Source organism: Adiantum capillus-veneris, chromosome 19 (genome assembly GCF_014529385.1).
Source record: "Adiantum capillus-veneris isolate H3 chromosome 19, ASM1452938v2, whole genome shotgun sequence".
In the NCBI taxonomy this organism is placed as follows: Eukaryota; Viridiplantae; Streptophyta; class Polypodiopsida; order Polypodiales; family Pteridaceae; genus Adiantum; species Adiantum capillus-veneris.
Window position 1 is genome coordinate 106,495,686 of NC_140949.1, and position 288,358 is coordinate 106,784,043.

The window sequence follows — 288,358 nt, forward strand, 5'->3', positions numbered from 1 at the left end:
ACTTTGAAGATACGGCACATACAGTTCAGAGATTTTTGATGCGCAGCTACCTAATGATTAAGCTAGAACATTGATGATAGGGTATAAGCCTTATTTCATTTTTCGTATAGTTACGTGAGTTTGATGATGGTAAGGAGCTTAAGGTACCTGTAGTAGATGCAGATTGAAGTGCTGTTGGCACAGACCGGAGGCTGTGCAGGTTTAGAGGGGGTGGATGTCGTGCAGCTCCGCTTCCATGATAAGAAAAAGAGCAGAGAAATGCAAGCTAAGCTTCTTTGAAGCCTACACATTTAATGGTCAGTGATCAGGGCTTGTTAACAGGCCAAGTTTAATGATTAATGTATGCCAGATGTGGCTTAAAAGGGCCAACAGATGCCTTAATGATGCCAAGAATGATTATGCTTGAAGTGAGCACAGATGGGAGTTTATGATTTAGAACGGCAGTGCTTGAAGTGCTCTACCGGCCTGTCTTTACGGCTCGTCAATTGTGAAAGAGTACGAGTGGAAGTGCGACGCGAGAGAGAGTGCGAGAAGAAGAGCACAACGATATGGTGAACTCGCTCTACTGTAATGTGTAGAGCATAGTGAGTTTTTATTAGGTTTTAACAAAAGAATATGTGTACATACCTGGCGGCCCGCCCACTTACTTGGGCGACCACATTGGGCTTTATACCCCAACAACCTCCCACTTAAAGTCCAATGTGGTACTTTAAGTGTGAGAGAAGCTACTATACAAGCTAATATACAAGAGATGTAGAGAAGTGATGTACTACCCTACACCTAACTGCTTGCGAAAATGCGCAAAGCTCTCTGAGGGAAGTCCTTTTGTAAGTAGATCAGCAGGATTTTCTGTGGTGTGAACTTTGACAAGCTGAAGTTGCTTATCCTCGAGCATTTCCCTGATGAAATGATACTTCACATCCACATGCTTTGTCTTGGAGTGATAAACTGGATTGCGAGCCAATTGTATAGCACTTTGACTATCACAATATAACACAGGCATCTCTTCTTTGATTCCCAAATCTGTTACTAGTCGATTAAGCCAAATTGATTCTTTGCATGCCTCTGATGCTGCAACATATTCAGCCTCTGTAGTAGACTGAGTAACACAATCTTGTAATCTAGAATGCCATGATACTGCTCCACCAGCCAATGTAAAGACATACCCTGACGTAGACCTTCGGTTTTCTAAGTCACCTGCCTAATCTGAGTCTGTAAAACCCTTTACACTTAGCTCCTGACTCCCATAGCATATACGCATACTCTTTGTAGCTTTCAGGTATCTCAATATTCCTTTCACTGCCTCCCAATGTTTCTTGCCTGGGTTTGACATGTATCGACTTACTACTCCCACTGCAAATGCAATGTCTGGGCGAGTAGCAATCATTGCATACATCAAACTACCCACTGCAGACGCATATGGAATCTTATCCATTTCAGCCTGTTCTTCCTCAGACACAGGACAATCTTGTTTGCTAAGTTTCACATATGGTGGCAATGGAACACTCAATGCCTTTCCCTTCTCCATATTGAAACGTTGCAAAACCTTGTCAATATACTCTGTTTGAGATAACCAAATCAACTTCTTTGATCTGTCTCTCTCAATGCGCATACCAAGTATATGACTTGCCTCACCCATGTCTTTCATGTCAAACGATTTTGCCATCTTTGACTTCAAAGCTGAAATTTCTTCCAAGTGCTTGCCAGAAATCAACATGTCATCCACATACAAAATAAGGATCAGCCAACTACCATCCTTAGCTTTCTTTGTATATAGACAGTGATCGAACTCACTACGTTTGTAGCCTTGAGAAAGCATAAACTTGTGGAATTTATGGTACCATGCCCTCGGTGATTGTTTTAAGCCATAAAGACTCTTTAACAATTGGCATACCCAATCTTCCTTGCCTTTCTCAACAAACCCTTCTGGCTGCTGCATGTAAATTTCCACATCTAAATCACCATGCAAGAACGCTGTCTTGACGTCCATTTGGTGCAACACCAAATCTAATATGGCAACCAATGCAAGAAATCATCTCAATGTAGTCATCTTGACCACCGGAGAGAAGACTTCCTCAAAGTCAATGCCTTGTTCTTGCTTAAAGCCCTTGGCAACAAGCCTTGCTTTGTACTTTGGCTGACTATCATGAGCGGTGATCTTATACCTGTAAACCCATTTACAAGGTAGAGCCTTTTTGCCCTGTGGTAATTTAACTAGCTTCCATGTCTGGTTTTTGTGCAGAGCTGTCATCTCTGACTGCATGGCCAATTGCCAATTCCCGGAGTCCTTCATTTGCACTGCTTCCTTGTAACATGAAGGCTCATTGCAATCAGTCAACATGACATAGTTCATAGATGGAACAAACCTATCAGGAGGTCGCGTGACACGTCCAGATCTACGCACAATAGGTGGCTCAGGCTCAGCCACAACCTGTGGTTCCAATCTATCCTGTCCTTGCTCCTCTTGAGCCCTGACATTTTGTCTTGCACGTGCAGGTCCATCTTCTTGGAAGACAACTCTTCTAATCTCCTCAACCCTCTCTGGTTTAGAATGATATTTGGATTCATTAAAGTGAACATCATTGTTGCGGACAACCTTTCTGGATTCAGGATCCCAAAGTCTGTACCCCATCTCACCAGAATTACCATAGCCTAGAAAGATGCACTTTCTACTCTTTGGCTCAAGTTTGTTCCTAAATTCCTTTGGAACGTGAGTATATGCCTCACAGCCAAAGACTCTGAGATGCTTGTATGAGGGAATTTTGCCTGACCATACCATCTCTGGCACTGAATCCTTCTGAAAAACCTTGCTAGGAGATCTATTTACAAGATGAACAACTGTTGATACAGCTTCAGCCCAAAACCCATTTGGCAGCTGTGCATTAGACAACATACTTCTGACCTTCTCTTGTATGGTCCTATTCATCCTCTCAGCAACACCATTTTGAGGAGGATTGTAAGGAGCAGTAAGTTCACGTTTTATACCTTTTGACTCACAAAATTCCTGAAAGGCCTTTGAAACATACTCTCCACCATTGTCAGTGCGTAAGCATTTAAGCTTCTTGCCACTCTGATTCTCCACAAGTGTCACAAACGTTTTGAAAACACTAAACGCTTCATCCTTGTGCTTGAGAAAGTAAACCCATACTTTCCTCAAGTAATCATCTATAAATGTCATAAAGTAAGAAGCTCCCCCTAGAGATAGGTTAGGCATAGGTCCACACAAATCACTATGAACAAGTGCCAACTGTGTATCTCTTCTACTGCTTCTATGCTTATGTGGCTGCTGTGTTTGCTTACCATACATAAAATGTTCACAGAATTCAAAATCATTAAATGAAAAGCCAGGTAAATAACCAAAACGAGACAAGATTTCCATTCCCTTCTTGGACATATGTCCTAACCGGCTATGCCACAAAGAAACGTTCGGATGCTCGGTTACATTGATTACATTTTTAGAGACATTTGTTACATAAATCATGTAAAGTCCTCCAGACTTTATTCCATGTGCTACTGTCATAGAACCCTTGGATATCTTCCACACGTTCTGTCCAAAAGTGGTGACGTAGCCAGCATCATCAAGTAAACCTGTGCTGATCAAGCTCTTTGTAATTGCGGGAACATGTCTCACATTCTTTAGCGTGAAAGAAGAGCCATTCTGAAACTTCAATTGAACATCTCCAACACCTAAGATCTCACATGTCTACCCATTGCCTAGCCGAACATGATCTTTAGTGGTCACATAAGAGGTAAACCACTCCTTGTTTGGAGACACATGAAGTGATGCCCCTGAGTCTATAATCTAGTCACTCAGTGCATTTCCATCAGATGCTGTAAGAAGAGCCGAGTCCATTTTATTCTTCAAGAAGTAGATGTCTCCTAACACTAGAATGTCATCCTCTGCAACAATGTTTGTCACATTTATTTCTTGAATCTTCACTGAGGACTTGTTCTTCTCACCATGGTCTTCAGCTTTCTCTTTGCCTTTTTCTTCTTTCCATTCTCTGCAGTCTCTTTTCATGTGACCCTTCTTGCCACAATGGTAGCATTCTATGTCACTCTTGCCTTTAGCACTGCGGGACTTGCTACGAGACTGATTCCTCTTTCCACCTTTGTACTTTTCTTTGGTCCTTCCCCTGACAACTAAGGCTGTTCCTTTGCCTTTGTCCATTGTCTTTCTATTGGTTTCTTCAGTAAGCAGACTTCCTTCTACACCTGCTATGTTCAAACCATCTGGAGGTGCAGAATTACTCAAAGATGTGCGAAAAGTGTCCCAACTTTCCGGCAATGTGATCAACAGGAACATAGCTCTAAAAGGTTCATCAAACTTGACACCTTGAGCTGACAACTGACTGTAGATGGTGTTGAATTCATTCAGATGATTGGACATAGGTGTCCCTTCTTTCATCTTCAAGTCAACAAGCTTCTTAAGCCAGTATACCTGTGAAGCTGCACTCTGATTCTCATAAAGATCACTCAGCTTTAACCATGCTTGATAAGCCGACATCTCGTCTGCTACATTGAAGTAAACGCTTTCTGCCAAAGTCAGCATAATGGTAGAAAGTGCCAATTCATCCATTTCGCTCCATTCATCTTCGTCCATATCTTCTGGTTTTATCCCTTTGAGCTTTATAGGTTTTATCTTCTTCTTTTGTACCAACACGTGCCAAATCTGCTTCTTCCACAATGGGAAATTGGTTCCATCCAACTTCTTGATATTATAAAGAGCAGTGTCCTGTGATCCAGCCATAGCTACGCTTCACATTAGTTTACTTTCCTGGGAAAAATTCGGCAGAGTTTCCTCTATAAACTGACCTTTGAACCAATATCAACCTGTCAACTGAACCAAGAAAGCTTCAGATTCTGCAGAAATTTTGGCAGAGTCTCCTTTGTAAAATTGCTATGGTGTACTAAAAACAGACCAAAAAACAGCTCAAAAAACCATTGTCTCTCTAACACTATAAGCTGTGGGTAAACCTGTCCTGCACCTGTATTGTCTCTAACTGTCCTGTCACTGTCCTGTAAGCATAGACTGCGATAATGCCTCAACGGAAGTAAAGCAAAGATGCAATCCCAACTGTCTAACTCACAGTCAATACATCCTAGCTGCCTATCTAAGGGTGCTCGAGGGATCGCTCCAAGACCTGTATCACCGAAAGCATCTCAACATTCGAGAATCCCCCAACCCAATAAAACCTCACTCGACCCTCAACAAAGGCTGTAGTAAATCTGACAGTACATAGACTTCCCACAAAGTCATACATCCACAAATTTCCCACTGTATGCTGTAACCGCTGCGGCGGTTGTTTGCTTCGTGACTCACAGCCAACAAACCCTCAATAGACATACATCATCTCTGACAATACATCCCATGTGGAAGTACCTGCAATGTCAGGATGAAATCTGGAATATCAAGCAGCAAACACAAGCTACCTGATGAACTAGTGGATGTCGCCTATAGTCTGTGTGTAGATGCGCCCGTGTCGTATGTGACACACCTCCAAGAACTGTGAGCCGTCCTTCGATGTGTAGGCAGCCACAAATCAACACTCTGGGAGTGTCGATATCCTCAGCACCTGCAGTCGTAGGCCAAAAACCCCAAATTTGCAGAGTTGGATCTGCACCCGTCGAGACCACGTAGTCGAAAATGGCCTGCGCAGACCTTTGTCGAAGCTGAACGGTGGCCGAGATGACCTCAGAATGAAATTCTGACAACACCTAGCCCTTCGAGCTACCCCACGAGATTTGGGGCCGTGTCTTCGCCTGTCGAATTTCACTCCAATCTGAGTTGGTGACTCTAGCCTCCTGCAGTGCTGCCCCGAGCCTCAATCTGAGCTCTGATACCAGTTGAAAGAGTACGAGCGGAAGTGCGACGCGAGAGAGAGTGCGAGAAGAAGAGCACGACGATATGGTGAACTCGCTCTACTGTAATGTGTAGAGCATAGTGAGTTCTTATTAGGTTTTTACAAAAGAATATGTGTACATACCTGGCGGCCCGCCCACTTACCTGGGCGACCACATTGGGCTTTATACCCCAACAAATTGGAGCTACGGTGAAGAAGTTATGGCATATTGAAGTTTGAGTCAATTGAAGATCCGTACCGGATTGGGCAACTGCCAGCTGAGGTGACAGAATTGAACAGGCCTGAAGTGCTCACTTCGTGGAGCGCGTCGGTCTTTTCAGATCAGTGATCGGAGTTTCGGTTGCCAAGTTATTGGCCATTAAAGATTCACCGGGGGCCGGTTCTGTACCAGTCCGGTCTGCTCGATCGGTGTGCCATCTAGGAATTTTATAGCCTCTCAGGGTTTGTATGCTTCTATGCAGTTTGAGAAGTCTAAAGGAATTACCGGTTCATCAGATCGAGTCCGGGTTCATGAGATAATATGGATTGAGGCCAGTGTCAGCTGCCGGCACTCTCCTAAGCTGGATAATTTTGGCATTATTTGGGAAGCTAATGCAAGCTATAAACAACCGAGTGCAGTGAGAATGCGTTTCGGCAAATGCAATCACCTATGCGTGCATCTTAGAACCATGTGGCATTATTTGAGATGCTGGTATACACAGTAAAATTCACGAAGATATTGTTAGTCCTCGACTATTGTGGGAAGATGTCGTGCTTGGAAATTTGTTTTTGATGTTCACTTGTAGTTGGCAATGCTTCAACCGGCATGCGTACCAAATGAGGTGCCTTTATGTATGTCTAAGGAGGGGACTTGGCCGCCCAAACTCGAAATTAGTTGAGACAAAAAGGGCTTGGCTGCCCAAAAACCGGTGCCCACCCATGACCTCAAGAGGTGGCCGCCCACTTAAGGGGAAAAATAAAGTGTAAACAAAAAGAAGAAAAAAGGAAGGCATGGCGTCGTGCAGGCATCGGCATCGTGGAAAGAGAAAGAGGCTTGCAATGCGCTGTAGGTAGCTCAAATGAGCCGGACCATGAAGAAACAAATGTTCAGCATCCTGAGGCGATCCTTTTCGGTAGCAGCCACGTAAAATTCCGTGCTGGTAACTGTCCGGGCCTGCCACATCATCACATACGCTCCCACGCCACGTCAGTCACGGCTCCGTGACTGCGTGGTGGGGCAAAAACAAAAAGGGGGCTATTTTAGGTTTTTCAACAACGAGTGAAGAGGGGAGGAGAGGAGGTGAAGGGAGCCAAGGGAGGAAGCATCTCTCTCTCTCTCTCTCTCTCTCTCAGAAGCCAAGGCAAGGAAAGTCTCTCGCTCTCTTTTTCTCAAAACCTTGAGCCATAAGAGGAAGCCAAGACTCGAAGGAGCAAGATCACGGCGTTTTCTCCCTCTCTCGGCCATAATCAAGAGGAGGCAGAAGGGAACTAGGCTCGGATTCAAGCTCACAATTGAATCGGAAAAGCTAGGAACTCTCTCACTCAAGAGTAAGAAGATCTCGGCAAGGGAAAGAGTGAAGTTTGACAAGAGCAGATAAGCAGATTTCGGCAAGGGAAAGATAAGGCGAGTGAAGTTTGGCAAGAGCAGATGTCAGAACTTGGCAATCATTCAGGGAGTCTGGGGTTAATTAGCAAGATAAGGGAGCGGTAAGGTAACCAGGAGAGAGAAAAACATTGCTCTACCATAATTTGGGAATTACAAGGGCACCAAGCAGGGAATTTCACCAGATATGTACGTCCTGATCAGCTTCAAATGGCTCTAATGGCAGGCATAAGGGAGAAATTTACAGTCGTGATCTAATTTGAGAGCATTAAACTCTCCTAACACCATCAGTGCCGTTAACGGAAAACATTTATAATCGAATTTCACTTCGGCTAATCAGTAGCAGCCTAAAACATTCTGGTTGTCAATTTTTAAGCATTCAAGGTGTTTTCAGAGTCTTTTGCTTTGTGTCTTGGATCTACTCTCTCACACCTCTCATAGCCAGAGGCCTGGCGCCTGCGCGGCTCACGTTTCGAACACATATCCCCCGACAATGCTCAAGCATTCATCCATGCACATACCAAATGCTTTCTCTAGGTAATGCATAATTATATACTCCTCCCCATCCACTATCACTGAGGAGAAGTGACTGATTTCTACCTTTGGGATAGTCTCATCCGTCAATGGTAGTGGCACTGGAGTGTCACTAGGGCCAGCCACAATGATGGATTTCTCAACCACCTCCTTGAGCCCCTTGGGGTACTCGAGCCGAAGTGTCTTTCCTTCCTCTACAAGGATCATGGGAACAACCTCCTGCTCCTTGGTGTCCTTGATAAAGGACCCAACTTGAAGGTTTGTTAGATGGAGCTCTTCCAAATCAGGTTCCTCACTCACAAAGAAGATGAATGTTGCCAATCGAGAAAGGTACTCCACCCCCAACTTGTGCTTCTTGAGCGCTGACACCCCTAGGGCGTGCTCGTCCAAGAAATGGCCTGCATCGGTGGCAATTTCTTGGAACCGTCTCAACCGCTTGGAGAATGGGTGATCACCTTTGTGTATGTAGCACAAAAGATCGCAAGGCACCCAGATCCGTGCATGTGGGGATATAGATACGGAATATTTTATGATGTGCTCCTCCATGAACACTGAAATCTCAGAGAATGCATCTATGTGAAGGGCAATTGTGGCGTCAAGGTCGGGGAGAGGAGTAAAGAAGGTGTGGAGGTCCAACTTCCCTTTGTAATTGGTGTCCGCGAGGAAGAGGATGAAGCGTGACAAAGGGGTGGATGTGGATGCAGATGCAGAGGCTGTGGAGACATCCACGTCTAGCCTGGGATGCATACAGATAGTGGAGGAGATCAAGTGTTGTGAAAGTGAAAAGTGTGAATGAGTTATGCAGTCCCCCTTTTATAATGGTCCCTTTTTTTTAAAAGGCATATTCCCCAATTTTTAAAAGAAAAGGCACTTTCACCAAAAAATGAACTTTCATCTCAACCCAAAAATTATATTAAAAATCATAATTTGTCGATGCAAATCATGTTGACTACATCGAAGATTGTTTCCAAAACTGTAAGAGTTACAAATCTATAAGAGTGATAGCATAGTTCCATCCATGTCTAAGTTCTCTTCGACCTTCAATTTACCTTCCATTATCTTCTCAATCAGTGGACATTCATTACAATAAGTAGCCATTCATTTACAATAAGTAGCCAATGATTGCCAAAAAATTATGAGCATTCAAAATGTGGTGGGGAAGGATTCTCACCTTGTGACCTTGCAAACGAATTGCGCTTGTTGAAGGGCCTTAAAACCCATAATAGCAAAATGTTCTCTCACATTACTGAGAGTCCAATGTTTGTTCACTTGGATAGCCTCCAAAGCATCCTTGGGCATCCTCACTGCAATGTCAAAGCTTGAAATAGCGCCGTCTACACTCTGTAAGGGAGCCACACTCCAAGCTTGCACATCCAACGATCATAGTGAAATTGTATGTATTATGAGGTGCGGGATTTTAAATAGCGCATCCCAATACCTGAAGCTCCAACCTTACAACGATAACTATCCCCATTGTGCATGCCTTCCACAAAACCCCAGTCCTCTTCTGAAAGCCTTCCTAATTCTTCATAATACACATCTTTACATACAAGCATTGTGGTAGTCTCCACAAATCCAAACTCCTTAAAAATGTGCACGTAACAATGAATAGGCAAACACCAACTCAAGCCCACAGACCTAGAAGCTTTAGAGTATTTCAAAGAGTTTTGGACATCTATTATCATCTTTTGCTTGAAAGATGCTACGGACCACAAATCTAGCTGTGGCCACTCCATACTTAATCAGGAAGATACTTTGATGGGTTCAAGCTTTACAAACTCTTGTGTAGAAGTAGGCACAATATAAGAGTGAGAATAGAAGAAAATCCTTCTTTGAGCCAGTTTGATTGGACAAAGATGTACGGAAATTGTTGCTCCAATATTTGCATGTATAGCATTGAATGTGCCGGAGAGACTATGTAGTGGCTGCTCCTCCACCAATGTGGATGGAAATATGACTATAAATGCATGGCAAATCTTAAGTATGAATCCACAAAAACATTACACTGTGATTTCACACCTAGCTTTGTATTCTCAAAACATGTACTTACAATGTGCTGGAAATCGAAGTGGTTATTGCAATAGCATGCTTGACATTGAGAAAACATGTTGCACAATGGCTACGGTCCCCTTGTCTTTGTGGTTCTTGAATCCAAGGAGATTTCCTTTCCAATGATGACCCAAGTTTGCACGATTTTGCACATGGTGAGGGCCAATAGAAGATGGCTGCATGTATACCCAAGCACCTTTGGTGAACTCTTGCGGAACCCACTCATCATCTATACCTCTTATGTTGTGGCATGGAAGTGATGTGACCTCATCCGCCTTTGCGGAGTAGAGCTGGCCATGTCTGAACAAAGACAATTAGGAGGAGGAGCACGACCTTGCTTGTTGCTACAATGTAGGTGGGAGTAAGTGATAGGAGAAGGTGGATAACCCTTGCTTGGTGTGGCAATGGGAGGAGAGAGGAGCTTTCTTGCTGCAGCAATGAGATGGTGTAGAGAGAGAGTGTTGGAGTAGAGGGTGAGTGTGATGATTGCAACCACAGAGGGGCTGGAAAAGGGGTTCTAGAGAGAGAAAATCACTTTTGGCCTAAGGGTTAGTTTTGGGGAGGGCTTTGGATGTTTCAAATTTTTTTGAAACAAATTGAATTTTATGGTTTTTTTGGTGCACGTTTTGACTTTTTGAGGTCAAAAAATACTTTTTTGACCATAAAATAGGTTTAAGGAGGTTTTAAGAAGATAAGATTTGAGTTTTGGAAATTTTGAAAAATTTCAAATTTTCAATTTTTTTTCAGAACCGGATCAAAAAGGAGGGAAGTTGGAGGTTCCATATGGCCCATCACACTCCCCCCCCCCCCCCTCGGAACTAAGTGGCACGGGCATGGGAGGGTGGGATCTATGACCGGGGGGTTGTGGGTCATAGATCTGGAATGCGGGTACCCTAGATTACTTTTGTAAAAAGTAATCTAGGGTACTCGAGTTTTTACAAAAGTAATCTAGGGTACCCAGTTTTGAAAGTAATCTAGGGTACCCACTTTTGCGGGCGTGGGTTTTGAACCCGTGACCTCACCCACGAGAGGCGCATACCCTAACCACTACGCCATGCGCGCATTGTGAAACGTGGAGACCCTAATTTACTTAAAATATGTATGCACAAGGGCGACAACCAAAAGTAATCTAGGGTACCCTAGATTACTTTTGGTGTTGCCACTGGGATCTACGACCCACAATCCCCCGGCCGTAGATCCCACCCTTCCCATGCCCATGCCACTTAGTCCTGAGCCCACCGCCCCCCCCCCCCCCCCCCCCCCCCCCCCCCCCCCCCCCCTTCTCACTAGGTAAGAGGCTATTAAGGAGTGTAACACTACTTTGGCCCCTACTTTTTTCAGAGCATAGAATGTGTCCACCACCCTCTTCTCATTGGCTGGCCTCTAATTAACCTCTCTAATTAACCTTAATCCCAAAGGACCCCTAGAGGGTTCATATTTTTCCTAATGAAAGATACTATGATCCTTTAGGCTAAAAGAAGCTACATGCCATTCATAAAAAAAGGCTGCCAAGGCACAAGCAGAATTGAAAAAGCTCCAAGCTCAAGCTGAGGCTCAAGAGCGAAAACAACGTATTAGGTGCCAACGAGAGGCCAAAATTGGAGATACACATGCATTTCAAGTTGAATTAGAGGACGATTTAGTAGGTTCTGACCCACCTCTACGATTCCCCATTGACTTAAATAACACCTACGGGAAATTTCTATATAGCACTTTATTGGACACGGGAGCTAAACATAATTTGCTATCCTATGGAGTGTGGTGCTAGTTAGGAAAGCTAACTTTATCCGAAAGCACCATTCAAGTCAAGGGTATCAACAAGAACAAAACTACCGTCTTTGAAATCTTGCAAAGATAGTAGTTATTGCCTCTTGAGGGAACACAGAATGAAACATTGCATATTCAAGAGGTTGAAACATCTACCCCTATGGCACAACCCTTTAGTGCTTCAAGTTCCGTGGCTAAAATAAAGAATGGGGCACCCAAGACTCAGTGTGATATGTTAAGAACAACATACAAATGGGTCCCTAAAGCTTTATTAACAACCACTTTTGATGCTCAATCTAGTTCAAAACAAAATCCTCGTAAGAGACGCCCCAATCGCCCCAAGAAATGCAAGAATACTTTGCGATGGATTCCTGAACGACTATTGGAAGCCCAAGGCTACTATGATGGAAATGATTAAATTTGCATACCTAAACGTACCTTGTGTTCTCCCTTGTCACGTAACAAAGATCCATGTAGGCCAAATATTGTAACTTCAAAACAATTTGAAGATCGTGGAAAGGAAAAGATCACGGATTGCTACACACCCGTTCCAGAGCTAGTTTGGGTACCGAAGAAAGAACGATTTGTTCTAGCTAGATCAGGAATAAGGAAGTCGAATGAAGCTTCCAACTCTTCATGTAGTTCATCTACAAAAATACAAGCTTTGACACAACCTTCACCTACCATTGTACAAATCCATACAAACTAAAAAGACTCCGTACATCCAATCATGAGTTCATCACCTGAAGCAACTACTCAAGTAAGATCACAGGAGAGTATGTTGTCACCCTTACAGCTTGATGAATCATGTCATTAAATATCTAATATCTAGCCAACCCAAATGATTTTCTCATATTAAACTGATCATTTAATGTGGGATATTAAATGGGAACAAGGGTTAGAATATAGACATGTGCTACGGATCTATCTCAACACAGGGCCAATGGTAAAGGGGCCCAAATGAGAGATGGTATGTCAAAGAGAAAGGTTAACTAATGGAGCTTAAAAGACCTTAGGGTTAGCTTCATTAAAGAACTCCAGTGGTTAGTGTTAAAAGTACTTTGACCTTAAGCAATCTAGGGCTGAGCTTGAGGTGGGAACCCGACCTAAACTTGTCTTTGACCTTAAGCAAGCTAGGGCTATGCTTGAGGTGGAAACCCGACCTAAACTTGTCTTTGACCTTAAATAAGCTAGGGCTGAGCTTGAGGTGGGAACTCCACCTAAGGTTCTTGTCATGCTTGATGACTAAGGTACTTGAGGTACTTGTCATATTTGATGAGGAAGTTGCTTGAGAAGCTTCCTATATGCATGGGGGATAAATTGCTTGAGTCAAAAAGAGACCCTACAGACTTAATGAGGAAGTTTCTTGAGAAGCTTTCTATGCATGGGGGGTAAGATGATTGAGTCAAAGAGAGCCTACACACTCAATGACGAAGTTGCTTGAGAAGCTTCCTATGCATAAAAGTCCCAAAGTTAGGGGAATCTTTGACCTAACCTTACACTCACCCAAGGGGCACCCCTTTTTCTAAAAGGGCACATGGGATACATGTCAGACTCTCACTAACCTTAACCACATGGTGTGCTTCAATGCTATTGGTTGGGCTAAAGAGGGGTCCAATGAGCTTCTACTTCCATCCAACAAATATCTAGATATTTTCAAGCTCTCTCTCTTTAAGTGGTAAGGAGTACACTTGTCAAAAGTCTACCCATGTACTTAAATGCATGCTGCATGTGATTGGATAGGGGGAGAGGGGTCCAATGAGCTTGCAACATGTAGAAATTTTTCCCAAATCAAGGAAGGGGGGTGCTAGGGGGATATACTCCACACACACACTCATTTGGAAGGGATTCTCACTTGGTGAAAATTCAGGAACACCACCTCCTTCTCCAAGCTTGTGAAAAGTGAGAGCCTACATCAACACTCTTGGCTATGGAATGCAAATCCAACCAAGAGCCATGTTTCAATGCTTAAGCTTGACATCTTCTCCATCTCCATTACTATGCTATTATGTATGTTGGCAAGAAGAGTAATGATAAGTGAGGAACTATTTCTTTCTCCTATGGAATGTCTCTTCTTCCTCTTCCATACCCTCATTCCCCGCTAGCTCTCTCCACATTTGAAGGTGTTTGAGGCCTTGGAACGAAGGCTTGGGATAGTTAATTCTTTTTACAAGTTTATGCTATGCTTGTGATGCATGAAGCTTTCCATCTTCATTGCATCACGTAGGTCACAAGGAACACAAAGATTGTATTGTACCAAGTCTTTCTTGATGGGAGAAACTATAATACAAATGCCTATTGGAGGGGGGACCGGCTCCATATGAATCTGGTCCTAAACTATTGTCATGAAGATGGCAGTTTAGACGATCGCCAACTCCCACCAAGAGGAAACGGTCAACTCATAGTCCTTCTCTTCGTCACTCTGAAAGGGAAGAGAGGAAACAAAGGAAGAAAAGGGAAAGAAAGAGGTTACCCGCTTCTTCTAATTCTTCACCTTCCTCCTCTTTCGACGAAAGCTATGGATATTCTCCTAGAGAATACAAGAGGGGAGGACATCGCAAATCTTTCCCTGCATGGCGAAGGTCACAAATGCTAAAGAAGTTCAAAGAGAGAGGAACGAGTATCTCTTTCCTTACCTATGATGGCACCTTTGGTGCTATCGACAAAGTATTGGACTTCATCCAAAAATTTGATGCGGCCTTTGGAGATGAGGGATTCAAGGAGTCCTCCAAGCTATGCCATGTATCTATGCACTTCCAAAAATCGGCTCGTCAATGGTGGGCTAGCCTTCGTGGTACAAGGGAAGCCCCAAAGACATGGAAAACTCTACGAGTTTCCATTATGAAGCAATTCCTTGCAAGTGATACAAAGGACAAAGTGCTTACCAAATGTTCAAGTTTAAAGCTTCTCTCATGAGTCTATCCACAAATATGTGGACAAGTTTTGGGATTTACATCTCAAGGCTACTATCTTTCAAAAGACAGACTTTGCTGTGCAAAAGAAACAATTCTGTGCGGGATTACCCAAAGAGATGGCTGAGTATGTCAACTCTCAATGGCCTGGTTCTATCACCAACGTAATCCACCACACCATGTTTGCTTCGCACATCAATTTCCAACAAGGGGCTAGATGGAGTGTCAAGCCCATGGAAAATAAAGACAAAAGTGATGCAAAGAGGAAATCCACTGCCCAAAATTCTTACCAAGGCCATTTCAACAACAACAACAACAATCGGTCCAAGGAGAAGGGAGTTTACAAAGGTAAATATAAACTCTCTCCTAAAGAGCTAGAAGCTTTTTGTAAGGACCACAAATGTTTTAAGTGTGGGGAGCAAGGCCATGGTTATCATCCTTGCCCTGAGAGAATTGCCCGCAATGAGCCTCTATGTTTGAATCTCCAAAAGAGGATACTCATTGCCAAGGATTTCTCCTTTCATATGCTTGGGGAAAGATGCACGAGCATGATGCCTTTATTTTGTTTGAACCTGGTTCAACTTACCACTTCATATCCACGGAGTTGACCACCAAGCTAGGCATACAAGCCCACGAGATGGGAGATGCATTGAAAGCCAATGGAGCTATCAAGGGACAAGACGTCTCAGTTACTTCCTTAATTGGAAAATTAAGGCGTCATGTTTAAAGCTATGTGAACAAAAAGGATTTCTTCATCCTCCCTCTCAAACATGAGAATGTTATCATGGTTTAACCGCATGGATTCCAACATGAAGTTCCCTGAAAGGAGAATCTACTTCACCTACAGGGAAAAGAGCATGTACATAGATGCTAATGAGTCAGGGAACACCATATCCTTGCAATAAAGGGAACCAAGAGAAATTAGGGTTGTCTAATTTCCTAAATGGATCCCAAGATGTTTTCATTGATGAAATCCCTAGTGATCTACCTCTAAAATGAGGGATGATGACCATGCAATTGAGCTCCTACCAGGAAGCTTAGTGCCTAACAAGCCTCCTTATCAAGTTTCACAAGCTCAACAAGGGGAGATCATGAGGTAAGTGCATGAATTGGTGGAAAAAGGGATGGTGAGGTCTAGCTCCTCTCCATTTTGTTCACCATTTCTTTTAGTGCAAAAGAAAGACGACACATATCACATGTGTGTCGACTATAGAGTACTAAATAAGATCACTATCAAAAATAGATTTCCCGTGCTGCGGGTAGAAGATCTATTTGATACTTTACAGGTTTTGGCGTGACAAATGCTCCAGACGCATTCAAACTCATGATGGACAAAAATCTTCAAGAAATTCAAATTCTCTTGAGGAGTACAAGCGACACCTTTAGGTAATCTTTCAATTTGTGAGAGAGAATAATATTTTCATTGATAAAAAGAAGAGTGACTTTTTCCTACAAGAGATTCAATGTTTAGGTCACATTATCTCTAAAGATAGCACCCGTATGGATCCAACAAAGTTAGAGATAATAAAAGGATGGCCTAATCCAAGAAATCTACAGGAGGTACAAAGCTTCATAGGTATGTGTGCATACTATAAATGCTTCATTAAAAAAATTCTCGCTAATAGCAAGCCCATTACATGACTTAACAAAAAAAGAATGTTAAGTATTCATGGACTGCAAAAGTTCAAGAAGCTTTTGAAGAAGCTTAAGGAGAATCTTATCTATCAACGTGTGCTCACACTACTAGATCTCTCAACTCCATTGAGGTCCAATGTGATGCTTGTGGTAATTGCCTTGGAGCTATTTTTCTTCAAGAAGGGCATGCCATAGAATATGAGAGTCAAAGACTCAACTTCGATAAGTGAGTATTGGGCAAATACGAAAAAGAGCTACTAGCTATTCTATATGCCCTAAACACATGGAAACACTATCTCTTGGGGACTCCATTCATCCTACAAATGGATCACAAAGCCTCGAGAACTTCATGACGCAAACCAAACTCTTCGACAAACAAATGAGGTGGGAAAATTTTCTTTTGCAGTTTAAATTTCATATTGGTCACATTGTTGGCAAGCACAATTAAGTGGTCGATGCACTTTCACAACGACCAAGGGTAAATGTGGTTTCCATAGCAACTCACAATGATCTATCTTTTATGATAGATGAGTATGCTATTGACCAAGACTTTAGTATGTAATCACAACATTTGCATTAGGGAAGAATAAAGAACCGTTCACCTTGAAGGATGGTTATCTTCCAAACAAAAATAGGCTATGTGTTACTCACCCATACAATTAGGAAGCCATGTATGAATCCTACTCTTCAAGGAGTAGAAATGTATTTATGTTGTTCTACCATGAATGTTTCAAAATGCGTGGTATACCAAAAGTTGAAATTTGATCAAGCTAAGCAACTTGGATTGTTTCAGTCACAGGCCTAACAAGAAAACACACTCTATGCCTGTCAAAAAGACTATTAAGGCACATCAAATGGCAACCCTCTTCAGATATAAACTTTCCAAACATCATGGATTTCCAACATCCATAATGTCGGGACAAAGATCCTAGAATGACCAGTAATTTCTAGAAGGGTCTCTTTGAGAATCTAGGAAGTAGATTAAATTTCTCTTTTGGCCTATCATTCACAAACGGATGACCAAAGTGAAATAACTATGGACCTCAAGCTTCCCTTGCGCATTACCTAGGACAACTCCCCCCTGGCGATGTGGCCATTATCCATAATGAATTTACTCCCCAAGCCCATTTTATGACTTGGTCGTTAAAAGCTTTGAGCAAGTTTTTGTGTTTGAGCACCATTGCTCAAACTGCGCATCAAGTGTTCCTAGTGCGTAGATCCCTTGTATGCACAGCGTTTGGCACTGGCTTTTGTGGTAAAGTGCTTGCCCAGATAGGGATACATGCTTCCATTGGCTCAACTGACCCAAAGCCCATAGTGCAGTCCCTCTTGACTGGGGAGTTGCCTTATGCGCAAAATAGGCGCCAGGAAATGATCAAAAAAATTATGAACTCCTCAGATACATGATGTAAAATCACCGTTTTGGAAGGAATAAAAAATATTTGAAATTGTCTCTCTATATTGCAAATTCTTTTGAATGTGATTTGTCAATCTTCAAAATTGTTTCAATTGGTGATATGAATTTTTTTTTGATTGGTGACTTTGTAATTTCAAGTTCTGTATGTAATTGCAGTCAATTTCAGTAAATTTGTGCTTTTTAAGTACCCTTGGGGGTAGATAAGCCTATAAGGGCCAAAAAAAAGCCTGGCCACAAGGGCGCGCAAATGGCCCATCCATCAGTTTTGGATGGGCCATTTGCGCGCCCTTGTGGCCAGGCTTTTTTTTGCCCCTATTAGGCTAATCTACCCCCTAGGATACCTACAAAGCACAAATTGATTGCAATGGATTGGTTTTGCATCACTCATTTAGATGCACCCTTTTTATGGAAATTCCAGCATATGTTCACACTCAAGGACACTAGAAAAGGTGAAATCAATTATGAGATGAAGTTTCCAGCACACTATCACCTGCTTCAGCTATACCTAGTACACCCCTGCACCAAAAAGTCCAATTACATTGGACATTTGAAAAATCCAAATTACTGTTGCATAGACACTTGGTTTCACAATATGTTATTTATTTTTATATCCTATAGGGAATTCAAAGCTTGAAATGGCCAAAAAAGGGTGTCCACAAGGATCCATGTAAAATAATGATGCAAAACCAATAGGTTTTAGTAAATTTGTGCTTTGTAGGTATCCTAGGGGGTAGATAAGCCTACAAGGGGCAAAAAAAATCCTGGCCACAAGGGTGCGCAGATGGCCCATCCATCAGTTTTGGATGGGCCATTTGCGCGCCCTTGTGGCCAGGCTTTTTTTTGCCCCTAGTAGGCTAATCTACCCCCTAGGATACCTACAAAGCACAAATTTATTGCAATGGATTGGTTTTGTATCATTCATTTAGATGCACCTTATAGGTTTATCTACCCTCAAGCGCACTTAAAAAGCACAAATTTACTGAAATTGACTGCAATTACATACAGAACTTGAAATTACAAAGTCATTTCATTACAAAGATAATAGACACAATAGACACAACTGTTGATCATATTGTCATTGGAAAGTCAAATCATTACAAAGATAAGGGTGTGCAATACAAAAAGAGGGGTAACTTCGGCTAATGATCGAAGTCTCGTTGCAATCGACATGCAAGCTGCATATCTTTTGGCTATATTGTCACTCGCTTTGCATGTATGGCGCATAGGTTGGTATCTTCCAACACCGAAATGATGTGGGCCTCTGCAGCTTCTTGAATAGCCTCTAGCGCTATTGCTTGCATTCTATACTGATTTCCATAGCTTTGAAGCACCTCCTTCACAGTGCGAGCAAAGGGGGCGCGTCGAATCAAAAGCTCCGTCGTCTTCTAGTAGTGGCAGATTTCTTCAAATGCCCTTGCTATTTTTCAGTGCCGCTGCGGTTGTCTTGGGGGCACTTGCACATTTGCTGGCGGGCGGCGTTTAGGCTTCTTGAAAAACGTTGGCATCAGGTTGGGCATATAGGTGATCCTTGGGTCCCAAGATGGGTACAATGTTGTGCCATGTGGTGGCCCAAAGTTCATATGTGTGGCCCTAGGCATAGCAGACATAGAATATGACATGTTAATACTAGTTGGTATGGACCCACTAGAATGAGTACTCAGATAGGGTGGTTGCGGAATGTAGGTTGTCGAAACAGTTGGGAGTGTGGGAGGTACATGGGTATGAGGGCCCATAGGTACATATGATTGATGTACACTTGTAGGTATTGTTGTGGGCATTGTACTACTATGTAGCGGTGCTTTACTTTAGGAATAAGGTCCTAGGTGTACTTTTTGGTGGGATAGTCATAATAGCCATAGTTTCTTTGAGGGAAAGATGAGCTAAATGTGGGAATGTGAAACTATTTCTTGTAGGTTCAAAGGGTATCGAGACTCCAAGTAAAACAACATATGAAGGATCAATGGGACTCACTGAGGGAGTCTCCATTTGTGATAGGGTTGGTTGTTTGGCCTTTTTCGTATCCAAGAATCTCATAGGACCCATCAAAGGAATGTTAATTCCCTGGTCTTGCCTCCCTAATTGGATGGCACCATGGATGACATCGCAGATCATTTGTTGGTGCTCCACTAGACTTGTTTCCCCAAACGTGGATTGTACCACCTCTAACCACCACACAGGGTATGTGTAGCATGTATACAAGTTGGTCAATGTCGCAGTTTGTAGGTCATGCTCCCAATTTTTTGTGAGAAATATATCCTCTAAGCTTGGCATGTTGGGGGTTCCCCTTGAACTGGAAGCATTATGGCTCCCCATCACCTGACCCTCTGTGACTGCTATCTTGGGAGCACTTGGTTGCTTGAATGCCATTCATGGCTTGTCTTTGTTCTAGCATTCATAGGTTCTCCATTTCCCTCTCCCTTGCTGCTTGCATATATCGCAAGACTCCTACCATCGGGTAGTAGAACCTCAGGGGGTGATTGCTCGGTAGGGTCTTTAATGAGCGAAGTAGGTAGGATGTCAACATGGGCACCCTTGGGGATTACATGGTCTACTTGAGACGTGAAAGGCAAATCTACGTCCGCATTGCCCTCGTTCACTTCACTAGTTGTGGTCTCTGAACAGGTGGCTTGACTAAAGGTCTCTTTTAAGCGGCTAAACAGGCTGGACCCGTGCCATGGGGCAAATGCACACATGCCTTGACTTGACATTTTGAAGTTTTGTGTAGGATATCCCTCCATGATGTTGTAGCCAGAGGAAGAGTCACTAGATGTGATATGAGAGTCTTGAGTTGCACTACCCTTGGTTTCAGCCAAAGGCCTGAAACCTAACGTGGGTGGATAATGGGTTCCCATGAAATTTGAGGCACTCTCTAATGGATCGAGCTCTATCACTCGTCCAAGGCGCAAACACATGTGAGGCACATATCTCAAAAGTGTTGAGTGACAAATACTCTAAGATGTCTCGCCACTAGAGGTCATTTTACTTGGTTTTGTTTGTTTTGTAGTTTTTTTATTTTTTATTTTCTAACCCCTTTTTATGTGCATGAGATGGAATAGTTCATGTGATGACTCGAAACGAGCGTATTGTTCAGAGGAATTTGGCATGCTTTACAGCACACAATTTGACTACCAAAAACTCTCGTGACCCCCAAAATGGTCGAATTCTAGTTGGGCGTGTAGGAGAAAAGGGAAAAGTCCAAGGAAGCTAGTTGAAGGAAAGGGTGAAGCCTAAATCCCACATGCTTCCTTTTGACCTTTAGACTTGGGGTATATATATAGTATGAGCTACTCTTCTCCTTCACTTGAAAGGAAGCTATGGAGGTCTCCTCTTCCTATATTTATATATCAAAGTCCGAGACTGAGATCGGGTCGGGGTTGGGGAAACGATCCCGATCATTCTTTTAATGGACACTTTTTTTAAACTTTTTTTAAAAATTCAAGCATGTCTAGGTGTTTTTCCTCTTTTCTTTTCCACAAATGTACATTTACAAAAATTTAGATTTGATTTGCAAGAATACTAAAGCAAAAAACTGTTTTGACAAAAAATCACAAAAATTCAGCTTTGCAAAAATACACTGTCTGCACACACAGATCTAAAGAAAAAATTGTTTTCACAAAAAATTTAAAAAGCCAGTGAAAAGCATGGATCTGCAAAAACAACCACACACATGCACTCTTCCCAGCCTTTCTCTAAAAATAAAGGAAATATTAACCTCAACAATGCAGTATGCAGGCTACTGATGGAGCTTGGCATGTAGCATTTTTCGACAACGATGCCAAAATTTCTACTCCTAGGGACTTGCTATACGCCGTGTCCAAGCCACAGGGCTACAAACACACAACCTGACGGATGCAAACAAGTTCTATGTCTACAGGGTGGTGTGTCACTCACCTCCTATAGTGCTGCCGTCAAGGGACTTCGTGTGCGCGCAAAGAAGAAGAAGTTGTCGTGTCGCTGCTCATACTTTTCCGTGCTGTCATGCTCACCAATGCTCTCTCTCTCTCTCTCTCTCTCTCTCTCTCTCTCTCTCTCTCTCTCTCTCTCACACACACACACACACACACACACACACACACACACGCACGCACGCGCGCGTGTGCGCTCACAAACAAGCAAGAATAAGTGAAGCAAGAGAAAATCTTGCAAGTAAGAATAATTGAAAACCCTAGTTTATAGACTTATCTAGGGCTTGCCATCCTTTTCACATACGAGCGCCCATACTTTGTTAATCAGTGCTAAATGGGTCTGGTGCGTCTTTCATTGGCGATCACCAACCTTTTACTATAAACCTCTTGGACCAACAAGCCCGGACCATGACTAAACATATGAATTAAAGAATAATGGCGGCATCATGGTTTAACAGTGGTCAGTGCATTAGTTAAGCCAAAAGGCATGACTAGATATTCATAAAGACCAAATGTTGTATAAAACGCGGTCTTTACAATATCTTTATTCACTATCCTTATTTGATAATAGCCACTTTTAAGGCCAATCCTATTGAAGTAGGTAGAATCTTGTAGCTTATCAAACAGATCTTTGACCCGAGGAACGAGAAATTTGGTTTTGATAGTGATATGGTTTAGCACCCTCCTATAGCCCATACACATGCGGTAGGTGTCATCTTTCTTTTGCACTAACAGAGCAGGTGAGTAAAAGGGGGAGGATCTAGGACTCACCATCCCTTTATATACCAATTCTTTTACTTGCCTCTTGTTGAGCTTGCGAAACTTGATAAGGAGGCTTGTTAGGCAGTGAGCTTCTTGGGAGGAGCTCAATTCAATGGTCATCATCCCCTCGTTTTCATTTAAATACAAGAGAGTATTCCTTTAATTCACCATCAATGCACAATCATGGAAGCTTAAGGACTTCCACACACATTTTTTAATCACCTTTTTGTGGATATTAAACCCTAATTAGGCCTCACATGCTCAAAAACAAGAGGGAAGTAGGATGGGACTACACTAGACCACCATAAATAACCCTCTGTGTATGATTCATTAGTGCACTAAAAGTGGAGGTTTGTGTTTATGTGATCTCACCCCCTAGCTTGGGAAAGGATGGAACCATCATTGATGTGGCATTTTGACCCATTTTGACCCATTTTTGTGCATTTTTTGGCTAATTTTTTGTCTTTTTTAACCTAAAATTGCTCGTTTTATATGTTAAAAATGCCAAATGAGCTGGGTAGAGATTATAATCTATGGAAAAATTTCTCAAATTCCCATTTTCAAACCACTTGCTCTTTTTGGATAAGTCCATAGGGATATCATTGATAAAAACATTTTGGAATCCATTTAGAAAATTAGACAAGTCTTTAACTCTTCTTGATTCCTACCATTTTCATTTGATAAAACATTACGACCTTTTATGGATTGGTTGACAAAAATTATGTACGTTAAAATTGAGATTTTCATTGATTTGTCAAAAGCAAGAGAATTTACAAGGGGTATGGTACGACCAGGCTCGTTAGCATCGTACATGTTATTTTCTCTGTACTTGAAATACGACCTTCTTTTAGGGAACTTTACATTAACAGCCATATGGTCAAACCATGGTGCCCCTGGGATGACATCTTCATGTTCGAGGGAAGAGATAAAGAAATCTTCTTTGTCAACATAGCCTTGGACATGAAGCCTCAATTTCCGAATCAGGGAGTAATTGCGGCTTCTTGCCCCTTGAAGGCTCCATCGGCTACAACAACATCTCACATCTCATGAGCTTCAATGCCTGAATTGGTGGCCAACTCCGTTGATATGAAATTGTGAGTAGAGCCAGTATCAAACAAGATGAAGGCATCATGCTTCCTTACCTTTCCCAAAGCATAGGAGAGAGGTGATCCTTTGCAATGAGCATCCTCTTTTGGAGCTTTGATCGTGGAAGCTATAGTAGTCTCATTGCGGGCATTTCTTTTGTGGCAAGAATGATAGCCATGGCCTTGCTGCCCACACTTATAGAATTTGTGGTCCTTACAAAAAGATTCTAGCTCTTTAGGAGAGAGTTTATGTTTACCTTTGTAAACTCTCTTCTCCTTGGACCGATTGTTGTTGTTGTTGTTGGAATTGCCTTGGGAAGAGTTTTGGGAATTGTTCTTCCCTCTTGGTTCATTCTTGTCTTTGTTTTACATGGGCTTGGCATTCCTTTTAGCCCCTTGTTGGAAATTGATGTGCAAAGCAACCATAGTGTGGTGGATTACTTCGGTGATAGAAGCAGGACATTGGGAGTTGACACACTCGGCCATTTATTCAGGTAATACCACACAAAATTGTTGCTTTTTTAAGGCAAAGTTTATCTTTTGAAAGACATTAGCCTTGAGATGTAAATCCCAAAACTTATCCACATATTTTGGATAGACTCGTTGGAGAGTAGCTTTAAAACTTGCCATTCAGTAATCACTTTTTCCTTTGCATCACTTGCAAGTAATTGCTTCATGATGGAAACTCATAGAGTTTTTCATGTCTTTGGGGCTTTGTCGTTGCCACGAAGGCTAGCCCACCATTGACAAGCAGATTTCTGGAAGTGCATAGCTACATGATGTAGCTTGGAGAACTCTGTGAAGCCCTCATCTCCAAAGGCCGCGTTGAATTGTTGGATGAAGGACAATACTTTGTCGGTAGCACCAAAGGTGCCATCATAGGTAAGGAAAGAGATACTCTTTCCTCCCTCTAAACTTCTTAAGCTTTTGGGATCTTCTTCAAGGAAGCAGGGTAGGATTTCTGATGCCTCTCCTCTTGTATTCTCTATGATAATAACCGTTGATTTTGTCGGAATAGGAAGAAGGTGAAGAAGAAGGCGACCTCTTTCTTGCATTTTTCTTCCTTTGTTTCCTCTCTTCCCTTTCAGAGTGACGAGGAGAAGGACTATAGGTTGATCTTTTCCTCTTGGGAGGAGTTGCCAATCGTCTAGACTGTTGTCTTTGTGGTGCCACATCTTTAGGGGAACTTAGTGATTCACTTATTTCTTGTTCTTTGGATTCCTCCTCTCTTATGGGAGAGAGTCTTCTTCTGGGAGTCTCATCAAGAGGCTTCCTAAGCTCTCTCTCCTCTTGGAGAGGTAGGGAAATCCCATAAGCACGAAGTTTTTGGATCAATTCAGCTTGCAATACAGGGTTTCCCATAGCTTGTTGCAACTTAGTAACCCCATCATTAGCACCTTCATGTGCACAATCAAAGCTATAAATATTCATTCTATTCTCTTGATTATTGTCAACCATGCTAATTAAACTTATGTATGAATTACTTTGTGCTTTGGTACGCTCAAAAACCATAGTCGCTACTCTTCTTTACCTTTGAAAATTAGTTCTCAAGGAGCCACACCCGTGGTTTAGAGACTATTGATTGCAAAGACTAGTGGAGAGGGTCTAACATTGCTCGGTTGATTATGGTTCCTATTGAGCTTGCTAGTAGCTCAATAACGATGAAGTAAAAGGAACACACCAAGAGACTCCATTATTAAGACTATTGTTCCCAATGGTGTACCTCAAACTAAGTCCTTTTCAACAAAGATAATAGATCCCTGTCCCACTTACCCTATTGCAATGAGCAGGTCCAACCTTTCATGGACAACTTAAGGACCTCTCTTCTTAAGCAAGAAAAGAGAAACCAATAGCTTTGATACCAATGTAATGTAAATGGCCTATGAGCATTGGAGGATAGCGGAATTAAGAGAACTATAGTGAGCATTTTTATGAGACTACTTTGAGAACATAGAGGGTGAACTTAATTAGTGGTAGCAGCATAACCATTATACTTAATGAACTTGGCATGAACAATACTTTTGCAAGAGAGAGAATTAGAGAACTTGACAGTAGTTGAGGACTAGATTTATGTGGAGCCGGTCTCCCCTCCAAAAGGATTTTGTTTTATAATTTCTCCCATAAAGAGACTTAATACATCACAAGGTTTGTGTTCCTTGAGACCTTGATGGTGCAATGAAGATAGAGAGCTTTATGCACCACAAGTATGCCCGTAATGTAGCTAGATGAAAGCATTAACTTATCCCCGGCCTCATCCCCAAGACCTCAAACACCTTCGAAGGTGGAGAGGGCTAGCAGGGAATGAGGGTAGGGAAGAGGAAGAAGAAACATTCATATGAGAAAGAAATAGTTCCTCACTTTTTTTGCTTAGCATAGCTTAATAGCATAATAGTGAAGATGGAGGAGATGGAAAGCTTAAGCATTGAAGCATGGCTCTTGGTTGGATTTGCATTCCATAGCCAAGAGTGTTGGTGTAGGCTCTCAACTTCTCAACACGCTTAGAGAAGGAGATGGAGTTCTTTCACTTTCACCAAGTGAGAATGAGGATGTGAGTGTGTGTGAGAGAGCGAGTATACCCCCCAAGCACACCCCCAGCTTGCTTTGGTCGACCCCTCCTTGTAGCTCATGCTTGCATTTGATTGGAACCCTGCAATCCTAGCCAATCACAGGCATGGGGCATATCAAGAAACCATGGTAGCATTTGGACAAGTGTCCTCCTTTCCCCTTTGAGAGAGAGGGCTTGAAAAATGAAATTCTCATTGGACCCCTCTTTAGCCTGGCCAATAGGATTAAAGCACCCCATGTGGCTAAGCATAGGGATAACCTGGCATGTGTCCTTGTGCCCCTTGAGGAAGGGGTGCCCTTTGGGTGAGTGAGAGGTTAAGTCAAACATACTCCTAGCTTTGGGGCTCAACGCCTCCTTTGTAGGCACTTCTTTGACTCAAGCCCCTCAAGCACCATGCCTTCCAACCATGGGAAGCTTCTCAAGCACCTTAGTCAGTAGGTACATGCTTACCATGATCATGGGTTATCTCTCTCTCATGCACCTAGCTTGTAGGCTCACCCCCTCCTTTATAGGGATCAGCTTTGACTTGGACTTGGACACCTCAAGCACAGGGCCATCTTGGCTAATAACCTTAGTTACCAAGCATGCCTAACATCTTAATTATTAAACGCCAAATGCATGGGCCTAGCTTAAACTAAGGCCCTAGGTCTAAGGACTTTTGACACTAACCTTTGGAGGTCTTAAATGAAGCTAACCCTAGGGTCTTTAAGCTCCATTAGCTAACATTTCTCTTTGACAGACCATTCCTCATTTGGACCCATTGACTTTGGCCCCATGTTGACATAGATCCGTAAGTACATGTCTATATTATAACTCTTGTTCCCGTTTATTCTCCCACATTAAATGATCAATTTAATATGAGAGAATCATTTGGGCTAGATAGATATTAGATTATGACATAGAGTGCTAAAAAAACAAATCAAGAATGAAATATTGAGCCAATAAGAAGAGAATAACTTGTCAAGGGGAGTTGGCCTAGTCGTAAAGGTGAGGGGCTCTAAGCGCACCCACTATGGTTCAACCCCTAAGACGTGCGGGTGTGGGTGAGTTGATACAATCCCGTAAAACTATCTAAAAACAAAGCTTCAAACGGCCAAAAAGAAAGAAGAAGAGAATAATCAGAGGGAACGAACGAGAAGCTATCCAAATACAAGCAATACAACTGAAGTAACATCTTCTCTCATGTACGTTACTTGAGGTTAAGTATGCCATATATATATATATATATATATATATATATATATATATATACATATATACATATATATATACACACGCATATATATATGGCATATATATGTATATATAAATATATATGTGTGTGTATATATATATGTATATATATATATATATATATATATATATATATATATATATATAGAGAGAGAGAGAGAGAGAGAGAGAGAGAGAGAGAGAGAGAGAATGTTAACGGTTGCGAAAGTCCCAAAAGGCCAATGAGATTGAAGTTTTAACCGTATCCCTATAGGAAGGGTAACAAAGTTGATAGGTAAGTAGGATACAGTTCTCATGTTTCAAAATGTAGATATGTGGATATGGCAATGAAAAGGGCACACAAATGGGGGGGTTGAATTGAGGAGCCATCTCATGAACTCTCAGATAGGCATGTGCAATATAGCATCAATCTCCTCCATGGAAAGAAATGTCTGTGTGTGTAGCTATTTTACTTTAATAAATAAACACAAATGAACATAAAAGTTCAAAAAGATTGATGGCTTTAGACAAGTGACCAAGGGTAGCACAAAAACAACTCAGTCTTAGAATTATTTTGTACATTACTATAAGAATGAGGTCTCATTCTAGTGTATAAGTACAAAGGATGATCTGTGTTGTTTGTTTCTTAAAGTGGTAAGAGTTTGGTACATCAAGGACGGACAATAGTTAAGCCAAAAAAAATCCAAGAAAGGATAGAGTCTTCACCTGCATCCATTCAAACAAGACAACAGATATGTTAGCCTTGAATGCATTTTATAGGTGTCAACAAATTATGTCAATTGTTATCCATACCCAACTTACAACTTTTTTAATGTAAAACTATCGGCCAAAGTGCACATGTATTCCAGTTTTGTAAAGTACAAGTTGTGTGTCTCTATTTTTTTTAAGTTCATTTCAATGCTTGTAAAAAAAAAGGTTATTATCACTTTGATTTATGGAACTAATTATATGTATGGTTAGCCCCAATTTTTATTAGACCTTAAATATATATTAACATACATATCATTCTATTCAAAAGGACACCATCCCTTCTGATCCAAGTGTCTTAATACCAAATCAGCTCAAAAGTCAGCCCTACAACACCATAAATTACTTCGCAAGTTTGTCAAGCTCTTATTTAATGTAGCAAAAATTGTAAAGAATGAGGATGCAAGAGAGCTACACAAGACAAGCACAAAGCACACAGAGATGGAAAGCTTCTTCTTCTTTATCACAGAAAAGAGAGTACAAAATGACTAAGTGCTAAAGCTGAAAAGTAGCACATATGTACATGCGGTCACTAAGTGTGAACTCGCTAGAAGCGTACTAGGCTGGCACTATAAGTGTAGTCCAGCTGTAGAATCACTGGCAGAGATCCTCCGTGTCGGTCACCTAACGCGCCAGTGAGTAAATGCCGTAAGCGGCCAAGACCCGTAGTGGATGCCAGCTCAAGGTGTAGAGCTCGACATCTCAACACTCCCCCTCGAGCTCTGCATGTCGCAAAGTCCAAGCATAGTCCGGAAACGTCGAAGCTTCTCAGCTCCGAGGGCCTTGGTAAAGATATCCGCTATCTGCTCCTCTATGCTGACGTAGACCAAGTCGATGTCGCCCGCCAACACTCGCTCTCGAACGTAGTGGTAATGGACCTCTATGTGTTTGGTCCTAGCATGGAACACTGGGTTCCTAGCCAACTGCATGCTGTTGAGGTTGTCACAATGGATGAAAATCTGTTGGTCCACTTGCACTCCCAAGTCCTCAAGTAATGTGCGTAGCCAAGCTACCTCGCACGCCGCAACTGTTGCACCTCTGTACTCGGCCTCTGTGCTCGATAAAGCAACCGTAGGCTGCTTTTTGCTGCTCCAAGTAACAGCAGCACTCCCAAAAGAGAACATGAAGCCACTCGTAGATCTCCTATCAACAATGCTACCTGCCCAATCTGCATCTGTATACCCATGCAATGCTAATGGTGCATCTGCTGCATAGAACAATGCGTAGTCAAGAGTACCTTGCACATACCTAAGTGTGCGTCGTACTCCATCCAAATGTGGATTCCTCGGAAGCTGCATGAACTGACTCTCCAAGCCTACTGTGTAGCTCAATTCTGTCCTCGTGATAGTCAAGTAGATTAGACTACCCACAATCTTCCTGTACATGTTGACATCCTCAACAACATCACCCTTCTCTGCACTTAGCTTTGCATTCACATCCAAGGGAATAGAAATTGGCTTACAATCAGCCATACCATACTTTGACAACATGTCCAAAGCATATTGTCTCTGTGATAGCCATACACCCTCTGGAGTCCTGATCACTTCAATGCCAAGAAAGTAGTGCAACTCGCCTAAATCTTTCATTTCAAACTCCTGTTTGAGAAGACCCTTCACATGGTCAATCTCCATAGCATTGTCACCAACAATAATAAGGTCATCTACATATATGGTAATGACCACAATCCCCACATCACTCTCACGTACATAGAGTGAATGATCAGCATGAGCTCTCCTAAAACCAATACTGACAAGATACTTGGCAATCCTGTCATACCATGCTCTAGAGCCCTGCTTCAAACCATACAAAGCTTTGAGAAGTCTGCATACATAATCTGGGTAACCTGGATCGACATAACCAGGTGGATGATCCATATACACTTCCTCTTGCAACTCACCATTCAAGAAGGCATTCTTTACATCCATTTGATGCATAATCCATCCTCTAGATGTAGCCACAGCTATGATAGCTCTCACAGTTGTCATCTTTGCCACTGGAGCAAAGGTCTCCTCATAGTCTATGCCATACGTCTGTGCATAACCCTTTGCGACTAGCCTTGCTTTGTGACGCTCAATGTTACCATCAGCCTTATGCTTGGTTTTATACACCCATTTACAGCCAATAGCTTTCTTACCACTTGGCAATGGCACCAACTCCCATGTGTCGTTTGCTTCCAATGCAGCCATCTCTTCATTCATTGCATCATCCCAATGCACATTTCCAACTGCATCCTCAAAACATGTGGGCTCCACATCCTGTATCACCTTAGCCATGTAGGCTTGGTGATGCGCTAGATACCCATCATAAGTCAATTTCTGAACTAGATTTCTGACTCTATTAGATCTCCGCGGTCCTGGGTCACTCCTTTGCCCTCTAGCATCTTCTTGTACTTTCCTTACACCAGGTGTCCTGACAGCCGGAATTCCAAATTCCTCATCAAGACTTTGTTCAGAACCATCTGAATCCATGTCTACATGTGAAAAACCTGATGATGCATCAGCCATAAAGGGAGGTTCATCAACCTTTTCCTTTCCTTTTTGTGATACATTCCCTGTACCTGTTGGTGGAGTAACCTACATACGTAGTCTACCATTCCATGGTTTCTCAACAGAGCCACGAGAAGAGGACTCTTGTGGTCCACTCAAAACCTGTGACTGTGGCCTCACATTTTGTACAACCACATCATCTTTTACATCAGCCCCAATAGTGCCATGTGCATTATTGTACCAGCTGCTCATCTCATCAAAGACTACATCTCTGCTCACTCGTAATTCTCGTGTGGTAGGATTGTAGCACTTGTACCCCTTTTGTTCAAGGGAATATCCCACAAGAATACATTTCTCTGCTTTAGGATCCAATTTCCTACGCAACTCATCTAGTACATGCACGTAAGCTATGCAGCCAAACACTTTCAAGTGTGCCAAATCAGGCTTTGTACCTGTAAACTTTTCCTCAGGTGTTACATCATGCACCGCAGCTGTAGGTGTCCTGTTCATAATGTACACAGATGTATGTACGGCTTCAGCCCAAAAATGATGAGGCATGTTCTTCTCATTCATCAATGCACGTGCAACCTCTGCAATGTGCCTGTTTTTCCTTTCTGCGATCCCATTCTGTTGTGGAGTATATCTGCATGTAAACTGCCTGCGTATACCATGCATTCGCAGAAAATATGAAACATCATTGGAGAAGTACTCTCCCCCTCCATCTGACCTCAATGTCTTGATTTGCATATCTGCCTCCTTCTCAATCATGACTTTGAAGTCTTGAAAGTGACCAAACACTTCACTTTTGTTACGCATGAAGTAGACCCATACTTTCCTTGTATGGTCATCAATGAAAGAGACATAATACCTGCAACCATGTATACTTGCAGTATCGGTTGGACCCCAAACATCTGTGTGCACCACCTCAAGTGGCTTTTTACATACATTGCGCTCATGTGGAAATGAGCCCTTTGACTGTTTTCCAAACTGGCATGCTGCACACACTTTATGCATACCATCCACCTTGAATTTGGGCAAACCTTTTACAATCTCTTTTGATTGCATGCTGCGCAATCTCTGCTCATTGACATGGCCAATGCGTTTGTGCCAAATGTCAACATCAGCCACAACACCTGTGCCCTGTGCAAATAATGCAGCTTTTACCTCAGGCATGTCTACATTCAGCGTAAACATTCTGCCCACACATTTGCCCTCTGTGATCAGCTTACAACCATTCTGGAAATCTTCTACATAACAGCCATTTGGATTGAAGCAAACCTGCAAACCCTGCTCAACCATTTGTCCAACAGAAACAAGATTCTTTGTAATGTTTGGGACATGAAGTACATCTGCTAAGTACTTTGATTTCCCACTCTTCGTATTTAGAGGTATGTCCCCTACATGAGCAATGGGGTGAGCTGTGTCATCTCCTGTCTGCACATAGCCTGACACATCTGGTTTGCGCATATCTCTAAACCACTCTCCACGAGACGTCATGTGATTAGAGGCACCTGAATCCACATACCAAACATCATCTTGGGTGGAATTCTCTACAGTCATTGTATTCATTACATGCTGCGTAACAAACATGCGCTCGTTTTTGTTGTCATCTGCATCTCTGCTAGTAGATGCATAGTTGCCCTGTTCTCTCTTTCCACTTGCTTTTCCCTTTGGACAGTCACGTGACATGTGACCTCTTTCACCACAAGTCCAACATTCTCTGCTATCTGGAGTATGTTGGTGCCTGCTTGATCCTGCACCACGACCTCTTTGACTCCCCCTGCCTTGAGACTGGTTTCCCCTACCACCTGTATTGTTTTGATTTGATTGACCTTCCAGAAATTGGCCCCTGTAACCCCTTGGGCCTCGACCACGACCTCTACCTCTACCTCTGTTGGAGTTAGAATAGAAGGCCTGTTCAGAATTATTTCTGCCATGAGAAGAAGATGTGTCAAGGTTCTTCTCCTCAAGAATAAGCATAGAAATCAAATCTTGGAACACGAGGATGTCGTCTCTTGTATTCATGGAAGACCTAAAATGTACATACTCATCTCCTAGACCATCCAAGCATGCACGGACAATGTCATCGTCTTCCACTGAGACTTTAATAGATCCAAGAGCCTCAATGATACTCTTGATCTTCAAAGCATAATCATTGATTGAGAGGTTGTTCCTCTTAACTTGATTTAGCTCCGACTTTAGTTGAAGCTTCCTGGCCTTGGTGTTCACCTCGAACACTCTGCCTAAGTTTCTCCATGCAATGGCGGGGGTTTCAGCATCCTGTAGATAGCCCATCATGCCATCTGTGATGCTCATAGAAATCCAATACATCACTTTGCTTTGGCCTTGTTGCCAGTCCCTCAAAGCTTTCCTTTGTTCTGGTGTAGCATTTGCCTCGGGAATCTCTGGTTCCTTTTCATTGTCTCCTTCTACATAGTCCCAATAACCTTTTCCTTTTAGGAAATTTGTTATTCTGAACTTCCATGCAGGGTAGTTATTTTTCTCAAGCTTCTCAGTAACAATCTGACTGAAACTGTCAGACATCTTGAAGTACTAAGACAAAATAGCTGCAATCTGCAAAAACCTGCAAATCTGCTGAACTTGCTATCGTGGTACCTGTAACGCTTTCTACACTCAACGAGTGTCCACAATCAAGAGTACATACAACCACTGTACTTGTACAGTAAATCTCTGTATACTGCACTTTGGAGACCTGTTCAGAAACTAGTGCGAACGAAGGGATTGTGATGCTCTTGCTCTCTTAGCCTCTCTTGCCTGCACTAGGCTCTGATACCATGTAAAGAATGAGGATGCAAGAGAGCTACACAAGACAAGCACAAAGCACACAGAGATGGAAAGCTTCTTCTTCTTCTTCACAGAAAAGAGAGTACAAAATGACTAAGTGCTAAAGATGAAAAGTAGCACATATGTACATGCGCTCACTAAGTGTGAACTTGCTAGAAGCGTACTAGGCTGGCACTATAAGTGTAGTCCAGCTATAGAATCACTGGAAGAGATCCTCCGTGTCGGTTACCTAACGCGCCAGTGAGTAAATGCCGTAAGCGGCCAAGACCCGTAGTGGATGCCAGCTCAAGGTGTAGAGCTCGACATCTCAACAAAAATCAATCAAACAACTCATCTCAATCAATCAAGTGTACGCGGTATTCCTCGTACCACCTCCATCCCTAAAGCCATCAAGCAACACATAGCAGCCTAATCTTCAACATCAGGTACGACCCATAAAAAACAAAAGTCTCTTGTTTGGTTTAGGCATCAAACTCGGCTAAGCATAACAAGCCAAAACAAATCATCAAGGCCCAATTGAGTAAGAGGTACCCCAAAACCACAGATTGTATCAACAAGTCCCATGCCTAATCTGAGGAAAACCCACTAAATCCAGTCTACTGAGTCACCACAACAAACCTATAGTCAAACCCAAATCCTAGTGGGCAGTACAATACACCAAACATGACATCCTCACTTTGCTAGCAGCCCAACATCGGTATCAAATGGAACCAAAGCCATCCAAAGCATGTAAACAAGAGAACGACACCTATAGTATGCAAACACCCCAATCCAAAAAACCCAAAGTCCAAGTGCCTGTCGCCCTTTGGGGCAGGAAGTATCCAATGATGCCCACACAATACTCCATAGTTTTGCATGCAAATATCAAGGGTATATCATACCAACCACGCACTTTTATTTAAAACAAACTCAAGCATCATGGTATCAAGACATAATTTTAACCCAACCAAAAATTACCAATCTCAACAAGCCATTAGCCCCCAAAAAACAGCATATTTTAAAGCTAGGCCAGTATTTTTGAAGGTTTTTTGGGAACCAACCCAAAGAAGAGATGGATGGAAATTGTCTAGAAAAAAGGGTGAGGGAAAAAGGTAGAGAGAGAGACAGACAGAGAGAGAGAGAGATACATTCTGTTGTGGAAACAAGATGGTCATGTGGCAAACAAAAAACAATGTTGCACATTAGGAGGCGGCCAGACAACGATCTTTCTATGACACAATAAAAATTTGTTTCTACTACGAAGCGACTAAAAATGTAGGATAGACTGGTCGGTTTGGAACGCTAGTCTAAATAAGATGTCTAGTAGAAGGTGGTAGAACCTTCTTGGAAGATTTTTTGGAATATCCAATTAGCATTGGATATTCTAATGGTATCTGTAATATTCTATGAGGGAATATTTGATGGCATATAGCATACTTTAAGAAATTTTAAATAATCTGCTAGCTAAAGAGAGTTTTACATGGAACATGCAAACTTCTATCAAAGGGTTTGCCAATGGATTATAAATTGACATAGACAATGTGTAGAGTATTGGGGAGTGAGATTGGGTCGCCAAGGAGAAAACATACAGTGACTGAGAGCCTATACTCATTATGTTTAAATAAGTGGTACATTGTGGTGTGCCCTTCTAGGGATTTTATACTATGTGTAGTATAAGGAGTATAATAAGGACATATGCATAATCAAGTCGTTAGACAAGTTTAACGTAGTGTACAATCTAACTTGTTACCCCCAACATGGCCGCTCACAATGTGAGAGTGTTATCTCGACAACCTGCACTCCAGCTCTCTGTCCTGCCCAGGCACACAACACACATCACACCATGGCGACTAAAACACGAGAGAGAGAGAGAGAGAGAGAGAGAGAGAGAGAGAGAGAGAGAGATTTTACTATCATCCTTGAAGGTCAAATATGACCTATGGGACCAAAGTTACATGTGATGTAGTATGTGTATGGCTGATAAGTGACTATCGATGCTCCAAAATTGTGGTGATGAGAGTCTCAATGGAGTGCCCGCACTATGGTTGGGAAAGGAAAGTGTGTAGGTCTATGTCATGGCAAAAATGTGAGAGAAGCAAGTTCGGATGTGATCAAAATCTAAGCACTCTAGTAGTGTGTGGTACTGAGACTCTTGAACTTGCAGTGAGCATAATGTGCACAGTCAATTTGACTCTTCTCCATTGCCCCAATGCCTCGTCTCGCATCAAAGGGAATGGGAGCTAAGTGAATGGCTGCAATAGTCCGTATCTCCGACAAGGGGATAGGCTCAGTCATGTAAGTGTGAGCACGGTTTCCTCAACATGGTTTTGTAGTTGGGGGCAATATGGGTGGTATAATGTATGAAGTGTGACCCACCAGATTTCTCCCAAGCCGCAATACATTGGCATTGTAGAAAATCTTCATTCACTTGGGAGTCAATTGAAGCATCATGTAGCAAGTGTAATGCATCCCATCTTCCAAAACACTTCCTTATGTCTTGGATCCATCCCGTGCTCAAGATCTTGCTTTTATGCGTCTTTTGAACTTTTTTGTTTGCTTCTTATGCAATTGTAAGAAGTAAATGTGAGGGGTTTTGACGCATCTTTATCATGTATTCCACAACCCTTTACATGCCCATAATCTCAATTGGAAGAGATCCCGACTCAAGAAGGAGGAGCATATACGGTGTTGTGTCTTAACTTGGAGAAAGTTTATAAGAAAACTCTTTTGGACATTCTCAAACTCTTTCCAGGTAGACTTTGAGATGCTCCCGCCCACACTTCAACTCCATAAATAAGAACAGATGTCACCAATGCATCAAAAAGGTACTTCTTGAGAACCTAACACTTGATGTTTCCTACATTACATATGTTCTCAAATGCATAATATGCTCTCTTTCCCACTTCCAAACGATGCATAGCACATTCATGCCACTTTTGATTGGACAGAACCTCAAGGCCAAGGTACTTAAAGCTCTCAACAACTTCAAGTGTCTCATTGTTGTACACAATGTGTGTGTGTGTGTGTGTGTGTGTGTGTGTGTGTGTGAGAGAGAGAGAGAGAGAGAGAGAGACAATTCCCTCCACACCCATAAATTTTTGGCTCCAAATTGCAACATATCCCACCAGCTACACGGTCCTCTGACAACCCTCAACACTTGCAAACCTATCACAGTGAAAGAAATAGTGGAGATGTACAACAATGAGAAAATAGCTTGATTGTAGTGCCAAGAGAAAACCCAGGGGGGTCACGGACCTAGGCCAAGGGCCGACTGCTAAGTGTGGATAGGGGATTCTATAGAAGATAGCCAACGGCCTATACAATGGGTGGAAGAGCAAAGAATCTCTTAACGCAGTTCTCGGGTTTCTTACATTGGTATCATAGCTCAAGGCTCAGGGAGAAGGGGAGATATGGAGGATGGAGAAATATTTGCATGAGTTTTGCATGCATGCATGGTCTCTCTCTCTCTCTCTCTCTCTCTCTCTCTCTCTCTCTCTCTCTCTCTATATATATATATATATATATATATATATATATATATATATCTCTATCTCGTTGTGGGCTCTTAAGAAGGGTAGTTTTTCACAATCAATTTGGCTATGAGCTTTAATTTTTCTTTCCAAAGACTTTATTTTCAAACACTATATGCAGTAAAGCTGCAGGGATGAAAGCCTGTTACCGATGGAGCACGGCTCAAATAGTATTTTTATTGATTGTTGTTGAATACAAAAGATCAGACACACAAACCAATGGTCAGCAAGGCAAGTCGATGCAAGTAATTAAAAAAGATATGTAGTAGTTTTTGATTTTGTTGACACATTTTTCAAGGATATGTATGCTCAATAACTATGGTATATAATGGGTTTGTGTGATGCCATGAAATTTTTCTACATACTTGTGCAATTTAATCCATCAATGTACAAGCAAGTCTTGTGCAAGTGACTATGAACAACAAATTTGTGACAAAAATCGTGTTAGCAAAGAACACAAACGGGGTTACAGACCACAATCAAGCAAAGGCTATTGCTCCAAAGCATTTAATAGGCAAAGGTAACAATTGATAAGTTATTCAATTGTAGTACTACAAATGCAAGCAAGGTTTGTGGCTTGTAAACTAAACGCTATGGCTTATAAGATAGTGGTACTCGGCAAGGCCTCTACTATGTATTTATATTCAAGGAGTCGGCATACATCTTCTTTTGCAGTTGGAGTTTGGGATTTGCAAGGGCATGGCTCCTAGGCAACTTTTCCAAACTCAATGTAGTCATGATCAACCCAGTATCTACAAGACAGATCCAATAGGATTCTAGAAATATTGGGCAACCTAGGTATGCTTTGTTTATGCAGTACATGTAGATGTTTTAAGTTTTTAATCCGGTATATCACTCGACAAGGTCAATAATCAGCAGGGTTAGTTTCCTTTTATCTGTCTCTGGTATGACAATGCCATAAGCTGCATCACGAGGGCACATCTCCATATACAAATACTCAAAAAGAATGGCTTGTGTGTTACACTGGCGAGTCTCTCCTTAATGTATCCTCTTGTGCTATCAAGAGAAAGGAAAAATAAAGGCTTTTAGGAGCATGACTCTCTACCTATATTTATGCATTGGGGACATGGTTCCTCAAAAGCAATTACAGCTTGCCAGAGGGCAGGCAGCATACATACATGAAGCACATGAGATACACATGGGCATCCACAGCTTTGAGCCGACTCAAATGTCGATCATCATACTGTGGGATGCTATTATTTTCAATGCCATGGGTAGTCAAAAAGTATGTTAGCCTTAAGTTTCAGTTTGAACTAATTTACTTTTGCAAGAATTTTCACAATGCCAATTTCAGAAGAAAATGTTGCTTCAATGAAGCAAGAATTTAGCAATAGATGACATTTCATAGCTAATCGGTATATGCTATCTCTATCAATATTGGGCAATCTCATGATTATCAATAAGCGACCAATTTGGAAAGGCCAATTCTCTATGAAATTTTGACAAGGGCGATTCTCTTCTGCTTTGACATATGTGTGTCAAAAAGAGCACTTGTTAGCTATGAGCACTCAGTTTGCATTCAGTCTCATCTTTTCGATGAACTTATGTGAAGCAAGGCTTCACTTCAAGGCATCTTGCATAGACGTTTCCAAATTTCAGAATATGCTATTAGCATACAGACTTTGGGAAACTTGGCACAATGTTTATTTGATTTTATGTTGTCGATCAGTATGACGTATCCATGCCCGTGTAACTGTGCAAGGTGCGTATAGCAGTAGCTCACAAAGTTGAGACTGTCATTGAACTCAAGGGCCTATCAATCTATTTTTCTAAGATGCATGCATGGCATGTGAATAAGATAGCAATGCGTCCACTCCATCACTGTTTATGCTTCCGTAATACCATCATCTACTCTATTAAAAAAGAATTGAGGCCGATATATGGGCTTTCAATCGTTGTATATGTATACAACGGTCAGCACTTTACATCATTGGTGCTATGCACAAGGTGCATCCAATCCAATTGATGATATATTTAGCTCAGCATAGTTATACTTTCAAGTAAAGAAGTTCGCCATCTACCAAGGGATAGAGGACAAATTCAACGTTCTTTGTTGATTCCACACTCTTTTGACCACTGTAGACTGTGTTTGCCAAAGTCTAACCAAGTGGTTTGACATTGCAAAAACTAATTAAGGGGTTTGGATTGCAAAGGCAACACCCAGGGTTACCAATTTCTACTGCTTGTTTTTCTAGTTGTTTCTTTCAGGTTTGCAAAGTGCACGACTATGGGTAAATGAACGTTATGTTCAACCTCCAGGTATGTATATGCTTTGATTTCATTCCCTTTTTGTATATGCTTTGCTTTTTTTTTTGGCAAGCCGAATGAATAAGCTTGAATGATTTCATCCATTTTTCTCTTCAGAGACATGACAAGGTCATGTAAGAGCAAAGAGTTTTGGGCTGCAATGTCCCAAGTACATTTCTGCATTATGCAGTTTTGGATTCATATGTAAGGTTTTCTTTGGCACATGTTTTTGCATGGGATACAACATGGTCTAGGAACTCAATGAGTTTGGTTTAGCCAATGTGGAGAAAAGTATATGAGGGTCCCTCTCACTCATGTCACGGAGTGTTTATAGTTACCTCAACACAAAAGTGCATCTTGTACTTGAAGGATATTCTTTTTTTAGACATCCTTTTTTGAGACATATTCCATATGTGGAGAATATGAGTCTATAAGACTGACACTGGTGCCCCCGTTATATTAATTATGTGTCTCAACAAAGTCCCCAGGTGCTGGTCAAATCCGTTTTCTAGAACATTTTGAGCACACTATATCAGGAACAATTTTTGTGGCCAAAAATTGACGGATACTTAGAATGAATTGTTAACGTTACAACTGTAGCTAAACAATATTAACAGATGGTTGTTTTTGCATATAGAAGGCTATGTATTATGAATGAAAACAATTCTCTTTCATGGGTGCTATGAGCATCACATTCACCATAAGTATTGGCAAGTATGATCATGGTTATGCACGTTCGGATTTATTTTTGCTAAATGCATGCACACTAGGTGTTATGGGTCCCAGTGTTTAGCAAAGGCTGATTTAGAGCAGCATGCACATTTGTGACATAGATCTAACAATCACCAATAGTAGTCATGGCTCGATTTGGGTACTTTTGGATCTTTCAAGTTAACCAAGATGGTTATTTATAACATTGCTAATTCCTCAGCCATGTTGTAAGGCATTGTGATCACTGTTTACCAATCGTTTTGGAAGACTGTTTGTAAACAATGGGGTAAAACACCTCCGTATTATCATTTATTGAAAGGGATAGATAGATTAAAAGTGACATCTTGTGCTAAAGAATATGTGAAGCGCGTATATTTGCAAAAAGCAATCCAATTAGAAAGCATGTTTACAACTAGGTTTAGTCTCTTCATGTGTAAGTTAAGTCCTCAACCTTTAACACTAGTTATGGCGTGGTTGCTTACTGATGTGATAAGATAACAAGTCAAGGCTTAAGATTTGCTGATAAGTTACGTCACCATGTTAATTTCAGGAAAAGTGAAAAGAGGTATTATTTGCGACACCTTTCTTGTTGCATAACTCATTTAGTATACTCAAGTGAGTTCTAAATAGAATTTACACACTATGCTAGATATGGGCCAAGTACACAACATAGTTGCAAAGGGACAACAATGTAGAAAATCATGATGTTATTCTTGATTTCATTGAGCCTCCTACTGAACCGTGTTCTAGTAAAATGGACAGCTGGATTTCTGAAGGATGCCACTGTGGAAAACATTAGTGTTCTTATGAAGATACAACCATTTTTGTTTTTTAGGACAAAAATGCTTCTCCAAGGGGGGAGTAATGTAATGCCAAGGGCAAACCCAAGGGGGGTCAAGGACCTGTGCGAAGGGCCATCTGCTAAGTGTGGATAGGGGATTCTATAAAAGATGTCCAAGGGCCTATATAATGGGTGGCAAGGTGGATAATCTCTTAACCTAGCTCCGGGTTTCTTCCATTGATTGCACACATGCCTTGGTCCAGAGAGAGCCAAATCGATTGCCTTCGGGTGATGTGGCTCGTCCTCTTGTGCACTACTACCACTTTCCACCACAGTTGGCATCTTCTTCCTAGCTTTGCTCTCCTACCAACGACTCATCCTTACATGCCTCGTCTTGACAACCTTTGGATTTTCCTAGCTTCACCATCTTGCCCCTTCAACCCCTCTAATGTCTCCCTGTGAAACAAATCCATCCGCAGCTTGTGCTCCTACACAGTGGTTGTCCCTCCTTGCTTGATGCCTTTGCCCCAAACCAAAGGCTTCTTGTGTCCCATGCCATGATTGGCCTTCGCTTCACTCTCTCTGTGCCTGTGTGCATTCCTACTTGCACTCAATGTACAAGGCAATCATTGAACATAGCAATGCCAAGAAGAGAGAGAGAGAGAGAGAGAGAGAGAGAGAGAGAGAGAGAGATTACCCTCTTACCTGCAATTTGTGCATAATCTTGCTTGACTGTCTGAGTTCAGAACTTTGCCAGCCCTGTAATGCATGAGAGAGATTATGCAATTTGTGCATAAGCTCACTTGACTACCTGAGTTCAGAACTTTGCCATCATTGTAATGCATCAAAAACCTAGTGTCTTCAATGCATCTATTGCTAGACCAAAAATCTACCTACCTACTCTCTCTCTCTCTCTCTCTCTCTCTCTCTCTCTCTCTCTCTCTCTCTCTCTCTCTCTCTCTCTCTCTCTCTCTCTCTCTCTCTCTCTCTCTCTCTCTCTCTCTCTCTCTCTCTCTCTCTCTCTCTCTCTCTCTCCACCTTCCTGACACTTTTCCACATGAGGGATCCAGAGTCACAAAGATCCAATTAATTTCTAGTCCTCCCGCTTTCTTCCTCCTCCACGTGACAAACTCCTCTCTTTTTCCCCTTAAAGGTTTGGCAGCATCTGTTGCGATTCCTCTTGATGCTTTCCTAAAAAACTTTTGGCACAACTAGTGGGAAAGATGTTTTTTTAAGTGTAAGTTACATAAGATTTTGGGTAAGAAGTAGCATCCCAAATAAATACATTGCAATGGTGAAATTATATGGGAAAGATGTTTTTTAAAGTGTAAGGTACATAAGCTTTTCGGTAAGATTGTTGGAGGGGCTAGACAAAGTCCTTACTCCTCACCATCATGGATTTATAAAGGGAAGATCAATCTATGATAATATTCTAGTAGCAATGGTCGGTATTGAATATGCTTCTGGGTAAAAGCATGTATTGGTGTACCACTTTTTGCACCTTTTGGTGGTACCCTTTAAAAAAAGTGGGGACCGGTAAATTTTTTGCAAAAAAACTCAAAACTTGTCGGACTTTATACTTTTAGATTCTACATGAAAGAATCTATCCATGATATATAACATGCTAGTTTACTTTACATGTAAGACATGAAGATGGGGCTTGTAAAGTGCTACCAAAGGAGTGTCCATGACACCCCTTTTTGGGGCCACCAATACGTGCTTTGGCCCTTCTGCCAATAAGAAAGAGTGTGTCACATTGCAATTAGATATGGATAAGGCCTATGACAAGATCACGTGGTCATTTATCGAATATGTCATGAAGGCACTAGGATTTGGGCCCCGAATGTGCCAACTTGTCAGTCCTCTTTGTGTTGGTAGCCAATTAGAGCTCCTCTTTAATGGAAGGAGTGTGGGGGCCTTTGAGGTAAAAAGCTCTATTAATGAGGGCTACCCACTTGCCTCTCTAATGTTTTCCATTGGATCCCATCCTCTGGTAACACTGCTCGAAGACAGTGCGACTAGAGGTGAGATATAAGGACTCTCTCCACCTAACAACGACCAACTTCTGGCTAAGCTCTTTGCGGATGACTCCCTGCTCTTTCTCAAAGCACGCCCTAAAGTCATTAGGAAGGCCCTTGAAATTTTGCAAAATTTTCCCATAGCATAAGGGTCAAAGCGTAGTATGGAAAATTCAAGATTGATATCTCTTAAAAATGATTCATTTGATCCTTTGATGTGTACAGGGGAGATTCTAACCAAAGGGAGCATTTTCCAACACGTGGGAGTCCCTTTGGGGATGTATGTAACCCACAAGCTTGTGGTTGCACTCACAAAACAGGACCATGCTTGGGCTATTATGGTTAAGGTGATAATGGATAACTCTAAGGTATCCTCAGAAGGTGGTGTTGAGCCAGCAGAGGAAGTGTTGAGCCAGCAGAGGATCACACCCACATTTTTGCTCACACCCATCATTTTGTAACCATTGATTGTAATAAATGTCTTTCCGACATTAATTTTGATTTGAGCCATTCATTAAGTAACGGGACTCAATTGAGTTTCCAGCTTGTAATCCCGAAGTAATTTCACCTGTTGATGTAAATAATTAGAGATGTTCTCACCTCCAAGGCTGAGGTATATAAGCCAAAGTTTTGTAACCTAAAGGAGATTCAATTAATCAAAGTGAGTTTTTGAGCGCCGTGACTGTGTCTGAGAGAGAGAGAGAGAGAGAGAGAGAGAGAGAATCTTATCTTCTTGCTACGCGAGCTACGGGGCCGCCATTGGAGAAGCGACACCGCCATTGTGTTAGCAACGGTGAGAGCTACGCACAGATACCAAGAGTGCGCGCTATCGGCTTCTACGTGTGGTAAGTTCCTACGAGCTTCGGTGTGAATTTTCTTCCAACTCGTGTGTCGGAATAGAGCGTGCAGCATATCTATAGAACCACAACGAGTAGAGCTACACATTAGTACCATCGGGGTCAAGTTTCGGTCACCTGTATTTTTCGGCCTGTCTTCATACACGTTTACCGCACGGAGTGGTTATAGGTTGATTTTGCAGTTCAAGTCTTTAGGGTGTTGTTCTTACCTAGTGTATAGACTTCCCCTTGAGTTTGAGATCAATTCAATGATTCTAGATCCTGTTTCGTATAGCATTCGTTCGTAGTACGGATTTCAGTCACTTGTGTATTTTAGAACTTAGATTTGATTTCCTTAGTAGTGATTGTCATTAGAAGGTCGAGTAGGTGATTTGACACCCACCTAGTTGTTTCCATGCGCCTGCGGGTCAAGCTTCGTCCTCGTCTGACAAATTCTGTTGTTGGTTGAGTTCTCGCTATTTAGCTTCCGCTAGCGGCGTAACCGCCTTAACATTTGGCGCCGCTGCCGGGGACGAGAGCCCTAAGTAGGTGACCTTAGACTAATCCTACGAGGTGAGTCGTATAAACTACTTTGTATACTTTAGTTAGAAAAGATCTAGGAGTGGTGGACTCCGAAGATCTCGAGAGATACTAGGAAGTGGGGTATTCCTGGGTCTTCCGTGTTGACAGTATTTTTAGTTTAGTTTAGATTTGTTTGTTGTTTTGTTGGTGTTGAGTAGTTGTTGATAGAAGAAGAATTTGCTAGTCCGTGAGTGACAGTGGATATCTTTAAAGTCAAAATTACCAAACCCATTTTATGATTAGGAATAGCTTAGGTAGGACTTCATTTGATCCTGATCTAGAGCTAGTAATCATTAGAGTATTTGCTTGATATGGTTGATTGCATGTTAGATCACTAAACCGTCGAGTTAGTAGTGAAACTTGCAATAAACAAAAGTCAGAGAAATTTTCTGTGTATCTAGGAGTTGCTGAGCACTTGAGAAAGCTTTAGGAATGATTCTGTGCCAAAAAACTGGAAATCTGCAACTTTAGACATCATACGCGTATGATGTCTAAATGACCAAACAGAGACCAAAACAGAAATTTTGACTTTACCAGAGTGTTCAAAAGGGGGGTTATACCCTAATTTCAACTTAAAACAAGAGCATTAACACTCAAAGAAACCCGAAAAGACAAGTCGGAGTCCAAGAAATGCAAAGAATAGGAAATTTTGGATTCAGATCTTGTTTTTACATTCAAACCTGACAAAAACACTTGAAACTCAATTATAAACATTGGAGAAGGCTTAAAACCAAAAATTGTCAAAATCTGGGACAAAAGACATCATACGCGTATAATGTCTTTTGGCACATCCACTGCTTATTTTTGATATCTGACCTGACAAGATTGTTACAGGCACTGTAGGAAGCATAAATATCAAGTTTGGACCCAAATTGATGAAAAAGACATCATACGCGTATGATGTCTTTGACCTAATTTTGGACATATTTTGATACTTTGCTAACACAGATCCATTGTAATAGCTGTCTAGAGGTTATATTTCAAGTTTCATCCCATTTGGATAACAATTGACCCAAAAGCAAGTCAAAAGCAGAAAATTGCCAAGAAAAGCCTGAACTAGCCATAACTTGCTCAAACAGAGTTCAAACTAAATTTTGTGAGTGAACAGAGCATAAAGGGGCCACTGAGAGTGAGCATAACCAAAATACTCAAAATCTGTGAAAAAAGACATCATACGCGTATAATGTCTTTTTCAGCATAACTGCGACAAAATTCTCACTTGATGAAACAGAAGTTGTCCAACTGACAAGATTAAACAATTGACCAAGTATCAGTCAGTTTGGATCAATTCTGACCACAAAAACTTGGGGAAAACAAATTGCCGAGACGGAAAAGTTACAGTCCTTTAGGGGAATTGATGAATTTGAGATCGGGCAGGAATCTCCGGAATAATCAACCAAAACAAGGGGAACCAGCAAGTGTCATATCAACCGAGGGAAGTGTAAACCAAAGTTGGGTGCAACCATTAGAGCCGATCTTTGAAGGAAGTGTTTCTGATACTTCTTCGGAGAGGTCTTACGAGATTTTCACCGAACACTCGAACAGGAACAACAGAGAAAATATGGCAGCAGGATCATCAAACCCTTCCGCCACCATGAAGCTATTGTTCATAAAATACCAGTACGACAATGAGCAAGGTGCCAAGATCTACAAAGATGGAATGGACCGCTATTGTGTAAAGATAGAAGATAGACCTAGTGAGTTCAAGGACTTAGTGCCTGTGAGCTATAGCGGAGATAGATATCTAGATGACGAGGGTACCATGTACTTGGTAGTCCTAAACCCTAACATTGTGGACAAGTGGGGATTGATGGGCACCAAAGCCAAAATAGATGAAGAACTCGAGGAGAAAGCACCAATAATGAACTTCCCTAATGCGAGGTTAAGAAGAGAGAATGAAACTACAAGGATCAACACTGATAACATCTATGTGGGGCTATACAAATATAATAATGGGGAACAAGATCTCTATTATAGATGTGAAGAACCCTACACCGGAGAGTTGACAGACAAAAAAAGACTCTATGTCTTTACCTACACAGAGGGATCGGAAGTGAAAATTGCCGCTTACGATAAGTATGGCAGGCAATACTCAACAATGGGCAAGAAAGAATTAGAAGGATATACATACTTTGGGGGACCACTACATCAGTATTATGTTACTTCTAGCTCACATAGACCAGCACCAACAACTGGAGTGCAAAACTCAATGACAACAGGAGGACAAAGAACTCAGGTTGCTGACTCTTTCAGTCAACCTTGGGACTCGAAGCTCGGACCAATGGGATCATTACATTCCAGAGAGTCAATGGAGACGAATCGAGGTAGTGCAGTTCCAATCCCCACCTATACCACTCCAGGTCCAAGGTTTGAAGCGGAACCATCACATTTACCTCCCAGTAGTAGATTCAGGGCAGAGGAACCGACAAGGGTAACCCATGAAGTCCATGATGCTAGAGAAAGCTTTAGCCGAGACACAGGAGCAATGAGATTGGTAGCAGATCATAGACGTATGAGACCATCTCAAGTAGCCAAGTGTATGCCAAAGAAGTATGGTGGTTCAGGAGATCCGTATGCACATGTGTCACTCTTTAAGCAAGTCTTAAGAGCTGAGCAGATAACAGATTTTCATACACAATACGAGGGATTTGGTCTTACTCTAGAAGGTACTGCATTGACATGGTTTCAACCAATGAACATAGGGGGATTCCATGACATTGACCATTTGCTAAGAGAGTTTGCTGAGGAATTCTCAAAACGAGGGATTAAGCACAATACGGTCTCACAAATATATGCTTTTAAACAGAGAGAACACGAAAAAGTGAAGGAAGCTTCACTTCGCTTCAAACAATACATTGAGAGATGTCCAGTACGTGAACGACCACAAGACGACAGACTATCTGTTCTCTTTATTAAGGGACTGAGGAACGACACTCTCAAGAAGGACTTGCACTTGAAAGCTTGTACAAGTTTCGAGCAAGTAACGAGAGAGGCATTGTACTTAGTGGATAACTGTACGGTTTATGGAGAAGTGTCAGCAGATACAGATTTTGCATCCAGTAGCTCCTCCTCCGTAGCGAGCGAGACTACCACTAAAAAGAATATTCAAACAACAACCATGCCAAATGTAGAGCAAATGATAGAAGATGCTCTAAAAAGGATGGCACCATACCAAAAACCATTGCCAAAAACACTGAAATGGTGTGCTATTGAACAAAAATGGACAAATCATCCAATAGAGGAGTGTTATTACAACAAAGGGTATGTAAGGGAGCGCCAGTATGCACCTCCTGCTCAATTAACACCACCTCAGATACATCCAGTACCTCGATACCCAACGGGAAATGTACCAGGACCTATGGGGATAGAAAGACCGCAACCGGTATTGGGACAACAACCACCTTTACCAGGAGCAAGACCAGTGGGCATTAGATATGCACCAACCTTAGAGAATCAGGAAGAACAAGCCTTAGTGCCTGTTCAAGCCTATTATGAAGAATTTGGTGCACACATGTCTCCAACTGTGTATTACCCACCAGAAGAACCCAAACAACCAGAACCATGGGGCATGATTGGGAATGTTGGAACACCAACAGTTACAAGTGCTTCTGATGAAGAGAGATACAATTTGGATGCAAGAACATTGATGTTCATAGCTCATGGAGGGTTAACAGGACAAAGACCATCGTATCCACAAAGGACGAATCAAATGGGACCAAGACTAGCACTAGGACCCTGTTACAAGTGTGGGGGTGACCATCTGATGAATGTTTGTCCACATACGGAAATCATTAGAATTAACGTTTATTGCACTGAGTGTGGGGTTACTCACTTCATTGAGGATTGTTCAAAGAATCCAAACAAAGTGCAAAAGACGACATTGAATATGCTAGAAACTATTCCTACCAGCAGTGGGTCTGAAAATGAAACTCTGATACCAACGCAAGTTGTTACTAGAGCTCAAGCTAAGAAAACCACTAGAGAACCTGAGAATGGAAAGTTAGCGACTGAAGTGGTTAGTCAAGGACCGCGGAGTCAGAAAAACACATGGAAAGCTAGAAAAGCACGCATGAAGTTGAGAAAAGAACGTGAAGACGGTATTCTAGCTGAGGAACTAAAGCGAACTAAAGATAGATTAGAAAAACTTGAGAGTCAAAACGGGAAACGAGAGATGAGCCCAGAAAGAACGAAACAAAAGAGTATCAAAGAAACAACGAGCTTAAGCTCAGGGGGATCAGTGCTAGTCGACAAAGTACACGAACCATTGGACGCACTGATGAGAGCTTACGAAGCTAGGTTAAAGAACAACCAAACACAAGAACAGAGGTGGATGACATACCCAAACGCGGAATTGGAAAAGCAGAGACTTGAAATGTGCCAGAGAATGATCGAGACTGCACAAGCCTTATTAGAACCACCAAAAGAAACAATGAATTGTGGAAAGGAAAACCCAATTCAGCAAGAGACTATCGTTTCACGGGTAGCTGAAAAGACTCCCAGTGCACAAAAGCCTGAAAATACACAAAAGGATGACCGCATAGTATTGAACACAACCGATCAGGAGATAGAGAGTTTTCATCCAGTCATACAGAGGATTTACGGAAAAGATGAGGATTACAATGAATTTTGGAAACAAGTGAGAGAGGCAAACTTTGCAAACGAGCTAAGTTGCCAAGCTAATCAGACAAATTGGGAAAAGGACATCAGGAATCCTCCCATAGTGGAATTTGAGGCAGGATCTCAAGTGGACTTGGATCTGCAATCTTACTGGGGAGATGGGGGCTCTGTTAGAACAATGGAGAGCAAACCTCATTCACTGAAAACCTTACCTTCATACTTAGGAGAGTATGAAGCAAAATCCGAGATTAGAGCACTTCCCTCACGAAGAATTTCATCAGAAAAAGTCATGGACTCGCAAGGATTGATAGAGATCTTGTCAACACCAGTGACATGCACTATCACTCTAGCTGAGCTTTTGAGGCTAAGACCACATATGTGGACCACTGTAGGAAAATGCTTGGAGAAATTCGGGATAAAAGACCCAACATCGAGACTGAAAGAGGGTATACAAGAGCTGAGTAAACCACAAAAGAACGCTAAGCCTGTACCCTTAAACAAGGTCGGAGAGTATTGCGAAGGTGAAGAGGGGAATACAACCTTACCAGTTAAATTCCAAGGAGTGAAGACGATGGCAATACTAGACAGCGGAGCAGGGGTAGCCATTGCTACAAAAGAAATCTGGAAAAAATGGGGGAAACCAGCAATAAGGAAGACTAGGTTGAAACTCCAATTAGCAGATGGACACATGGAGAAACCTATGGGGTTATTAGAGAAAGTTGTAGTGACTTCTTGCGGCATTGAATACGAACATACTTTTGCTATTGTCGATTTTGCCAAGGAGAATAACTATGATATCATATTGGGAAGACCATTCATGAGACAGTTGAAAATGGTCCAAGATTGGGGCTACGATCACATATACTTGAGAAATATGGAAACCACTACACGTGTGAACCTGAAAGACCATAGCTACAAAGATGTGAACCGAACACCGGTAGAGGAGTTTGATTCAGCTACTTTGGCGGATTCGAATTTCCAGCTTGGTTAGGTAAACCCAAGGAGTTATGGATGTGTGGAGCTTCGAAATGTGGAAGTCTAAAACGAGAAGAATGTGTTTTAGAAAGGGCTATCGAAGACGAAACTTATGTAGGAGAACCCTTTCCAGAGGACACGTTTGAACCATTAGAATGGACACACATTCTAGCAACCCTAGATGTTTGTGCAATTCCGGATGGTCCCACAACAAAATTTTGCGACAAGGACGGGTACGACGTGGTTCCGTATTTCATGTTGAGAACTGTGCTCGAAAAAGAAACTGAAAAGAACGATACACTGGAAAAGGAAGATGAAGAAGAGGTGTTTCACGACATTCCCAATCATCCAGAGTGGGGAAATGAAGCAGACAACGAGTCAACGGACAATTCAAGCGGAAACGAAGAAACTATAACGGATGTCCGATTTTATGATTTTCCGAACCAAACTAAACAACGCCAGAAACACTATAGAGCAAAGAAAAAAACAAAAGGGGTTAGAACCAATCCGATGACTAGAATAAGAGGAAAAAATCAATTCCTAATGCTAGTAAAGGCTGAAGATTGTGTTAAGGATAAGATTTCTGGAAGAATGAGAGGCAGTGATCAAAAGAGCTTACGAAAAGACAAAAGAGGCTCAAGAAATCAAGTTCAAAAGAATGGAACGAAAACTGAAACAGAAAAATCAGAAAAGAACAAGCGCAACAGAGAATACACGGAGTCCAAGTTAGAACGTAGAAACAAGTACAGAGAGCTCAAGAAAACTCTGAAGGAAGTTTGGACGACAGAAATTGAGAGTGGAGAGGACGAAAACGTCAAAATCAAGGAAAACATGGATGTTCCCTCTCACTATAGGAAATTCACAATAGAGGATAGGAAGGTGATATTAACCCCACCTATTCGAGAGAGGAAGGAGAACGAATCTTATGACGGACCGGAGGATGCAAAAAAAGTTGATTTAGCAGCTCCAGGTGAGACGCCTAGACCGGTGTACATAGCCACAGATTTGTCTCCAAGCGAGGAAGAGAGACTTTTGAGTCTTCTCAGAGAGTACAGGGATGTGTTTGCATGGTCTTATAAGGACTTAAAGGGAGTTGACCCATCGATATGCCAACACTCAATCCCACTGAAACAAGACGCAAAGCCTAGCAGACAGAGACCATACACATATAATGATACTTTTGCTAAGCGAATCAAGGAAGAGATAGATAAGCTAATGGAAGCTGAATTCATATACGAGATTGAACACACTGATTGGGTATCTCCGATTGTGGTAGTACCTAAGAAGAACGGAAAACTCCGAGTGTGTGTCAACTTAAAGAAAGTGAATGCTGCAACAATCAGGGACAATTATCCCCTGCCGATAACTGATCATGTTCTAGAGCGTGTATCAGGGAAAACAGCATACTCCTTTCTTGATGGTTTTTCAGGATATAACCAGCTAGCCATAGCACTGGAAGATCAACATAAAACAGCTTTTGCAACGGAGTGGGGAATTTATGCTTATCGGGTTATGCCTTTTGGTCTAACCAATGCTCCCGCAACCTTCCAGAGGCTGATGATGCATGCTTTCAAAGAATACTTAAGGTTGTTTCTCAAAATATACATGGATGACTTATGTGTACATTCTCTACTGAGAGATGAGCATCTAGAACACCTAAGAAAAGTATTTGAGAAATGTAGGACATATCGCATTTGTCTCAATCCTGAGAAATGTGTGTTTATGGTCCGACAGGGCAGAATTCTGGGACATATTGTCTCACAAAACGGAATATCCACGGATTTAGAGAAGATAAAAGTTATAGTGGATATGCCTAGACCAACCAATGCGAAACAAGTACAGAGCTTTATGGGACATTGTGGATATTATAGACGATTCATTCACATGTACGCTATAATAGGCCAACCACTTTACAAGCTAATAGTGAACTTTGAATGGACAGAGGAGTGTGAGGAATCGTTCAAGAAATTGAAAGAGGCACTCATTACTGCTCCAGTCTTGAAATCACCAGATTGGGAGAAGATATTCCATGTGCATATAGATGCTTCGGCATATGCAATAGGATGTATTCTGGCTCAGCCAGAAGAAGGAAACATGGATTTTCCTATCTGTTACGCCAGTCGACAGCTCAACCATGCAGAGAAGAATTACACCACAACAGAGCGAGAAGGATTAGGAATGATCTATGCTGTGAAGAAATTTCGGCATTATCTTCTAGCCAACAAGTTTGTGTTTTTTACGGATCACCAAGCCTTGCTCTACCTAGTGAATAAACCATGCAATACTGGGAGAATAGTGAGATGGTTCATTATCTTACTGGAATTCGACTTCACGGTAGTAGTAAAGAAAGGAAAAACACATCTTAGAGCTGATCATCTTTCGCGATTGACGAATGGAGAAGACCCTATAGGAGTAGATGACGACATGCCAGACGCGTACTTGTTCAACATAGAAATGATACCTAAGTGGTCTTAAAATGTCGTTAACCTATTAACCTATGGAGGAGAGTTCGATAGAAGAGAATACAACGTGAAACATATTGCTATTCAGCAATCCAAGAATCTTCAATTGATTGCAGGAAGGTTGTATCAATTGGGAAATGATCATGTTTTACGACTATGCATCAATCCTGAGGAATATAATATATATCTGCGCGAAGCACATGTTTAGAATGTGCATTTCATTGTTCAAGAAGGAACACATATAGGAATTTGTTACAATTGGGAGTCTATTGGCCAGGAATGAAAGAAAGCGTACATGAATATGTCACTGTATGTATTGTATGTTCATCAAAACCGCCAGCCGAGTATTCGACATTATATCAGATAATGATCGCTCCAGAATGGAGTCAGTATATTGTTGAATATCTCACAAATAGAACTTTCCCAGAAGGAACGTCAAAAGCTCGTCAGAAATCTATAGAGACAGAAGCTAGAGATTACGCTTTAATAGGAGATCAACTCTATAAGAGAGGTAAAGACAACCAGCTTAGGATTTGCGCATCAGAGTCTGAGTATGTGATAATCCTGGAGCAAGCTCATGGAGGAGTAGGTGGAGGCCATTTCTCAGGTATAAGACAACAAAACTTGTCTTAGCCGCAGGAATATGGTGGCCAACATTACATATGGACGCTGAGGAATACGTTAAACGGTGTGATGACTGTCAGCGGACCAAAGTACCACTTAAAAGAGATGATATGCCGCTTAGACCAATGATGGGGGCAAGAGCTTTTGCAAAATGGGGGATTGATTATGTTGGACCCATTTCACCTCCTGCATATAAGACTCATGCACAATACATCATTGTGGCTACAGACTATCTAACAAAGTGGGTCGAAGCAAAGGCAACTCAAAAAGCAGATGCCAGGACCACGGCACAATTTCTGTATGAATACGTCTTTGTACGATATGGATTGCCAATAGAAATTGTGAGTGATCGAGGCACACATTTTATAAATGAAGTGATAAAGATCCTTCTAGATGAATTCATGGTAATCCATAGGAAATCAGCCCCTATCATCCACAAGCAAACGGACAAGCTGAAGCAACAAACAAAACCATATGCACGGTCCTCACGAAGATTGTATCTGAGTCGAGAACTGACTGGGACCAAAAGTTACATTCAACATTATGGGCATATAGGGTGGCGTATAAAACATCCATAGGAACGACCCCATATAACATGGTTTTTGGGCTAAATGCTATCTTGCCAATAGAATTCTTGATTTCAACCTTAAGGGTGGCTAAGGATCTAGAGTGGACAGGGCACGAGCTTTCTGATAGAATAGATGACCTGGAAAAGCTAGACGAGCTTCGCCTAAAAGCAGTAGCTTCTATCTACGCTCAAAAAAGCGACAAAAGGAATTTTTTGATAAGCATGTGCGGACTAAAGAGTTTAAAGTTGGGGACTATGTCCTAGTTTACACTCTGAAACAGCATGCTAAGAAGCTTAAAAAGCGAGGGATGGGACCTCTGGTGATTAAAGATCTATCACCAAGTGGAGCCGTCAAGCTTGCTACATTAACGGAGAAGAAATGCCCAATTGGATTAGTGGATGCAGAGTGAAAAAGTATCTGTTGCCGCTAACACAAGACATGCTTCTCAAAATACATCAAGAAAAGCTGCGTGTCCAAAAAAGAAAAAGATTGTAGAGGAAGCGCAAGCTGAGGCGAAGGAAAGAATGGAGAAAAGAAGACTACTGCGTCAGAAACAGCGCAATGAAGGAGCAATACGAATAAACGCAGTTAGTATAACAGAAATGGGGAATGACAAAGAAGAACCCATCATTGAATGCAAAGTAGGGACCAACCAAATCAAAGCCAGAGCACTATTGGATTCAGGAGCTCAAGCTAACCTACTTTCACTCAGTTTGTATAGACAATTGACAAATGACACAAAATTACAAACTGCCAAGCAAGAGTTAAAAAGTTACTCTGAGAATTCAATCAAAACTGTCGGATGCACAGTTTTACATATACAGATTAACCAGTATGTGTATCCTCATATGTTTTACGTGGTTGAAGACCAAGCTACACAACATCCATTATTGCTAGGACAACCATGGCAGAAGCAATACAATGCAATGATTGACTGGAATTCTAAATCAGTGCTTATCAAATACGAAGGTGAAAGTCAATCAGTTAAGTTCACCAAAGGAGCAGAGCCAACTCCAAAGGAAGAATCCACGGACAAGGGCAAACAACAAACAGAGAAAAAGAAGAAGCAATGGCAACCAAAAGTTTCTACACAACTGGATTGCTCGTCGACGAGGAACTCTCAACATTGGATAAGGAAGACAAGCAATAATATAACAGCTCAACCTTGGGATAAAACGGAGTCAACGTTGGTATGGAGACCAAAAAAGGCTGTGCCATAAAACACAAACACAGTCTTCGATACCAGACAACAGAGTGATCCCCGACAATCAAGGACAGTGAAACAGATCTGGAGTCCAAAGAAGTTCATGACGGCACAAAGCTACAGCAAGCAAATTTGGATCCCAAAGATTTGTAAACGGGAATTCCCTTCAGTACAAGCCACGGAAACTCCTAGGTATTTCAAGGCGAGGAAATCAACACACAGAACAAAGCAGGTTTGGGTCGCAAAGAGTTTGTGGCAAGCACAAGCAAAGCGGAAGCAGATTTGGATTGTGAAAAAAGACAACAAGGTAACGAAGAATCCATCTACTGATTCTACTACCAAATTGCCAAAACCAACCCAAAACCCAACCACCAATCCTTCAATCAAACAAAGAGCAGCTTTATTGGAAAGAATGTTGTATCGTCGCTCTACAATTACATTGGGAATTTATGACCAAAACAACTACAAGGTTTCGCCCACAGACACTTCATAGTCGTCCGGGAGGACTCAGACTAGGAGGGGGGGAGGTATACAGGAGCTACAAAGCAGCTACAAGCGGGAAAAACAAAGAAAAACAAAAATTATATTACAAGGGCAGTGTCTTACATGATTTTGCAATTTTTTATGTTTGATTGCGGATATTGATAATATTTATGCCCTTATATACCTTGTTTTGCAACAAGAAGAGATCAAATGATGAATTTGGGTCTCTAGATGTGTAAATATCACTAAATAAGAGTGTTTTTGGAGCTAAAAAGTGGAAAAAAGTGGTAATCCAAGTCCAGAAATCACAAAGAAGTGTATATTCATATACACAGGGTTACCAGCTATTTATCGTGTATGTTTGGAATTTTTTGGCTTCAATTTGCTATTTTTCTTTATTTTTTATGATTTTCTTAATAAAAGTAAAAGAAAAATAAAAAAGCAGGTGAAATGAGATCGGAAAAAAGAAAAGAATAGACGGTGATGGTCCTAATGACAAGGGCAACCCATGGTAAAAATTGGGTACAATTCTGAAAAAGTTGCGGAAAGCCCGAAATGACAATATTTTGGCAAAGTGGACAGATTTCTCAGAAACAGGTCAAAAGGAGTCCAAATTGAAAAATTTCAAATCCTAAAGTGCATTTCACGACGAGATAGGAGCACATGTCAAATTTGGTAACAAGTGATCCGGGAAGCCCGAAGTTAAGTATTTTTCACTTCACTATCAAGCTCATTTCCACTATTACCTTCTTGGAGAGAGCAAAGAGCACACAGGAGCATCCGACCTTCTACCGCCTTCTACGACTGCTACGAGAGCTCAAAGGACACCAGACATGAGAGGTAGACTCGTTGCCATAAGCTTTTGATGCTTATCGTTAACTTTTGTCGCGAAAACTCACCAAAACCAAGAAACAAGAGCAGACGGGGAATGGGGAAGAACGCTAGGTAGGGGCACAACCGCCTAACCAAACCTTGCAAGAACTTAGAGGTGGGTTACCCTAGTATAGGAGATGAGTTTCTAACACTCAAAGCTCGAGAAACAACGACTGAAAAAACCCTAGGTCAACAGAGCCTGCAAGAGGCAAACAGAAAAAAGTTGTCGGAACGACACAAAACTTCTCAGGAAGCTTAACAACATCGAGGGCAATGCAACCATGGAGTATCTCCGGGTTTGGATCACCAAAAGTAGGTCGGAACAACCGATTCGGCTGCGGACACACAAAGCGTCATTTTGGCATAACGGCTAAAATTGACGACCAAATGACATGAAACTTCACAAGCAGCTTCAAATATACATGGATGACTTATGTTTGCAAGCAAAACCCAAAAGAAAGCTGATTCACTTACCGATGGTGAAAAAGACGCTTTCGGGCAACCAAATGGAGAAAGATGGAGAACGGGGAGCCAAAGTCAAGTTCAACCAAATAGGTGGCTTCACAACATATCCAATGAGCTGGAAATGCAACTCTCGAGAAGAAAAGTTGAAGAAATTCAACTCCAAGGCAAAAAGACGACTTCGGAGACTGAAATGCCTATAAGGGGGCTTTTTAGCTAAACTGATGACTTTTTAAGTTGAAAACTAGTTAGCAGGGCTTAGGGCACTAGCACAAAGCATTCTTTGCACAAAAAGACCAACATTTCAAGAAAAGACATCATACGCGTATGATGTCTCACAGCATGATTTTCACATCCATTTCAACATTTGAGTGCATAGCCTCATTCCACATGTTAATCACATCCTATGAACCAAGTATCATGAGAATTGGAGTTAGAAAACCCAAGGAAAACCAAAAAGACGCAAATTAGGCCATAAAATTGATTTTTGGTCCTAATTTTGTCAAAATAACTCCAAACTCATTGAAACTTTGTAGGATTGTTGATTAACACATCTATAAGCTATCTGGAACCAAAAAGCACCATTTTGACACAAAAGACATCATACGCGTATGATGTCTATTTGCACTTACAGAGCCAAAACTGCTCATTTGACATCATACATCCATTGTATATATTTAATACATGCTACATATGAAATTTGGAACCATTTGGTCAAGTGGATCACCCCATTAGCCCAATTGAGAGAAAATCCTTCATCCAAAGCCTATTTTTGGCCCAAATCCAACATACTCAAGTTCAAACCAAGATTTGAGTAGATATAGTCCTTCACTAGTACATGGGGAGTCCACAGAATCAATCCCATGAAAAATTGATGAAAAAGACATCATACGCGTATGATGTCTCCAGAGCCACTTTTAGCCCAAAATCTATCCAAAATTCATAAATCCACTGAATAAGCCTATCTAAAGCCATATCCAAGCTTATAGAGAAATTTGGTCCAAAAATACACTAAAAGACATCATACGCGTATGATGTCTCACTATGTGATTTTGGCACCTCAGGGCTTCAACCACCAAACAGAAGTGATCTACATGCCATTTGAAAGTGAACCACCAAGTTTTATCCAATTTGGATCATAAAATCCAATTCCCTTTCAAAATTTTGCCAAGAGCCTGATCTGGACTAAACTGGCCAAAACTTGACCAAATGGTATCCAAACTCAAATCCAAGCATATGATACTCATGTATACACTATCAGCTACAAGCACAACCAATATGAAGTCATTCTGACACAAAAGACATCATACGCGTATGATGTCTCAAGCATGTTTTTGAGCCCAGTTTGCATATTTTTTCACCTACATTGCATCCTTAGGCCCTGAATAGCTCATGTTTCAATTTTCAAGTCATTTGAATAGTTAAAAGCTTCATTTCGGCTTTCAGTACTAAAAAGACGCTAACTTCTATAATTGGAGTTACAGGATCCATGGATTCCGCTAAGTCATCGGCAACTAAGAGAAAAAGACCAACCATCAAGGATGCTCTTGCAGAAGCAGAACCTTTTGATATTCCAACAGAAACCCTCAAGCCAACCAAGACTTGGGTGGAGGAAGCAGTACTAGAAAAAGAGGGAATAAAGATCTACCAGGGGACTTTCAGAGATCCTCAAGGGCAATCGGTCGATGTACCTATGATCCCACGAGAATTAGTGGATTATAGCAGATCAGAGAACATCAGCAGATACCTAGAAAGGCTGACTTACACAGGTTCTTCACCTCGAGACCATCAGGTGTAGACACAAGAAGAGTGTATGAGTTGGCAACATCCATTCAGAAGGATGGGAAAGCCACGTTGACAGCCATGGATGGAGAAACAGTTGAAGTACAGATCACTCCACAGCTCATTGCAGATGCATTGAAGCTGCACAACAAAGGGAGTTCTGTCAGAGAAAGAAGGGAGGCCATAGAGGTCTATGGATCAAAGAAACAAAATACAACCTACGGAGATATGGCAGATCAACGAGCGGCAACCCTTTGCCGATTATAAAACCAGTTTCTCCATGTGTGCAGTAAAAGACCGCAGAAGTATACTACACCACCCCATGCCATTGCGACAACCATCACATGGGCACTGAAGAGCAACATGCCAAAAGAGGTGAATTATGCTCAATACATCCACGAGCAAGTAATCGCCATGCACAACCAGAAGCCAAAGTACATAGGAGGAGGAGAAATCCTAACAAGAATAGCTTATGAAGCTATTGGAGCGAGGGATCAAGGGCCACGGGTTCCCTCCCAGAATGAGTGGCTTAGAGAAGCCGATGAAGAGAAAGAACAGCAAGAAGTATCCAAGAGGGCGTCCACAAGAGCACGCCGAAAACTATAAATAGTTTCAGAACCTGAAGAGGCTGTGGACGAGCCGCTCAAGAAGAAAGCGAAGAAGAAGGCTGATCCCAAGCAAACCAAAAGTCAAAAAGCCGCAAGAATGGAAAGGCTGGTGGAGCAGTTTAGAGCGGAAAGAGCTCTAAAGGGGGACTTTGAAGAAATGTGGGTGCCAGACCCCACTAAAGTCGGAACCAGCTCAGCCAGGCCACATGTTGATCAATATATTAGAGCTTATGAGGAGTCGGAGGCCATACTGGAGCAGCAACCTGTCGAGCCTTATACTGAAGAGGAAGTACAGCTTTTAAAAGGTGAGCTGAAAAAGGACGACAAGGAGAAGAAGGAAGTAGATGAGTCTACTGAACTTCGAGAGAAAGACGGGCAAGCAAACAAAGGGAAAGCCAAGATGACTGAGGACAATCAGCCCTCCTTTACTGATGTACCAAGCCCGAAGAAGACGGAAATTATTGTGGAGGAGACCACAATAGAAATAGAAACAGAAGTTATAGAAAAGCCGGAGGCCGGGACCAAGGAAAAGGAGATAGATCCAGTTCAGCAAAAGAAAGATGATTATGAGGATCTGGTAGCGATCGGATACAGTGAAGAAGAGGCCCTGGAGGCAGTTTATGGGATATCCCTACGAAAACAAGATGATCGGGAAGGGACGAAGGAAAAGACAAAGGGTACAATGGAGAGTGAAGAGAAAATGGACGAACAGAACATACTAGAAGAGCCGAAGCCATTGGAGGTGGTGGCAGAAAGAGCTGTCAAGTTGACAGATGAAGATGAAAAAGACATGCACATGGTGCATGAACTGCTCAGCAAGATTAAAGAAAGATCCAGAGCAAAGGAAGTAGCAATTGAGACAGCAAAACAAAAGGAAGCAGAGTTGCAGAAGTTAGAGAATGCTATGACTGAATCTGAAAGTCATAAAGCATCACTCTACGATGCAGAAAACGAGAGAGATGGCTTGATACTCCAACTAGCCGAAGCTTCAAGAGAGGTAACAAGTTCACAGGAAGCAAAGGAGCGAATAGAAGATGAGCTGGAGGCAGCCAAGGATGAGCTCATTGAGCTAAGGGAAAGAGTCGAACTTCAAGAAAGGACAATCACGAGACTCAGGACCACCCCTAGAGCTAGCAGAGCAGGAACAGAACAAGAGGGAGCCCTCGTACCAGCTCTGGAAGATCAGGTCAAAAGTTTGCAAAGAGAGCTAAGGTTAGAGCAAGTGCAAAGATTGCACATGGTGGAGGGATCATTGGCTGCAGAGGAGAGGCTCACAACAGAAAACCAAACACTAAGGACAGAAAATGAGGCCCTCCGCAAACAGCTCCAAGACCTCCAAGAGCAACAAAGAAGAGAAACAGAGACACCACAAGAAGAAGCAGGGGGAGCAGCCATAGAGCTACCAGAAACTGGAGAGGCAACCACAATTGAAGATCCAGCCCCAGTTCAAGAAGTGGCCTCAACTTCAGGAATCTCTGAAGAAGAAGAACAAAGGCTCCAGGACCAAATAGAAAAGTCAACAGAGGAAAGTGCCAAGGCGGAAATGGAATGGGAAAGGAGACTCCTCATCTCCATTAGACTTCAAGGTTTAGACACAAAAGTGCTCCATGAAGAGTGGATGCAACCCAGCCTGCCTTTCCCTCTGATGAAATTTGAAGTGATAAAGATGAAAAAGAGAATAGAGGAGGAGCAGTATGTCGCTCTTTACGAAGGCGACATCACAAAAGATGAACAATCAAAGAAGATTGTAGATTCTCAACCTAGATGGAGGAAAGGTTGGCTGAACAAATACCCAGCCTACCTCATCTACTTGGTAGAGGCTCCAAAGGAGATTCGGGAGGATGCAACCTTCTGCCCGGTGCCAAGAGTCAGAAGCTGGAAAGAGCATGGCAGGATTGCAGAAAAGAAGCCAAATTGGCTTAATTACCCAAGGATGCCAGGACCAAAGGCAGGAGAGAGAATAGGTAAAGCCTACATGGTGAAAACCCTAACGGGCACCATCAAACTCTTTACTGGCTCTCCTGACCTTTCGTGTCAGATGCTAAAGAAAATCTGCAGGACTCTCTTAGCATGCATTGAAGTGTTCGCGCCAGATAAAGCCACGACCTCGAGTCTACTATCGACGGCCGACACAGTGACGGATATGATGTATGATCTTTCATTGCAGCCATCACCAAAGGTGTTACATCTCTTATACCAAAGAATTATGTTTTTGCCTAGCTTCCACATGCAAACATTCGAAGAAGCTTTCTACACCGGCTTTTTCACTCACGAAAGCAAAATATTCGGCCCAACCTTGACCATCGGCAACCTACGCTACGAATCACATTTGCAGATGCTCAAGACGACAGGACTCTATTGACCAAGCCTAAAAGTCATGTCAGGGACGACATGAACGCGGAGGGGGGGAGTGTTGAGCCAGCAGAGGATCACACCCACATTTTTGCTCACACCCATCATTTTGTAACCATTGATTGTAATAAATGTCTTTCCGACATTAATTTTGATTTGAGCCATTCATTAAGTAACGGGACTCAATTGAGTTTCCAGCTTGTAATCCCGAAGTAATTTCACCTGTTGATGTAAATAATTAGAGATGTTCTCACCTCCAAGGCTGAGGTATATAAGCCAAAGTTTTGTAACCTAAAGGAAATTCAATTAATCAAAGTGATTTTTTGAGCGCCGTGACTGTGTCTGAGAGAGAGAGAGAGAGAGAGAGAGAGAGAGAGTCTTATCTTCTTGCTATGCGAGCTACGGGGCCGCCATTGGAGAAGCGACACCGCCATTGTGTTAGCAACAGTGAGAGCTACGCACAGATACCAAGAGTGCGCGCTATCGGCTTCTACGTGTGGTAAGTTCCTACGAGCTTCGGTGTGAGTTTTCTTCCAACTCGTGTGTTGGAATAGAGCGTGCAGCATATCTATAGAACCACAACGAGTAGAGCTACACATTAGTACCATCGGGGTCAAGTTTCGGTCACCTGTATTTTTCGGCCTGTCTTCATACGCGTTTACCACACGGAGTGGTTATAGGTTGATTTTGCAGTTCAAGTCTTTAGGGTGTTGTTCTTACCTAGTGTATAGGCTTCCCCTTGAGTTTGAGATCGATTCAATGATTCTAGATCCTGTTTCGTATAGCATTCGTTCGTAGTACGGATTTCAGTCACTTGCGTATTTTAGAACTTAGATTTGATTTCCTTAGTAGTGATTGTCATTAGAAGGTCGAGTAGGTGATTTGACACCCACCTAGTTGTTTCCATGCGCCTGCGGGTCAAGCTTCGTCCTCGTCTGAAAAATTCTGTTGTTGGTTGAGTTCTCGCTATTTAGCTTCCGCTAGCGGCGTAACTGCCTTAACAGGTGGTCAATGGAAAGGTCTTGAAAGCCATGACAAGCTACTCACCCCTCATTGGGACTTCCTTAAACTTGGGGGTTTGACGGGTGAGCTTGCGTGGAAATAAAATAGGGCAACATAGTCCTTCGAATGGGTAGAGTTGTTTGAATACTTTCATAATTCCATAACCCACTGGTCCCCTTGGCTCTCTATGGCTGGAAGCATCTTGCTGGCCCTTTTTTAGAGAGAAGTGACCAGGAGAATAAAAAACAAAGTTATCAAATGTCTTTGTCAACTCTCGGATTACAACTAATGTAATTGGAAAGCAAGGGACCATCTGGCACTCTTGAGTGAACATATGAGCTCATCCCTTGCCATGTGCAGGCTTCCCTATCCTCCGATTGATGACCATGGGAAGTTGTCATGGCTCAACACGGGCATGACAAGATCTTGCAATTTGTTTTTTGGGTATTATAATATAATCTACTCACAATTGTGAGTTTTGCAAAAAATATAAAATAAGAAATTCTTGGAGGGGTTTATGGTAATGGTACCATCTTAACAAGGCTTTGATTTTTGAGTCAATTAGGTGACAAGGGTTTGACAATAGAAAGTTCATAAGATCCCAACTTGAAAGTAGGCACTCCCGTATTAAAGGTGATGTTTCATGAAGGTGCTGAAGGAGAGGTAGACAAAGACTCAAGCGGACATGGATAGTTAGTGCTCAAGCGTGCAAAACAAAAGAACACAATTGCTTTGGGATGTTCTTTGGAAGCCTCAGAAGGCCAAGAATGTTGGAATTGGAGAGCGGAAGCATGCTCTACTGTAAGCATCATTAATGAGCTAGGCTATGGTGGATGAAGTCTTAAGCTCATCATGATGCTAGAGTTAGGGTTAAAGAAATGGAAATTAGGGTTAGGCTACAGCTTAGGAAAAAAGATTAAAATTAGAGTATAGACACAATGATGATAGCTCAAAGTGCAAAGATTGATTAGAAAATAGGCTTGGTGCTTTACATCCATTGGTTAGAGAGGTTGCATCCTTTTCCTATTGGACCATCTCATCATTGATCTTTTCCTAGGTTGCTAGAGGTCTTTTCACACATGGTGCCACAAGTTGGGCTTACCCTAACAATTGTCCTCTTAAGCCAAACTTGGGGTTTTACAAAGACTTTACGTGTTTTTTGTCATGGTGTACTCCTAAGATAACATGATTCATCAACCTGATAGATCATGGAGATTCTCACTAGATTTAACACTTCACGGTTCTCAAACGGATACATCGTGGCAATTCTTAATAGATTCAGCAACCATGGTTCAATGTCGCATAATACATCATAGCGGTTATCTACTGAATTCAATGCTATGGTTCACAAGTGGGACTTGGTAGGTTCACTAGTGACCTAGGTAGTACAAAAATTAATCATTCATTCAGTCATTTTGTGTGAAGGAGTATTCATGTGTATCCCCTTCAAAATCATCTTCATTTTGATTTCGTCGTTGTTTGTTTTTGTTGTTGTGGTTTGCTTCATTTTCAAGTTGTGGTTGTTGGTACATTGTGTTGAGGATGCGGCCTTCTTGGCCAATGGTGCAAAGTACACATGCACTTCAATTCTTTGTGTTTATGTGTGCACCAATGAGAAAGGTCTTACCTTGACATTTCAAGGCAGTGTCTAATTCTCGTGTCATAACACAAATGTTTGCATATATGTCAAAGTGTGATCCATGCAAATGAACCCTCTATTACAAAAGGGAATTCTTTGGTGGAATGTGAAGCTACTCTTCTCTTTTGAGAAGAACCTCTTCACGACTACCAAAGTCTGATGTGCAATGAAAGAGAACCCTTTGAAGCCTAGAAAATAAACTGAATGCTTGATGGGGAGATTTCAAATGCTCTTTGAAGCTATCTGATGCTACCCTTCTTCTTGTGGGAATCACTGCTTAAGAGGCTCAAGAATTTGAGCTTAATGGCCATAGGAATGAGGCCTTGGAGCCAAATTTACACCTTTTAGACAAAGAGGAAAATCTTGGAAACAACCCTTAGTGCTTGAGCTTGTAGGAAATGATGAGCATGGGAAAACCGGTATCAGGGTTATGGCATCAAATGGGACATGTTCTCAATGATTAGCAGTTGCTAGCTGAGCCTCGCTCTTGTGTGGAGTACAGGGCATTGGGCAAGTTGCAGCGCTGGCAAATGGGGGGAATGTTGACGAGCGAAGCCTCCCGCCTTGGCACCTATTCAGTATGAAGCCAAAATTAAAAAATAAAAATTTGTATGACCAATTTTTCTTCAAGATTTCCTCTTGAAGAGGAGGTGGCTCCCATAGAGATAGTCCATGCTTACACACACTTATATTTAGCTGAGGTAATTAGAAGGAGCTAATGGATCCCAAATGTTGAGTTTAAGGGTTCAAAATGAAGCTGAGAACAAAAACCTTTTGGGCACACAATTGATGGGAAAAATATTGGACAATTTTTGCAGTTAGGAGCTCTAACAAAAACCCTCTTGAGGACCACTTTATACACACATAAATTGCAAGATGAAATGCGATTTATAATGAAAGCTATGGTTCTCTAAAGCTCGTTGAAATTGAACACGACGAGATGCAAACTTATGTTAAGAGTTAATCCAATCACTAATTGCACATGCAATCACCATCAATTAGCCATGGATTTGTGTAATCCAAAAGGGGGACATGCTTAATGGTGAATGCAAGCTTGATTAGCAAGAGAGGATTATGAGAATGTAGCCTAATTTAGGATATACACACCCATGCTATAGTTTTATGCCACTAATCAAATCTTGTTAATCAAGAAGGGTAGTGGCTCATTGGTATTTCCAAGAACATTCCCAAGCTTAATTAGTGATGCTAGTGATTAGAGAGAGGGAGAGATTAATCAAGCTTAAGTGCAAACGGTCAACTTTAATACCACTTGTTGGAATTGGAGAGAGGAAGCGTGCTCTACTCTAAGCATAATTAATGAGCTAATCTATGGTGGATGAAGCCTTAAGCTCACCATGATGCTAGGATTAGATAAATGGAAATTAGGGTTAAGCTATAGCTTAGGGAAAAAGCATATAAGTAGAGTATAGACACAATGATGATAGCTCAAAGTGCAAAGATTGTTTAGAAAATAGTCTTTCAAACAAGCTTGGTGCTTTACATCCATTGGTTAGAGAGGCTGCATCCTTTTCCTATTGGACCATCTCATCATTGATCTTTTCTTAGGTGGCTAGAGGGCGTTTCCCACATGGTGCCACAAGTTGGGCTTACCCTAACAAAGAAAATCCATAGCTGAACTTTTCTAGTTAGGCCATTGTAGTCATGCACATTGGGGAAGTGCAAGAGTGTTTTCTTGACCATCAATGCCATGGCAGTTGGATAGATTCAGATGAGTGTAAACAGCTAACATAGTAAGAGGGACATATAGAAAAATTAGGGAGAAGATTGAGTGTTGTAAGGTCATATTATACCTATTGACATATTGCAGTAGAGGTTGTGAGAGGTTGTGAGAGACCTTAGAGCCAAACCTACGCATAGAAGTTTAAAAGTTCAAGGAAATATGGAGAAGAGGCCAAGATTCACAAGAAGAAGTTGAGGCCAATTTCTTCCATCTCCTCCCCAACCTTGCCTACCACAGCCGCCATAGCAACAACCCTTTTTGTTACCACCATACTCTCCTCTTACAAAGCCCCTAATTTAAAGACGTAAATTTGGAATATGATTAGAATCTTGCTTATGTGTCCTCTTGTGATGTTCTAAAAAGTGTACTATTACTAGGGCTTGACTTCTATAATTTCTCAAGGAGCCTTAAAAATTTGATCTTTCTCAAATAGAGAAGTTAGGTAAAATTAAAAAAACATCTATCTTGGTATTATCAAATTCATCTTTTCATGAGGATTATGATTCAACCTTCACATTTCAAAAGGGAAAAATTACCAAACTACCCTTGAACTTTGTAGAGATTCTCAAAATTCCCCACTAATTTTAGAAATTTCTAGAATACCTTTCTAATTTTTTTAATACCAAATAGTTGAAAATTTCATGTGGTTGATTGGTTTCACGAGAAAAGTCCATCTTTGAGTGCCTTTAGTGGATGATAATCACAAATGGACCTCCAAATAGTGGGCATTAATATGCAATACTTTCATCTCATGATTCCCAAAAATCAACACAAATCCTAATTCTAGCAGCCAAAATGCTAAAGAATGACTCTCCTACCCCTCCTACTTGCTCCTACTCACTCTATTTTAAATAAAAGCAGTATGGTTGGCCGCCTTCGACGGCCTCTCTCTCTCACTTTCTCTCCCTCCCTTTATTGCGCGTACCTGCTATCCACCTATGTCATCAGGCTACAAGGGACACTTGTCGGATCAAGCTCCTGCTAGCATGTGGCCAGGGGGAGGTATATGAAGGAGTACGAGCGGAAGTGTGATGCGAGAGAGAGTGCGAGAATAAGAGCACGACGATACGGTGAACTCGCTCTACTGTAATGTGTAGAGCATAGTGAGTTCTTATTAGGTTTTAACAAAAGAATATGTGTACATACCTAGCGGCCCGCCCACTTACCTGGGCAACCACATTGGGCTTTATACCCCAACAACCTCCCACTTAAAGTCCAATGTGGTACTTTAAGTGTGAGAGAAGCTACTATACAAGCTAATATACAAGAGATGTAGAGAAGTGATGTACTACCCTACACCTAACTGCTTGCGAAAATGCGCAAAGCTCTCTGAGGGAAGTCCTTTTGTAAGTAGATCACCAGGATTTTCTGTGGTGTGAACTTTGACAAGATGAAGTTGCTTATCCTCGAGCATTTCCCTGATGAAATGATACTTCACATCCACATGCTTTGTCTTGGAGTGATAAACTGGATTGCGAGCCAATTGTATAGCACTTTGACTATCACAATATAACACAGGCATCTCTTCTTTGATTCCCAAATCTGTTACTAGTCGATTAAGCCAAATTGATTCTTTGCATGCCTCTGATGCTGCAACATATTCAGCCTCTGTAGTAGACTGAGTAACACAATCTTGTAATCTAGAAAGCCATGATACTGCTCCACAAGCCAATGTAAAGACATACCCTGACGTAGACCTTTGGTTGTCTAAGTCACCTGCATAATCTGAGTCTGTAAAACCCTTTACACTTAGCTCCTGACTCCCATAGCATATATGCATACTCTTTGTAGCTTTCAGGTATCTCAATATTCCTTTCACTGCCTCCCAATGTTTCTTGCCTGGGTTTGACATGTATCGACTTACTACTCCCACTGCAAATGCAATGTCTGGGTGAGTAGCAATCATTGCATACATCAAACTACCCACTGCAGACGCATATGGAATCTTATCCATTTCAGCTTGTTCTTCCTCCGACACAGGACAATCTTGTTTGCTAAGTTTCACATATGGTGGCAATGGAACACTCAGTGCCTTTCCCTTCTCCATATTGAAATGTTGCAAAACCTTGTCAATATACTCTGTTTGAGATAACCAAATCAACTTCTTTGATCTGTCTCTCTCAATGCGCATACCAAGTATATGACTTGCCTCACCCATGTCTTTCATGTCAAACGATTTTGCCATCTTTGACTTCAAAGCTGAAATTTCTTCCAAGTGCTTGCCAGCAATCAACATGTCATCCACATACAAAATAAGGATCAACCAACTACCATCCTTAGCCTTCTTTGTATATAGGCAATCATCGAACTCACTACGTTTGTAGCCTTGAGAAAGCATAAACTTGTGGAATTTATGGTACCATGCCCTCCCGGTGATTGTTTTAAGCCATAAAGACTCTTTAACAACTGGCATACCCAATCTTCTTGCCTTTCTCAACAAACCCTTCTGGCTGCTACATGTAAATTTCCACATCTAAATCACCATGCAAGAACGTTGTCTTGACATCCATTTGGTGCAACACCAAATCTAATATGGCAACCAATGCAAGAAAGCATCTCAATGTAGTCATTTTGACCACCGGAGAGAAGACTTCATCAAAGTCAATGCCTTGTTCTTGCTTAAAGCCCTTGGCAACAAGCCTTGCTTTGTACTTTGGCTGACTATCATGAGCATTGATCTTATACCTGTAAACCCATTTACAAGGTAGAGCCTTTTTGCCCTGTGGTAATTTAACTAGCTTCCATGTCTGGTTTTTATGCAGAGCTGTTATCTCTGACCGCATGGCCAATTGCCAATTCCCGGAGTCCTTCATTTGCACTGCTTCCTTGTAACATGAAGGCTCATTGCAATCAGTCAACATGACATAGTTCATAGATGGAACAAACCTATCAGGAGGTCGCGTGACACGTCCAGATCTACGCACAATAGGTGGCTCTGGCTCAGCCACAACCTGTGGTTCCAATCTATCCTGTCCTTGCTCCTCTTGAGCCCTGACATTTTGTCTTGCACGTGCAGGTCCATCTTCTTGGAAGACAACTCTTCTAATCTCCTCAACTTTCTCTGGTTTAGAATGATATTTGGCTTCATTAAAGTGACCATCATTTCTGCGGATAACCTTTCTGGATTCGGGATCCCAAAGTCTGTACCCCATCTCACCAGAATTACCATAGCCTAGAAAGATGCACTTTCCACTCTTTGGCTCAAGTTTGTTCCTAAATTCCTTTGCAATGTGAGTATATGCCTCACAGCCAAAGACTCTGAGATGCTTGTATAAGGGCACCTTGCCTGACCATACCATCTCTGGCACTGAATCCTTTTGCAAAACCTTGCTAGGAGATCTATTTACAAGATGAACAGCTGTTGATACAGCTTCAGCCCAAAACCCATTTGGCAGTTGTGCATTAGACAACATACTTCTGACCTTCTCTTGTATGGTCCTATTCATCCTCTCAGCAACACCATTTTGAGGAGGATTGTAAGGAGCAGTAAGTTCACGTTTTATACCTTGTGACTCACAAAAGTCCTGAAAGGCCTTTGAAACATACTCTCCACCATTGTCAGTGCGTAAGCATTTAAGCTTCTTGCCACTCTGATTCTCCACAAGTGTCACAAACGTTTTGAAAACACTAAACTCTTCATCCTTGTGCTTGAGAAAGTAAACCCATACTTTCCTCGAGTAATCATCTATAAATGTCATAAAGTAAGAAGCTCCCCCTAGAGATAGGTTAGGCATAGGTCCACACAAATCACTATGAACAAGTGCCAACTGTGTATCTCTTCTACTGCTTCTATGCTTATGTGGCTGCTGTGTTTTGCTTACCATACAGACAATGTTCACAGAATTCAAAATCAGTAAATGAAAAGCCAGGCAAATAACCAGAACGAGACAAGATTTCCATTCCCTTCTTGGACATATGTCCTAACCGGCTATGCCACAAAGAAACGTTTGGCTGCTCGGTTACATTGATTACATTTTTAGAGACATTTGATACATAAATCATGTAAAGTCCTCCAGGCTTTACTCCATGTGCTACTGTCATAGAACCCTTGGATATCTTCCACATGTTCTGTCCAAAAGTGGTGACGTAGCCAGCATCATCAAGTAAACCTGTGCTGATCAAGCTCTTTGTAATTGCGGGAACATGTCTCACATTCTTCAGCGTGAAAAAAGAGCCATTCTGAAACTTCAATTGAACATCTCCAACACCTAAGATCTCACATGTCTGCCCATTGCCTAGCCGAACATGATCTTTAGTGGTCACATAAGAGGTAAACCACTCCTTGTTTGGAGACACATGAAGTGATGCCCCTGAGTCTATAATCCAGTCACTCAGTGCATTTCCATTAGATGTTGTAAGAAGAGTTGAGTCCATTGTATTCTTCAAGAAGTAGATGTCTCCTGACACTAGACTGTCATCCTCTGCAACAATGTTTGTCACATTTATTTCTTGAATCTTCACTGAGGACTTGTTCTTCTCACCATGGTCTTCAGCTTTCTCTTTGCCTTTTTCTGCTTTCCATTCTCTGCAGTCTCTTTTCATGTGACCCTTCTTGCCACAATGGTAGCATTCTATGTCACTCTTGCCTTTAGCACTGCGGGACTTGCTACGAGACTGATTCCTCTTCCACCTTTGTACTTTTGTTTGGTCCTTCCCCTGACAACTAAGGCTGTTCCTTTGGCTTTGTCCATTGTCTTTCTATTGGTTTCTTCAGTGAGCAAACTTCGTTCTACACTTGCTATGTTCAAACCATCTGGAGGTGTAGAATTACTCAAAGCTGTGCGAAAAGTGTCCCAATTTTCCGGCAATGTGATCAACAGGAACATAGCTCTAACAAGTTCATCAAACTTGACACCTTGAGCTGACAACTGACTGTAGATTGTGTTGAATTCATTCAGATGATTGGACATAGGTGTCCCTTCTTTCATCTTCAAGTCAACAAGCTTCTTAAGCCAGTATACCTGTGAAGCTGCACTCTGCTTCTCATAAAGATCACTCAGCTTTAACCATGCTTGATAAGCCGACACCTCGTCTGCTACATTGAAGTAAACGCTTTCTGCCAAAGTCAGCATAATGGTAGAAAGTGCCAATTCATCCATTTCTGTCCATTCATCTTCGTCCATATCTTCTGGTTTTATCCCCTTGAGCTTTATAGGTTTTATCTGCTTCTTTTGTACCAACACATGCCAAATCTTCTTCTTCCACAATGGGAAATTGGTTCCATCCAGCTTCTTGATATTGTAAAGAGCAGTGTCCTGTGATCCAGCCATAGCTACGCTTCACAGTGGTTTACTTTCCTGGGAAAAATTCGGTAGAGTTTCCCCTGTAAACTGACCTCTGAACCAATATCAACCTGTCAAATGAACCAAGAAAGCTTCAGATTCTGCATAAATTTCGGCAGAGTCTCCTTTGTAAAATGGCTCTGGTGTACTCAAAAAACAGACCAAAAAACAACTCAAAAAACACTGTCTCTCTGACACTGTAAGCTGCGGGTAAACCTGTCCTGCACCTGTACTGTCTCTCACTGTCCTGTCACTGTCCTGTAAGCATAGATTGTGACAATGCCTCAATGGCAGTAAAGCAAAGATGTAATCCCAACTGTCTAACTCACAGTCAATACATCCTAGCTGCCTATCTAAGGGTGCTCGAGGGATCGCTCCAAGACCTGTATCACCGAAAGGATCTCAACATTCGAGAATCCCCCAGCTCAATAAAACCTCACTCGACCCTCAACAAAGGCTGCAGTAAATCTGACAGTACATAGACTTCCCACAAAGTCATACATCCACAAATTTCCCACTATATGTTGTAACCGCTGCGGCGGTTGTTTGCTGCGTGACTCACAGCCAACAAACCCTCAACAAACATACATCATCTCTGACAATACATCCCATGTGGAAGTACCTGCAATGTCAGGATGAAATCTGGAATATCAAGCAGCAAATACAAGCTACCTGATAAACTAGTGGATGTCGCCTACAGTCTGTGTGTAGATGTGCCCGTGTCGTATGTGACACGCCTCCAAGAACTGTGAGCCGTCCTTCGATGTGTAGATAGCCACAAATCAGCACTCTGGAAGTACAGATATCCTCAGCACCTACAGTCGTAGGCCGAAACCCCAAATTTGCAGAGTCGAATCTGCACCCGCCGAGACCACGTAGTCGAAAATGGCCTGCGCAGACCTTTGTCGAAGCCGAACGGTGGCCGAGATGACCTCAGAATGAAAATCTGAGAACACCAAGCCCCACGGGTATTCACACAAGATTTGGGGCCGTGTCTTTGCCTGTCAAATTTCACTCCAATCTGAGCTGGTGACTCTAGCCTCCTGCAGTGCTGCCCCGAGCCTCGATCTGAGCTCTGATACCAGTTGAAGGAGTACGAGCGGAAGTGTGATGCGAGAGAGAGTGTGAGAAGAAGAGCACGGCGATATGGTGAACTCGCTCTACTGTAATGTGTAGAGCATAGTGAGTTCTTATTAGGTTTTAACAAAAGAATATGTGTACATATTTGGCGGCCTGCCCACTTACCTGGGCAACCACATTGGGCTTTATACCCCAACAGTATATAGACATGGGTAAAAAACACACACACACCCTCACTGGCACTGAGTACGGGCACAATAAACGAAAATTTATAGTTGCTAATTCAGATGCATCTAAAAAACCCAAGGGGTCCAGGGGTCCTCTCTCTCCTGAGGATTTTGATAAGGCCAAGAAAGAGAAGCTATGTTTTCAATGCTTAGGAAGAGGCCATGGCAAAAAGGATTGTCCCAAGGAGAAATCTGTTGCTCAAGGGAAGGAGAAAGCAGTGCACACGGTGCAACTACTACCTTTCGAATCTTCCTCAAAATTCTCCACAGTGGAAGTAACACACACTGAGGTGGTGCATGAATGCTATCTCACAGCTTCCATGTGGCAACAAACCTTTGGACCACATGAGTTAGTACGTATTCAGGGATATCTGCAAGGACACAAGGTGCGCATCTTGGTAGATGATGGTGCATTTCATCAATTATGGATTGGTGAAAAAGCTCAAACTGCCGCAAACTCCAAGTACCCACCGCTACAAGGTAGCAATGATGAATGGACATGATACTGAAATATGGGATACTCAATGACGAGCTGTTCCATTGGAAGTACAAGGGTACTCTACTTGTTTGTATTTTCAAGTTATGAACATGGAAAGGGCTAATGTGGTTCTTGGTAGGGAGTGGTTGCATAGCCTAGGATCATCACTGAAGCGTAGCTATGAGCACAACAGTTTGATGTTTGATTCACATGGCACACATGTGTTGTTGTTAGGAGAAAAGGATATACCTTCATCACCATTGATTTGTACTGTCGAGCTTATGCAACTCGTTTTTGATAATGAAATAGAACAGGTTTTCTTGTGTTACTCACTATCTCATTTTCTTTCTAACTTTGAGTCTGTTGAACATTCCTCAATGCCGCATGCTTCTCTCTCCTCTATTCCACCAATGGCTAATTCTACACAAGCAAACATTGCTAATCAATTACAAAAATTATTAAAGGAATTTCAAGATGTCTTTCCTAATGATTTGCCATCAGGTTTACCGCCGGCACGCTCAGTACAACATGGTATTGACGTGACTGCAGGCTGTAAACCTATTAGTAAACCACCTTACCGTATGAGTTACTCAAAGACTGCTGAGGTGGAATGTCAGCTTGCTGACTACCTTAGCAAAGGGTTTATACAACCCAGTTCTTCACCATGGGCTTCGTCTATCCTTTTGGTGAAGAAAAAGGACGGCAGTACGCACATGTGCATAGACTACCGGGGTTTAAATGCGGTTACAGCTAAGAACAAATACCCATTGCCAAGGGTAGATGAGTTATTTGATAAGCTAACACATGCTCAAATTTTTACGAAAATCGACTTGTGGTCAGGATATCACCAAGTCCGTATTCGGCTTGCCGATATACCTAAGACTGCATTCCGAACACGGTTTGGACATTACGAGTTTTTGGTGATGCCCTTTGGGTTAACCAATGCACTCGCGACATTCATGACACTTATGGATAGTGTCTTGAAGCCATATTTGGGCAAATTTGTCATTGTGTTCCTCGATGACATTCTAGTTTATAGTGCTTCTAAAGAAGAGCACTTACAACATCTCAGGCAGGTGTTTGAGTTGTTACGCGCAAACAAGTTATATGCCAAGGAATCTAAATGTGATTTTCTCAAGGAGGAAATTCATTATTTAGGGCATGTTATTTCATCTAGTGGCCTATACATGGATCAATCCAAAGTGGATACCATTCAAAAATGGCCACCTCCTAAAAATCTGAAAGAATTACAGATCTTTTTAGGCTTTGCAGGTTTTTATCGAAGGTTCGTTAAAAACTATGCTCACATTGCTGTACCTATGATGGACCAACTCAAAGGCAGAGGTAAGGCTTTTCAGTGGGGTTCCGCTCAACAGCACAATTTTGACACACTCAAAGATGTATTAGATACAGCTCCTATATTGGCTATTGTAGATCCTTTGAAACCATTCGTTTTGGAAATGGATGCCAGTGATCGTGCTATTGGAGCAGTCATGTTACAAGACGGACGGCCAATTGCATTTGAAAGTAAGAAGTTGGATGCAGCTCAACAGAATTATTATGCTTACGAACGTGAACTCTATGCAATAGTGTCTGCTTTAAAGACATGGCGGCACTATCTGTATGGTGCTCAGTTCGAGATTGTGTTTGACCATGAAAGCATCAAATGGTTTACACAACAAACAGATTTAAAGGGTCGAAAAGCCAGGTGGACCGAGATCCTTCAGGAATATGACGCCAAGTTAAGGTATCGCAAAGGCCGATACAATGTAGTGGCAGACGCTCTCAGTCGAATGCTAGAGATCAATTCGCTCTTGATCAATTACAGATCTTTTTAGGCTTTGCAGGTTTAGATTCTCTCAAGGGCAAATATGAGCAAGATGAAACATATTCCAAAGTGTAGAGCCATGTTCAAAAGAGGGATCCTTATCACTCCAATGCAGGTAGTGTACAGTTAACCTCCACACCTAGTTCTCCTTTATCAAGTGATGAACTACAGCGATGGAAGCATTTTACCATCGACAATGGGTACCTACTCCACAAGGGGAGAGTTTGTGTACCGACGGACACAGACATTCGACGCCAAATTCTTTATGAATGTCATGATAGTCCAAGTGCAGGGCACCCGGGGATTAGAAAAACTTATTCTCTCGTACGATGACAGTTTTACTGGCCAGGTCTACATGGCTTTGTTCAATATTATGTCTTGCATTGCCAAAAATGTCAAGTTAACAAAGCAGAGCACCTGAAAGCAGGAGGACTCTTACATCCTTTGGAAATTCCCAATGGAAAATGGGAAAGTATCTCCATGGATTTCATTGTAGGTTTACCAACCACTATACGAGGTCTGACTCAGTATGGGTGGTCGTAGACAGGTTGACTAAACTATGCAAGTTTATCCCAACCAAATCCACGGTTAAGACACCGGAACTAGCAAAGTTATTTGTGGACAATCTATACAAATTGTATGGGTTGCCAAGTAATATTGTTAGTGACCGTGATCCCAAGTTTAACAACCACTTCTGGAGAGCTGTATTTAAACAATTGGGTACACAACTCAACCTCAGTACAGTCGATCATCCAGAGACGGATGGTCAAATGGAACGGGTTAACCAGGTGCTAGAGGATATGCTAAGAGCATACGTCAGCAAAAAACAGTCAAACTGGGAAGAATACTTACCTATCCTCGAGTTTGCCTACAACAGTTCCAAGCATGTCACAACAGGTTTTAGTCCTTTCATGCTCATGTATGGGTTTCAACCTAGGTCATCAGTTACGGTGGGGTTGGCAACCGAAAAACTCCAACAGGTTAAGGATTTTCTCCAAGACCACATGGATATGCTGAAACTTGCTCGTCAGAATGTCCGGCAAGCACAGCATCGGTATAAGAAATACGCTGATGAGAAACGTCGGCAAGTTACCTTCGAAGAAGGGGAGGAAGTATTTTTACGTGTGCCAGAACATTCAGAAAATTTGAAAACTAGACCGACACCTACATTATCTCTCCGATATTGTGGGCCTTTCAAAATACTCAAGCGAGTCGGTGATCGTGCCTACAAACTATTACTACCATCACATTCTCGCATTCATCCAGTGTTTCATGTAAGCCGTCTACGAAAGCGGTTACATGGGGACGACAACGTCATTCACCAAAACAGGTTTTGGTCGATTACATTGAACCTCCTACTTTACCGCATGAACCTGAACGTGTTATGGATTATCATGAGTTGCGTACACGACATTACGTACGATAACCAGCCTTAATCAAGTGGAAAGACCGACCTGAAGAAGGTGCCACTTGGGAAAACATTAGTGTTCTTAAGAAGAAGTTTCCCACTTTTGTTTTCGAGGACGAAAACTCTTCTTCAAGGGGGGAGTAATGTCAGGACAAGGGTCCTGTACCCTAAGAACTAGGATAGTCATGGACTACGGCCAAGGGTCGGGCTAGGCAGTGTGGACAGGGGATTCGTCTAGGGCAAGGGGCTAGGAGCCCACCTATATAAAGGGAGGTTGGGAGGAGGATCTCAAGTCTAGTTTCCCTAGTTCTTACATTTTCATTGAGAAATAACCCTTCTAGGCTCGGCGTACTAGAGGTTTCCCTTGAGGTGGAAGCATTATTGCTCCCCACAATTTGACTCACATTGCCTACTAACTCAGGAGCACTCGATTTTGCTCGATTGCTATGCCTATTGTCCCAGGGGTCTTTCCCTTCATGGCTCGGCGTTGTTCTAGGAAACTCTTCATTTCCCTCTCCCTAGCTCTTGCATATAGCACTCAACTTCTTGCACCTCCGCAAGACTCCTACCATCGGGTAGTAGAACTTCGGGCGGTGATTGCTTTGTAGGGTCTTCCATGAAAGTAGGAGGCAAGATATCGACGTGGACACTCTTGGGGAGTATAGGCTCCCCGTGAGATACCAAAGGCGAATCTACCTGTCCCTCACCATCGGGTAGTAGAACTTTGGGCAGAGATTGCTATGCAGGGTCTTCCATGAAAGTAGGGAGCAAGATATAGACGTGGACACTCTTGGGGAGTATAGGCTCCCCATGAGATACCAAAGGCGAATCTACCTCTCCCTCACCTTCATTAACTTCACTAGCCGCAGGTTCAGAGCGAGTAGCTCTACTAAAGGTTTCTATAAAGCGACTAAACACACTAGATCCAGGCTGTGGGGCCAGATAGGTACGTTTTCATTCACTTTCTTGGGGTTTGGTGTAGGATTTCCTTTCATAATATTGTAGTCAGATAAAGAGTCACTAGCCGCTATGTTTGGGTCTTGGGTTGTACTACCTTGGGTCCCCGCCGAGGGCCCGGAACCTAAGGTAGGTGGGTATTGAAAACCCGCATAAGTCGAAGTGCTCGCTAGTTGCTCGGCCTCTAGCACACAACCGAAGCGCAAATGTATGTGCCTTTGGCACCCTACAAGCATCGGTGAATATCCTCGAAGGTTGACTACTTGATTTTTTGGGCGTTTTGCACCCGTTTTCACTCGTTTTTTTATTTTTTTTTAAATCTCTTTTTACGATCGGTTTTTGGATTAGAGTGTGTGATGGCTTGAAACGAGCATATCGCTCAGGGGGTCATGGTACGCTTTACAGCACAGGATTCGATTATCCGAAGCTCTGATGATCCTCAAAAGGGTCAATTTTTACTTAGGCGTGAGGCTAAAATAAGTAAGACCGACCTGGGCTTGGGCTTGGGCTTGGGCTTGGGGAGTGTTCCCGATCCCGATCCTTCCTTTTTTTTCTTTTGGGATAAGGTCACCGCAGTTGCACCGCGTGCGTGCACACACACACCTAACCTACCTATTTGCAACTAACAGAGCTACTATTACACACTGTTTAACATAGTACTACAACAACTAATTAACTAACATAACTACTTACTGCACCTTATAGATCTAACTTTATAGATCTAATACCTTTAATCTAACACCTTATCAACAGAAAACAGTACATTGCAGCAAAAATCTAACACCTTATTAACAGAAAATAGTACACTACAGCAAAAACAAAATTCACAAATCCTTCTCAACAGCCATACACCTTCTTTCTCTACCTTTCCTACATCTCATATTCCACCACAAAGGAACATAGAGTGCTATTCTAGCTTAGTGCAAGGAATCTCCTCGACAAGAGCGCCAAAAATGTGCGCATATATCGCACGTGTCATAGCAAGGGACTTGATGTACACTGTGTGCGAGCCACAAATGGATGCAAGAACACAACCAGATTAATCTAGCAAGCTCAAGAGAGCAAGGGTGTGTCACTCACCATCCTACGCTCACCTTCGTGGAGGATTCCTTGCCGCAAAGAAGAGAGAGCTACCGCCATGCCACGCTCAACCGCCTCGCCACCGCCGTGCCGTCACAATGCTCGATCACTCTCTCTCTCTCTCTCTCTCTCTCTCTCTCTCTCTCTCTCTCTCTCTCTCTCTCTCTCTCTCTCTCTCTCTCTCTCTCTCTCTCTCTCTCGCATACACACACACACAAGGATATGACAAAGAAGATGGAGATGGAGCAAGAGCACTCTTCAATTGCACAAATGAGAGAATGAGCGATGTTTAGGTTTAGGTGACTTTTATATGAGCTCGCCCATTCACACTTGAGCGCCCATGCTTATCCAACTAATCCTTGAATGTTCCAATTAGAGTGCGCCTCTCATCGGCGATCACTCTTACCCTTTTCCTATTGGACCAAAAAGCCCGGCCCATGATGACTAGAAGTGGATGCCAATGGTTAACACACCCAATGTGGGCTACGTCCACAGGAAAGCAGCCACTCAATAGCTTTAGTACTTCAGACTAGAAGTAGAATACAAAGCAATTATATCCTTAGTGGACTCTCCCACCTTGCTTCACTCTAACCACCTCAAATTAAATTCCCAATGCACCACAATACATTTTATGTGTAGAAGAGGCCTCCTTTTATAGGCCACAAGGGCTTCCCTCTCTCATGAGAGGCAATCATGTGTAGCCACCCTTGTGTAGAAAAGTCCGAGTTGAATTCTCCCATGCGCCCATGTGCGACCGTCTTTGAGAAGAAAAGCCTGCCTAAAAATTGGCCGTCGGCCATTGAATTTGACCACCAGCCACTAGCGTTTCACTGTGAACCCACAAGTAGTAGTACAAATAGCCAAGCTCACACAAAAATTTAGTGGAGATGGGGATGTGAGAAATCATATCAAAGTGTTTGAACAAATATGCGATTCTCTAGGAGAACACAATGGCCTGCATAAGAGTAATGCTTTAAGCTTAACCTTGAGTGGGAAGTTTGGAGATTGGTATAGAACCCTAAGGGTGGAAGAAAAAACGATTTACCCTACTCTTAGGATTCTATTCTTGAAAGAATACATTCGAGAGGGAGTGCTTTGGGGTATAGCCTCTCAACTCTAGAAAGCCCAATGAGAGGAAGGAGAGTTGGTGAGAGACTTTATTAGTCGCTTGAAGCATTTGAATTTTTGTTGTAATCTAAATGAGCACTTCAATAATAATCAATTGCTTGATAGATCCATTAGGGGATTATGACATGAGGATCTCTACAATGGCCTAGTCATTAGAGGTATCACCACTTGGAAGGCAGTCACCACCAATGTGATCCAATTGGAGGATAATTTAATGATTCAAGGAAAAAGAGTGTCTATTGAGCCTAAATCTACTAGCTCGCAAGCATCAAGGCATCAGCCAATGACCCTAAAGCCTATCGCTAAGGAGCCAAAGATATCTGATATGACTTTAGCAAACCTCACCAAGGCCATTCAAGAGAGTCTTAAAGACAATTGTGCTCATATGTATCCAAGAAGGGAGCAACAATGGTGCTCAGTATGCTATGGTCCGCATAGTACCAGTGAATGCCCTACTTTTAGAGTAAAATTCAATGGGAATTGCAATGCCTATGGGAGGTATGGTCATCAAGCTAAGGATTGCATAGCATTTAAGCGCGCGATGGTCAATAGACCAACCTTAGAATGGACAGACACACCTCGAGTGCCTGCATTGATGCCAGCCCCACCTCTTGAACAAACGTCAAACAACACCCTTACCACCTCCAGTGCTAGGACCGCAACCACCACATCCAAGAATCACGTCTGTGAATCCAGTGGGTTGTGATTTATCTATTGCTTGTTTGGAAGGCTGTGAGGAAGATATAGACCCTAATATTGCCTATGGGATTTATGCGCTTGAAGAAAGTCCACAATACTACATGGAGGACTATTGGGGACAAGCCAAACATGTCTATCAAGTAGCTGCTCTTGCTACAAGAGGCCAAAATATCAATTACACTACCAAGAGACCACCTCTTCAATGCTATGAGTATGGAAGTCCACATCGTGTAGCCAAGTGTTCTATTAGGCTGCAAAAGAACTCCATACTAATGCAAACCAATCAAGCAAGCACGTCTACAATGCTGATACTCATGTGTAATCGATGTGACATAGATATTTGATTGCTCAATGTCCAAATAATCCAAATGCACCGAAGATCACGCCATTAAACTTGATTGAGGTTACCAAGGAGCCATCACAAAGTACACCTGTGGTACCGGTAAACATACTCGCATGATCAATGCTCCAAAAAACAAAATTATGTTCTTGAAGAAAGAGACACGGCATCAATTGCCCAATCTCAGAAGAAGAAGAAACACGAAGGAAGAGATCACAAAAAGCAACAAAGTCAGACCCCAATTCAAAGAACAACATAGGGACTAGTGACATCCCCATATATATGAACGACGCTGAAGAGGATTTTGATTTAGGTGAAACCATGGAGCCAAAACGACCACTAAGAAAGAAACCAACAAGAAATATCGTCATGAACCACAATGGCCAGGATCCAAGAAGAAAATAGGAACTTATCCAAATCCTACAGAGGAGATCGAGCGAGTCAAGCAATTAAGGAGTTTGGTAGAAGATACCCAAAGGGATCTAGAACCAGCACCTAGGTAGATCCAGATTACAGACACAGTGTTCCCTACACAACAACAACCTCACAAATTCCATAGACCCCTAGCCATACCTAGTGTCATCCAAGAAGAAAGTGACTTAAAGTCATGGGAAAGTGGGCGGACTCACTTCTTGTTGAAAAGAATGTTTACAGAGGGACTACCTGACCCTATCAAAGAAATGGAGATCCCATATTCCCCATGTCAAGGGACTAAAGCCCAAAAGGTGACGTTAAATATTTCCAAATTGATGGATTTCATGGCTTCAGAAGTTAGAACCACCATCATGTCCAAACTATATGGAGACTCCGAGCTATTCTTAGCTCTTCGAGCTTTCCTCAATGGAGAACTAAAGGCCGGGCTACCACAATTTGCACAGATGGATGGAGCTAGGGAGATGCCAATATAGGAGGAACACTTAGATCCACAACCCAACCTAGATCAGAACCCTGTTGTAGAAATACATGCTAACAAGTTGGGACAATACTTTGAGGGTGATGAATCCAATGCAACCATACCAATCACTACCAAGGAATTAACTGTGAAGGGAATCCTTGATGCGGGCGTTAGGGTTAGCATTGTGACTAAAAATTGCTGGGAAACTATGGGAAGACCTCACCTTGGGACCACAACCATAGTAGTAAAGATGGCCAATGGGTCTATTGTTAAACCTATTGGGATGCTACAAGATCTCAAGATCAAGGTCTTTGGACATAATATAAGAAATACCTTCATTGTTATGGATTTTTCCAAGCACACTATGGCATCTGAGATGATCTTAGGATAGATCTTGTAACTGGTCGAGCACATCCTCTAGGAAACAGGTTTATAATTGATCATATATCTGACACCAAAATTCACTCGGCCTTATTGCAGTATTGTTACACATGTAAAATGGACACTGATGTTGGGGAAGATTCTCCTTATATGGATGTACTACCTGGGATGACTGAGTCGGACAATGTGGATTGGGTCCACTTAGCAGCAACCATAGACACTTGGGGAAACAGGGGGACGATCTGGGTAACACCGGAGGGGGATGAAATACCACCACTCGTACCCTTAAATATGCTAGAACAAATGCATGTAGCATCTAATGACCTACAAGATGAAGGTTTGACTGGCATTGGAACCAATAGCGTCTCACATGACTATACCTCACACCATTTTGGGGTCAAAATCATCAAGTGCAATTGACTCTAAGGACGAAGAATCTGAGTTAAATCTTAATGCAAATGTGGGGACAAACCATTCAGGGCCCAGTGGTACCCTAGATGACAATATATCCAAGGGAGTAGAAGACACAGGCAGCGATTCATCTAGTGAATCTTCACAAGAGATCGACCGTAATAAAAAATTAGACAAGAAGAGTAAGAGATATAAGAGGTGATGATATCGAGCAAATGTCGTGTATGCGAGAAAATGAAGGGATGGAGGAAGAGTGGTTGCGAGCATTTGCTGCCACATGGCAACATACTCCTCTCATTTTTATATTTTATATAGATATAGATACTTTCATTTAACATATTCTACAGATTCTACTTCTTCTCTCTTCCTCCAACCCATCTGCCTCTCTTCCTCCCCTCGCGATAGTTCACTCTCTCGTTTAGAATTATGTGAGCATCACGACATTTGACAATTTAAAAAATCTCCTCAAGAAGATTTCCCACAATGTCCTCGTGGATTCAATCAGCGCACGCACACACACACACACGCGCACACACACACACACACACACGCACACACATGGGTCGTAGCTCAAATAGAAAGAGAGATCACGATGGCTGCAGCTCGTGATGGAGCATGTCTGACTATATTGGCTTCCTTAATAGCAACCTATAGAGAGAGAAAGAGTGCTGCAATATTGTGCATCACACCGCAGAGAGAGAGCCTTCCATGCAACCTTCATATGAGAGAGAGAGAGAGAGAGAGAGAGAGAGAGAGAGAGAGTCTTGACCTTCACCCCACGTTTGTTGCTTTTTGCATGCACATTGTGAGTATCGTGGTCAGCTGTTACAGTTGTCGCGAGCGAATCTCTTCAGCTTCTCGTTTATTTTCTATTTGTCAAATGGTGCCCCCTACTGGAAGCATGCGATACATAGTGTGTTGAGAGATTTTTGTAAATGTAGTGAGCGTCTTATTGAGAATTTTGATAAAATTTACGGGTGTTTTGGGAATTATTAACAAAATTTACGGGGGTTTTGGAACTTTGACATTATAGAGGTACTTTGGGAATTTCAACAAATTTCAAGGGCATTTTGGTAATTTTACCTTTCAAAAATGACTAGGTATGAAAAATACCTGTTGGAATTAGGCTTGCAAGAAAACACACGCAGCTTGAAGAAGATGAAGGAAGCTCAAGGCTTCAACAGAGAGTATATTACTTAGTGTGCAATCGAAAGATAGATAGCCCTAGAATGATGGGCGTATATACAATGCACCGGCGGGGGGGGGGAATCTCCTAAAGAGGGAAAAAAGCCCTGGCGGTCCTAAGTGTGTTCACACACATCACTACCACATGTATATGGTAACAAATCCCCCTCGGAGTGATACAGTGAAGGAGAGCTGGCACATAGAGTAAAGAGAAGTGCCATGCCCTGAGGACATGATCAGTCCACAATGGGGAGTAAGCCCAAAGCTTTGTGGAAAGCTTCAAACTTCTCATGAGACAATGCCTTTGTGAGAAGATCTGCAAGGTTGTCCTATGTTGGCTCATAAGCCAAGCTGATCTCTCCTGCTGAGAGCCTCTCCCTGACATAGTGTTAATGCACCTCAATGTGCTTTGTGCGAGCATGAAAAACTAGGTTCCTCTCAACTGCCAATGCGCTCTGACTATCAGTGTAGATAGCGTTGGCAGTGTCCTGCCCAACACCCAAATCAGCCATAAGGCGTCTGAGCTATACACACTCAACCGTAGCTATGAAGAATGCCCAGTACTCAGCCTCACAACTGGAAGTGGCCACAATAGGTTGCTTCTTTCTCAACCATGATATGCATGAGCTGCCAAGCATGAAACAAAAACCACTTGTGTACACTCGTGTGTCAAAACAACCAGCCCAGACTGAGAGTCCAGCATGTAAGTCTAGCGGCAATGATACCCCCTTGGGATAAAACAAGCCAAGATGTAAAGTGCCACTCAAGTAGCGGAAAATTCTCTTGACACCCTGCCAATGCTTAGACCCTGGGCTATGCATAAATCTATTGACCTATGAGACTGCAAACTATAAATCCGGCTTCGTGTTGCATACATAAATGAGGCATCCAACAACAGTTTGGTAAAGAATGACATTTGCACAATCACCAACATCATGAAGATTCAATGTCAAAATTGTTTCCACGGGAGTGGCAATAGGTTTGCAGTCCTTAAGTCCAAACTTACATAGCAATGTCTCTTTGTAACTTTTCTGACACAAGACAATACCACCGTCACACTGCTTAAACTGTATACCCAAGTAATGATGCAATAGCCCCAAATCTTTCATCTTGAAAGTAGCATTCAAATCAGCATTAAATTCAGCAATATGTCTCTCATTTGGTCCAGTGATTAGCAAACCATCTACATAAAGAACCACAATGAGAAGTACATCACCATCACGCTTTACATACAATGTGCTTTCTGTTGAACTATTACGAAAGCCTCGTTTGACCAAATGGGTGTGAGCCTTCTCATACCAAGCACAAGGAGATTTTTTCAACCCATACAAAGCTTTGTTACATTTTCACACCTTATCCTCTTGTCCTTTCTTGATAAAACCGCGACCTACGCTACATAAACTTCCTCAAATATATCACCATTCAAGAAAGCAGTAACAATGTCTGCTTGATGTACATCCCAACCAAAATGAACTACCAATGCACAGAGAAAATGCACAGTAGTCATACGACAAGTGGAAGCAAAAGTCTCTTCATAATCTATGTCTTTTTCCTGTGCATAACCCTTTGCAACAAGTCGAGCCTTATAGCAATCAATCTCACCATCCGGCTTGCGTTTCAACTTGTAAACCCACTTCGTACGAATGGCCTTTTTGCCAGGAGGCAAATCACATAAAGACCATGTGTCATTTTCTATAAGTGCATCATATTCTGATTGCATGGCAGCCATCCAATTTTTTGAATTTTGTGCTTCATCAAAAGATAGAGGTTCCTCAACATCATGTAAGCTAGACACAACCAAAGCATAACAATCTGATGCATAAGATGCATGGCAAGAGCCTGAACAAGTGCGACTAGACAAAGGTGCATCCAATTTACTTGCACGCAATGTATGCACCAGCCATTTTGGCATACCTCTAGCCTGCCCATTTTCATCCCTTTTCTCATCAAGTACATCATGTACATCTGCATCAGTAATAGACTGATCTGTAACATTTTCAGAAACCCCCATAGGCTATACATTTGCCTCATTGGAATTTACACTCGTACTTCCACCATTGAAAAGAGGCAACAAAGTGTCATAAATGTCCTGTGAGTTTACATTATTGTCTCTAGTACATGAAAGCAAGGGCTGAACAGAATCTTCCACAAAGACAACATCCCGTGAAACCAGAATACACTTTGTTTGTGGATGATACAACCTGTAATCTTTTCTTTCAGCACTATAACCAACAAAAATACATTTGATAGCCTTATCATCCAATTTTCTACGTTGTGTTTGTGGCACCAAAGCATATGCCAAACAGCCAAAAACATGCATGTGCTTAATAGAAGGCTTCCTATCATGCCATACTCCATGTGGACTAATAGACTGCAAAGCTTTCATAGGACACCTGTTTCGTACATAAGTGGCACACATTATGGCCTCAAGCCAAAACAAATGCGGCAAAGCGTGACTTTTGACCATACATCGTGCCATTTTTGTAAGTGACCTGTTTTTCCTCTCAACAACAAATTGAGACAGAAACTGAGATCATGTAGTGACATCTGTCATCCACAAATTTGACTACAAGACCAATTCTAGCAAGTGCAGATACAAACAAAAGATTCTTCTTGATCCCAAGTACATAAAGTGCATCAACAAGTGTGAAAGAACTGCCGTTTGCAGTACTAAGCACAATCTTTCCAACTCCCTGAACTAGATAAGAGGCATTGTTGGCACAAGTAACCGAATTCCCATGAGGGACAGACTCAAGAGAAGTGAACAAATCACGATGGGAGGTAATGTGCTTTGTAGCACCACTGTCAAAATACCACACATGTGAATTTGCAGCAACTAACATGCATGCATCGTGGACAACAGGATTATAGGTACACTCTGCACTAAAAGCCCATTCTGCATTAACATCAGCATCACATTATCCTTTCACACAAGACTCAACAATAGCTGCATTTGTAGTGGAACCAGCATTTGCAGTGGAACCACCCTCTTTCTTCTTAGTCTATTTGGCCTTCAACTTAAGACACTGCTTGATCAAGTGATCATTAGCTTTACAATAATGGCAACACATATTCTTTTTGCCCTTATCACCAAAAATTTCCATACGAATTGCTTCCAACACAAGCATTAGGAACGAGTGATTTTCCACTCGCAGGAGAACCATAAAAAGTGGTTGCATTGCTGTTACCACCCATTCTTTGAGCAACAATAAAAGCATGTTCAACTGCACGTTGTGTAGTCCTGTTTTTCCTGGAAAGTGACTCTTGCAACAGCAATGTGCACAATGCATCAAACTTGACAACGTCAGGATTTCCTTGGGTCATGAGTCTCCAAGTACTAGCAAAAGTCCGGTAAGAGTCTGGCAAGGCATCAAGAACAGTCTGCACAAGGGAACTGTCTGAAATGACTTCACGGGCAGAAATAAGTTGCTCATTGATATCCTTGACACCAGCAAGGAAAGTGTCCATATCGTCTTCCTCATGCATAATCTTCGACTCCAGCTCTTTATGCAGCAATGCAATTTTTGCCTCACAGTGTGACTTGCATAAAGACTAGCCAGAATATCCCAAGCCTGTTTTGCAGATTTTGTTGACCGAATGTAAGGAGTAATGGTGCGCTTCACAGACAATGCAATCAACGCATGAGCCTGCGCATCCTTTACATCCCAACGAGCTTGTTCTACACTAAGCAAAACAACATTAACAATAGCAATCCTTGCAGCAAGACCTGCAACATCCTCAACCTCACCTACATCCTCAGAACCAGGATGTCATTGATGCCCTGCGCAATATTCCAAACACCCTTTGACACAAGAACATGTTACATCATATAAGCCCACATAGGGTAATTGTCCCCATCCAATCTGTCCTCAGCAGTAAACATCTTGAACACAACTGTGTTGTTGTTAGCCATGGTAAATGCTGCACTTGATGTGAAAATTGCCCAAAAAGAGGAGAAATGAAGCAAGAACAACACGTGCTATATAGCACAAATCGTAGAAGACTGTAAGGGACCTGTTATGCAGGAAACAACACTGACAAAAAATTTGCACAAAATGACAAAATAGCATGTGCAATACTGCTTGTAGTGGAAACGGAGTTCGAAATGAGCCCGAATCAGAAATCTGAGTAGACTAAGCTCTACAAGCTATCCCGAATTTTTTGTCGACCTGCGAAAGCTCGCCAAAGCTCACAGAAATCGGAGAAACTGAGCAGGCGTGTGCTAGAGTTGCTGGTGACTAAGCCCGAGAGGACGCAACCTGCTCTGATACCAATTGTTGGAATTAGGGTTGCAAGAAAACACACACAGCTTGGAGAATACGAAGGAAGCTCAAGGCACACAACAGAGAGTATATTACTTAGTGTGCAATGGAAAGATAGATAGCCCTAGAATGATGGGCGTATATACAATGCACGGGGGGAAAAACTTCCTAAAGAGGGAAAAAATGCCCCGACGGTCCTAAGTGTGTTCACACACTTCACTCCCACATGTATCTGGTAACAATCTTCTCCCCCAAAAAAAAAAACTACTTTTTCAACTCGATGTCTTTGTACTTAGTGCAAAATTCACGTTCACGGAGCACGAAAAAAAAGAAGCAAAAATTACCAAAATACCCTCTAATTTATGGAAATTCCCAAAATACCCCTCAAATTTCAAAATTCCCAAAATACCCCTAGTTGTTACTCCAAAAATTAAAAAAATTGTAGCTTTTCATAAGAAGATTAATTGTCTATCAATGCAAGATGCTAAAGAATTGGCGCTGGTTATGTAGGCTTTGGAGATGAATTGCTTCATTATTTGTAGACATAATTGCCTTTCTTTACGAGGTAATTTCTTAAAATTGAATCTCAAGTATCAAAAGGGAATAAGATTAGAAAAACTTGGACAGTCCAACCAAAATTTTGGGAATTTATGAAATTTAAGGGGTATTTTGGGAATTTCCACAAATTAGAGGGGTATTTTTTGGGTAATTTATTTGTCTTACACCGGCCCATTAGCCGCTCAAAAATGGAACCCAAACGCAAACGGGTATTTTAGGCCAAAGTAGCTTTTGAGTTTGATTTTCATAGAGTTTGTTTTAAGGAATTGTTACATGCGTAAGCTTCAAACGCAGAGGAGGCTATGGCGGATGTTCGCTTGACAGACGATTTATGCGAAGATTGCGGTGATCATGATTATGATGATGATGACGTTGATCAGAATTATGACTTAGATGACACTGATATGGATGAGGAGGATGACTCCTTTGCAGCTGATTGTGGTGTCGTCGACAACCCTGCTCAGTCTGTCTACGCACGGAAGCAGACTGCTCCATTCTCCATTTTAACTGAGACCGCCATCACGCAACGACAGGATGTGGCGATTGCAAATGTCTCAGCTGTGCTCTCCGTATCGAGCGCACAGGCTAGTCTTCTTCTGCGGAATTTTGAGTGGTCTGTCAGCAAAGTTCACGAGGAATGGTATTCAAATGAGGCAGGAGTTCGTGCTCGCGTCGGATTGCCGGAACAGCTTATCAGGGTGCCACAGAGGTGTCAAGACATCAGGGAGATTGAGTGTGGCATATGCTTAGAGTATCATCGTGTTGATCAGATGCAAGCAGCAGATTATTGCAATGAACATTTCTTCTGCCTGCCGTGCTGGGCCAAATATGTACACATATCCATAAGCGACGGCCCTGGTTGCCTCTCGTTGCGATGCCCCTATCATGGTTGCAAAACTGCAATGGATGAGGACTTCATTTTCTCTGTAGTTTCTGAAGAGGACAAGCAAAAGTACCGACGCTACATACTCAGATCCTATGTCGAAGCTAATCGAAGGGCGAAATGGTGCCCAGCACCCGGGTGTGAATACGCCATGGAGCTAAACCCAGATCAAAGTAATGTGCCCGATGTTGCATGTGCCTGTGGCTATGGCTTCTGCTGGAACTGCTCCGATGAGACTCACAGACCTGTGGGATGTGCTACGGTGGTGAAATGGATGATCAAGAATACATCGGAATCAGAAAACACAACCTGGCTTCTTGTGAATTCCAAGCCTTGTCCCAAATGCAAGCGCCCAATCGAGAAGAACATGGGGTGTATGCACATGACCTGCACATCACCATGCCATTTTGAGTTCTGTTGGCTGTGTCTTCATGATTGGAAGTCTCATGAAGGAAGCTTCTACTCATGCAACCAATACCAGGTTGACCAGAAGGCTGGAAAGTATGACGAGTCTGAGAAAATACGAGCCAAGGCCAAGCGTGACCTTGACAGGTACACCCATTATTACGAACGATGGGCCTCGAATAGGAGGTCGAGGGAAAAAGCGCTTTCCAATCTGCAGCAGTTGCAAGCTACGCAGTTGAAGAAGCTCGTTGATCGCTACGCCCGACCGCCTTCCCAATTGAAATTCATTACAGATGCCTGGCTTCAGATCGTCGAATGCCGTCAGGTCCTGCAATGGACATACACCTATGGCTATTATGTGCCAGAGAATGAGGATGCCAAGAAGCAATTCTTTGAGTACTTACAAGGAGAGGCTGAGGCTGGGCTTGAGCGTCTGCATCGCTGCGCAGAAAATGCTATTGTAGATCTTCTCGAGGGTGATGTGGCCGAAGAAACCTCCTTTCTTGAGTTCTGCGCAAAGCTCACCGGGCTAACGACTGTGACTAGGAACTATTTTCAAAACCTTATTGAAGCACTCGAGAATGGTTTAGCAGACGTTGAGAACTCTCAGGCTGAGACGAGTAAAAACGAAAACAACAAAAGGAAGGCAAGGTAGGTACCACAGACACGGAGGTTCGTGAAATAGGATAGCCTGTAGCTTTGCAACTACACGAGCCTCGACATGAATGTGCTCCACGTACTGTTGAGGTACTGCCATCTTGAGAATCCATGGAATGAGCTGGAAGCTTTTAGGCAGCTATTCCAGGTTGGTAGTTAGAGTTAGTTCAGATCAAACAAGACTGGAACACAAGACTGTAACTGGAAATGACACTGACCACTAGACTGGGAATGAGAATAGACACTGGAATTGGAGACTGAAGCTAGAATGTATATTCAAATCAGTAAATACAAGTAGAGCAGTGAGTCAAGTATTCTTGAATTTAGTTAGGATTACAAGAGCGTAACGAGCTCCAAAGGATGAGATACAAGGCTCTAGCCAAGGAGTCGATCACTTAGGAATACTAGGGATTATAGGAATACTTGGATGTAGGGATCCCAAAAATGAAGTAGTGAGCCCTATTTATAGCTTTGCAATTGGACTTCTGACTGCCTGTACATTGTACTAGTTATTGCAATAATTGTCTGCAATAACTATCTTTGAAAGTTACTCGTCCATTCGCATGCTAAGCAGTTGTTCCCACCATCTACAATCCATGGCTACATAATAAGGAAATCATGTGCGTAGGGATGCATCTCGGCTTCACGAAAGCAATGGAACCATGCTCTTTGTAGCTTTTTACAGTTTTCTTGTTAATAGGTCATGGGTGTTGCAGCGTATTTTTCCTGTCGATATGGTGTTCATGAGCCCACTATTGCGGAGTGACCATGTACCTACCTAATTGCAGTTGAGGGCAAAGGATTGTTGGCTGACATGCCCAGCTACATGTGGTTGGGACCAAGAGATTGCCAGCTCCCTACATGGTGGGCCGAAGATCCCCGGCTATGTGGTCCCTTTCTTGTATAGGTAGCTCACCATGTCTTTGTAATGCATAAAGACAAGCACTTTGTGTATGTATTGAAATTTTCAACTTAACATGCCTGATTTAGTACAGTAATCCCTTGTGTAGTTGCTTCTTGATTTGCAAAGTGGAAATCTTCTTGCATGCTCTATAATTTGTCCAAGCCCAAATATTATAAGACAATGAGTGAAGCAATGAACTAGGATTGATCACTTGTCCAGAGCACTCGCATGAAGCTTCTATGTTGGATTGTGCCCGCAATGTCCTGCCGCTGTTAAGAATGCTCTTTAGCTCCTTGGTACCTGGATTTGTGCACACACCTGTTGTTCACCTTAGATTTGTACAGATTGCTAAAAGCTTGCATCTTGGCTACAGAGTGTTTGTAACTCCTGGCTAAAAAAGGTTTTAGCTCCTTTATCTGTTGGAGTGCTTCATTAGAGTAAATGGGAGAGGTTTTGGGCATAGATTGCTAAAGCTTGCATCTTGGCTAAAAATTGGATGTAGCTCCATTATCAGTGAAAGAGTGAGCTTCACTTGAGCAAAGTGGAGATGACTGTTCTAGTGTTAGGGTTTTAAACAAAGAACAACCTTTGATGTTGTAGAAGCTATCAGGACCTTTGGAAATAAGTATTTGTAGACAACAAAGGTGTTGTAAGAATTCTAAATTTTGGAATGTTACTCTAGGGGTAAGATTGGTAGTCCAGAGGAAACTAGTGACAAAAGCGTTTGCCTTCGGTTTCTGGGTGCATAGTCCTGGTCGTTCTTCTTGTATACTTTTTGGTGTATGAGGCGAGCGGCCAGGCGTGCCCTACCCGACTCCGAAAACAAAACAAAACAAAATTGGATTGTGTCAACTAGCTGATAAGCTACCATATAAAGATGCAAGGAATTTAGTCCCATCATATGCCAAATTTTCACATTTAGGAAAGTGCCCATGATCTTGGTCTCTTGTGTAGTTGCTTCTTCATTTCCAAGATGAAAATCTTCTTGCATGCTCCATAAATCCGTTTAATAAACCCAAATATAGGGCATGGGTGAAGCAATCTTGTAAGATTGGTCACTTGTCCAAAGCACTCGCATGGAGCTTCTATGTTGGATTAAGCGCGCAATGTCCCGCCGCCGCTCTTCAACTCCTTGGTAGTTGGATTTGTGCACACACATGTGCTTCACCTCACATTTGTACAAATTGCTAAATAAGAGCACGTAGAGAGTTACACTGGTAAGAAACGAAGAGTATATACACAAGAAGATTTAGAAATTTTCTCATGTAGGAAAACAAAGTCTTTTTCAGTGTTTTCCATACAATGCATAACATCATGAGCTTCTGCTCGAGAGGCACTGCATACCTAGCCAGGTACGATTGGGGGCAGGGGACCCCCGGCCCCCCCACCGGGCCGGGGTCCCCCTGCCCCCAATCGTACCTGTACCTGTAGATATCGCAACGCAACTTAATTTGAAGGGTTAGATTTGTGATGAAGAATACATTGTTTTAAATTCTTTGTTTGCCTTGTACAAAATTTTCCATTTCTTATACATTTAAGCATGTAAATATGTATTGATGTTCTTTCTTTGTAGTAATAATGAAATTTTGTTATGTACAAAATAGAATTTAAAAATTTTCAAAAAAAATATGTAACTTTATATTGTGGTGTGTGGTAGGACGGCCTTGGTGTGAACCCTCAAGTAGATCCCAAGATAATGATAGGTTGTTGTACTCGTTCTGGTCATCTGATTAGTCTATTATGGCAAGCATTATTCAAACTTGCCACGTGGCTGTAAATGAACAACGGGAGGTCGACAACGTGAGAGACTAGAGTGAGCGGGGAAGTGAATGCTCAGAACAAAAAGGAGAAGATGAAGAGGCGGGCGAACAGGGAGCACAGAGAGAGAGAGAGAGAGAGAGAGAGAGAGAGAGAGAGTTGTGGAGTGGGCTCCGGCCGGCTGGCTCACTAGCTGACGTGGCGTACACTTTTTCGATGGCCGCTTGCCGAGAAAGCTCAGCCTACCTCTTCCAGCCAGCCGGCACAAAATTGGCCGGGCCAATGAATGCAGTGCAACCCAGCTCTTCTTGTCCTTTTCTGGTTCTCCTGCCAACGATGGTGTATTCTCTGCCCCTCATGTTCCCCGGTTGGGCTGTTCATGTGCTCACTCACCTCGATTTCAGCCGACCAACAGGTAGCTTCATCAGCTCGCCGATCCGGCGACCTTCCTCTCCATGTGCTAATGCTGTGTGTGTGTGTGTGTGTGTGTGTGAGAGAGAGAGAGAGAGAGAGAGGGAGAGAGAGAGTTCTTCACCTTCACCTTTTGCAGTTCATTCTCTTTCTCCACCTCAGATCACCAAATGTTCGGATCCATATCCATGTCTTTTTTCGCATTATGCGTCCTCCCTCTCTCTCTCTCTCTCTCTCTCTCTCTCTCTCTCACACACACACACACACACACAAACCAAAGCTTACTTCAAAGTTCAGAGCCGTTTTTGGGAAACCTCTGCCACAAAGCCTTGTGGAAGTTGGCTGTCAAGCTATTATCTCTCGCATAGTCTTCTCACTTATTGTTTGAGAGTTTCGTTAAGTTCCCTTACACTTTGTTGTAGCATGGTGCTCTTTGTTTTGCATTTCGGTTCCGAGTCTAGCATCAGCACCCATCCCGCTACTCCCTCACAAGAAGATTTAGAAATTTTCTCATGTAGGAAAACGGAGTCTTTTTCAGTGTTTTTCATACAATGCATAACATCATGAGCTTTTGCTCAAAAGGCACCGCACACCCAGCTAGGTACGATTGGGGGCAAGGGACCACCGGCCCCCCCACCGGGCCGGTGGTCCCCTGCCCCCAATCGTACCTAGCTAGGTATGCGGTGCCTCCCTCACACAAGCTCATGATGTTGAGGTAAGTCACGATGTGGGAATTATTGTGAGAATTTGTCCAAAACTTCCTCTGCCTTGGTCTTCTTTCTTTTGAATGGCTATATGGTTTGCAATTCTCTCGCAACACCACTTAGGTGCCCTGAGCTTCAAGATGTAATGATTGAAATCTTTAAGGATCTTCACTGAAATTAATTTCTCAAATCCTTAGCTTTTGACAATATTGTAGTGACAGCTTTGGACGTTCTGAAAAACACGCTAGCTATGTACTTACTTAAATAATTAAGTCATGGAATTTGGAAGTGTCTTTAGTGCTTTGGTTGACATTTTGAAGTGAGATTAAAAATGATGTTAGATGGTTAAAAGATCCATCCCTAGGAGGGTAAACAAAACAAGCGGCCAATCATTGAAAGGTTGAGGAAAATAATTACATATTGAGAAAAGAGAGAGAGAGAGAGAGAGAGAGAGAGAGAGAGAGAGGTTATTGTCATCCTTGGAGGTTAAATATGACCTATAGGGCCAAAGATACACGTGGCGTACTATGTGTGGGGCTGACGAGTGATTTTCAATGGTCAAGGATCGTGGTGATGAGAATCACAATGGAGAGCCCACAATGTGGATGGGAGAGGTCTAAGTCATGTTTGAAAATGTGAGGGAAGCAAGTTCGGATGTGAGGAGAGAGAGAGAGAGAGAGAAGAAGAAGATGATGAAGAGAATTTTAATGTCGTAGGAAACTATCCCGAGAGAAGGGGGGGGGGGGCATGCTTATTGTGCATGTTGGCATTAAGTGTTTACATCATCTAAGTGTGTTCTTCTGTTATTGCACATAAGTAGCTTCCACATGGATTACCGCAACCAAACTAGGAAGGTTCACTCTCGACACTACTTTTGAGCCCAAAAAAAGCCATTAAAGCCAGATGTAATTAGATGCCACTATGCTGTCTGGCCTTGATATTCAATTGTGACAAGCACCTTACTGAGAGCTCTCTCTTTACTGTAAGTCTAATTAGTGGGATTTTGGCATAGTAAAGTCTATTTTTAATGTTACACACACATATATGTGTTACATTACGTATGTATATGTATGTAAGTCTAATTAGTGGGATTTTGGCATAGTAAAGTCTATTTTTAATGTTACACACACATATATGTGTTACATTACGTATGTATATGGTCTGTCGACTTGGTTGGAGCCCACGGCATTGGAGCTCCCTATCCAAATTTATTTGCTTGGTTTGAGTTTATGAATCATCGGATGGCTTGGGCTCCCAAAATCTTGAGGAGCTACTTGCGTATCATAGATCCCATGACGAAAGACACAGTCGTATATACTAGAGTTGATGGACAAGGCCTTGAATTTAAACGAGTGGTCAAGTTGTACAAAATAAACAATATAGTACCTTTGAGATACCAAAAAGGCGTGATTGGAATCGAGCCATTGACTTCCTCAATCAAAAGTGGATGACCATCAGGCTGGGCTACAACCATCAGTGACGATGAAGCAGGTGGAGGAGTGGGAGCTCTCTCTCTCTCTCTCTCTCTCTCTCTCTCTCTCTTCTTCTTCTTCTCCTCTCTGCTTGCCAGCATTTGTCTCTCTTCCTCTTCGATTCTTTTTTATGGTTGTGTGTGTTTGTTGCTTCTTCATGTGCCTCTTCATCTTCTTTGTTTTCTTCTGCATGTTCATTTTCCAACTTAAGGCCACCTAAGAGAGGGAGCTTAGATCTCCAATCTCCGAGCTCAATTATAACCAAACAGTAGCTCATTTGATTCGCTTCGTCGAGAGCTTTAGGAAAAAATTGGTGTCAACTTTTTTGATGATCGGAGCCGAAAGTTATAAATCCATTTATGCATTCCTGTGTAACAAAAGTGGGTGTGAAAAAGAAGACACACCAACCCCAAAAGAAAGACATGGGTGCCAACAAGGGTTAAATTCATCCATTGCCCAATGAAAAGGTTGCATTTCAAATAAAATGAACGTTGAGCATTCTTTTGAATTGCACAAAGTTGGTTCAGCTTTGTCTTATTATTGGGGTGTCATTGTCTTTTCTATGGGGGGTGGTTTTTTATTGGCCCCTTTACCCTATGCAATGTGTTCCTTGCTAACCAACTATGCTCTCCTATTGACAGTCATGTGGTAAGCCTAAATAAGCCTTCCGCGAGCCAATATTTTGGGAAAAAATCCTATTTATGATTTGCATAAGGCAAAAATGAGACCCCTTTTTATGCTTTTACCGTTCCTTTCTATAGAACTATTATACCCTTGACTTATCATATAACATTTGGACTTAAGTGGCCTTACATAACAAGACGCTCAAAGAGAGGATCATTCTCCCACAAAAGAAATTCTAATTATAGGTCTTCTCCCCCTCCATGGTAGTTACCCAACGGATTATTAGGTATCATAGATTGCTTAAACATGGTGATGTTTAAACAACGAGCTCATGCCACCCGCCTTTGGCGGGTCTCGCTCGCTCTTAGATTATGGTCACGTGAAGCTTAGTTAACAGTTATTTGAACAAATAACTAAGCCTCATTCTTGGTCACACACTTCTTCAAAATTAGTTTTGATAATGTGTCCCATTTTTCTATTTGTTTCTACGATTTTTTGTAGGCCGACATCATATCCAAAGTGCAAGATGAATGCATGATAGGATGAGATTTCTTGTGTGTAATTATCAAAGATAGTTTGTATCTCTATAAGAATCATTTCTTTGTTAAAAATACATGCATTGTTGCTTAATATTTTCATTATGTATTTTGTGAAGCTTGCAAAGTAGTATTAGAGACAAACTTGGATAAAGTTGATGGTTGAATATGTTATATCTACTTTAAAATATAGAGCATATTGTAAAATATTTATGATAGAACTTTAAAATATTAAAATATTAAAATTTTAATAATAATTGGCAGCGGATATATCACCATTTGCATGATTGGTTGACCATTGAGTTAAATTTTTGTTACATTCGCTATAAACTCTTGCATTTTTCTCTTTATTGTCAAAACCCTCTATATACTACATGGGTTCATACCCTGTTGTAGCTGCAAGTTTAACTTGTGAATCGAAAAGGTGAAATCTTTTTTTTTCTTGAAGTAGTTTGTGTTCTTTTTCTTGTTCAGCTCTTTTTTATTAAAAAAATTGCTTGAAAAGCTAACAACAAAAATACAATATAGTTATTTTTTTTGTTTTGATATAGCATTCACATATTATGAGAGAAATATGAAGTAATTACCTCATCGCTCGATCCCATTGTACTACCTTTGTTGTTATAGATACAGTTAAAAGATACAATTTTTTTGCAAAATATTATGAATGTATGTGTGTTATTTGATATGTAGTTTATTAGTAAAACTCAGGCATTGGTTCAAAATCATCTTGTTTAAATGTGCTTAATATTCTCATGTTATTTCTTGTTGTTTTTCGTGATAACATTACATAAACAAGTCCAAGGCTAAATGAATTTTTAATTACTACCAATGTTTTATTAACTATTGTCATTCCTTGAAATTTGTGACTGGTAATTGCATATGCCAATGTTAAGGGGAAACTTGTTTTATAGTATCATTTATTCTCATGTATTCTTTTTTTTGTTTTGATCGTTTAATAGAAATAATCTCATTAGTTGAAATCAAAACAATACGTATAGTAGTAGTTATTGGTTTAAATATATGAAATTTCATAGATACAATTGTTCCTATTGCACCATTGATTGCTCCAATATTAAAGTCAATAGTATGTGATCATGATTTTTGCACCAATTGCTAGTTCTGTTATGGTATGAAATTCTGGAACTTCTATCCAAGTTTTTAAAGTTGTATGTTGCTCATGTATGCAAATGTTAACATCTATTTTATAGATATTTGTATTTGAAAATGACTTATGTAACATATAATTGTTATAATATTGTGTATCAATTACGTGAGTACAAATTATGATTGTGCTTGCATCAATAAATTCAATAGCTTCTTGTTCATCAACTATTATATGACCTATGTAATGATTGATTTGCTCTATTGTAGGTTTCCTTTTTTGAATAACGTTTAAGAATTCAATAAACTCGGGATCTGATTCTTGACGAATTGAATTTGGTAGTGTGTATAATGTTCTTTGTTTCCAAAACCCAAAATTTGTAATATAATATGGCAAACATGACAAAAAGGTTGTCTCAATTCACAAAATTTACAACATGGTGGAAGTTGAGCTAGATCTCCAACTAATAGAACCTTTTTGCTTGTGAAAGGATGTGTCGGATGATAATCACTGAATCTTATTAATCCTTTATATTTGTATATATAATGTCCTAATGTATCTTTAAAGGAACCTTTGTATTTAAATCTTGGAATTTTTTCTATAGGGTAAGTTCTTCAAAAGTCATAGAATGTAATTGATTCTATATTAATAGGTCTTGTAATATACATATATGTAACATATATATATATATATATATATATATATATATATATATATATATATATATATATGTATATATGTATATGTATATGTATATATATACATATATATATACAATAAATATGTAGTGTAGTTTTACAATATTTTCTTAAATAACGCTAACGTAGTTTTGGCGGTGAAGAATCTATATAATGTACAACATCACTTCTTTGAAATGTTAGGATGTACAAGCAGGCAAATGTTGCTTCTTTACAAAGAATCACGTGTTGATGGTACTTGGGCTGAAATGATTGTAATTTCAAATGATCCAAATGTTCTAAACCTTATGCCTTAGCATCTTTTGAGTTCAAATTTAGTTGACCCATATGAGCTTTCCATAGTCTTAGTATATGAGCATGGTATGGGACTATGTTTCTATGTTCTAAAGTAGGTCTAAAATAGGTCCATCTTTGTGTATTTTCATCCAATAAACATTGTCCTGTGCTTGAATTTCTTGCACAAATCAAATGTCTTCAAAACACATCGTGGATTTTTCTAGGCTACCTAATTCTAGGGATCAAACTAGAATAGTGATGCTTGCATCTATTATTTGCACCATGTTTCTATGTGGACTTTTTTAAAAATCTCCTAAATTCATTTGAATGCAAGATTAAGGGGTCCCTTAGATGTGATCCAAGGCTAAAATCAAGTGATGTGGCATGAACATGAGAATTGGGACCGATAAAGTTAGGTGAGAACTAGTTGGTGAAACTACGACATGAAAGAGGGTAATATATGGTCACCATGTCTACATAGATAGGTGGCAAGAATAGCATGTTATTAAGGATATTGTGTAAAAATCATGCTGTGAATAAGGATTCTGTCCAAATGGAATTACTTTGTAGTGAAAATTCATAACATATGGCCACCAAGCTAGAGTGAAAAATATTTGGGCTATTAAGAAGCAAGAACAAAGGATTTCACTATAGTAGTCTCATGGATTATGATTATAGGACAATATTCTTGGGATGAAGGCCACTATTAACGAGAGATGTTAAACAAACACAGCGTGCTTAGTGGTGCTTTGATCAATATGTAATAAGAAACATGCATGCCTTACAAATAACACAAGAAGTGCTTAATGGACTTCTTATCCAAAAGGTGATCTATCACAAGTTTTTTATAGCATCCATGTTTTTTATTTCTCTCTCTATAAATTTTTGGGATGCTACAAGGTGTATGGTACCTTTTCAATCACATCTTGAGTATTTATGATAGGTTTCTTGTCCTTTACACCCTCACGTACATCTAACACCAATTTCGCACCCTTATGTAAGGTCAAAGCCATTATTTATATGAAGATGACATTCTTGTATCAATAAAAGGAGTAGCAATAGCTGGTACCCTTGAGATGTCATGGTTTATGCATCTCAAAACACCCCTAATCCCTTGTCTCATAATTCCCTAAGTAACCCATCTACTACTAATGTAGAACAAATTTCCCATCCATTACCAACACTTTCACATTGTTTATTGTGGGCCAAGCAAAAAGTGACCCACATAAGCCTTGCCAAGCATGACATATTTTATCAATAACCTTTGACTAGCAGTCTCATCAACCAATTTTATGAGCCACAAACTTGGGTTGCATGCAACACCACAACAAGCATACGTGAGGCAGCTCTCAAGTCCACACACAATATAATTTGATTGGATATATGTGTGGTTGGCCTTTATTGCCGTACATATGGGTTTCCAAGCGTGACATGTTTTGTCAATAACCCCTAACTAGCAATCTCATTAATCAACATGAGGGGGATCCCAAGCCCACACACAATATGATATGACTAAATCTATGTGTGGTTCACAACACCATCAAGCTATACCCTCCTGTACAAAACCCAAAAACACTTTTTTGCAGACGAATCAAAAGGTGCCACATTTGCTTGGCCATGCTTTCCATGCCCCATTGTGACATGCTCCTTAACACATACTATGCTTGAGAAGCTTTTTGTCAACATTGTAGTTTTATAAGTCAAGTGCTATTGAAAAAAAAATGTCATGTTTGGGACTGCCTTGGTCAACATGTATGCCAAATGTGATGTGTACTTTAGAAAGACAAAATATCATCAATCTAGTCTCTTGGAGTACAAATTGATTGCAAGATATGTCCAAGAAGGATAGGTCCAAGAAACTCTAGGTTGTTTTCTACAAATGCAAAGAGAGGACATCTCTCGAAATCCTATCAGCTACACTTCCATGTTGAAAGCATGCAACAGACAAAAGAATGCATGATGAAATTGTTAAACAATGGTTACTGATGACCCTGATAGGGAAAAACGAATTCATGATGACATTGTGAAAAAAACCATCGTGCCTTTGGTCAACATGTATGCCAAATTTGGTGTACTTTCAAAAACTAACAATTGTAAGATATGTCCAAGACGGGTAGGGCCAAGAATCTCTAGGTTGTTTTCAGCAGATGCAAAGAAAGGGAATCCTCCCTCCATATGCAACCAAATAGGATTACATCTTGAAGTCATGGTGCACCATGCAATATGCAAAAATTTGAACCGCATCTCTCTCTCTCTCTCTCTCTCTCTCTCTCTCTCTCTCTCTCTCTCTCTCTCTCTCTCTCTCTCTCTCTCTCTCTGACACACAAACACACATACACACACACACATTTTTTGCAAATTCATACAACTTCGCATGCTCACCTAATAGATATTTTAAATTTTATCACTTTTAAATAATACTTTTTTTCATTTTCATTCCAATGATTTCTAGTACCAATTTTCAAGTAAAGTAACTGGAGTATTATTCACAACATTCAATATCAAGGTATTTATAAAACTTTAACCTCCAACATTTGATCATATATATTTTGTAATCAAGATTATAATGTCATCAATAAAACAACAAAAGAAAATCACATTGGAATATCAAAAAAGAAAATGTTTAACATCTTATCCGTATTTTAATTAGTCTACGTTGAAAGATACAATCGATTGGGACATTTGTTGTGCAATACATGGTCAATTGAATTAAAATAGTAAACAAATTATTACAAAGATAATAAAAATGTAATACCACTACTACATTTATCAAATCCATTTTTTAAAATACATATAGTTAATAATCGTACAACTAAGCAAATAAACATATGTAAATTATGTAAAACATATCTTGATAAAGCTAAATATACCATATTTTATAACCCATATTCTTATTTGAAATTCATATTTACCATAAATAATTTATCATTACAATTACTTTCAATAGTAGATGTTTCAATCAATGTAACTAAAACATAAAGTAGTATTGCATTTGGTAATATTTGTTCAACAAAGTATACTTGATAATCCATTAATAGTTAATATATTAGATTCTATTTTAGCAACACAGATTAGTAAAAGTTTCCTTCAAGCGAAGGTGGAACTGGGTTCTTCATAGGATCCAAGGCAAGATCAGCAAATGGCAAGGTCATCCTTCCTCACTAGCTGGCAGAGCTTTTGTTTTAAATCAATACATAATGTCGTCTCTCATTTATTTTCTAGCCTGCTAGTCCCCTACTAAATATCAACTTCAGGCTGCCTTCTCCTTGTTCAAAAATTTCCTTTGGGGAGGAGATCTTCAGCTCGCCAAGATTTCCAAAGTACCTTGGGTTGTTTGTTTCTCTCATAAGAAAAATGGAGGTTTAGGGCTTGTGAACCTGCAGCTAATCTCATACAAATTAGATGGTAAGTGGATATTGAGAAGTATTAACTTTGAGGACTCTACCTTCTTCTTTATTAGAAGTCTTTCAATATAATATACACCACAACCCTATTATATAACAATACTTAATAATGTATGAATGACCTAATCCTAAATTAGGTCTTAGGATTATATCAATAGAAGCAATATAAAAAAGTTTACAAACTCATAGTGCATATAACACGTTTGATCTAATTTCTATAATGCATTAGAAAAATTTACATGGCATTGCTTGAACGAATAGACTATTTTTCCTAAACAAAATTACAAATACACAAAAGAACTCTATGATGTTGGTGATGAAAAACTTCATCTAGCGAACAAACATTACAAACAACATTAGATGGATTGAATGACAAAACAACTATATCGATAGAAAAAGTGATATTTCCATATCATTTTCCATTTGGTATAGGAGCTTATGATGGAAAAATGACATTAGATAACTACCTAAGAATGAGAATGGTATCTTTATTTACAATATTTACTTTACATAAGCCATACATTTTAGTCATGTATCAATTATGACAATCGTTGACACTAGCAAATAAGTTAAATACTTCTATATTAAAAAGAGATATAGATAAACTAAGAAAAAAACATCCATAACTAACTCAAAAAGAGGTAATTTGACATGTAGTAAAATTTGATATTTCAAGTACTATACCAAGATCTCCAACATGGCATAGAAGAAACTTAAAAGACTTAATGACAATAGTAGATTATTATGGATTTCCAACTTTATTTGTTACATTAACATCTGATGAAGTTTCTAAGATACGATGGATTGAAATACATCAGTTGGAAAATTTAGTAAAATATTTAACATAAAGTTTACATATGAATATTGTCTAATAGAATTGTTGGGCATTCAAGCCCGGGTTCAGTTAATGTGTCAAGCCCGTGGGAAACTATTCCTGAGACATGCAGATAAACTCTACTTCATTTAGAAGTTTGCATGGATAGTGCAACTCTATATATGTAATAGTTTTTTAATCAAATATATAGGGGCGTTAATTTTTGTTGTGTCGTAGCTTCTTTCTCTCTTGTTCTCTACTGCTATGCACGCATAACCCTATCATGGCTTCACCTCAATGGAATCCCCCGTAGCCGGGAAAGGTAGAACACTATCTCATACATTATGAAATTTAAAATCGAGGGTTAGCTCATGCTCATATCATGTTATGGATTCACAAAGAAGACATAGAAGAGATATGTTTGGAAATTATCCCATATCTTCACAATTGGAAAACATATCCAAATATTTCAAAAGAAAGAGAGCTATATAATATGGTTATCCGAAAACAAAAACATAGATGTACAAATACTAGCAATATCAATCATAACAATGATCAACATAAATATAAATACAATTTTGGGGCTAATGATCAGCTATATGGCTTTTATTATCGCAATGTTGATCCCATCCCCACATGCCCATGTCATTGAGTCTCGCCTCTCGAGGGAACCTCTTTGTTTGTCTCATGATGAATCTATTCGTGACTCAAAGGAGAACTAAAGAATTCTAAAAAAATATTGAGCTGAATGATGAATCTTTCAAAGTAGCAAATTATCAATGTTAGATTTCACGATCTACCTAGCTTTAAATATTTTATTGATGCAATCTTGTACCATTGAAGATTAAAATCCAAATACCCAAAGAGGCTTCTTTGTGCACCCTTTTTTCTTGATTAATTTGATTTCACTCCATCAAACAACCCAAAAAGGACTTTCTTTGTCTCCAAGAATATAAAATATTGAAGAAATTTGCTGTCGGAAAAAATAATGAGGTGAACCAATTGAATTTTAGGGTCTTGCAAATATAACAGCTTCTGTTTAAATATTATCACACTTCTTTTATCTTAAAGTATGAAGTTTCACATTTTTTACTGTGGAGGTGTCATAATACTTGGAAAACCCTAGGTTTAGTGTAATCCTACCGTCAAGTTTTGAAACTTACTTTTAAAGATAGATTTTGAAGGTGCAAAAGCCTACCAAATCTTTGGAAAACTTAATGCATTTTTGTCTAAATACCCATAAATCATGGCAAAAAACCTCTCATCTTTCCTTTTTTTTGAGGTCTTGGAAAATAATTTATTTTGAGCCCAGTTGTATGTCTGTTCAATTTTGCATTCATTACTTTTGGTAGAATCTAAGGAGATACCTTTGTTTCAAGGGATGTAAAAGTAAAGCTAAGTGTTTTACTTTGAATAGGAAAGCCCTTTTATTTCCAGTTTGGAGAATCAAATTTTGTAGCCTTGTTGGCTATGTGGATGGACATTTAAGTTGTGTAGCTTAGGAGTGAGAACAGTGATTTTTTGGGTGGCATTTACCTAGGTCCAAAATAGTCTATATTGACAGATTTGAACATCAAGTCAATAGTGCTTACTAAAACATTGTACTCCTACGATGCCGAAAATGGCCCAGTCAGGAGAACAAAGCCCTCAAAGCAAGAAACCTAGCACCCTTCCTTTATGTTTTTGGCCTGCATAAGGCCTTAGGGAAGCATCCTAACTCTAACACTTATTCCTAGCCCTCATATCAAATTCATAGATGCATGCCACATGGTCAAATTCTCTTGAGATTCTTCTTCTCTTACATGGTTACTTTCTCTTGAGATTCTTTAAGTGTAGCATACTCGGTCCAAATTGCATCAATAGAAAAAGCTAAAGCAATCGGTTTGTTTGTAGTCTTTCCTAGGGCCTCCAATGAGATTACAACATTTTTTGGCTTTGTGTCATTTGTATTACAACAATCCTCAGCCATCTTTGATAATGCTTCATTTGCATTAACCCTAGATTGGGGGGCTGCTTCCTTTTCAGCAGGGCCCAACTCGCACCTGAAAGCTGAGGTGCATGAAGGAACTTTCCATTGAGCGGAGTAAGTTTCCTGAAGCGTATCATTGCCTGACACTTATGCACAAGATGATGATTTCAAACCACATGGTTGCATATGATTGAGAATTCTGTGCACACATTTTTGCAATATACTATTCAAGAAAACTTTCTTTATTTCAAACAAAAATTGTGTGTAACTAAACCTTTTCGTACATTGATCATTGAAAAGTTGCACAAACCACCCTATGTTGGACATAGAGGATTTCTGCTACTTTTCAAAACTTATGTCGTGATTTCTATTGGCCTACTATGAAAAATTATGTTAAACAGTATGTTTCAACTTGTTTGATTTGTCAAAAGGTCAAAGTAGTAACAGGTAAGAAATTGGGACTTTTACACCCTTTCCCTATTCTTGAAAAAACTTGGGATCATACTATAATGGATTTTGTCACTGAATTTCCACTCATTATTCACAAGCATGATATGATTTGAACTGTCATTGACCGTTTTTCTAAACAAGCATACTTCATTCCTTGTAAAAAAACACTCAAAGCACATCAAGCTACACTTCCATTTCTTAAAGTTGTCATGGTTGTTACCCTATACATGTGGTAGTGATGTGTGTGAACACACTTAGGACCGCCGAGGCATTTTTTCCCTCACTAGGAGGTTTTCTACCCCATGCATTGTATGCACGCCCATCATTCTAGGGCTATCTATCTTTCCATTGCACACTAAGTAATACACTCTTTGTTGTGTGCCTTGAGCTTCCTTCATCTTCTCCAAGCTGTATGTGTTTTCTTGCAACCCTAATTCCAGCAATCGGTATCAAAGCAGGTTGCGTCCTTCCAGGCTCAGTCGCCAGCAGCTCTAGGGCACGCCTGCTCACTTTCTCCGATTTATGTGAGCTTTGACAAGCGTTCTCACAGGTCGACAAATCAAGGAGCTTAGTCTGCTCAAATTTTTTATTCACGCTCATTTCGGTCTCCGTTTCCACTACAAATAGTGCTGCACCGGCTATTTTGTCATTTTGTGCATAATTTTTGTCAGTGTCGTTTTCTGCATAACAGGTCCCTTACAGTCTTCTACGGTTTGTGCTATATAGCACAAGTTGTTCTTGCTTCGTTTCTCCTCTTTTTGGGCAGTATTCACATCCAGTGCAGCATTTACCATGTCTGACAACAACACATATGTGTTCAAGATGTTTGTTGCTAAGGACAGTCTGGATGAGGACAATTACCCTATCTAAGCTTATATGATGCAACATGTTCTTGTGTCAAAGGGTGTCTGGAATATTGTGTAGGGCATTGATGTACATCCTAGTTCTGAGGATGTAGGCAATGTTGAGGATGTTGCAGGTCTTGCTGCTGTTAGAGTTGTTTTGCCTATGGCAGAACAAGCTCGTTGGGATGTAAAAGATGCATAGACTCTTGCATTGATTGTGTTGTCTGTGAAGAACACTATTACTCCTCACATTTGTTCAGTAAAATCTACAAAACATGCTTGGGATATTCTGGCTGGTCTTTATGCAATGGTCTTTATGCAAGTCGCAATGAGGCGAAAATTGCATTGCTGCGTAAAGAGCTGGAGTCGAAGATTATGCATGAGGAAGATGATATGGACACTTTTCTTGCTGGTGTCAAGGATATCAATGAGCAACTCATTTCTGCAGGTGAAGTCACTTCAAATAGTTCCCTTGTCAGACTCTTCTTGATGCCTTACCAGATTCTTACCAGACTTTTGCTAGTACTTGGAGACTTATGACCCAAGGAAATCCCGAAGTTGTCAAGTTTGATGCATTATGCACATTGATTTTTCAAGAGTCACTTTCCAGAAAAACAGGACTAGACAGCGTGTAGTTGAACAGGCTTTTATTGCTGCTCAAAGAAAGGGTGGTAATAACATCAATGTAGCCACTTCTTATGATTCTTCTACGAGTGAAAAATTGCATGTTCCTAATGCTTCTATTGGCAACAATTCGTCTGGAAATTCTGGTGATAAGGGCAAAAACAAGATGCGTTGCCATTGTTGTAAAGCTAATGATCACTTGATCAAGCAGTTTCCTAAGTTGAAGGCCAAAGAGGCTAAGAAGAAAGAGGGTGGTTCCACTGCAAATGTTGGTTCCACTACAAATGCAGCTATTGTTGAGTCTTTTGTGAAAGGAGACAATGATGTTGATGTTGATGCAGAATGGGCTTTTAGTGCAGAGTGTAGCTATAATCCTATTTTCCATGATGCATGCATGTAGTTGCTGCAGATTCACATGTGTGGTATTTTAGCAGTGGTGCTACAAAGTACATTACCTCACATCGTGATTTGTTCACCTCTCTTGAGTTTGTCCCTATGGGAATTTAGTTACTTGTGCCAATAATGCCTCTTATCCGCTTCAAGGTGTTGGAAAGATTGTGCTTACTACTGCAAATGGCAATTCCTTCACACTTGTTGATGCACTTTATGTACTTGGGATCAAGAAAAATCTTTTGTTCGTATCTTCACTTGCTAGACTTGGTCTTGTAGTCAAATTTGTGAATGACAAATGTATTGTACATGATCTCAGTTTCGATGATGAAATTGTTGCATCTGGAATTTTATGTTGTGGGTTGTATAAGCTCACTGTGTATGACAAGTGTGGGCAAAATTTTGCAAATGCAGTTGTGGATTCAAAGGCTATTTCAGATGGCAAAACTTTGGCATGCACGTTTTGGTCATCTGAATTTTACCAGTTTGTTGCGTTTGCAGAAATCTGATATGGCTCCTTCTTTGCCACCTCTTGAAGCACATGTCAAACACGTTTGTGAAGGTTGTATTTTGGGTAAGATGCAGCATTCTAAGTTTCCAAAGGATGGTTCAACTAGGGCCACATGCAGGTTGCAGCTTGTGCATAGTGATGTTTGTGGGCCCATGCAAACTCCATTATTGGGAAATTACCTTTATTTTGTGACTTTCATTGATGATTACTCCAGGCATGCATGGGTATGTTCACTTAAAGCGAAGTCCAAAGTTTCTATGTGCTTCAAACAAGTTTTGGCTATGGCTGAAAATGTCTCAAAATGTACTATGGGCACCCTCCGTTCCAATTGAGGGGGGGAGTATATGTCTCATGAATTTAATGCATTTTTGGCTAGTCGTGGGATAAAGACCAATGTATAGTGCCTTATACACCTCAACAAACTGGTGTTGCTAAGAGGAAAAACAGGTCACTTACGGAAATGGCACGATGTATGGTCAAAAGTCAAGCTTTACCGCATTCATTTTGACTTGAGGCCATCATGTGTGCCACTTATGTACTAAATAAGTGTCCTACAAAATTTTTGTAGTATATTACTCCATATGAAGCATGGCATGATAGAAAGCCTTCTATTGAGCACATGCGTGTTTTGGTTGTTTGCTTTGGTGTCACAAACACGGCGCAAAAAATTGGCTAATAAGGCTCTCAAATGTATTTTTGTTAAATATAGTGTTGAAAACAAAGGTTACAGGTTGTATCATCCACAAACAACTGTGTTCTGGTCTCATGGGATGTTGTGTTTGTGAAAGATTATGTTCAGCCTTTGCTGTCATGTACTAGAGATAATAATGTAGGCTCACAGGACATTATAACACTTTGTTGCCTCTTTTCACTGGTGGAAGTTTAAATGTGAATTCCAATGAGACAAATGTACAACCTATGGTGGTTTCTGAAAATGTTACAGATCAGCCTATTACTGATGCAGATGTGATGAGGAAAGGACTGAGAATAAGCAGGCTAGAGGTATGCCCAAATGGCTACTACATACTTTGTGTGACAGTAAATTGGATGCACCTTTGTCTAGTCGTACTCGTTCAGGTTCTTGCCATGCATCTTATGCATCAGATTGTTATGCTTTGGTTGTGTCTAGCTTACATGATCTTGAGGAACCTTTGTCTTTTGATGAAGCACAAAATTTAGAAAATTGGATGGCTGCCATGCAATCAAAATATGATGCCTTATAGAAAATGACACATGGAATTTATGTGATTTACCTCCTGGAAAAAAGGCCATTGGTACGAAGTGGGTTTACAAGTTGAAACGCAAGCCGGATGGTGAGATTGATCTCTATAAGACTCAACTTGTTGCAAAGGGTTATGCACAACAAAAAGGCATATATTATGAAGACACTTTTGCTCCCACTTGTCGTATGACTTCTGTGAGTTTTCTATGTGCATTGGCAGCTCATTTTGGTTGGGATGTACATCAGTCAGACATTGTTACTGCTTTCTTGAATGGTGACATATTTGAGGAAGTTTATGTAACACAGCCTCGCGGTTTTATCAAGAAAGGTAGAGAATGACTATTGATCCTAGGTCCCTTTTTGACTCGTAGCTATCTACACAATACGCTACAGTTTGAACATGAAGGGAAAGTCATTAAACTACAAGAAGACTGTAGTACCCTTCGAAGTCCACTAATCTCTTCAACTAAGTTGTATCGTGCATTCAAGAGGTGTGACATTCATCAGGTACACGCTTCTTACCTTATCTTTAATTCAAGTTTCATAGATGAAACTTGTTTGAATAGCATTTCCACATATGAAACAAAGGGTAAAAAGAACCGTGGATGAGATCCATTGATTGAGAACCCCATTTGGTCAACATGTGAATTAAACAAAAAACAATCCAATGCAAGAGACCAAGATAAAATACTAAAGTTTGAAAATTCTTTAAAAGGACTAGTTAAATGAATTTCAGGATGTATGTCTCAATGATTTGCCACCATCTTGTCAAGTGGACAATAGCATTGAGGTGCGTCTAGGGTCTAAACCAATAAGCAAAAATGTTTATCATTTTTCACTCCAAAGCACTGGAAGTGGAGTGGCAATTGGCTAATTTTATGAAGGGAGGATTTATTTGACTTAGTTCTTCACCATAGGCATCACCCATGCTTATGGTAAAAAAGAAAGATGGGTCCATGTGAATGTGTGTGTATTATAAGGATCTTATCCAAATGAGAATTAAAAACAAATACTCTTTGCCTTGTATGGATGAGTTGTTTGAGAAACTCCATGGGGAAATATATTTTACTAAAATTGACTTGCAATCAAGGTGTCATCAAGTCAGGATTAGGGAACAAGATGTTCCCAAGACAACATTTAGAACTCATGTTCGACAATATGAGCTCTTGGTCATGCATTTGGGGGTGACCAACACACCAACAATATTTATGACACTTATGGGCAGCATCTTACGTCAATATGCAAGAAAATGTATCGTAATTTTTCTAAATGACATACTCGTGTATAGTAGATCGTGTCATGAATACTTGAGACACCTTCCTCTAGTGCTTGTTGTGTAGACACACTCTTTGCAAAAGAAAGTAAATGTGATTTTTTGGTTGAAAAAAACACTAATTGGGCCATTTTACATCCACGGAGGGAACACGGATGGAGCCTAAGGAAATCGTAGCTATTCTCAGGTGCCAGCACCAAAATCTCAAAGATTGCAAATTTTCCTTAGCATGTCGGGTTTCTACTAGTCGTAAAGAATCATAGCCCCTTTGACCCACCAATTATGGTCTAAGTCAAAAAACATCAATTGGAGAGACTCCCAAAAACAAAGAATCCAATATTTTATTTCAAACATAGTGGAAATACAATATGAAAGGGGAGCTTTCCTTTAATAATAGAGCATGAAGGGGAGTTTTCCTTTAAGAAAATTCTTTAGAGAAGAACCATAAATTGTGCCTCCGCGTTGATTTCATTGCACCATCTACACACTCGTTAAAACTTTAAATCACTCCAATAACTTGAAGAGAATAAAACAATAAGGATTGATAACTCGTTGAGGATTGGATTTGCTTGGAATCGGTCCCTCCTCCAAAAGGACTTTGTATTGTAATTCTCTCAATTAGATCTTTGATTACAATACAAACTTGTGCTCTTGTGGAGCTTCATTGAACCAAGAAGGTGATGACATTCATGATTCCATGGTGTATTCCTCCTTCCCAATCCCTAAACACCCCAGCGGAGAGAAATAATTGCAGGGTAAGAGATAGATGATGGTGAAAAGAAGTATATCTTAAACAAAGAAATATTCTTTTGTATTTGCTTACTTCATGGGAAAGCTTTAAGCATATCTAGATTAATAGAGAAGAAGAAGAAGATCTTTCATGCATTCACTTGCTTAGATTTGCATCCATAGCCAAGAGCTTGAGCATAGAAACTCACTCTTGAGCTCCTATATGAGAGGGAGAGCGAGAGCACTTGCTTGGCACCATGAGCACTTGCAAAAATGAGAGAGAGAGAGAGAGAGAGAGAGAGAGAGAGAGAGAGAGAGAAAGAGAGACTCCAAAAATTCCCACAAACCCCTCTTTTGTCTTGCTGCACAATTGCCAAAAGTTCTCAAAGATTGTGCTCAATACTTGGACCAGTGAGAAGTGATATCGTAAAATGTAACTTGAAGCATAAGCGAACACATGTACTCTATCAATCTTGTTGTCCTTGTACCAATCACCCCCCTCTTCACTTTTGGACTTGCTTTTGACTAAGCACATTTGCCCAATTATTTTATAAAGCAAATGCAAGCTACCTTAGATAAGTGGCCTAGCCAAACTTGGTAAAGAAGAACTAAACTCAACTTACCAAATATGGTGGGGTTGATCTAACCTTAGGCTTTCAAAATTTTCCTTGCAATACTTAAAAATCATAGTCTTACCTTTGATCTATCTAACTCATGTCCAAAACCTTTGCACTATCCTTTGGAGGCTTTATGAAGTTGACCCGGGCTAGAGCCTACTTGCTAATTTAGAGCTTGTTAAATTAAGATGGACTCTGTTCAAGATTAAACTCACCCTTGGGTCTTAGAGCTTCACCTCCTAAGCAAAGCCTTAGCACATTGCTTTGGAGGTATCACGAAGCTAGTCCCAAAACATGCTAAATTTAGATCCGTAAAATTTAGAATAATTCTAGTAAGTTTTAACTTTACCTTATGGATTCCCATACTTCATACTTGGAGTCTTATAGATAAATTGAAATACTAAAAGTTTGCATGGCTTCTATTTTTAGACTCCTATAATTTCTCTAATTAGCCTTGTTTTTCATGTACCTTTGATCAAGGTTGATCAGGATAGACGTATGATTCTTGACTTGTACCTTTGACTAGGGACAATTAAATAGTAATTATTGCTCATTAATCCAAATTATCCTTGCTCGTTTATAGACTTCTTTCCCTTTGGTCCCAAGCCTTATAGAGAATAGATTATGCAAAATGGCACTAAAAATATTCAAAATGTGCGAATCTAGAAAAATTGACAAACATTTTTACTTTTTCAAGTCCACAATTTTTAGCTATTTTCAATGGAACATAGCTCCACTTTGAATCTCTATGGGCTCATCTCACATGAATTTGTTCGCCTCATCGAGCTCTTTGACAAATGTGTGATGCAAAAAAAACGTCACATCTTCTTCGGGTTCTCCGAAAATCAACTTGCAAGTTCATAATTCTACAAAAACAATGTAAAATACACATTTTTTACTTTTTCTTTAATCTACGGGTTCAATGAGCATCAAAACGATGGAATTCAAAAATACTCAAAACAACAATCTTTTGTATTGTGTTTTAGGGTTGCATCCTACATCCAAAATCTCGCTCCATCACCCTCAAAAGTGGCTTCCAAAGTGTGCCCCGTGTCAAAATTGCAAACTGAAGGAAAACAATCAGAATAAGCTCTTAGAAAATGAACAAACTTTAAAGCAACCAAAATCCGCTTCAAACAAATGTTATCGCTTAAAACAATGAAAATAAGTCCTATTGCAGACGAGAGAGAGAGAGAGAGAGAGAGAGAGAGAGGGGGGGGGGGGGGGGGGGGGGGGGGGGGGGGCAACGAGAGAGATAAGTATAGGGAGATGGTAGAGAGAGAGAGAGAGAGAGAGAGAGAGAGAGAGAGAGAGAGAGAGAGGGGGGGGGGGGGCAAGGAGAGAGGATAAGTATAGGGAGATGGTAGAGAGAGAGAGAGAGAGAGAGAGAGAGAGAGAGAGAGAGAGAGAGAGAGAGAGAGAGGGGCGGGAGGGGGCAAGGAGAGAGATAAGTATAGGGAGATGGTAGAGAGAGAGAGATAGAGAGAGAGAGAGAGAGAGAGAGAGAGAGAGAGAGAGAGAGAGAGAGAGAGAGAGAGAGAGAGAGAGAGAGAGAGAGAGAGATAGCAAGATAGAGATAGAGAGAGAGTTAGCAAGAGAGAGAGAGAGAGAGAGAGAGAGAGAGAGAGAGAGAGAGAGAGAGAGAGAGAGAGAGTCGACAAGATAAAGAGATAGAGAGAGAAAGGGGTAGAGAGAGAGAGTCAACAAGCTAGAGAGATAGAGAGAGAAGGGGTAGAGAGAGAGAGAGGAGGTCATTGGCTATTCCACCGGAGGGAGGGACGGCAATGGGCGATCGTGGAAGGAGGAGAGGTGGCATATGATGGAAATATGCTACTACCAACCACCACTGGTGGTTGGTGGTGTCAATGGGTAGTAAGGGGTGGCAATGGGAGGTAGTGGTGAAGCTCGCTCCGTTGAGCTTGCTCTGTAACCATTGCTAGAACTATGAAAAGAGGAACTAGAAGAACTACCAACATTGAAGTGAGAAGGATCCATCATTTGAACAGGATTCCACACCTTGCGGCTTTCCCAAAGTTTTACACAAAGAGGTCTGTGAGGTCCTTGGATCTCTTGGACAACGCACTGGTATTGACAGATTGAGACTCTCTCTTCCTTTACCATGATTAGATGCGCATTTGCTTTCATGACGACTAGGTATGGTGCATTGGGATTTCAACATCTTTTCCTTAGATGTCTTCTGGTTGATTCAAGTATTTTATTAAGATACTAGCTTATGTATTCATAAAATACCAAATAAAATGTGAGAATCGTTTTGGGTTTGATTTTTTTGTTTGTTTAAATTTCTATGTAGTGTTTGGTCATGTATGTTTTGAGGAATATATTTATCACTACTCTACACTACGTCCATATTTACTTGTGTTTGTCATATGATATATCATCATTAATGGAAATTAAAAAAATGATCAATGTTGTTTTATTCTAGGGGACATCATATCCATGGTGCAAAATGTGGTTGCAGATAATATGCTCACTAGACATAATCATGTATGAAGGTGAATTGTGAGCCTCATAAATATTAGCTATCTAAGATACATGAGCTAGCTATATAGTAAATAGTGCAACACATGCCCCTACATAAAAAGTTGAGGTGCAATATTTTAAAATTCCTTGTAGGGATAGTCAAACATCAGTATTATGAGCTTGCCAACATTGAGCCCAATTTTTATGATCAATAAGTTCAAGCCTTTCAAAGCTCTCTTCTTGCAACACAACGAACGGTCCTCTTCATCTTTATTGGCAAAAATTGTTTTCTATAGTGACAACCCAAGTGCAATAGAGAAAGGGAAGTCAAAGACCCTACCATTCTTGAGCACCTACACCAATACCACCAAGAACTTGCAAAAATGAGCTTACAAAAGGTTGAAAAGATGTAATTCCTCTTCAAACATTTCTAACAAAAATATGCTAGACAATTTCGTTCCTATGGATGTTTTCATATGAGAGAATAATTTTACATGTGTTTTTGGTTATACCAACATTAGTATCTCACAATAACATTGCTAAGGGCGATCAAAGCTAAACAACATTGAACTTGGTACGATCTTAAAACTTGACCAAAGATCCTCTTGACAACCTACCAAAGCTTAGACCCTGAAGCGAAATTTAAGTGGAGTTTGTAGTACGTGGCAAGGACCCACTCCCCATCATTTCTAGGAGCGAGGAATTTGATATGTCATGTGTATGCCATTTTATACGCATTGCTCACAACTTCTATTTATATTACTCTTTCCAAAATGAGATCTTCCAACTCTAAAAACATGTAGGTGAACATAATTTTCTCCACAAGCTCTACGATCATACAAGCAATGTAAGTGTACCTCATATTTGCAAAATATGGTCTCGATTAGCATCTGCATCTTAACACCAAGTTTAACCAAAAGAAAAAACACTAGCCCTATTAGAAACTGAAATTTCTTCCAACCTTTTATATTTATTTTGTAAGCCCAAGAAGAATGTCTAAAGATACTACTCAAAACACAGCTCGACGATGACATCGAAAAAATATGCTCAATTTCTCAATTCAAAATAAATACTATATTAAAAAGTTTATAATAAACTTAGAGTGAGAATTTAGTGTATAACTTGCCAAATGGATTTGACATTTAAACAATAAGGATTGGTTTTCATGTCAACTTCGCAAATATTTGTTATTTTGAAAATGTTGAAAGGGAGGCAAATGATATGACCATCAAGCACTTTCTGTAATCACAATTTGTATAACTAAAAACTTTCTTAATTGCAGTTGTACAATCATCAGAACTTTTGGCCTTCTTAGAAACCATACTATATAAATATAAATAGCATGGTTTGACTTGAAATCACAATGAAGGACAAGTCAAATCATTTATAGTCGAGCACACAAAGTCGTATCCATTTTGGCGTCTTAACAAAAATTCGGACAAGTTGTAGACAACTTGAAATAAGGTGAAACTTATAGAAATAATAGCACATCAAAAAAACTATTCAAAAAGACACTCAATCGTTCTATTGTGGAGCCAATCCTTCACTAGCATTGCTCCACTTCATGTCAACAATCAGCAAGGACGTTCCCCTGTACATTATGATAAGCAAGGATGGTTCCCCTGTACATTATGAACACCAAATTCATGATGAAGGTGAGACAGAGTTTTAATTGGGCTTGGAGCTTGAAAGAAGTGCTTGAAAACAACCTGGGTTAAGTGTAATCCCACCTACAAATTTTGAGAATTACCTCTAAATTGTAAATTTGAAAGAGAGCCTACAAAATTAAGAGAAATTTAGTGCAAAAACCTTCAAGCATAGAAAAATTACATCTAAAAATTCTCATATGCTACGTTTTCCAAGTTTTTGGTAATTTTATAAAAAAAAGAAATTCAAGGACTGCCTGGAAGTATACTCCTTACAAATGAAAACACAATGATATACATGCTATTAGACATTTAGGAGTTACTTTAGCTATTGGAAGAAGCTGATTGAGATAAGAAGCTACTTTCAGCCACCTCTGCATAAACTAATTCTAGTTAGCTATTGGAAAATGCTGATTGAAATGAAAAAGCTATTCTCAGCCACCTCTCTGTGTAAGCTAACTTTAAATACACTAATAGCACATTCGGTAACACACATGTTGCGTGCAGAGAAGGCTTGAAAAATGTCGGTCCAAATGTTTTGTGCACTCACATGCTGTACTCACAACACGGGCCTTAGGCCTTAATGCTCTTGTCATCCATGTGATTATGGCTTGCTTTGATATGCAGAAACTCATTATTATGAAAGAATGTGGCAATCAATGCCCATATGCAAAAAACGACCAGCGTAGAGCTCCTACTATCGGCGTAGAATTTGCATCCTTACAAATTGGTCTTCTCGACTCGCAGTTACAAAGGTTAAAAATAAGATCCATTCAAGAAAATTTGTAAGTGTAGATCGGGTGGCGAATATATCTTATCCATAAACCTAGTACATAATTTGGGACGAATCTTTTGAAATTTCTAACAAACCGGTGTATTTTAGGCAAGTTTTTCTCAAAAACACACACAACAACAACAACAAAATAATGAAATAAAATAAAATAAAATCGGGCTAATATATTTGTAGATTATTTTCTTGTGCAATCATAACAGTCTCATGATTGTCTGTAAGACACTGCTGCCATTGAGAGTACTAAATCAATAGCCAAATAATCTAAAGGACCCTCCTAAAATAGCCAGTGAGCTATAAATAGCCCCTACTTTTTCCTTTGGCAGAGACGACTGTACAATAAGTACACACCATATAGGCGACCAGAATTGGCAACAAGATTACAGAGCATTTCTTACATGAAGTGGATTAGCTCTCCAAAGGTACAGTACCAGTAGCAGTTCTGTGGCGGGGATCGGTCAATTGGGACTTCACATTTGTGAAACCCACCTCATACATTAGTCCTTCAAGATCCATAGAGTAATATTCATCCATCCAGGGTTCGGATGCCTTCATGAGCGTAAAAAGCGGTGGAGGCAGGTTCTGCACATTCAAACAAAAAAGCATCTCAATAAAGCATAATATTCAAATTTTGTTGAGTGCAGAGGATAACAGCTTGCAGACAAAGGGGGCAGTGTCAGGACTGCTCACTTCAGAAGTAGAGCAAACACATTCACATAAAAAACTTATTAGTTGACCATTGGGACATATGAAGCAGGTATCCGTGCATGATGGGTGCACCAAGGGACTTCAGAGATCTATCCTACAAATCTTGAACTCAAGACCTGGTTTTTAAGAGGAAAGAATGGAACCAACCTACCAGACTCGAGTAAAAAAAAGGTTATTCCATTTTCCTCTTCTTGTTCACACACAATAGAGACCTCAAAGACCTATCCGAAGAGAGAGAGAGAGAGAGAGAGAGAGAGAGAGAGAGAGAGAGAGAGAGAGAGAGAGAGAGAGAGAGAGAGAAATGAAATGAAATGAAATGTTATATTAACGTCTTCAAAAGGCCAAAATGACCTATGAGACCAATCAGTTACAAAATAGTGAATCTAATACCATGTCTGGGTACAAAAGAACTAGAAAAGAACTAGAAGTGGAACAAAATACTACTACTACTACTACAATCTAAAACTACGTGGGTGTAGCAGCTGATACAATAGGTACCCGGTAAACTGGATGTAACAGTGTGTGAAACAAAGATGGAAGAAATGGTGAGGATCCATCCTCATCTGCACTCTGGATGTCGAGAGAGTATGGCTCGAATCTTCTGTTGTAGTCTCCGTCGATGTTGTGTAGCTCCTCTCCTCAGTCGCGGTCGTCTGTATCTCTGTAGCTCCAATGCTCCGTCGATGAGAGTGCCAGTAGTGGTCGAATGAGTGTGGGACGAGCTCTGCAGTGGTGGCTGCTCCTCTGGCTGTCCCATATCTAGTGAAAAGAAATCTGTAATGTGTCTCTGGGACTGCCTCTCTCTAGCTCTCCCCAGTAAAGTGTCTCTATACCTGTGTAACTCAAGTAGATATAGTCCAAGACATCTCTGATCCTCATAACTCATGACCCTAGATAGAGGACCAAAACCCTCTCTGAATAAGCAGTGGAAACGCCCCCGTATCTCATAGAACACTGTGCAATGACATATGTAGTGCAACTCTGTCTCTGGCTCTCTCTGGCATAATCGGCATATCCTGCTGTCTGCTGGTATCCCTCTGAATCTACCAGTCTCAATCTCGAGCTGATGTGAGGATGTGCGTATCTGACCAATGGCACAACGCAAACCATGAGACATATGTGTGTCCATGTAGCTGGGTCGAATCACAAACCCATCTCCTGTGAGGTGGAGAAGATGCTCTCTATAGAAAGCCATCTTCGTGCTCAACTCCTGAGGCGGCTCTATCCATGTCCTCCTGGTGTCAAGCTGGATCAGGTCCTGACGAATGAGTCTAGTGATCTCCACCCGTGTAAGAGACAGCGAGGGTGCCTGAAGAGAATACTGGAAAGGGGGAAACCTGTCCATGGTGAAGCCATGCGTCTGAAACCATGAAGTCATCTGTGCATACCAGCATGAAGTGTCCCCCTGTAGAGCTAACTGTCTGGAAGACTCAAGGGCCAATCTAGCATATCTGTCTCTAGTAGTATCCCATAGGGTGTGCACAAAGGACACTGATCTGGTAAGCGCCTCAATCTCCATGGGGGGGGCAGCTAGCTCTGCTCGAATGATCGCGTGAGGTACGGAGGCCTTGGCTCTAATCAATCGGGAGATCATAGATACCAAGATCATAGAGAGAGAGAGAGAGAGAGAGAGAGAGAGAGAGAGAGAACAAAATGAAATGATATATTACATCTTTAAAAGGCCAAAAGTGACCTAAAAGACCAAAAAGTTACTAAGTACCACCAAAAAGAAAAGCACTAAAACTGTTGTATTATACTAAAGTGCTGGCAGTGAGCTAGTTAACTACTAACCAGAACTGTGTAGGGTATGAGTAAGAGTTGATACAGTGAGTGAGGGCTGATACAATCTCAACGGAGGTGAGTGGATAATGGATGGGGTGTGCGATCATCGAAGTCACAGGATATCCCTCATCGGTCGTTGGCGGATCTCATCAGTATCCTCCACGGTCAGCAATATGACTAGGTGTCTCGCATGTAGGGCTAGAATGATCTGGAATTTCTGCTGCAGCGTCCATCGATGTTGTGTGGCCCCCCGCAGCCGTGGGTGTCTGGATCTCCCTAGCTCAATCGCTCAATCGATCAACGTGCCTATGGTGTGGGTCAGATCTGAGCTCTGTTGTGAAAGTTGCTCTTCTAGCTGCCCAATGGCTGGTCTAAAGAAATCTGTAATCTGCCTCTGAGAATGGTTCTCCCCTCTACTCCTCAGCAGGTGCTCTCTATGTCTGCGCAGCTCAAGTGAACAGTCCAAGACACCTGTGTTCATGGTATCTCATCACTCTCGAAGTGATCCAAAACCCTCTCCGAACAGGCAATGAAAGCGGCCACGTATCTCATAGTACACCAAGCATTGACATGAGAGAGAGAGAGAGAGAGAGAGAGAGAGAGAGATGTTAGAAATGAAATGTTATATTAACGTCTTCAAAAGGCCAAAATGACCTATGAGACCAAAAAGTTACACCGCGGTGAATCTGATACAAAGTCTGAGTACCAAAAACAAAAGGTATTGAGAAAAGGGGTGCTATAGAATCCTAAACTGCTAAATGCAAACTAAGCAACTAGCTAGAATTGTGTAGGATATGAGTAGGGGGGTGAGAGTAGTGAGAGTAGGGGGGTGAGAGTAGTGAATGAGGGCTGATACAATACAATGTGGGTGTACCCTCAAAAAAGAGCTAAATCACAGGAGATCCATCATCCGTCGCTCACGGATCTCATCAATCTCCTCCATGGTCAATAGTATGACCGGGCGTCGTGCATGTCGGGCCAAAGTGATCCGAATCCTCTGATGCAGCCTCCGTCGATGCTGTGTAGTCCTCCGCAGTCGCGGGTGTCTGGATCTTCCTAGCTCGGTCGCTCGATTGATCAGTGTGCCTCTGGTGTGAGGAGAATGTGAGCTCTGCTGTGGTGGCTGCTTCTCCAGATGCCGAGTGTCCACTCTAAAGAAGTACGTGATCCATCTCAGAGACTGGCTAGCCTCTCCTCTCATCAGGCTCTCTCTATCTGCACAGCTCGAGCAAAAACAATACCAGACATCTCCAGTCCTCATACCTCACGACTCTAGAGAGTGGTCCAAAACCCTCCCTGAATAGGGAATGAAAGCAGCCTCGTATCTCATAGTAAACTGGGTAGTGGCATGTGTAGTGCAACTCTATCTCAGGCTCCATATGACATAGGGGACATGTCCTGGCCTCTGCTAGTACTCTGCTGTATCTACCAATCTCGACTCGAGGCTGGTGTGAAGATGTGCGTATCTAGCCAATAGCACATCGTATCCCATGAGATAAGTGGCTGTCCATGTATCTGGGCCTCGTCACAAAACCATCCTCAATAAGCTGGAGAAGATGCTCTCTATAGAAAGCCATCTTTGTGCCCAGCTGTTGTGCCGACTGTATCCAAGTCCTCCTAGTATCTAGTTGAGTAAGATCTTGGTGGATGAGCTTGGTGATCTCGGACTGTGTAAGAGTCAGAGAGGGTGCATCCAATGAGTACTGGAAGGGGGGCAATTTGTCAATGCAACCCATGTACCTAAAACCTGATGTCATCTCCCCATACCAACATGTTGTATCTCCCTGCATAGCTAACTGTCGAGAGGACTCAAGTGCTAGGCGGGCATATCTATCTCTCCCATAAGCGGTGTATAAAGGAGACAGATCTGGTGAGCGCCTCAACCACTAATGGGGGGCAGCTAGCTCTGGTGAGAGAGAGAGAGAGAGAGAGAGAGAGAGAGAGAGAAGAAGAAGAAGAGTATTTTAACGTCGTGAGAAACTATCCCTAGAGTCCTTTAAAGATCTATCCGACGAGGAGAGTTGAACTCAAGACCTGTTATTCAAGAGGGAAAAGGCATAACCAATCTACCACACTTGGGTGATAGAAAGGATATACCATTTTCCTCCTTTTGTTACCCCACACACACACACACACACGTAAAGAAGAGTATTTTAACGTCGTGGGAAACTATCCCAAGAGACCTTAAAGATCTATCCGTCCGACGAGGAAAGTTGAACTAAAGACCTGTTATTCAAGAGGGAAATGACAACCAATCTACCACACTTGGGTGACTGAAAAGTTATACCATTTTCCTCCTTTTGTTACCACACACACACACACATCCATGAAGAAGAGTATTTTATGTTGGGTTCAAGCCCTTGTCGGTCAACCCGTGGGAAAAGCCTCTTATAGGCATGTAGTAGAGACTCAAGTTTGCATGGCTTTCTGTAGCTTTATATACTTTGTAAGGCTTATATACAATTTTTAATAACAATAGCAGTGCGTGCAATTCTGTTCAAGCAGTGTCGAGTCTCTTCTCTTCTCTCTCTCTGCTGCACCACGCCATGGATTGCCTCCGGCTTCATCCTCCCTAGCCACAGTCACAACAACTGGTATCAGAGCCTTGGCGGCCTCGGATCGACCTGGCTTGCGAGAACCGTCGCCTCTAGAAGCGAGGAAAATCTTAACGCTAGCAAGGGAAGGATTCGACACAACCGGAAGCTGTAGATAGGCAGGCAAGGACTGCACCCCAAGGTGCTCCAGGCAAGGCAGTTTGCAGTGCTAACGACTTCGCTACAGAAGCATCAACCCGTCAAGAGCCTTGCAGAGGGCGCCACCTTAAGGTTGAAGTCATCAACACTTGTGGCGGAAATCTTGACAAAGCCACGCTGTGGTGGTTTTCCCTTGGCGCTAGCAGAGACAAGAAGCTTGTTAAAACGCTGCGCGGCATCTCCAACTGCTGTAAAGCAAACCGCCATCAATGCGACTGTTCTCGACTTCGCTACAGAAGCATTATTTCATTTTGACATTGATTTTATCAATCGTCCGCCTTATTTGAGCCTTGGTCACACAAGTTCGACGCTCGATTCATTTTGGTAATAATGGCCCATGTTCGTATCAATCTAAAGGCCAAGTATTTGAGTTGTGCTGCCGTAGTAATTGGCATTGTAGCAGACGCTCCATGTTGCTCTAAGGAATTCCTATTGGATGTGAACTTTCCACCATTGCTACCTTCTTAGGGATTATGTAAGAACACAGTGATGAATCAGAGTGCTGGTCAAACCAAACAAGCTATATATGCTTTGAGCCATCAGTAAGGGTAACATGTAATAAGGTGCAGAAAGAGAAGTGGGAAGTCAAGGAGCTTCCATGCACATATATGCATCTTCTCTTCTTTTGAGTTATTGCACATATGAAATTAGTGCGACTTCTAATGTTCTGCTTTGAAGGTTGTGGCATGCAGATACAATCCTCTCAAAGGCTCGATATAACACGCTCAATACATCAACACAGGTTTCAAAACCGTTTTTATCTGTTCAATTATGGTTTTTATCAATTGTCATTTGCTGCTTATTTTCTAAAACAAATATTTGTACGGGTTATAGACACTGCCACCACACAGATAAGTGGTAAGACCTCACAATTTTTGTCAGTTCTCAGCCTATTTTTACCGCTTCTCATGAGGTTACTGGGTACACTATAAACCCAAGGTTTGGCAATGAACCAAAAACTCCATTTTTGGTAGCTAACTTTTGACCTACACCCTATCTGTTCAAGGGGGGGTTACTGATCTAGCACCAGGTTATGGATACACCAAAAATCCCTGGTTGTGAGAAAACCTAAAACTCACGATTGACGAGTACACCAAAACTCAAGGTATCATGAGTTGCTTGTCCAGTTCGAGCTTGAGGGGGGGATGGTTGGGTTCAAGCCCTTGTCAATCAACCCGTGGGAAAAGCCTCTTATAGGCATGCAGTAGAGACTCAAGTTTGCATGGCTTTTTGTAGCTTTATATACTTTGTAAGGCTTATATACAATTTTTAATAACAATAGCAGTGCGTGCAATTCTGTTCAAACAGTGTCGAGTCTCTTCTCTTCTCTCTCTCTGTTGCACCACGCCATGGATTGCCTCCGGCTTCATCCTCCCTAGCCACAGTCACAACATTTTAACGTCGTGGGAAACTATCCCAAGAGACCTTAAAGATCTATCCGACGAGGGGGGGGGGGGGGGGGGGGGGGGGGGGGGGGGAGAGAGAGAGAGAGAGAGAGAGAGAGAGAGAGAGAGAGAGGTGTTAACGTCGTAAGAACCATTCCAATAGACCTCGAAGATCTATTCAAAGAGCCTTGAGTTCAAGACCTCTCAAAGCCTATTAGTCAATAGGAGACTAGGATAACCTATCTACCACACTTGGGTGATAGAAAGTTATTCCAATTTCCTCTTCTTAAAACACACATACCACACACACACACACACTTGGTCACTACATTCTACTACAAATGCTTCACAACAAGCACTTAGGCTACTGCTCTAGCAAGTATATAGATTGTCCTATGGATGGGAACCTTGAAACCTATACCTTGCTTTCATCTACCTGGAAAGGGTACATCTAGATATATACAAGCTTGCACTAACAAATATAGCTGATGGCTATTTTATCTTAGGGATGATTACCTTGAATTGCCCATTGCTTGCTACTTAGAGATATCCTACTAGAAACTCGCACTACCCTATGGGCACCTGCCCTACTGCCTTGGTAAAAAAGAGTTAGTAATTCTTGGCATAACCTTAAAATAGAACTATAGCTCTTAAAGTTGTGCCCTTCTCCCGCTTGGGGTATTAATTGCATGCAGTACCACATACACGCTCCTTCATGCCGCGTGCAATCTGTGAGAAGTCTTGGCATCAGGGCCCTTTTTGCTCACTATGTATCGGATATCTAGCACCGATTATGGTGGCTTGCATGAAGGGATCCCTGCAAATACTCCCGCCTATAACCAGGGAGCTCTGCATGCTGTAGAAATTTGGCTTCTTTCTAAGGTATTACACATCCTATATACACTATTCTATCCCTTATTTAGCTTACTCTGTATAGTTGGTGGCCTAGGAGGCTGAGCCGATTCTGGAGGTGTAACTGGTGGGATCTTCTCTTCTCTGGATTACTGATGCTGCTGCCCTCAAACACTATAAGTAGCAGGTGAGGGATGCCTTTTCCCTCACTTAGCTTTGGCATACTTGGGTGTCTATATTCTAGAAAGAGAGAGTGAGTTTGGTTGTTACTGGCTGCTGCATTGTCGCTTGATTGACTTGGGCAATATGGAGTTGGTGGAACAACAACCTGCGTCACAGGTTGGTGCCACACTCACTGCATTAAAAAATTTGGCATCTATTAACAATCCTTTGTTTTTTTACTAAACAATCGTGCACAAATGTATATATTGTTTTGGAATAATATGTTGGGGGATTGATTGAGCAGATGCAGCTCCTTCCCATGGGTTTGATTACGAGCGGTGTTGTTTATGGTGATATGTTCAACAAGGCCTAGAATTAAACTTGGTTTCTTTGTCGGTAGCTATTGTGCCTGTCAAAATAAGATTTTTTTTTTAAATCACCCGTCATTTGGGTACAAAAAGTACAAAGAACTGAAAAGAAAATAGTGGGTAGGGATGGGGTGAAAGCTGATACAAAGGGAATACAAAGGGTGAGCTGATACAATGGAGCTCTCTGACAGTCAAGGCATCATATACATATACATTAGTATCCAAAAGGCTATAGAGATTCAATGTCCTCCAAGGTAGGCACTTGGTCGGGATGACGCCTATGTCGCGCCAGTATGGTATGGATCCTCCTTCGCAATCTGCGTCGATGTCGAGAGGGCCCCCTCATCCGTGGGCGACGGGACAGCCCCAACTCCATCGCACGATCAAGCAGTATGCCTCCGGTGCCTCTAGTGTTGTTATGCTGTGGAGGCTGCTCGAACTCCTCTGTCTGTGACTAAAAGAAATCTGTAATCTTCCGCTGTCACTGGATCTCTATCATTGTGCCCCTCTTCAAGAGGTCCTCTCTGTGTTTGCGAATCTCCAGTGAGTATAATCCAAGGCATCTCTGATCCTGGTATCTCATGACTCTAGAAAGTGGCCCAAAACCCTCTCTGAATAGACAGTGAAAGCGGCCTCGTATCTCATAGTATACTGGGAAGTGACATATGTAATGTAGCTCTGTCTCTGGCTCTATCTGGCACACTTGACAAATCCTGGACTAAGCGGGTACTCCTCTAAATCTGCCTGTCTCGATCTCTAGCTGATGTGAGGATATGCGAGAAATGAAATGAAATGAAATGTTATATTAACGTCTTCAAAAGGCCAAAGTGACCTATGAGACCAGAAAGTTACAATGCGGTGTATCTGATACAAAGTCCGATTAACGAAATAAATTAAACTAGGATAACAAAATATAAATACTGCGGGATCCTAAACTAAGCAATACAATGTGAAGACAATATGGGAGGGGAGTAGAGATCCATCTTCATAGAGATCCATCTTCATCTGCACTCTGGATGACGAAAGAGTATGGCTCAGATCCTTTGCTGTAGCCTCCTTCGAAACTGTGTAGCTCCTCTTCTCCATCGGGGTCGTCTAGATCTCCCTAGCTCCAATGCTCGGTCTATGAGAATGCCAGTAGTGCGGGTAGACCTCTCCACAGTTGGCTGCTCCTTTGTCTGTTCTTCTGTGTGTACAATATCTAGTGTAAAGAAATTTGTGATCTGTCTCTGGGGTTGTCTCTCTTCGGCTCTCCTCATTAAAGTTTCTCTATGCTTGTGTAACTCAAGTAGATATAGCCCAAGACATCTTTGATCCTCATAACTCATGACCCTAGATAGAGGCCCAAAACCTTCTCTGAAGAGACAATGAAAACGGCCTCGTATTTCATAGTACATTATGCAATGATAGAGAGAGAGAGAGAGAGAGAGAGAGAGAGAGAGAGAGAGAGAGAGAGAGAGAGAGAGAGAGAGAGAGAGAGATGAAATGAAATGTTATATCAAGAGGCCAAAGTGACCTATGAGACCAAAAGCTACAATTGGTGAATCTGATAGTGTTTGAGTACAAAAAGTACAAAGAATTGAAAAACTGAAACTGAAACGAAATAGGTGGGGAGGGGTGATGGGGTGAGGGCTGATATAATGGGTTAGCTGATACAAAGCTAAAACAAAGATGGATCAAATGAGATACAAACCATCAGATGAGATCCCTCATCGGCCTCTGTAGAGTCTCGTCAATATCCTCCATGGTCAATACTCTGATTGGTCGTCTCGCATGTCAATCTAGGATGGTCTGGATCCTCTGTTGCCACCTCTATCGATGATGTGAGACCCCCTGTGGTCGTCGGCGCCTGGATCTACCTAGCTCAATGGCTGGATCAATCTGCGTACCTATGTTGTGGGTGGGATCTGAGATCTACTGTGATGACAGCTCCTCTAGCTGTCCCCTGGCTAGTGTAAAGAAGTCTGTGATTTGTCTCTGAGACCGGCTCTCCCGTGATGTCCTCAGCAAGCTCTTTCTATGTCTGTGTAGCTCTAGTAGAAACAATCCAAGACATCTCTAATCTTCGTATCTCATGACTCTAGAAAGTCGTCCAAAACCCTCTCTGAACAAACTATGGAAGTGGCCTCGTATCTCATAGTATAGCAGGTAGTGACATGTGTAGTGCAGCTCTGTCTCTCGCTCTAGGCGACATAAATGACATATCCTAGCCTCTGCTAGTACCCCTCGAAATCGGTCTGTCTCAATCTGAAGCTGATGTGAGGATGTGCGTATTTGCCCAATAGCACATCGTATCCCATGAGATAAGTGTGTATCCATGTATGCAAGGCTAGTTACCAAACCGTCCTCCGTGAGTTGGAGAAGATGCTCTCTATAGAAGCCATCTTCGTGCCCAACTCCTATGCCAGTTGTATCCATGTGCTCCTGGTATCTAGCTGAATCAGATCCTGACGTTTGAGTCTGGTGATCTCTGTCCGTGTGAGAGATAGGGAGGATGCATCCAAGGAGTATTGGAACAGAGGCAATCTATCCATGATGAAACCATGTGACTGAAACCATGATGTCATCTGTCCACACCAACATGCTGTGTCACCCTGCAATGCTAGCTATCGCGATGACCCCAAGGCTAGCCAAGCATATTTGTCTCTGGGGAGGTCCCAGACACTGTCTATAAAGGATACTCATCTAGTCAATGCCTCGACCACGAGGGGTGGGGCGTCTAGCTCGACTCGGGTAATCTCATGTGGCATTGAGGCCTTAGCCCGAACCATCCGAGAAATCATAGAGACCAAAGGCCACTCCATACATCTCCATCCATCCGTGCTCAGAGTTACCGGGGAACGCCCCCTAGCCTCCGTTCCGGCGTTCCGGGGGGCAGTTTCCTTCCCGAACGTTCCGAAACGTCCCGGAACGTCTGACGTTTCGGGTGGCCAGTGCAAACCGGAACAGCCGTTCCGAAACGTTCCGGAATGCCCCCGGAACGTTCCGGAATGCCCCTGGAACGGCCAACGGCTACAAACAAATTTGGCAAAAATTGAAAAAATTGAAGTAAATGTTTGGGCTTCTGTTTGAAGTGTGCAAGGCCTCAAGGACTCATAAAATGCACCCCCCTCCCCCTTTCTCTCCACAAGCTAATCCTCAAGGCTCAAGCTCTCTCACTCTCACACTCTCAAGATCTCTCTCTCTCAAGACTCACTCTCTCAAGGCTCAAGGCTTGAAGCCTTCAAGCTCTCTTCCTCTCCCTCCCACTCTCTCAAATCTCTCCCTCCCCCTCTCACTCTCTCGAGTCTCTCCCTCTTCACTCTCTCTCTCTCACTCTCTCTCTCTCATCATCTAGTCATAGCAAGGTTGAATGGTCTTCAAAACGAGTTTTTTGTGAGTATTAGAGTCAAAGCACTCTAATACTCCTTGTATTTAAACACAAGGAGCTAAAAAATGCACTATTTGGGTGTTTTTTATACCTCCCGTTCCGCGCCGTTCCCGTTCCGGACCCCTAGCCGTTCCCTCGTTCCGCGGGGATCCCGTCGCCGTTCCCGTTCCGCGTTCCGGGTAACTATGTCCGTGCTGCCAAATTTGCCATGGTGGTCTATTGAGGGTCCCCATATCTGAACTCCGTAAAGCATAGCTGAAGCCACTAGACTGTCAAAAAGCCAAAGCTTTGTTCGCAGTTCCTGAAATTGATTTGTGAACCTATCCTCTCCAATCTTCCCAAGGCGGCATAAGCTCTCGTCGGTCTAGTCTTTTGCTGCTCTCCTCAGTGAAAACACCGGTCCACTGAAGACTACCCCAAGATAAGTGTATGCATTTGTGTACACCGTCTCCTGGCCATACGTAAATGTGGGTGCTGACCTCATGACCCACTGTGATGTGGTGCCGAACACCATAACCTTGGTTTTCCCAAGGTTGACAGACAATCCACTACCATGAGAAAATGTGTGCAAAGCATCCAAATGGCATTGCATCCCCTCCAAAGAGTCGGAATTCAACACTATATCATCAGCGTATAACAGCATCGGAATCCATGTCCTTGCTAGTTGAGCATCTCTGTCTCCCTCTCGTTCTACATAGTTTGAAAACTCATCCACATACATCCCAAACGTTCTACATAGTTTGAAAACTCATCCACATACATCCCAAAAGTTGTCGGAGATAGGGGGCATCCTTGCTTCACCCCAATAGTGGAGTGGACCATGTCAGACATACCCTCAAGAGTGCATACCCACCCTACCACTCTCCCGTATAAAACCAAGATCCCCCAAAATCATCTCTGTGGGTACACCAATGTCCTGTAGTCCGCGTATAAGTCTGGCTCTCGGCACTCTGTCAAAAGCTTTGCGGAAATCCACAAAGCTATAGTAGATCCTCCTGCCATGGTGTCTACCTTCCTCAATTATAGCTCTGAGTGTCAAAATTTGGTTGAGAGTGGAGAAGTCTTTCCTGAATCATGTCTGCCTTGATGCTCGTATGCCCTTTCTCTCTGCCCATTTACTCAACTCCCTCTCAAGAATAGATGCATACAGCCTAGCCAATGTGTGACCAACCATGATGGTGCGATAATTTCCGGGAGTAATGGGATCTCCTATTTTGAAAATAGGTACAATCGGGACATACTCCAAGTCTCAGGAAAACCCTCGTACATGGCTCGGTTGAACATCATAGCAAGAAGCTCTACAAGCATATCTCTGGCATGGATTAAGTGCTCTGCTACCAGACCATCATGGTCATCTGCTCTCCCTGTCTTCATCCTATCAATGGCTTTCCTTACCCTCTCAGCCGTAAAGAAAGTACATGTCTCACGGGATGTCTCCGGTGGGTCCGACAAAGGTGGCTGCCTTGATGCTGTGTAGAGAGATGTGGCACACTTCCCCCATGTCTCTATGGAGGTGATGGCTGGTGGTGGTGAATGCTCATGGAATAGTCTCCATGCCTCGCCTCAGTCTTGGCTCATAAACAGCTTATACAGATCCGCTCTAGCTGAGATATATAAGCCCTCTTCTTTCGTTGCACTAGCCGACGAAAGACAATCCGTGACTATCTAAATGTGGTAGTACCCATGATCACCTCCCTCTCCAATATGATCCTCGTCTCTCTACACTCATCATACCATCTATTCTAGGGCATGCTCCCTGATCGTCTCCGTGTAGGCTAACTGTGGGGATATGCCTCTGATGCTGCATCACGGAGCGTCTCTGTCAATATATGAGTGAGCTCATCTAGTGGCCGTCCTGGCTCCTGACTGCATGTATATCTCATCCATGTACAGGGAATCCGTCTCCCTCGTGAAGGTATACCGAGTGTGTGTGGAGACCTCTCCTAGTGGAGTTGTGCTGAACTGAAACCTGAGAGTGAAAGACAAGATAGCATGATCAACTCCTCCAACTGGCCTAGTGCCAATTATGAAATCCTGAAGGGATGGAATGAGACATGGCTGGGCCATAACATAATCCACTATGCTAGCCCCATGTCGGTGTGGAAAACATGTTAAACCTCCTGATGTAGGAAATCTCTGTAGGCGATTCAAAATGGCCAATCCATGTGCAATCTCCATATTTATCAAGTATCTGCCATACATCATCCAATATAGAAAAGGGGGACTCTCCTCTAGGTGGTGCATATGCTGACGTAGTAGGAGAGAAATAACAAATAGCAATGTAGAGATATTTGTCTGTCTCTACCTTCACTCTCACCCACATGTACCTAGCCTGCTCATCCTTGCGTGCTATATGTATCAATGGCCTGCAACTCCTCCCTGAATAAAGTTGTCACTCCCCCTGAGCCCCGTCCTCGATGCTTAGATCGGGTCTCCTGTCTGCAAGCTGTCTCCATCTATATCTGCTCACCTGTAGCATGGACTGCCCAGGAGTCTGATGTGTCTCGGAATAGAAAATGATATCCCTCCCAGTGAAACTATCCTCAAAGGCACCTACATCAAGGCGTAGAGATCCATTACAATTCCAGGCGGCCACCTTTAATACAGTCCCATAGGTCACGCGCCGTCATGTGGAGCGTCGCTCCATTATCACAACCTTCCCATCTCTATAAAAAGCAGTCTTCCCTTTTTCCTTTGCCGTTCTAATCTCTGGCATTAACTCCTCCATATGAGCAATCTGCAAGAGTGTGAGGTCGTCCCCTAGAAAAATACCTGTCTTCTTTAGAGTGGGTCTTTTCTTCAAATAATCCTTCTTTGCTTCCAGAGAGGGGAAGCGGAGGATAAGCGCTCTTTCCTTGAAAGTTTCCCCCTTGCTTTCACTTTTCTTGTTACCTACTCACCAAGCTTTTGTATGCGCTAGCGCAGTAACCCCCATCATAAACATGAGTTCGTTGACCTCTTCTCCAACATTATCTTGGTCTTTGAGGCCGGTAATCCTCACATGTAAGGAACGCACACGCCTCCTTTGCTCCTCTGCTAGTGTAAAGTTAATGATGGTGGGTGTGGAGGTGGGGGTTGATTCTTTGCCTTTGCCTTTTCTGGTGACCTCAATCCATTTCTCGGTCTCATTTGCTTTCTTTTGAGTTTTGGTAATTATGTCCACCCAAGAAATCGTCATTTCTTTATTTTGCTCCTCCCCTTCTTTGATGACCCGCACTTGCTCTTTTATGGTGTTGAGCTCTTCTAGTACCGATGCTTGGAGTTCCCCTTCTTCGAGTGCACTTTGTGAGCGCACCTCTTCAAGCTCCTTCTTCAGTCATGCAATCTCCTCATCCTGGGCCATCACCCGATCCTCAATTATCTTTATCGTGCCTAGGAGGCTGTGGTTGATTTTGTTGATGGTCTCTTGCATTTCCTCTTTGCATTTTTGGATGGCATCTTCGAGGGGATCGCCCTTGCCGTTTTGCTTCCTCATGTCCGCTTGTTCTATTTGTGCACTTGTTTCATAATTTGTGCAATTCCTCTGAACCACTTACTAGATATCGCTTGAGGAGTGAAACACACCTGGCAACAACAAGCGGACTTCTTTCCCTCTCTGCATATGCATGCTCTAAAAGTACTGCATATGCTAAATCGACTGTAGAGGGATTTGACAGGTAATCGAGGGCAGCCTTGCAAAAATGCAAGTTGTGTTGTTAATGCAAGTCGGTAAAATCTGCAGCACTTGTAGGCAGCAGGAGCAGGCAGCAAGGGGTAATGACTGCAGTAGCAAACCCGAAAACTGGCTGCGAGCAGGGCAATGGGTAGAGGGGCAGGCAAGAGCAGCTTGCGCAGCAGGTGTGGGGCCGATTCTTGCAGCAGAGAAGGTGCATGCAGCAGGTCTGAGGGGATGCGCAGCACTTGCAGCAGAGGTGACGTGCACAGCTGCAGCACCACGCGCAGGCGAAATTAGGGTTCGTGCAGCTGTTTTTGGAGGGGGGGGGGGGGGAGAGAGAGAGAGAGAGAGAGAGAGAGAGAGAGAGAGAGATGAAATGAAATGATATATCAACATCTTCAAAAGGCCAAAATGACCTATGAGACCAAACCGATACAAAGTGGTGAATCTGATACCATGTCTGGGTACAAAACAGAGATGCTGAGAGAGAGAGAGAGAGAGAGAGAGAGAGAGAGAGAGAGAGAGAGATTATGCATTTACAGAGTAGAGATATTTTACCTGTATGATCTTTGACTTAGGCTGGAAACAGAATCATGAAAAAACAAAACAAAAACAATAAGGAAACCATATCAGTGACTGAGATTTTGAGCCTTGATTAACGGTACAAGGTGAAAGTATATACCGAATTATCTGTTAAAGCCACTGTCCCACCAGGCCGTAAGAGGCGAAATGCTTCTTTCAGCAATCCCTTTGTGGCATCTTGTGGGCATTCATGTATCTGAAACAAAAAGAGTGCTGTTATAGAGACATCCATTCAGTGACAGTAACTATGATACTGAAACCAACTTTAGTCAAACATGGACAAGTACAAGCTGTTTACTTTGGAGGCTAAGTCCACATGTACAAGGTATTTTCTATGGAGGCTGAGTCCACAAGTACAAGGTGTTTTCTGTGGAGGCTGAGTACAAACTTCCAGGGTAGAGCTAGGCCTGCTGAGCACTTTTGTTTTCCCTTTTTGTCCCAAACCTACCAAGCCCACTATCAAAACACGCTCTATCAGTTGCAATTAAACCAGAGCTGTGGAAAACACTGATACAAATACATATCTATGATTTGCACATCGGATGTGAGAGGACTTGATGGCTGAATGCTGCCTGCAAAAACGCATATCTGGCTGCGCATTCAGGCTGAAAACGCAGTAAATTTGCAGCACAAAAGATGTGCAGCAATGGGGAGCGCCTTCAGGAGCTAAGGGGATCAACAAGAGGAGGCTGCAATGTTGCTGCAAAACACCAGGGGTGTGGGCTGCTGAGAGAGGGGAATGTGATGAGCAAATCGCTGAGGCAGCTCTGTGGAGAAAACGCAACACAAATCTTCCAGACGGATGCGATATGTGAAGGGAAGGGGCTGCTTTTATAGGAATTTTGAGGCCTAGAATCTCAAAACCATGGACTTTTCCACGTTTGATTTTGATGATGTGCACTGTGAGCACATAGTTTTAGGGATCAATATCTCCCAACCCCGTGATCCAAATTCCATTTGCTGTGGAATCTAGAGCACAACCTCGCCATCTTCTAGGCAATATGTTAGTGTTTTCGGATGCTCATTGGAAATGTAACAACACCCGTCAAACGATTGTACTAACATTCATGAAACGCGAGTTCCAAGTTCCAACTAACAAAAACCTTATCTAGCAGGCTTGTCAGAATATGCAGGTCCATCAAACGGGCTCACAAAACTGACGGTCCAAAATCCCCTAATAGACACTGTTTGGCCCTCTAAATACGCTTACCACAACCACGTGACACTAGGAAACCCGCAGCTCCCCCCCGCCCTCCCGGTGTTCAGGAAAGTATTTATTCCTAGACAGCTAGGTTTCCTCCTTGCCAAGATGCAAACCAGAAACACTAGTAGAATTTTCTAAATTTGCAAGATTTTTTGTCACAAGACAGGCACCACGTGCCAATATAAAAGAACAGATTAACCAGACTCTTAGCACTTAAATAACAACTGAACTGAAATAGAGAGAGAGCACACGCGACACGGAGTGGCGGAATTCCACCCAAGAGAGTATTGGCCCCAAACCCTGGCGCCCCTTTCGGTATTTCTTTATATTGCATCAACACATTACAAGCCGGTACTCCAGACTCTGCACCTTCTCCAAGAAGCATGCCAGAGAATGAGCCCTAACCTCATATTAAACGCCCTAGGCCCCAAAAGCAGTTTACAGTAAAAAGCCTTGAAACTTAAAAGCATCTGGTCCAAAAGCAAAGCCAAAAAGCTGTCAGCGTAAATCACAGACATCGGTACAGCCTGCCACGTCATCAGCCAGCGCAATTTCGGAAATCTCCCTGCTACCCTCAGGGTTAAGGTTAGGGTTTCTACATTTTTACGGTTAGGGTTTCCAGAATTAGGGTTTGCAGGTTTTAGGGTTAGGGTTTCCAAAATTAGGGTTTCAATAGTTAGGGTTTCAGGCAAAAATTAGGGTTAGGGTTTCTGCTCTCAAGCAACCACGTCATCACTTTGTGACATTTCTTCTGTTACTTGTTCTTCTTAGGGTTTAGGCCGCTCGGCTGGTAGCTCTATTCTTCAGTAGGTCGATACGTCAGCGGTTTGTTACATCTCCCCTTCTTGAAAGAGAGTAATCCTCCTCGATTACGGCATATCTGCAAAACAACTCAAGTTAGCTAAAAAATTTCCGAGGGACATTCAGAGGGACAATCAGTTTGCTCTTTTTATTAAGGAGTTAGCTTCTCCTTTCGGCTGTTTTGATCAAGGAGTTGGCTTCTCCTTTCTGCTCTTTTGATGAAGGAGTTAGCTTCTCCTTTCGGCCAGATCGGGACTCTTGATATTCCGGCATAGTAAAATTAGCTACTGCGGTATGAAGCTACTCAACGACTACCTCGTCACTCCCCCCGCAAATAACCTAAAAAGGTCCGGGCCATGAGCTCAGAGGGCTACACAACCAAACGCTCCCCAGACCGCAGTCTGCGTCGCTCGGAGGTTCAAGCATACAACCAATGCTCCCCAGGCATCGGCCTACGTCATTTGGAGGTTTTCTAGCATACAACGAAACGCATACAACCAATGCTCCCCAGGCATCGGCCTGCGTCATTCCGAGGTTCAAACAATACCAAAACAGTATTTCTCACTTCTCCACCCGGGAGTAAAAATCACCAATCAATGAAACCAATATTGAAACCAGAGTCAAACATTTCAAATCGGCACCAAGACCGGTTTAAAACAAATAGCATCCATTTCAAACAAAGTTCAAACAATACTTTCTCAAACAATCTTCAAAAGTATCTAACTAGAAAACAACTAGAGAGGTCATTCAGGGTTTTGTTAAAACAATCGAACTTTGAGGACAACGGGCTTGCCCTTCTACATCACAATGATGGTTCGGTTCCGCACCTGGAGAGTTGCATCATTCTTGTCGTGTAAGGGCATGCCCAAGAGAACGTCGCAATTGCCCAACTTCATAATGTGGAAATCGGCTTTTCCATGATAATCTTGTATAGTCACTGGAAGTGCACCAATGAGCGGTACCACTTTCTGAGTTTGCCCCGTGGCTAGCTCAGCTTCAATTTCTCCACCCTCGCATCATAATCAAAGTGCATCTGCTTCAAGAATTCTGGATGGATGAAGTTCTCCATAGCTCCAAGGTCAAAGAAAATAAGGGCTTTCAAGCCGTTGAGTTTTCCGTAAGCTCTGCATAATTCATTAAAACTCTCGAGGTGTATACCATAAATATCAAGTACTAGTCCAATAGCAAGTCTAGCCTTCTTGGCTAGAGGTGGCCATGGGGATCTGTCTGTTGTGGGAGCAGAAGGTTGCACTGAGGACGGCAAGGCTTGCTCAGGACATGTATTGAACGTATGTCCTATTTGGAAACATTCGAAGCATCGGCCTTCTTGTAACAAGGCGTCTCATTGACGTCGTGTCAAACGAGGCCGTTGAGGTTGGTTTTCACAGGATTCTTGAGAATTTGTTTGTTGTTGCCGGGAGTTCTGGTTAGTGGCCGGAGGTTCTTCGATGGTAAACTCCAACTTTCCTTTCATGAGCTTGTAGCCGACCGCGGCATGGTCCGTAAGCTCTTGCATGGTAGAGACTTGCTTGGAGAGACAATATTCCTACAATGGTGATGGTAGTCCAATGGTGTAGCGCTCGCATTGGTCCTCCAAGGGAATGAACTTAAAGAAGGACACCAGAAGGTACACGTCGAGAAACCTTTGGTTATAGTCGTCCATGGTTTCGGTGGCAAGCATTTTCAAGTTGCCCAACTTTGCCAAAATCCGGACTTAAAACATCGAAGTCGTATAACTACATGCAAAAATTGTCTTGAAAGCTTGCCAGATCTTGAAGCATGCGGTTGTGTCGCGATTGAACTCCACCATTGCATAGCATTATCTTTAAGAAATCCCGCTGCTCGAGAAATCTTGGATTCTTCTGTATAGTTCCTCAAAGCATAGATGTTGTCGAATTGTTATAGGAACTGCAATGCTTTCATGCGATCTTTCACCCCGGAAAAAGTGAAAAATTTGACTGTCACGCCACCATCTTTGAAATCTTTCGATTGGTTAGGCGCATGTCCCGGGTATGGATAATAAGGGTATCCATATCCGCTCCAAACATTGTAGCCTGGTGGCGATGGTGGTGGACGTGGGGGCAATGGCGGTGGCAAAGGCAGTTGCACTGGATCAGGGTCAGATGGCTGCACCATATTTCCTGAAGACTCCCCCGATCAGAACAGATGGCTGAGAAGGTTGCCGGTTGGAAGCTCTTGTACTTTCTGGTGCCGGAGGAGGAGGTACCACCTGGGGCATCAGAGGGGGTAACATGTAGTTCAAAAATTGTTGAAAACTTTGCAGCATCTGAAGATTTTGCTGAGGATGCCGCGAAAGAATGTCGTGAAGCTCGTTGAGCAGAAACTGCAAATATTATGCTGAATCCATGAATTCCAAGTATTGGGTTCTTAATTGGCTTATTCCCTTAAAGACACTGCGGTGAAGACGCGAGCACGCCCGATGCGCGATGAAGTAAGGGTGGGAGTGGCTAATGAGTCTGGGTTGGAGGGCGAAGATACCTCAAATAAAATTCCAAAAAGCTCTGTCTGCTCTTTTGTCGGACCGGTATGCTTTCAAAAAAGCACACACCTAATGCTCTAATACCACTGTCACAAGACGGGCACCATGTGCCAATATAAAAGAACAGATTGATCAGACTTTTAGCACTTAAATAACAACTGAACTGAAATAGAGAGAGAGCACACGCGACACGGAGTGGCGGAATTCCACCCCAGAGAGTTTTAGCCCCAAACCCTGGCGGCCCTTTCAGTATTTCTTTATATTGCATCAACACAGTACAAGCCGATACTCCAGACTCTGCACCTTCTCCAGGAAGCATGCCAAAGAATGAGCCCTAACCTCATATTTAAAGGCCCTAGGCCCCAAGAGCAGTTTACAGTAAAAAGCCTTTAAACTTAAAAGCATCTGGTCCAAAAGCAAAGCCAAAAAGCTAACGTAAATCACGGAAATCCGTACAACCTGCCACGTCATCAACCAGCGCAATTTTCGGAAATCTCCCTCTTAGGGTTAGGGTTAGGATTTCTGTATTTTTAGGGTTAGGGTTTCCAAAAGTAGGATTTGCAAGTTTTAGGGTTAGGGTTTCCAGAATTAGGGTTTCAGCAGTTAGGGTTTCTGGCAGAAATTAGGCTTAGGGTTTCTGCTCTCAGGCAACCATGTCATCACTTTGAGACATTTCTTCTGTTACTTGTTCTTCTTAGGGTTTAGCCCCTCGGCTCGTAGCTCCGTTCTTCAGTAGGTCGACACGTCAACAGTTTGTTACATTTTTAAACTATTTTCTTGTCTATTTTACCGGTTTTTCTTCGTTTTACCTTGGTTTGCAACTGACTAATCTTGATTTTCAACCATCTCAAGGCTAGGCTGAGGCAAACCTTTTCCAAACACTACCCCTTCCCCTTCTTGCCAAGCGCTATACTCCACCCCCCTCCCTCTCCGCTCCAGAAAGCACCAATTCCTCTCCTAGCATGTTGTGCGCTCTCTCTGCGTGTCACAAACCCCCTCCTCCCTCCCACTTACAGCAAGGCCCACAAAGAAAACGAGTGAAGAAGAAACCATCAACTTATTTTGATCTAAACAAAACCTAGACAAAAACAAACCAACATTTATTTCAAACTGTTTTTAGAGAAGGCTTGGGCAAAATAAGTAAGAGAAGCTTACTTTACTAAAACTTTCAAACATGTACAGTTGTACTTGACTTAAACAATCACAACAAGAATAAAACAGCACAAAGACTTAATTAAAATTCGTAATCCGAGGGTACCACGTGCCAGCAAGAAAAGACTAACTGGAACAGACATTTAAAATACAAGAACAGATGCTTTCAGCTCATGATGGGTTGTCCCAATCTTGGATAGTGGACAGCGGTGCCTCTTTTCATGTTACTCCCTCTTTGGAGTCATTTTCTTCATACACTGCAAGTAGGCAAGGTCTACTTGGGCAACAACTATGCATGTGAGATACAGGGTGTTGGCACCATTCATCTGGCTCTTGAAAATAGCCAAGAGCTGATTTTGCAAGATGTACGATATGTCCCTGGCATTAAGAAAAGTTTGCTATCACTAGACAATTGAATGCAAAAGTTTATTTCACTACGTTTGGTTGTGGATCTTGGGAAGTACACAAGGGTTCAATGCTGATTGTAAAAGGCAGCAAGAAGGGGCTTTGTATTATTTGTATTGCAAAGCATTACTTGGTAAGTTTTTGGTTGTAGTTGAAGTCCATCCACAAATGGAACTTTGGCACAAAAGAGTTGGCCATATGAGCCAGAAAGGCCTTCAGGTCTCCACTTCAAGAGATTTGATGTAAAAGGCCCTGGTCTCGACTTTTGTAATCATTGCATATATGGAAAACATGTGAAGTCTACTTATTACTCTCGTGTCGCTAAGAAATCTAAAGCTCTTGATTTGGTACACTCCGATGTATGCACTATGCCTGTTCAATGGGGGTGCACGGTACTTTGCTACTTTAATTGATGATTTTAGTAGAAAGTCATTGATGTATGTATTAAAGGGTAAAAGTCAAGTGTTGGATGCTTTCAAACGGTTTCATGCTTTTGTTACCACACAAAAGGGGCTTAAATTGAAAGCAAATAGAATGGATGATGGGGGAGAGTATGTCTCTAATGAGTTCAACAAGTTTTGTGAGATGCATGGCATTAAGTGGAAGTTAACATCTCTTTATAATCCTGCATCAAATGGAATGGTTGAAAGATATAATTGCACACTTTGTGAGAGAGTCAAATGCATGCTGTTCACAGCTAATCTCCCAAAGGAATTTTTGGGGGGAGGCTCTTAAAACTGCAGTTCATGTATGCAATTGCTCTCCTAATCGTGCTTTGAAAAATGGCATTCCTGAAGACATTTGGTCTACCAAACCTGCTTCATATGCCCATTTGTGTGTCTTTGGCTGTGAGACCTTTGTGCATGTACCTGTAGAGCTACGGACAAAACTTGACATGAAATCCATCAAGGGCATCTTCGTGGGATATGGAGATGAGGGAGAGATGGGGTACAGAATTTGGTTACCTCAAAACAGGAAGATAGTATGCAACCAAGATGTAGTGTTTAATGAGGCAGAGTTGCTAAATAATGCTACACAAAGTGACCTTGACAAAAAGAAAGTCAAGTTTCAGCATGGACAGCCAACCATGAATCAGCCATTAGCTAAAGCTTTTGTGCCTATTGATGCTGTAAATGAGCAGCTACTTGTTGTGCTACTGCAAGAAGATCATGGACAGCCAATGGATGCACAAGATGAAAATCGGCCACCTAATGATGGTGTAATCATTCCTGAGGATGCAGGCCTACTGCCACAAAACATGGACCATTGGATAAGAAGGTCTACACGTGGCAGAAGGCAACCATAGAGGTTTCAACCATCTTTGGATTGCATTTTGTTGACAGATGAAAATGAGCCTCTGACATATAAAGAGGCACAATCATGTGAACACAAGCGTAAGTGAAAGCTTGCTATGCAAAACGAGATGAATTCTCTGTATGCAAATAATACAAGGGAGCTTGTACCTTTGCCTAAGGGTAGGAATGCTATCCCTAACAAATGGGTTTACAAAGTGAAATGTATTAACGAGAAGCCCAAGTACAAAGTAAGGTGGTTGCCAAGGGTTACAAACAAAAGGAAGGCATAGACTTCCAAAAAGTCTTCTCACCGGTGGTGAAGATGACTACCCTCCATGTTTTGTTTGCTCTCACTACTTTCCTTGATTTAGAGATGGATCGAATGGATGTAAATACTACTTTTCTTCATGGTGACTTGGATGAGGAGATGTACATGGAACAGCCAAAAGGTTTTGTCATTCGAGGAAAAGAGCATTTTGTATGCACACTAAAACGCAGCTTGTATGGGCTGAAACAAGCCCCAAGACACTGGTACAAAAAGTTTGACACCTTTATACTCAACCATGGATTTAAACGCAGCCGTTCACTGCTTGTACACAAAAAAGGCCGAGGATGGAAGCCTTATTGTGCTAGTCTTATATGTGGATGATATGCTGATTGCAAGCAAGCATAAGAGTATTGTCAATACTCTTGAAAAGCAGTTAAATTCAGCCTTCTCAATGAAAGATTTGGGGGCACTTGAACACATTTTGGGCATGCGGATTAGAAGGGATAGAGAGAAACCCTTGTTATTTCTCTCAAGACAAGTACATTGGCAAAGGACTTGAAAGGTTTAATATGGCTGATGGAAAGCCTCTTGGTGTGCATTTACCGCCACATACAAAGCTTAGCAAAGTTGATTGCCCAAAAGATAATGTAGCTGCAAAGTCTGTGAAGAGTATACCTTATGCATCAACTTGTGGATCTTTGATGTATGCCATGGTTGCCACACGGTCTGATATTTCTCATACACTAGGAGTTGTCAGTAGATTTATGTCTGATCCTGGCAAACCACATTGGGAAGCAGTGAAATGCATTTTTCGGTACTTAAAAGGGACACGAGAAATGTATATGCTATGGAAAATGTACATTAAAATTGCGGGGATTCCGTTGGCAAGAGATCTTGACACTCGGAAATCTACCAATGGGTATGTCTTTACACTTGTTGGTAGAGCTGTTTCTTGGTGTTCAAGACTACAAAAGATTGTGGCACTCAGTACTACAGAGATTCAGCCACAGAGGCCGCCCAAGAAGCTGTTTGGCTTGGCCGTCTAGTCACAGATTTTGGTCTTCCTGCACGTGCTCCAGTGCTTGGTTGTGATAGCCAAAGTGCAGTATATCTAGTTAAAAATGCCATGCTTCATGCACGTACCAAACACATAGATGTTCAGTACCATTTCATACAACATGTCTTGGATGATGGTCTTGTCACATTGACTAAGATCAAAACCCAAGATAACCTTGCAGATGCTCTCACTAAGAGCCTTGCAAAGACTCAACATGAGCATTGTCTACAGTTAGTGGGAGTTGGTTAGCTTAAAGGTACCACTTCGGGCCTTTGAGTGGAAGGTTGTTGGGTATGTAAAGGCCCTCTCCCATTTTATATGTAAACTAAATCACAGGGTGAGAACATACCCTTGTACTCTTCAAAATCCATACATAAAATACACTTCAATTTTTAAGTGAACTATCGAATGGTACACGGAAAACATTGATGTTTGATTGATTGAAAGAATGCTTGAAAATTGAGTACAACAGGCTCCTTATATAGGAGACGAAGAGTTACAAATGAAAGACGCGTCTCATAGAGAATAGACATGAGTCTAGGCGTAGAGACACATCCTTTGGACGAAGAATCGCAACTGTAGAGTGAGGGATGTGACCAATCGTCGAAGGAGTGTGGCTTTTGACGAAGAGGCATGTCTCTTGAGCGAAGGGTCGTGACCATCCAAGCGTAGGGGTCCTCCTTGGCATGGCATTTCGTGTATCTACATCCATGAGTAAGTGTATATGATGTAACTTAGTCACAATCGTGACATTCCCTCCCATTTAAAATAAAACCTAGAAGTAGTTGTAGTAGAAGCTCTGGGAGCACGAAAATGTATTCTTGCTTGCTTCTGCATCCAAAGCTCTAACTGTTAAGTCCCATGTTATGGCACTGTTATTGACCATAACTATTTTGCCAAACTAAAAACTCATCATATCTGCAACTTGATTAGTGCCTTTGTCAAAGTCATTTGTAACTTTGAGCTTTGTCCAAGAAACAATTGAAACTTTATCTACTTCGAGTGAAACTATTGGTAAACTGACTTGAGTTTTCTGTTGACTGACGACCACTGGTTGGAAATCTACAAGGTATTCAATTGGTTTGTCTGGAACAGTAAAATCCTCCTGAAGGGATGTCGTAGATTGAGACATAGTAGTGTTTGAAGGTATATCTATCTGTAAGGGTTTATCAATAGAACAAGTTGTGTCCAAAGATTCAATTGCAACGACTAGAGTCGTGCTGCAAGAGTCTGTATATGTTTTATCCTTTGCACAGTTGAAGGTAAGGACTGGAGTCTTCAAGTTTGAAAAATTATTATTCACCACTGTATTTGGTATCTGTTCAGAGACAAAGACTTTATTGTACAAGGGTGGTGACAAGGCAATTTTCTGCCTGGATCACAACCAAAGAAGGGGTTATGTGCTTGTTGGTTATCTTACAAGAACCGAAATCTTCTGAATCTTCAATTGTTTCAGCGGATATCAAGGCTGCCATTTGAGAAGAGGAAGGTTGAGGGAGTTGTTGCCTCTTAGACCTCTGAAAGATCCTTTTGCACAAGGAAAGGCTCAATAAATCTTCAACTTTACCACCATTAGACAAGAAAGACTTAAATGTAGGGCATGGCTTGCGAGTGGGAACTTGTCCAGTGTCACAACGTTCACGACCGAGTACTTGACAAGGGTCAGATATATGTGCCACTAAGTAAGCCCATCTTGATATGGCTGATTTCTTTCTAAGATGAGTTCCTTCGGAAGCTTCATGTTGCTGCTTTTGTTGCTTATGATTCGAATAAGAAGTTGGTTGCTGAAAACTATAACATTTCCAAGAATATTCATGTTGAGACTTTTGCTGCTCACATGAAGGTACTTTGTGTCTAGTTGTCTCTGAGAAACCATGCTTTGGGTGAGAAAATTTGGGCTGGAAAACCTTTGGTTTGAGCGGTTCTTCCTGGCCGGCAACCGAAGCTTCGGAAGAAGATGGCGGAGAAGCAATATTTGTAGTCCGAGAAGAAGTAGTATGACTCCAGGAAGTGGTTTGCATCTAGATCTGCTCCAAGAGAGTGTGAAGTGATGCGAGGCTCGTGGAAAATGCTACCATCTACTCCTAGAGAACAACAAGGGTGTCCTTGGATTGGCCTTCTCAATCCTGAGATGACAGCATGGTTCAACCTCAGAGGGAATAGTTCAGCCTTAGAGGGAATACCGAGGAGAAGCTAGAGAAGTGTGTGGTATATAATCGGGTGACGTCTATGTCGAGGTCTCCCCAAGCTTTGCCAAGAAATTTTAACCCAGATTGGTTGTTTCCAAATCTTCGACCTCGTTGATGGGAGGCACGTACTCGTGGAGCGACGTGGACAGGAAGGGGGTTCTCCGGCTTGTCAACCATGGTGTACACAAGAGGTGGCTGCCAACGCTAGAAGAGGGAGAGCTAACGTAAAAGTGGGCTGGGAGATTGCATAGAGTTGTTGAACACTGCCGTTGGCCATTTTTTTCTTTTTTTAATGTAACTTGTTTCTCTTGATTGGTGAGTTCACATTGGGGTTAAATTTTGGGGTAGGCCACCCAAGTTTGGCCGGTCAATGGGGGCTTTAAAAACCTGGGAAATTTTTTGTAGTGTTAATAAAGTGTGTTGCTGGTCTTACGCGTAAAACAGCCAGCGAATAATAATTGCCAGCGCAAAGCAATTTCAGCGCTGAAAAAGACCAGCAAGAGTGTATCTTAACAGCCAACGAAGATGTTAGGTGCAGCGGAATGAATGTTGTATTTTCTCAAGATTAGTGATCTTTATTGCTCAAGGTTCCTTTTAGTTCTTAGGAAAAGAGAGAGCTTTCCGTCTTGTAGAGTGCTGTGATCACAAACAAAGTGGGTGGATATTGTGCGTGCAAGTGAATGAGACTGAGAGAAGGAGAGAGAAGAGATATGACACCGAGAGGTTGTAAAACCCTCCTCCGAAGGCCCCACTCTCGTCGGCGAGAGTGGTCTACTTTGATTGCACAAAGGTGTACAATGCGTATGCAATGGACTGATGCAACTTGGTCTATGCCGATGACGATGACGATGACGACAATGACGACGACGACGATGGCTGAAATCTGAGATCTTCTAATCGCTGAATTTCGGGACTGTTTCAGTGGCTGAAAATGAATGTTTTGGTTGCGTTTTCGAGGCCTGAAAATGGCTATCTTCTGCAAGGCTTCAAGGGCTAAATCTGCTACTGTGTCTACTGCTGAAAACGCTGCTGTTCTGATGCATTTATGGCTTAAAAACCAAAACGCTGGTTTTTAGGGTTTGCTGCATTTTTAGGGTTTCTGAAAAACGCTGAAGCTTCTAAAGTCAGAAACGCTGGCCTTTCTCTTCTTGCTGGCGATCTCTGGCATGGGAGGAACGCTAGGGAGAGAGAAGTGAATTGCCGGCGATGGTGCTGCGGGGAGTGGCCTCGCCAAGGGAACGGAGAGGGTTCTTGCTGAGAAGGTGCCTGTTGAGCAAGGTGCTCCTGCTGCCTCTTCTGCCATTTAGTGCTAACTTGGGTTTGCTTATATAGAAACTTAGCAAAATTGCCCTACATACTTTTGTAGGAAAGTCACTTAAAAATAATAAGTGAAAATACCAATAAATAGGAAAATAGGCTAAATGCACTGGAAATTCCCCTAACTGATGCGAATGGATTCTGATGGGAATTCCGATGATCATCCTGTGTGCAACCAGAGGATATGCATCTATGCTAAGTGACTGGGCATGCACGGTCTACGAATAGACTCACAAAAGTGCAAGATCACTGCTAATCTAACTTGATCGGAACTGACTGAACCTTGCTATGGTGTAGCTTGTCCACGGACACATAGGGTTGGGATGTGTCACGTGACAGAAGAATTTATTGGTTTGACGAAGGGGCAGCCCAGCCCAGCGTTTCAACAGTCCAGCACTTGGAGAGAAATTGCACGAAGGGCATGTCTCCTGGGACGGGGTGCAAGCACCGGAGCACAGGTGACGCTTCACAAGAGGGATGACTCCTCACGGTGAAGGGGCACAACCCATCACTTGCGAAGGGTTATGTGAAGAGGTACGGGAAGGGTTACCCGCAGAGGTGTGAAGAAATTCACCGGGTACGCCACACACACACACATCTGTGTCTCTATCTGTTACATATGTAATTGGAACAGAAAAACTCATGTTACCTCATGTTCGTTTGCGTGTGTGTACCACCTTTCTTCCGCTTCCATACAACTCCGCGAGAGGGGAAAGAGGGTAGCGGCGAGGGTGAGAGGCCCACAACCTTCACGTCTCAAGAAAAAAAATTGCCATAATACCATTGTGAGGATTAGTGGTGCTAATCCTATATTTAAGACTAAAACTTCATACTTAAGATCAAACTGAGACTCAAGAGACGAGAACGTTGATGTTTGATTGATTGAATGAATGCGTGAAAACTGAGTACAATAGGAGACGAAGAGTCACAAATGCAAAGACACGTCTCATAGCGAATAGACATGAGTTTAGGCGTAGAGACACATCCTTTGAATGAAGAGCTGCTACCATTGAACGTAGAGTCGCAAGCGTAGAGCGAGGGGGTGTGACTAGTCGTCGAAGGAGTGTGGCTTTTGACGAAGAGGCATGTCTCTTGAGCGAAGGGTCGTGACCATCCAAGGGGAAAGGTTTTCCTTGGCATGGCACTTCGCGTATCTGCATATATGGTAAGTGTATATGATGTAACTTAGTCACAATCGTGACATTTTCTACCTCATTACCGTCTCGGTTACCGCCAGAGAGACCCGAGGATCATGCGATAGATTTGGTGTCACGTCGAAGCCCACCAAATAGGCCTCCCTACACGGTTAGTGCGGCTCAATAGAAAGAGATTATGGGCCAAGTAGAGGACCTGTTAGAAAAAGGGCTAATTCAACCTAGTTATTCACCCTTGTGCTCCCTAGTGCTTCTAGTGCAGTAGGATGGCTCTTGGCGCATGGGTATTGACTACCGTGCATTGAATAAGAGTACCATCAAGAATAGGTTTCCTATCCCAAGGATTGATGATATTCTTGACAGATTAGAGGGTGCTGCAATTTTCAATAAGATAGACCGAGTACCATCAGACTCGTATCAGGCCATATTCGTATCACGTCAAAGAATGTGCACAAGACTGCGTTTCGGATGATATTTGGTATGAATGAGTTCTTAGTGATGTCGTTCGGTCTTACAAATGCTCCTACTACGTTTAATAGCATGATGGATCGAATTTTCCGCCCACATCAAAAGTTTGTCCGCACATTCTTTCATGACATGATAGTCTAATCAAAGAATGAAGAGGAGCATAGGCGTCACTTGACCATTGTGTTCGAAGAGCTACGCTATACAGGTTGCTTGTCAATCCTCAAAAAAGTGAATTCTTCTCGGAAGAGATCCACTTTCTAGGCCACATAGTGTCAAAGGATAGTGTCCAAATGGATCTTGCCAAGGTTGAAGCAATGTGAGACATGGCCAAATTGGAAGACTATGCATGATGTCCGTAGCTTCTTGGGCTTATGCTCTTACTACAAAAGGTTTATCAGGAACTTTCCCGAGATTGCTTCACCCCTACCTGCTCTACAAAAGAAAGAGGTCACGTTCAAGTAGGCACAACAAGAGATTTCAGCTTTTAATCTCTTTAAGGAAAAGATGACTTCGGATCCAGTAATTGTCTTACTAGATCTCAAGAGTCATTTGTGGTCCAGTGTGATGCGTGTGCCAATAGTACTGGGAAGTCTTAATGCAAGATGGTCAGGTAATAGCTTACGAGAGCAGAATCTTGCAAGGGCCAGAAAAGACTATGCAAATTTATGAGAAAGAGCTACTCGCCGTGATTCATACGCTTTCCAGTTGGAAGCACTACCTGCTAGGTGCTGATTTTGTTGTCGAGACAGACCATCAGACCTTGCGATATTGCTTGACACAATCAAAGTTATCCAAAAAACATATGGCATGGGCAAACATTCTCTCTATGTTCCACTTTCAAATTGTGCATGTGGAAGGCAAGTAAATGTTGTGACTGATGCGTTATCGAGAAAGCCACAAATTTTTGCTATGTCAATTCCTTATCATCATGAGCTTGATGCGATACGCAACTGATGAAGATTTTGCAAGGATCTTTGAACAGCTACAAGATGGGCAACGCCATGAGCACTACCTCCTCAAGGATGGTTTTATGATGATGCATGGCAGACTAAGTGTCGCTAGGCCATTGCGACATAAAGTTATGGTAGAAAGCCATGTCCCACCGTATGCAGGGCATCGTGGCATAGATGCGACAATGAAAGCGGTCGAGACTTTTTTTTACTGGCCTACTTTGAGAAGAGATGTGCATATCTTTGTACAAGCATGTGTGATTTGCCAAAAGGTCAAGTTTGACAGGCAAAAGGCCCCAGGTTTGTTACAACCACTGCCTATTCCGGATAAGCCATCGGAAAGTATTGCTATGGATTTCATCTTTGACCTTCTAAGAACGCCACCAGGGAATGATGGTATATGGACCATTATTTGCAATCAACAAGCACGCCCATTTTATTCCTATCAGGAAGAAGATAAAATCGCCCGCTTGTTATGTACAATGTCTTGAAGTACCATGGTATGCCACAATCTATTATCAGTGATCGTGATCCTCGTATCACGAGCCTCTTTTTTTAGAGACTTGCTTAAACACATGGGCACTATGCTCGAGTTTTCATCCTCATTTCATCTACAAACCGATGGACGATCAGAAGAGGCTAATTCTATTGTCTTGGATCTGCAGAAATGCTACATGTCAGATAATAAGGGTAAGTGGGAATAGTATCTATCCATGCTTGAGTATGCATACGAGAATATGGTGCATTCACCAACAGGCAAGGCACCTTTTGAGATTGTTGAGGGTGGCAAAAAGGTTCCTCCCATTTTGCACACAAAGGCCAAGATTTTTGAGGCAGATCGATATGTTGAGAGTATGGATGAAAAGTATAAGAAAATCAAGCTTGCCTTGGAGAAGACTCAGGCAAAGCAGAAAACAACTAACTGACCATCACCGACCTGACTTATTGTTTTCACCTAGTCATTGGGTTCTTTTGCGATTTGGAAAGGAAAGGTTAAAGAAAATGAAGGGCAAAGATAGTTGTTTCCTGAGCTCAGCATGCGTTACTACGGGCCTTTTCAAGTACTTGACAAGATCAGCAATGTCGCTAATAGGCTGAAATTGCCTGACACTTTGGAAGATTCATAATGCGTTTCACGTGAATCTTCTAAGATCCTTTGTGGGAGATGTGCCGGAAGATATGCCAGACGAGGATCAACCAGAAGTAGAGGAACTTGATGAGATCTTGGAACTTCATTAGATTTTTGCACATAAGGAAAGAAAAGTTAAGAGAAAAGTTGCACGACGGTATTTGGTGAAGTTCAGAAACTATCCACCTATGGATGCAAAGTGGATGAAGACTGTGAATTGCTAGTCACCGAATGTATTCCAGCTTTACCTTGAGGCCTTTGGTTACTACCTACGTATGCCCCAACTCAACGTGTTCAAAAGAGGAGTAATAATGGAACCAGCACATCAAATGTTCATACAGATTCAATGCAATACAAGTAGACATTGCTCTACAAATGTATAACGTTCACTTCTATCGTACATAGAAATGGCAAAAGTATGAAGGTTTCATTAAGTCATTTATGACGTTTCGTGCAATGATAAAAGGGTGCTAATCACACTAAACCATCTATCACATGTATACTGGCATGCAATCGAGGACGTTTGCGATTTCAAGAGGGGGGTGTGTCATGAGGCTATGGCAACGACTAACCTTAGTTATTGGTTTATTTCCCTTGATTTTTATTTAATTTTTGGGACCCTCTTTTTGAAGTCACAAATGACCAGACATCGTTTGGCCAGTGTGAAACAGCCAACAATCGAGAGTTTCACCCACAAAAGTGAAGGGCACGTCGCCACGAGATGGTCGGCCCAGTAGGCACTGAAATCCGAGTAGTAAAAGTATGTCTAGGCTCATTTCAAAGTCATTTAGGCCCCACGCGACACTTATAAGTTGGTGGGTACTAGGAATTTAACTCAAAAGAGGCAAAGTGCACATATGGCGGCACCAGATCATTTTGCCACACTCATCCCAAGAGAGGATGTCCATTTTTGAGAGAGTAAGGTCTTCTTCATGAAGTGCCTACTGTGTGTGTGAGTAGTGGGTGCAGTGATCACAACTTTAATGGAAAGCTTGCCTTCTCCCCTATTATATGTAGCACAATGATTCCGCTCTCCTGCACCTCTCTCCCCCTTCGAATACAAAAATGTAATGCCCAACTCAAGGGCTTTTCATCTGTAAGTACAGTTGTGTGGGTTCATACGCGATTGCCGAGGCAAGAGCCTCTTGCACAGGTATTGGATTAGCTAATTGCTCAGGTGAACTTGGAGAGATTTCACACGAGAAATCTCCTCCGATTCAAAGGGCAAGTAGCCCTACAAGAGCAAGAGCTCAAGAACTTGCTATGGATGCGACCGGCACGAGAAACGGAGCCCTAAAGAAGAAAATTACAGCCTGATGTGTATTTTGCAGGTTTAGGGTTTTGACCCTAATTGATCCCTGATACCCCTAGGAGCTTCGGAGAAGCTAGGGGAACACTGTACAGATGTTCTAATGCATTTTCGGGGTAGAAAACAGAGAATTCAGCGTGCTGCAGATTCTCGCCAGGTTTGAGAAATTGCTTGAATGTGTTGGGAAAGTCACTTTTTTCTTGCCCTTTTGTCTGTGAAGCCTCCTACTACGGTTATGCTGCTGAAATCGGGCTAGAATAGGTCGTTTTCAGCCCGATAAAAGTGGGACAGCTCGTAGGAATTTACAGGTTTTCTCCACGGTTTTAATTGAATAAGAAATACCCAATGGGGCGCTAACCTTTGGGGCCAACGTGGTGTCATTGTTTGCTTGGAAGCACTCTAGCTCCCACGCTGTGTTTTGTTTTCGTGAAGTTCCTCTGTGTCGTAAAGTGTAAAGTGTAAAGATCGCGTGAAAGCTAAAGTCTACCGCCGTCTAGCGAGTCTACGAGCCGGTTTTCCTGAACCTATTTTCTTGCGATGAGCATCTAGAGTGCCAAATGACCCCTGCATCTCTCTGTAGTGTCTTAATTGAACCCTGACAATGCCTCGTCCATCTCTGTCTAGGACCATCTTGTTCAAGATCTCTAAAAATTGATTCATGACTTCTTTATCTGTCTCTTTGTCACAAGACAAGCACCACGTGCCAATAGAAAAGAGCAGACTGAACAAACTTTTAGCACTTTAATAACAACTGAACTGAAAGAGAGAGACGACAGGGAGTGGCGGAATTCCACCCCAGAGAGTATTGGCCCCAAACCTTGCCGCCCCTTTCAATATTTCTTTATATTGCATCATCAAAGTACAAGTCGGTACTCCATCCTCTGCACCTTCGTCCAGAAGCATGCCACAAAATGAGCCCATGGCCTCATATATAAAGGCCCTAGGCCCAAAAGCAGTTTACATGAAAATCCTTCAAACTCAAAAGCATCTGGTCCAAAAGCAATGCCCAAAAGCTGCCATCGTAAATCACGGAAATCCATATAACTGGCACGTCAACAATCAACGCAAAACGCGGGAATCCGTACAATCGGCCACGTCATCATGTCCTACACTATGTGTGTGAGGATCCAGCTTTCTTTTAATTCCTGTATGTCACTTGGGCCCCATCGGACGGGGTCCCATAAGTTGGTAGGACTTCTTCTTCTGTTGTTGCTTGTTCTTCTTAGGGTTAAGGCGCCTCGGTCGTGATCTGAAGGTTGGCTCTGTTCTTCACTGACTTGACACGTCAGCAGTTTGTGACATTCCCCCTTCTTGAAAGAAAGCAATGGTCCGCAATTACAGCATATCTGCAAAACAACTCAAGTTAGCTCAAAAATTTTCGAGGGTCATTCCAAGGGACAATCAATTTGCTCTTTTTTTTTTGTTAAGGAGTTGCTTTCTCGTCTTGGCTCTTTTGATCAAGGAGTTGGCTTCTCCTTTCGTCCAGATCGGAACTCTTGATATTCTGGCGTAGTAAAATTAGCCATCACACCCAGACCGCACTGATCTAGGTGTCTCGGTACACTAAAATTACATACCCAGGCAATCTCATCCAGTTAGAATATTCAGTGGTTGGCACATCACAATGCAACACAAATGCTCACCTATGCATGTTACAGGACATAGAAACATAAAGTCGCCGATGAACACTCCCCTCGCAAATAACCATCCAGGTTCAACGACTCCCTCATCACTACTCCCGCAAATAACCTAAAGAGGTTCGGGCCATGAGATATAAGGGCCTTTTACAACCAAATGCCCCCCAGACCACAACGTGCGTCGTTGGGAGGTGCTCAGAGTAACCACTACTCAGACTTCTTAATACTCCCCCCGTAAATAACCATGTAGGTCCGGGCCATGAGTAACAACAACAACAATACTCCCCTCGTAAATAACCACGAGGGTCCGGACCATGGGTAAAAACAGCACTTTTTGTCACGCTAGGGGCACCACGTGCCAATGGAAAAGAACAGACTGAACAGACTTTTAGCACTTCAATAACAACTGAACTGAGAGAGGGAGAGGGAGAGAGAGAGAGAGAGAGAGAGAGAGAGAGACGACACACGACAGGAGTGGCGGAATTCCATCCTAGATAGTATAGGGCCCAAACCTTGGCGCCCCTTTCGGTATTTCTTTATATTGCATCAACACAGTACAAGCCAGTACTCCAAACTCTGCACCTTCTCCAGGAAGCATGACAGAGAATGAGCCCTTAGCACATATTTAAAAGCCTAGGCCCCAAAAGCAGTTTACATGAAAAGCCTTCAAAACTCAAAAGATGTTGGTCCAAAAGCAATGCCAAAAATCTGTCAGCGCAATTTGCAGAATTCCGTACAACTGCCACATAATCAGTCAGCACAAAACGCGGAGCGTCCGTACAATTGCCACGTCATCAATTTTGCGTGTGTGTGTGAGTCCTGTTTTATTTTAATCTCTTTATGTCATTGGGGCCCCATCGGACGGGATCCCCATAAGTTGGTAGGACTTCTTCTTCTTCTGCTACTTGTTCTTCTTAGGGTTTAGGCCCCTCGGTCGGCATCTGTAAGTTAGCTCCATTCTTCAGGGCTTTGACACGTCAGCAGTTTGTGACATCCCCCCTTCTTGAAAGAAAGTAATCGTCCGCGATTACAGCATATCTGCAAAACAACTCAAGTTACTTCAAAAATTTCCGAGGGACAATCAGTTTGCTCTTTTTTGTTAAGGAGTTAGCTTCTCCTTTCGGCTCTTTTGATCAAGGAGTTGGCTTCTCCATTCGTCCAGATTAGAACCCTTGATATTCCGGCGTAGTAAAGTTAGCCATCACACCCAGACCGCACTGATCTTCCACAGGTGTCTTGATGCACTAAAATTACATACCCAGGCAATTTCATCCAATTAAGAATATTCAGTGGTTGGCACATCACAATGCAACACAGATGCTCACACATGCATGTTACAAGACATAGAAACATAAAGTCGCCGATGAACACTCCTCCCGCATAACCTAACAAGGTCCGACAAGGTCCGAGCCGAGAGATATTCAACGACTCGCTCATCGCTCATCCCGCATAACCTAAAAGGGTCCGGGCCATGAGATCTAGAGGCCTTTTACAACCAAACGCCCCCCAAACCGCAGCCTGCGTCGTTTGGAGGTGTTGAGAGTAACCACTCCTAAGACTTCTTAATACTCCTCCCACATAACCATCCAGGTCCGGGCCAGGAGTCACAACAACAATTATTTTACAAGCATACAACCAAACGCTTCCAAGACATCGGCCTACGTCGTTCCGAGGTTCAAACAATACCAAAACAGTATTTCTCACTTCTCCACCCGGGAGTAAAAATCACCAATCAATGAAACCAGTATTAAAACCAAAGTCAAACATTTCAAATCGGCACCAAAACAGGTTTAAAACAGATACCATTCATTTCAAACAAATTCCAACAGGATCACCAAACAAGTTCTCAAACTTGAAAACCAATCTTGACATTAGCTGAGCTCGAAAAGTCGACATACTTTTCATTCTGCAACCTGCACCAAAAATTAGGGTAGGTTCATTCCATAAGGTCATAGCCGAGCGCAACATGGTCCATCAGCTCCTGGACAGACAGTGTTTCTTTGGCGGCGATGGTAGTCCCAAGATAGCAATCGCATTGGACCTCCAAGGTCATCTGCTCGTGAAGAGACATCGACTGAGAGATGTTGAGAAATTTCAAGTTATAATCTGCTAGGGCTTCCATGGCAAGCATTTCACGATACCCTACTCTGACAGAAGTTGCACTCCGAAGGAAGATGTCAGAAACCATATAACTTCGGGCAAAAAAAATTCTTGAAAGCTTGCCAAGTCCTTGGAATGTGCGGCTTGGTAGCTATAGAGATCAACATCTGCATGGCACTGCCTCTGAGAAGAACACCAGCTCGAAACAAATCTTGGATCCTTCTCTTCCAAGTAATCTTTATGGCTTATGCCCTGTAAGACATGAGCACTGAAGACGGGAGCGCGCCCGATGCGCGATGAAGTAAGGGTGAGAGTACCTAATAAGTCCGGGGTCAGAGCACGAAGCTAAAATTTCCAATGAACTTTGGAAGTGCAATCTTGCTCTGACTGCTCTTTGGTAGGACTGGTATGCTTTCAGAAAAGCACATGCTGGAGGGGTGCCACGTGCCAACAGAAAAGAACAGACTGAACAGACTTTTAGCACTTCAATAACAACTAAACTGAGAGAGAGAGAGAGAGAGAGAGAGAGAGAGACGACACGCGACACGGAGTGGCAAAATTCCACCCCAGAGAGTATTGGCCCCAAACCTTGGCGCCCCACATGCGCGATGAAGTAAGAGTGAGAGTGGCTAATAAGTCCGGGGTCGGGATCTGAAGATACTTCAAAATAAATTCCCGTACTCTATGGTTTTCTCTGTCTGCTCTTTTGTAGGACCGGTATGCTTTCACAGAAGCACACGCCTGATGCTCTAATACCACTGTCACAAGACGGGCACCACGTGCCAATAGAAAAGAACAGACTGAACAGACTTTTAGCACTTCTATAGCAACTGAACTGAAAGAGAGACGACACAGAGTGGCAGAATTCCACCCCAGAGAGTATTGGCCCAAAACCTTGGTACCCCTTTTGGTATTTCTTTATATTGCATCATCAAAGTACAAGCCGGTACTCCATCCTCTACACCTTCCTCCAGAAGCATGCCAGAGAATGAGCCCATGGCCTCATATTGAAAGGCCCTAGGCCCAAAAGCAGTTTACATAAAAAGCCTTCAAACTCAAACGCATCTGGTCCAAAACCAATGCCCAAAAGCTGTCAGCATAAATCACGAAAATCTGTATGACTGCCACGTCAACAGTCAACGAAACGCTAAAATCCGTACAGTCTGCTACGTCATCATGTCCTACGTTGTGTGTGTGAGGGTCCAACTTTATTTTAATTCCTTTATGTCACTTGGGCCCCATCGGGGGGTCCAATAAGTTGGTAGGACTTCTTCTTCTTCTTTTGTTGCTTGTTCTTCTTAGGGTTTAGGCCCCTCGGTCGTGATCTGAAGGTTGGCTTTGTTCTTCACTGACTTGACACGTCAGCAGTTTGTGACACTCTTGCCTTGCACCTTTGAACTCTAGATCCACCATGTATGTTGCCCCGTGTAGAGAAGAGGCATATCCATTCCACCTCGAGCTGCAAAGCACATGGATCTCTGCATATCACACTACATCCGGCTTAAGTCGTGCAAGCTCCTCGATCATGCAAACCATGGCCACATAAACCCTACCAATGCAAGGCTCCATGCCATCCACAACCCAAAGCAAATGAAACACCAGTTTAACTTGTGCGTCTAGACTCTTGAGCTCCTTCTAGAACTATAAATCCTATGCCTTCTCCTTGCAGACAATCCCTGGAGCACTCCTTGCATAGGAGGAGGTGGTGAACTTATCATTAATGAAAACCTATCGGACCGCATTTTGACATTTAGACAACCTACGCACGAGGAGAAAGTTGAACGCGAAGCGGGTGTCTGCATACTTGAGGATCACTTTGCCACCCGACCTCTTGACGTACTCGGACTGAATGCAATTGTGATTGTTGATGAAGGTCACAAATTTCACTGCATCTACAATGACTGCTGCGATCCATTCTAGCTTGTCATTGTCTTTTAAAAGGTTTTTCAAGTAATGTGCCATGCAAAAGCACACTGTGACATGTGCATAGTGGCCCTTTACTGCCCTGTTTGATTGTCATGGGGACGGGCACCACGTGCCGACGGAAAAGAACAAACTGAATAACTTTAAGAACTTTAAATAACACTGAACTGAAAGAGATACACGACACACAAGACGCAGAGTGGCGGAATTCCACCCCAAGAGAGCACTGGCCCGAAACCTTGGCACCCCTTTCGGTATTTCTTTATATTGCTTCAACTCAGTACAAGTCACTACTCCATGCTCTGCACCTTCTCCTAGAAGCATGCCAGAGAATGAGCCATGGCATATATTTAAAGACCCTTGGCCTATGAAAAGCAATTACATGAAAAAGCTTCAAACTCAAAAGCATTTGGTCCCAAAAATTGGCGTGAAAAGCTGCAAAGGCAAATTACGGAAATACAAATAGGTGCCACGTCAACACAGCGAGCGTAAAACGAGGAATTCCGTAATGTTTGCCATGTCAGCAACCCACCACGAAGTGCGGGCGTCCGTACAGTTGCCACGTCATCAACATCTTACGCAAGGTGAGTGTGTGGTCGTCTTGCTTTATTTCAATATCTTTAGGTTCCCTGGGCCCCATCGGACGGGGTCCCATAAGTTGGTAGGGCTACTTCTTCTGTTGCTTCCTATTGGGGTTTAGGCTCCTCTATCACAAATTGCTGACATGTCAAGCCACTCAAGAATAGAGCCAACTTGCAGATACGGGCCGAGGAGCCTACACCCTGAGTGAAGAAGCAGCATAAGAAGTTTTACCACATTGCAAAGTTTTACCGAGTGGCCTTTTTTTTTTTTTTAAGATTCCCACCAACGTATGGAACCACGTCCCATGGCCCCCATGCAACCTAAAGACATTAAAATAAAGCAGGACCATACACATACACAAAGTCTCTTGCGATCAACTAATGACGTGGCGCAACTGTACGGAAGACCCAAATTTTGCGATTACATGCTGACGTGGCAACAATACGGATTTCTACAAAACACGCTAGTTGCTTTTGGCTCAGATGCTTTTGAGTTTGATGCTTTTCATGTAAACTGCTTTTAGAGGCCAAGGCCTTTATATATGACCCATGGGCTCTCAATCTGGCAGTCTACCCGCGGGAGATGCAAAGCAGAGCCATGGAAGTTGTACTAAGTTCAAGCAATATAAAGAATACCGAAAGGGGCGCCAAGGTTTGGGGACAGTGCTCTCTCGGGGTGAAACTCCGCCACGCCCCGTCTCGTGCACTCTCTAGACCTTTCGGTTCAGTTGTTATTTGAAGTGCTTAAAGTTGTTTAGTCTGTTCTTTTCTGTTGGCACATGGTGCATGTCCCCGTGACGATGGTATAAGAGCTTTAGGCGTGTGCTTTTTTGAAAGCATACCGGTCCTACCTAACAGGAGACAGAGCAAGATGGTGCTTCCAAAGCTTAGTGTTTATATAAAGAATCTTCGTGTCCCGACCTCGGACTTATTAGCGACTCTCACCCTTACTCCATCGATGATCGCGCATCGAGCACGCTCCCATCTTCACGGCTCCATCTTATAGGGCATACACCATAAGGATTTCAAGATCACTTGTACGAGAAGGATCAAATTTTTTTTTAAAACCGCTATTTTTCTTAGAGGCAATGCCATGCAGCGGTAGAAGTCTATAGCTACCAAGCCCCACACTCCAAGGACTTAGCAAGATTTCAAAAAACAAAATTGCTCGAAGTTACATGCCTTCTGACATCTTCCTTCGGAGTACAGCTTCTAGCAAAGTGGGATATCCTGAACCGCTTGCCACAAAAACCCTAGCAAATTACAACTTTCAATCGTTTGATATCTTTGAGCAGGTGTCTCTTCTCGAGCTGATAACCTTGGAGGTCCAGTGTGATTGCTATGTCTTAGAACTACCACCACCACCACAGAGACATTGCCACGGTCGGCTATAACCTTATGGAAGAAACCTAACCCTAATTTTTTATGCAGGTTTAAGGATGGAAAGTCAATCGTCTTTTCGAGCTCGACTGATGTCGAGATTGCTTTTTTAGTTTGAATTTGTTTGGAAAATTGTTTGGTAAACCTGTTTGGAATTTGTTTGAAATGGATGGTATCTGTTTTAAACTTGTCTTGGTGCCGATTTGAATTGTTTGACTTTGGTTTTAATATTGGTTTCAATGATTGGTGATTTACTCCCACGTGGAGTACTCAAGAGAATTGATGTTTGAGAATGCTTGTTCATACTCAAGCCACTGAAGAATGGAGCCAACTTGCGGATCCGACCGAGGGGCCTAAACCATAAGAGAAAAAGCAACAGAAGAAGTTTTACCAACTTGCAAAGTCTTGCCGAGTGGCCTATTTTTTAAAAGAGTTCCCACAAACTTATAGGACCCCATCCGATGGAGCCCAAGCGACCAAAAGACATTAAAACAAAGTAGGACCATACACAAAGTCTCTTGCGATTAACTGATGACGTGGCTGTGCGGAAGACCCAGATTTTGCGATGACATGTTGACGTGGCAATTGTATGTATTTTCGCAAAACGCGCTAGTTGCTTTTGGCCCGATGCTTTTGAGTTTGATGCTTTTCATGTAAACTGCTTTTAGAGGCCAAGGGCCTTTAAATATGACCCATGGGCTCTCACTTTGGTAGTCTACCCGCGACAGATGCAGAGCAGAGCCATGGGAGTTGTATTGAGTTCAAGCAATATAAAGAAATACCAAAAGGGACGCCAAGGTTTGGGACCACTGCTCTCTCGGGGTGGAACTCCGCCACTCCCAGTCTCGTGTGTCGTGCACTCTCTATCTCTTTCAGTTCAGATGATATTTGAAGTGCTTAAAGTTGTATAGTTTGTTCTATTCTGTTGACACGTGGTGCGCGTCTCCGTGACACCGTTGGTTGGGGATCTGCAGGTTGGCTCCATTCTTCAGTGGCTTGACACATTAGCAATTTGTGACATCCACCCTTCTTGAAAGAAAGTAATCGTTCGCGATTACAACATATCTGCAAAACAACTAAAGTTAGCTCCAAAAAATTTTGAGGGACATTTGGAGGGACAATCAGTTTTCTCATTCCAGATTGGAGCTCTTGATATCCTGGATTGTTGGCTTTCCAGAAAAATCTCATCCAATAAGGAGTCTCATTCCAGATTGGAGCTCTTGATATCCTTGGTCATTGGCTTCCCATAAACATATCATCCAATAAGGAGTATTCAATGGTTGGCACATCACAATGCAACACAAATGCTCACATATGCATGTTACAAGACATAGAAACATAAAGTCACCGATAAACACTCCCCCCGCAAATAACCATCCAAGACCGGGCAATGAGCTATTCAACGACTCCCTCATCACTCCTCCCACATAACCTAATAGGTCCGGTCCGGGAGATATAGAAGCCTTTAACGCCCCCCAAACTGCAATCTGCGTCATTTCGATGTTCAAGCATACAACCAAATGCTCCCCAGACATCCTGTTTGCGTCGTTCGTCCCCAGACATCCTGTTTGCGTCGTTCAAAGGTTTTCAAGCATACAACGAAACGCTCCCCAAACACCTTGTCTGCACCGTTCCGAGGTTCAAACAATACCAAAACAACATTTCTCACAACTCCACGCGGGAATAAATCACTAAGCATTGAAACCAGTATTAAAACCATAATCAAACATTTCAAATCAGCACCAAGACAGGTTTGAAACAGATACCATCCATTTCAAACAAATTCCAAACAGGATCACCGAACAAGTTCTCAAACAAAACTCAAAAAACTGCTAAATCAAACTCAAAATGCATTCTCGACATCAGTCGAGCTCGAAAGTCGACAGGGCTTCCGTCCTAAAACCTACACCGAGATGAGGGTTAAATTAATTCCATAAGATTGTAGCCGACCATAGCATGGTCCATAAGCTCTCGAATAATCGAAACAGGCCTCGACAGCCAGTGTTTCTATGGCAATGATGTTAGTCCCAAGACATAGCAATCACACTTGACCTCCAAGGTTATCAGGTCGAGAAGAGACACCTATTGCGAGATGTCCATAAAAATTTAAGTTGTAATCTGCTAGGGTTTCCGTGGCAAGCATTTCAAGATACTCCACTTTGCCAGAATCTGCACTCTGAAGGAAGATGCAAAAAAGCATGTAGCTTCGTGCGGCAAAAATTTTCTTGAAAGCTTGCCAAGTCCTTTGAGTGTGCGGCTTGGTAGCTATAGACTTCCACCACTGCATGGCACTATCTCTACTATCTCTGAGAAAAACAGTGCCTCGAAAAATCATTGATCCTTCTCTTGCAAGTGATCTTTATGGCTTATGCCCTGAAAGACAGGAGCGCGTCCGATGCGCGATGAAGTAAGGGTGGAGTGGGTAATAAGTCGGGGTCAGGACACGAAGATTCTTTAATAAAGTTTCCAGAAAACTTTGGAAGCGCCACCTTGCTCTGTGTTTTCTTTGGTAGAACCGGTTTGCGTTCAGAAAAGCACACGCCTGAAGCTCTGATACCATTGTCACGGCGGGGACAGGCACCACGTGCCAACGAAAAGAACAAACTGAACAACTTTAAGCACTTCAAATAACATTAAACTGAAAGAGATGCACAACACACAGGACGCGAAGTACCAGAATTCCACCCCAAGAGAGCATTGGCCCCATAACTTGACGCCCCTTTCGGTATTTCTTTATTTTGCTTTAACTGAGTATAAGCCGGTATTCCACGCTGTGCACCTTCTCTTGGAAGCGTGCCAGAGAATGAACCTATGGCACATATTTAAAGGCCCTTGGCTATGAAAAGCAGTTACATGAAAAGCTTCAAACTCAAAAGCATTTGGTTCCAAAAACTGGCGTAAAAAGCTACCAAGCAAATTATAGTAATGATTAATCCGTACAGGTGCCACGTCAGCACAGCCACCATAAAACACGGAATTCCATATTGTCAACCATGTCAACAATCCGACGCAAATTGCCGGCATCCATACAGCTACCACGTCATCAGCAACTTACGCAAGAGAGTGTGTGTGGTCGTCCTGCTTTATTTTAATATCTTTAAGTTCCCTAGGTCCCATCGGACGGGGTCCCATAAGTTGGCAGGACTTCTTTTTCTTCTGCTTCTTCTTAGGCTTTAGGCCCGTCGGTCGAGGATCTACAGGTTGGCTCCGTTCTTCAACGGCTTGACACGTCAGCAATTTCAGAAATTGATACCTCCCCATCTATGACAAAAGCCATCACATGTTGCTCCCCGATCGTCTCTATGATTGTTGTTCACTCTGCGGCAAGGACATAAGCCGACTTGCCACTCTCGGTGGCATCATGAGTGTACAAAGTACATCTCTCCACTCAAGTATGCAACGAGGCCATGAATGGATCTCTTCCTCGTATTGCTCCATTCGTCGGCAACGAGGGTAACCCCATGTTTTGCCCAAAGCCGTTGTATATTGAGCGTTGCTTGCTCCATGACCGCCTTCTCTCGATCAAGCAAAGTGATTCGAAGACCTTCCGGAGATGGTGACAAATAGCCCGTGCCATATTCTCCTATCCGTTGCACCATAGCTTTCCAATACTCCGAACTATTTGGATCACACATGGAAAAGGTTAGTATCATAGTTTAGAGATCAGAGTGGCAGAAACGTAGAGAACGGAGTAAACTATGACGAGAGAGAAGATCGATAAAGCTTAATGAGCCGCGACAAATGGGATATGGTAGTGATAAAAGAATCGGGAAACAGCGGCATTCACCTCTTCCTTCTTCTATGGATCCTAAGAGGTGGCAAGAGTCCTTTGGCAACGGATCATGCCGGATGATCGGGTAGAGTGGAAGAAGTAAAAATGAGGGCCTTTGGGACAATAGCTTTGCATGCAGGCTTGGATTTAGCGTTGAATTGCCGATCTTTTTCCTCAAGCTCCTTCTTCTCGACGCTTACGTTGGTGCAAAATGTCACCTCATGTTCGAGCACTCCAAGAAAGAGTACCCTCACTTTGTCGTGGCCCCCTTTCTGATAATAAGGGAAAGCTTGCATGCCCAGGCGCAAGCACCTCCCGCCGACAAAAAGGTGTGGAATAAGGTTTTGACAAAGTATCACTGTCCACCTTTTTCTCGCCATCACGGCATAGAAACCACCCTGAGAGGTGTGGAACGGTTATTCTATAGGCCGAGGCTCAAAAAGAATCTGGACAAGTTTATTAGCAGTTGTTTAGTATGCCAGAAGGTCAAGTTTGACAGGCATAAGGCACCAGGTCTTCTACAACCTTTACCTATACCTAGCCAGCCTTGGGAAAGTATAGCAATGGATTTCATTTTTTATCTTTCCAAGACTCAGAGTGAGCATGACGTCATTTGGATAGTCATCGACACATTTAGGAAGCAAGCTCATTTGGCTAAATTGTTTTGTCTCACATGACAATCTATAGTTTCAGATAGAGATCCCTGTTTTACTAGTTTGTTTTGGAGGCCAATCTGGGAGAATATTGGTGCATAGCTACAATTCTCGTCCTCTTTCCACCCTCAGACAGATAGGCAATTGGAGATAGCGAATTCAATGGTTTTGGACTTGTTGAAGTCTTACATCTCTTATCAAAAGGCTCAGTGGGAGAAGTATTTGCCTTTGGTGGAGTTTACCTACAAGAACACAGCACATACGTCTACAGGGAAGGCGCCCTTTGAGATCATCGAAGGTTCCACCTATTCTAAGCAGCAAGGATAAGATTTTTGAAGCAGATCAATATGTTCAGGATTTGAACACTGCTTTTGCAAAGGTGCGCGAGGCTCTCGAGAAGTCAAGCACGGCATAAGAAGGCAGAGGCCAACCATCGACGTGACGCATTCCATGTGAGCCTATTGAGACCTTTCAAAAGTGAGGTGTCAGTGGACAAGGAGCCAGAGGAGCAACCTGAGGTGGAAGAGATTGAGAAAAATTCTCATTCCAAATCAAATCCTGGCCCATAAGAAAGTCAAAGGTAAGCTGATTCGCCGGTATTTAGTCAAGTTCAAGAACTATCCGACATTGGATGCGAAATGGAAGGAGGAGGATGACCTAGCGATACTCAAATTTTAGAGCTTTACCTTGTAGCTTTTGGTCTAGCTTCGACTATTCAAAGAGTTATCGATGATTAGCAAGTTGAATCTAGTGCGGTGAAGACTGCACAATAGGGGAGTTACTCCGCTCCTTTGTCACAGATTACCCAGACAAAATAAAGTCACTGATTTCCTTTGCGATTTCTCGGATACTGACAGGCTGACAATATTATGTTGTATGACTTTATGAACAGAAGTACTTTAACATGGAAATTCCTCAAATGACTCTGTTATATGTACTCTCTCACGTGTGTAGTGTTTGAGTACATGTCTGAAAGACGAAATGACTGCAGCATTTTTGGTCTTGTTCACCTAAGGAGTGATGTGGATATGAAGTGACAAGATTTAGTCAATCAAGACATCCAATCCGTGAGGTTTGGATGTGATTGCTAAATACGTTGCACTGATCATGATTCTCATCTAAGATCTCGACGGGGATAGTGATGTGAATGTCATGTGAATGTTCAGTGACTGTCATCTTCATGCAAGTACTGAATATGTGTCGTCTAGTGCGTCGGTGCTTAAGAGTCAGTGTCTACTAAGCTCGTTTTCTAGCTTATGTTGGTTTTGTAGGCGTAATCAAGGGCGATTACAATTCTTTCAAGAGAGGTAGGTCACAAAGTGATGATGTGGCATGACCTAAAGGAAAAACTCTGGACAAAGAGAGGTCAAAACCCTACTAAAAGATGCAAAAGAAGTTTTACCAACTTGCAGAACCTATCCGAGAGGCCTAAAATTAAAGGTCATCAATTTCATAAGTTGTTCCAACTTATGGGACCCTATACGATGGAGCCTAAGAGACACAAGGCTAAAAATTGGCGCGGAAGGCTAACGACCTGGCAACTATACGGATGTTCACGAATCGTGTTGATGATGTGGCAAGCCATATGGATCTCCACGATTTAGGATGCTGACCTTGCACCTGTATAGATTTCCGCAAATTAGGCTTATTGTCCCTAGCTCTAGCTTTTGGGCAAGATGCTTTTGAACTTGTAGCTTTTTCATGTACTCTATTGGTTTTCGGCCAGGGGCCTTTGATAGAGTTGCCAAGGCCTCTCTCCTGCAGATTAGCTTGGGAGCACTGATAAGACAAGGACCCTCGGACACTATACTTTGGAAGCATTAATAATAGAGATATACCGAAAAGGGCACCAATCATTGGGGCCAATCTCTCTGGGCACGAAACTATGCCGTCTCGTGTCGTCTCTATCTCAATTTTATTCATTTCTTTCAGTTTTCTCACGTGTGTTGTGATAGATTCTCGCCTTGGAGTGTCCAAGTCTATTAAGGGGTAGCTCACTTTAAAAAAATCTAACCACCCAAATTTATGCCCGTTTACGATTGTTGGCCAGAATTTAGTCCGTTGAACAAAGTTCGACCATCCGGCCAGTTGCCCAGCCATTCTGTCCATTTTGGCCGTTCCAACCCGGTTCGGATGGTGCCGTGCCGGTTTGGCAATGTTGTCCGGAACGTCTAGACGTTCCGAGATGTTCCAACCTTCACCCTATTCCTAGAACCCGGTTCCATCATTCCCAGCCCCCTAAATACTGTTAGATTTACACCACTATGTTGCTTCACAGGTCTAGGGCATACTTGTACCGCTAGTATGTCTCCGGGCTGGCCACCCATAGTCTAGGTTGTACTTGGTCCGGCCGCCCGAGCTTGGGGCCGCCGGCCGCCCACTTTTGTACGGGCGCCCTCATATATTTCCATATATCATTTTTCTGTTGGGTCGTGGGGATTTTTATCAAGCCTTGCCCTACCTCCCCTTGGGCACCTATTTATAGGGCCAAGGGGGTACCCACTTCCACATCTCATCTCACAGAGATCATACTGATCATTGTACAGGTCTTCTGCTCATCGTAGTCATGGGGGGCTGATCGCCCCCTCTTCACCATATCTTGAGTTTGTGGTCTTCTCTCTCTCTCTCTCTCTCTCTCTCTCTCTCTCTCTCTCTCTCTCTCTCTCTCTCTCTCTCTCTCTCTCTCTCTCTCTCGCACACGCACACTCTCACGTGGTATAGGCAACTTCAGACTCTTCATGGGACCCAACGCTTCACCTTCAGCAACAGGTACTCTAACCAAGGGATCAACAACAGCCAGCCTTTTTGTAAAAGAACAAAGATCTGCCAGCGTTTTTGCATGCACCAAGCAAGCGATGGAGATCTGTGTTTTTCTGTCACGGAGGACCTCACCCTAGCTTGCGTTTTGCATTTACATCTAGCGTGTTTTTTCAAGGCTGCCAGCGCTATACTTCTGGGACATTTCTGTCGTCGGAAAACCCCAAATCCACTTGCGTTTTTAAACAGCTTGCATTTTTACACCTTTCTGCGTTTTTGGACAGCTGCTGCGTTTTTGCAACAAAGGGGGAAGCGCTCCACCAGATCTTGCCTACAACACACGGCCTTGAATCCGATGCATTGCCGGTCAAATTCCTCTTCAGATTTCAGCCATTAAACCACTGCTTTTTTCTCTGTTTTCAACCTATCAGAGGTTGTTACATTGATTCCCCATCCTCCCCACACCCTCTACACCGCTCCGGACCCTGCGGGGAGCGTAAGAGCACGCTGAAAATCGCTGGACAGCAGCGTTTTCATCACCTCATAGTTGCTTTTTTGGGTGGACATCAGCCACATGGTTTGAGGTTTTCACAAAGGACGAAGTAACCTGCTGCCAAGACACCATCCGATGCTGGTCCATGCGGTCTCTCAGTGACTTGAAGTACACGGTATCTTCGACATCGGCTTGATCATCTACGGGTGTACGATCCTTGGGAGATCCTTTCATTACAGCCATCATTCGGCGGTTGCGCAGTCCAGAGGGGGTGGTGACTTATGGTTTGCCATGGACGCACCTATGCACTCATCAGAGGAGTTCACATGCGATATGGCCATGCTCATGGCATATGGGATTCCGACATTCCTGGAGAAGACACCACCATCTTGGGTGGATGGACACTTACCACTTGACCTCAACTCGTCAGATCGCTTGCCTACACAGGAGCATCTACATGAAATTAGGGAAAGGATCTTGGATCTCTTCTTGGGCAGGTTCATTGCTTGGATCTCCAGACCGGAGTGGGACTTCAGAAGTTCAGTGCTTTGGCTTGGAAAAGCTGATTTCTACATCATGAAGTTGGGCAATTGTGACGTTCTATTAGGCATGCCTTGGCATGACAAGAATGATGCGACTCTCCAGGTTCGGAACCGAACCATCACCGTGATGCAGAAGGGCAAGCCAATCATCCTCAAAGTTCGGTTGTTCGAACAAAACCCGGAATGAACTCTCTAGTTCTTCTACAATTAGATACTCTTGAACTTTGTTTGAGAAAGTGAGAAAGTATTGTTTGAAACTTTATTTGAAATTTGTTTGAAATGGATGGCATCTGTTTTAAACCTTCCTTGGTGCCGATTTGAAATGTTTGACTCTGGTTTTAATATTGGTTTCAATGATTGGTGATTTTACTCCCGGGTGGAGGGTGAGAAATGATGTTTGAGAATGCTTGTTCATACTCATGGCCCGGACATGCATGGTTATTTACGAGGGGAGTGGTTACTCTCAGCACCTCCAAACGACGCACCTCCAAACGACGCAGGCTGCGGTCTGGGGGACGTTTGGTTGTAAAAGGCCTCTATATCTCATGGCCCGGACCTTTTTAGGTTATTTGCGGGAGAAGTGATGAGGGAGCTCATGGCCCGGATCTGGATGGTTATTTGCGGGGGGTGTATTCATCGGCGGCTTTATGTTTCTATGTTTAGTAACATGCATATGTGAGCATTTGTGTTGCATTGTGATGTGCCAACCACTGGATATTCCTAATTGGATGAGATTGCCTGGATGTAATTTTAGTGCATCAAGACACCCGTGGAAGATTGGTACGGTCTGGGTGTAATGGCTAATTTTACTACGCCGGAATATCAAGAGTTCCGATCTGGACGAAAGGAGAAGCTAACTCCTTGATCAAAAGAGCCGAAAGGCAAACTGATTGTCCCTCAGAATGACCCTCGGAAATTTTTGAGCTAATTTGAGTTGTTTTGCAGATATGCTATAAACGAGGAGGATAACTCTCTTTCAAGAAGGGAGATGTCACAAATTGCTGACGTGTCAAAGCCCTAGAGAAGGGAGCCAACTTGCAAATGCCAGCCGAGGGGCCTAAACCCTAAAAAGAACGAGTAAAAAAGGAAGAAGTCCTACCAACTTATGGGGACCCCGTCCAATAAGGCCCCAAGTGACATAAAGGATTAAAATAAAGCAGGACCCGCACACACACACACAAACTTATGACGCGGCAGATTTCCGAAAACTGCGCTGACATGATGACGTGGCAGGCTGTATGGATTTCCATGTTTTGCACTGACTATTGTACGGATTTCCGTGATTTACTCTGGCAGCTTTTTGGCATTGCTTTTGGACCAGAAGCTTTTGTGTTTTTAAGGCTTTTCACTGTAACTGCTTTTCAGGCCAAGGGCCTTCAAATATGAGGTTAGGCCTCATTCTCTGGCATGCTTCCTAGAGAAGGTGCAGAGTCTCGAGTACCAGCTTGTACTCTGTTGATGCAATATAAAGAAATACCGAAAGGGACGCCAAGGTTTGGGGCCAATACTCTCTAGGGTGGAATTCTGCCACTCCTTGTCACGTGTCGTCTCTCTCTCTATATTCTGTTTTTATTGAAGTGCTAAAAGTCTGTTCAGTCTGTTCTTTTCTATGGGCATGTGGTGCCCGTCTTGTGACACTCCACGTCCTAGCGCCTTCTCCTCCACCCTCTATTCTACTTGCGGTTTTCAGCAACCTAGCGTTTTTGCTGGCATTGCATTTTGCAGTAGAGGGTCTATCTTTTTTGCCTTGCATTTTTTGATTGCTGCCATGCATTTTCCAGAAAATAGGCACACACACCTTGCGTTTTGCAGCTTGGTACCAGCTCAGCGATTGAACCTTCTTTTCCCTGCGGGATCTACACCATCCTTGGCACCTTGAGTTCTCCATTGCTGTCCCGTACCAGCTATTGGACCTTCTACTTCAGGTTTGGGACTGTTTTGCTGACTTTCAGCCGGTTCTTTGGTGCCCCTACCGTCCTCTTGCCCCAACCTCCGGCATCCGGTGTCTCTCAACACTGAGTGGACTGCTGAATACTCTGTTTACAGCAGCGTTTTTCAGCCCCCTGTTTCTGCGTTTTGTTGGCATGGACAGCACCTTACCTTGGCCTCTTCAGTGACTTTTCGGATTCCCTTCCTCGGAATACCACACCTCTTCTCAGAGGCCCTTCACAGCATGGTGACAAGTTGCACATGCTGCCGAGAGGCCACTATGTACAAGCCAGCTCCCCACTGTTGTAGCTCTATGTGCAACCAGCCACTTGAACAACGTGACTCACCGTGCGGTCTGGCGTCCCACCACCTCGCGCAAAAAGCTGACAAGAACTCAGCTGTGAGACCCTCCTCCTGCCAATGAGGTGTTGGTGCAGGACGAGCCTCTCTCCATGCTGCCATTATGTGACGTCCCAATCGAACAGTATACTCAAAGAAAGGGACCCCTGGATGGTGGCTGAGGAGAAAGGGTCCCTCCAAAACCACTCTCCAGGATCCTACTGCACTCGTGCCAGTGGACAGCTCTCCCAAGCCCACAGCCTCCAGTGGCCTGTCTCAAGAGCTGTTGGGTCAGGATCTATGACACAAGTCCTCCCACAAATGCCCACAACTCGAATCCTCTGAAAACAAGACCCTGCAACCTGTGGGGCCTCTATTGAGACTCTATGTAATCGACCCTCGCCTTGTAGCTCGAAAAACATGGAGGGTACAGTCTCTGAGAAAGCCCGAACTGCGCTGAGGACCTCTAGTCGCCTGAAGGCCCCCATCCATCTGGGTGCTGCTGACTCCAGAGATGTAAGCCACTCAACCGGTACTGCCTCTGTGATGTCCTGACACATGCTCTGCACCCCTCTCATGCCATGTAGCTGAATGCTTTGAAGCTCCTCTGACAAACTTGAGAACTGTAGCCAATCACCTAAAGTGCTGGACCCTCAACCATGGGACCCCAAGAACCATGAGGCCTACTACCAACCAAGTGGCCTCTCTGAGTGCTCACCAAGAGGTTCCAAACAAGGGGCTGTCTCAAGCGCTCCTCCATGCAAGTGGGCTGATGCTGCTCCAAGCCTCTCCGCAGCTACTCCTAGGAGCGAAGTAGGCTCACAGTAAAACGATCCTCCAGTCTCCTGCTCATGCCAACTCTGCGCATCTCTATGAAAATATATATGATGGAAGCTCTCCAAGGGCCTCCCCGCTGAAGTAAAAACTCCCTCCAGGGCTCCTCCCCTAGAAGCAGTCCTCTGACAAGAAACTTCCCCAGAAGGGCTCTGCTCTGCTGTGTAGGGTCTATGATCCCCAACCCCCCCTAAGAACAAGGTAGAGTGATGACCTACCACACCACTTTGGCCCGGGCTATCTAAGTGTTGCGCCCTAACCAAAGGAAGTTCTTGATCAGCCTCTCTACCTGGCTGATGCAGGAGCTCGAAAAGATCCAACAAGATGTAATGTACCACATAGTAGCCAACAACACCTAATTGGCCACTACAACTCTGCCTGCCAAAGAAAGTCGTGCCGAGCTCCAATGAAACAGCTCCCTCCTAATGGTCATGAGGACGGGAGTAATCTGCTGCTCAGGAGAGAAGTTCAAGCCAACCCGACAGCCCAAGTATTGAACTGCAATCCCTGGGGGGATCCATCTAAAACCCTCACCTGGCAGCCAATCACGCGTAGAAGCACTGCCAACCGAGAAAGCTATTGTCTTTCTCCAATTGATCAGTGCGCCTGATGCACAACAAAACGTCTCAAGAGTCTGCTCACACCTGTGTAGGTTGGCCTCTTGGCCCTCCAAGTACAAAGCTGAGTCGTTTGCAAACTCAGCATCCAGTAGCTCATCGCCCCGAATAGGGAGTGCTAAGCTCCGTAGACCAACCTGCTGTGAAACCAAAAAATCTGCTCATCGCCTCAGCATAGAGCAGAAAGAGGAAGGGGGCAAGAGGGCAGCCCTGTCTGACCAAACGTGTGAGCATGAAACAGTCTCCTCTACCTCCTGCCAAAAGCACCTGAATGTGTGCACGTCTGTAGAGAGCTGACACACCTCTGATCCAACAATCTGAGAAGCCCATCTTGGGCCCTCCAAAAAGTCCTAGTCAACTCTATTGTAGGCCTTCTCAAAATCGAGAAGCATTATCACCAGATCCTCACCATGGAGGCGCGCGAGGGTAGAAGCCTCCCAAAAAGTGAAGATGTTGTCAAGGATACTGCGCTCCTTGACAAAACCTATCTGGGTACCATGTATAATGCTCTCTAGAACTGGTTGAATCCTCAAACTCAAAGCCTTGGCAAGAATTTTGTAGGCTGAGTTGTGGATGGTGATGGGTCGCCACTGTCGAATCTCATCCAAGGAGCCTACCCTCCTTGGGAATGAGGTAGATCAAATCCTCACTCATGTTGTTAGGGAATCTCTGATGTGTGTAAGATGTACTAAAAAGCGTTGCATGTGCTCTGAGGACCGCATGGAGCTCCTTTAGCTCAAGAGGCAGCTCAAGCTTCTGGCGCATCTCCTTGGTCACAAGAGAAGGCATCTGTGTCCAAGCCTACTCTTTGCATGCATCCTGACGCTCTGACTGAGACTCTGCTGACACGTCACGGTAAAAGTCAGTAGCGATTGCACGCATGTCCTCTAGCTCTGAAGCAACTGATCCGCCAGGCCTCCTCAACTGGCTGACACTCGGGTGCGCATGCCGGGGTCCCACTGTCTCAAAGAACGCCCCGCTCACTTTGTCACCCACCTGGGTCCACTGACACGCCTATCAATGGAAAGCAAACTCATGATGCCTCTCCTCTGTGCTAGCAAGCTCCTGGCGAGCTTGCTGCAGCTGCTCCTCCAACCAGGGATTGTCTGGGTGATGCTCCTGCATCCTTTGCAAGGAAGCAACGTCTCCGGAAGCAACGCCCCGTCGGAGACGTTGCTCCTCCTCTCTCGCTGCAGCCAGACGGGCAGTAGACTCTTGAAGAAAGAACCGTCTAGGCTGAGCAAGTCCAGAGGCCACTCTGTCAGCAAGAGAGTCCTACGTGTCCAAGCCCTCTGTCCAAAGAGCCACCACTCGCTCTTTGAGCTTAGAGTCCAGCAAGAATTTCTCAGGGATGCGTAGCATCATGCTACCCCTCATCTGTCTATCTGTCAGTGCGAGGATCACTCGTGCATGGTCCAAAAAAGATGTCCCATCCAGAATGCAAACTGTCCCACACAAGTCACAGAAGTGGTCACTAGTGTGAAGCGATCTAATCCAAGATAGATTCACTCCTCCCACTCTGCGGTCCGAACGAGAGAAGGCCAGGCTGTTTGGGGGCCTCACAAAGCCTGAGTGCTACCAAACATCAAAAACCCTCAAAGTCTTACCTAGCCTCTCCCAAGCTACCAACTCAGCTCCATGCACAGTAGCATGGCTACCTCCAATCCTGTCAAAGGGGTCCTCCAATATGTTGAAGTCACCCCCAATGCACCATTGCTCTGCTTGCGGTAGAGACTCTACAATGTGAGACCAAAACTATGCACGTGCACTCACCACATTGGGCGCATACATGTTCAGGAAGCCCAAGATAATACCTCTGTCCACAATGGCCTGCTCAGTGCTGCCAAGAGTCCGCAATAGTCATACATACCCCTCCCTGGATACCACCAGGTCCAAATGCAATTGACTAAAATGTCTCACATCGCCCATGCAAAAGCTGACCACATCGTCTAATGCGGCTCTCACACAAATGATGCTCCTATAGCATAAGAAGATCAATCTCTCCTCCCACGAGGCATCATTGAAGCTCTTGAAGTAATCGGCCCCTCTAACGCTGAAACTGGAGCCCACCTAATCCCTGCACGTTCCATGAGACAATCCTCATGGAGAGCGAGAGAGAACTCATGCTGCAGCAGTAGCTAACCGTGCTATCTTCGAGGCTGGCTTGAATGGGGAATAATCCGCATCCAAGCGTCCCCGAGATAGGCAAGTCTGCAAAGAGTGTCTGGCCCAAGCCCAAGAAGAACGAGCCGTGCGCATGGAAACCTCCTCTGTCCAGGAGTCCTCATGTATGTGTACATAGCCTGGCGGGCTCTGCGTGTCAGCAAAGAAGTGTACCACAATGTGTCTACATCATGACGAGTCTGGAGGTGTCACTGAGAACTTGGCCAGTGGCCACAGAGTCTAAACCAAGTCTGTAACCCCTAGGTCTCCCATGTGGTGAGAGAACTTGAGGGTCTGTACCTGCAACCACTCCAACACTGAGTCCAAAGTCCACTCAGGTTGGTCCCTGCCACATAGGGGAAAAGAGAAGCCAATCGCAGAGTCGAGGGCCTCTATCCCTCTAGCTGCAAGGAACGGTACATGAACTCTGAAGCAAGCTGCCTTAGAGTCTGGTGAAGGGTCGCCGAGAAAACATGTGAAGTCGTAGGCAAAAAAGTCGCACCGACAACGAACGTCGAAGCTCGTCTGTCCACGAGGAACTGCTGCAAAGGGAGACGTCTGCATGAGAAGGGGGGTTCGCAAGAAAGGATGTCCCTCTCGCCAAGCGACTCGTGGCAAAAGCGCTACCAAGAGATCTCCTAGCATCCGAGGATAGTCTTGCCCCCTGGGTCGGCTGCGAGGTGGGAGCGGGAAGAGATGTGGAAGCAGAGGGGCTAGCGGGAGGAGGAGGAAGAGTGGGGGGAGGCAGGGAGCCGCAGAGGGAGAAGGGCAATGTGGGGAGGAGGAGGAAGGAGGCGGGGGCCCGGCGAGGGGGGAGGGGGGGGGGGGGGGGGGGGGGGGGGAAGAGGGTCTGTCGGAGGTGAGGCTGAGGTGGAAGGTGGAGCTCGGACCTCTTCCTGCTGAAGAGGGTCGAAACGGTTCCTTGTGGGAACCCACTACTGCTGGCTTGAAGCCTAGGGACCACTATGAGAGCCAAGCTAACGTGGTGGCCCCTGCCGACGCCGACCACTAACCTACTGCCAGCCCTCCTCCACCTGAGCCCTAGGCTCGGAGGGTGGCTCTGCCTGTGTACCCTCACTCTGTCCGCTACTGCTGGCCGGCCCTTGGGGGCTGAGGCTGAGCCTGAGGTGAAGGTCGGGTTCTCCTCCGTGGACAGGCCTTCGCAAGACGGCCCATCTGCTAACGACAAATAAAACACTAATTCGGGAGGCCCGAATACTCTACGCTCTGACGGAACCAACCGCCACTCACCCTAGGTAGTAGGATGACCTTCGGGAGAGTGGGTGTCCCAAACTAGAACACATATTGTGGGAATGTCGGCCGCCTTGGCAGCTACAAAGGTTGCCGTGCGAGGAGTCTCCAGGACAGTCCCAATCTCTAAGCCTATCCTAGAAAGGAGCCGAAGGTACTCCCTTCCCAGGCCGGGGAAGCAGACTGAGATTGGCAGGTCTGCCTCCTCGACAAGAACGTCAGTAGCTGGATCGAAACCATGGTGCCACTGTCGAAAGTGTGTCCGAACTGCTCGGATGACCAAGGGGCTCATCGCAATGACTGTGGACGCCATTTTCGGAGTCTCAAACTCTATCTGGTAGTAGCCACGCCGCCTGAGAAACTGAACATCGAGGATCTTGCCCACCTCTAGAATCTTGCCCACCTCTGCTAAAAGGCGCGCCTAGAGGAGATCACGCACCTCTCCTCTGCTAGGTCCGGTGCCAATGATTTTGCAGATGATGGAGGTCGCTTGGAGGCGCTCCACCTCTGCGGTTAGGCTCACTTGCTCTGTCGGCAAGAGAGCAAGTCGGATGGTGGGCTGAAACCGGCCCATGAGGCGATAGGCGTTGGCTTTCACCCGAAATTCTTTACTTTAGACACACACACAGAGCACTTTGAAAGGGAACCTGCGACGGGAATTAACACTTAAGTACACACATGGCTCGGAAGCTAGAATGCTCCGAGCAGACGTCGACAACCTGTAGGCCCCAAAATTGGCATCCCTTTCGGTATTTCTTTATTCTTTGAGAGGATAACTTACAAAGTAGAGTCCTGGGAATCCTTTGTCTATATCCAACTAGATACCACTTGATTTGGCCAAAATTTCGACAACATAGCAGCCCCAAAACTTGCGCGAAACCAATTCCCCTGCTGGAACTCTCTTCCACTGGCATAAACCCTTTGATTCCTGCCCAAAAATAGTAAATTCAGCACGCTGTATTTACTGGTTTTTGCCCTGTTTTCAGCCCCAAACAGTCCCCTAACTATCCTCTGCCAGTGGGGCACTATTCCCAATGGTTCTGGTGTCCGTATGGCTGAAAAACAGTCAATTTACAGCACATACATAGCGCTGAAAACGCACCTGTACGGTGAGGTTATGACCCTCACCAATGCCTGCTTTGGAGTAGCAGTTAGCTACCCCTGTTCCTGCTCAAGGAGGCTCTTGCCTCTACACAAAAGCATGAAACCACACAGCTGTACATCAGTCAAATGAAGAGCCCTCTTGTGGGGCATGACATAATTGTACGTAGGGGAGAGAGAGAGCAGTGTGTAGTGTGCAGGTCATCATTCCTAGCACCACATTGTACATAGAGAGGAAAGCAAGCACTCCATAGCTCTTAACCTGTTGACAGGTTCTCAATGAAGCATCCTTCCAGCATAAATCGAGTGCCCCCTCTTCTGCCCTTGACCTGTAATGCATCCGTGAACAAATAGATGCAAAAAGGGGAAGATTTCCATGGCTGCCAAAACCTGCGTATCAGCAAAACAGCCCTATAAACATGCATCTGATGCCTTCCAATGCTGAAAATGAGCTCCTTGGTCCTAGATAAAGCCATGGGAAGCTTAAAAATGGAGAGAAATGGCTGAAAATCTGAGTTAACAGCCTCCAAAACTGCTCCAAAAAGTCAGTTACGTGTTCTCTTCTCCCAAACTTGGTAAATTGACCAAAAAGTGCCACTTGGCACTCATACATGCAATTTCCCCGCATTGGGCTTCCTGCTTAAAAATCTCTCAACTGGTGCATCGATCGACTTTGCAGCAGAGTAATCAAATGTTCCCCTAGTCGTACTGAAGGTAATGACGCGAACACATTTCATGGCCCAAAATAGCAGTTCCCTAAATTTTAGGAGATGCTTCCGTTTGGCTCCCACTGGTCATCTGACCATCATCTATCCTCATTGGGACCGCATCCGAAAGTGCAATGTGGCCCAACTGTCGGATACTTTCCTTTGGTGACTTTATGCCTTTATTGAGTTCACTTCCTAGTATCCACCAACTGGCTAAGTGCAAAAGGGAGACCTGCATGATCTTGAACTGAGCCCAGACATCCTTTTACTTTACGAGTTCCAATGCCGACCAACTTTCCGTCTGCGGGTGAAACTACTGTTCACATTGGCCATACAATGTCCGACCATTTGCAACTTCAAAAAGAGGGTCTCAAAAATTAAACAAAAATCATTGGAAGGAAACCAACAACTAAGGTTAGCAGTTGCCACGTCCTCGTGGCATGGGCTCTGCTGGGTCAAACGAGGGGGCTTCTGGAGAATCTCTCTGGGGCGGTGCATGAGCCTCCATCTGTGTCTATTGCTGTGAGTGTGGAGGATGACAAGAACCAGACGACTTCCGAGGAGCTCCGACGATGAAGGACAAGCCCTCAAGGTCGAGGCGTAGGAGAAACCGACGGCACGGTGGGCGGGGGGGGGGGGGGGGGGGGGGGGGGGGGGGGATTTGCGCAAGGAAGAAGCGAGAGGAGGGAGCTGGAGGCGGAGGCAGCAAGCACGAGTCGGGGGGGTTGGCGCGTGAGGACAGAGGAGCGAGCGAGGAAAAGGAGGCTGCACACGAGGGCGGTAGCACCAGCACGCAGGACACGGCAGAGGGCAGTGCGTGGGCGAAGTAGAGGGGGGTGATCAGCGATGGCGGGGGGGCAACGTACAAAAGCAGCGAGCTCAAGTCCCATCGTCCCATCGCCACGTCACTAACTTGTCATATATTATCAAAGAAAGTACATGTATTGAATTTGTTTGGATAGTACTACTCTTGCTGTTGTCGCTCCAAATGCTCTCTCTTTGAAAGACTTCACCTGCCTAACCATAACGGATTCAAAGGCCCGGCTAAATCCTTGCACTGTTAAAACTCTCTACACGGCCTTTCCTTCCATGTGCTTCACATATTTGGGTTCTCTAGTAGATTCCAGTAAGTAGTCCCAGAGATTGTACATTCTATCATCAAGACCGTCTGGACATTTATCATGCCCATTAGTTTCTTCATGGAACTGCCACCTGAATATCTTCTTCCACTTCTAATTCTTCATATTCCACCTTTCCTTCATCACTGTTGTTTCCTGTAAGTTCTCCATCTGGTTTGAAGTTGTTGAAAAAAAATATGGGCCAAATTACCCACAAAGGAGCGATCAAACCTCTCTAATACCACTGTCCCGCTGTGATTTGTTGGTCCTTCTAGAAGAGGCTATGAAACTCGATAATAGACTCAAAACAACTCAGTGCCACTGTAACAAGAAATGTTTCGTGTATTTTGTCGTTTTGACAGAATTTGTTTCATTTCATTTGTTTCGGAAATGCCAAGACAAAACACAATATGAAACATGTTTCTAGAGGTTATAGGATACGTAATATTTAGGAGTCTAGTAGGTGGATACATCTTAAATACATGGTGTAGCACATCACACACTCTACGGCTAATTTGAATTTTGAAATTTATACCCCTTTTTTTTTTTGGAACCTGAGGAACCCTTTTTGTCCCCCTATTTCGAGTTAGTCTCAAAATGTTTAGAGAATTTCTTGTTTTGGGTTCATTTCAAAGGGACGAAATGCTTTTTCTTGTGACACTCCTCACAACGCCTGCACAAAGTAGACAAGAGGGGCAAAGTTCTCCTCGGAGACCCGTAGGCACCTAGACAAGTGTCCCTCACTGCCTCGCAATATTTCTTATTGTATTTGATCAATGCTCAAGTACAAAGGCTCTCTTTGTTCTGTTGTTCCAAAGCTGCCTACCAACTTCTGTTTGTTTCAACTAGCCAAGATGGCCTCTCTCCTTTACTTACCGGTTGCTACAAAAGTAACTTCTGAAGGCACTTAATCTTCAATTTAGAAAGACTTTTACAAAACAAACCACATTGGGTCACTTCTAAAGCAATGCGTCAAGTTCTCTTGAAAGCCTTGCATAGAATATTCGGTCTAGTTCAAACTTCAGACTAGAACAGTTTGCTATTGAGCAAGACGGGTACCATTGGCTACACCAAACCAGTGCGTTGTTGCTGGTCAGAACGGATTGTTGATTAGACTAGACCAATTTGTCGGTCACACCAGATCAGTTTACTAGTCAGATCATACCATATTGCTGGCCAGATCAAATCAGCATATCAGGTCTGAAATTCAGCATTTCAGCTTTTTAAACTCAGCGTGGCAGTTCCATATTCTAGTCAAAATATCAGTGATAGGGTGAGTCAGTAGGGGTGGACTACTGCAGTGTTGTTGGGGGCATTCGGATCAAGGTCTTGAAATTCTTGCATCGGTTATAGGGTGAGTCAGTAGGGGTGGACTACTGGGAGTGTCGTTGGGGGCATTCGGATCAAGGTCTTGAAATTCTTGCATCGGTTATAGGGTGAGTCAGTAGGGGTGGACTACTGGAGTGTTGTTGGGGGCATTCCGATCAAGGTCTTGAAATTCTTGCATCGGTTATAGGGTGAGTCAGTAGGGGTGGACTACTGGGAGTGTTGTTGGGGGCATTCGGACCAAGGTCTTGAAATTCTTGCATCACTTAGGTTCAGGAGGCCATGTGAAGTTAGCTGCTGTTGTGTGACTAACAGACATATAAAAACGCAATAGAAAGTTGACTGTATTGTGTGAATAATGGTCATATAAAGAAGCAACAGAAGGAAAATTGTATTGTGCAAATAGCTGTTGCATAAAGAGAGTTTCCTTTTTCCAGAAACAAACAACTTTTTAGAAGTACCACCCTGATGTTGACATATTTTAGAGACAATAACCTTTAAATGCCAATGCACAGCCTCAGCATAATACATTGAGTTGTTGCTTCATACCACATAAGCCAAAGAGACTATATCGAATGATTGTGCGCGGAGTCCGGTGTTCTCGCCTAAAGCATGAACCCAATGTATGGGTTTTTCTCTCCTCTTTCCAGCAGCTGCTTCTTTCTTGTCTTTGTGTTGAGCAACTGCGACAAAATAAGGTGACAAGTCCAGGCCCTGAAGACAACAGCTTTAGGAATTTGATAATTCTGCGAGTAGATGTCTCTACCAGCACTGTAAAGTTTATTGCAGCATTGATTTTGTACGATATCACTACTGACCGTGACTTGTGCAGAAGGAAAAGTGTCAGCCAGGCACCGTGTACTTATGCCAACAGAACAGCCAACATCAAGAATGTCTCTGATCTCAGGGTTGCCAGAATGCACAAGATGATAATCTTCAATAGCTCGAAGCCAGTTTCCCCTCAGAACTTTTATTGCTTCCTCAAGGTTCTTTGCTTTAGGTATGGCACGGATGATCATTGATGACGTAGCCGCTTCAACCTCTGATGCTGCCTAACACGATAACATTAGTCAAATGTGGTTTTGCAAAATCAGACCTCAAAACCAGTATCTGAAATGGCAGCAGGAGTTAAAGGAATGAAAATAACTCGCCTTCCAAGATAGATTACCATCCGGGTAACAATGAAAGTTCTTCACGTAATCTATCCAAAGAAAGACAGTTCAAACAGTAAGCATGATAGCAAGGTTGAACACCAATGCAAGGAACAATCAACATGAATGCAACCACAAGGTCATAGACCCACACTGCACATACAATCAGGATAAATGACTGATTTGTCCTCAAGCAGGTCCTTCTCTGCATACACATCAGATGCAAGGCATTCTTCAGATAACTTCCTCCATGGAACCCCATTCTTCTCAGCTGAACTGCAGATAGGATTTGACATGAAAATAAAGATTAATGGACCATGTATACATTTGCATCATCAGAAAAGTCTGAACTTACAAACCAAAAGAGGCAAGACAACAAAAACCTACAAAGAAAAGAAGATAATGAAGCAACACTAACTCAATGTGTAATTTATTTGTTTTAAAATGAAACCCAAACTATAACAGCTCCAAAACTACTTGAACAAAAGAGATGGGTAAATTAATGAGAGAACTTACTTTCAGTAAAATTTTGTACCATAACTCCACTTAAGAGACTCACATCAAGAACAATATAGTGCAAAGACTATGAGAGTGGGGAGATACCGCAGGCGGGGGAGAGAGAGAGAATTCAATTAGCATCCTGTAGAGGCCGAAGTCAACCTATAAGATTGAACACACACACACACACAAAGAGGAGACCAAAACGCCAAAGAGATGAGAGAGGGGACTGATCAGCCCCCCATAACCTAACAGAACTGCAATAGCTTCCACGTGCCCTACATATATAAGGGTGAGAGGTGGAGGTATGTTAGGTGTAGCGGAATGATTGTTTGCGCTTTGCTCAAGATGAGTGCTCCGAATTGTGCTCAAGGTTCCTTTTGTTCTTATGGAAGGTAGAGCCTTCCGTTCTTAATGAGAGAATGCTATGATCACAAATAAAGTGAATGGACACTATACGTGCAAGTGTATGAGACTGAGAGACGACGTAAAACCCTCCTCCGAAGGCCCCACTCTCGTCGCCGAGAGTGGTCTACTATTGATTGCACAATCTGGTACAAATGGTATGCATGAGACTGATGCAAGTCTAGGCTATGTCGATGATGACGACGGTGATGACGAAGTCGACCTAAGGGTTGAAATCTGCAATCTTTCTACTGCTGTCCAAAAACGCTATGGGCTGAAATCTGCTAATCTTTTATCTGCTGAATTCTGACTCTATGTCAGTGACGATGTCGATGACGACAATGCGACGACGACGCGCTGAAAACGCAGATACTGACATCTGCGTTTTCCGGGCTGAAACTGTAAACCTTGCGGAAACTGACCGTGCGGCGAGGAACTACTGCGGGAAGGTGAGATCTGCGAGGTTCGGGACTTGATCTACGATGTCTAACTGCTGAAAACTGAAAACGCTAATGGTCCTTGACTTTCCGTTGCGATGATCTGCAAAAACCTGAGGTTGTGTTGCAAATCAAAAACGCTAGGGGCTGAAATTGGTCTTTCTGTCGCCGTGGTTCTGCAAATGCAAAAACGCTAGGCTGATCTACTGTGTAGTGATGGCGCCGGGGCTGATCTGCTGTGCACCAACATGCCAAGGCTGATCTGATCCCAAAACGCTAGCTTTAGGCTTCTGCTCCAAAAACGCTAGGTCTCCTGGGGGGTTCTGCTGAGAAGTTGCCTGTTGAGCGTGGAGCTCCTGCTGCCTCTTCTGCCATTGAGTGCTAACTTGGGGTAACTTTCTATACAAACTTAGCAAAATGCCCTACCTACTTTTGTTGGAAAGTCACTTAAATTAATAAGTGAAAAATGTCAAAAATAGGGAAAATAAGCTAAAATCACTCGAAAAATCCCCTAATTGATTCTAATGGATTCTGATGGGAATACTGATGATCATGCTGTGTGCAACCAGAGGATATGCATCTACACTAAGTGACTGGGCATGCACGGTCTACGAATAGACTCACAAAAGTGCCAGATCACTTCCAATCTAGAATGACTAGATTAACTGAACCCTTGTCATGCTATAGCTTGTCCACGGACACATAGGCTTGGAGTGTCACGTGACATCCCCTCCTTTTCAAAGTGAGGTACTGGTACCGAACTGTATGGCGTCGAGGAAGATCGCCAATAGAATCCGGAATCCTTGAAGGGACTCTTCGCCGGCCCACGCTGATGTGTGGGTCGTGCGATACTTGAACTTCATAAAGGTCTGCATCGCTTGCTTCTTTGGGCCGCACCGAAAGCGACAAAGTCTTCTGTGGCTTCTTCAATGCTTCAACTTCGTCTACAGTCATGCTTCTTCTTCTTCAAGAATCTCCAAGGCTGAAAATTCCTGAAACCATTTCCAACACAAAACCATGAACATACCTATTCCATATAAAGTGATTGGAAAAAATCTTGTCTTCCTCAAAGACTGTGCATGCAATGTAGATGAACAAAGAGACGGAGTGTCAAACGGTTCACCACACACACGCAAACAATGAGATCGAATCTTTCTCTTCTGATCTAAATCAATCGACTTTGGCAATTCACAACGGAAATGCCCATGCTTGGTGCTCATACTGTCATGTGCTCTTTCTACGAATGTGTCATGCCAAGGAAGAGACATGGAATGTGACTTCCTTACATACATACTTTTCAACTTTTCATGAGAAATCCGCATACATTCGTGCTCATCCATGAGAGAAACGTGCTCAACATACAATATGTCATGCCTAGGAAAAGGGATCACATAACGATACTGACTAAAATATAGGAAACGATCACGAATGAAACATTAGAACAATGCGTGCGTATCAATCATGCGAACACATACTTCCTACGAGGGTTCTTTGGACCTAGGCTCGAGAGCCAAGATTGGTTCTTCCTGAATGATCGAATCGTCCAAGTGGGGGTTCTTTGGACCTCAACTCGAAAGCCAAGATCGGTTCTTCGTGATTGATCGAATCTACAACGAGGTAAGCTTTGCTAAAAAAAGCATCCACTAACACATTATGCTTGTGAACAATCACATCATCTTCATGCAACTCATCATGCTTGTGAGAAATCACATCTTGATTATGCAAATCATGCTTGTGAGAAATCACATCTTGATCATGCAAATTATCATGCTTGTCATTGTCATCCAAATCATCATGCAAATCATTGGCATTCAAATCATCATGCTCATCATTATCATTCAATTCATCATGCTTCTCACAATCATGCAAATCCTGTGTATCATGCTTTGGAGAAGAAGAGACTGAGAGAGTCTCCTTTCCCCAAATCTCTTGCATCTACGCCTGAACTTGAGAATAGAGTCGCCAGAACTCTTTGTTTTGTCGGTCGCTCTGTTCTTGAACTGCTTTGTCTTCTACGTGCCTGCGATCCATTTCTGCTTTTCTTTCTGCGTGTCTGCATTCCATTTCTACTTTTCTTTCTTTGCATTCACGATCAAATTCTGCCATTCTTTCTACATTTCTTGCTTCGCGTTGTAACTCCCTTTCCAGAAACATCTGGTCTAAAGCCTCCATAGGAGTTAGTGCAATTCTTGACGTAGATGGGAAAGGGGGAGGGTCCGAAAAACCTCCTGGTGGGGAAAATTCTTCTTCGCCTCTCTCACGCTCATCACCTCCAAGCGAAGTATCCATTCCGCTTCGAGTGATGACCATTCTGAAGTCATGGGTTCTTGTGGGTTCGTGTGGTCTTGGTTCTTAAGTTCACGAGGAACTTGGGTTCTTGGGAGTCTTGGTTCTTGAGGTTCTTGACGTTTTCTTTCACTTGCAAACCGCGTTCGAGAAGGATCTTCTCTTTACCCGAGTTCTACTCCTTTCTGCGGGCGCACCCCTTCGCGGCCTTGCGCTCACACAAAGGTTGCTTTTTCCCACCTCATGTCGATTGGCCGGCCGCCAAGTGCACGGTCCGCTCTCAATGAGTGAAAAGAGACACAAGGGGAGGCTGGACAAGCCCTTCTTTCTTGGGATTCCTGTCACTCTTCAAAAACACGATTAGGAATCGACACGCCCAAGCGAACTTGGGTTCGTGCGACCGCAACAAGCAAAAAAATTCTTGTGCTTCTTGTGGTTCTTTCCTTGAGTAATACAGACCACTGCCAAAGCTCTGATACCAATGTTAGGTGCAGCGGAATGATTGTTTGCGCTTTGCTCAAGATGAGTGCTCCGAACTGTGCTCAAGGTTCCTATTGTTCTTATGGAAGGTAGAGCCTTCCGTTCTTAATGAGAGAATGTTATGATCACAAATAAAGTGAATGGACAATGTGCGTGCAAGTGTATGAGACTGAGAGATAGAGAGAGAAGAGAGATACGACACCAGAGACATTGTAAAACCCTCCTCCGAAGCCCCCATTCTCGTCGCCGAGATTGGTCTACTATTGATTGCACAATCTGGTACAAATGGTATGCATGAGACGGATGCAAGTCTAGGCTATGTCGACGATGACAACGGTGATGACGAAGTCGGCCTAAGGGCTGAAATCTGCAATCTTTCTACTGCTGTCCAAAAACGCTATGGGCTGAAATCTGCTAATCTTTTATCTGCTGAATTCTGACTCTATGTCGGTGCCAATGTCGATGACGACGATGCGACGACGACGAGCTGAAAACGCAGATGCTGAAATCTGCGTTTTCCGGGCTGAAACTGTAAACCTTGCGGAAACTGACCGTGCGGCGGTGGAACTGCTGCGGGAAGGTGAGATCTGCGACGTTCGGGACTTGATCTGCAATGTCCAACTGCTGAAAACTAAAAACGCTAATGGTCCTTGACTTTCCGTTGCGATGATCTGCAAAAACCTGAGGTTGTGCTGCAAATCAAAAACGCTAGGGGCTGAAATTGGTCTTTCTGTCACCGTGGTTCTGCAAATGCAAAGACGCTAGGCTGATTTGCTGTGTAGCGATGGCCCCGGGGCTGATCTGCTGTGTAGCGACGTGCCGGGGCTGATCTGATCCCAAAACGATAGCTTTAGGCTTCTGCTCCAAAAACGCTAGGTCTCCTGGGGGCTTCTGCTGAGAAGCTGCCGGTTGAGCGTGGAGCTCCTGCTGCCTCTTCTGCCATTGAGTGCTAACTTGGGTTTGCTTATATACAAACTTAGCAAAATTGCCCTACCTACTTTTGTTGGAAAATCACTTAAATTAATAAGTGAAAAATGTCAAAAATAGGGAAAATAGGCTAACATCACTGGAAAAATCCTCTAACTGATTCTAATGGATTCTGATGGGAATATTGATGATCATGTTGTGTGCAACCAGAGGATATGCATCTACACTAAGTGACTGGGCATGCACGGTCTACGAATAGACTAACAAAAGTACCAGATCACTTCTAATCTAGACACAATTTCATCACCAAAACTGAGATCATGAATTGTACATCTGTCATTCACAAATTTGACTACAAGTCAAAGTCTAGCAAGTGCAAATACACACAAAAGATTCTTCTTGATCCCAGGTACATAAAGTGCATCAACAAGTGTGAAAGAACTGCCATTTGCAACAGTAAGCACAATCTTTCCAACTCCCTGAACCGGATAAGAGGCATTGTTGGCACAAGTGACTGAATTCCCATGAGGGAGAGACTCCAGAGAGGTGAACAATTCACGATGTGAGGTAATGTGCTTTGTAGCACCACTGTCGAAATACCACACATGTGAATCTGCATCAACTGACATGCATGCATCATGGACAGCAGGATTGTAAGTCCACTCTGCACTAAAAGCCCATTCTGCATCAACATCGGCATCCCAGTCTCTTTTACAGAAGACTCAACAATGGCTGCATTTGTAGTGGAACCAACATTTGCAGTGGAACCACCCTCTTTCTTCTTAGCCTCTTTGGCCTTCAACTTACGACACTGCTTGATCAAGTGATCATTAGCCTTACAATAATGGCAACGTATCTTCTTTTTGCCCTTATCACCAAAATTTCCAAACGAATTGCTGCCAACAAAAGCATTAGGAACAGGTGATTTTTCACTCACAAAAGAACCATAAGAAGTGGCTGCATTGCAGTCACCCTTTCTTTTAGCAGCAATAAAAGCATGTTCAACTACACGCTGTCTAGTCCTTTTTTTTCTGGAAAGTGACTCTTGTAACGGCTGTTGGGTTAAAGGCCCAAATGGCCAGCACAAATGACCCCTTTTGTGTATAGTTTTTAAAGGTTACTAACCTTTGGCCAAGTTCACATTGAACTTGGCCACTAACTGAAAAATGGTCCTATACTTTAATAAAGGGAATGAGAGCCTAATTCACTCTCATCTTATTCCCCTTACAAGAAACGTGTAGCCTCTCTCTCTCCTACTTCGACCTCTCACGCCCCCATCTTTGCACACCAACGCCTCCTCTCCAAGGCTCAAGTCTTGCACATCTCCTCGTGCTCTATCACTTGCACACATTGCTGCGCTCATCAACTGGTATCAGAGCAAATTTAGGGTTTGCTTCCCAACCTACAAACGTTGATTTTCAGCCAAGGAGTCAACTTTCACACGAGGTTTTGCAATTTTATCGCCAAAGGACTCGTCCCCGGACACTAGAGGGCTCCCAGCTAGTCAAATTGACCTAAAACAGGCTGAAATTAGGTCAAAATCAGCAAATTACAAGTTATGACAGGAAAATACAGGTTTTCCAAATCATGTATTAAGGTGAGAGAACATCTTTACTAGGTCCCTGTTACCCGAAAACAAAGAAATTGCTGAAAAACGGGTCTCAAAACAGGTATTTTCAGCAAATTTCAGATTTACGCTTTTTGCAAGTGTATTTTTTATGCATCTACATTGAAGAAAGTGCAAATTGATGCAATTTATGCACATTTGACAAGTTTTGGCTATGTATGACCATTTGTGGCTCAATTTTCTGCAATTTGATGCTACAAATTGGGGCTTTTGCTCATACATGCTTCTAAAGGCTGTGCATAAGCCTTATGTATGTCTTGTGAGGCTAAAAACAACTTTTTTTTAGCACAAATTCACTTGCTGAAATTTCCTGCGCAGAAATTTCAGAAATTGTTTTTGTGCCTAAATTGACCCATTTTGCCCCAAATTGCTCATGTGACTATTTAGAGCTGTAGTGCACACTTCTGTGAGGTTATACTCCAGTTTTGGTGCACTTTGTCCAAAAATTCAACATATTAGCCGTCTTATTCGTGCATCTATGGCCTCATCTTCTTCCGATGTGAAGAATCTCTTCGAGATTAGGAGGTTCGATGGAACAGGTTTCGACCTTTGGAAAGACAGGATCCAGGGAATCCTATTTCTTAAGGATTGTAAAGGGGCACTTGAACAGGTAAAGCCACAGGATATGTCGGATGAAGCATGGGTTAGCCTGAACAGGAAGGCAGTTACATACATCAAAATGGCCGTGACCGATGAGACAATCATTGATTTGAAAGGTCTCACAAATGCTTTTGATGTGTGGGAGAAGTAAAAGGCGATGTATGAGAATACAACGCCTGTCAATCAAGTGCATTTGATGCAAAAACTTGTTGGCATCCAGCTAGATGAGTCCAAGAGCGCTGCAGAGCACTTGTCGTTGTTTACAGGTACTTTGTCGCAGTTACAGGATTCAGGTTTGCCTCCTTTTGATGATAAGCTCAAAGCTATCTTCTTGCTTATGACCTAACCTAATTCATGGGAAACATTGGTGGTTCATTGTCGAATAACCCCAATTTGACCTTTGATGGTGTTAGGGGTTCTATCTTGAATGAGGAAAGCAGGTGGAGAGGGAGACAGCTCTGCCAACATGGTTAGAGGCAGGACAGAGAAGAAGACTGTCTATGCAAAGGAGTAAGAGTAAGAGTAAGGAAAGGGGAAATGCCAACGAAGGCAAGGGTGATGTGACTTGCTATCAGTGTGGCAAGAAAGGTCACAAGAAACCCGATTGCAGGTACTACAAAGCCGAGTTAGAACGGAAAAAAAATGGCAGAGACAAAAAGAAAGAGAAGAAGGAAGTCAAGACAAATGCACAAGATAGCTCAAAGGACAAAGAGAAGGCCAATGTGGCTTCTAGTGTTGTGATTGAAGAGTTGTCAGATGTAGAGGACATCTTGTGTGCCACTTTGTCAGATGATGATGCTTATGACCTTGATGCCTCTCTTAATGTTCATTCACAGGACATGCAGATTACCAAGAGTGATATTATTGATGCTTTGTTGACTGTCAATGATGCATTATCCCAAACTTGAATAGTTGATTCCGGTGCTTCATTTCATGTGACTCCTATCCACGAGTGTTTCTTTACTTTTGATGCAAGCAAGCATGGCCATGTATACCTTGGAAACAATCATGCATGTTCCATTGAGGGTATTGGCACTGTGCATCTCTCCATAGATGGCACAAATGAGCTTGTCTTGCATGATGTTAGATATGTGCCGGGAATCAAGAAGAGTCTGCTTTCTGTTGGTCAGATGGATATGCATGGTTACAGCATCTTGTTTGAGAGAGGATCATGGAAAATGACTAAAGACTCAAGGCTGATTGTAAAGGGCACAAAGAAAGGGACACTTTACTGCATGCATGGAAAGGCCATGTTGGCAAGTTTATTGCGTTGGCTGAAATTAACTCTCACATGGAGTTATGGCACAAGAGGCTTGGGCATATGAGCCAAAAGGGTCTTTCTAAGCTTTGTACTTTGAACAAGCTTGATGCTAAAGGCACAAAGCTTGACTTTTGTACTGAATGTCAATATGGCAAGTAAGTAAAGCGTTCTTATTACTCTGGTGTCTCTCGTAAATCTTGTGTGCTTGATCTTGTACATTCTGATATATGTAGCATGCCTACTAAGTCTATGGGAGGTGTATGCTATTTTGTCTCCTTTGTTGATGATCATTCTAGGAAAATTTGGCTTTATTTGCTTAAATCTAAGGATGAAGCCTTTCTGCGTTTAAGAAATTTCATGCATTTGTGACCACCCAAACAAGTAGAAAGCTGAAATGCTTGCGTACGGACAATGGGGGAGAGTTCACAAGTGCTGAATTTAACAAATTTTGTGAAAATTTGGGCATTAAGAGGGAGCTTATTGTGCCATACAGCCCCTCTTCTAATGGTGTGGCTGAAAGATTCAATAGGACACTTTGTGAGAGGGTGAAATGCATGCTGTCCACAGCTAAACTCTCTCATGGATTTTGAGGAGAAGCTTTGAAAACTGCAGTGCATATATGCAATCCATCCCCTCACATGTCTTTGAAAGGTGACATCCCTGAAGAGGTTTGGTCTGGCAAGCCTGCTTCATATGATCACTTACGCATTTTTGGTTGCGAAGCTTTTTTGCATATTAGACCTGAGTTGAGAAGCAAACTAGATGCCAAGTCCATTAAAGGCCTCTTCATGGGATATGGTGAAGAAGGCGAAATGGGTTACAGGATTTAGTTACCTCAGCTCAAAAGGGTTGTACGCAGCCGGGATGTTGTTTTTAATGAGGCAAAGCTGCTTCAAAACAATTGTGCCTCAAAGCATGACCATAAACGGGTCAAATTTCAGCATGACCAACCACCTGTTAGGCCTATTCTTGACCTTCAGGATGCACCACATATGGCTGAAAATGTAGATGATCCAGTGGTGTTTGAGCCAGATGATGTTGGGCAACAAATTGAAGCTCCTGAAGGGCATTTGCAGCCACAAAACAATGCTGAAAATTATGTACAGCAGCCCATTGTTGATGATTTTATCATGCCACCTGATGTAGACCCATTACCGGATAATGTGGATCATTGGGTGAGGCAGTCTACTCGTCCAAGACGGACTGTGAGTAGATATGATCCCTCTTTGCATTACATTATGTTGACAGATGAGGGAGAGCCTCTTACGTATAAAGAGGCAAAGACATGTGAGCACAGCGACAAGTGGGAGCTTGCTATGCAAGAAGAGATTAAAGCTTTGCATGCTAATCATACTTGGGATTTGGTGGAATTGCCCAAAGGTAGGAAGGCTATTCCTAACAAATGGGTGTATAAAATCAAGACAGTTGATGCAAAACCCAAGTATAAGGCAAGGCTGGTTGCAAAGGGATATGTTCAAACCAAGGGCATAGACTTTCAGGAAGTGTTCTCTCTTGTAGTGAAGATGACCACTTTGCGTGTATTGTTTGCCATAGTGGCTGCCCTTGATTTGGAATTGGACCAAATGGATGTACATACCGCTTTCTTGCATGGTGATGTGGAGGAAGAGCTTTACATGAAGCAACCTGAGGGTTTTGTTATTCTTGGCAAGGAACATTTGGTATGTATGCTCAATAGAAGCTTGTATGGACTAAAACAATCATGTAGACAATGGTACAAGAAGTTTGACCGCTTCATGCTCAAACATGGTTACTTCATACAAGATGATTGCAGTGCAGACAGCTTGATCTGACCACACCTCTTCTCAAGGGCCCTACACAGCGCAGACTGTTGAGTCTGGCTTTCCCGTCATCTTGGATTACCCTACCTACTGACAGGACACCATCCGGTGGTGGTCCGTGGGGTCTCTTGGTGACTGCTGCTGCTTACGGTAGCTTCTATAGTGCATATTGGCTTTCCTTGATTGGGAGGGAGTTTATGGCGCAGATTACTACATCTGGCCTTCCCGGAGTTTTACACAACTTAGCCACCTGGCCACGTTGGGTTGCAGGTACATGCATTGACAGGCTTCCGATCATTCTCATGACGGTTCCTGGGCTTCTCCATTTTCTCCAGACGGTTTGATTACATACTCCACAGATCCTGTCACAAAGTGATGACATGGCTGCCCGTCTACAGAAACACTAATTTCTACCAAACCCTAATTTTTGCCAAAAACCCTAACCCTAACCCTAAAGACAGCAGGGGAAGATCTCGGAAAATGGGCAGACATGATGACGTGGCAAATTTCCGTACGCATGATGACGTGGCAGCCTACAAAACGTGGCGGAATTTGCGGAGGTTGCTTTTTACAGTAGTTATTGGACATTGCTTTTATTTTGCTACGCAATTTCAGCTTGTGAGAGAAAGAGCCTTTGCTTTATTTTTAGGCTTTTGATTTTAAGCTTTTGGGGCTCTGCTTTTGGCATCCCTTGTAAATAAATACGTGGTTAGGACTCCCACTCTCCAAAGCATCTAGACGCAGAGTCTGAGAGTGAGACCCAACCACTCTTGTACTTTGAACTCAGATTAATACAAAAAGAAATACCGAAAGGGGCACCAGTCTTTGGGGCCAATATCTCTAGGCACGGAACTCCGCCGGGCCAGTGCAAATCTATTGTGAACTATGAACTGTTTTGAAGTGGTTATTTAGTGCTATCGCAGTTGATTCTTGACTTGGAGTGTCCAAGTCTGTTACACTGGTATCAAAGCACAGCCGATTTCTCTTCTACGGGAAATCCCATCCCAAATTTTTTTCCCGCGGCACCAATGGCTTCACGCAAGGATCAGTCGACTCCCTCTGCATCCGAAGATGCGGCAAGGGATCACAATGAAGATTCCGGCACAGAGTATGGCCCGCCTCGGCCTACTCATGCGGAGCGACGAGAGATGGAGTGTCGTCAAAGATGATGCTCAATTTTGCTAAGGACCCAAAATTTGCAAAATATATGAACGAGACTTCTTTTCAGGGAGTGCACGAGCAGTGGGAGAAAACCACAACACCACCCCCAAAACCCGCTCTCAAGAAACCTTCTGCTCACAAGAAATATTCAAAGAAGGAATTAGAAGAGGTGGGTGATGCACGGATTGCTAACCTTTTTGACGCGCAGAACAAAGCTAAAAAACACGGTAAAAAGCAGAGGAAAGGCACTGACATCCCGGGATATTTGGGTCGTCAGTCGACATTTGATAAGGCAAAGAAACAGAAGAAGCGTGTTCGATTTGAAGGAGTGCCCAATTCTTCTTCTTCTTCTTCTGACAGTTTTTCTAGCTCTTCTAACTCAAGCGAAGAAGACAGAAAAGGCAAAAAGCGAAGCAAGACACAACGCTTCGGAAAGGGCAAGAAAAAGGCAAAGAAGTCTAAATCTCGCCCAGTGACTGACAGTTCTACAGAGGACTCGTCTACAGACAGTTCAGACTCTGATGACGGCAACTTTTATGCAAACAAGAATAATTTTTATAAAGCCAACCAGTATGACTTTCTGGAAGATAAAAGCAAGAAAGTCCGAGAGTTTAAGGAAGGTGGACAGTCAATTAAATTTGACACGTTTTCGGGATATAAAGATGCTTCGAAGGCATTGTCTTTTATACAGCAGTTTCACATCGCTTTCGCGGGAGGACGCTACTCAGAACTCCAAAATTCGGAGAGCTGCCTCTTATTTTAAGGGGAACGCTCAAACTTGGTGGTCTATGCTTGTTTTAAACAAGACTGAGCCAGTTAAATGGCTGAAATTTAAGAAGCTTTTTATTTCTTCTTGGCTAACTGAATAGTATGAACGCGATATACGAGCTGCTAGGAACCATCTTCGGATGACCAAGAGAGATACAGTGGGCGCTTATTACGAGAGATTCTGGAACTCTTTTCTACTTGTCTCTTCATTCAAGAAGATTTCGTTCAAAGAACAGATTGAGCAGTTTACCTTGGGTCTACCTACAGAGATCCGTGATCATTGCTTGGAACAGAAGTCAGCTTCTATTCAGGAGTTGATGAGTCATGCGAAACGGGGTTTTGCCATTCACTCTGGCAGTCTTACCTACCCCACCGATGAGGTCATGACACAACGAGCCGAACAGACTTCAACGAATAAAAGTAGAAAGAGAAAGAGCAACGCAGAAAAGAAGGATGCACGACCCAAGCTTACTCCTCAGGAGAGAGCTCGCTTCATCAGGGAGGGGAAGTGCTTTGGATGCGGGGAACATCTCCGCGAAGTGCCCTAAAAAGGCACAGAAAGAACAGAATGACAAGGACGACAAAGGCCTGAGAGTTCGAGAGCAGCTGAGGAACGTGGAAGAAAAGGCAAGATGTAACAGACTTGGACACTCCAAGTAAAGAATCAACCGCGACAGCACCAAATAACCACTTCAAAACAAGTCACAGATCACAATAGATGTACACTGGCCCGGCGGAGTTCCGTGCCTAGAGATATTATCCCCAAAGACTGGCGCCCCTTTCGGTATTTCTTTTTATATTAATCAAATCAAAGTACAAGAGAGTGGCTAGGGTTTCACTCTCAGATTCTGCGTCCAGATGCTCTGAGAAGTGAAGCCCTCACCACTAATTTAAAGGTTACAAGGGATGCCCCAAAGCAGAGCCCCAAAAGCTTTTAAAATAAAAAGCATCAGTTCTCTCTCTCTCTTAGAGAGTCTTTTCTCTTTTTTTATAAAAAAAAAAAGCAAAATTCGCGTCGCTCATCATTTTCCCAAAAAAAAAAAAAAAAAAAAAACTTTTTTTTTCAGCCTCCGCGATTTCCGGAAATTAGGGTTTCTGGCAGAAATTAGGGTTTGCAGGAATTTTAGGGTTTCTTGCAAAAATTAGGGTTTCTGCTGTCCGCCACATCATCACTTTGTGACATACCCCCCTCTTGAAAGCATTGTAATCGACCGCGATTACGCCTGCAAAACCGACAAAAGCCATAAACCGTCTTAGCAGACACTGACTATTAGTACCTACGTACTAGGAACACACATCTAGCACATGTACAAAATCGACAGTCACATCACACGACATCACAGGACATCACATGACATTCCACATTCATTCGGATCTTAGACCATGATTTATCGGCAATGTAGCTAGCAATCACATCTAGGTCCAATTGGGACCTCATCGATGTCCGATTGACTAACCCCTATTGCAACCATGTCTATTCGAGATCAATCAGACCAAAATGCTGCAGTCATTTCATCTGTCAGTTCCTGCACTCACAAGAAGTCAAGAACAAATCAGAATCATTATCAGGAATTCCATTTCATAAAGTCATCCAGCAGAATATTGTCAGCTCTCAGTATCCCTGAAGCTCAAAGAGACATCAGTGACTTTAGTATCAAAATCGAGGCATCTATTGACAAAGGAGCGGAGTAACTCCCCTCTTGTGCATCCCACTGCACCAGATCTCCGGCCAAGCTGAATTCTGGGTTCCGTTTGGAGTAGACTATGCTAAACCAAAACATCGAGGTAAAGTTTCACAATCCGAGGAGTATCAGCTAGGTCCTCCTCCTCCATCCACTTCGCATCAAATGCAGGAAATTTCTTGAACTTAACCAAGAACCGCCTTCGGACTTTAACTTTCTTCGTATCATTATGTGCCAAAATCTGTTCAGGAACAAGGATCTCCTCGTTTTCTTCCACTTCGGGTTGCTCATCAGGCTCCCCATCATCAGGCACATCACCCTTAACAGGTTTCAAGAGACTCACATGCAATGCATTGTGAATCCTCCAAGTATCTGGCAGTTTCAATCGGAAGGAGACATCATTTATCTTGTCAGTGATCTGGAAAGGTCCATAGTATCGCATACTAAGCTTTGGAAAAAACCTCTCCTTTCCCTTTTTCTTTCGTACGCTTGCCTTCTCAAAAGTAAGAGCACCCAATCATCCTCCTTCAATTTCAAGTCACGACGATGCGATCTGCTGCCTTTTTCTGTCGTTCTTGAGACTCCTGCAAAGTCTCGCGAACCTTGGCAAAAGCCGTATCCAAATCTCGTGAATATTCATCCGCTTCAGATATCTAATCTTTCGTGCTCAAGAAGGATGGAACCTTCGCAGCACTTTCAACAATCTCACATGGCATCTTCCACCAAAGGTAAGTTCTTTTCCCATTGAGTCTTCTGATCCGAGATACAAGACTTCAATAAATCTAAAATCACTGAATTGGCAATCTCAAATTGCCCGTCAGTCTGCAAGTGGAACGATGACCAGAACTGCAACTGCATGCCAATGTTCTCCCAAATTGCCTTCCAAAACAAACTCATAAATCTGGGGTCTCTGTCGGAGACAATCATCTCAGACGTGCCATGTATTGGAAAATCATCGTGATCATTCTGTGTTCTCGGGAGATCAAAAATGAAATCCATTTCAATACTTTTCCAGGGGCGGGTGGTATGGGTAAAGGCTTTAACAATCCCTGTGCCTTATGCCTGTCAAAATTGACCTTCTGGCATACTGCGCACAACTCTTCCACGTCCTTTTTGAGTCACGGCCAAAAGAAGTATCTCTCTACCCCTTTCATGGTGGTAGCAATGCCGCGGTGACCCGTAAAAGGTGGACAATGGCATTCAGTCATAACCTTTTACCTCAACGGCTGTGTAACGCACAACATAGTCTTTTTCATCAAGTAGCCTTCCCGAAGGGAGTATCCAGCTACTGTCTCCCCATCCCGTATCCGTGTGAAAAACATCTGCAAAATCTGTATCTGTGGCATACCGATCGACCATATCCTCGAAGCTCCTATGATGTATCGCGGAAATAGCCAGAACCAACGGTTTCCGAGACAAAGCATCTGCCACCACATTCTTCTGTCGCTGCACATGGACAATCTAGAAGTGGAACTGTGACAAGATGTTCGCCCACCGCATTTGCTTTTCCGAAAGCTGCTTCTGTGACAAGTAGCGTAAACTCTGATGGTCTGTAAAGACACTAAAATCCGCTCCGAGTAGGTAATGCCGCCACTGAGTAAGAGCATGGATAACCGCCAAAAGCTCTTTCTCATAGATCTGTGCTGTCATCTCCGGCCTAGAGAACAAACGACTCTCGTAAGCTGTGACATGGCCTCCTTGCATCAAGACCGCACCCAGACTACGACCACAAGCATCACAATATACTTCAAATGACTTCTGCAAGTCCAGCAAAGTCAAAATAGGTCTCGTAGTCAATTTCTCTTTCAAATGTCCGAAAGGCAATCACCTTTGTGGGTCCCCACGAAAAAGGTACTCCTTTCTGTGTCAAGGTATGCAAAGGGGAAGCAACCTCTACAAACTTTCGTATGAACCGCCTATAGTACGAACACAATCCCAAGAAGCTTCTAACTTCATGGACATTCCTCAAATCGGGCCAATCACGAATAGTCTCTATCTTGGCCGGGTCCATTTGCACTCCTGCTGCGCTAACACAATGTGTCCCAAAAAGTGTATCTCTGGTAGGAAAAATTCACTTTTCTTTGCATTAATCACTAACGTGTGATCTCGTAATGTCTGAAAGACTTGAAGCAGATGATCTCTGTGTTCTGCCTCATTCTTGGAGAAAACAATGATGTCGTCAAAGAAAGTGCCAACAAATAGCCTGTACTCTCGAAAAATCATGTCCATCATCCGGTTAAATGTCGCAGGAGCATTGGTTAAGCCAAAAGGCATCACCAAAAACTCAAATAACCCAAAAGTCGTCCAAAAAGCTGTCTTGTAGACATCTCCTGGCGCTATCTTGATCTGATGATATCCACTCTTCAAGTCAATCCTGCTAAAGCACGAGGATCCCTGTAACCTGTCGAGTATATCATCGATCCTAGGAATCGGAAATCTGTTCTTGATGGTGATTTGTTGAAAGCTCTATAATCGATGCACATTCTCCAAGATCCGTCTTTCTTCAAAACCAACAACACTGGAGAGCAATACGGTGAAGTACTAGGCTGGACAAGACCCTTTTCCAAGAGGTCTTTCACTGGGTTCATAATCTTTTCATTCTGTACTCGGCTCACACGATAAGGTGGCCGATTCGGTGGCGTGCTTCCAGGTATCAGATCAATGGTTTGATCTTCAGGCCCTCTGAAAAGCAATCGGCATGAGTGTGGAGAAAAATCTTGGCGTTCTTTTGATCAAGTCAAAACATATTCAACCTCTATCTAGCGTTCGGTTCTCTCCCAAAAGAATGAGTAAGAAACTGAAGTTCATCAAGTACAATCTCTAAGCCCTTCATTTATCAAAGTCGCTTTCTCGGCCCGGTAGTCAACCACGGCGTAGTTCTTGTGGTACCAAGAGATCCTGAGTAGAACGTCACTCGCGTGCCCTGAACACCCCTGTCATTGCAAACAAAGTTTTCCAATGCTCGGTGTAATGGCAACATCCCATCCGGGTGCCAGTCGAACTACCTCTGCCTGTGGCGTCAGTCTGTCGAGCGTAATTCCAAATCGAGCCGCCAATTCCAAGTGAAAAGAAGTTGACCTTGGCTCCTTCAAAAGAGCTTCCTGATTCTTCACTTTGCCCGAAAAGCGGCAAAGTTTGTACTTTCATTCATTAGATTCGGTGCAGGTCCCACGCCATGTGGTATCAGTTCTGCTTTTCTATCTGCCTTTATTGCCACATTCCTCAACTGCTCTCGAACTCTCAGGCTTGTCGTCTTCTTTATCATTCTGTTCTTTTTGTGCCTTATTAGGGCACTTCGCGGAGATATGTCCCTGTTCCCCGCATCCAAAGCACTTCCCCTCTCTGATGAAGCGAGATCTCTCCTCAGGAATAAGCTTGGGTCGTGCATCCTTTTTTTCTCTGAGTTGCTCTTTTTCTTTTTACTTTCATTCCCAGAAGTCTGTTCGGCTCGTTGTGTCATGGCTTCATCTGTGGGGTAGGTCAGACTGCGTCCTCCCGCAAAAGCAATGTTAAACTGCTGTATAAAAGACAAAGCCTTCGAAGCATCTGAGTATCTTGAAAAAGTATCAAACTTGATTGAGTGGCCACCTTCCTTAAACTCTCGGACTTTCTTGCTTTTATCTTCGAGAAAGTCATACTGGTTAGCTTTGTAAAAAAAACTCTTCTTGTTCGCATAAAAGTTTCCGTCATCGGAATCTGAGCTGTCTGTAGACGAGTCCTCAGTAGAATTGTCAGTCTCTGGGGCGAGATGTAGCCTTCTTTGCCTTTTTCTTGTCCTTTCCGAAGCTTTGTGTCTTGCTTCGCTTTTTGCTTTTTCTGTCTTCTTCGCTCGAGTCTGAAGAGCTAGAAGAACCGAGTAAGCCTTCAAACTTGACACGCTTCTTCTGTTTCTTTGCCTTGTCAAAAGTTGACTGACGACCCAAATAACCTGGAAAGTCAATGCTTTTCTTCTGCTTTTTTGCCGTGCTTTTTGGCTTTCTTTTGCGCGTCAAAAAGTTGAGCAATCCGTGCATCAACCACGTTCTCCAGTTCCTTCTCTGTATATTTTCTTGGAGGAAGAAGGTTTCTTGAGAGCGGGTTTCGGGAGTGGTGTTGTGGTTCTCTGCCACTCCATCTGTATTGGAAGAGGTTTGGTTCATATATTTTGCCATCTTCGGGTCCTGGGCAAAATTGAGCATCATCTTTGTTGCATCGCCGATCAACTGGCAACGCTCCATCTCTCGTCGCTCCGCCTAAGTAGGCCAAGGCGGGCCATACTCTCTGCCGGAATCTTCGTTGTGATCCCTGCCCGCATCTCCAGATGCAGAGGGAGTCGACTGATCATTGCCTGAAGCCATAGGTGCCGCGGGAAAAAAAATCGGGGATCAGATTTCCCGTAGAAGAGAAATCGGCCGTGCTCTGATACCACTGTAACAGACTTGGACACTCCAAGTCAAGAATCAACCGCGACAACACCAAATACCACTTCAAAACAAGTCACAGATCACAATAGATGTACACTGGCTCGGCGGAGTTCCGTGCCTAGAGATATTGGCCCCAAAGACTGGTGCCCCTTTCGGTATTTCTTTTTATATTAATCAAATCAAAGTACAAGAGAGTGGCTAGGGTTTCACTCTCAAACTCTGCGTCCAGATGCTCTGAGAAGTGAAGCCCTCACCACTAATTTAAAGGTTACAAGGGATGCCCAAAAGCAGAGCCCCAAAAACTTTTAAAATAAAAAGCATCAGTTCTCTCTCTCTCTCTTAGAGAGTCTTTTCTCTTTTTTTATAAAAAAAAAAGCAAAATTCGCGTCGCTCATCATTTTTCCAAAAAAAAAATTCAGCCTCCGCGATTTCCGGAAATTAGGGTTTCTGGCAGAAATTAGGGTTTCTGTTGTCCGCCACGTCATCACTTTGTGACACAAGATGAAAACAGGACTGGTTGCAGATTGTGTGGGTACCGATCCCAACACCATGGACGAGAGTACAGAACTTTGCCGAGCTTGGGGCAAAGTGAAAGACCAAGAGGCCCTGATCTTCTTTGATGGAGGAGCCAAGGCCAACTTCATTTCACCAGAATTGGCGGCGTGGCTCGAGATCACTCCCAATCGGATGGGACCACTTGCAGAGGCTATTCTAGCAGCACCCGACAGGGACGTAGCCATTACACCTGTCATTGGAAAACTTCGGTTGCATTGTCAGGGGTATTTGGGGCATGAGGACTTTTACATAATGCCTTTGGAAGGTTGTGATGTTCTCTTGGGAATTCCCTGGTACCACAAGAACAACGCCGTGGTCAATTATCGAGCGAGGAAAGCGACATTGACTACAGAGAAGGGCAGAACCATTGTACTTGACATTAAACTAAAGGGCGAGTCTGTCCCTATTGTATCGGCTTCGGCCATTTCTAAATTAATGAAATCCAGTCTGTTTGTTTACTCGATCTTTATGAAAGAATTGAGTGATAAGGATAGAATAAATATGTTTAAACTTGATAAAGAACTCCAAGATTTTCTCCACTCTCACACCGATTGCTTCTCAGAGGACCTACCAGGCGAGTTACCACCTCCCCGTCCTGAAGATCATACCATTGATCTGATACCTGGAAGCACACCACCGAACCGGCCATTTTACCGTGTGAGCTGAGCACAGAATAAAGAGATTATGAACCAAGTGAAAGACCTCTTGGAAAAGGGTCTTGTCCAGCCTAGTACTTCACCGTATTGCTCTCCAGTGTTGTTGGTTTTGAAGAAAGACGGATCTTGGAGAATGTGCATTGATTATAGAGCTCTCAACAAAATCACCATCAAGAACAGATTTCCGATTCCTAGGATCGATGATATACTCGATAGATTACAGGGATCCTCGTGCTTTAGCAGGATTGATTTGAAGAGTGGATATCATCAAATCAGAATCACGCCGGGAGACGTCTACAAGACGGCTTTTCGAACGACTTTTGGGTTATTTGAGTTTCTGTTGATGCCTTTTGGCTTAACCAATGCTCCTGCGACATTTAACCGGATGATGGACAGGACTTTTCGAGAGTACACTGTACAGGCTATTTGTTGGCACTTTCTTTAACGATATCATTGTTTTCTCCAAGAATGAGGCAGATCATAGAGATCGTCTGCTTCAGGTCTTTCAGGCATTACAAGATCACAAGTTAGTGATTAATGCAAAGAAAAGTGAATTTTTCCTACCAGAGAAACACTTTTTGGGACACATTGTCTCAGCAGTGGGAGTGTAAATGGATCCGGCCAAGATAGAGACTATCCGTGATTGGCCTGATTTGAAGAATGTCCATGAAGTTAGAAGCTTCTTGGGACTGTATTCGTAATATAGGCGGTTCATTCGAAAGTTTGCAGAGGTTGCTTCCCCTTTGCATATTTTGACACAGAAAGGAGTCCCTTTCTCGTGGGGACCCACAGAGGTGACTGCCTTTCACACATTGAAAGAGAAATTGACTACGAGACCAGTTTTGACTTTGCCGGACTTGCAGAAGTCATTTGAAGTATATTGTGATGCTTGTGGTCGTAGTCCGGGTGCGGTCTTAATGCAAGAAGGCCATGTCATTGCTTACGAGAGCCGATTGTTCCCAAGGCTGGAAATGACAGCACGGATTTATGAGAAAGAGCTTTTGGCGGTTATCCATGCTCTTACTCAGTGGCGGCATTACCTACTCGGAGAGGATTTCACTGTCTTTACAGACTCAGAGTTTGTGCTACTTTTTGTCACAGAAGCAGCTATCGGAAAAGCAGATGCAATGGGCGAACATCTTGTCACAGATTCACTTCCAGATTGTCCATGTGCAGGGACAGAAGAATGTGGTGGCAGATGCTTTGTCTCGGAAGCCATTAATTCTGGTTATTTCCGCGATACATCATAGGATATCGTCGACCAGTATGCCACAGATACAGATTTTGCAGACGTTTTCACACGGATACGAGATGGGGAGACAGTAGCGAGATATTCCATTCGGGATAGCTACTTGATAAGAAAAACCATGTTGTGCGTTAGACAGCCGTTGAGGGAAAAGGTTATGACTAAATGCCACTGTCCACGTTTCACGGGTCACCGCGGCATTGCTACCACCATGAAAGGGATAGAGAGAGACTTCTTTTGGCCAAGACTCAAGAAGGATGTAGTAGAGTTTGTGCGCAATTGCTTGGTATGCCAGAAGGTCAAGTTTGACAGGCATAAAGCACAAGGATTGTTACAACCTTTGCCCATACCCACCCGCCCCTAGGAAAGTATTGCAATGGATTTCATTTTCGATCTCCCGAGAACACAGAGTGGTCACGATGGTATCTGGACTGTTATAACAGATTTAGCAAGCAAGCTCATTTCATTCTAGTAAAGAAAACAGTCAAGCCGGATCACTTAGCGAGACTGTTTGTGGCCCAGATTGTCACGTGATACATCCAACCCTATGTGTCTGTGGACAAGCTACAGCATAACAAGGGTTACGTCAGTCCAGTCAGTCTAGATTAGAAGTGATCTGGCACTTTTGTGAGTCGTCTAGATTAGAAGTGATCTGGCACTTTTGTGAGTCTATTCGTAGACCGTGCATGCCCAGTCACTTAGTGTAGATGCATATCCTCTGGTTGCACACAGCATGATCATAAGCATTCCCATCAGAATCCATCAGAATCCTTCAGGGGAATTTTCCAGTGCATTTAGCCTATTTTACCTATTTTTGACATTTTTCACTTATTATTTTTAAGTGACTTTTGTTGGAAAGTAGGTAGGGCAAATTGAGTAAGTTTGTATATAAGCAAACCTAGACTAGCACTAAATGGCAAAAGAGCAGCAGGGACCTGCATCCAACAGTGCACCTTCTCAGTAAGAACCCCCGGCAAGAGACTTAGCGTTTTCAACCAAGAACAGCCAGCGTTTTTCTCCATTGCAAAGCAGCCCCATCGTTTTGCATTGCAGACCAACCCGGCGACACCAAGATATCGCAGAAGCCTAGCGTTTTTGCAGAAGACTTTAAATCAGCCCTAGCGTTTTTGGTTTGCAGATCAGCCCCGGCGTTTTGCAGATTTACTGCGACAGAACATCAAGGAACATCAGCGTTTTCAATTTTCAGCAGTTAGCACCTGTAGTATAAGTCCCGAACCTCGCAGATCTCACCTTCCCACAGCAGATCCTCGCCGCACGGTCAGTTTCCGCAAGGTTTACAGCTTCAGCCGGAAAACGCAGATTTCAGCATCTGCGTTTTCACCGGGTCGTCGTCGCATCGTTGTCATCGACATAGAGTCAAAATTCAGTAGATAAAGATTTCCAGATTTCAGCCATTAGAGTTTCCAGATTTCAGCCCATCTCATCGTCGTCTACATCGTCGGCAAGTCCAAGCATTGTAGAGATTTGTGCAATCATAAGTAGACCGCTCTCGCCATAGAGAGTGGGGCCTTCGGAGGAGGGTTTTACGTCGTCTCTAGTGTCGTATTCTCTTCTCTCTCTATCTCTCAGTCTCATACACTTGCACGCACAGTGTCCATTCACTTTGTTTGTGATCATTGCACTCTCTCATTAAGAACGGAAGGCTCTCCCTTCCATAAGAACGAAAGGAACCTTGAGCACAGTTCGGAGCACTCATCTTGAGCAAAGTTCAAACATTCGTTCCGCTGCACCTAACACAGATCTTCAGATTACATGGCATGCCTGAGACGATTGTCTCCGACAGGGACCCTAGATTCACGAGTTTGTTTTGGAGGACAGTTTGGGAGAACATTGGCACGCGGTTGCAGTTCTCGTCATCGTTCCACCCGCAGACTGACAGGCAATCTGAGATTGCCAATTCAGTGGTTTTAGATTTATTGAAGTCTTATATCTCGGATCAAAAGACTCAATGGGAAAAGTACTTACCTTTGGTGGAATTTGCCTACAATAACACGATACACTCTTCGACGGGGAAGGCGCCATTTGAGATTGTTAAAGGTGCTGCGAAGGTTCCACCCTTCCTAAGCACAAAAGATAGGATTTTTGAAGCGGATGAGTATACGCGAGACTTAGACACGGCTTTTGCCAAGGTTCGCAAGGCTTTGCAAAAATCTCAAGAACGACAGAAAAAGGCAGTGGATCGCCATCGTCACGATTTGATATTGAAGAAGGATGATTGGGTGCTCTTACGTTTTGAGAAGGCACGCCTGAGAAAGAAAAAGGGAAAGGAGAGGCTTTTTCCAAAGCTTAGTATGCGATACTACGGACCTTTCCAGATCTCTGAAAAGATAAATGATGTCTCCTTCCGACTGAAACTGCCCGACACTTCGAGGATTCACAATGCATTTCATGTGAGTCTCTTGAAACCTTTTAAAGGTGATGTGCCTGATGACGAGGAGCCTGATGAGCAACCCGAAGTGGAAGAAAACGAGGAGATCCTTGTTCCTAAACAGATTTTGGCACATAAGGATACGAAGAATAAAGGTAAAGTCCGAAGGCGGTTCTTGGTTAAGTTCAAGAACTATCCTGCATTAGATGCGAAGTGGATGGAGGAGGAGGACCTAGCAGATACTCCTCAGATAGTAAAACTATACCTCGAGGCTTTTGGTTTAGCATAGTCTACTCCAAATGGAATCCAGAATTCAGCTTGGCCGGAGATATGGTGCAGTGGGATGCACAAGACGGGAGTTACTCCGCTCCTTAGTCAACAGATGCCTCGATTTTGATACTAGAGTCACTGATGTCTCTTTGAGCTTCAAGGATACAAAGAGCTGACAGTATTCTGTTGTACAACTTTATGAAATGGAATTCCTGAATTGATACTGATTTGTTCTTGACTTCTTTTTAAGTGCAGGAACTGATAGACGAAATGACTACAGCATTTTGATCTAATTGATCTCGAATAGACATGGTTGCAATAGGGGTTAGTCAATCGGGCATCGATTGTAAGGTGCAGCGGAATGAATGTTTGAACTTTGCTCAAGATGAGTGCTCCGAACTGTGCTCAAGGATTCCTTTTACTTACGGAAGGGAAAGCCTTCCATTCCCTTAGTGAGAGAGTGCAATGGACACAAACAAAGTGGATGAACACTGTGAATGAAGGTGCTGAGACTGAGAGATAGAGAGAGAAGAATACGACACCAGAAAAGTTGTCAAACCCTCCTCCAAGGGCCCCACTCTCGATGGCGAGAGCGGTCTACTTATGATTGCAAAAATCTCTGCAATGCTTTGGACTTGCCGACGATGTCGACGACGATGAAGACGACGATGACATGGGCTGAAATCTGAGAACTCTAAGGGCTGAAATTTGCAAATCTTGTATCTGCTGAATTCTGACTCTATGTCGATGACGATGATGCGACGACGACGCGCTGAAAACTGAAAACACTGATGTTCCGTCGCGGTAAATCTGCAAAACGCTGGGGCTGATCTGCAAATCAAAAACGTTAGGGCTGAAAATCTGCAATCTGTCGCCGGTTGTTCTGCAAATGCAAAACGCTAGGCTTCTTGTTGAGTCTACTGTCGCCAGGGATCTGCAAGAGCAAAAACGCTGGCTGATCTGGTCCAAAAACGCTAGGTGGTTGCTGTGGAGTAAAAACGCTAGGGCTTGGGATTCTGCTGAGAAGTTGCCTGTTGAGCGAGTGCTCCTACTGCCTCTTCTACCAATTAGTGCTAGTCTAGGTTTGCTTATATACAAATTTACTCAATTTGCTCTACCTAGTTTCCAACAAAAGTCACTTAATAACTAAGTGAAAAATGTCAAAAATAGGGAAAATAGGTTTAATGCACTGGAAAATTCCCTTGAAGGATTCTGATGGATTCTCATGGGAATGCTTATGATCATGCTGTGTGCAACCAGAGGATATGCATCTACACTAAGTGTCTGGACATGCACGGTCTGCGAACAAACTCACAAAAGTGCCATATCACTTCCTATTCTAGACTGACTTGACTGAACTGAACCTTGGTCATGCTATAGCTTGTCCACAGACACATAGGGTTGGATGTGTCACGTGACATCGATGAGGTCCCAACTGGATCTAGATGCGATTGCTAGCTACATTGCCGATAAATCATGGTCTAAGATCCGAATGAATGTTGAATGTCATGTGATGTCAAGTGATGTCGTGTGATGTCATGTGATGTGACTGTCGATTGGTACATGTGCTAGATGTGTGTTCCTAGTGCCTAGGTACTAACAGTCAGTGTCTGCTAAGACGGTTTATAGCCTGTCTGTTTTGCAGGCGTAATTGAGGGCGATTACAATGCTTTCAAGAGGGGGGTATGTCACAAAGTGTGACGTGGTTGCCCGACTGCAGAAACCCTAATTTCTGCCAAACCCTGATTTCTACCAGAAGCCCTAACCCTAACCCTAAAGGCAACAGGGAAAGATCACGGAAAATGCGCAAACTTGATGACGAGGCAAATTTCCGTACGCATGCTGACGTGGCAGCCCGCAAAACGCAGCGAAATTTACGGAGGTTGCTTTTTACGGCAGTTTTTGAACATTGATTTTATTTTGCTACACAATTTCAGCTAGTGAGAGAAAGAGCCTTTGCTTTATTTTTAGGCTTTTGATTTTAAGCTCTTGGGGCTCTCCTTTTGGCATCCCTTGTAAATAAATACGTGGTTTGGGCTCCCACTCTGCAGAGCATCTGAACGCAGAGTTTGAGAGTGAGACCCAACCACTCTTGTACTTTGAACTCAGATTAATACAAAAAGAAATACCGAAAGGGGCGTCAGTCTTTGGGGCCAATATCTCTAGGCACGGAACTCCGTCGGGCCAGTGCAAATCTATTGTGAACTATGAACTGTTTTGAAGTGGTTATTTGGTGCTGTCGCGGTTGATTCTTGACTTGGAGTGTCCAAGTCTGTTACAGATCCTATTGGGCAGGACACTTGTAGGTCTATTGGCACTTCTTTCACAACAAGGAGTTGTTTTCACACTCAGTTCGCAACTTCACACAGTACCTTCACACTGTATCGGCGGAGAACAGCAGTTTGCTACACTCCTCGTGACTGCACTTTACCATGGAGATCTCTCGGAGGTTGTGACACCCCCGACTGCTGCTACACTCGTGGAGTTCGCCGGAGTATTCTCCTTCAGTGGACATTGCAGCAGACATCTTCATCATTTGCCTCACATCTTTGGCTTCACGCGGTTTGTTTAGCATCACGTGCTGAGAGGGGGTGTTAGACTTACACCACTCTGCTGCTTCACAGGTCTAGGGCATACTTGTACGGCTAGTATGTCTCCGGGTTGGCCACCCATAGTCTAGGTTGTACCTGGTCCGGCCGCCCGAGTTTGGGACCGGCCGCCCACTTTTGTCCGGGCGCCCACATATATTTCCATATCATTTTTCTGTTGGGTCGTGGGGATTTTCATCAGGCCTTGCCCTACCTCCCCTTGGGCAACTATTTATAGGGCCAGGGGGGTATCCACTTCCATCATAGTGATTGTATTGAGGGTCTTCTGCTCATGGTAGTCATGAGGGGCTGATCGCCCGCTCTTCACCATATCTTGCGTTTGTGTCTACTCTCTCTCTCTCTCTCTCTCTCTCTCTCTCTCTCTCTCTCTCTCTCTCTCTCTCTCTCTCTCCAAACGCGCGCACTTTCACATAAACATGCTCCTCAGGTGACGACCTTTCAGGTCTTCCTATTCTTCGCAATCCGAGTTTACCAGTGGTGTGATTCTCTTTGAGTCTCGAGTTTCATGAGATTCAGGTCTTGCTATGCAGTTACAAAAGAAGCAAATTTTACTCCAGGTTGTCTCATATTTCTTTCTGGTGGTATTCATTCTCTTTTCCTAGGATTGAGCGGGAGGGGGACTTCCTATCTTTGGGAGAGTTCTCAACTTCAGCTCTTGAGCTTTCAGTGTCAGTGTTTGCTCTCTTCTGACATGGGTTGAGTCACTGGCTACCTCATAGCGTACTTTTGAGGATACTTCTCTTTCAGAGGGGACTTCCAAGTTATTATCTTCAGTCGACTACCGGTGCTCCATTCAGCAGAGTACCACGCATGGTGTCTTTCAGTCCTAGGTTTCCCTTGCCCATTTCTTGCAAGTTTGGATGGTGTGCTTGAGCCCACAGTGCAGTTATTATCTTGGCGGATGTTTTCTCTAAGCACTTTCCGTGGTTGACCCGTCTTTCGGATTTGTGGTGTGACAGTCGCTCTTCACAGTGCACCCGAGGAGTAGTTTCTATGCCTCGTCTTCCATATTGATCCCTGAAGACTGTACCATACAAGACACACCTACTTGCCTTATCCTTAGACCGGCATGTTCTCTAATGTACAGGTGGATAGTGGTCCTTCTAGGACTAGGACCCAGTTACAATTAGCCATGGCATTCTTCAAAGAAGGGAGACAATTTTGTTGGTTCTCCCATATTTGGTTCCGCATGTATATCATTATTATTTTCCATTCAGATTAACCTATTCTTGGTAATACAATTACACACCCAGAGACTGTTGGAGAGTTATGACAGTTATCCATGGTCCGGGTGTTCTCCCTTCAGAGGGGGATGTGGAGCCAACTTGGGAGTTAGTTCACGCAGACTACTCGTTCTTGTGGTTCCATGTGCAACAGACAAGATTGACACTCTTTGGTTGCTTTCTACAACGCCCTGTTCTTCTCTTGCAGAGCTTGGGAGCAAGATCTTCCTTTGATCTTGCTGTGTTAGCTGCAGTCTCAGTATTGATCTGTATTTCCATTCTGCTGGATGTTTGTTCCCGATGCGCTCTGAGAGTGGGATGATATTCTCTCGGGTGGTGTTCCATACAAATCAGTAACAGTTTCGCTCTCACTTCGGATGAAGTTCCTTCAAATACAGTTTGCAAATCATCATTCTATATATGGTGGTTGGTGCAATTCTTTGGTTCCTCATCATCAGACATATAGTTCCAAAATAGCCTCGGATTGTTCCCTTCCCTTCGACTTCCGTTGCAGCTTGGAGTTTTTTTTGGCATGTGGTATATGACCGGAGGTGCTGATTTCCGACTCTTTTCTGGAGGGTGGTGTACTGTAGAGTTGGGAAATGATCAAGATACCAATCTTTTATGCTTTTTACCCTCAGTTCATATACATACTCTTGGAGCGGTCAACAGCAGTACCTTCTGCAGATGCTGGTTGTGCGACTTGTGAGTAGTTTGGCTTGAGGAGATTCTTCATAGAGCTGGATTTACTTTCAACAGACAACATTTTACTTCCCGGACGTCTTTTGAGAGTAGCGGTTGGATGGTATACTGGCCAGGTCCTATTCAACCTCGGAGTTCTATAGCAGATATCCTCGTCCACGAAACCTTCTCTTTACAGTTGCAGATTGCTCACTCCAGCTCCTTGGATCCGTTTCTTGTCCAGGATCTGAGAGGGGCTGTTAGAGTTCATATTCCTATCCGGTGGTAGCTCCGATATCTCCCAAGAGCAGATTAGGGAGTGAGGGTTGTTTTGTGGCTGTGCCCGGCCAGTGTGAGGTTGTTCACTCATGTCAGGTCATGTCTAGCCACGTTTAGCTCGGGTTTTGGCTCTGTTCCATGGTCACATTGGCTCCTGGAGGCCTCTCACCCTATTTTTCCCTTCCTATCTCATGCCCTATCCCCTATTTTCCCCCCATTTTACCAAGTCGTGGGGCTGGAGGGCTAGGTCGGGCAATTTACGGATGGCCCTATATAGGGAGCAGGTGGGAGGCCACTTTCAGTGAGTTGTGGTGCGAGCAGTTCAGCCCAAGGCAGGGCGCCCCCATTGGCAGCTACAGGAGAGGGGATGTCGCCAGCGTGTGACTACTATCTATCCTTTTTGTTGATTTCTTTCTTATTATCTATTTACTTTCACTTTTTGGAAACACCCCTCGGGAAATCTAACTGCCCTGCATTGCATAGCTAGTGTGGAACTGTCCAGAGGGATTCCACGCCTGAGGGCAAGAGAGCACTAAGGTTGGACAAGGACTATGGTTAGCCAAGTGGGGTCATTGACTAGCCAAAGTGGAATCCTTTGCTACAGAGGCTACATTTCAGTTCTGGATGTGGCCGCAGTGTACAAAGAGGGTCGGATGACCTAGAAAGATACAATGGCAGCATCTCCTAAAATTTAGGGAACTGCTATTTTGGGACCTGAAAATGTCTTCGCGTCATTACATGCAGTTTGACATGGGGATCATTTTGTTACTCTGTGGCCAAGTCAACAGAGGCTGCAGGTGAGATATTTTTAGACCCGAGGGTCTAAAGTTGGAAAATGCACAAATGAGTGACACTTGGCACTCTGAGGCCAGTTTACTACTTATAGAGAAGGCAAAAACGTGATTTATAGCTGGGAGGCTCATTTTGCAAGTCTCTGTCACAGGTTAAGAGCTATGGAGTGCTTGCTTTCCCTCTTATGCACAGTGCGGTGCCAGGAGTGATGCCCTGCACGCTACGCACTGTCCTCTCTCTCCCCTTTGGCAGTATGTTGTGCCCCTCTAGTGGGCTCTTCATTTGACCAATGTACAGTTGTGTGGGTTCATGCGCGATTGCCGAGGCAAGAGCCTCTTGCACAGGTACTGGATTAGCTAGCGGCTAATCCCCCCGCAGGTACAGGTGAATTCGGAGAGGTTTCACGCCAGAAATCTTGTCCGATTCAAAGGGCAAGTAGCCCTACAGGTGCAGGAGCTCGAGGACTTGCTAAGGATGCGACCGGCACGCGAAACGGAGCCCGAAACAGTAAATTACAGCCTGCTGTGTATTTTTGCAGGTTTAGGGTTTTGGCCCTAAACGGACCCTAATACCCCCAGGAGGTTCGGGGACGCAAGGGGACCACTGAACAGGTGATCTGGCGCATTTTCAGGGCTGAAAACAGAGAATTCAGCGTGCTGCAGATTCTCAACAGGTTTTGCAAAGTGCCCATATGCGTCGGGAAAGTCAATCAATGCGTGGGAATACTGACTGTGAAGGGTTCTAGTACAGTTATGCTGCCGAAATCGGGCTGGAACAGTGGAAATTCAGCCGAGTTTGTGCGGGGCAGCTTGTAGGAACCACGGCGTTTATTCCCTCTTTTGAACAATAAAGAAATACCGAAAGGGGCGCCTAAGTTAGGGGCCAATCTGGTGTCCGTCTACTCATACAGGTGCAATCTAGCAGCCTGTATCCCTCTCCCCTTTGTTGTGTCTTGAAAGTACAGGTAAAATAGACGACTAATAATGGGTGAAAGCTAAATCAAGGTTTAAAGTAAAGTCTACCGCCCTTTTCGGATTGAAGAGGCCGGTTTCATGGTTCCATCGACGGGACTAAATCACTTTTTCCCATAGAAGTGAGCCTTGGTCAGTTTTGGGCTTGAAGACACAGGGGATCATAGACCAGACACAGGGAATTGCAATTATGGCTGATAGACCAGATGATGTGACTGAAGAGGTTTCCTCTTCACAGGGTCAACAGACACATGAAGTGGGTGAGTCCTCAAGACCACCACAGACTGATGACGATATATTCAGGACCCAGTTGGCTACTGCTGTGGCTACGTTCACACAAGTAATGCAGAACCCGAGGTTTTTAGCCTTTCTGCAACCTCCTGTTCCGTCTCAGCAAGTTGGGTCACTGGATCATATTCAAAAGCCTGTTAAGGCTCGAGCACAGGTGATTCATACCGCACAGTCAATGGAAACACCTGTACACTTGACGGAGAACATGCAGTCTCCATAACCTATGCCTAAGGTGCAAGAACAGGTGGCTGAGATGCCAGTCTTTCAAGCTGTACCAGTTCAGCCCGCCACCTTTCAACAGCCTATAGCTGGTTCTAATGGGCAGGGAAGCAACCTACAGGCTATGCAACAGGTCTTCCCACCACCTTCAGTACACCCTGGCTATTTTGGAGGTGGATCGGTATTCCAAAGCATGGCTGGTCATGCACCTGGAAATCAGTTTTACACGCCAGGAACAGTGTTTGGGGGTGCTCAAACGATGATGCCTAACCCCATGTATGGTGTCACGGGCATGCTACCAGGTTTTCAAAGCACTCAGGGCCAATTTGGGATGCCACAAGCAAATTTTGGTATGGCTGGAATTACAAATCAGCAGCCAAATATGGCATTTCCAGGTCAAGTTAATAGCGGCCAAGGAACACAGATGAACCCTAATAGTGCTCCCATGTTTCAGTCACTTCCATATGACAATTTAACGCCGCTGGAGAGGCCAACTCCGTACAAAGAAGGTGGCAAAGGTGTGACATTCACGACCTTTACAGGGTTTGATGACAGGAAGAAGGCTCTCTCATTCCTCCAGCAGTTTGACAAGGCCTATGCAGGGGGAAACTTTACAGAGGCTTCAAAGGTCCGCAAGGCAGCCACTTTCTTGATAGGGAATGCGGGACAATGGTGGACAACTTTATTGCTTCAAGGGCAAGCTCCGTCCACATGGATTTACTTCAAGCAGATTTTTGCAGCAGCATGGTTATTTGATGACTTTGAAGCAGATGTCATGACAGAATGGCACCAGCTAAATGCTGCCACTTGCAGAAATCTGGATGATTACAATCGGAAGTTTTGGAAAGCTCTACTTCCAGTAACTTCCTATAGGTTTGTGCCATTGACAGAACAGATTGAAAAATACTGTTGTGGCCTACCCAAAGGATTGAGAAAATACTGCACGAAGACAAAAGTCACTACTTTGACGCAGCTCATCGAGGTAGCAAACACTGGCAATGGCTTGCTCAAGGGAGAAGATTGTGAATTTAACACTGGCGTCAAGGCAGGATCAGGCAAGAAAAATTCAGCCAAGAAGCACGTTCCCAATGAGGCTCCTAAAGGGACTCAGGAGTCAGCCAACGCAGGGAAAGATAAAGCTACGGCTAAATCAGAAAAAGGACCAGCGAAGAAATGGAAAAGACGTTTTCCTCGCAAATCAGAAGAGCAAAAGAAGGTCCTGAGGACAAAGAACAAATGCTTTATATGTGAGCAACCTGGCCACATTGCTTACAATTGTCCTACAAAGAAAAGGCCAGCTGATTCTGATGACAAGGAAGACAAGAAAGGAAAGAAGCCCATGGCTGGTCTAGTGCCAGATATGGTGGGCGATAAGCCAAATTCAGATGCAAGTGAGCTTTGCAGAGCATGGGGAAAGGTCAGAGATCAAACAGTGCTTATCTTCTTTGATCCAGGTGCCAAAGCCAACTTTATTTCCCCAGAATTGGCTTCAAAGTTGGGAATCAGACCTGAAGAGATGGGGTATACAGCAGAGGCAGGTTTGGCATGTCCTGGCCATACAGAGGCTGTGACGCCCATCATTGGAAAGTTGCGTCTACATATCCAGTCCTATGTAGATGCTGAAGAATTTTACATCATGCCACTGGACGGATGTGATGTGTTGTTAGGTATTCCTTGGTTGTTTCGTGTACAGGGAATCATGGATGTCTCCAACAAAAAGATCACTGTATAGAGCAGGGAAAGACTCATATTCTGGATGTAAAGCTTAAAGGGGAGTCTATTCCTACTGTATCAACTTCTGCTATTACTTCTGTAATGAAAAAGCATCTTTCTGCGTACTTGGTTTTTGCACGTGAAGTGTCAGATTGTGATGAATCAAATTTATCTGTGCTAGATAAAGAAAGGTCAATGTTTTTACAACAGTATAGTGACTGTTTCTCCGATTCATTACCATCTCAATTACCGCCAGAGAGACCCGAGGACCATGCGATAGATTTGGTGCCAGGCAGTAGCCCACCAAATAAGCCTCCGTACAGGGTTAGTGCGGCTCAGCAGAAAGAGATAATGGGCCAAGTACAGGAGCTGTTAGAAAAGGGGCTGATTCAGCCCAGTTCATCTCCATTCTGTTCTCCAGTGTTGTTGGTGCAAAAAAAGGATGGCTCATGGCGTATGTGCATCGACTACCGTGCACTGAACAAGAATACCATCAAGAATAGGTTCCCTATACTTAGAATTGATGATATTATGGACAAATTAGAAGGAGCAGCTATGTTTAGCAGGATAGATCTAAAGAGTGGGTACCATCAGATCCGCATTAGATCAGAGGATGTGCACAAGACTGCTTTTAGAACGACGTTTGGCCTTTACGAATTTTTAGTGATGCCCTTTGGTCTCACAAATGCTCCTGCTACGTTCAATAGGATGATGGACAGAATTTTCCGTCCACACCAGCAGTTTGTTGGTACATTCTTTGATGACATGATAGTCTACTCAAAGAATGAAGAGGAGCATAGGCATCACTTGGCCATTGTGTTCAAAGAGCTACGCAGTCATAGGTTGCTCATCAATGCAAAGAAAAGTGAGTTTTTTCTGGAAGAGATTCACTTTCTGGGACACATTGTCTCAAAGGATGGTGTCGGAAAGGATCCTGCAAAAGTTGAAGCGATCAAGTCATGGCCAAATTTGAAGACGGTGCACGATGTCCGAAGTTTCTTCGGACTATGCTCCTATTACAGAAGGTTTATCCGAAATTTTGCTGAGATTGCTTTACCTTTACATGCTCTTCAAAAGAAAGCAGTCACCTTTAGATGGACACAGAAAGAGATTTCAGCTTTTAATCTCTTAAAGGAAAAGATGACTTCGGATCCAGTCATTGTGTTGCCAGATCTTAGGAAGTCATTTGTGGTCCAGTGTGATGCCTGCGGTAGTAGCATTGGTGCAGTGCTAATGCAAGATGGCAGGGTAGTAGCATTGGTGCAGTGCTAATGCAAGATGGCAAGGTAGTAGCCTATGAGAGCAGAATTTTGCAAGGGCCAGAGATGACCATGCAGGTCTATGAGAAAGAGTTACTGGCTGTGATTCATGCGCTCTTAAGTTGGAAACACTACCTGCTAGGTGCAGATTTCGTTGTCCAAACGGATCATCAGACCTTGCGATACTTCTTGACACAGACAAAGTTATCTGAGAAGCATATGCGATGGGCAAATATCTTGTCCATGTTCCATTTTCAGATTGTGTATGTGGAAGGCAAGAAGAACGTTGTGGTTGATGCCTTGTCAAGGAAGCCACAAATTTCAGCTGTGTCGATTCCTTATCATCATGAACTTGATGATATGAGAGAACAGTATGCAAATGATGAAGATTTTGCAAGGGTCTTCGAGCAACTAATGGATGGACAACGTCATGAACACTATCTTCTCAAAGATGGGTTCATGATGATGCATGGCAGATTGTGTGTCACAAAGCCATTGCGACGCAAAGTTATGGAAGAGAGTCATGTCCCACCGTATGCAGGGCATCGTGGTATCGATGCTACATTTAAAGCGGTTGAGACATTCTTCTATTGGCCTACATTGAGAAGAGATGTGGATGCCTTTGTGCGAGAATGCCTAATATGCCAAAAGGTCAAGTTTGACAGGCAAAAGGCACCAGGGTTATTGCAACCACTACCTATTCCAGATAAACCATGGGAAAGCATTGCTATGGATTTTATCTTTGATCTTCTGAGAACGCAGACAAGAAACGATGGTATTTGGACCATTATTTGCAGATTCAGCAAACAGGCTCATTTTATTCCTGTCAGGAAGAAGATAAAGCCAGATCAGATGGCACGCTTGTTTATGAGCAATATTTTCAAGCATCATGGCATGCCACAGTCGATTGTTAGCGACCGTGATCCACGCATGACAAGTTTGTTCTGGAGAATATGGGCACAACGCTCAAATTCTCTTCGTCATTTCATCCTCAAACAGATGGGCAGTCAGAAGAGGCAAATTCTACTGTCCTAGATCTGCTGAAGTGCTATGTGTCAGAGCATAAAGGAAAGTGGGAGCAGTATTTGCCATTGGTGGAGTACGCATACAATAATACAGTGCATTCATCAACTAGCAAGGCACCCTTTGAGATAGTTGAAGGTGGCAAGAAAGTTCCTCCCATACTGCATACAAAGGACAAGATATTTGAAGCAGATAAGTATGTTCAGGACATGGATGAAATGTACAAGAAGGTCAAAGTGGCCTTAGAAAGGACTCAGGCAAAGCAAAAGAAAGCAGCTGATCGTCACCGTCGTGAAGTGGTATATTCACTTGGTGATTGGGTGCTTTTACGCTTTGAAAAGGCAAGGTTAAAGAAGATGAAGGGCAAGGAAAGACTGTTTCCAAAGCTCAGCATGCGTTACTATGAGCCTTTTCAAGTATGCGGCATAATCAGTGATGTTGCATATAGGCTGAAATTGCCTGACAGTTGGAAGATTCACAATGCGTTTCATGTGAGTCTTCTCAGACCCTATGTGGGTGATGTGCCAGAAGATATGCCAGTTGAAGATCAGCCGGAAGTCGAGGAACTTGACGAGATCTTGGTCCCTGAACAGATTTTGGCACACAAAGAAAGGAAAGTGAAAGGCAAGGTTGCTAGGCGTTACTTGGTAAAGTTCAGAAACTATCCACCAATGGATGCGAAGTGGATGGAAGAAGGTGAACTTGCAGAGTCACCAACTGTGTTATCACTTTACCTTGAAGCCTTCGATTTGCAACCTACCTTGACCCCTTGAGTTTCAAAGCTACATGGATTGTCAATGTGACAATGGCTTCTGAAACAAATGATGTACATGGTATTTAAAGTGAGCTCAAATCAAATACCTGTTACATGAATGTTAGAGCTGTACAGATTGTCAGTTTGGCAATTGCTCTTATGGAATGTCCAAAAGTTTGGTTAGTGCTATAGAAGTGAGTATTTCTTGTCAGTTTGTCAAGGATACAATGATTGCTTCTATTGAAGAGTACATGTGTAACTGCATTCTTAAACTGTCGGTTTGGGTATGCTCGAAAGTGTTACGGGATCCAACGTGTACTATAAGACAGTGGCAAAATGTGCAGCTACCATTTTGTCATTGGAAAGTTAGTGACTCAAAGCAATGGCAGAGTGCGAAGCTACCACTATGTCATTGGGACAGGGTTCACACGCAGGCAATACATGAGTCGACGAGGTGTTGAATACACTAGGGTTGACAATGAGCATGTATGTGTCGTATATGTGTCGACAGGTGTTGAATACATCAGTGTTGACAGTAAGCATTTACGACATAGATGCAAACGAGGACGTTTGAGATTTCAAGAGGGGGGTATGTCACCAGCGTGTGACTACTATCTATCCTTTTTGTTGATTTCTTTCTTATTATCTATTTACTTTCACTTTTTGGAAACACCCCTCGGGAAATCTAACTGCCCTGCATTGCATAGCTAGTGTGGAACTGTCCAGAGGGAGTCCAGGCCTGAGGGCAAGCGAGCACTAAGGTTGGACAAGGACTATGGTTAGCCAAGTGGGGTCATTGACTAGCCAAAGTGGAATCCTTTGCTACAGAGGCTACATTTCAGTTCTGGATGTGGCCGCAGTGTACAAAGAGGGTCGGATGACCTAGAAAGATACAATGGCAGCATCTCCTAAAATTTAGGGAACTGCTATTTTGGGACCTGAAAATGTCTTCGCGTCATTACGTGCAGTTTGACATGGGGATCATTTTGTTACTCTGTGGCCAAGTCAACAGAGGCTGCAGGTGAGATATTTTTAGACCCGAGGGTCTAAAGTTGGAAAATGCACAAATGAGTGACACTTGGCACTCTGAGGCCAGTTTACTACTTATAGAGAAGGCAAAAACGTGATTTATAGCTGGGAGGCTCATTTTGCAAGTCTCTGTCACAGGTTAAGAGCTATGGAGTGCTTGCTTTCCCTCTTATGCACAGTGCGGTGCCAGGAGTGATGCCCTGCACGCTACGCACTGTCCTCTCTCTCCCCTTTGGCAGTATGTTATGCCCCTCTAGTGGGCTCTTCATTTGACCAATGTACAGTTGTGTGGGTTCATGCGCGATTGCCGAGGCAAGAGCCTCTTGCACAGGTACTGGATTAGCTAGCGGCTAATCCCCCCACAGGTACAGGTGAATTCGGAGAGGTTTCACGCCAGAAATCTTGTCCGATTCAAAGGGCAAGTAGCCCTACAGGTGCGGGAGCTCGAGGACTTGCTAAGGATGCGACCGGCACGCGAAACGGAGCCCGAAACAGTAAATTACAGCCTGCTGTGTATTTTTGCAGGTTTAGGGTTTTGGCCCTAAACGGACCCTAATACCCCCAGGAGGTTCGGGGACGCAAGGGGACCACTGAATAGGTGATCTGGCGCATTTTCAGGGCTGAAAACAGAGAATTCAGCATGCTGCAGATTCTCAACAGGTTTTGCAAAGTGCCCGTATGCGTCGGGAAAGTCAGTCAATGCGTGGGAATACTGACTGTGAAGGGTTCTAGTACAGTTATGCTGCCGAAATCGGGCTGGAACAGTGGAAATTCAGCCGAGTTTGTGCGGGGCAGCTTGTAGGAACCACAGCGTTTATTCCCTCTTTTGAACAATAAAGAAATACCGAAAGGGGCGCCTAAGTTAGGGGCCAATCTGGTGTCCGTCTACTCATACAGGTGCAATCTAGCAACCTGTATCCCTCTCCCCTTTGTTGTGTCTTGAAAGTACGGGTAAAATAGACGACTAATAATGGGTGAAAGCTAAATCAAGGTTTAAAGTAAAGTCTACCGCCCTTTTCGGATTGAACAGGCCGGTTTCAGGGGAGGGCAGCGTTTTTTGATCCCTCTTTCCCTCGTGTGTTGCATGCAGCACGACAGCATCCCTAGCGTTTTTGTTAGGCAGCAGTCCAACGTTTTTGGCATGAGGCACGGGCAACCTGCGCTCGTGGGCAGCAGGTCCTTGCCTTCCGTTTCTCCTTCCCGAGGCAGATGCATGAGGCGCTATGATCTGGCAGATGCAGAGCACCTCCACCATGGTGCAGGCATACGAGAGGAGCAGATCCATGTTTGGCATGGGGCAGCCACACCATAGGGCAGCCCCGATCAGGTTCCTTCTCCCTTCAGATCATCCTTCTTGCCAGGAGGAGATCCCGCCAGAGCCTCGGTTGCACAGGAGGCTAGGGCAGCCCATGACGAGACCGTGACAGTGGTCTCGTGTGCAGGAGCAGTTGGCAGTGTCTGTAGCAGTCGCAGTTGTGTGTCCTCGGATCTATCCATTGGCATGTCAATTCTATACCAGACCACCCTTAGTCACTTGTATGAGCAGATTGTTATCAGCATGGAGAGCCTTTCCCAGATCTCTCTCTCTCTCTCTCTCTCTCTCTCTCTCTCTCTCAGATGTCATGTCTCATTCTACCTATGTGATCTCTCTTCTCCACAGGTGTGCCTTGTTCATGTGTTTGGCATTGCAGGTGTTCGAGGTCGGAGTCGAGGTACCCACCGGATCACGAGCCACGTCTTGTCCTCATTGCATCTTTCGCTGCCACCTTTGACAACAAGATCATGCCACTTTTTACGCTAATCAACATCGACAACCCCGCGAACTCAAGGAGGGCATGTGTCACAAACTGCTGATGTGTCAAGTCACTGAAGAGCAAAGCTAGTGTGTAGATCCCGACTGAGGGGCCTAAACCCTAAGTGAAGAGGTAGAAGCAGCTGAAGATGAAGCAGGACTATCACACACACACACAAAAGATATGCAGCCAGCTGATGACGTGGCACATCTATATGGACAACCCGGATTTTTCGCTGGCTACTGACGTGGCAAAACTGTACAGATTTCCGTGAATTGCGCTGACATGCTGGCGTAGCAGCCTGTACAGATTTCCGCGATTTGCGCTGCTGACGCTGCAATTGTATGGATTTTTGTAAATCACGCTGGCAGCTTTTGGGCATTGCTTTTGGACTAGATGCTTTTGAGTTTGAAGGCTTTTCATGTAAACGGCTTTTGGGCCTAGGGCCTTTAAATATGAGGCCATGGGCTCATTCTCTGGCATGCTTCCTAGAGAAGGTGCACAACGTGGAGTACTGGCTTGTACTTTGATGATGCAATATAAAGAAATACCGAAAGGGGCGCCAAGGTTTGGGGCCAATACTCTCTGGGGTGGAATTCCGCCACTCCGTGTCGCGTGTCGTCTCTCTTTCAGTTCAGTTCTTATTGAAGTGCTAAATGTTTGTTCAATCTGTTCTTTTCTATTGGCACGTGGTGCCCCTCTTGTGACAACATGTGGCTGTATCTTAGAGTGCCAAAGGACTCTGAAACAATCCGAACTAGTCCATGCTCAAAATTATCTTCTCGCTATTGTGGTCCGTTTCAGATCACAAAGAAGATAAGTAGAGTTTCTTACAAGTTGGATTTGGCTCGAGGCATTGCTGTTAATCCCACGTTCCCCGTAAGCCGTCTAACAGAACGGTTGGGACACGATGCCTTAGAGATTCCTTCTGCGGAAGTCCCAAACTTGCAAGATACCACCCGTTATGTCCACTTGAACCCGAATCGGTTCTCGATCAAAGGAGCCGCAAGTCTCGCAATTCTTCGTACCACTAAATTTTGATCAAGTGGAAGCATCGTCCTGAATCCCAAGCCACTTGGGAGTTAGTTAAATCGTTAAGAAATCGTTTTCCCGGTTTGATAATCGTCGATATTGTTGAGGACAGCAATTAAAAATAAGGAGGGAAGTGTTACGTACCCAGACATCCAGATGGGCGCCTACAGTATGTCCGGCTAGTGTGAACCTAGCCCTTCGGTTATGAAGTCCTATAAATAGGACTTGTCTCGTTTGTGAGACACCTTGTGTGATCACTTGTCACAAACTATTGACGTGTCAAGCCACGAAAGAACAAAGCCAACATGCAGATCCCGGCCAAGGAACCTAAAGCAGAAGAAGTTTTACCAACTTGCAAAGTCTTGCCGAGTGGCCTATCTTTAAAGAAGAGTTTCCACCAACTTATGGGACCCCCTTCGATGGGCCCAAGTGACCTAAATAAAGCAAGACCCACACAAAAGCCAGGCATAAAGACTGATGACGTGGCAAGAGCTGTACGAAATCCCGCATTTTACTATGGCTGTGTTGACGTGGCACTTGTACGGATCTCCACGTTTTACGTTGATGACATGGTAGGTGTACGGATTCCCTAAAATCGCACTGGTAGCTTTTTGACCGGTTGCTTTTGAGTTTGAATGCTTTTCATGTAAACTGCTTTTAGAGGCCAAGGGCCTTTAAATATAACCCATGGGCTCTCACTCTGGCAGTCTACCCGCGGGGGATGCAGAGCAAAGACATGGGTACTCACTTGAAGCAATATAAAGAAATACCGAAAGGGGTGCCAAGGTTTTGGGCTAGTGCTCTCTTCGGGTGGAACTCCGCCACTCCCCGTCGCATGTGTCGTGCACTCTCTATCTCCTTCATTTCAGTTGTTATTTGAAGTGCTTAAAGTTGTTCAGACTGTTCTTTTCTGTTGGCACGTGGTACCTGTCCCCGTGACACGAAAGCTTACTCGCAATAGTGCAACCCAAAAGTGCTTATTGTACTCTTCAAAGTTCACACAGTTTGCCGCATTCAACTCGTTCCTTGCATCCACTTGAAAAGTGTTTGTAAGCCACGTAGGTGTGAAGAGGTGTTTGAACTAGATCCATATTGTAAGAGCTTGACCCTGGTTCAACAATACAATCCACCATTGAAGCGCATTTCCTTTTAGAAAAGTGGTAGCCTTGCGTATATTCGAAGATTCTGTGAAGTTTCCACCTACATAAGCTCCATCAAAATGTTGTATGAAGGTCAAAGCCTTCAATCAATCCTCTGTTCCCTTGAAAGTTGCAAACTTCATTGCTTGCCCGCCTTCCTTGTAATCCTCAAGTTGACTCCAGGGAGTCAAATGGTCATACACAGGTGCTCTTAAAAGTGGTGATCTAGAATTGACCATTCTAGCACTCGCATCACCTCTTTTACCTGTCATATCTACATTATGGGCATATGGCTATAGAAAACCAACCACACCAAAGTGTCTTCCTGGCATTCGAACATGGCCATAGACACCCTGAAAACCTGGGTGGACACCTATGTTTCCATACATAGGGTTAACCATTGTCCCAAACACATTCCCTCACAGATAACCTTGCAAACCTGTGGAAGGTCCAACCATAGCCCGAAACACTCAACCATCTCCAAAATAACCAGGATATGAAGTACGCAATCTAAGGGTTTGACGAATAGCATGTTCATACATATGTCTGCCATGCCCCTTATGGTTCAGTTTTCTAATCCTTCCCAACTTAATAAGTTGTCAACCCTTCCCGACTTATAAAGTTGTCAGTGACTTGTCGCGTAGGCTAAATTTCATTTAGGTGCACGCATGCTTCAAAATTCAGTGCTAACTCGCCCGATCAGTCACCGACTAACCGACTTAGATTCTCGATGTGAGAACCCATTTGGCTGCAACCGTTTCACACAGGCCATGCAAAGTCCACTTGCACCTTCTTAAGGGTTTCAAGGAAAACAAGCAAAAATACAATAAATAAAAACATGTAATACATATGTATATACTTAAGAAGGCAAAAGGAAAAATACACCTCGTGGCAATAATATCTATACACCTCTTGGTGATAATATATGTATATATAACCACATATATATCTGCATATAAATATCTATCTACATATACATATACATATATAGCTGTGAAGCAACTTGCTCACCCTATAGAGACGAAAGATTTATACAACATAGCCCGTTGCTACAATGATCACTAATAGACAACGGCACATGTGAAACCCAGTCACAAACACTTGAAATAGAATCAACTCTTTACGATTTTGGATAGTTGACTCCATGCTGTGAATGGGGCAACTATAGTCAATTGATTCTATGACTACACCTTCAGGTGTTCGTGATGGGGTTTGGCCTGAAGTTGTAGTCATAGAATCAATTGCTTCTTCATAAACGTAATCAAATTGGTTACAATCGCCTTGAAATATTGTACTCTAGTTTTTGATTCTTGACCGGTTTTATGCATTGATTGTATACATTTGTTGATGGTTGAACCATTTGTTGTTTGTATAGAGTTATCGGCTCTCTCCTAACGAGGCCAACGATTTATACAACAAGTATATTTATGTACACACACACACATATATAAATATACACATATATAAGTATATTTATATATGTGTGTATACATAAATATACTTGCTGTTGTAATATATATATGTGTGTGTGTGTGTGTGTATATACACGTATGTATGTATGTATGTATGTATGACTATTGACAAATGGACCCATAGGTGTGTGTGTGTGTGTGTGTGTGTGTGTGTGTGTGTGCGCGCGCGCAAGCATGTGTACATGTGTGTTAGACAAAGAGAGAGAGAGAGAGAGGCGACCAAATTGATAATCAACAGCCTGAAGTTTCTCTAGTAATCTTAACAAGATAATTCCACAACAAAGTTGATACACCTCATGCGCCATCCACATTGTCAAGAACAGTATAAAAACGAAAATGTTGTGTGCTCGTCCCGCGCAGGGAGGGAGAGGGGGGGGGGGGGGGGGGGGGGGGGGGGGGGGGGGGGGGGGGGGGGGGTGGGGTTTACCCAATTAAAACTTGGCGAGCGCCTAAGGACATAAGGGCGAAGAGAGGCTTGATGGAAATGAGGGCACTGACAAGGCGGGAGAGGGGCTCATCGCCAGTCCAGGAGGGTTGACTCAGCTTCCCTTCTTGGAAAGGACCCATAAGAAAACCCTTACTGGAAACGCCGCTACTCAACATGGTGCTGCTTGCCACGCTGGTGGTGGAGGAGGAGGTGATGATGCTAGTGCTGCGTGACGCTTCAATCGGAAAGCCCTTGCCTTTCTTCTGCTGCCACCTGACGCACATTTGCGAGCCCCACACACTCGGCTGCCCCCATGCAGCCATCTCTCGCAAGCTCAGCCACAATCTGCGACTCTGGTTCAAAAAATTTATCCGGTGGCTTAAACCAACTAAATAACAAGTGAAAGATTCACGATTTATCCAGTGGCTTAAACCTACTAAATAACAAGTGAAAGATTCACGGTGGTGTTCTAAAACAATTAGAACGTGATAAAAGCATTAGGTTGAGTTTAAGTAGAATGAGTGTTCAAAAAAGAATTGCCTCAGCTTAACCTTGATCCAGTTGAAAATAGAGACTAACTGGTTGCAAACCATGGTAAAGGGAAGTGAGAAAATAGTTCAAAAATCCTACAAATTTTAAATTTATGCTAGTATTTCCGGTTTGCTTCTTTGTGGGGAGGAAACTCAGTAAAAGAGACTTTCCTGAATATTGACTAGAATTAAGTCATAAAATGTAAGAAAAGTCAAGCCATGTGAAGCTGTGAAATGAAATGTGAAATAAAAAAAAACTCATTAATATATGTGTGTGTGTGTGTGTGTGTGTATCCATAAGATTTACTACAATTATGCAAGTGAAATTTCACTTTAATATTCTAAAACAATAGAATGCAAGAAAAGTCAAGACATGTCAGGATATGAAATGAAAGTGAAATAAAAAGATCCATTTACTGTTTTAAAATTGAAATAACATTTACTGTAAGTCTCAATCATCACTGAAAACAATGAAAGTATGCCTAACCCAACTCAACTCTAAGGCTTCTTTAAAAAGCCCATAACTACCAGGTCAACAGATGCAGAAGATATATATACAGTGTTCACAAAAAACAGACCCTGAGTGTATTTTTCACCGTCTACAATTGCAAAATCTTGCCTAGATTCCAAGCTATGTCAAAGTAAATGTAAAATTTTAAACGTTTTAAGAGAGTACAAGAACTTTGAAACACACGCACAGGTAGGGAGAGAGACATCCCATCACACACACACCCCCGCATATGGGAATAGTCCCTAAGGAGTTAGAACATGTCTTCAGGTTGCCAAAGGGGTATTGAACCCAAGACCTTAGGCACATAGGCTATGACTCTACCAACTGAGCTAGCACCCGTTGACTAAATCCTTCAAATTTTGATCGAAAATTCAGTATGTTTTAAATGTCTCCTTTCTCTCCCTTTTTTTGGTGTGCCCTTGTTGGACACTTTCCTAATATAGACAATACAATGTCTTTTGACTTTCAAGCTCATAAGGCTTTCCATTTAGCATTCTATTTATTTTTTGAAATTTTGGCACTTTTCAGTTTGGCATGCTTAAATGTTTTGATAGGTTTTTGGCCTACATAAGGCCTTATGAGACTCCTCAAACTCTTGGGAGCATATGTGGACCGTTGGATTATGCTTATTGTCAACAATTGTTGGCCATTATATTAAGCATGTTGAATATGGCCACATGTGAAAGTCCATATTTTTGTCATGCATAAGGTCTTAGTAAAGCATTGAACTCTTTGGAACTATTGTTATTTGCCAGAGAAAATTTGTCGATTAGTGCATGGTGGCAAATTAATGATGAAAAAAATCAATCCTTCCTATTTTTTGTAAGAGAGGCATTAACTAGGCATTGTCATTTGTTTGTGTAGACCACTATGAGAGAGATGTGATAGTAGTTTTTCTATTGCAATAAAGAGGGGCATTGAGGAGTGGGTCACACACACTCTTTCTCATCCTGTTATGTAGGCTTGTGATGTTTCACCTTGTTTCCTAGTTTTCATGGAGTGTTTACGAGAGGAATAATTAGGTGGTCACACACACTCTCTCATCCTCTTGTTTATTGTTTAGAGGGAGCATAACTAGGAGGAGGCCATGCACACCTTCCCATTCCCTTATCTTTGTCACTATGACTATTCACCTTTTTTCATTCTTTTTGTGTCGTAAATGCATCATGATACTAAAATTGAGTGCTCGCCAAAGATATATTTTCCAAATTGTGATCGTGAACGAAATGAACTGAGATTCTTTTAGATTTTTTGTCATGATTCAAAGGTTTATTGATTTGGAAACCATAACACAAAACTTTTGTAGGGTTTCTTATACACAAGATTAAAACGTAGTCAACATTTTGGAATTTTAAGCGAGGAAACTACAGTAAATATCGATTTTCAATTAACACTAACCTAACGCATGCCATAGGGGACCAAGGGTCTGAAATCATCATTGTGTCTTTCTCTTCCTCCATAGTGATTAAGTTGGGCGTAGAGTGTAGGTAGAGATCTAGGGCTATAGGGTTATCAAGAAATAACTCCAACCATCTAGCCATACTCCCAACATGGCATTACATTTTGACCATGTCCAAGATGTCAATCGATCATGCACAACGCTCCGCCAAAAAACGTACACGTCTAACAAGGTCAAGGTGTTTGTCTTTAGTGCAATTCCCTATTGATGCTTTCTTTGTTTCCACTATCATCTTGATACGTTGATTTCGGTGCTCTACCTTCAAGCTTCCCTCTCTTCACAAGTAGAGGTCATTAACCTCTTTGTGAATAGTATAAATAGAATTTGGATGCAAGTTTTGTGGCAAGTAACATTGGGTCAAAGGTAATCTTGATGGCATGCACCCATTCTCCTCTTTCAAGCTATTCTTCTCTTTGTCCATGCACCCATTCTCCTCTTTGTCCATGCACCCATTCTCCTCTTTCAAGCTAGGAAGATAATCCTTTAGTACCAAAAAGTTATACAACGTAATCCACTAGTAATCCATGCATTCATGCATAATCTCCAATTGACTCAAACTATAATTAGGGGGCATTAAATGTCTCCCTCCATGCCATGTCCTATAGTGTTTAAGCTTTCTCTACATGTGTAACAAGGGACCCAACTCTGACTAGGAGACTCACAAAGAGAGAGAGAGAGAGAGAGAGAGAGAGAGAGCTATCCCTCATCCTAGGAAGCAAGGGATTTTTTCTAAATGCTACGTGGGTCTCAAAGTATATTGTGTCTTTGCGGAGACAAAAGGCCTCATTAGCATAAAACAGGTTGTACATGAAGGAGGTAATTTATTCCATGTGACAATATAATCTAGTCTACTCCACATACTTTGAAAAGAAGTTGTTCTGATAAAAATTGAAGTAGCTTTTGCAATTAGGTCATTACACTAAATTTCCTTATTGAACCTCCCTCTTGGCCACATACTCACTTGGCATATTGCCATCTACTACCATCACTCGCTTCCACACCTACTACAATCACTTTAAAATAGGGCATATCACACTCATGCACAAAATTAAAGTAGAAATTTAAAAAGGGCCATAGAAAATTAAGGTAGATAATAGAAAAGGGTCATACAAAGAGCACGATGCATAAGGGCAAGAGAGAGGGTGAGAAGGAGAAAAACAAAGTGTAAAATAGAGAGTAGACTATCATTGTATGTGCATGTTGCATATTGAATGCATGGAAGGAGTTTAACACTAGACTAGTAACATGACACTTTTATGTCCTCTTACCTCAGCAACTTCCTATAGTTATTGCTTTAGAGTATAGGAGATTCTAAAGTTCTCTATTTCCACAAAGCTAGCTAGTTATAAAGGTGTTTTTATGCTTCTATAAAATGGAAAGCCTATGTATTGGAAGTTGTGGCCCATTTATGGAAAATTCTATGTGTTGATTGGCTAGTAAAATTCACATTTTGATGAATATTTTTAAAGTGTCTTTGTAATCGAAAGGAAATTTTGAGTGTGTTTATGGAGTTCTCACTCTGTAACTCTTCTTCCTTGAGTTTTGGGACACCTAATACCCTAAATAGCCAACAACACAAAGGCGTAAGAGATTTTCCATCTTCCTAGAATTGGACTCATTTTGAGTTAATACTCTGCTATCTTCAAATTGCTAAATTTCACTCAAAAAATGTGGTACATTTCAACCTTAGGTCCAAATACAAGTGTATAATTCCCATGTTGCACCAACTTGATAGGTTTACATACCATTCAGAAGGCCACATTGTGGAAGCCATCTTTTTCATCCATGTAATTTTTGTACTTGGCATATGTGTATTCCAAATTTATTAGGAAGACATGTTTTGATGCTTTTGATGATTTTTGTGCTTGAATATGAAAGTAAAGAGCATAAGTGTGTAAAGTGGAAGAATTTATAAAGATAATGATCGGTGTACACATAGAAACATGATGATAGGTTAGTAGAATGCAAAAAATGCACCTTTTTGTATTTAACTATATGTTCGAAAGAAAAAATTTGGGCCTACAATAACCGTAGACTCTGGTCAAGAACTCCTTGATGTTTACAAAAAAAATAGGCTTATTGTCTAGAGATTTTTCTACCTGGTGTAAAATGGGGATCATCTGGCAAATATGTTGTTTTTTGTCAAATTAAGCACTATTTTGGCTTTGAGAGCTCCTCATGACCATACAGTCAAGAGTTGTGAGTGTTCCTTGTTTTTCCCACATAAAGTGTGGTGCGAGCTTTGAGCTAAAGTAAGGAATTTTACAAACACATACATATAATATGAGTATTTGATTTTTTCCAAAGCATTGAAAGGACACTTTTATGTCCGATTAAATTACCAAACTAGTGTTAACATCGAAAGTCCTCCTCATATGTATTCGATGATTTGTTAATGAGCAAATGATTGGGATCCACTCAACATAGAGGAAAGTCATTCACCATAGGGAAAAGATTACTCATGTTACTTATTGCCATCATAGAACAAATGTTAGCATGGAAGACACGTGTAACAAGGTGTTAGCATGGAAGACATGTGTAACACAGTGAAGGAACACAATGCCCTACTAAGAAATTGCTTTGAAAATTGAAGGGGTTGTGGGAGGACAATAGAAGAGTGTTGGTGTACTCCTTGGAAATCCATAGTGTAGCTTACCACAGCCTTTGAGATGTTTTATGAATGGAATGAATCAAAGAATCGGATTATTAAAAAATTAACAGTTTAGAGGCACACAAAAGAGGGTGTAAAGAGACTAAAGTGTCAAGTTTTCTTTTTATTGAGGGCAATCGAGGGCCATGATTAGGAAATGAAGATGTATGCTATGTAAAGCATGATAAGGAGACCTCTTCATGTGAAGTATTGGCGTTAGGTTACTTTAATAGTTGTTTTGTGCTCAAAAAGCTCTCATCTATATTCAAGCTCTTCCAAGGGAAGTAAAATCTTGAATGATCACAACCCATCATTGTAGATATCTAAAACCATTAGTTATGAAATTCATGACAAGGAGATTGTTGACTCTTTTGAGATGTGGCGACTTCTTCTTGAAGGAGCACCCCACAAAGTCGCGTTATATACATATCACAAGAACTAGGAGTACTTCATGACATCTCAAGTCCTTAATCGCGGTCAAGCTAGATGGAGTAACTTCTTATCCAAATTTGACTTTGTCATTTATTAATGGCCTAGCAATAAACAATCTAAATCAGATGCTTTATCACATAAAGATCCTATCTTGCACTTAAGAAGGGATGTGATCAACATGAGTTAGTACTTTTGAGGTTGAAATTTAGCTTAAGCTCTTTGCATGACTAGCATGACCCCATATGATTGTGCCTTCCTTCTCAAGGTGAGGAAAAATTTTACAATGACCCCCTTGCTTGTGACATCAATCTCAAACTCCAACAAGGGGCAGAAAGCACTTTACATGTGTTTGAAGAAGTTGATTGATTGTTGTACTATAGGGACTTCTATATATACCATCAAAAGAGGTAAGATTGCAAATACTTCAAGAGAGACATGATTCTCCAGCTTCGGGTCATTTCGGAGTAAACAAAACGATTGAGTTTATCACACAAGATTTTTGATGGCCTCAAATGTGGAAGCTCATCAAAGAATATATACACACATGTGACAATTTCAATAGGGCCCCACCTCATTTCTTGCATGGATTATGTCAGCCCTTGCCCATCCCTAGTAAACCACAATCATCTATTTCCATGGATTTGGTTATAGACCTATCCCCCTCTTAGGGCTCTGATTCAATTTTGGTGGTTGTTGATAGACTCACAAATGTCGCACTTCATCATAGAAACCAAGTCGATTACTAGAGAAGAGACGACAAATATCTTCCTCGAGAATATCTATCACTATCATGGACTTCCATATGACATTATCTCATATCAAGGACCACGACACAAATCAAGATATGGAGAGGATTGTTAAAGCTTCTAGAAGTAAAGATTAACATCTATTCAGCCAATCATCTACAGTGATGGACAAACAATGGGTGAATCAAGTTCTAGAGAAGTCTCTTTGAAGCACAATCAACTACTACAAGACAGTTTGGCTAAGTTTTCTACAAAAACACTATTCATGCTTCTACTTGACATACCCCATTCTTTGCTCAACACCCAAGGATGGATGTCCACATGAATCACCAGGTGAAGAATCCGGTTGCCATAGATTTAATCACACATTTACAGATCATACATAAAGAATTGACAAGAATATGGGAGAGGCTCAATAGAGCTATTAAAGAAATTTAGATGAACACTGAATGTAACCATTGATGGCCTTCCACTTGCTTCAGGAGACATAAAGTATGAAGCCCAACCTTTAGTGGTGACAATAAATGAGAGGATCTTAGTGAATTGAAACTCCTTGATTTGCCCTCAACTTTTGAGCCTTCAAACTACATTTTTATGGAGGCACTATTAGGGGTTCCTTTAGTCACCCTCCAAAGGAAAATGCACCCTATGAGCTATCACTCCCTGGTTTATTCCTTCGTGTACTTTTTCCTTTGATCTCCGCTTAAGTTTCTTTTCATTTGAAGGATAACTTTCTAAAACTAAAGGATAGTGTCACTTTTGGAGGGCAGTGGGTGTTCTCTCTAAGCTACCTTAGGGTTAGTGTGCCTTTGATTCTTCATTTGGGACATGTTATGCTCTTTTTGTTACAATGATGAAGCATTTCGATTGTTTAGTCACCATGGTCCTAGGCAAAAAAAATGTCTACATAGTTTCCTTGATTTTCATATCTCTATTCAACTATGTGCATAAACAAAAGACATATTGTTGGGACAAGTATATACTGCAGTTTTGAAGCTTTATTTGAAGGTTCTAGTTAAATATCTGTAGCTTGTGCTCAAGATCACTCTTACTCGCTTTAAAGGTTCTCTCAAATTATAAATGTCATGTGAAAGCCCATTGAGGTGCCATGCTATAATCTACTCCTCATCAAATGTGGTGTGCTAAGTAGTAGCTCTAGTAATTGATGCAAACATATTCTCTTTATCACACTAGGGTGCTTGCCCTAGTCTCTCTTTGTTTGTGGCTAGTAGAGTCAATACAACATTGAGGCTCTAGTTTACAAGCTACTCCTTCACATTTCTTGACACAAAACCAAAATACCCAACTTCCAAGTATCTTGTAGAGTATCATGTACTTTTTAAATTGTAAATTACCAGATTTTTGGCAAAATTACAACTCATCATGAAGAACTGGTAAAATCTCACAGCTTAAAATCAAAATCATTATCTTCTTTTCAAAAAAACGTTTAAAATTCTTGGTTTTTTGCTCATGTCCTTTTTATCATCACTTGTTTTTAAAAAAATCAATAAGAACAGAAGGATAATGCCCAATGGTCTTTGACAAGTCTCTTATGGAAACCCATTACTCCCCCATTACTCGTGTAAAGAACTCTTTAATTAGTTATGATCAATGCTAGAAAACAACCTAGGTTTAGTGCAATTACACCTACAAAATTTGAGATTTTCCTTCCTCTAAATTTTAAATTTAAAGGTGAAAAAACATACAAAATTTAAAGAAATTTAGTGTAAAGACCTTTATATATAGTCAATTTACTTCATAAATTTCTCATGTGTAGGTTTTTCAAGTTTCTGGAAAAAAGGTTTTTCGAGCATTTGTCCCAATGAATTTGACTTGCTAGACAATTATCCTACTATTGCACCCAACCAAAGTACCAAAATCTAGACTACTAAATTTTCTTGAAAAAAATTGGCAATACTTCGTAGCTTGCAATTCAAACTAGTAAATGTTTTTTAGAAAGCTTTAAGAACATTGTTTTTTTCTCCCTATCCTTTTCCTCCTTAGTCCTTGGTTCTTAAAATATTTTTAAGAAGAGAGGAATAGTTGAGACAATGGTCTTGATCAAGTCTCCTATGGAAATCCATCTTGGGTGTAAAGAACTTTGTAAATTTTCCTATTCTAGAGTACCAAGTGAACTAAAACCTGTCAAAGCCAAAACTTAGGTCCCAAAACAAACAATGTTTAGCCTTGTTCTAGGCAACAAAAGGCAGGTTGCCCTCCATGTTATACAAAACAAGTCCAAAGATAGTGTCAAAAGGACGTGCCAATGACATTTGAAACAAGGGGTAACATTGTCCTACTTACATAACTCATGTGGGCACTACTAAGCTAATATCAACACACCATCCAAATGAAACAAATATAAATCAAGGTACTCTGACGCCACAAATGTATGTCCAAAAATAATGATAGGAAAAGCATTATGTATGTCCACAAATGTATGTCCAAAAATAATGATATGAAAGCATTATGCAACCAGCATGTAGCCAAGCATAAAATCATGCAAGCTAAGTATACTAGCAATGATTGTATCCGAGCTACCTTGTTCTTTTGTTCTTGTGTGGTTTAGTGAGTGAAAGCTGCCTCTTCAGTCTCCAAGATTGCATCAACACCCTCAAAGGTAGACTTAACGAGTGTCACTTGGGGTCACGAGGCAGCATTTATGGTGGACATGGAGTGTGGCACGGGGCAAAGGGAGAAGCTAGAATTGAGAAGAATAGATATTGCAAGGAGTGAAATGAAGGCAATGGAGGTGAATCTACCTTCCCTCAATATAAAGGCAAGGAAAAATCATAGATCATGTGAATGTACATGAGGAAATTCCCGCCAACTATCTGGCTATGAAATCCATGCCATGTATGCCTAAAAGAAAATAAAGTCTTTCGGTGACAATGATGTACAATACAAAAATATCATTTTGTTTAAATTTGACAATGACTTATTTATTCCAACCCTCTCCCTCTCTCTCTCTCTCTCTCTCTCTCTCTCTCTCTCTCACACACACACACACACACACACACACACACACACACATACAATATACATAATACATATATGTTTTTGCTCATACATTTTTTTCGATGCACCAGAGGCCCACAGGGGGAGGTGCTTATCCCTTCCAAATATTATCCATAAAACATGATCGAGAAATGGTTGTGTACCATCGGGCAAAAGCCACGCGTAGGCATCACCATGGCCACCTAGTTGATGCACCACTTGCTGAGAACAACAGAGAGAACTCATAGCAACCAATTAGGAACCTCCTCCTTGGGTGACCCACCCTAGGAGGAGGATGCACTCGAGTGTCCAAGGGCAAGATCCCTACAAATGTGAACACCAGGTGAGCCAATGGGGGATTTGAACCCACAACCCATAGGTTGAGAGGCCAAAGCCTTTCTGCTAGACCAACTCTTTGGGGACTTTTGCTCATATATTTACATAGATCCTTAAAAGAAAACACCAAAACAATAGTAGGCAAAGACTAATAATGAAACAAGAACCCATAGAGCATAACATTAATTGTCAGCAGTGATGTCATCCCCGTTGTCCTCAAGGGAAGCCGCAAAGTGTTGTTGTCCTGATTGTTAGCATCCTTGAGGGCAATTGCACCATGCACTTGGGATGCAAAAAATTCCTTCTATATGCAAACCAAACCCTCCAATAATGTGCCACGTGCTCTGCACTTGTTGGCAATGTGGAAGCCCATGTCCTCCCAGTTTTGAATGGAACTATAGGCTATGGCAGTGCAATTATCAACCTCCTCCTCATATCACTAGTTTGGTAACCTAACAAGACATAAGAGTGTCCTTTCAGGGTTTTGAAAAAAAAAACTCCTATCATATGTATGTATTTGTAAATGTCCTTACTTTAGTTCAAAGCTAACATCACACTTTATGTGGGAAAACAAAAAACACTCACAACTCTTGATTGTGTGTTCATGAGGAGCTTTGATGAAAAATCACTTTCACCTTCGTGTTGGTTATTATTTAGGGTATTAGGTGCCCCAAAACTCAAGAAAGAAGAGTTACAGAACTCCATAAACACACTCAAAATTTCCTTTTGACTATAAAGACACATGAAAAATATTCATCAAATGAGAATTTTACTAGCAAATTAGCACAGAGGATTTTTTGTAAATGGACCATAGCTTCCAGTAAATAGGTTCTTCATTTTATAGAAGCACAAGAACACCTTTAGAACTACCTATGCTAGCTATGTAGCACTTTAGAGTTCCCTAACTTGTGCTTTAGGGTGATCCAATGCCAATTGCATAAAAATTGGCCAAAAACAACAACGATTTTCTTGCTTGAGTTAGGTTTAAAAAGATTATTCAAACCTAGCTCTAAAGGTGGAATCAATAGCCTAAAAAAATTCCAAGTTTTTTTAGATCATAAGCCTGTCATCAGCTAGCTTTGTGGATATAGAATACTTTAGAACCTCCTTCGCATCTCAAGCAATAATTCTAGAAAGTTGTTGAGTTAAGAGGACATAAAAGTGTCATGTTACCAATCTAGTGATATGGATATTGGTGACAATCAAGTGCATTGAAGGCTTCACATAGCTCATACATGTGCCTCTCCATTTTATGGAAACCACGTGTTCTTGTTTTGCTTTTGCACTCGTTACTATTTCAACATGATTACAAAATGTATCGTGCATGGGTGTTATTGATTGTGTCCACACATGGGGCAGCCTGTGGGTGTGGTGCTGTTTTTGTCCCACTCTTGGGCCACTCCCTTGTCTCATATTGTCTAGGTTTCTCACAGTCAAAGAACTACAAGGATAAGAGACATCTCTTGAATAGACTAAAGGATTGAGGGTGAGGGTGAGGGTGAGCGTGATTCAAATGTGCACCCGCTATTACTTTATTTTAGCTCAAGCCTGATTTCTTTTCAACCAACAACTAAAATGTGACATTTATAGACAACAAATAAACAACAATCAGACATTGAATTGATTATTAGATAATCAACAATGACAAATGATGCTAGGCCTATGGTGGGATGAGGGAGAAAAAGGCCCTAAACTACTCATGCATGTCTCAAGACATTCACTCTCTAAAGAAAAGGACATGCCACCTACGAGCAAAGACTTTTGGAACACCCCCTATTTACGACTCATGTGAAGTAAAATTGACCCCCCTTTCTACACTTATACAATGTGTACTTTCTAAAATTATCATGTCCCTAACTTATATATATGGTAAGGTATAGTTTCTCACCTTCAAGTTTAAAAAAACCAAAGTTTATGCCATACAAGTTATATTTTTTAATATCAATACCTTAATCATATTGGCTTGTATTCTCTTTATAGAGGCATATATTATAATGGGGTAACCTCATGTAATTCACTAAGAATAATTGGCTTGTTTACCATTAAAAGACCTGATTTGTATGTCTATATGTATGTTATCAATCTCTTCCACTACACCCAAACACCCCTCATTTCCCCCTTGAAGTATATATCACAACCCCCCTCCCTTACGTTTTAGTGACAAAGGAGAAATTTTTAGGGGCCTACTCCTAACTTATACGCTTATATAGCCTCCCAAAGACACCCTTCCCTTGCACTTACGTAGTATGATATGTTCTCATTGTGGATCCCCCGGCTTGCCAAGGGGTCTCTTATAGAAGGGCCAAGGGCCTATAAAAGGAGTATGGCTGGATGGAGATGAGCATGCATTAGGATAATAGGCCTTTCACTGGTATCAAAGCACAATAATGAACCAACTTTGGGTCCACGTGAGCGCCACACGTGCCATCACAATTTTCATGCCATTTTTCATAAAACTCATCGTCATGGAGGCATACTCACAATCTCAAGAGCTTTTTCAATAGGCGTCTAACCCCCCTTTTGAAGTTGTTTGTGCCCTCAAAAATGCGTTCTAAGCTGTATAGAGGAAAGTACTCTACAGACGCCTCGAGATCTACCAGTTCTATTTTTCCTTATTTTTGGTTACGGTAAGAGCTTCTTTCATAGATATACATGTCCGCATCCTTTGGGGCTTTCATGTAGTATGTGTTTCTCGTTGTTGAGGCAAAACAACCTCTGTGTTGAATTTTGCACTCTCGCTCTTGCATGCACGTGCATGTAAGCAAATACGTTTGTGAATTCAAGAACTTTTGTGTTGAGACTTTTGCTTATGCACATCCAGTCTCTTCATTCACTCGTGATCTGTTTGTAAGCATAAAAATGCTTTCTTATTTTCATGAGACATGCGTGTGTATGTTCTTCTTTCACGGAGAGTTTTTGCAAAGCTACACGCTCATGCATCGCATACACATAGTTTGTTTATGTTTTTCTAAGTTTCACAAAAACTTGGAAGATGCAGTGCATAGATTTGTGTGTCAAAGCACATCCATTTTTGTTTACACTTTTTTACGTACACCACTTTCTACACATATCCATTTATATGACACATCCATGCAAAGTTGAAGCAATTAAAGTTTCCATACTGCATTGATCAACCTTCGTGATGCTAATGGTAAGTGAATTTAGTTCATGATGGTAATGACCTATCAAGCATTTGTTGAATTATTATGCAAACCACTCAAAATGGTCATAAGCTGGTCATGCATCAATCTCCAAGGGGAAGCCCTTCCAAGGCTTGGCCACTTAGAATGGGAAGATGTTCTAATTGGAGCAAGCTTTCCATTTAGGCATGATTCCTAACATGTAATTTTATGATTCTATGGCCAAAGATCAGGTTAGAACCCATCATGTCGTCAAGCTTTTGCAATGAATATCATGTGCATTTGCTCTCAACATTCGCCAATCTCAGCTTGCAATTATGACATGCATTACTTGCCCGTACTTTTTATGCTTCTGCTACTCCATACAAGTCGACAAGGCTGATTATTTGTCGATGATTGACAAGGTCAATTTTATTTTTGATTTTGTGTATCATGCATGGCATGTGAATGCTTGCACAAGCATCAGATGGCTATGAGCATAGAAGCTCGATAAAGTTTTATTTTAAAAATTTCATTATGTGCAACAAGGTTTCAATTTTATGCATAGTGCATAGTAGCTTCCAAAGTTTGAGATATGCTATCAACATACGAACTTTGGAGGACTTTGCAATGTATTTGAATGATCTCTCACCGGTTGCCGGCATGAACCAAGCCAAGAGGGCACATGGTACATACTACAACTCTCAGTCTATTGCAATTCATGGCTATAAGCCAGATTCAACCACAGACAACAAAATTAGATTGAAATTTACTCTCAGCTAAACATGTGCTTCCGTATTTTGAGACAATTGGCCACATATGGGTGACAATGTTAAACGATTTCAAGCTCTTCTTATTTTTTTCGTGTTTTTAACCTTAAATTTGGAAGGATCTCCTGTTGTGCAAAGCAAAGTGCTTTGAAGGACATAACAAGAAGCAAGGCTTCTATCCCATACCAAGGTATTGCTTATTGACTTAGGGTCAAGGGAAATGACACATAGGTTTGGGGAATTGGCATTCTTGTATGACAAGGTCAGCTTGTGCTTGAATGTCTCAACTTTAGTTTTGGATAGTGCAAGGCACTTAAACGTATCGGCTCAAATGTTGAGGCCATCATTGTTACCAAGGGCTTATCACTCTGTTTTTTTGAAATGCATGTACATCATGCCAGTAAGGTGGAATTAATTCCACTCAATCAATGTTTATGCTTTTGCTATAACTTCAATTCTATTAAGGACATCATTGTCCACCTAATGATCAATATGGATTAACCTCGGTGTGGTCTCCACATGCACTAGAATCTCATGCTTCTTTAAGACGAAGTAAGATCTTGTTTGTTTCTAGTGATTTTTATTGATAATTCTTATGTTCAAATTGTTGCAAGGGTTACTCATAATAACATTCTACTCAATAGAAATTGAGGTTGGTATATTTTCTTGTGTTTATTACATATGATTGCATGAGCGAGCACTCTACATCATTGGCTATATGTGCAAGGTGAATACACTACATGTGCTTGCACAAGATGCATGCACTAAAGGTGCTAATTTTCTTTTGTAGCAGATAGTCATGGCCTAGCTATCAAGGAACTAGTTCATGTGCTACATGACTACCTAGAGAAGTGTATAAACTTGGAAAACTCCCAACACAAAGCATAGATTGGACACGACCGCAATGCATCTAGAAAGACTACTCTCTAAGCAGTGTCTGACACCCACAATCTGTTAACTATCTCAATAAAATCAAGCTTTGTCTCAGCTGATTGAGGAACATAGCGCACATGTTGTAGTGTATATGATTCACCACTAGGAACATAGCGCACATGTTGTAGTGTATATGATTCACCACTAGGCAATGAAAAACAAACATCTCGTGCACCTGGAATGTCAAACGCCGAACCATCGACCAAGTGCACACAACCAAAGCTCCCACTAGAGAAGGTGTTAAACCAGTCACGATGTGGTGTGATGTGGAACCATGCATCCTCATCTAGCAACCAACATGGAGAAGTGTCACCTCTCAAAGACATGTAATCAAGAGGATTGCTAAAGGCAAACATGACATCACCATCACTGGCATATGAAGCCACTGCTCTAGCATGCGTCAAAATCTCATGTGTATCATGCATAGATCTCCGTTGATGCCTCATACAACCTAAACAATGATGTCTAATGCTCCTTGTGTGACAGCCAACAACGTATATATCGACAAGAACGAGACTGCCATCTCTCATGAGTCATCACTATAGAATCTAAATTGTCACACATTTCTACAACGATAAGTGAATGTAAAGAAACTATGGCGAAAAAACCTAGGATAAAACTGGCAGAGTCTCCCTTGTAAAATGAGCAAAAAACTCAGGTACAATCTCTACCATAAACCATGCCAAAATGGCAACAACGTGGGAGATCACTCGACCACTACACAATCATGAAAAGCATGATCAATTGCATCAAACCCGATCCTCACATATGCATAAAATCAACTTGACAATGTGCAGACTGCAAGCATATAATCTAGGACAAAATGCTCAATTGAGCGTAAAGCACATAACCATATACGCAAGTAGTAAGAAAACTAGCACAAAATGCATCCCACAAGAGAAACTTCCTGCAGAAATCTACAAAAAAATGTGTGAAACCTATGACTGGTAAAATCTGTAGCCACATGAGCATATGGAATCCTCACTCCTACAAAAGTGGGTACAATAACACTAAACTATGTCCAACTTGAAAAAACCTATCAAAGTGGGAGTCAAACTCGATCACTAAACCATCAAAGAGAAAAATTGTAGATATGCATGAAACATGCCGAGAATTTGGGAAAAATCCGATAGATTTTCCCTTGAAAACTGAGTGAAAACTCAAAAAAACCTCACAAATATGGCATGAAGCATAGACAAACACTTAGTGTCTTAGTAAACAGATCACAAATGGTATACATGCACAACCAAAACCCTAGCAAACTGGCTCACTCCTAAACAAGTGGCTCTATGGACGTGTACCTGTCCAAAACGCTGCAAACCTGTGAGCCTGCTTCATATGAGCTATACCTAGCTCAAGTTGTATCCACAAACCCACCACTGCCACTCATAACATTCTCTTGAGTGCTCCTTACAACACTCACCGATCATATTTTTTTGCTAAAAAATATATCATATTTTTAGCTAGCCAAAAAGAGAACTCGTCTCTATGGCCTTTGCTCGTTGGGAAGGTAAAAAAGAGAGACATACTTCACAACAAAGATCATATATGTCAAAAGTTACCATCTAGAATGAAGAGGAAGATATACTATAGAAAAAAAAACCCTTTACAACACCAACAGACTATGTCAGTATATAGGATAATTAAATGATTGAAGGAAAAAAGGCATCAATGATGACATAGAACTTCCTTCCATTTCCCTCCATTGATTATCTTCTTCCTCAAACATGATATTCTTAAAGATAGAAGTTATTCCTACAAGCTCCTGTGACCCGCCTACTGTGGGTCTCACTTGCTCTTACCAATGGGCCAATCGTGTACAATTTCTCAAGTTCATTCATGTGAGTATGTTTGTACGTACCTAATTGTGTGTGTGTGTGTGTATATATATGTATATATACATGTGTGTGTGTATGTGTATGTGTACTCTCTCTCTCTCTCTCTCTCTCTCTCTCTCTCTCTCTCTCTCTCTCTCTCTCTCTCTCTGGTAGAGTGGCCTCCACGTGTGCGCGCGCGTGCACACACACACACACACAGACTATGGAAGATCAAAGTAACGAAAGCTCTTTGTTGTCATTTACAGTGGTGGTGTGTATGAGTGAGAGTTACATTTTAGCCACCTCTCTCTCTCTCTCTCTAGCATGGACTCAATGAAGTAGAACTTGAAGTAATTCATGTACTCTACAATATCTTGCACTACAACATCATCTATTCAATTGAACCATAATTACTAGTTTTGCCTCAAACCATAATAAATATCAAGCAAGGAGTTTATTTGTAGAGAGGGAGAGGGAGACAGGAGTGAATGCTAAGATGTATGTCAAGCCACATAAATTACAACACTCAGTGTATGTCAAGCTACATAAATGACCATCTCCATCTATAAAATGAGTTCTTGGAAGCATCAATTGGTGTCTGCACTATCCAAGGTCCAATGCAATGCACTATCCAATGTCACCTACAATGATTTGTAAAGTATATACATTGATACTTAGTCAAATAACCATTAAAGATATAACAAGAGACATTACATAATTCAAAATCTACCTATAAAAAAGGAGTCCTTTCTATACCAACGAACAGCCAAGTCAAACTGCTAAAGAGCTCTGCCAAACCAGCACAGCTACAACTGCAAGGATGTGAATTGTGATTAGATACAATAAAGGTGCATACACAAACGTGCATGACGTTGGCCTATCTCGACGTCGACAGGCTGCTGGCTATCGATTTTGTCTCCTTACATGCTACAATAAGCTTCTAGCTACCCCTCAAGCAAGGACTTAGGCAAGGATAGCTCTCTCTCTCTCTCTCTCTCTCTCTCTCTCTCTCTCTCTCTCTCTCTCTCTCTCTCTCTCTCTCTCTCTCTCTCTGCTTCCTCTTTGTTGGTTGTTTCTTCAATCTCCCTATGCTAGATATGAAACCCTACCTCACTAAGGGGGGAGGAGACACCCACCCGCTATTGAGATGTGAGGGGGCAGTGCACACTCATAGTGAATACAAATAAGGAGTCCCTGGTAGCCACTCGCGAGGAGAGAGAGAGAGAGAGAGAGAGAGAGAGAGAGAGAGAGAGAGAGAGAGAGATTAGGTGAGTTCTATTTCTTATAAATATAGCCGTGGCCATAAGTGAGACAAAAAAAGCATCGGAATTCAAAGAGGTGAGTGCATCCACCACTTTGCTTCCTGACCCAAAGCTGACCCACATGCTATAGTTATTTGTTATATATAATGATGCAAGTCTATTTGCCAGTACACTGATTTTGGGATATTTGCACCACTTACACCTTAAACTTTTGTAAATTTTCCCACCCTCCAAATTTAAATTTTAAAGAGGTAAAATTAAAATTTCATTGGTGGGATTACACTAAACATAAGTTATTTCTGGCCACTGCGTGCAAATTCCAAAGACACAATTTGATGAGTGCGCCTGTGCGTGTACGGAGTGTGTGCAAGAGAGGGGAAGAAGACAAAATGGGGAAGGGGAAGATACACAGGCAGCCACTGTGTGGGTTAGTGGAGAAGAAAGAGCAGGGTCAACCCTTCCTCTTTCTCTCCCTATATTGAATAGGGGAAATCAAGTGTACAAGGGTGGTTTCCCACGGCCACCTGGCCTACACCCCAACAACCTCCCACTTGAAGGTCATGGTGGCCAATAGTGGCATTAGTATAGTTAGTCTATACAAAATTGATGAAGCATTGCCGAGGCTTCATCCTACACCCATAAGTTCTATACAATGTGTAAATCGCTCCGAGGCTAGGCTCTTTGTTAGAGCATCTGCGGGGTTGTCGTCAGTGTGAACCTTGACAAGCTCGATATGCTTGCGAGCCAATGCATCTCGTATGACATGGTATCTGACCTCTATGTGTTTCGACTTTGAGTGAAACACTGGATTCTTTGCCAAAGCAATGGCACTCTGACTATCACAATGTAGTACTGGAACCTCGTGAATGTCCAAATCTCCCACTAGACGAGCCAACCATATGGCTTCCTTGTTGGCGTCAGACGCAGCAACATATTCTGCCTCAGTGGTAGATGAAGACGTGCAATCTTGGAGACACGATCTCCAAGAGATAGCTGCTCCAACAAACATGAACACATAGCCAGATGTGGATCTTCTACGATCCACGCAACCCGCATAATCCGCATCTGTGTAACCTACAATAGATGCATCACTGTTTCCGAAGCGTAAACACTTGCTAGCTGTACCTTTCAAATATCTGAGGATTTTCTTCATTGCTTCCCAATGCTTCTTGCTAGGGTTTTCCATGTACCTACTAACCACTCCCACTGCATGTGCAATGTCTGGTCTTGTGGCTATTATAGCGTACATCAAACTGCCAACTGCTGAAGAATATGGTACTTTCGCCATTTCCTCTTTCTCAGCCACTGTCTTGGGAGAGTCTTCCTTGGTAATTTTGGAGTATGCTTGCATTGGGGTACTCAATGACTTCCCCCCCTGCATACTAAAACGTTGCAAGACTTTGTGAATGTACTTTTGTTGAGATAATTCAAGAATTCCACGTTGCTTGTCTCTCTTGATGTGCATACCAAGAAAGTGATTGGCATCTCCCAAATCCTTCATGGAAAACTGAGTGCTTAGCATCTTTTTCAACTGATTGATTTCATCAATTGATTTGCCTGCGATAAGCATATCATCTACATACAAGATCAAGATGATTAAAGAACCATCGTTCAACCTTTTTGTGTATAAGCAGTGATCCTCTTGACTTCTAATGTAACCTTGAGACTGCATGAATTTGTCGAATTTTTGATACCATTGCCTTGAACCTTGCTTGAGGCCATAGAGTGCCTTTTTAAGTCTACAAACCAATTCGGTCCTCGCGGGTTTTTGGGTTTCACATACGAAGCCCTCTGGTTGTTTCATGTAGACATCTTCATCTAGATCCCCGTGAAGAAATGCTGTGTTCACATCCATTTGGACAAGTTCCATGTCTTGGATAGCAACCAAGCCAAGCATAGTGCGAAGTGTAGTCATCTTGACTACTGGAGAGAAAATCTCATCAAAATCCACACCTTTTTGCTGCTTGAAACCCTTGGCAACTAGACGAGCCTTGTATCTAGGCTTGGGATCTTCCGCTGCATACTTCTTTTTGTATACCCACTTGCAAGGTAAAGCATTTTTTCTTTTTGGTAATTCAACCAAATCCCATGTCTCATTAGCCACAATCGAATTGTATTCTGATTGCATAGCCTGCTCCCACTTAACGCTATCCTCCATTTGTATAGCTTCTTTGTAGCAGGTTGGCTCTCCACTGTCAGTGACCAAAATGTGGTGTATACTCGGCTCAAACCGCTCGGGCGCACTTGATACTCTCTCAGAGCGTCTCAGTGCCTGACTGCTGGACTCTGCTCTCTCCGGAGCAATAATAGTATCTTGCACTTGAGGAGTGGGTGCAACACTACTGAACTGAGTTGGTTCGGAGGCTACATCCTCAAAACGAACATGTCTGTACTCAACATCTTTGATGGGCTTCTTGTGCATTTTTGATTCATTGAAAATCACATGTGAGCTACGAATGACTTTGTTTGATTGTGGGTGCCAGAGACGATATCCCATCTCTCCGTTTGCACCATAGCCAATAAAGATGCATTTGTGTGATCTGGGATCTAACTTCCGACGAAGTTCTTTCGGCACATGTGCATATGCTTCACATCCAAATACACGTAAATCCTCATAGCTTGGCCTTTTGCTAGTCCATAATTCCTCTGGAATTTTGAAATTCAAAGGAGAACTAGGTGACCAGTTGATGATGTGCACTGCTGTCAGAACAGCTTCCACCCAAAATTCGGGAGTAAGCTTCGCCATAGACATCATAGAGACAACTCGCTCTTGAATCGTACGATTCATTCTTTCAGCTATCCCATTTTGTGCAGGTGTGTATGGAGCAGTAAACTGCCGCCGAATGCCTCTTCTATTGCAAAAATCCTTGAACTCTGTGGAGACGTATTCTCCACCATTGTCCGTGCGAAAAGTTTTGAGCTTTGTTCCTGAGTGGTTCTCAACCATGGCGAGGAATTTTTGGAATGTCGAAAAGACTTCTTCCTTATGCTTAAGGAGATACACCCACACCTTTCTGGTAGAATCATCTATGAATGTGAGAAAGTAGTTTGCCCCCCCTAGAGTTTTATGTGGCATCGGACCACACAAATCACTATGCACCAAGTCTAGAGGTTCGCCTAGTTTTTTATTCAATGGCGAAGATGTCAATCTAGTCTGTTTGCCATACAGACAATGCTCACACAATGGAAAGTCCGTGTAATCTAACACAGGTAAGTAGCCAAAACCCTGAAGTGTTTTCATTCCCTTTTGGCTAATATGCCCTAGCCGGCTATGCCACAACTCAGGAGACGGCAGCTCGGCAACATAGATAGAGTGTTCGGCGACACTCAAAACAAACAAAGAGATAGGGATCCGTTTTTATTGCCTTTCATCATGATAAGGTTGTTCTTGCGGATCATCCAAGAACGATTACCAAAAACTGTAGTGTAGCCAATGTCATCCAATTGCGCTATAGAAAGCAAGCTTTTCGTAAGCTTGGGCACATGTCTGACATTCTGTAGCACAAAAGTAGTGCCATTATGCATCTGAAGTTTCACATCACCAATGCCAATAATGTCAAGCTCATAGGAATTACCAAGCTTGACAATTCCATGCATGGATGCATAAGAGGAAAACCACTCTCTATGCGGTGTGACATGAAAACTTGCACCAGAATCAAGGATCCAATTCTGTGCATAAACCTCATCCTGTGCAACCAAAGCATTTAGAGTGAGATCTGAAGTGAAAATGAGAACATCTGAGGCATCTGTTGTCACCTCGGCATGAATCTCTGTGGGCATAATGAGCATCACTGGAGGAGGAGCATCCTCTACTGCAGTGGTAGGCATGGGAGACTCAACAATGTTGAGCTCCTCAATCTTAACTGTACTTTTGCCTTTGCCAGAATTATCCTTTTGCATGTTTTTCTGATCTCTTAGGAAACTGCGACAATCCTTTTTGTAATGACCCTTCTTGTGGCAATAGTAACACTCAACACTTTTGGCATTGCGGTCTCTACTTTGGTTCCTGTGTCTGCTAGGACTACGAGGATTGCGCTCTCTACTTTTGCTTTTGTATTTGTTCCTGTCACGACCTCTTGGCTTTGTTGAACTGCCAGCCATATATGCATCTCCATGACTAGTATTATAGAGAGATTTACGACGAATCTCTTCAGTGAGCAACGCATTTGTGACAGCATTGAATTCTAACTTGCCATTCGGAGCCGAATTGCTAATGGCTGTGCAAAAGATATCCCATGAACTGGGTAGAGAGCATAATAAGAAGATAGACTTGAGTTCATCGTCAAACTCCTTAAAGCCCTGAGATGTCAGCTGACTGAACAAGGAGTTGAACTCATTTAAATGACTGGAAACTGTGCTACCTTCTTTCATGTTGAGCTTCATAAGATTTTTCATGAGAAAAAATTTCTTTGATGCACTTTTGCTCTCCCATGCTGAACATAAGCTATCCCAAAGTTCCTTGGTTGTTTTCTTCCCGATGATAGTGAAGAAGACTGACTCGGCTAGATGTAGACGTATCGTAGCCATGGCTTTTGCATCTAAATGCTCCCATTGATCTTGTGTATAATCATCATCCTCTACGTGCTCTTTCAACGGTTCTGAGAGGCCTTTGTTTATCAAAACATCTTTCATGCGCTCTTTCCACATGGTGAAGTTGCTGCCATCAAACTTCCGAATGAAATACTCCTCCTTTTCTGAAGAAGAAGCCATCGCTAATAAGAGGGTTTGAGAGGTGCCAAACTATGGCGAGACGCTGTAGAAATTTGGGCAGAGTAACCTTTGTAGCGGGAGTAAAATCTCAACCGAAATAGACTCAAAAGTGACAACAATGGAAGTCACGACTCGCGGGAAGTAAATCCGACAGAGTTTCCTTTGTATGAGGAGTCAAAACTCAACTCAAAAGGCATATAAATGTGCCAACTGCACTAACTGGGCATCTTCTGCACAAAACAACTGCTATGTGAGTGCCAACTCGGTGTCAAAAGCATAAATAACCGTCCAGATACATATCCTATGGCGAGGGTGCCGTAAAGGGGAACTCCAGCTACCTGTATCACCGAAGGTGTCTCAACATTCGAGCACACCCCAGCTCAAAGAAAACCTCACGCTATCGACCCTCCATATGATAGCGCTAGGTTGGCAACTGGCTAAGAAAGGCAAAGGGCCCTATTGGCAACTGGAACAGGAAGGCAAAGGGCCATCTAGTGTGGCTGCAAGCTAGCAGCAAAGGAGTTGTCTCATCTCTCTCTCTCTCTCTCTCTTTCTCTCTCTCTCTCTCTCTCTCTCTCTCTCTCTCTCTCTCTCTCTCTCACACACACACACACACACACACACACACACACACACACACACACACACAGCCTGTTCACCTTCCTCCAAGCGGGTTGCATGTTTGTGTCTTGGTACCCTTCCAACGTCCTCAGCTCACGGCGTTATCCACCACCTCCGCATTTAGCCATGTGGATCACACTCCATTAGCCACCCTGACTGTTTGTGTCCCAGCACCCTTACGGCGTCCTTGGCTCACGACATTGTCCACCACCTTCACTTTTAGCCACGTGGCCTTTCGAAGCACTCGTCTTGTTAGTATCTAGTATGTAGCTTGGAAATTTCAACTCTTGCATGCCATATACTTCATTTGTCCAACTTATCATCGATGTAAATTGGACGACCTAGAGCCGAGATGATAGAGATGATGAGAGAGAAGAGAGAAGGGTGTGTGACAATGAGCCTTGGGTAGACAAATATTATCCCGCTGGCTAATGGAGCTAGAGCCATCTAGTGTGGCTGTAAGCTCGCAACAAAGGACTTGGCTCAAATATCTCTCTCTCTCTCTCTCTCTCTCTCTCTCTCTCTCTCACACACACACACACACACACACACACACACACACACACACACACACACACACACACACACACACACACACACACACACACACACACACATCCTCTTCACCTTCCTCCAAGTCGGCTGCTCGTTCATTTCCTTCCAACGTCCTCAGCTCATGACATGTTCCACCACCTCCACTTTTAGCCACGTGGCCTAGGCTCGATTAGCCACCTTGCCTATTCGTGTCCCAGCACCCTTAAGGCATACTTGGCTCATGATGTCATAGCACTCACCTTGATAGTAGCCAGTATGTAGGTTTACTTTGTTTGTCCAACTTGTTATTGATGCCAATTGGACAATCCACAATCGAGATGATAGCAATGGTGAGAGAGAAGAGGGGTGTTTGACAATGAGGCTTGGGTAAAAACATATAATCCTAGCAGCTAATTGAGCCTGAGCCTTGGGTTTTGAGACATAAAGCAATGTAGCAAGTGGCTATTGAGCCTGATCAGCCATAGAAGGCGGATACTACATAGAGAAAAATATTCCCACCAACCCATAGAGAGAGAGAGAGAGAGAGAGAGAGAGAGAGAGAGAGAGAGAGAGAGAGAGAGAGAAATATTATATTACTTAGTGGCTGCAATTGCTTCCCACTTCCTCTTCTGCACCCCACGTACTTGCAGCTAAGTTAGGCATTTGTACAACCTCAAGATTGATAGAAGCATCTTCATCATTGCTACTACTCTTTTCCCTGGCCCCTGCTTTTCAACTATTCCAAGAAGAGGACCTTTATCTACTATCGTAAACCGACCACGAGTTCCCTGAAACCATGGAGATTGAGCTTGAAACTATGGGGAAACATATAGGTAGAGGGATGTTGGCTACTTATGCATGGAATCGCCACTGAAAAGGGCAATTAATCTCTCTCTCTCTCTCTCTCTCTCTCTCTCTCTCTCTCTCTCTCTCTCTCTCTATGCATTGATGTAAAGACATAATTTTTATAAGCAATGGAAGGCTTTGCTGTACCAGGATCTCGGAATTGGAAAAAATTTCAAGACTTTTCATTTTTGTTGCTGACTTGAAGGCAATGTCAGAGAAAACTCACAAGGGTGGAAAATCCACATTCGCCATGGAGAATGGTGCGAAATTTGGATGCTAATCCAACCACATCGTCTACAACAACGGAAGCAATGATCATGGCTTACTTGGTCTCATTACAAGAAACCATCAACAAACAAGGTGAAGAATTGTGCGCACTTGCAATGGAGAATGGCACTTTAAGAATTCTCGTTGTGGAGAATGAGCACCTCAAGAAGGTTCTTGAAATACAAACAACACACTTGATGCATCTTGAGAATGAAGTTCATGAATGTAAGCGCTCTCTTGTGGACATGAATGTATTGAAAGAGTGCTTGAGCAAAGTTGAGAGTGATCATGTATTGAAAGAGGAAACGATAGATACAATACGACATGAAGTATGTGAGATGAGAAATCATGGGCTGATATATGTAAGGATAATGTGGTTTCTACATCTCCTATTACGCAAGCCGTTGTCCAAGCAAAGAATGTAGAGAATGTGCACTCAAGAATTGAAAGAACGGCAAAAACGCTCAAAGAACATCGTCATTCGTGGAATCAAGGAGGAAAGCATGGAAACACCCCAATCTCTTGTGGTTGCTATGTTGGACGGGAAGCTACTCACACACCCATGAAGTGCATGCAAACACTACCTAGATCAACATAATGTCAATCGAGGACACAGATGACATGATAGGCACACGGAGGAAATCTCTTAAGCTTGTCAAGCTGAGACCATCCTACACATACAACACTCTGGAAGGCCAACTAAACCACAATCAAGAACCTCACTGCTCTCAACTACACCACCTAGCCACATACACACATACAAAAGGTAACTCACCTAATCATGTCAGATTCGTACGAAACTTAAGGAACACCATCCCCTCACTAGGATACACCTGTCCCTAAGCTTCTACACTCAAAACCCTCACTCTAAACCCATCTGCGGAAAACGCGTAGGATGACAGAACAGAATTTTGAAAGTGTCCGAAACTGAAATTTATGAATACCTATGCGTAGCTTATGTCGCCACGATTCTATAGACTACTAGCACGCAGAAAACAGACATCGTTTGATACACTTACGGCCACAAATAGCTCGTAGATGCGTCGGCGTGTGCGCTTCGTCTCGCGTGGAATGCTTGGCGTTGTCGCATAGCTCTCCTCGAGCCTACAGCAATGGTGCAGTCGGATCTGCAATGTGTTGAGCGAGCAGGGCGTAGCAAGAGGATGAAGCTCACACTCACTCTCTTTCTCTCTCACACACAGTAGACGACAGCGCTAAGTTTTGATTATGATTAAAAGTCTTCTTTACAAAATGACCTAGGTACCTTATATACTAAGGCTACCTTAGGTTTAACCAAAAATGGGGTTGAAAGGGTCAAATGGCTTTGTATTTACAATCTGGAAGTGCCATTGCACCCCGGCTTCTGAAACTAGAATAACTACTCATTACAAATGACATTTATATCCATAATCCGCAGCATTTCATAACTCGCAAAAGATAAGACTTTGGTACGAAACTTGAGTTATGTTGTGTTGTTGACCCAGCGGTCAACATTCCCCCCTTCCGCGTTCATGTCGTCCCCAACATGACCTGATTGTCGATGGCGATGTGGTCCTTGTTGTCGTTTTGTTGTTGGAAAGAAAGGCTAGACTATAGCCTTTGCAATAGCTTGTCTTGTTTGTCCAATCCCATGTACATAGTCTTCACATGATTGAGGAAAATCATAATTGATGACGAACTTTATGTCTTTCACATCCACGCTCCGAGCTGTAGCATCTGTTTCTGTCATTATAGGTCTACTGCCAGATCTAAATTCAAAAGAACCCAATGTCGTTTAACTTGACTCTTAATCATCATGGATAGAGAAAGTTCCATCCATCACTTGCTCCAACAAATCTGTCAATTCGGAGTATTTTTGATTCTCAGAAACAACTTCTACAATCTGTAGAATTGAGTGATTGGCTTTCTGATCTTGTAAGGCAATGACAACTTTGTATGATTTATGTTGTGATGTTGACCCAGTGGTCAACACTTTGCTGTTGTTTTGGCTTCATCTGTTGCACTGCTTGTATCTTTGTCGAACCACAACAAGAACTATGATCCATTAGAGCGGACGTCTATCATCATAACCATTCATCTTTTGAGATCCTCTGATTACTTTTAAGTCTTCTCTTCTTCATTGGGGACTTCTTTGTTCTTGTGCAATCATGTTGTTAGTGTTGTCTGCAGCTTTGTCAGTGTAGGCCATTCTTCGACTCGCCATTCAGGAGAAGTATGCTATGATCTGAAATTGGTGCTCCAATTCATTTGTCAATTGATTTGAGTAGCATTTCCTTATTGTTGATGTAGAAGGAATATGTACAAGAGGATGGTGATAGGTGTCTTTAGATTAGGGTCTAAAACCTGGATGACCAAAGGGAAAAAACCCGGTGGGAAAAAAAATGCCTTTGGTATACGCTCTTATTGGAGTCGAGTAGTTGAACGTGAAGTACATGTTCATGAAAGGTGAGTGCTTGGGTGAAACACGGAAAGAGTGCCTGATGCAAGTGCCAATTATGGGACACTCTATATGCATATGAGAAATTTGTCAACAAAAGCATGCAATGTGAAAGAAGGAGATGATGGGTATTTCGAGGAATAAATGTAGCACATGTGACATCAAAAGATGTCTCAATAGCTTCCAGCTTTCCAAGAAGGGTTTTCGATGTAGAAGTTTCTCAACTCGTATCTCACTGTGCTCAGTACGTGAGTGTCTTTTGGACCTTCTCCTTCACTTCACCAGACTTAAGTACTTAGACTTCGACTCTTTTGCTCACCTATACCAGCATGAGCGACACAATGTAAATATGCTCAACTCTTCCAGCTTGAGCAGTACCTAGAATAGCTAAGACGCTTAGACCACAGAGAATATTACTTGAAGCTTTGGGACTAACACCTCACTCATTTTGTGGCGTAGCTACTCGACTCTTACTTGTATGACTTGTCGGTTGCATGTTGACACTGCTTGTGACAAGTTCTTCAGCTGTTGTAGTGGCTGCTGAGACATACTTCGTGAAGTTTCATCGTTTTCCCGTACCTTGTTCTCTTTGTAGTGCTCACGCCTCTCGTCAGTCTTTTCTTCATGTGGTTTATGGATTTTTTAATTTTTTTCTTAATAATAAACAAGGAAAATCTTAAAACAACTCAACAAAAGAAAAATCATTCAAATAGAAATCTAAATGCTATGTACACTCTACACATGTCCCTAGGGGCTCATATATGGATTTTGTCCCCATACTCCTCTGTAACACTACTATGAGGGCATATACTCTAAATTTTGTCAAAAAATTATCACAATAAAACGCAAAAATTCAATGCATCTCACAAAACATTGCCCTCTAATGGTCATAATGTTAGGTCCGCATTCAGAATGCCTCCCCCCTTCCTATTTGGAGTCATCCTTTACGACAGGGTATCGCAAAGGGTATGTGTTGTGCTTGGGTAAAAAGTTGTGTCTATGCAGGCCTTGTAATCTAGCCCTATTATGCATACACAGTCAATGCATGGAAAAGATTTATGTTGTGCAAGATGTGGGTATAAGCAATTTGCTTATTGGCATTTGTTGGCGAGGCTTCCTATTCTAAGCAATGTAATGGTCCTTGGAGATCCTGTATCGTTGCTTGATTGAAGCGACTTGCTCTCTTCTAACTGTACTGTAATCGTAGGAAGAATTGTAAGAATTCAAGCGGCGATGCACTGACAGCAGTTTTGTTGATCTTCTTTGGGACCCATTTCTTTGCGATTATTGGCTGTTTTGTTGCTGACGCTTGTTTGGGAACCCATACTTGCGAATGCTTCGTTTGTGTTTAAAGAGACTTCTTTGGGATCCACCTTTTTGTTGTGTGAGTCGACAGTGGTCTTTGCTTCGGCCCTTGTACGCTTGGTTGGTGACGGGATTCAGGCTTTGAAAGTTGATACTGTGGTTGTTTTGGAATCCAAATGAATTCCTGACTTTTTTGTGCTTGAATCAACTTCTTTGGAGCCCAAACTTGAGTTGTGAAAGCTTGCGACTTTGTGATATTCTTACCCATTCGTGCACGCTTTCCTTTTTTTTGTTTTGGTGTTGGATCTTGTGATTTGTCATTAGAGATCTTTGTCTTCTTGATCCATATCTGTTTTCTGCTGATCTGGCTTTTTGGTATCCAAATTTGTCGAGCTTTTTGGCTTTGACTTGTTGTCCTATTCTTTTGACCTGTCATGGTTGTTGTTGAAGGGGTTGGCGATAGTGATGGTCTGAGTTGATGATAGGGGATGTCGTAAGATTCATCACTATCGCTACTATCCTCAGCAAGGTTGACTTCTTGTACTTTCCCTTGATTTTTTGGCTGGTAGTGGAAAGTTACTGTCTGTTTGCTCGTGGGTGGTAGTTTCTTGGAGAACTTTTCTAGCCCATTGATTAGAGCATTGTTAGCTCGTTGCTCTGGTCGTATTCCTCCTAGCTGAGTCTTTGCATCCTTATTAGGAGCCATGTATGAGGATGATTGTGGTGGCTGTGTCTTCACGGAGGACTTTGGAATCCACTTTTGATGCACTTTATTCGTGTAGCGATGACATTGATTCCCGGGTCGTTGATCTTCTTGAAGCTCAAAGTGTTCTACAGAGTCATAGAACTCGTCGTCTTCTTCATCTTTTGGTTCTCCACATTTCTTTGTTTGCTCCTTATTTTGAGAGCTTGTTGATGCCTGGATTTCTTTGTTTTCCTGGATTACACTCACTGCAAAATAAGGAACGACATCATAGCCATTTTCATCACAAAACTTTGTTGTGGGAGCATCCTCCACGGTGCACACATCGAGAGTAGCCAAGATGTGTTCCCATCCAAAAGGCTCTAACTCTTCTTCAGGAAATGGTTCTGGGATATAGTCCATATCCTCTATAACCCGCTCTAGGATACATTCCTCACGTTTCAAGCTACCACATTGTGAAGCTCCACACATCCACAGTTCTTTAGGCTTACCTAACCAAGTTGGCAGTTCTGATCCTGGAACTGTGGCGGAATCAAACTCCTCAACTGGTGTTCTCATCACATCCCTGTAACTATGGTCCCTCAAGTTTACCTTTGTTATGGTTTCCATATGTCTCAGGTATATATGGTCATAACCCCAATCTTGGACCATTTTCAATTGTCGCATGAATGGTCTTCCCAGAATGATTTCATAGTTGTTCTTCTTGCCAAAGTCGACAACAGCAAAAGTGTGTTCATATTCAATGCCACAAGAAGTAACAAGTACTTTTTCTAGCAATCCTAGGGGCTTTTCCTTCTGTCCGTCTGCAAGCTGCACGGTCATTCGTGTGGATATCAAGGCAGGTTGTCCCCATTTTTTCCAAACCTCTTTGGTTGCAATGGCCACACCAACTCCACTGTCAAGGATTGCCATGGTTTTTACACCATTGAATTCCACAGGAAGGGTGGTGTTTCCATCTTCTCCCTCGTAATACTCGCCTACCTTGTTTAATGGAACTGGCCTAGTATTTAGTTGAGGCATTTCAAGCTCTTTGATGCCTTCCTCGATGTTAAGGCGGTTACGCCGCTAGCGGAAGCTAAATAGCGAGAACTCAACCAACAACAGAATTTGTCAGACGAGGACGAAGCTTGACCCGCAGGCGCATGGAAACAACTAGGTGGGTGTCAAATCACCTACTCGACCTTCTAATGACAATCACTACTAAGGAAATCAAATCTAAGTTCTAAAATACGCAAGTGACTGAAATCCGTACTACGAACGAATGCTATACGAAACAGGATCTAGAATCATTGAATCGATCTCAAACTCAAGAGGAAGTCTATACATTAGGTAAGAACAACACCCTAAAGACTTGAACTGCAAAATCAACCTATAATCACTCCATGCGGTAAACGCGTATGAAGACAGGCCGAAAAATACAGGTGACCGAAACTTGACCCCGATGGTACTAATGTGTAGCTCTACTCGTTGTGGTTCTATAGATATGCTGCACGCTCTATTCCGACACACGAGTTGGAAGAAAACTCACACCGAAGCTCGTAGGAACTTACCACACATAGAAGCCGATAGCGCGCACTCTTGGTATCTGTGCGTAGCTCTCGCCGTTGCTAACACAATGGCGGTGTCGCTTCTCCAATGGCGGCTCCGTAGCTCGCGTAGCAAGTAGATAAGACTTTCTCTCTCTCTCTCTCTCTCTCTCTCTCTCTCTCTCTCTCTCTCTCTCTCTCTCTCTCTCAGACACAGTCACGGCGCTCAAAAACTCACTTTGATTAATAATCTGAATCCCCTTAGGTTACAAAAACTTTGGCTTATATACCTCAGCCTTGGAGGTGAGAACATCTCTAACTAATTACATCAGCAAGTGAAATTACTTCGGAATTACAAGCTGGAAACTCAATTGAGTCCCGTTACTTAATGAATGGCTCCAATCAAAATCAATGTCGGAAAGACATTTATTACAATCAATGGTTACAAAAATGATGAGTGTGAGCAAAAATGTGGGTGTGATCCTCTGCTGGCTCAACACTCCCCCCCTCCGCGTTCATGTCGTCCCTGACATGACTTTTATGCTTGGTCAATAAAGTCCTGTCGTCTTGAGCATCTTCAAATGTGATTCGTATCGTAGGTTGCCGATGGTCAAGGTTGGGCCGAATATTTTACTCTCGTGGGTGAAAAAGCCGGTGTAGAAAGCTTCTTCGAATGTTTGCATGTGGAAGCTAGGCAAAAACATAATCCTCTGGTATAGGAGGTGCAACACTTTTGGAGAAGGCTGCAATGAAAGATCATACATCATATCAGTCACTGTGTCGGCCGTCGATAGTAGACTCGAGGTCGTGGCTTTATCTGGCACGAACACTTCAATGCAAGCTAAGAGAGTCCTGCAAATTTTCTTGAGCATCTGACACGAAAGGTCAGGAGAGCCAGTAAAGAGCCTGATGGTGCCCGTTAGGGTTTTCACCATGTAGGCTTTACCTATTCTCTCTCCTGCCTTTGGTCCTGGCATCCTGGGGTAATTAAGCTAATTTGGCTTCTTTTCTGCAATCCTGCCATGCTCTTTCCAGCTTCTGACTCTTGGCACCGGGCAGAAGGTTGCATCCTCCCGAATCTCCTTTGGTGCCTCTACCAAGTAGATGAGGTAGGCTGGGTATTTGTTCAGCCAACCTTTCCTCCATCTAGGCTACGAATGTACAATCTTCTTTGTTTGTTCTTCTTTTGTGATGTCGCCTTCGTAAAGAGCGACATACTGCTCCTCCTCTATTCTTTTTTTCGTTTTTATCACTTCAAACTTCATCAAAGGGAAAGGCAGGCTGGGTTGCATCCACTCTTCATGGAGCACTTTTGTGTCTAGTCTCTGAAGTCTAATGGAGATTAGGAGTCTCCTCTCCCATTCCATTTCCGCCTTGGCACTCTCCTCTGTTGACTTTTCTATTTGGTCATGGAGCCTTTGTTCTTCTTCTTCAGAGATTCCTGAAGTTGAGGCCACCTCTTGAACTGGGGCTGGATCTTCAATTGTGGTTGCCTCTCCAGTTTCTGGTAGCTCTATGGCTGCTCCACCTGATCCTTCTTGTGGTGTCTCTGTCTCTCTTCTTTGTTGCGCTTGTAGATCTTGGAGCTGTTTGCGGAGGGTCTCATTCTCTGTTCTTAGTGTTTGATTTTCTAAAGTGAGCCTCTCCTCTGCTGCCAATGATCCCTTCGCAATGTGCAACCTTTGCACTTGCTCTAATCTTAGCTCTCTTTGTAAGCTTCGGACCTGGTCTTCCAGAGCTGGTACAAGAGCTCCCTCTTGTTCGGTTCCTGCTCTGCTAGCTCTAGGGGTAGTCCTGAGTCTAGTGATTGTTCTTTCTTGGAGCTCGACTCTCTCCCTTAGCTCAATGAGCTCATCTTTAGCCGCCTCCAAGTCGTCTTCCATCCGCTCCCTTGCTTCCTATGCACTTGTTACTTCTCTTGAGGCCTCAGCTAGTTGGAGTATCAAGCCGTCTCTCTCGTTTTCCGCGTCGTAGAGTGATGCTTTATGACTTTCAGATTCAGTCATAGCATTCTCTAATTTCCTCTGCAACTCGGCTTCCCTTTGTTTGGCTGTCTCAATCTCCACTTCCTTTGCCTTGGATCTTTCTTTGATCTTGTTGAGCAGTTCATGCACCATGTGCATGTCTTTTTCATCTTCCTTTGTCAACTCTAAAGATTTTTCTGCCACCACCTCCACTGGCTTTGGCTCTTCTAGTACGTTATGTTCGTCCAGTTTCTCTTCACTTTCTTTTGTACTCCTTGTTTTTTCCTCCGTCCCTCTCCGATCATCTTGTTTTTGTAGGGTGATCCCATAAACCGCCTCAAGGGCCTCTTCTTCAGTGTACCCTATCGCTACCAGATCCTCATAATCATTTTTCTTTTGCTGAATTGGATCTATCTCCTTTTTCTTGGTCCCGGCCTCCGGCTTTTCCATACCAGTCGTGTCCATCTCTACTGTGGTCTCTTCCACAATGATTTCCGTCTTCTTCGGGCTGGGTACATCAGTAAAGGAGGGCTGATTGTCCTCAGTCATCTTGGCTTTCCCTTTGTTTGCTTGCCCGTCTTTCTCTTGAGGTTCAGTAGACTCATCTACTTTCTTCTTCCCCTTGTCGTCCTTTTTCAGCTCAGCTTTTAAAAGCTGTACTTCCTCTTCAGTGTATGGCTCGACAGGTTGCTACTCCAGTATAGCCTCTGACTCCTCATAAGCTCTAATATATTGATCATATTGATCAACATGTGGCCTGGCTGAGCTAGTTCCGACCTTAGTGGGGTCTGGCACCCACTTTTCTTCAAAGTCCCCCTTTAGAGCTCTTTCCGCTCTAAACTGCTCCACCAGTCTTTCCATTCTTGCCGCTTTCTGACTTTTGGTTTGCTTGGGAGCAACCTTCTTCTTTGCTTTCTTCATAAGCGGCTCATCCACATCCTCTTCAGGTTCTGAAACTATTTCTAGTTTCCTGCGTGCTCTTGTGGACACCCTCTTGGATACTTCAAGCTGTTCTTCCTCCTCATCGGCTTCTCTAAGCCACTCATTCTGGGAGGGAACCTTTGGCCATTGATCTCTGGCTCCAATAGCTTCATAAGCTATTCTTGTCAGAATTTCCGCTCCTCCTATGTACTTTGGCTTCTCGTTGTGCATGGCAATTACTTGCTCGTGGATGTGTTGAGCGTAATTCACCTCTTTTGGCATATTGCTCTTCAATGCCCATGTGATGGTAGTTGCAATGGCATGGGGCGGTGTCGTATACTTTTGCGGTCTTTTACTGCAAATATGGAGAAATTGGTTGTACAGTCGGCAAAGGGTTGCCGCTCTTTGGTCTGCCATATCTCCATAAGTTGCATTCTGTTTCTTGGACCCATAAACCTCTATAGCCTCCCTTCTTTCCCTGACAGAGCTCCCTTTGTTGTGCAGCTTCAATGCGTCTGCAATGAGCTGTGGAGTGATCTGTACTTCTACTTTCTCTCCATCCATGGCTGTCAATGTGGCTTTCCCATCCTTCTGAATGGATGTTGCCAACTCGTACACTCTTCTTGTATCCACACCTGATGGTCTCGAGGTGAAGAAACTGTGCAAGTCTGCCCTTTCCAGGTACCTGCTGATGTTCTCTGACCTGCTATAATCCACCAATTCTTGTGGGATCATTGGTATATCCACCGCTTGCCCTTGAGGATCTCTGAAAGTCCCCTGGTAGATCTTTATTCCCTCTTGTTCCAGTACTACTTCCTCCACCCAAGTTTTGGTTGGTTTGAGGGTTTCTGCTGGAATGTCAAAGGGTTCTGCTTCTGCAAGAGCATCTTTGATTGTCGGTCTTTTTCTCTTTGTTGCTGATAACTTGGCGGAATCCATGGATCCTGTAACTCCAATTTCAGAAGTTAGCGTCTTTTTAGTACTGAAAGCCGAAATGAAGCTTTTAACTATTCAAATGACTTGAAAATTGAAACATGAGCTATTCAGGGCCTAAGGATGCAGGGTAGGTGAAAAAATATGCAAACTGGGCTCAGAATCATGCTGGAGACATCATACGCGTATGATGTCTTTTGTGTCAAAATGACTTTATATTGGTTGTGCTTGTAGCTGATAGTGTATACATGAGTATCATATGCTTGGATTTGAGTTTGGATACCATTTGGTCAAGTTTTGGCCAGTTTAGTCCAGATCAGGCTCTTGGCAAAATTTTGAAAGGGAATTGGATTTTATGATCCAAATTGGATAAAACTTGGTGGTTCACTTTCAAATGGCATGTAGATCACTTCTGTTTGGTGGTTGAAGCCCTGAGGTGCCAAAATCACATAGTGAGACATCATACGCGTATGATGTCTTTTAGTGTATTTTTGGACCAAATTTCTCTATAAGCTTGGATATGGCTTTAGATAGGCTTATTCAGTGGATTTATGAATTTTGGATAGATTTTGGGCTAAAAATGGCTCTGGAGACATTATACGCGTATGATGTCTTTTTCATCAATTTTTCATGGGATTGATTCTGTGGACTCCCCATGTACTAGTGAAGGACTATGTCTACTCAAATCTTGGTTTGGACTTGAGTATGTTGGATTTGGGCCAAAAATAGGCTTTGGATGAAGGATTTTCTCTCAATTGGGCTAATGGGGTGATCCACTTGACCAAATGGTTCCAAATTTCATATGTAGCATGTATTAAATATATACAATGGATGTATGATGTCAAATGAGCAGTTTTGGCTCTGTAAGTGCAAATAGACATCATACGCGTATGATGTCTTTTGTGTCAAAATGGTGCTTTTTGGTTCCAGATAGCTTATAGATATGTTAATCAACAATCCTACAAAGTTTCAATGAGTTTGGAGTTATTTTGACAAAATTAGGACCAAAAATCAATTTTATGGCCTAATTTGCGTCTTTTTGGTTTTCCTTGGGTTTTCTAACTCCAATTCTCATGATACTTGGTTCATAGGATGTGATTAACATGTGGAATGAGGCTATGCACTCAAATGTTGAAATGGATGTGAAAATCATGCTGTGAGACATCATACGCGTATGATGTCTTTTCTTGAAATGTTGGTCTTTTTGTGCAAAGAATGCTTTGTGCTAGTGCCCTAAGCCCTGCTAACTAGTTTTCAACTTAAAAAGTCATCAGTTTAGCTAAAAAGCCCCCTTATAGGCATTTCAGTCTCCGAAGTCGTCTTTTTGCCTTGGAGTTGAATTTCTTCAACTTTTCTTCTCGAGAGTTGCATTTCCAGCTCATTGGATATGTTGTGAAGCCACCTATTTGGTTGAACTTGACTTTGGCTCCCCGTTCTCCATCTTTCTCCATTCGGTTGCCCGAAAGCGTCTTTTTCACCATTGGTAAGTGAATCAGCTTTCTTTTGGGTTTTGCTTGCAACATAAGTCATCCATGTATATTTGAAGCTGCTTGTGAAGTTTCATGTCATTTGGTCGTCAATTTTAGCCGTTATGCCAAAATGACGCTTTGTGTGTCCGCAGCCGAATCGGTTGTTCCGACCTACTTTCGGTGATCCAAACCCGGAGATACTCCATGGTTGCATTGCCCTCGATTGTGTTAAGCTTCCTGAGAAGTTTTGTGTCGTTTCAACAACTTTTTCCTGTTTGCCTCTTGCAGGCTCTGTTGACCTAGGGTTTTTCCAGTCGTTCTTTCTCGACCTTTGAGTGTTAGAAACCCATCTTCTATACTAGGGTAACCCACCTATAGGTTCTTGCAAGGTTTGGTTAGGCGTTTGTGCCCCTACCTAGCATTCTTCCCTATTCCCCGTCTGCTCTTGTTTCTTGGTTTTGGTCAGTTTTCGCGACAAAAGTTAACGATAAGCATCAAAAGCTTATGGCAACGAGTCTACCTCTCATGTCTGGTGTCCTCTGAGCTCTCGTAGCAGTTGTAGAAGGCGGTAGAAGGTCGGATGCTCCTATGTGCTCTTTGCTCTCTCCAAGAAGGTAATAGTGGAAATGAGCTTGAAAGTGAAGTGAAAAATACTTAACTTTGGGCTTCCCGGATCACTTGTTACCAATTTTGACATGTGCTCCTATCTCGTCGTGAAATGCACTTTAGGATTTGAAATTTCTCAATTTGGACTCCGTTTGACCTATTTCTGAGAAATCTGTCCACTTTGCCAAAATTCTGTCATTTCGGGCTTTCCGTAACTTTTTCAGAATTGTACCCAATTTTTACCATGGGTTGCCCTTGTCATTAGGACCATCACCGTCTATTCTTTTCTTTTTTCCGATCTCATTTCACCTGCTTTTTTATTTTTCTTTTACTTTTATTAAGAAAATCATAAAAAATAAAGGAAAATAGCAAATTGAAGCCAAAAAATTCCAAACATACACGATAAATAGCTGGTAACCTTGTGTATATGAATATACACTTATTTGTGATTTTTGGACTTGGATTACCACTTTTTAGCTCCAAAAACACTCTTATTTAGTGATATTTACACGTCTAGAGACCCAAATTCATCATTTGATCTCTTCTTGTTGCAAAACAAGGTATATAAGGGCATAAATATTATCAATATCCGCAATCAAACATAAAAATTGCAAAATCATGTAAGACACTGCCCTTGTAATATAATTTTTGTTTTTCTTTGTTTTTGGCGCTTGTAGCTGCTTTGTAACTCCTGTATACCTGTATACCTGTATACCTCCCCCCCTCCTAGTCTGAGTCCTCCCGGACGACTATGAAGTGTCTGTGGGCGAAGCATTGTAGTTGTTTTGGTCATAAATTCCCAATGCAATTGCAGAGCGATGATACAACAGTCTTTTCAATAAAGCTGCTCTTTGTTTGATTGAAGGATTGGTGGTCGGGTTTTGGGTTGGTGATACTTCGGTAGTAGAATCAGTAGATGGATTCATCTTTACCCTGTTGTTCTTTTGCACTATCCAAATCTGCTTCCGCTTCGCTTGTGCTTGCCACAAACTCTTTGCGACCCAAACCTGCTTTGTCCTTTGTGTTGATTTCCTCGCCTTGAAATACCTAGGAGTTTCCGTTGATTGTACGAAAGTGAGTTCCTGTTTACAAATCTTTGGGATCCAAATTTGCTTGCTATAGCTTTGTGCGTCATGAACTTCTTTGGAATCCAGATCTGTTTCACTGTCCTTGATTGTCTGGAATCACTCTATTGTCTGGTATTGAAGACTCTGTTTTCCACCTTTGTGTTCTCTGGCACAACCTTTTTTGGTCTCCATACCAACTTTGACTCCGTTTTTTTCCAAGGTTGAGCTGTTATATTATTGCTTGTCTTCCTTATCCACTGTTGAGAATTCCTCGTCGAAGAGTAATCCGGTTGTAAAGAAACTTTTGGTTGCCATTGCTTCTTCTTTTTCTCTGGTTGTTGTTTACCTTTGTCTTTGGATTCGTCCTTTGGAGTTGGCTCTGCTCCTTTGGTGAACTTAACTGATTGACTTTCACCTTCGTATTTGATAAGCACTGATTTAGAACTCCAGTCAATCATTGCATTGTATTGTTTCTGCCATGGTTGTCCTAGCAATAATGGTTGTTGTGTAGCTTGGTCTTCAACCACGTAAAACATATGAGGATACACATATTGGTTAATTTGTATATGTAAAACTGTGCATCCGACAGTTTTGATTGAATTCTCAGAGTAACTCTTTAACTCTTGCTTGGCAGTTTGTAGTTTAGTGTCATTTGTCAATTGTCTATACAAACTGAGTGAAAGTAGGTTAGCTTGAGCTCCTGAATCCAATAGTGCTCTGGCTTTGATTTGGTTGGTTCCTACTTTGCATTCAATGATGGGTTCTTCTTTGTCATTATCCATTTCTGTTATATTGACTGCGTTTATTCGTATTGCTCCTTCATTGCGTTGTTTCTGACGTAGTAGTCTTCTTTTCTCCATTCTTTCCTTCGCTTCGGCTTGCGCTTCCTCCAAAATCATTTTCTTTTTCTGGACACACAACTTTTCTTGATGTATTTTGAGAAGCATGTCTTGGGTTAGCGGCAAAAGATACTTTTTCACTCTGCATCCACTAATCCAATTGGGCATTTCTTCTCCGTCTAATGTAGCAAGCTTGACGGCTCCACTTGGTGATAGATCTTTAATCACCAGAGGTCCCATCCCTCGCTTTTTAAGCTTCTTAGCATGTTGTTTCAGAGTGTAAACTAGGACATAGTCCCCAACCTTAAACTCTTTAGTCCGCACATGCTTATCAAAAAATTCCTTTTGTCGCCTTTTTTGAGTGTAGATAGAAGCTACTGCTTTTAGGCGAAGCTCGTCTAGCTTTTCCAGGTCATCTATTCTATCAGAAAGCTCGTGCCCTGTCCACTCTAGATCCTTAGCCACCCTTAAGGTTGAAATCAAGAATTCTATTGGTAAGATAGCATTTAGCCCAAAAACCATGTTATATGGGGTCGTTCCTATTGATGTTTTATATGCTACCCTATATGCCCATAACGTTGAATGCAACTTCTGGTCCCAGTCAGTTCTCGACTCAGATACAATCTTCGTAAGGACCGTGCATATGGTTTTGTTTGTTGCTTCAGCTTGTCCGTTTGCTTGTGGATGATACGGGGCTGATTTCCTATGGATTAACATGAATTCATCTAGAAGGATCTTTATCACTTCATTTATAAAATGTGTGCCTCGATCACTCACAATTTCTATTGGCAATCCATATCGTACAAAGACGTATTCATACAGAAATTGTGCCGTGGTCCTGGCATCTACTTTTTGAGTTGCCTTTGCTTCGACCCACTTTGTTAGATAGTCTGTAGCCACAATGATGTATTGTGCATGAGTCTTATATGCAGGAGGTGAAATGGGTCCGACATAATCAATCCCCCATTTTGCAAAATCTCTTGCCCCCATCATTGGTCTAAGCGGCATATCATCTCTTTTAAGTGGTGCTTTGGTCCGCTGACATTCATCGCACCGTTTAACGTATTCCTCAGCATCCATATGTAATGTTGGCCACCATATTCCTGCGGCTAAGACAAGTTTTGATGTCTTATCACCTGAGAAATGGCCTCCACCTACTCCTCCATGAGCTTGCTCTAGGATTATCACATACTCAGACTCTGATGCGCAAATCCTAAGCTGGTTGTCTTTACATCTCTTATAGAGTTGATCTCCTATTAAAGCGTAATCTCTAGCTTCTATCTCTACAAATTTCTGACGAGCTTTTGACGTTCCTTCTGGGAAAGTTCTATTTGTGAGATATTCAACAATATACTGACTCCATTCTGGAGCGATCGTTATCTGATATAATGTCGAATACTCTGCTGGCGGTTTTGATGAACATACAATACATACAGTGACATATTCATGTACGCTTTCTTTCATTCTTGGCCAATAGACTCCCAATTGTAACAAATTTCTATATGTGTTCCTTCTTGAACAATGAAATGCACATTCCTGAACATGTGCTTCGCATATATATATATTATATTCCTCAGGATTGATGCATAGTCGTAAAACATGATCATTTCCCAATTGATACAACCTTCCTGCAACCAATTGAAGATTCTTGGATTGCTGAATAGCAATATGTTTCTGGTTGTATTCTCTTCTATCGAACTCTCCTCCATAGGTTAATAGGTTAACGACATTTTGAGACCACTTCGGTATCATTTCTATGTTGAACAAGTACGCGTCTGGCATGTCGTCATCTACTCCTATAGGGTCTTCTCCATTCGTCAATCGCGAAAGATGATCAGCTCTAAGATGTGTTTTTCCTTTCTTTACTACTACCGTGAAGTCGAATTCCAGTAAGATAATGAACCATCTCACTATTCTCCCGGTATTGCATGGTTTATTCACTAGGTAGAGCAAGGCTTGGTGATCCGTAAAAAACACAAACTTGTTGGCTAGAAGATAATGCCGAAATTTCTTCACAGCATATATCATTCCTAATCCCTCTCGCTCTGTTGTGGTGTAATTCTTCTCTGCATTGTTGAGCTGTCGACTGGCATAACAGATAGGAAAATCCATGTTTCCTTCTTCTGGCTGAGCCAGAATGCATCCTATTGCATATGCCGAAGCATCTATGTGCACATGGAATATCTTCTCCCAATCTGGTGATTTCAAGACTGGAGCAGTAATGAGTGCCTCTTTCAATTTCTTGAACGATTCCTCACACTCTTCTGTCCATTCAAAGTTCACTATTAGCCTGTAAAGTGGTTGGCCTATTATAGCGTACATGTAAATGAATCGTCTATAATATCCGCAATGTCCCATAAAGCTCTGTACTTGTTTCGCATTGGTTGGTCTAGGCATATCCACTATAACTTTTATCTTCTCTAAATCCGTGGATATTCCGTTTTGTGAGACAATATGTCCCAGAATTCTGCCCTGTCGGACCATAAACACACATTTCTCAGGATTGAGACAAATGCGATATGTCCTACATTTCTCAAATACTTTTCTTAGGTGTTCTAGATGCTCATCTCTCAGAAGAGAATGTACACATAAGTCATCCATGTATATTTCTAGAAACAACCTTAAGTATTCTTTGAAAGCATGCGTCATCAGCCTCTGAAAGGTTGCGGGAGCATTGGTTAGACCAAAAGGCATAACCCTATAAGCATAGATTCCCCACTCAGTTGCAAAAGCTGTTTTATGTTGATCTTCCAGTGCTATGGCTAGCTGGTTATATCCTGAAAAACCATCAAGAAAGGAGTATGCTGTTTTCCCTGATACACGCTCTAGAACATGATCAGTTATCGGCAGGGGATAATTGTCCCTGATTGTTGCAGCTTTCTTTAAGTTGACACACACTCGGAGTTTTCCGTTCTTCTTGGGTACCACCACAATTGGAGATACCCAATCGGTGTGTTCAATCTCGTATATGAATTCAGCTTCCATTAGCTTATCTATCTCTTCTTTGATTCGCTTAGCAAACGTATCATTATATGTGTATGGTCTCTGTCTGCTAGGTTTTGCGTCTTGTTTCAGTGGGATTGTGTGTTGGCATATCGATGGGTCAACTCCCTTTAAGTCCTTATAAGACCATGCAAACACATCCCTATACTCTCTGAGAAGACTCAAAAGTTTCTCTTCCTCGCCTGGATACAAATCCGTGGCTATGTACACCGGTCTAGGTGTCTCCCATGGAGCTGCTAAATCAACTTTTTTTGCATCCTCCGGTTCGTCATAAGATTCGTTCTCCTTCCTCTCTCGAATAGGTGGGGTTAATACCACCTTCCTATCCTCTATAGTGAATTTCCTATGCGGTCATCCTTGTGTGTATTTTCAGGCTTTTGTGCACTGGGAGTCCTTTCAGCTACCCGTGAAACGATAGTCTCTTCCTGAATTGGGTTTTCCGTTCCACAATTCATTGTTTCTTTTGGTGGTTTTATTAAGGCTTGTGCAGTCTCGATCATTCTCTGGCACATTTCAAGTCTCTGCTTTTCCAATTCCGCGTTTGGGTATGTCATCCACCTCTGTTCTTGTGTTTGGTTGTTCTTTAACCTAGCTTCGTAAGCTCTCATCAGTGCGTCCAATGGTTCGTGTACTTTGTCAACTAGCACTGATCCCCCTGAGCTTAAGCTCGTTGTTTCTTTGATACTCTTTTGTTTCGTTCTTTCCGGGCTCATCTCTCGTTTCCCGTTTTGACTCTCAAGTTTTTCTAATCTATCTTTAGTTCTCTTTAGTTCCTCAGCTAGAATAGCGTCTTCACGTTCTTTTCTCAACTTCATGCGTGCTTTTCTAGCTTTCCATGTGTTTTTCTGACTCCGCGGTCCTTGACTAACCATTTCAGTCGCTAACTTTCCATTCTCAGGTTCTCTAGTGGTTTTCTTAGCTTGAGCTCTAGTAACAACTTGCGTTGGTATCAGAGTTTCATTTTCAGACCCACTGCTGGTAGGAATAGTTTCTAGCATATTCAATGTCGTCTTTTGCACTTTGTTTGGATTCTTTGAACAATCCTCAATGAAGTGAGTAACCCCACACTCAGTGCAATAAGCGTTAATTCTAATGATTTCCGTATGTGGACAAACATTCATCAGATGGTCACCTCCACACTTGTAACAGGGTCCTAATGCTGGTCTTGGTCCCATTTGATTCGTCCTTTGTGGATAGGATGGTCTTTGTCCTGTTAACCCTCCATGAGCTATGAACATCAATGTTCTTGCGTCCAAATTGTACCTCTCTTCATCAGAAGCACTTGTAACTGTTGGTATTCCAACATTCCCAATCATGCCCCATGGTTCTGGTTGTTTGGGTTCTTCGGGTGGGTAATACACAGTTGGAGACATGTGTGCACCAGATTCTTCATAATAGGCTTGAACAGGCACTAAGGCTTGTTCTTCCTGATTCTCTAAGGTTGGTGTATATCTAATGCCCACTGGTCTTGCTCCTGGTAAAGGCGGTTGTTGTCCCAATACCGGTTGCGGTCTTTCTATCCCCATAGGTCCTGGTACATTTCCCGTTGGGTATCGAGGTACTGGATGTACCTGAGGTGGTGCTAATTGAGCAGGAGGTGCATACTGATGCTCCCTTACATACCCTTTGTTGTAATAGCACTCCTCTGTTGGATGGTTTGTCCATTTTTGTTCAATAGCACACCATTTCAGTGTTTTTGGCAATGGTTTTTGGTATGGTGCCATCCTTTTTAGAGCATCTTCTATCATTTGCTCTACATTTGGCATGGTTGTTGTTTGAACATTCTTTTTAGTGGTAGTCTCGCTCGCTACGGAGGAGGAGCTACTGGATGCAAAATCTGTATCCGCTGACACCTCTCCATAAACCGTACAGTTATCCACTAAGTACAATGCCTCTCTCGTCACTTGCTCGAAACTTGTACAAGCTTTCAAGTGCAAGTCCTTCTTGAGAGTGTCGTTTCTCAGTCCCTCAATAAAGAGAACAGATAGTCTGTCATCTTGTGGTCGTTCACGTACTGGACATCTCTCAATGTATTGTTTGAAGCGAAGTGAAGCTTCCTTCACTTTTTCGTGTTCTCTCTGTTTAAAAGCATATATTTGTGAGACCGTATTGTGCTTAATCCCTCGTTTTGAGAATTCCTCAGCAAACTCTCTTAGCAAATGGTCAATGTCATGGAATCCCCCTATGTTCAGTGGTTGAAACCATGTCAATGCCGTACCTTCTAGAGTAAGACCAAATCCCTCGTATTGTGTATGGAAATCTGTTATCTGCTCAGCTCTTAAGACTTGCTTAAAGAGTGACACATGTGCATACGGATCTCCTGAACCACCATACTTCTTTGGCATACACTTGGCTACTTGAGATGGTCTCATGCGTCTATGGTCGGCTACCAATCTCATTGCTCCTGTGTCCCGGCTAAAGCCTTCTCTAGCATCATGGACTTCATAGGTTACCCTTGTCGATTCCCCTGCCCTGAATCTACTACTAGGAGGTAAATGTGATGGTTCCGCTTCGAACCTTGGACCTGGAGTGGTATATGTGTGGATTGGAACTGCACTACCTCGATTCGTATCCATTGACTCTCTGGAATGTAATGATCCCATTGGTCCGGGCTTCGAGTACTGAGGTTGACTGAAAGAGTCAGCAGCTTGAGTTCTTTGTCCTCCTGTCGTCATTGGGTTTTGCCCTCCATTTGTTGGTGCTGGTCTTTGTGAGCTAGAAGTAACATAATACTGATGTAGTGGTCCCCCAAAGTATGTATATCCTTCTAATTCTTTCTTGCCCATTGTTGAGTATTGCCTCCCATACTTGTCGTAAGCGGCAATTTTCACTTCCGATCCCTCTGTGTAGGTAAAGACATAAAGTCTTTTTCGGTCTGTCAACTCTCCAGTGTAGGGTTCTTCACATCTATAATAGAGATCCTGCTCCCCATTATTATATTTGTATAGCCCCACATAGATGTTATCAGTGTTGATCCTTGTAGTTTCATTCTCTCTTCTTAACCTCGCATCAGGGAAGTTCATTATTGGTGCTTTCTCCTCAAGTTCTTCATCTACTTTGGCTTTGGTGCCCATCAATCCCCACTTGTCCATAATGCTAGGGTTTAGGACTACCAAGTACATGGTACCCTCGTCATCTAGATATCTATCTCCGCTATAGCTCACAGGCACTAAGTTCTTAAACTCACTAGGTCTCTCTTCTATCTTTACACAATAGCGGTCCATTCCATCTTTGTAGATCTTGGCACCTTGCTCATTGTCGTACTGGTATTTTATGAACAATAGCTTCATTGTGGCGGAAGGGTTTGATGATCCTGCTGCCATATTTTCTCTGTTGTTCAGGTTCAAGTGTTCCAAGTGTTCGGTGAAAATCTCGTAAGATCTCTCCGAAGAAGTATCAGAAACACTTCCTTCAAAGATCGGCTCTAATGGTTGCACCCAACTTTGGTTTACACTTTCCTCGGTTGATATGACACTTGCTTGTTCCCCTTGTTTTGGTTGGTTATTCTGGAGATTCCTGCCCGATCTCAAATTCATCAATTCCCCTAAAGGACTTTAACTTCTCCGTCTCGGCAATTTGTTTTCCCAAGTTGTTGTGGTCAGAATTGATCCAAACTGATTGATACTTGGTCAATTGTTTAATCTTGTCAGTTGGACAACTTCTGTTTCATCAAGTGAGAATTTTGTTGCTGTTATGCTGAAAAAGACATTATACGCGTATGATGTCTTTTTTCACAGATTTAGACTATTTTGGTTATGCTCACTCTCAGTAGCCCCCTTATGCTCTGTCCACTCACAAAATTTAGTTTGAACTCTGTTTGAGCAAGTTATGGCTAATTTAGGCTTTTCTTGGCAATTTTCCGCTTTTGACTTGTTTTTTGGGTCAATTGTGATCCAAATGGGATGAAACTTGAAATATAACCTCTAGATAGCTATTACAATGGATCTGTGTTAGCAAAGTATCAAAATATGTCCAAAATTAGGTCAAAGACATCATACGCGTATGATGTCTTTTTCATCAATTTGGGTCAAAACTTGATATTTATGCTTCCAACAGTGCTTGTAACAATCTTGTCAGGTCAGATATAAAAAATAAGCAGTGGATGTGCCAAAAGACATTATACGCGTATGATGTCTTTTGTCCCAGATTTTGACTATTTTTGGTTTTAAGTCTTCTCCAATGTTTATAATTGAGTTTCAAGTGTTGTTGTCAGGTTTGAATGTAAAAACAAGATCTGAATCCAACATTTCCTCTTCTTTGCGTTTCTTGGACTCCGACTTGTCTTTTTGGGTTTCTTTGAGTGTTAATGCTCTTGTTTTAAGTTGAAATTAGGGTATAACCCCCCTTTTGAACACTCTGGTAAAGTCAAAATTTCTGTTTTGGTCTCTGTTTGGTCATTTAGACATCATACGCGTATGATGTCTAAAGTTGCAGATTTCCAGTTTTTTGGCACAGAATCCTTCCTAAAGCTTTCTCTAGTGCTCAGCAACTCCCAGATACACAGAAAATTTCTCTGACTTTTGTTTATTGCAAGTTTCACTACTAACTCGACGATTTAGTGATCTAACATGCAATCAACCATATCAAGCAAATACTCCAATGATTACTAGCTCTAGATCAGGATCAAATGAAGTCCTACCTAAGCTATTCCTAATCATAAAATGGGTTTGGTAATTGTGATCTTAAAGAGATCCACTGCCACTCACGGACTAGCAAATTCTTCTTCTATCAACAACTACTCAACACCAACAAAACAACAAACAAATCTAAGCTAAACTAAAAATACTGTCAACACGGAAGACCCAGGAATACCCCACTTCCTAGTATCTCTCGAGATCTTCGGAGTCCACCACTCCTAGATCTTTTCTAACTAAAGTATACAAAGTAGTTTATACGACTCACCTCGTAGGATTAGTCTAAGGTCACCTACTTAGGGCTCTCGTCCCCGGCAGCGGCGCCAAATGTTAAGGCGGTTACGCCGCTAGCGGAAGCTAAATAGCGAGAACTCAACCAACAACAGAATTTGTCAGACGAGGACGAAGCTTGACCCGCAGGCGCATGGAAACAACTAGGTGGGTGTCAAATCACCTACTCGACCTTCTAATGACAATCACTACTAAGGAAATCAAATCTAAGTTCTAAAATACGCAAGTGACTGAAATCCGTACTACGAACGAATGCTATACGAAACAGGATCTAGAATCATTGAATCGATCTCAAACTCAAGAGGAAGTCTATACATTAGGTAAGAACAACACCCTAAAGACTTGAACTGCAAAATCAACCTATAATCACTCCGTGCGGTAAACGCGTATGAAGACAGGCCGAAAAATACAGGTGACCAAAACTTGACCTTGATGGTACTAATGTGCAGCTCTACTCGTTGTGGTTCTATAGATATGCTGCACGCTCTATTCCGACACACGAGTTGGAAGAAAACTCACACCGAAGCTCGTAGGAACTTACCACACATAGAAGCCGATAGCGCGCACTCTTGGTATCTGTGCGTAGCTCTCGCCGTTGCTAACACAATGGCGGTGTCGCTTCTCCAATGGCGGCTCCGTAGCTCGCGTAGCAAGTAGATAAGACTTTCTCTCTCTCTCTCTCTCTCTCTCTCTCTCTCTCTCTCTCTCTCTCTCTCTCTCTCTCTCTCTCTCTCTCTCTCTCTCAGACACAGTCACGGCGCTCAAAAACTCACTTTGATTAATAATCTGAATCCCCTTAGGTTACAAAAACTTTGGCTTATATACCTCAGCCTTGGAGGTGAGAACATCTCTAACTAATTACATCAGCAAGTGAAATTACTTCGGAATTACAAGCTGGAAACTCAATTGAGTCCCGTTACTTAATGAATGGCTCCAATCAAAATCAATGTCGGAAAGACATTTATTACAATCAATGGTTACAAAAATGATGAGTGTGAGCAAAAATGTGGGTGTGATCCTCTGCTGGCTCAACACTCGATTTGAGTCATTGGGGTTTTTACACCAAATTTCTCTAGAAATTTTTAGCCCACATGTTTGGTCTTATTCTGAGCAACTCGGCTAACATTATTGTACAGGTGACTGGGGTAGATAGAATATCTACTAGCCCCTTTGAATCGATGGCCTTGCTGGGAGACAGTCTCTGTGATGGGACTGCAACCACATTTGACTTGGTCTCGTACTCTCCCATGTAGGACGGTAGTGTTCTTGGCGAATGGGGCTGACTATCCATAGATTGTACAGATCCTTTGTCGCCCCAACACGATCGCACGTCTAGATTCATTTGAGATCCAGTCTCAAATTCCTCTATTGGTGGTAGAAACACTCCTCGTTCATCACCAGTCTTGTCTACTCGTCTTCTTAGGTCATTGGCTTCATTGGCCTCTCTGACTTGTTTCCACAATTCGTCAAGACCATCTATCTCTTTACAATCCTTAGGTATAGCTTGGGGAAATCCCTCGGAAGAGTTATCCATGGTATTCAGTACTATCCTTGGTTCTAATGCTGGGTCTTTGAGGTTTGGTCTGTGCTCATGACTAGAATCTGGCTCTTTTAGTTCCTGGTTTGGTGGGATTACTTGTGTAGGCAGGACACGGATCACATCCTCAGGTTTTGCACCTGGTGGTTCTAGTAAAGCTTGGGCTGTTTGAATCATTTTATGGCACATTTCAAACCTTTGATTTTCTAGTTCCGTATAGGGATATGTCATCCACCTTTGCTCTTGGGTTTGGTTGTTTTTGAGCCTCGCATCATAGGCTTTCAAGAGGGCATCTAATGTCTCATTAACCTTATCTACCAACACAGATCCTCCTGAACTAGCACTTCGTTTCTCATCCGTGGATGGTTCTTCTAGAGGTTTAACTATCTTTGTAAGAGAAGGTGCCTCCTTTTCCTCATGTTGTTTTATCTTCTCCTCAGCTTCGGTAAGCTTCTCAGCTAGGGATTTTTTCTCTCGTTCCCTGCGAGCTTTCATCCTAGTCTTTCTAGATTTCCAACTATTTCGTTTGCTCTTGGTTTTCTGACTAGGTGCGTCTGTCTTTGGTCCCTCATCTGTCTTTGGACTCGTGTCACTTTCCGTGTTCTTTGTCTCTGGATTCTCATCAGCTTTCTTTTGAGCTTGTGCTCTCGTAACTACTTGAACTGGTACGACATTTTCATTTTTTTGAGCTACTAGGTAGCTGAACAATCCCTAATACATTTGTCGTGCTTTTCCTGATTTGGTTTGGTTTTTTCGGGCAATCGAGGATCAAGTGAGTGATGCCACACTCAAGACAATAGGCATTTACTTTAGTGATCTCCGTATGAGGACATTGTTTGACCAAGTGGTTGTCACGACTTTTGTGACAATCTGTTTGTGGTTGAGGAGATTCTTTTAGCATTTCCTCTTGGCTATAAGTAAGCTTTGACCTAGATAAGTTGCTATTTGCAATGAATCGCAATGTCCTTTAGTCCATTTCATACCTTCTTTCTTTCAACTGAAACCCAGGAGGTGGAGGTTGTACCGGCCTCACCACTCCATGTGTTTCTCTCACATTTTGTTGCTCCGAAGGGTAGTACTCACTTTGGTTGCTATACCACATTGTAGCTGGTACTGGCGTTGGTTTATTTGATGCTTTCATCATTGGCATGTATCTCATGTCTACCTGCATTCTAGCACCTGGCAGCGGAGGTTGTTGTCCTAAGACAAGCTGTGGCCTTAAAACTCCTATTGGTCCTGGCGCATTCCCCGTAATGTATCTAGGTGGAGTAGGTGCTTCTGGAACAGGTTGTACATACCTCTCCCTAGCATTTTCCATGCTATAATAGCACTCTTCCCCCGTATGGTTCGTCCATTTTCTCTCAATTTTACACCACTTCGGCTCTCCCGAATCAGACCTTACAAGAGGAATCAACCTCTTGACCAAGTCGTCGATAAGCTTTTCTTGATCAATAGGTGCTGTTGGCTTGGCAATGGACTCACTTATCTGTGAAACACTGTGCTGAGAGGATGTGTCATCTCCTTGACTCTCTAAGTCCTTTTCTTTGTATGCCTCACAGTTATCCACTAGATAAAGAGCTTCTTTGATCAACTCGTTTAGCGTCATCCTCCTTATCATATGCAGATCCTTCTGAAGGCCCGCATGTCTCATTCCCTGGATAAAGATCAGCATCAGTCATGCTTGCGTAGGTAATTCCGCTCTCGGACAGAGCTTAATATATCTCTTGAGTCGTAATGATGCTTTGCGTACTGATTCATCCTCTTTCTGTTTGAATCTATGGATTTGCGAGACCGTGTTGTGAGCAATGCCTTTTGGCGAGAATTCTTCAATAAACTCCTCAAATAGCTCATCTAGGGTCTCAAAATCCCATTTTTCCACCGAGTCGAACCATGTAGTTGCATCATCTTCTAGAGTCAATCCAAATCCCGCAAACTGTGTCGCAAAATCTGAAACTTCCTCTGCTCTAATCACTCTTCTAAAAGCCGCTACGTGATCTCTCGGATCTTCATCTCCGGAGTATTTTCTGTTTACCCATTTCTGGACTTGGGATGGTCTAACTCGTGGATTGTCTACAAGTCTAACTAGAGACTCTCCCAATCCTTCTCTCGTGTCGCTCTTGAAGGGAATCCTGGTGGCTCTCTTCTTGGAATTCCTATAGGAATTCTCGTGTTTAGTGGAGGCATTTGTGGTCCTTCATTGACCAAATATCCACCTCTTTCTAGTACAGTCTGTGGATTTGTGCTTTCTACAACTCTGTATTCTCGTCCATACTTGTTGACAACTATAGATCTCCATTGACACTCGACTCCGTATGTGTAGACATATAAGAGCTTGTAATCCGTTATCTCTTCTAGGTATGGATCTGAACACCAATAAAGATTGACCTCATTGTCGTCAATGTATCTATATAGTCCTTCACTCTCCTGACCAATCATCCAGACTCTCTCAACAAGATGGGTCTTTATCAATTGCAAGTTTAGAAGATCCATTGTGGGAGGATATTCCTCTATCGTCGGGATCTCCAAGCTTGTGTAAGCTGCGTTTGAATCTAGGGTAGACATGATTTCTGGGCTTAAGAGTTTTTGCTTGGTTCAAGTAGACTTAGTCCACTGTGTTCAAGTGCTTTGGTTAGGGAAAAGTCGAAACTATGTCCAAAACCACAACCGTTTCGTCACACTTCTCGCAAATTGTCGCTTTTAGACACCCCTGACTTCCGGATGAATTTTGAGGCCTCAAACGATGTTTTTTTCAAAGTTGAACGAAATGGTTGCCGTTGGCATACATTTAGTTCAGGTTTTGCTCTGAAATCTGTAGGGCCGCTCTCAGGCTACGTTTTGATATAAAAACTTTTCCGATCCGATACCGTTTGTGAAAGTTATGGCCAAAATAGTGAAATGCAGTTTTAGAATGGAAGAAGATTTGGGATCTCTGTGACACTGTGAACACTTCTGTGTGGTTAAAAGCACAGTTGGACCCTAAACCTGGCCTAGAGACATCCTACGCGTAGTATGTCTATATGCTCAGAATTTAACAAAATTTGGTCCAGAGACTCCCCTTGAGTCCAACAACACAATGGTATGCTTAGATTTTCAGTTGGTCCTAAAAATGGCCTTGAGACATCCTACGCGTAGGATGTCTTTTTGCTCGGAATGACTTGAAATTTTCACCCCAGCTTCTCCTTGATGTGCTGATCACAGTGGTGTGCTCATAGGTTGGTCTGGAGTCCTAAATCAAGCTGGAGACATCCTACGCATAGGATGTCTTTTTGCTCTGTTTCAGCTCAAACTTGCACTGTAGCTTCCCCTTGATGTGCTTAACTCACATCTATTTTTACTTTTTGATTCTGACACTTATAGGTTGGTCAAATGATCAAGAATCTGTTCCAAAAGCCTGATGTCTGTTCTGATGAATTCCTAAGTCAAATCAACTCCAATTTGGACCAAAATTGACTAAGAGGCTTGCCTAAGGCTATATGACAGCATGGTATGGTCACAGTAAACTTTTGGTTTCAGAATTATGCCTTAGACATCCTACACGTAGTATGTCTAACTCCTCAGAATTACCCCAAATTTGAACCACAGACTCTCCTTAAGGTGCTGATCACAGTGGTATGCTCAAAATTAAGTTTAAAGTGCAAAATCACACATATGACATCCTACGCGTAGTATGTCTTTTTGGCCTGTTTGACCCCAGACTTGTCCCACAGCTTCCCCTTGATGTCAGTAACCCAGTGGTATGCTTAGATTTGAGTTTGGATCTCAAAAGACCCAAATTAGTTGTTCTTGCCTTTTTCAGTCAAAATGCTAAAGTCCGCTCAATCTTCCCTTTCACTGACCCAAATGAGATGAAAACTCTCACATGCACTCAAAACATCATGTATAACATGCACATGAAGTCATCCTATGGTTTGGTCTCAAAAATTATGCCTTGGGCACAATTTGGGTAGGATGTCTGGCAATTCTCGTCTTTTGGCTTTGATCTGTCAAAATTTGGTCAAATTTCCACTTTCCAGGTGAAAATAGGGTAAAATCTACCTTCTAAACACACTGGTAAACTCAGATTTTCAAAATTTCCACTAGATCACCATGTAGACATCCTACGCGTAGGATGTCTACTGCTGATTTTTTCAGACTGAAGTGTCCCTGATGCTTCCTTATGCTCTCAGCAAGTGCAAGTATGCTTCACAATTGCAAAAACATGCAAAAATCACTCAATTAAGCCTTTGCTAAAATCTTGCGTTTTCTGACTCCGCCTTTTGGCTATTGATCAACAAAAGTAGGGAAAAACACCCAAGTCAATATGTTACTAGGGTAAAACCTACCCTCTGAACCCACTGGTGCAGTCAGAATTTTCAAATTTGGTCTCCAGAACCCCCTTGAGACATCCTACGCGTAGGATGTCTATGTTTACAGAATTGCAGGTTTTCTTCACAGAACCCTTGCAAATGCTCTTTTATATGCACAACATCAGTCAATCATACAAAAATATCCACAAAAGCTTGTTTAATGCATTTTTACCCTCAAAAGCACACTTTTCCGTGATTTCAAATGCAATCAAGCACTTTAGCAAATAATTCAATGATGAATAGCTCTAGATCAGAATCGAATCACTTACCTAAAGCTACTCCTACAAACCATATGGGGTTTTGCATCTATGAGTAGAAAAACGCTTCACTGCCACACACGGACTAGTAAACACTTTTATCACCTCACAAATCACTCGACCACCAACAACTACTATAATCCACAGATCCTAACTAAACCTATCTAGTCGCAGACCCTCGGCAAGGCACACGCTTCCTGGCTATCCACTTGATCACGAAATATCCTCTTCCGGATCCACTTAAGAAAAATGCTTTTTTTAGCCCAAACTAAATCAAGCAACCATCACACGAGTGTTAGTAGGAAACCTACTTAGGTCCTTGTGTCCCCGGCAGCGGCGCCAATGTTGGACGGGAAGCTACTCACACACCCATGAGGTGCATGCAAACACTACCTAGATCAACATAATGTCAATCGAGGACACAGATGACACGATAGGCACACGGAGGAAATCTCTTAAGCTTGTCAAGCTGAGACCATCCTACACATACAACACTCTGGAAGGCCAACTAAACCACAATCAAGAACCTCACTGCTCTCAACTACACCACCTAGCCACATACACACATACGAAAGGTAACTAACCTAATCATGCCAGATTCGTACGAAAATTAAGGAACACCGTCCCCTCACTAGGATACACCTGTTCCTAAGCTTTTACACTCAAAACCCTCACTCTAAACCCATCTGCGGAAAACGCGTAGGATGACAGAACAGAATTTTGAAAGTGTCCGAAACTGAAATTTATGAATACCTATGCGTAGCTTATGTCGCCACGATTCTATAGACTACTAGCACGCAGAAAACAGACATCGTTTGATACACTTACGGCCACAAATAGCTCGTAGATGCGTCGGCGTGTGCGCTTCGTCTCGCGTGGAATGCTTGGCGTTGTCGCATAGCTCTCCTCGAGCCTACAGCAATGGTGCAGTCGGATCTCCAATGTGTTGAGCGAGCAGGGCGTAGCAAGAGGATGAAGCTCACACTCACTCTCTTTCTCTCTCACACACAGTAGACGACAGCGCTAAGTTTTGATTATGATTAAAAGTCTTCTTTACAAAATGACCTAGGTACCTTATATACTACGGCTACCTTAGGTTTAACCAAAAATGGGGTTGAAAGGGTCCAATGGCTTTGTATTTACAATCTGGAAGTGCCATTGCACCCCGGCTTCTGAAACTAGAATAACTACTCATTACAAATGACGTTTATATCCATAATCCGCAGCATTTCATAACTCGCAAAAGATAATACTTTGGTACAAAACTTGAGTTATGTTGTGTTGTTGACCCAACGGTCAACATGCTATTGAAGAGTTTTTTGCTACATACTTTGGCATGTCTGGAATCATGGCTTATGGTGCACATCGAGTTGGAAAACAAGGAGTCCCTTGCTCGGGAGAAAGACCTATTGTATGTACCATGGCTGATGAGGTAAAGAGAAAGATCATCATTGAAAATAGTTGGATCTACCTCAAAGGAACGGGTTGTAACGTATATGAAAATCGCACTCTTATGCAACAAAATATACGTCGCAAAGCATATGAAGAAAGAAGCAAGAAGGTTAAGGTGTCATCTCAAGAAGAAAAGTCATTGCAAGTCCACCCAACAAATAGGGACAAATGATATATGAGACCAACTCACGCTTGCGAATAAGCTTTTGGAATTGTAATGGGTATCCATGGAATGCAAGAATTGGCATTGATAAGCTTACCAATGACTCTGATGTGATACTTCTTGTCAAAACATGGGGGCATGATGTGCAACGAATTCTTGGATTGGACAAATACGATGTGCATTCTTTGATGTGGGCCAAAAATACAAAGCAACATAGAGGACAAGGAGGCGTAGCATGTATGACCAAAAATGTTTGAAAGATGTTTCCACTGTCAAAGACGATAAGTACAAATGCTACTTATGGTGGCTGAAAATCAGTCCACCAAATGGTCAAGTCATGTTTGTGGCTGGTTGCTACATTCCTCATTATGACTTCAACTTTTATGCTCGCTTGGATATGGATAGAGATCAGCCCTTTGTTGAACTAGAAGAAGACATTGCTCATTACAAGGTTTCAGGGTGAAGTCATTGTCTTTGGAGACATGAATGCTCACACAAATACATTACAACATGACACACAACAAGTCGACATGCCACATGTCTCAAGAAGAATGGACGACTCATACATGTATAATCGAAGTTCTAATGATGCAAAAGAACTAGATCACTATAGAAAGTCACTTCTACATATGTGCAATAGTATCGGAATGCTCATTGCAAATGGTGTATTTCTATGGCAAGGCACTAATGACTTTACATGTAGAAAGTACAATGGTGATAGCATGATTGACTATATGTTGTTTTTGGAAGCCACTCTAGAATGCATACAAAGCTTTACACTTGGTGAATGGAATCCAGAATCGGATCATAGGATGTTATGTATTGACCTCAAGTGTGGTAAAAGACCCGAGCATGTAGCCTCCAATCATGATGTGAATCATTTGTACCTACGTATATGTTGATATGGTGGACCAAATGTTAAGCATGACAGATCATTAAGAGAGACCAACATCAGAATGCAAATGGAAAGTTTTCAAAGAAGTAATTTGCTCATGTGCGAAGGAATGCTTTTCAGTGAAACACATGTCTTGCAAAAGGTCTAAGAAGGGTAGCACCAAGAAGAAATGGTTTGACATGGAATGTAGTCAAGCCCGAAACATTTGCTAAGGTTGAATGGAAACAAAGATAAGGAAGTTTACTTGGAATGTTTACGCACATACAAAGCACTTGTTCAAAAAAAGAGGAGAAGGTGGGAATTCAAAAAACAACTTCTTTTAGCACAAGAGAAAGCACATGCATGTGGCAAGTTTTGGCAAAATCTAAAAGGCAAGCGTGTTGAGAGCTTTGGTGACTTGACTCTTGAAGATATGTATACGCATTGCAAGAACTTCTATGAACAACCCAATGTTGATAAGATGGAGTGTTGTAGCTCCCTTCCGTTTATGCCTCCCTTCTTTACCATTGAAGATATATGCCACGCGCTTGAGAAACTTGCTACTCGCAAGGCAGGGGACCTTCAAGGTGTCAAGGCTGAAATGATTAAATGGACAAGCAAGAAAACATGATATTGGATACGCAATATGTTTAACCTTGCACTTCAGCATGTCAGGCCTCATGATTGGAGTGCAAATTGAATCAAACCTTTGCACAAAGGAGGAGATGTAAACAATGTAAACAACTATCGTACTATAATGGTTGGTTCTTTGATGGCAAAGTTATTTGGATGTATTATGGAGATGAAGATAAGTGAATGGGCTGAAAATAACGGCAAACGTGCACTTGGCCAAGCAGGTTTTCGAAAGCATCATAGCACTACGATCACCTTGTCGCTCTTTGAGTTCTTATGGAAGCGTTTCGATTGAAAGGGAAAAAGTTGTATTGTTGCTTTGTGGATTTCAAGAAAGCTTTTGACATGGTATCGCGAGGAAATCTTTGGAGACATGTGCAAAGCCTTCAAATGCCGAGAGAATTTATGCATGCAGTCACTTTCACATCTACCAAAAAGTGATATGTCGACTACGTATAGGAGTTGGAATTTCAAATTTTTTTGCAAGCACCATTGGTGTCAAACAACGATGCCCACTTTCCCCAACCCTCTTTGGGCTACTCATTGATGAATTGGAATGCATGGTTCTTGATTTTATGCAACAAGAAGGCATAGAAGAGGTTAAGATCAGAAATGCAGTGATCATGCTTTTGCTTTATGCCGATGATGTAGTGCTCTTGGCACATACCTTAGAAGATGCACAAAAGCTTATGGGTGTCTTGGAACGCTTTTGCCTACATAGCGGGCTGATTGTGAATGGATCCAAAACCAAGGTTATGCTTGTAAAGACCCTCAATGACAAAAATCCATGCATTGTATACAACAATGAGCAACTTGGAGTGGTAGATAGCTTCAAGTACCTTGGCCTTGAGGTTCCATCCAATCATAAATGGAAGGATTACGCAATGCGTCGCTTGGAAGCCGGAAGAGGGCTTATTATGCATTTGAGAACATGTGCAATGCTGGAGAGATCAAGTGTTGGGCTCTCAAAAAGTACCTCTTTGACACATTGGTGACACCGGTGCTTCTTTATGGAGTGGAGGTGTGGGGTGGTAGCATCGGGAAGTCTACTTGGAAAGAGTTTGAGAATGTCCAAAAGCGTTTTCTCACCCACTTTCTCCAAGTCAAGACACAAACACCCTATATGCTCTTACTTCTTGAGTCCGGATCACTTCCCATTGAGGTCTTGGGCATGCAAAGGGTTGTGGAGTACATGCTTAAGACACAACGTAGCCCTTTGTATCGACTTCCTAGAATCGCATATGAAGCAAGTCAAAAGGTCCAAAAGACATGCAAGAGGAAAATACTAAGTTCGGGGTGGATGCTTGACATCAAGAAATGGTTTGGAAGATGGGATGCATGTCACTTGGTCAAGGATGCGTCGATCGACTCCCAAGTTAATGAGGCCTTCTTGCAACACCAATGTATCATGGCTTGGGAGAAATTCGAAGGTTCTCGCTTTAGCCATTACACCACACACATTACCCCAATCTTCTTCTCCAAACGAGGTAATCGAACCCATCCCTACATCCTTGAGCCCATCTCGTTGAGTGCGATCCGCACCATTGCCTCCATTCGTCTTCGCTCCCATTCTCTATGCTGCGAGACAGGACATTGGGGCACTGGCGAGGAGTCTCATCGACTTTGCACCTTATACCCTCGTCAAGTGCGAGAGAGTGAGTACCACATAGGTCATAGTTGACCTTTGAGGCCGATAATAGAACTATCTATCTATCTATCTCTCTCTCTCTCTCTCTCTCTCTCTCTCTCTTCTCTCTCTCTCTCTCTCTCTCTCTCTCTCTCACACACACACACACACACACACACACATCGTGGCTACTCCTTCACCTACTAGGCCTAGGTCCTCTTCAACTCCCCAGCCATCACCTCGTCATGTCGGTCGACCTCCTGGCTACTCACCACCTCACTCCCCAGTTGTTGCCACGTGGAATGCCTGAAAAGGCTTCTTCATAATAGAGTAGAAGAGAGAATAGACTACAATTGTATACCAAACTTTGGGCTACATGAGATGGAGGTTGAAATGTTTTATCTATTAGAAACCTTGACTTAACATACATGACCTAGATTGTTGACAGCATATCAGTAGCCAGATCGCTCCATTGGGAGCTTGAGGGGATAGTGAGCACATACCATCGAAGCATGGATGTTGGTGGGTAGGCAAGGAAGCTTTAGTAAATGGTGGGATGAGAGCCTTGAACTGTTCCCTCTATACTCATCATATTCACCTACCAATAGTTGTGGTGCTATTTTGAATTTGTTTTGCTACTGTGCGAGCCCAAGTATTCCACACCGAGCTATTGCATTGGTAGGTGCATGGTGGCTCCAAGACCAAGTAAGGACCCTATCGTTGTCCTGATTAATGTTGGTTAGCACCCTTGACACCTCCACTTGCCTCTTCCAATGCAACAATCGATTTGAGAGTCGAGAGTAGTCTGAGAGCAGGAGAAGCACCATGGAATAAGAAGGAGTAGATGTGGTGTGTGAGCAAGAGGGCTGGAGCGAGGGCAAAAGCAAGAGTGTGGGCCTAGAGCAAGGCCATAGGGTTGTAGCCAAAATAGGCACTACAACAAAAAAACGTGTTATCGACAAAGATATCGACACGGCCCGTCGCTATGCACGTCGCTGTGAAACCAGTCGCTATTAGCGACGCGCATAGCGACGCACATAGCGACGACCATAGCATAAAAAAATTTTCTTGGGCAGAGGGCAGGTAGCCTGGCCTGTGCCCAGTTAAAAGATGGACACAGCCACAGCCAGACTTCCTGCCCTCTGCCCAAGAAAGCGAGCAGCACCAAAATATCAACCATGCTCCTGCGCGCAGAAATTTTGGCAGAGTTCCCTTTGTTTTTACATAAACTTTTAAAAAAAAACCATATCATGTATACGCCTCCTACATGCTATCCATGTAGGATCTCACATGAGATTTAAGGCCAATGAAAGACAACCGTACCAACTGAAAAGCATAGCCATAACTTAAAAGCATAACCATAACTTAAAAGCATAACCATAACGAACCATAACCATAACTTAAAACCATAACCGGCTATAACCACTTTAATCAAAACCATAATGCAGATAACCATAACCATAAACAAAATTAACAATAACCATAAGCATAACCAGAAAGAGAAACAATAACTGTCTATACAATGACAATGACAATAATCATAACCATAAGGGAAACAATAACTGTTTGAACACTAACTGTTTGTACAAAAAAGAGACAGAAGCGTGTCTGTGTTTCACAAAGCATATAGATGAAATCTGGTCCACTAATGACTAGGCGTCGCAACCTGCACATAGGACAACTCACAAGATTAGTATTGATATTACTTCACATATACTGACTTAATTAAATCAACTCACACATATTAACGTCTCACCTCAAGCGATCAGCGAGACTGTAAGGCCTCCCAGTCTACAGGCTCTCCTGAAGCTTCAAGATCATTCAGTACTTCATAGATACCTCTGCGATATCCATCTGACTCCTCCTCGCGTGATGGAGCTCGATGCATCGCAAGATTCTGCGTTTATACAAAAATCAAAGTAATAAGAATACATGATTCATCGCGTTTTAAAAAATGCCATAGTTAAGATTGGATTAGAAACTCACAAACTCATAGCGAAAGGTGTCGAAGCCTCCGCTGCCAAGATGAGATGTCCCCCTAGTCATCTGTCGTACCTGCGCAGCCTCACGCTGTTGTCTGAACCGCGTGGCCGCTGTCCGCTCATCCTCCTTGATCTCTAGCCACGTCTCGTGTGGGATGCCCGAAGGCTTTAGCGAGCCGGTCCTGAAAGCCTTCCGAGCTGCATCTCGTTGATGTTTAATGGTGTCCCGTGCAACACCCTTGATCCACCGCATCGAAACAACGGAAGAACCCGGAGTAGGTTGGTACTCTCTCAGGATGGTCTCCACTATGTAAGTGACTTTTTTCTTTTCTTGCTAATCCCAAGACGTCAGAATGCTGGTCGAAAACTGCAGCTCCACGAACTGGCGAATCCGCTGTCGCATCTCCATCCCGACTCTATCCATGTCAACAGAACCATCTCCCCGTACAGTATAGAGCTTGGAGGCACTAGGATCGTGTGCCCCCCAAGGTGTCCGAGGTGTGTCGAGAGGTGTGCCTGGGTAAGACGGGGGTCGTGAGCGAGGAGGGGTCGAAGCATCTGTGGACCCTCCTCCACAGCAACCACCACCTCCACCTGACGATCGCCGAGATCGGCGAGTGCGCTTGTGCTGCGGAGATGAGGACGTACCCGCCTCTGCTCCACCCCTAGGTGTCGAAGCGGTCGTGAGGGGAGAAGAATGTGTTGTACCCATAGGCGTCCTGAACCCCGTAGGCGTCCCCCCCCTAGGCGTCGGACCCTCGGGTGTGAAGCCCGGAGGCGTAGTACCCGTGCCTCTGGCTACCCAGTACTGAGAAGCCTCTGCCATATGAGCAGGCGTCATCCGTGTAATGAAGCCCATGAATGCATATGCACTCATGGAAGCGGGATCTGGAATCTCGTCTGCCATACTAAAGTCCTGCACAAAGAAAGTAAAATAAAGCGTCAGAACACAGTTGTTTAAATTAACTTTAAGCTTAATTTTAAATCAAAGTCTTCACACAAACACTTACAGGCCTAGGCCTCGACGAGTGAGGCATCATCGATAAGATCTTGCACCGTATCATTGTCTATCTCTAATTGCAAACATAACTCTTTCCCAACTCGTTCTGGCAGATTGTCTTCATCCATTGCATCTTCATCTACAAGTGTCAATTCTGGCTCGTCTGCGTCATCCCTCGTATATCTGTCAGCTTCCTCTGCCATACCTTCGTCCATCCCATCTAATGTCACAGTAGTATGGACGTCGTCTTACTGACTTTCCCCCAGGAGATCTTGCTCTTCAAATACTTGTTTATTTCTTGGAGCAACCTGAACCACAAACCACCATTGTTGCTCTCGAGGGTCCGGTACAAAGACCACTTGCTCGCAATGTTCGGGGAGAGCAAATGTGTCGCTCGCATCTGTCCAAGTCTTTGTAGAATCTATTTGCACAAGTTTGTTTCCATCTATGCGTACCGTTGCATTGCGACTAGAAGTAATCACCTTGAACCACTTCACATCCAACAAAAACATCTCAAACCGCCTGAAGCTTACTTTCAGGATATCTGACACCAGACCATAGTAATCCAGGTTGCTAGTGCTCTCATTCGTGTCTCTAGCAATGGTCCTGCTCTTTTGCATGAAACTAACCATTACCCCACTGTCAAACATGTTTCTTCTGCTGTCAATTTGTTTTGTTGTGAAATGCTTTCCATGCGACCACAGTGCCATGTATGTATGATACTTCCAGTCACATCCAATAGCCAGCTCTTCCTCTTCTAGAGATATGGGTTCTCCGATCTGTCGAGCTGCTCTCACTGTCTTGTCCAACCATGCCATTGTAGGGAATTCAGGTAGAGGAGCGAGATAGTCTGGCAAGGGTAAGCCTCTAGTCGTTCGACTTCGCCTGAAATCCTGTCGCTCTAGATTACATCTCTCTTTCTCTTCTTCGTACCTTTCAAGCCATTTTTGCATCGGCGCTGAATTTAGTATACAGAACTTCATGATCTTTTCTCGCATGGCCAGGTTCATTTTCTTCGGCACCCCTTGCCCTTGCGGCTCCTCTCCCACCAGTCTTGCATCCTCCTCATCGCTCCACAGTTGAGGCATTTCTGGGTCAGAAACGGATAGAAATTCGGTCGTCAATACAAGAGACTCTTGCACCAGCCATCCTTCTGCCATGCTCCCCTTTGGACGCACTTTTTGGCGAACAAAACCCTTAAGTGTTTTTATGAACCGCTCTAGAAAGAACATCCAACGGCTGTGGACTGTACCTGCCACTGCAACCTCATCTACTACATGGACGAGCAAGTGCATTTGGATAGTTAGGTAGCTCGTGGGTAGATACTTCTCAATCATGCAAACTGCCTCAATGGAGTTAGCCCTTGCGACTGTAATAGATTCCTCCCGTATCTCCTTGGAAGAGATCCACCGCACTAGCTCTGAAATCTTGTAAATGCAGGTCCGTACTTCCTCCGTTAAACACCCCTTGATCGCAATTGGAAGAATGAATTGCAAGAACTTATGCCAGTCGTGCGATTTCCACCCTGACAGTTGATCGTCACGGGTGAATGCTGTCTTGAGACATCGCATATATCCTGTTGGCGTCCTGAACTCTGAAATCACCCTTTTCACTTGTCGCTCTTCGTTTTTTAGCAATACCCATGGCGCTCTTGGAAGTTTTGTTTGACCAGCTGCATTGGTGAAAGGCCACAGCTCTGGCATCTTTCCAATCGACTGCAAATCATCTCGTGAAGCTCGATTGTCTTTCATTCCCATGATTGTCTTCCAGAGGAGCTCTCCCACATTCTTGAATAGCGCACATCCAAAGACTGCCCGCAAATTGAACATGCATTGTATCCCGAAGTTGTTAGTTGTGCATATATCAAAGCATGAATCAGGCCAAGGCAAAGGGCTTGCGAATAGCGAGAATTTTGTAAATCAATAACCATTACCAGAAGCTTCTCCGTATCCTGGCCAATCATGCATAGTCCACATAAGAAGTCCATGGATCCTTGCATGCTGTTGTCCTACTGGTTCAACCGCATCTGCTATGTCGATCCCATGCCATAACTCCTAGAGCTCGTCAACTAGTGGAGCTAGATAAACATCCATGTTTTTTGCTTTGAACTTACCAGGTACAATCAAGCTTAAAATCAAATGACCCTTCTTGATAGCAAGCCACGACGGGAGGTTGTAATTGATAAGGCACACAGGCCAAGTGCTCCATGACGAGCTTCTCAAGCCAAATAGATTGACTCCATCCATTGCCATGCCCAAACGCAAATTGCGTGGTTCACTCTTAAAATGTGGCTAGGTATCTTCAATGTGCCTCCAAGCCTTCGAATCAACGGGCACCCTAAATGTTGCGTCAGTGGATCTATTCGTAGAATGCCACCGCATCAACTTTGCAATGGAACCACAACGAAACATGCTTTTTATTCTAGGAATAATAGGGAAATGCCGCAACACTTTAGCTGGCATTGTCTCGCCAACTGCATCTTGTTTGTAGCGCATTGCTCCGCACTTAGGACACGACAGACAATCTGCGAATTCATTGCAAAAAAGAATGCAATCATTTGGACATGCATGAATCTTGTTGTAGTCCAAGCCAACTGAGGTCAGAAGTTGCTTTGCGTCTGGCCTGGAGGGGGGCATTTCACTGCCAGCCGGGAGAAGTTGCTCCCGCAATAACCTGTTTAAGCCACATTAAATTAAAATTAAAGCTCTCCGAGCACATCACCGTTGCAATCAAAAAATATCTTTTGTAAATTACGTACCTAAACAAAGCAGTGACGCTTGCATCTGACCACCCGTACACTGACTGAAGATTCAAAAATGCCAGACAAGTACGAAGCACAGATATTTTGGCGCCTTCATAGATTGGTTGACGTGCCAACTTTCTCAACATGTCTTCAGGAGATAGGCGCACGGCTTCTGGTGCTGCTTCGTTCACGTTCTCCTCGCTTGTCTGGAAGAAGGCATCCAGCATCTCCTCCATGCCGTCGTCTTCTATCTGTAAGCCCTTTTCTGCTTCCATCCGTGGCTCTATATTGGTCGGACCTTCACGCATAATATTTTTTCTCTCTCTCTCTCTCTCAGATGTAGGTGCTATGTCACGGAAATCAATGCCCATTCCGTAGGAGTCGTATCGCAGATTCTGTACGGTTTCTCTAGCAAAGTCTCCGTACTTGTGCACATGCTCATTACTTATCCTACGCTTGTGCAGGATTTGATACTTGCAGAGCGTGCACAAGCATGCAATCTTTTCCTCCATGTTAGTTGATGACGTTGCCATCTACAATGATTATGAATGTTGTTTTAATATATATATATATATATATATATATATATACTCCTCACAATGTAAACTACCTCGCATTCTCTAGTCCTGCCCAATCTCCGTACACCTCGGTCCAGAGGTGTACGGAGATCAGGACCACCGGGTCAAAATCTCGTCTTTATTGGTCAAATCCTATATGGGTAGACACATACGTGCACTCCCAGGTGTACATGGCAATGCATGTAGCAGGCAAAACCCCTTTGCCTCTTTTAGTTCCATAGTTTCTTCTCTGTCTACGTACCCTATCTCTCGTTCTTTCTCTCTTGGTCTCGCTCTCGCTATCTCTCTTTCTCTATTTTCCTATCTCTCTCTATTTCTCTATTTTTCTATTTCTCTGCCATAACTCCTGGAGCTCCACTTCCCTATCTCTCTCTCTCTCTCTCTCTCTCTCTATATATATATATATATATATATATATATATATATATATATATATATATATATATATATAAATAAAACTCTCTTTCTCTATCTCTCTATTTCCTATCTCTCTCTCTCTCTCTCTACTTACCTCTCTCTCTCGCTCTCTACTTCCCTATCTCTCTAATGATCGAACGAGCGACTGATCTAGGGAGATCTAGACGCCCACGACTACGGAGGACTACACAACATCGACAGAGGCTGCATTAGAGGATCTAGCTAGGTCACTTTGGCTCGACATGCACAACGTCTGGTCAGAGTACTGACTATGGAGGAGATCTACCTATCCCAACTAGTTCATTTAGCCGTTTAGTCCACACCCAACAGTTTAGGATTCCATAATATTTTATTTTGTCATCTTCTTACTCTGACTTTGTATCAGATCCATCACATTGTAACTTTCTTGTCTCATGTCTCATAAGTCACTTTGGCCTTTCGAAGACGTTAATATAACATTTCATTTCATTTCTCTTTTTAATTTATTTTCTTTAGTTTTAATTTCCTAAGCATACTTTAATTCTCTCTCTCTCTCTCTCTCTCTTACACACACACACCTCTCTCTCTCTCTCTCTTTCCTACACACACCCCGCTCTCTCTCTCTCTCTCTCTCTCTCTCTCTCTCTCTTTCCTACACACACCTCTCTCTCTCTCTCTCTCTCTCTCTCTCTCTCTCTCTCTTTCCTACACACACACACCGCTCTCTCTCTCTCTCTCTCTCTCTCTTTTCTACACACACACACACACCGTTCTCTCTCTCTCTCTCTCTCTCTCTCTCTCTCTTCTACACACACACACACACACCGTTCTCTCTCTCTCTCTCTCTCTCTCTCTCTCTCTCTCTCTACTTCTACATCGTGTGTGTGTGTGTAGGAAAGAGAGAGAGAGAGAGAGAGAGAGAGAGAGAGAGAGAGAACTTCTACATCGTGTGTGTGTGTGTGTAGGAAAGAGAGAGAGAGAGAGAGAAAGAGAGAGGTTGGAGAGGGTGGAGATGGACATAATACCTACGCAGCAGGTTTCGGTCAAGATCCGAGCAGACGAAAATGGCCCCTGCGCGCGAGTTTCGCTTTTTTTTTCCAATTTTTTTGGCGTCGATATACGCGTGACAAATAAAGCCTTTCCACGCGTATATCGACGCACATTGCAACGCGTATAGCGACGCCTGCTAATGTCGTCGATATACGTGTGAAAAAGCATGACCGTCGATATAGACGCGTCGATATCTTTATTTAGTGTTGTAGTGAGAGCAATGAGAGAGGACTTAAAAAACAGTTTGAGTGGGGTTGTTTTAAGTAGTTAGGGCCAGCATGAGCTCCTAGATCATAGGGAATATAGGCATAGGTCAAGGTGGCCCACAAATCAAGGGTGGGGAATATGGCAGTAGGTGCATGCAACATTGAAGCCCCAATTGCCCAAAAACTCAAAGTGTACGAGCCCACAACTTAAGGTCAGGGAATGACAATAGGAACCATCAGGGTGGTGAGGTGGAGGGGGTGCCACCTGGGAAGCTTTCCTCTCGTCTTGACTATCCACTACTCTCACACCCACAATTCAAGGCTCGGGTAATGCTTGCCACTTTGGATGCAAGGCTCAGTGGATAGGTTGGCTGCAAGGTAGGCGAGGGCCATCCTCTTGCTACTCAACTTACAACACGACTCAGTCGGCTCAACATACTACCCTAGATGCTCAATAGAGGGATGATAATAGTTTATGCAGCCAAGGGCAAGCATAGGAGCACGAGCAGGCCAGGGGCTAGGACAGCAACTTCAACCTGTCGAGAGGAGAGGAGGTGGCGACCAAGGGGAACTTCAATCACGTTCAATTTGAAGTACCTTTCAAATGGGATAATGTACGACTGCCTGAATTGCCTTGCGTGCTTGCAATTAGAGCTCTCTCTCTCTCTCTCTCTCTCTCACTCACACACACACACACACACACACACACAAACAAATGACTAACAGATCTCGGGCTGTTTTGGGAGTGGGCCCACTCCAAGTAAGAAGAGAGCATGCATGCAAATGAGGGTGGGGAAGAACGAGCTGAAGTTGAGAAAGCTGCTCCTCGCCTTCTGGCAGCGCCATGGGTACCTCCCTTTTGATCTCGTATCAGATGGTTTCTAGTAGACTGTGAAGGCGCTCCGTTTTGGCTCAACTCACCATCAAGCAGACAAAGGTGCCCACTCTTTGCAAGTGGAACCTCAACATCTTCTCTCTCTCTCTCTCTCTCTCTCTCTCTTTACACTCTGGATGGGGAAGAAGGAGCTGAAGCTGAGCAAGCTACTCCTCGCCTTTTGGTAGTGCCATGGCTGCCTCCCTTTTGATCTAGTGTCAGATGGTTTCTGGTACACTATGAATGTGCTCCTTTTTGGCTTAGCGTTTCACCATCAAGAAAATCGAGAGAAAGAAGCACATTTTGCAAATGGAACCTCAACGTCTTTTCTCTCTCTCTCTCTCTCTCTCTCTTTCTCTCTCTTTCTCTTTGCACTCTCGTCACCTCCCACTTTATACACTGGTTGAGTCAAGAAAGAGAGCGAATCTCTCTCTCTCTCTCTCTCTCTCTCTCTCTCTCTCTCGTTTTAGCTTCAGGCTCGGCCTTTAGTTGCACTCTCTCTTTCTTTGGGGGAGAGAAAGAGAGGGCAACTGAAGGCCGAGCTTGAGGCTAAAACAAGAAAGAGAGAAAAATTTTATTGGTTTGGACTCTGTTTGCCCTTTTTTTTGAAAATTTGTCATTTCGTCCAAAAACTGGTCGGATCAAGATTTTTGCAACATTTTCATAATTGTCGACTTCATCATATGTTGCCCTTGATTTGTTGATCACTCTTGTATTTTTCTTTTGTCAATATGTCACCATCTCACTTGCTTTTTCTTTTTTTCTTTGATATTTTGCAAAAAATAAAAAATAAAAATAATTAAATTAATCTAAAAATACCAATAAATCGAAATAATCAAAAAATAACATGATAAGACGCTATGTTCACTCATTTGTAATATTTTTGGTTGGATTGATCCTTTTTTCTCATTTTTTGTATAATAATTGTTATTTTTACATATATACACACACCTAAATGCTCATCTTTGTCGTTTGCCCTCATATCTATGTAGAATCATGCTAGATAAGGGCATATATACTTGAGTTTACTAAATTCTTTTGCAATCAAATGCAACAAGACTCACAAACATAAAAAACAGTACCCTTTTAGTATTGTTTAAGTTTGCCAGGTTCGCATTGAGAATGCCTCCCCCCCTCATAATTGGAGTCCTCCTAGATGACGATGTATCTCCCTTGGGTATGTGTTGTGCATAGGTCATAATTGTGTGCTAATGCAGGCCATGTAATGTGGTCCTATATGCATACTCGATCAATGCATGGAAAAATTAATGTTGGGCAAGAAGAGAGTATAAGAAAGATGCTTATTGGCATTTGATGTTGAGGTTTCCTATTGTGGCATAACCTTTTTTAGAGCGGTGAAACAATAAGCTTTCTAAATGTGCCGCTCTTTGTTTAATTGACAATGGATGTTCTTGAATTCTTAATTTGTATTGCCTCATGTTTTTATACATTTGTTTGACTCCAAAGACCGAATCTGTCGTGGGTTTGGTTGGTTGTTTGGGAATCCAAATTTGATGTTGACTCCATTGAGGTTTTCATAAGCTCTTGGGTACCCAAATCCGTTCAACAACTTGTTGTGGCTAGCGTGGCTTTGATTTTGGTTGGATCTTTGGTGTTTGTAATGAAGGGAGTTTCCTGTTTTGTCGCTTTGGAATCCAGAGCTGTTCTTGATTACCTTGGGCCACAAGTAACTTCTTTGGGACCCACGCTTTTGTGATATTTTGTGGAGTTGTTTTCTTGTGTTTAACATGTGTCGTTTGAGAGGTACCCTTGAGCATGTTCTGTCGAAATTTTGCAACTTCATCCTTCTTTATCTAGACCTACTTAGGTTCTATTACGGGTGTGATAATTTCCTTCTTTTTTGCGGTTTTGCTTGACATATTCATTGATTTTTTTTTTTTGTTGGTCGTAACTCCCTTGGGTGGAACCAATGCAACAGTGCTTTGTGTTGAGGTTCTCTTTGGTATCCATGCATTGTAAGGAAGGGTTGTTTGCCCTTAGCTCTTGAGTCCATTACCTTTGGTTTGGCATCTTTGTCTGCAGCAAATGGAACCACTTGGTTGTCATTAGTATGTTGAATGTGGACTTTATCAGAGCTCCAATCAATTTGTACATTGTACTGTCTCTGCCATGGTTGACTGAGCATAAAGGGTGCTACACTGAATTATCTTCTACCACATAAAATTTATGCGGAAAGACATATTGATTAATATGCATCATTATTACTGTTTATCCCATTGCCTTGATTGAATGGTCCGAATAGCTTTGAACGTCATGTTGCGTGGGCTGGAGTTGTTCCATAGGTGCAAGCTACTCATATAAGATGTAGGAAAGAAGATTTCCTTGAGCTCTTGAATCTAGAAGCGCATTTACTTCTACTTGATTACTTTCGACCTCGACTTTGATTATTGGATCGATCGTATGCTCCTCTTCAAACTCTTTCACTTTGATTACATTGATTCGTAGTGATTGTCCATGTTGCTGTTGTTGTCATAGAAGCTTTCTTTTTGCCATGCACTCCTTTGCTTTGTCTTGAGCTTCTTTGACTATTCGTTGTTTTTCTTGAGACCTTTTCTTTTCCGCATGGATTTGTTGAATCATGTTCTGGGTTAGTGGTAATTGACACTTGTTAAGCCTATATCCACTAATCCAGTTTGGCATTTCTTCACCAGTCAACGTGGCAAGCTTGACGGTCCCACTAGGTGATAGATCTTTGATCACAAAGGGTCCCTTCCCTCGATTTGTAAGTTTTTGAGCATGTTGTTTTAATGTATGAACCAGGACATAATCACTAATTTTAAATTCTTTGGAGCACACATGCTTATCAAAAAATTATTTTTGCCTTCTCTTCTGAGCGTAGATTGAAGCTACAGCTTTCAAGCAAAGCTCAGCATGTCCATTCTAGCTGTTTGGCTACTCTTAGCGTTGGGATTAAAAGCTCCAAAGGCAAGATAGAGTTAAAACCAAACACCATATTAAACGGTGTTGTTCCAACAGATGTCTTATAGGCTATTTGGTAAGCCCATAATGTAGAGTGAAACTATTGATCCCAATCTGCCCTTGAATCAAATACTATTTTTATCAATACTGTGCATAGGATTTTGTTTGTAGCTTCAGCCTGTCCATTCGTCTCTGGATGGTATGGAGCCGACTTCTTATGAATTGCCATGAATTCATCTAGAATATTTTCTATAACTTCATTTATAAAATGTG

The 288,358-nt window shown here is 42.7% G+C and overlaps 1 protein-coding gene and 1 pseudogene across 2 annotated transcripts; one reads left to right on the top strand and one right to left on the bottom strand.

Annotated features, from left to right (window-relative positions):
* The first annotated feature begins 87,916 nt into the window (after positions 1 to 87,916).
* Positions 87,917 to 90,974, top strand: LOC147434610 (putative E3 ubiquitin-protein ligase ARI7 pseudogene; annotated as a pseudogene).
* A 25,027-nt stretch (positions 90,975 to 116,001) lies between these two features.
* On the bottom strand, positions 116,002 to 219,565 carry LOC147434611 (uncharacterized). 2 transcript variants are annotated; one of them, XM_086491063.1, is made up of 8 exons: positions 219,190 to 219,565; positions 177,197 to 177,309; positions 177,030 to 177,083; positions 176,701 to 176,930; positions 176,432 to 176,596; positions 131,562 to 131,657; positions 131,438 to 131,458; positions 116,002 to 116,426 (listed from the first exon to the last, which is right to left on the bottom strand). In XM_086491063.1, exons 1-8 carry the CDS (start codon positions 219,510 to 219,512, stop codon positions 116,253 to 116,255), a joined length of 1,176 nt encoding a protein of 391 aa, XP_086347189.1. In that variant the 5' UTR covers positions 219,513 to 219,565; the 3' UTR covers positions 116,002 to 116,252. The 2 variants fall into 2 exon arrangements, with proteins under 2 accessions (XP_086347189.1, XP_086347188.1); XM_086491062.1 differs by having other exon boundaries at positions 176,701 to 176,934; positions 177,034 to 177,083; positions 219,190 to 219,563.
* Between the last annotated feature and the right edge of the window lie 68,793 nt (positions 219,566 to 288,358).

Bases quoted from the DNA above. Each gene is read 5' to 3' on its own strand.
- LOC147434611 (XM_086491063.1), bottom strand. From the start codon at position 219,512: ATGGCTGCATGGGGGCAGCCGAGTGTGTGGGGCTCGCAAATGTGCGTC. The intron at 177,084-177,196 runs GTATGTGCAGTG...TTCTTTGGATAG, and splicing joins ATCAGTCATTTATCCTGATT to ATTACGTGAAGAACTTTCAT. The intron at 131,459-131,561 runs GTATATACTTTC...TTCTGTTTCCAG, and splicing joins TGGCTTTAACAGATAATTCG to CCTAAGTCAAAGATCATACA.